We start from the raw sequence: 288358 nt of genomic DNA, 5'->3' as shown, positions 1-288358 counted from the left end.
AAGGAACAGGCTATATTTATATGGTGTTAATAACTAAATGTTTTATTTTTATTTTTCAAGTCTATAGCTTCTCTAAGGAGTAACTGGGAGTAACTGTAAGTTTTCTGAAAGTAATTAATTTCTACTAAGATCCTATCTGTCTAAAGCAAATTATTTAATGTTTATTTACATGCATGATAGTCTCCTTGTTTAAAGAATATTTTAATCTGATCTGATAATTAGATAGGATTATTTGCAAAAATTTGATTTTTCTTTTTCAGAATGAAGAGAGTATTAATGTTAAATCTGAAAGATCTGAAAGTTTCTTTTATGTGGAAATGGGATAGACAACATGCGATTTAGAATTTTTCTTTGTATTGAGTATTTTGAAGGCAAAATGATCTGTGTAATGTTAAACTTAGAACCATCTACTTAGATATGAAAGATAAGCTAAATAATCTGTGAACTTTCTAGGATGAATCTTTTACTGTGATTCTTGAGAACTAGATTCACCTGAAGTCTTGATAAATGATAATTGCTGTAGGAGATAAGATCTTTTGGGACTGTAGCTAATATTTACTTGGGAATTTTGAATTTAGGTATGAGTGTCTGCATAGGTCATCAAACTCCACCATCTGAAGGTGAAATGGTTAAAAATTAGGACAGTTACCTGAAGTAAAACTGCCTTAAATAAATCATGCCCCTGATTTTTCCTCTTATGTCTGTAATCAGAGCAAGTGGTCAGTGAGATACAGTACTGGGACCACTCCCACTTTGCCTTTTTTTTTCTTTGAGACAAAGCTGGGAATCTCATCATGCCCTGAGTAGGCTAAGGATTTTTTTTTTTTTTTTAGGACCCTAAAAGTTCAACTAATCTGCCTAGAGCCTTTTACACTGTATGTTGATGGAAGGCAGGGCTATCTCTGGAACCCCAATCCTAGACCCCTGACTATATATACATCTATATTGGCATTTTTCATGTTTTGCATGATCATGGGGAGGGGCTACATGGAAAGAACTTTTGACGCCCAAACAATTCCCCATTAAATATGCAGAGAAAATGAAATGAAGGGGAATTCACTCCAGGTGAAGGGAAGGAGGCTTATAGATCAGCTGCCCATGTTGCATTGCTGATCCTTTACTCCTGACCAGTGGCTTTCCTTCATAAAGTATTAGATCCAGTAGTCAAAGGATGGCTGACTGTGTACAAGCAGTAGCTGTTACCGCATTCTTGGTAGAAAAAAGTAGGAAGTTTACCTTTGGAGGCAGTATTATAGTAAGTGTCCCACACCAAGTAAGAACAATATTAAATCAGAGGGCTGGGAGATGGCTCACAGATTCCAGAATGTTGAAATATGAGGCAATACCATTAGAAAAGGATGATCTGGTAATCACCCAAAATTATAATCTTAATCCTGCTTCCTTTTTGTCCCCTGGAACAGAGCCATCCCCCAGAGAGGAACATTGTTGTTTAGAATTAATTGATTTTCAAACAAAAGTAAGAGAGGATTTATAAGAATCACCAATACCTGGGGGAGTGAATTGGTTTATAAATGACTCTTCTAGGATGGTAAATGGAAAAAGGAAAAATGGATTTGCTATTGTAGATGGAGATAAAACTTCCACTGTTATCAAGGGCAATCTACCCTCAGGTCGGCTCAAATTTGTGAATTGTTTGCCTTAAATCAAGAGTTGAAATTATTGAGGGACCAAGATGGGAATATATACACTGACTTCGAAATATGCCTGGGGGTGTGGTGCATGTATTTGGAAGGATTTGGGAGAAAAGAAGGTTTGTAAATAGTAAGGGTAAAGAACTGGTCCACCACACACTAGTCAGAGAGAGGTACTGGAAAACATTCTGGTTCCTAGGTATGTAGCAGTAATACATGAGATGAGAAATTTTTTTTGAGGCAAGGGGAAATAGATAAGCATATGGGGAGGCCAAGGGAGCTGGAGACCAGATTTCTCATATAATGGCCTTGATACCTGTACTTCCCCCTAGTCTGCCCTCTCCCAGTTTTACTTAGAAGGAAAAAGAGAATGCTTCAACTCTTGGAGCAGTTGAGAACTCGGAAGGACGATGGCTCTTACCTGATGGCAGAGAGGTACTGACCAATGCAAGTATGAGGCAGGTCCTTCAGTGATAGGGCAGTCACTGGGATGTCCAAAACCTATTTGATGCTGTGCTGACAAGGTGTTTCCCCAGGTCCATATACTATGGCCCAACACCTGGTGGAAGGCTGTCTATTTTGTCAAAGGACTAATAAGGCTGCTCAACACCAGATCCCAAAAGGGGGATGACCTCCAGGAATCAGACCATTCCAAAGCATCCAGGTGGACTTCATTGAGCTGCCACCAGAGGGTCACTTCAAATACTTGCTGGTCATAGTGGACCATCTGACCTCATGGGGGGAGGCATTCCCCTCAGGCCGAGCAACTGCCTCAACAGTAAGGTCTTATTAGAACAAATTATTCCCAGATATGGAATGGTAGAGAGGATAGACTCGGATCAGGGAACACATTTTTCTGCCCAGGTATTGCAGAATCTTATTGGGGCCTTAGAAATCACTTGGGATCTTCACACCCCTTGGCATTCTCCCTCTTCTGGGAAAGTAGAAAGAATAAATCAAGAAATACAATGGCAACTGACTAAATTATCTTTAGAGACCCAACTACCTTGGACTAAATGCCTTCCTCTCACTCTGATCAGAATCAGAACCAAGCCACGTAGAGATATTGGGCTTCCACCTTATGAATTATTGTACGATCATCCTTTTCAGGCTTACCATGAGGGAAACTGGGACCCTATTTTAGAGACAAAGGATTTATTTAAGAGAGATGTTAAATCATTGCTAAGAAATTTACAAGAACTTCAACAAAAAGCTCAGACTCCTCCTCTAGGCTTTCCTGTTAATAGAATTCAGGTTGGAGATTGGGTGTTGATCCGTTCCTAGAAGGACGAGAAGCTGACTCTGTGCTGGGACAAAACCCTACCAGGTGACACTGACCTCAGACATTGCAATTCACCCTCAGGAATGAGGCTGGACACACCACACCAGAACAAAAAGACCTGTGGCACCACCTTTATTGGAGTGGACAATTGAAGATAAGGGAGACCTCAAATTACATTTGAGGAGGGGACCTCTACTGAATGGGAACACAGATTTTGAATCCAGTGTGTTGTAACTGTATGACTTTTCTTTTCTTACTTTGGGTCTCTTTGCCTCTTTGGAAGCATTTTTGCTGTTGGAAGGATATTTTCTTTTGGGAATTTCACCTTAACTTCACAGTGTTATAATAGTTGAACCTCATGGGGCTTTCCCTGAGCTTTGGGTTTACCTATTTTTCTTATAATAGCCATAGAAACCAGACCTTTACTTTCCAGAGATGAGAACGAGTTCTTCTCCTCTCACCTTTCAATGAAGTGGAAGGAGAATATAGAGAAAACTTTTAACTTATCAAATTGTTGGATCTGTGGGGGATCCCAACAATTGAACCAATGGCCATAGGTACCTGTCCCTTTAAGCTCAGCCTGGATCCTTAGTAACCAATCCCAAATTCATAATGGGACTGGTTTCTGGAACTTAGAAGAGAAATATCAGTGGCCATTAACAGAAGGTAGGAAAGGGAAATATTGCTTAAATCAGACAGGACAAGGTTTGAAGCTGGGAAATAGTCTATGTGAATGGACCTATTTGAGAACAGATCTGAGGCCAAAGACAACTGATTGTATGAAAATGTCTAAATATTGGCGGGACACGAGGAGGAATCCTCAATTGAAATGTGGGAACGACTGGAAAAATTGTACCTTGGATGCTCTCCCCAAAATAGGAGCTATCGACTAAATATTGCTATTGACAAGTTACTACTGCTGAGTGTAATGAAATAGAGTGGGATGTATTAAGTTGTATAAAAGAGAATAAGAGGAAAGGGAACACATACATTGGGTACAGTTATCAATGAGGTTGGTATAATGCCCCCCAGGGACACCTGGGAAACTCTGTTTCCCACATTTTGGAATACCTCTAACCAGTTGCCAATTGTAGTTGGAAGAAGGAGCAAGGTTTATGGAAATGTCAGTATGTCACCTTTGTGGGGGGAAGCCCCAAAGGGAGGAGATACTAACAATATTACCCTTTTACAAGGAATAGTTCAGACATATCTAAACAAAAAGTTTGATCTCCAAATACAGAACTCAAGAGATGTCTAAAAAGGTAAAAAGAAATCTTGAGAACTTTATTTCTGCCATAAAGATATATAAAGAACACATTTGTTCTAGAAAGTAGAGGTGGAAAGGAAATTATATCATAAAAAAGGGTAGAAGAGGCAAAGGTAACCTATTATATCTGAGAGAAAGAATGGAGGGGGATGAACATAGTGTTATCATATTCTAAGTAGAATTGACTTAAAGAGAAAAATATAGGCATATTCCATTTATGGTGAAACTCACTTCATTGAAAAGTGGGAGGGGAAAAGTGAAAAGGGAAGGAGTAAGCTAAAGGGAAGGGAATACAGAAATTGTGAGGAAAAGAGGTAAAAGGTGGGGGAGGGATATTAAAAAGGGAGGGCTGTGAAAAGCAAGTGGTGCTCACAAGTTTAATACTGGGGAGGAGGGTAAGGGGGAAGGAAAAAATAAAAGCATAAGCAGGGGTTAGGATAGCAATACAGAATTAGTCATTTTAACCATAAATGTTAATGGGGTAAACTCCCCCATAAAGAGGAAGTGGTTAGCAGACTAGATTAAAAGCCAGAATCCTACAATATGTTGTTTACAGGAAACACACCTGAAACAGGGTGATACATATAGAATAAAGGTAAAAGGTTGGAGCAAAATCTACTACAAGTGAAGCCAAAAAAGCAGGGATAGCCATCCTCATCTCAGATCATGCAAAAGCAAAAATTGATCTAATTAAAAGAGATAAGGCTAGCTCATGGAGATTCACAACTAGGATTGATTTTCGGGAAAATCACAATCCCACACTCTTGGAGGCAGTCTACCTTCACTCTGGATGGAGACTCCAGAAACCTCCAAAGAAACCTCCTTCCAGAGAAGTATTATAATTGAGAGACAACAGAACAGAATATTTACATGTTAAAGGGTAGCATAGATAATGAAGCAGTATCCTAAATTCTTAAAAGAGAAATTAAGAGAGCTACAAGAAGAAATAGACAGCAAAACTATAATAGTGGGAGATCTCAACCTTGCACTCTCAGAATTAGATAAATCAAACCACAAAATAAATAAGAAAGAAGTCAAAGAGGTAAGTAGAATACTAGAAAAGTTAGATATGATAGATCTTTGGAGAAAACTAAATGGAGACAGAAAAGAGTACACTTTCTTCTCAGAAGTTCATGGAACCTATACAAAAATTGACCATATATTAGGACATAAAAACCTCAAACTCAAATGCAGTAAGATTTAATTCAATTCAATTCAAGTGGCTTTAAGAAATTATATAAGTGTTAGACTAAAGAAAAAGAAGAAAGAGCCAGAGGGGGAGGATCCAACTAAATTAGGTGAAAAGGATGAATCAGATAACAATGGAGTTAAGTACAATTCTGAGCAACAGAAGCATTTCACATCTACCTTAATTAATCTCCTTCCAGGGGTGGAGGAAGAAAGAGGAGGGGCAGAAAGATAAAAAAAAGAGGCAGAAACATAAACAGAATCACCTGTGAAGCAGCCTATGACAAGATTAGAAAAAGCATTGATTAAAGCTAAGAGAGAGGGACAGGATGTAAGTGATTTTATACATGCATATCCAGTAATTGAAGAGATTGACTTTTTAGGTCAAATAAAGAGAAGATATATTCCTTTTGATTTGAATAAAATTAAGGATTTGAAAAAAGGTTGTACCCTACATAAACTACATCAGCTTATGTTAAAATGTTACTAGATGGTTTGTTTTATGAAATCCTAACCCCGAATGATTGGATACTAAATGCATCCTTTTCAGATCACAATGCAATGAAAATTACATTCAATACAAAGCCAGGGGAAAATAGACCAAAAAATAATTGACTAACTAAATAATCTCATGCTAAAGAATGATTGGGTGAAACAACAAATCATAGACATAATAACTTCACCCAAGAAAATGACAATGAGACATCATACCAAAATGTGTGGGGTACAGCCAAAGCAGTAATAAGGGGAAATTTTATATCTCTAGAGGCCTACTTGCATAAAATAGAGAAAGAGAAGGTCAATGAATTGGGCTTAGAACTAAAAATGTAGAAAAGGAACAGACAAACACGAAACTTGAAATTCTAAAAAGTAAAGTAAAAAAGTAAAAAAACTGTAGAATTAATTAATAAAACTAAGAGTTGGTTCTATGAAAAACCAACAAAATATACAAATCCTTAGTAAATCTGATTTTTAAAAAGGAAAAGGAAAAGCAAATTGTTAGTCTTAAAAATGAAAAGGGAGAACTCGCCACTAATGAAGAGGAAATTAGAACAATAGTTAGGAGCTATTTTGCTCAACTATCAGCATAATCGACTATATCAATAACAAAAAATATAAAAAATAACAAAAACCATATGATCATCTCAATAGATGCAGAAAAAGCAATTGACAAAATCCAACATCCATTCTTACTAAAAACACTTGAGAGTATAGGAATAAATGGACTATTCCTTAAAATAATCAGGACCATATATTTAAAACTGTCAGTAAACATCATATGTAATGGCGATAAACTGGAACCTTTTGCAGTAAGATCAGGAGTGAAACAAGGTTGCCCACTATCACCATTACTATACAATATTGTATTAGAAACACTAGCCTCGACAATGAGAGTTGAGAAAGAGATGAAAGGAATTAGAGTAGGTAATGAGGAAACCAAACTATCACTCTTTGCAGATGATATGATGGTATACTTAGAGAACCCCAAAGATTCTGCTAAAAAGTTATTAGAAATAATTCATAACTTTAGCAAAGTTGCAGGATACAAAATAAATCCACATAAATCTTCAGCATTTTCTATACATTACCAACAAAATCCAACAGCAAGAGATAGAAAGAGAAATTCCATTCAAAATAACTGTCAATAGTATAAAATATTTGGGAATCTATCTACCAAAGGAAAGTCAGGAATTATATGAGCTAAAATTACAAAACACTTGCCACAAAAATAAAATCAGATTTATATAATTGGAAAAATATTAAGTGCTCTTGGATAAGCTGAGCGAATATAATCAAGATGACAATACTCCCTAAACTAATCTATTTAGTGCTATACCAATCAGACTCCCAAGAAACTATTTTAATGACCTAGAAAAAATAACAAAAAAAAATCATATGGAAGAACAAAAGGTCGAGAATTTCAAAGGAATTAATGAAAAAAAAATATCAAATGAAGGTGACCTAGCTATACCTGATCTAAAACTATATTATAAAGCAGCAATCACCAAAACCATTTGGTATTGGCTAAGTAATAGAGTAACTGATCAGTGGAATAAATCAGGTTCATAAGACAAAATAGTGAATAACTATAGTAAGCTAGTGTTTGACAAACCCAAAGATCCCAACTTTTGGGATAAGAATTCATTATTTGACAAAAACTGCTGGGAAAACTGGAAATTAGTATGGCAGAAATTAGGCATGGACCCACACTTAACACCACATACTAAGATAAGATCAAAATGGATCCAAGATTTAGGCATAAAGAATGAGATTATAAATAAATTAGAGGAACATAGGATAGTTTACCTCTCAGACTTGTGGAGGAGGAAGGAATTTGTGACCAAAGGAGAACTAGAGAGCATTATTGATCACAAAATGGAAAATTTTGATTACACGAAATTAAAAAGCTTTTGTACAAACAAAACTAATGCAAACAAGATTAGAAGGGAAGTAACAAACTAGGAAAACATTTTTACAGTTAAAGGTTCTGATAAAGGCCTCATCTCCAAATATACAGAGAATTGACTCTTATTTATAAGAAATCAAGCCATTCTCCAATTGATAAATGGTCAAAGGATATGGACAGACAATTTTCAGATGATGAAATTAAAACTATTTCCACTCATATGAAAGTGTTCCAAATCACTATGCATCACAGAAATGCAAATTAAGACAACTCTGAGATATACCACTACACACCTGTCAGATTGGCTAAGATGACAGGAAAAAATAATGATGAATGTTGGAGGGGATGTGGGAAAACTGGGACACTGATACATTGTTGGTGGAATTGTGAAAGAATCCAATGATTCTGGAGAGCAATCTGGAATTATGCCCAAAAAGTTATCAAACTGTGCATACCCTTTGATCCAGCAGTGCTACTACTGAGCTTATATCCCAAAGAAATACTAAAGAAGGTACAAGGACCTGAATGTGACAAAATGTTTGTGGCAGCCCTTTTTGCAGTGGTAGAAACTGGAAAATGAATGGATTCCCATCAATTGGAGAATGGTTGGGTAAATTATAGTATGTGAATGTTATGGAATATTATTGCTCTGTAAGAAATGACCAGCATTATGAATACAGAGAAGTTTGGAGAGACATGAACTGATGCTGAGTGAAATGAGCAGAATCAGGAGATCATTATACACTTCAACAGCAATACTGTATGAGGATATATTCTGATGGAAGTGGATATCTTCAACAAAGAGAAGATCTAATTCAGTTCCAATTGATCAATGATGGACAGAATCAGCTACACCCAGAGAAGGAACACTGGGAAATGAGTGTAAACTGTTTGCTTTTTTGTTTTGGATCTTCTGATCCATTTCTTCCTGTGTACCAAGAAATTCAGTTCTGCACACATATATTGTATACACTATACACTATATGTATATTATTGCAATATATTGTTGCAATATACATATATTGGATACACTATAACATATTTAGCATGTATGGGAATGCCTGCCATCTAGGGGAGGGGGTGGAGGGAAGGAGGGGAAAATTTGGAACAGAAGGGAGTGCAAGGGATAATGTTGTAAAAAAAATTACCTATGAATATGTACTGTCAAAAAAAATGTTATAATTATAAATTAATTTTAAAAAGGAATAGTTCAGACATATTTTCAAGGGAACAATCTGCTCTAAAGGGTCATTATTGGATCTGTGGCTTAACTGTCTATACTCATCTACCTCTTAATTGGACAGGGATTTGTTATATTGGACTAATAAGGCCAAAATTTATTTCTTCCTGAACAGGCAAACCAATATTTAGGGATTCAGTTGTATGATGATTTGGGAAGAGGAAAATGGGGTTTAGATACCTCCATTACTCAGACTGGAGATACGAATGGTTGGGGTGACACCTGGCCTCCAGAAAGAATAGTTAGAGTATTCTAGCCACCTGGGCTCAAGATGGAAGTTGGGCATATAGAATCCCAAGATATATGTTGAACAGGATAATTAGGCTTCAAGCAATTGTACAGATTATCACCAATCATATGGCTGAGGCACTAGATCTTTTAGCTGATGAAGCTACTCAAACCAGAGAGATTATTTTAGAACCAGACTTGTGCTGGATTATTTGTTGGCTGGGGAAGAGGGAGTTTGTGCGAAACTAAATTTATCAACATGTTGTATAAAAATTGATGACAATGGAAATCTAGTAAAAGAAATCACTAAGAACATTAGGAAACTTGCTCATGTTCCTGTACAGACTTGGACCTCATTGTTCTTGGTGGTCCTGGTTTGGGAAAGCTGGTGGAAGCAGCTCCTTTGGTTTGGCCTTCTAGCCCTTAGTGATGTTTTATATATATATATATATATATATATATATATATATATATATATATATATATATATATCTGCATACCTTGTTTGATCTGATTAATAGCCAGAATTGTCCAAAACTCATTATCTAGAATGATTAAGTTGGGTCTGTTAGATTGATGGTGTTAAAAGGACAAGGGTGGAGCCAGTGGCCTAAGGCCAACAGGAACCAGAAGGGGATGAGGAATTCGATAGGGAATGTGAAGTTATGTTGCAAAAATTTGAAGACATCTCAATGTACAAATAAGAGGGGGGACTGAATGAGATGACGTGAGATTTTTGAAAAGGCAGTTGTGAAAATCGAGTAAGGCTTCATCTACTTCAGAGTTTGAGTAGACCTGAAGGACTTTGAGGACTGAGTCAAGGGCATACTTGAGTCCCTTTCCTGCTATCCTCCCATGACATCATTTCCTCCCTATTTCAGTCAAATATGGGCAACTATGTACTTATTGGTCAAGTTGAATTTCGTGGGTAGATCTCATGTTTAGTATGTAAGATCCTCAGCCAATGAGGATGAGGGTCAGTGGTGGGAGGGGGTGTTTGCATTAAGGATTAAAGGTGCTAATCCTGCCCACAGTTGGCACTTCCTCCCTTTGATTGTCTGCTGGAGGGGAGGGACCCCCATTCTCTCGAAAAGGTACAATAAACTTTGCTTTATTCTAGAGATCTCTCCAGCTTTTTTTATTAAATGGTGATCCCTCACCATTTCTGTACCACACAGAATGGACTTTGATACAGATTCTATTCAGATAGATAATTAAAGTAGTTTGCTGGAACTCTGTCTTCCCAGAAATCAGCTAGAGTCAGGGTAATCAAAAGTCTTTATTCTTTGTCTTTTGCGGTTGCAGTCAGGGGATTAGATCTAGCAATTTCCACACCTCTTTCCTCTCTCTCTCTCCAAGGCCAGGAGAATGCCTCAATTTCCTCCTCCTACTCCAACCACTCATGTCACTTCCATACCCACCAATCGAGCCAGCACAGAATAGTTGGGGAGGGTTATCCTTCAAAAATGTTAATAGAGAATTGTCCAATTAGCAATTAGTCTCGCATGCTCCATTATCTAAGTGCATTTGCTCAGTTCTAGCCCTTTACATCTCCCGCTTTCTTTTGTTTTAGAAAACAGGTGGTCACTCCATCCCTGACTACTCAGGAAGGGAGATGAAAAGCACCAAAGGGAAGGGGGGATTGCTAATAGGTTTCTGGGTTGAAGGGTCTTATTAGAGACAAATATGCACAAACCCATCAGCATGGGAGGTATTGCACCAAGCACATAGCAATAGCACAAAGGCTATTAGTGATGACTCTCCCCACAGTTAGTGTAGGCTCAATGTGGTGTAACAAACATGAATTGTACATGCAAGTAGTGATATAACAAACAATATAAATCAACACGGTCTTGTAAAAGATTTCCAGAAGTCCTAGAAGGAGGGTATGTAAACATCAGTCACACATGCGCCTTCTTCAACAACCAAGAGATAGTCCAAAACCAATCTATTATCCATTACTTCACATATTAGGGAATCCAATGATCCCCACAAGTTTTTGAAGTCCCACAACAGTCTTTTTATATGTAGGGGAATCCAATGATTCCTACAGGTTTTGAAGTCCTGCAACAGTCTTAGGATGTCTCAGAGAATCCAATAATTCCTGAGGGTTTTCAAGTCCTACAATAGTCTTATCATGTCTCAGAGAATCCAATGAGGGTTTTCAAGTCCAACAATTTTTGATGTCCATGAGTCAAATGCAATAACTGCCAGGTTCTTTCAGTGGGGGGCACAGTCAGCAACAGAACCACTCTATATCTCTTGGGTCTTCTCCTTCATTTCAAGGGTCTACTCCATCTCTCTCCAATGGACAAGGTGAACATGGCTCGTTGGTACCCATCTGATTCCTTCTCCATCTGTGGAGATACAAGCAAACCCTCTCCCCCAAGCAGTTAACCTATCTGGCCCTTCCATTCACCACTTTCTGGGTTTCTCCACATGACCTGGCAATTATCTAAAGACAGTGGAGCTGCTCTCACTGGACACTATCCTTACAGTGAGTTATAAAATCTGTCTGCTGGAGCCAGTGCATCTTTGTCAAAAATTTAAAAATTAATGGTATAGAGAACTAAATTTAGAAGTTCTCTAGGATTACCCATGGATCCCTATTTCTTTTGTTTTTGGAGCAGTGTCTTAATATCTCTGTTTCTTCTCTCTACTATTGCTTGCCCTTGAGGATTAAATGGTATGCCAGTGGTATGTAAAATCTTATAGTGTGCACAAAAGTGTGCAAAATGTTTAGAAGTATATGCAGGTCCATTGTCTGTTTTTATTGCTTGTGGCACACCCATAACTGCAAATGCTTGTATAAGGAATTCACTGACCACTCAAGCTGTCCCTTTTGCTGCTGGCATTGCAAAAGTGAATCCTGAAAAGGTGTCTACCACAACATGGATAAAAGACAAATGACCAAAAGATTTATAATGGGTCACATCCATTTGTCAAATTTCATTAGGTCTCAAACCATGAGGGTTCTTCCCTGGAGGGGGTATAGGAGCATGGAAAGGAAGACAAACTGTATAGGCTTTTACTATGCTCCTAGCTTCTTCTCTTGTTATTCCAAATTGTAAATGTAAAGCTCGGGCAGCCTGATGATATTTAGAATGAGATTCTTGGGCTTCTTGAAATAAAGAAGTATTGGCCAACATGGTTAGAAGGCTATCTGTCTTTGAATTACCATCAAAAATAGGATCTGGAAGTCCACTATGAGAGTGGACATTCAAGATATAAATCTTACCTGGATGCTTTTTCACTTGCTCTTGAAGTTCCTTAAAGAGCTGATAGATATTATAGGCTACACATTTTATTTGGGCTGTGGCAATTTTTTGTACCACACCTACTGAATAGGCTGAATCAGATATTATATTTATATCTCCTGGATAATAAGAGCTAGAATGATTGCATACAATTGATTCTGCTGAGTGAACTGAAAAGGAGTTCTGACTACTCTCCTTATAGTTAAGTCACGAGAGTATACAGCACAAATATTGTGTTTGGATGCATCTGTAAAGATAGTTGGTCTTTTCAGAGGAATTTTAGAAACCTTTTCTTCAAGAATCCATCGCCAATTATGTAATAGTCTGGTTATCTTTAATGGAGACCCGTGGGTACAATTTGGAGCCATGGCTAATAAAATTTGCCACTCTGGGATGATTTCACAGCACACATTAACTTGTGCATGAGTATAAAAGGTATATATCTTGTCAGGTCTTATCCCAGATAATTGTACTGCTGGCTTAATGGCCTTTAATAAAATTCTAGCCACAAGCACTGGGTAAGGAATAAGGCTTTGTTCTGGTTGTGCTGGGAGGTTCACCCACTCTATCACACTGTCTCCTTGATGAAGGACTACTGTGGGTGCCTCTTGTGTAGCAAAAACTGATATTTCCAATGGTTTTTGAGTGACTCTTTCAACTACAAGCTGGTTCAACTTGTCTCAAAGCCTCTTGAGCTTCTTTTGTAAGCTGGCATGGTGAATTTAAAGCACTGTCTCCCCTTAAAATGTCATATAATGGTTGCAATTGACAGGTAGTCAAGCCTAGCACAGGATGCATTCATTGGATATCTCCTATCAATTTCTGGAAGTCATTTAAGGTGTTTAGCTTCTCTGTTCTTAAGGAGAGTTTTTGTACTGTAAGCACCTTAGGATATACTTCATATCCTAAATATTGAAAAGGAGAATGTCTTTGAGTCTTTTCTGAAGCTATGTGCAATTTATAATTCCTTAGTGTTTCTATGGTTTTTTTGTAGACATGCTTCTAACATTTGTTCCTCAGGTGCACATCCCAATATATTATCCATGTAATGTAACATTACTTTTGGAAATGCTTTTCATACTGGAGTAAGAGCAGCAGCAACATACATTTGACACATTCCCTGTGGCAAAACTGTCCATTAATATATTTTATAAGGCTCAGTTAAGTTAATGCTGGGCACTGAAAAGGCAAATCTTTTCACATCTTCCTTATCTAGAGGGATACAATAGAAACAGTCCTTAATGTTTATAACCCACAGAGGCCATTCTCTAGGCAATTGTGTAGGAGATGGAAGTCCAGGTTGAAAAGTTCCCATAGTTTCCATCTGTTCATTTACCTTTCTTAAATCAGTCAACATCCTCCATTTTCCAGATTTCTTTTTTACAACAAATACTGGGGAATTACAAGGACTTAGAGAAGGTTGTAAGTGTCCTTGGTCAAGTTGCTCCTGTACCATGTCTAATAAGGCCTGAATTTTATAGCTACTCAAGGGGCAGTGTTCTATCCACACTGGTGTATCCGTTTTCCATTGCCTAGGAACAGGTGAAAGTGGTGACAGGCCTTCAATGGCAGCCCTGCCTAAAAAACTAAAGTACTCATTTTTAACCCTAATTGTTGTAAAATGTCTCTTCCCCACAGATTGATGAGGATTTTTTCAACTATAAAAGGAGTAAAAACTCCTGTTTCACCTTCAAATATCCATCTTAAAGGGGTAGCACTAACTTCAGCTGCTATTGATGTTCCTACCCCAAACATGTAGGTATCTGCCTTAGTCTTTGGCCAGTGACTGGGCCATTTGGCACCTCTAATGACTGTGAGATCTGCACCTGTGTCCACCAGTCCTTCTAATGGTATGCCATTTATATAGATGGTGAGCATAGGTTGGTCAGCTGTCACAGCTGCTGTCTAATATATTCCTGGGTTTTGCTGCTTAGAGTCAGAATGTGGGTGACTATCATGAGGTTGCTTATTAGGGGTCTGTATCAATAAACCCGATGCTATTACTTCCCCAGCTTGATAAGTCACACATTGTCTACCTGTGTTAGTGACTGGGATATTATCTACACATTCCCCAGTTTCCCACATCAGTGTATGATGTTTTGTAAGTACTCTCAGGAGGTGAAATGGTCAAGCCTACTGTGCCTGGAGGCAAGAGATCCATAGGCTGGAGAGGAGCAGATTTCACATCTCTAGGGGGTATCTCAGTTGTCCCAGCTGCATACAACTCTATCCTCCCTAATTGTAGTCCCTTTCTCCCATCATGTTGCTTCCTGGCTGATTGATTGTGTAATCCCTTTCTCCCATCAGATGGCTTCCTGGCTGATTGGTCATGTCTGGGTATTGGACTTCTAGGCACTCTCTGGGTGTGGCATCGGCTGGCATCATGCCCCAAGTGTTTTTTGCCTGGGGCCTTGGAGCTGGGCCCCTCATCCTGTTTCCCTGAATCAGTCTACACTATGATGCCCAATGGAGTCCTCTGTTGGATTTTGGACATGGGATTTTGGGTCTTGTTCTCCTACCCTGTTTTCTCACTCTGTCTCTAGGCCCACACTGAGCTTTCAGATGGCCTACTTTACCACATTGAAAGCATTGATGAGTCTCTCTGGAAGTCCCTTGCCAAAAGGGACCCTGTCTTCCCATGCTGGGATCTTGGGAAGTCTGCACCATAGTCTGGCTATAAAAAGGTATTTGTGCCAGTGTGGCACAGCGTCTTATGATCTCCTCTAAAGGAACATCCTTATGTAGTTCTAGTATAATCCTTCTACAAACCTCATTGGCATTTTCTTTAGCAAGTTTCCTAACCAAAGTGCCTGTTACTATATTTTCACTGTTAGTTTGTATGACAGCTGTCTGCAAATGTGCCACAAAATCAGCAAAGGGTTCATTTGGTTCTTGTGCAATTTTTGTGAAGGTCTCACCCTTGTCGTTTTTACTGGGAAGAGAAGCCCATGCTTTGAAAGCAGCAGCAGCAATTTGCTCAAATGCTGCTATGGTGTAATTAATTTGTACTGAAGCTTCTGTATAAGAACCTACACCTGTTAGTTGTTCATAGTTGATTGGAGTATTAACTCCACTTTGAGTATTTTGTTGGGCTTATATCCTACAGAGCTCACTATATTCAGAAAGCCACAACAAGTTTTGTCCAGGTTCTAAGCACACCTTTGCAATGGATTTCCACTCACTAGGGGTTAAGACTTTATAAGCCAAATTCTGTAGTGACATCTTAACATAAGCTGATGTGGCCCCATAGAGAGTGCAAGCTTTTTTCAGGTCTTTGAGGATGTCCATATCAAAAGGAATGTATCTTCTACTTTCTTGGCCTGCAGAATTAAACTGTTGAATCATGGGAAGTTTGAAATCACTATCTTTTTTCCTTCTTCTGACACTTTAAAAAATTTTTGACGCTTTCTGTAATCTAGTTACAGATTGTGGGCCTGTCAATAATCTGCTCTCTAGGCAGGGTTGAAGCTTCTTCAAGAGAATCAGAATCATTACACCCTAGTTCCTCATTTAAGTCCCCTTACTCTTGGGCAAGATCTTGATCTTTTTTTTTTTTCCTCACACTTCCACCTCTGTCCATTTTTAAAACTTTTCCTTCTCCTACAACTTGCTCAATAGTTTAAGGCTAATTGAACTATATTGTATATATAAAATACCTTTGTGGAATTTTTTGTGTGGAATTCTTTCAGTTGAAGTCCCACTAGCTTCTAGTTAACTACATTTAGTTTTTCTTCCTCTAAGAACCAAGGGGACGTCCATTTTAATGTGCCCAAGAGTTTATCAATCTGTACCTAGGTTACAAGTAAATTCTGCTCCTCAGTTATCTTAATTATACTCTTTATAGCATCATTTGTGGGTGGGTCTGGAGCTGGGGCTGGGGCTGAGTTGGCTGAGGTCGAGGGAATGTCTTTAGCTAACATCCATCCCATTTCAAGTATAAGAGATTGCTGGGTTAGACCTTAACAAAGTAAGTTCCTTATTTGTCCATTGGAATACTTATCTAATCTCCTGGTTACCAGAGGACTTCAGTGGAGGTAGGGTGCCTGGTCCATGTTGGATGCCAAATGCTGGAACTCTGTCTTCCCAGAAATCAGAGTCAGGATAAGCAAAAGTGTTTATTCTTTATCTTTTGTGGTTGCAGTCAGGGGATTAGATCTAACAATCTCCACACCTCCTTTCTCTCTGTCCAAGGCCAGGAGAATGCCTCAATTTCCTTCTCCTACTCCACCCACTTATGTCACTTCTCCTTTGCCTACACCCACAGATTCAGGCAGCACAGAATAGTTGGGGAGGATCATTATTCAAACATGTTAATAGAGAATTGTCCAATTGACAATTACTCTCATGTGCTCTGTTATTTTTTTTTTATTTATTTTATATTTATTTATTTTATTTATAAATTTATTATTTATGTTATTTATTTATGTCATTTGCTCAGTTCTAGCCCTTTACAGTATTTAAAAAAAATAATTGATACAGAAAGAGATAGAATAACAACCAAGACTAAGATTTTTGAGTTAGAATCATCATTAACCAGAACTTCTTGGATAATTTTCTGGCTGATCTCCACATTTGTTCAATCTTTTGCCATAGCACACAAAAATCAAACGATATAGGTCAAATGAGATTTTGTTTAAAATGTTTTTAAAAAATGGAAAACTCTCTAAAAAACCTCAGCCTTCTTGTAATTATGTTCTTTGCACCATGAATTAGCATAAATAGGCCTCAAGTTTTTATTATGTTATGATGTTTTCTAACTAAAAAAATATTATAAATGTGATGTAAGCATTGCATATATAGTGGTATAATTGTTTAAGATGCATAAAGTGGATGTTAGTTATTACCTTTGACAAGGCATATCTGAGAAAAGAAAGGACCAAATGATCTTGTTAAGGATGCAATTATTAGTGACCTAAATACATTTCTAAATTAATTACTGTGAAATCCCTTGATTTTCCTATGCCCATTATATTGGGCAATTTTCAGCAAATCCCAGCACCCACAATTTTCCTAGGGTCTTTCATATCACAAGGAAACACCAACATAGAAAGCTCTTCAAGGATAACAAATGCTATAGCAAGGGGAAAGAACATCTAACTAACAGACCACATAAAATCTGTGAAATCTTTTGGTCTGGTTCTTCCAAGGCAATGGTAGATGGAACTCAAAATTTAATTAATCTAGGAGCTTTTTTCATAGCAACATAAATCCATATTAAGTGAATCATAATAACAATGTAAATTTTGATAACCAAGGAACATTCATTTCAAGATTGACAGGACACATAAAAATACATAATAGAATAGACACTGTACCCACTGGTAGGCTGCCCACAACCCATCTGCCTGTATTGCAGTAACTCAGAGGATAGTGCCAGGCAGGCTGAGAGTGTACATGTTGCAAAAGTATTAACACACTGTAAGGAAACTACTGTGATCTGTTGATGAGACAAGAAAGAACTGATTTCATTCCTGATCTAAGTGATTTAATTATATGCCACTGCCTCATATTTTAAGTTTCTATGCATTGAAGTTCAACAATGTGATATCAACTGTAGAGTCATATGTAAATTTTGTCAAAATCAGCGGGTTTAATAGCCACTAGTTTAAGGTGTTACTGAATGATCTTAAATCTGAGCATAGTGATCTTGTATATCACTGTGAAACACAATGACAGAGTTATGGGAACATGCTCACAGAGATGAAGAGAAAACCTGTCAGAGAACTCAGTTGTGATAACTGGCTATGTTTATGATGTTCATTACCAAATACCACTCAAAATTGCAGGGCCCCAACAAGCTTCTCAGGTCCCTGATTTCAAAAGTGAAATCACTAGAAATTAAATTAAGGCTATAGAAAATCCAAAGTGAAAGAAATAACACTGATGCATTTTCTCACTCTGGAAGGAGAAAGCTTTCAACACTCAAATATACTGATAATTTTTTAGAAATGAGACCTTTATTGGAAACCTAAAATGTAAAAATGATTTCCCAGTTTATTGCTTTCTGTTGAGACCCTGGGTCTTTTAGAACCAGCAGGAGTCAGGATGAGCAAAAATCTTTATTCTTGGTCTTTTGTGGTTGTGGTCAGGGGATTAGATCTAGCAATTTCCACACCTCCTTCCTCTCTCTCCACCACCAAGAGAATGAATCAATCTCCTCCTCCTACTCCACCCACTGATCTCACTTCCCCTTCTTTGTCCACACTCACCTATAGAGGCAGCACTGAATAGTTAAGTAGGGTCATCCTCCAAACACATGGTAATATAGAATAGTCCAATTGGTAATTAGCCTCAAGTGCCTTACATCTGCTCAGTTCTAGCCCTCTACAGCTTTCCTTCTGATCTTGTCTGCATTAGTTTTGTTAGTACAAAAACTTTTTTTAGCTTAATATAATCAAAATTATTTATGTAGTATTCAATTATGACTTCCAGTTCTTCTTTGGACACAAATTCCTTCCTTCTCCACAGATCTGAGAGGTAAACTCTCCTATGTTCTTCTAATTTGTTTTTAATATCACTCTTTTTTTGTCTAAATCATGAACCCATTTTTGATCTTAGCTTGGTATGTGGTTTAAGTGTAGGTCAAGGCCTAGTTTCTTGCACACTTGTTTCCAATTTTCCTAGCAGTTTTTGTCCAATAGTAAGATCTTATCGCAAAAGCTGGGGGCTTTGGGTTTGTCTAACACTAGATTGCTAGAGTTATTGATTATTTTGTCCTGTGAATCTAATCTATTCCACTGATCAGCAACTCTATTTCTTAGCCAGTACCAAATGGTTTTGAAGACTGATGCTTTATAAAATAATTCTAGGTCTGACATAGCTAGGCCACCTTCATTAGCATTTTTTTCATTAATTCCCTTGAAATTCTTGACCTTTTGTTCTTCCAGATGAACTTTGTTACTACTTTTTCTGGATCTGTAAAATAATTTCTTGGGACTTTGAATAGAATGGCATAGATTAATTTAGGTAGTATTGTCATTTTAATTATATTCGGCCTACCCATGAGCACTTGATATTTTTTCAATTGATTGGATCTGATCAGATCAGAATTCATATAGTTCATATATATAATTCAAATTCATATAGTTCTTTACTTTCCGTTGGCAGATAGATTCCCAAGTATTTTATACTATCGACAATTATTTTGAATGGAATTTACTTTTGGATTTCTTGATGCTGGATTTTGTTGGTAATATACAAAAATGCTGATGATGTATGTGGATTTATTTCATATCCTGCAACTTTGGTAAAGTTGTGAATTGTTTCTAGTGGTTTTTAAATTGCTTCTCTAGAATTCTCTAAATATACCAGCCTATCATCTGCAAAGAGTGATAATTTGGTTTCCTCATAACCTACGCTAATTCCTTTAATCTCTTTTTCTTCTTTTATTGCCAAAGCATTTCTAATACAATATTGAATAGTAATGGTGATAATGGGAAGCCTTATTTCACTCCTGATCTTATTGGGAATAGTTCTAGTTTTTCCCCATTACTTGCTGATGGTTTTAAATAGATGCTATTGATCATTTTAAGGAAAAGTCCATTTACTTCTATACTCTCCAGTGTTTTAATAGGAATAGATGTTGGATTTTATCAAATGCTTTTTCTGCATCTATTGAGATAATCATTTGGTTTTTGTTAGTTTGGTTATTATAGTTGATTATACTAATAGTTTTTCTAATATTGAACTAGCCCTACATTCCTAATATAAATCCTACTTGGTCATATTGTATTATCCTGGGGATGACTTTCTATAATCTCTTTGCTAATATTTTATTTAAGATTTTTGCATCAGTATTCATTAGGGAAATTGGTCCATAATTTTCTCTGGTTTGACTCTCCCTGGTTTTGGTATCAGTATCATATCTGTATCATAAAAGGAATTTGGTAAAACTCCTTCTTTCCCTATTTTTTCAAATAGTTTATATAGTATTATAACTAATTGTTCTTTAAATGTTTGGTAAAATTCACATGTAAATCCATATGGCCCTGGAGATTTTTTCTTGGGGAGTTGATTAATAGCTTGTTCTATTTGTTTTTCTAAAATGGGATTATTTAAACAATTTATTTCCTCTTCTGTTAACCTGGGTAATCTATATTTTTGCAGATATTCCTCCATTTCATTTAGATTATCAAATTGATTGGCATATAATTAGGCAAAGTAACTCCTAATTATTACTCAAATTTCCTCTTCATTGGTGTTTCCACCAATCTTCTCCTTATTCATTTTTGAGACTAACAATTTGATTTTCCTCTTTTTTCCTTTTTCTAATCAAATTAACTAAAAGTTTGGCTATTTTGTTGTTTTTTTTCATAATACCAACTCTTAGTTTTACTTATTAATTGAATAATTTTCTTATTTTCAATTTTACTAATCATCCCTTTTATTTTTAGAATTCTAAATTTGGTATTTAATTGAGGGCTTTTAATTTATTCTTTTTCTAGCTTTTTTAAAGTTATAAGCCCAATTCACTGGTCTTCTCTTTCTCTGTTTAATGCAAGTAAGCAGGTAGAGATATAAATTTTCCCCTTATAATTGGTTTGGCTGCAACCCACAAAATTTGGTATGCTGTCTCATTTTGTCATCCTCTTGGATGAAATTATTGGTTGTATCGATGATTTGCTGTTTCAGCCATTCATTCTTTAGGATTCGATTATTTAATTTCCAATTAACATTTGGCCTGACCAAGGCTTGTGGAAAATCATGGTAAAATTTGATTGCCTGGAAAACTTCAGCAGTATTGTACATCGGTTTCATGATGGCATGTTTACATGGGTTCTGGATAATGATGATGGTCTCATGCTTTCCCAGTGACCAAGAGAGTGAAGCAAAACTCCATGCTTGTTCCCATGCTTTTTGGCATGATGTTTTCAGCAATATTGACAGACACTTTCAACAAGGATGAAAATAGCATCAAAGTCAGCTGCTTCACTGAGGGTAAATTATTTAGCTTGTCAAGGTTTCACACGAAGTGAAGAGAAAATTGGTACATGATTGTTTGTTCATAGATGATTTTATACTCAATGTAGTCTCAAACATGCATTACCAGAATAAGTTCATTGTTTAGATGGCTCCAAAGGAAAGTACGGGAGATAAAATTTATTAGGCTATCAAACAAACTGAAGATCTGTAGAACAGTTTTGCTGCCCTTATTGTTGTTTGTTTCTGAAATCTAGACAAAATAACAGAATACTGAATCACTTCCGTTACCTCCCAGCTGCTTACCTCAGTGGGGGTCAACTGGCTCTTACCTTCACCAGGTCTTCGGATGCCTTGGCTCTGATTATCTCAATCAGAGAGCTACCTCTTTAGAGGTTCCACCACAGAACACCCGAGTCACTCAGGTATGCAGCAACAGGTCTTTATTCTAACTCTTTACATAGAATTCCCTAAAGTTCCTTCTAGCCTTTCCTCCGGTGTTCTTCCTTTCCTTCTGGAGTTCCCTCCCCCCCACCTTCTGCAATTCCCTTTTTATAGTCCCCAGGTCACATGACTGAGAGTGCACGAGTTTGAGCATGGTCAAGCAAGAAGGAGGAGGCTTTTCCTCATTCATGAGGCTTACTCAATACCTTAATGTCCTGTTATCAGGCTCAGGCAGAATAAGCCTCTGAGTGCCTTTTATACTCTGCCCTTGAGATCTGCCCCTGACTGTAACACACTCCCATTTGAATTGTGTTAGGAAGATTCTGAAAAATCAGCTGGTATGCCACATTGTGGTCCTAAGGTCCTTTCTTGATATGAACAGCACAGCATTCAAATTCTAATGCAGAAAACACAACTACAATAGACTGGCCACATTGTGCCTAAATAACATTTGTCTAAAAGACTATTTTATGGAGAAGTCATACAAGGCAAATGCTCACATGGAATTTAAAAGTGATACAAGTACCCTCTCAAAGTCTCTCTGAAGAATTTTGGAACTGATTGTGAGACATGGGAGATACTGACACAGGTTTACACAGCACAGTATGCCAAAAAAGTACTGTACCCTATCAACAAAACAGAATTTCAATAGTTCAAAAGAAGCATAGGATGTACAAATTTAGAGGCATCTCTACACCAAATATTCATTTGGATTATTTGTGCCCAACTTGTGGTAGAGCCCTCTGAGTTCATATTGCTCTCATCAGCCCCAGCTAGACACATTGTATCTAGACCCCAATATAGTAATAACATTTTGACCCTCTTCAAGAATAAAGGACAACAACCAGTGAAAACCAAGTGAGATGACATATATAAAGTTCTTTGAAATCACTAAAGCCTATACAAGTGCTAGCTATTATTATTATTTGCCTAAACTTACACAAATAATGCTTTAAGATTTAGAAAGTCCATTCCTAATATCTCATTTAACCTTACCTCATCTACCATCAACTGGTTTACTTGGCTTCCATAAAACAACACATTCCCTCCTCCCCATTCCCCACTTCCCTTGCTTTTAACTCCCTTTTGTGTACTGTCTTTTCCTATTAGAGGCTGTAATCTTGAAGGCAGGGATTGTCTCTCTCTTTTTTATTTGTATATGGTGTACTTAGTACAGTACATTTATAGGCATTTTAAATAAATGTTTATTGAATTGTAACTCTCGTCTCTGTCTCCTGGCTATCAACTTCCTTCAAATCTCAGGTAAAATCAGCTAAATCATCTAAAACTTACTTTAAGAAACCTCTCCTAGTTTTCCTTATTCTTATTGCCTTTCCTCTAACTTTATGATTTATCTTATCTGTATCTTTTTTTGTACATAGTTATGTCCATATTTTCTCTTCTTAAGAATAGGCATTCCTTGACCAGCAGGATGAATACAGAGAGGTTTGGAGAGACTTACATGAACTGATACTGAGTGAAATGAGCAGAACTAGGAGATCATTATACATGGCAACAACAATACTGTATGAGGATGTATTCTGATGGAAGTGGATATCTTCAACATAAAGAAGATCCAACTCACTTCCAGTTGATCAATGATGGACAGAAACAACTATACCCAGAGAAGGAACACTGGGAAGTGAATGTAAATTGTTAGCACTACTGTCTATCTACCCAGGTTACTTATACCTTCGGAATCCAATTCTTAATGTGCAACAAGAAAATTGGATTTACACACATATATTGTATCTAGGTTATACTGTAACACATGTAAAATGTATGGGATTGCCTGTCATCTAGGGGAGGGAGTAGTGGGAGGGAGGGGAAAATTTGGAAAAATGAATACAAGGGATAATGTTATAAAAAAAAATTACTCATGCATATATACTGTCAAAAAATTTTATAATTATAAAATTAAGATAATGATAAATAGTGGAGAGGATGTAGGAAAACTGAGACACTAATGCATTGTTGGCGAAGTTGTGAACTGACCCAACCATTTTGGATAGCAATTTGGAACTATGTTCAAAGGGCTATAAAACTGTGCATACCCTTTGATACAGCAGTGCCAATAGTAAGTCTGTATCAGAAAGAAATCATAAAGGAGGGAAAATGACCCACATGAGCAAATATGTTTGTAACAGCTGTTATTGTGGTAGAAAAGAACTTAAAAATGGGTAGATGCCCTTCAATTGGGGAATGACTGAATAAATTGTGGTATATGACGGTAAAGAATGAAATATTATTGTTCTACAAAAAATGACCAAGCTGATTTTAGAAAGGCCTAGAAAGATTTATATGAACTTGATGCTGAATAAAACAATCAAAACCAGAAATACATTCTATAAAGTAACAGCAAAATTGTGCGATGATCAACTATGAAAAACTTGGTTCTTCTCAGTGATTCAGTGATCCAAGGCAATCCCAATAAACTGCATAAGGATAAAGATATATGTAATGTAAATCAACACATTAAATTAGTTACATTGTATTGTACAATGTGTATATTGTAATTAACTGTGTTTCTTCACTTTTATTCTGATTTTTCTCTTTCAACATGATTCATAAAGAAATGTATATTTTAAAAATTAACATACTTGCATAATCAGAAAAAAAATAAATGTTAAAAAAAAGAAAGAATAGACATTCCTTACAAGCCATTCCTCAAATTATAAACAGTCAAAGGATATAAACAATTTTCAGAAGAAAAATTAGAGCCATCCTTAGTCATATAAAAAAATGCTTTAAATCAGTATTGTTTAGAAAAATGCAAATTAAGACAACTCTGAGGTACCACTTCACACCTCTCAGATTGCTTAAGATGACAGGAAAAGATAATAATAAATTTTGGAGGGGATGTGGGAAAACTGGGACACTAATACTTGTTGATAGAGTTATGAAATGATCCAACCAGTCTGGAGAGCAATTTGGAACCATGAACAAATGGTATAAAACTGTGCATACCCTCTGATACAGTATCTGTACTGGGTCTGTAAAATACTGGGTCATAAAATATGTGCAAAAATCTATTTTTGCTTTTCTATGTAATTCCCAGGGCTTATCACAATGACTGCACTTAATAAGTGAATTTTCCCTGACTAATAACTCTATGAAGTATGCACTACACAATAGGTAGTATTTTGCAGCTACAATGTGGCATAACCTACTTACATTGACCATTCCTTCTTTGATTGCTCTTGAGGTCACCTCCAAACCCTGGAGTTATTGAAGGACAAATGAAAATATAAAGATAGAGTATGTCTGCCTGCCTTACAGGGTTATTGTGAGGTAAAACATCTGAAATTAGAGTTCTTTGAGTAGTTAAGTAACCAATAAATAGTAAGGTATTATTGTTACTAGAGTCTAGTTTCAACTGAAAAAACAGAATCTTTGAGTTAGAGTAAGCAGTTGCCATGCAATTGCCAGCTACAACAATCACTGCACTTCCATAAAGAGTAATAGCACTCATTTATATGATTTAGTGCTTACAATACTAGCCTTTAGTGTTAATCTACATTACTTCTTTACTCATCTTCTTCTGTTGGAAAAGTGCTGAGTTTGGAGAATTGAATGTGATAGCATGCATTTATAAAGAGCCTTAAGGTTGGCAAAGTGCCTTAAACATTTCATTTGATCTTCACAATAACCTTATAAAGTCGGCACTATGGTGATTTCCATTTTATGAGGAAACTGAGACAAAGAGTGGTTAAATGACTGGCCCAAGGTCACATAGCTTAAATGTATCTGAGTCAGGATTTGTACTCAGGTCTTCCTGACTTCAAGTCCATCAAGGAAAAAGCAAAATTTTCCAGTTTTGAGTCTCATTGACTTCCATTAAGGAATAGTTTTGAAATGAAATTAGCTAGAGACAGCATAGTTTTTGATCCTATCTTGTTGGGTTTTAACTCTGAAAACTTTGATTTCCTGTTTCTGATGAGAAAGAGGAGATATTGTGCAACTGGGCATTTATGTGGATTATATTTCCTCAAAGGAAGTCAACAAGACTCAAACTGGAAGTTTTTGTTTCTTCCTTACTCTATGTCCTGTTTTGAAATGAGATGGGAAATGATCCACAAGAATTGAGAAAGACTGATTTGAACCCAAGACTTTTTTTTTTTTTTTTTTTTTTTTTTTTTTTTTTTTTTTTTTTTTTTAAAAGAAAGTGCTCTTTCCCACCACAGGGCATTCTTTTACCAAACTAGTCCTGTGCTTTTAGAGCACTCCCTCTACATTTCTTCCTGTTAAAATACTCCTCTTCTTTTGAAGGTCCAGCTCAGGCTCTTTTTATTCTTTCCTTCCTGTCTTCTCTGGCTTCTTTAAAGTCCCAGCTAAAATCTCACTTTCTATAAGAAGACTTTTTGACCCACGCATCTTCAATACTAGTGTCTTTCCTTTGTTGACTATTTCCAATGTATAATTTGAATGTATGCATGTATATATGTGTGTATGTATCTACATGGCATGTCTTTATCTCTATGTAAATATGTATGTATCTATGTATGTGTGCATGTTTCTACGTATGTATCTCTATATTTATATATCTGTGTATATATCTGTTTTGTACATAGCTGTTTGCATGTAGTCTCTTGCAAGCTTCTTAGGAATAAGGACTGTCTTTTGCCTTTCTTTGAATCCCTAGCACTTAGCCCAGTGTCTGGCACATAATAGATATTTGATAATAAATAAAGTTTATTGACTAAACTTCCCCTATAGCTTAAATAATATTAAAAAAATTTTAATTATACTTTGATATGACCCTTTCCTTGCCCTTATCATATTCTCATAAATATGGTCATATTATTCCTCTGCTCAAATATCTTCAGTGGTTCCCTAACAAATAAAGAGAAAAAGATTGGATTATTTTTTTTCTCTTTCAATACTCAGCATCTAGCATTAATGCTTTGTGAATTGAAATAATAATAATAACAAACAGGATCATAAATTTGGAAGTAGAAGGGAGTCAACTAGTATAATCTAAGAAACTAGTATGACTAGAAAAGAACACTGAGGAAACCTTTCATTGTGATGGAAGTAACTTTTATCTCACTCTATTCTGGGCCACAATCCCTGGGTAGGGACACAACTTGATAATGTCTAGGCAATGGAGGAAATAATTTCAACATGCCTAAAAGTTAATGGAATTGGTCACAGTATCCCAAATTGTTGCACCATATTTAATTGCATAGGAGGCATCAATGTTGAAATACTGAAGTAACATGCTGCATATTCCACTCCACTCCCTGACAAGCAGTCCCTGTTATTCAAAATAAAGAAATTGCTTTCAATTTTCAATTTACAAAGGTGTCACAGATCTAGAACTGGAAAAGAACTTGAAAACTACATACTCAGTGATGCTAAGGCAAAAGCAAACAAAATCCGTGATTTCAAGGATCTGACATTCCTTTTTCTTCTTTTTCAATAGTATTTTATTTTTCCAAATACATATAAAGAGAGTTTTCAACATTCACTTTTGTAAAGCTTTGTGTTCAAAACTTTTCTTCCTCCCTCCCTTACCTTTTCCCCTCCTCGAGATAGCAAGCAATCCAATATAGGTTAAATATGTGCAATCTTTTAAAGCATATTTCCATATTTGTCAGGTTGTACAAGAAAAATCAGATCAAAAGAAAAAAAACAAACAAAAAGGTAAAAATATTATACTTCAATCCATATTCAGTCTCCATAGTTCTCTCTCTGAGTGTGACTGGCATTTTCTATACCAAGTCTATTGTAATTGCCTTGAATCACCACATTGTTGAGAAGAGCTAAATCCATCAAAGCTAAAAGAGCTGACAGTCTAATAGGGGAAAACAATATACAGGGGGGAGTGGTGACCAGAGTAAGGCAAAAACCTTAAATGGTTTGGAAACTTTCAGAGGGCCATTCTCCCACTGATAAATGGTCAAGGAATATTAATAAACAATTATTTAAGGAAAAATCCAAGTTATCAATAACCATATAATGCTTCAAATCATTAATATTTATAGAAATGGAAATCAAAGTAATTCTGAAGTCCTACTTCATACATATTAGGTTGGCAAAGTTATCAAAAAGGGGGGTGGGGAAGAATACCAAATGTTGGTAGGAGTATAAGAAAACAGTCATATTTAGGGTTAGTTGTGGAATTGTGAATTGATCCCAGTCATTCTAAATAGCATTTTGGAATTATGCAAGCCACTAAACCATAATCTTTAACCCATTGATTCTAGAAGATTTAAACCCCAAAGAGATCAAAGAAAGTAGAAAGAGCTAAATGTACAAAATATTTATTGCAACTCTTTTTGTCATAGTAAAGAGTTGGAAACTAAAGAGGTGCTCATAGTTGGGGAATGACTGAACAAACTATGTTATATTAATTTAATGGAATACTATTATACCATGAAAAACTATAAAAGGGATAGTGAAAGCTGGGAAGATTTGTATAAGCAAATAACTAAGCAGAACAAGAAGAACAATTTATACCATAACAACACTATAAAAACAAACAACTTTGAAACCCTTAAGAACTGAGAAATACAATGACTAGTCATGACTGCAGAACATTGATGAAACATGCTGCTTAACTCCTGACAGAAATAATGGTTTCAGAGTGCAGAAAGAGAGACATGTGCTTTGGATATAATCAATGTGTGAATCTGTTTTACATGAATATGCATATTTATTTCAAAAGTTTTCTTTTTTTTTCTTTTCATTGATAGGTGAAGAGAGGAGAGAGAGAGAGATATCTATTTTGGTTAATTCAAAAGATAAAATTTAATTTAAAAAAGAAAATGTCAGGGATGAGATGAACCAAAAGGACTAGGTGGAATCTAATATACCTTTTCCATTAACAGTGTCAAAATTAATTTGATTGATTTTTCAGAACTGAAAAATAAAGTGCATTAACATGTAAAAAGTACTTCATATAAATTATCTTATTTGAACAGATGAGGAAACTGAGGCAAAAGGGGTTAAGCAACTGGTCCAATGTATGTGCCAAAATGTTTATGGCAGCCCTTTTTGTAGTGGCTAGAAACTGGAAGTTGAATGGATGCCCATCAATTGGAGAATGGTTGGGTAAATTATGGTATATGAATGTTATGGAATATTATTGTTCTGTAAGAAATGACCAGCGGGTTGAATACAGAGAGGCTTGGAGAGACTTACATGAACTGATGCTGAGTGAAATGATCAGAACCAGGAGAACATTATACACTTCAACAATGATACTGTATGAGGATGTATTCTGATGGAAGTGTCAGTTCCAGTTGATCAATGATGGACAGAATCAGCTATACCCAGAGAAGGAACACTGGGAAATGAGCGTAAACCGCACTATTTGTCTTTCTTCCCATGTTACTTTTACCTTCTGAATCCAACTCTTCCTGTGCAACAAGACATTCGGTTTTGCACATATTATATCTAGGATATACTATAACACATTTAACATGTATGGGATTGCCTCTCATCTAGGGGAGGGAGTAGAAAATTCGGAAAAGAAGTGAGTACAAGGGATAATGTTGCAAAAAAAATTACCCATGCATATGTACTGTCAAAAAAATTATAATTATAAAATTAATTAAAAAAAGAAAACTATCTGCATATATTTTGAAAATAAAAAGTTATTATTTAAAATAAAAAAAAAAGCAACTGGTCCAAGACTGCATAGCTAACAAGTATCTTGGGCCAGATTTGAACTCAAGAAGCTGAGTCTCCTGGCTTCGCACTCTATCCACTGTGCCACTTAGCTGTTCATCCATGAGTATAGACCAAATTATTCAGCCTTATAAATAACAAAAGGGAGACCAAGCTAGGAAATGTGAATGGCACACTAAAAACTAAATTACCACTCTTGGAAAAGGTGCTAAATATATACCTAAACACATGTCACTATGCTGACTGCTTGATAGCATCATCTTCATCTCTGAAGAACATTTTTTTAACCACACAAATTGAATAACTTTTTGGAGCTAAGCCACAGTGCATCACTTTGGGCTTTAGGCACAGTACCATAAAGTAATTAGCTGAGTTTATAAGGACTTAGGTTGTGGGGAGGTAAAGTTTGGATAAATAATGAAAATATGATGTTGCCAGTAGTGCATGCAAGGTCACTCACATTCACTGTCATTTGATGCATCATTGCTAAACCTGGTCAGGATAAGTTTTCTAAGTGAAAGGCTGATAATATCATTTTCTGGAAAAGTATTCTCTTTCCCTCAAAAGCAAACTGAGTATGGAGATGGAAGATTTTATACTTCCATGAAGACTTTGAGGAAGAGAGGCACTGCTATTGGCAAGCTTTTAAAAATATTTTGATAACTATATTTCAATACAATCAGTATTTTATTTTATACCTTAAAAAACATCATTTTGATACCAGTCCATAGGTTTCACCAGGTTTTCAAAGGGGTCTGTGACACACAAAGGTTAAGAATCTATCATCTGATGGGGTGAAGATAAAAATCTAATTTGACCAGAGCTACACAACTCATATGTGGAATTGAAACTCAGGTCTTTTGATTCCCAAGCCAACTCACTTTATCCATTATACTGCCTATGCATTATTGCTTGTCACTATTATACCATAATAGGAGAAAAATGATTCTTTATCTACAAGATCAGATCCAGTTTGATTCTGTTTCTCTGAATTGTGTCTGAAAAAAAGTCTAAGGAAAATAAAATGCCTGTATTTAATTGATTCTGTCTTTGACCAGATCGCTGAATAACTAAACCAAATTTTAAATCCTTGGAAGAGATGGTTGCAACAGATTTTGATTACAAAAGATATGTTTCCATTAGAAACATGCATTAGCAAATTAGATGCATTAACAAATGGCATGAATACAAAGGCCACCTTAGGAAACTCAGCATGAATTACCAAAAAAAAATGTTTTTTCTGAATTTTATTAGTGATTCCTCCTCCTGGCCAGAAATAGTCCCTTTTCTCCAGATTTTCATAAATTTTGCAAAGAATTGCTTCCAAGATTTATGCCTGAGTAGTAATAACCATCCCTGATTCCCTGTAGGCTTTTCTTCATATATATCTACAATACATTACCACACACTGAACAACCTTCTATAAGAACATTCCTTCCAAGGTACTGATTGTATTACCATCTTCATAGGATCTTGACCTTAAGTGAGAGTACTTTCCTATTTACTTTTCCCCTGTCCCATTAGTATGCCTTCCATATATTTCCTCTATTTGTTTAGCCACTAAGGCTAATGATCAAGGACTCAATGATTTTTTGTGATACAATCTGCATTGCAAACTGTCTCAATCTCAAGAGCCTTGGTCTGCTACTGTCCTTGTCATAGGGTAAATTATATGTCAGTGCTGACTTATAAGGCTGGGATTTTTTTTTTTTTTTTTTTTTTAGCCACTGTTGAGTCAGATAATACCTATGTGGCTTATTTTATTGATGTTTTGTTTTTATATTATTTATGTTTATAAATTTCTCCAACTACATGAGAGCTTGCTTGTAACAAGATAAAAAAAGTTCAGTAAAACTAATAATATAAACCTCAGCTGAAAGGGCATGGAACATTTTGCATCTGTAGCAATTCCCAGTTCTTTATTTAAAAAAAAAAAAAAACACATAAATCTATGTTCTCTCCATGCAACCCTCCATATTACTGAGAAAAAAAGAACAAATTTCTTGTAACAAATATGCATAGTTTAACAAAATAAATTCCATGAATGGCTGTTTATAAAATGTGCGTGTGTGGAGTGTTTTCTGTACTCTAAATTCATCACCTCTCTCTAAGGAGATTGCAGATTTCCTCATCAGCCCTCTAGAATCATGAATAATCATTGTAATGATCATAGTACTTACAGTTTTAAAAAAATTATTTGTTAAACAATGTGGTTATTGTATAAATTATTTTCCTGACTCTACCATCTTTTTCTAGCACTGTTTGTACTTTTATTCCTTGTTCTCCACCCCAACCCCCACCTCAATCATTAAGATGGGAAATTAGAATAATTCTTGCTCCCCATGGCCACTTCCAGATTCTCCTTTTACTATCATGTACTATCTCTTACTATCACATACTTCTATCACTCAATAATCTTTTCTCCTTTGAGAATTACACAATTTATATCTTTCATTCAACCAAAATCCTACTTATCCTACACACACACACACACACACACACACACACACACACATACAATCTTGTTATATTTTTATTAATTTTATTCTGAACTTAAGAAATAAAATAAGCATTTCCATAACATGGAATAGAAAAAAAGATGATTGCATAATTGCCTATAAAACTACACATCTGGTATATACAACTTGCTATTCCTTTATTTTTCCTTTATTTTCAACATATAAGTTGTGTAACTTTCTTTTTTTCCTCTTTTTTTCGTCCTCTCCCCAATGTCCCAGAGATGGCTACCATTAGACATAAATGTGTATATGTACATATATATAATATACTTCACATTTACTCATTAAATGTTGTTTCTCAGAAAAAAAAAACTCTTAGGATTCTTACAAGATGCTAAGTCACTGGAATGAATATAGACAATAATTATCTAATTCAGCATGGTTCAATATGATTGATCTGGCCCTACAAGGAGATGTTATGGGCCAGAACTTGAAACAAGGTACTGAGTGGAATTGAGGAGACAATGGTTAAATCTAATTTAGCATTTATTTAATCCTACAACAAATAATGGTTTCATCAATATGATGATTGGTGTATACTCAGTGTGGAACATTATAAGCAAGAAGCTCTCAGAGCATCGGGTAAACTTCAGAGAACTTCTGGAGGGGACTTTGAGAGCACTTCCGGGGAGGATTTCTGGAGATTCAGAGTCAAGATTCATTCCCACTTCCACCTTTGTACTGGATGGAGACATTGGGAAAACGAGAGGCTGAAGCTGGCAGAGACAAAGAACTAGCAGCAAGAGCACTAGGAACCAAGGAGAAAGGAAGGCCTCCAGAAAACTAGCCAAGCCCCAAGTGAAGAAAATAAGATTTTTAGAAGAGACAATAAAGGATTTGGACTTTAACTCCTGGCTGCATTTGGGATTATTGAACTGAACTGAAACTAAAGCTGCCTCCAGAAGCTCCCCAAGGAATCTGTTCACAGAGAACAATTATAATTTAGAGAAAAGAACATTACAAAAAACAAATAATGTAAATTTTTAAATTTATGTACTTATATATAATACAAAGTAACATCAAGAGGAAGAGACTTAATGAATGAGTGGGTGAGATCTTTAAAAGTTTGTGTTTAGGAGAATTGATACTTAAAACTGGAAGGAAGCTTGACATTCTAAGTGGGAGAGGTGAGGTCAAAATGCATTAAAGATGGAGGACTATTTGTGGGAATGCACAAAGAAAGTTGGAAGATAGATTTTAGAAGGCCACTCTTATGTGAATGAAGTCATTATACCCATGATGCCTAGAAACATCAATTATCTTGTTATTTAAAAAGCACAGCTATTAAGAGGAACTTTTGATGGCAGTTGGTTGGTTCAATAGATTGGTAATGGGCCTCAATTTTCTTTGTCAAGCATCTTAGAGTGGTGCTGTGGTGAATTAGAAAGAATAATGGACTTGGAATCTAAAGAAATTAAGTTGAAGTACTATTTTTGCTACTTTCTAAAATGAGTAAATCATTTTACTTTTCTGAGACTCACTTCCTCAACCATAACATAGGGAATAATCATTTGATAAACATTTACTTAGGACCAACTAGGACTACAAAGACAAAAATGAAATGATTCCTCCTCTCAAAAAACTATCATTCTATTGGGAGAAACAACATGTATGTAGACACAGAATAAACATTTATAGAAGGAACAACTAGCAGTTAGAAGGATAGGAAAAGGTGCATGTAGAAGGTGATGTTTAAATCATACCTTGAAGGATGTGGAGGAAGAGGTGCATTGGAGACACAAAAGACACAAAGAGATTAAAGATACACAATTTTGTATGAGAAATACAAAGAGGTCACTCTGGCAAGACCAGAAAGTGTAGGAAGAGAAATAATGTAAGAAAGATGGGTTGATACTATATGATGAAGCATTCAAAAAGCCAAACAGAAACTCATATTTTATAACAGAAGGCAATAGGGAGTCACTGGAATTTACTGAATAGGGGACTAATATAATCAGATCTATGTAGTTATATAACAAATGGAGCAGACTGAAGAGAGAACTGAGACATGGAAACTAGTTAAAAGGTTATTTGCAATAATCTAGGGATAGTTAATGATAAAGGACTTATTGCTATATCAGTGTAAGTAGAGAGAAGGGAAACTGCCTATTTTGGGGTTAGAAGGTATGAGGAATTGAGTTTGATTCTGGGAATCTGGGGAAATAGTGGTATCCCCAGTAAAATTGGTAAAACTCAGTGGAAGGACTGTGAATGGGATGTGAGGAATGGAAATAGCAAATTTTGTTTTGGTCAAGTTGAATTGAGTCCCATGTGTCTCTGGAAAATTTGGCTAAAATGTCTAATAAGTAATTGGTGATGCAGGACTGAAGCTTGGTCTGGATATATAAACCTATGAATTATTTGCACACACAAATGCTAAAGATATTAACAATTAAGAAAATAGTGAGAGAAAAGGGCTCAGGAGAGACCCTTAGGAAGCCTTTATATTTAAGATTTTCTTTTTTTAAGCTTTTTATTTTCAAAACATATGCATGGATAGTTTTTAACATTCACTTTTGAAAGTCTTGTGGTCCAATTTTTTTCTCCCTCCCCTCAACCCCTCTCTAGATGATAAGTAATTCAAGAGATGTTAAACATGTACAATTCTTTTATATTTATTCCCACCATTGTCTTGCTGCACTAGAAAAATCAGATCAAAAAGGGAAAAAATAAGAAAGAAAACAAAATGCAAGCAAATGACAAAAAATATAAAAATACTGTTGTTATCCACACTCAATCCCCACAGTTCTCTCTCTGAGTGCAGAGGTCTCTCTCCACCACAAGTCTATTGGAACTCACCTGAATCACCTCACTGTCCATCAGAGCTGATCATCATATAATGTTGTTGTCACTTAGCATAAGTTCATGTAAATCTCTCCAAGCCTTTCTAAAATAATCCTGCTGATTTTTTCTTTAAAAAAATATTTCATAACATTCATATGCCATAATTTATTCAACCATTCTACAACTGGTGGGCACCCATTCAATTTCTAATTCCTTGCCATTAAAAAAAGGGCACTACAAATTTTTGCACATATGGGTTCTTTTCATTTAGGAAGATTTTCATGAGCATCTGATATATGTAAAGTGCTTTGTAAACTTTAAAGTGCTACATTAATGTCATTCAGAGATGAACATCATATAATATTCCCATTCCTATGTACAATGTTCTCCTGATTACGTTCACTTTATTTTGCATGAAATCATCTAAATCTTCCCAGGTTTTTCTGAAATAATCATGCTTACCATTTTTATGGAACTATTAAAATTATACATCATAACTTTGATGGGTATCCCCTCAATTTCCAATTCTTTGCCATCACAAAAAGAGCTGCTACAAATATTTTTGAATATATAGGTCCTTTTCCTTTTTAAAAAATTTTTATAGAATATAATTTAGTAGTGGTATTGCTGAGTCAAAGGGTATGCACAGTTTGCCCTTTGGACATAATTCCAAAATGCTCTTCAGAATAGTTGGATCAGTTCACAATTCTCCCAACAGTGCATTAGTGTTCTAGTTTTCCTACATCCCCTCCAACATTTATCATTTTCCTTTTCTCTCATATTAGCTAATCAGATAATTGTTTTAATTTGTGTTTCTCTAATCAATAGTAATTTAGAAGATTTTTTAGGTGATAGCTTTTAGAACATTTTTTTCATATAACATAGCTTGATTTCTTTGTCTGAAAACTTCCTGTTTGTTTCCTATGACCATTTATCAAATGGGGAATGACTTGAATCATTTAAGTTTGACTCAGTTCTCTAATATTTAAGAGATGAGGTCTTTATCTAAGAAAATTTCTGTAAATATTTCTCTCTCCACCCTCAGGCTTTCTGCTTTCCTTGTGAATTGCATTGGTTTAGCTTGGACAAAATCTTTTTAATTTAATGTAATCAAAATAAACTATTTTATATCTTATAATGTTCTCTATTTCTTGTTTGGTCATAATTCATCCTTTATCCATAGGTTTGACAAATAAACTCTATTTTCCTCTAATTTATTTATGATATCACCAGTTGCATCTAAATCACATACTTATTTTGATTTTATCTTGTTTTGACCACCTGATAAAAATTGGGATGTGAATTAGCTCCTGATAGAAACAGGACAGCTCAATGTCCATTCTTAGTAAGACAGAGATGTGTCTTCAAAGGGCACATCCTCGTTATACAGGATTCAGAAGAATTAAACTTCTTTTTAAAGAACCAAAAATAGTATTCCCTCACAGTCCATAATAGAATCTAGTATACCAAAATGATTGATATTTTGCAAAAATACAAATCCTTGTGAAAAGTTGTTTCAGTTCTAAACTTTGAAAGTTAATTTTAGCAAATGAGTAGTTTTCTCTTTTGTACAAATGTTTGATATCACCTTCTAGATCTTGCCCATCAATTTATGGCTAGAAAATATAGTAACAAAGGTGTGATAATTTTTATTAGTCCTTATTTCAAAGTATGCTTAATCTCCAAATCCATTTAACATTGTTGGATAATTATGATTTCTTTTCCTGATTTTTGCCTCATATTACTAAAGTTATTTTTGAGTCTAATTCTATAAACACTAGGAATTCTCTCCCCAGTTAGAGCTGTGCCTTTTAATCCATGCACCTGTGATAAGGCAATATTACTTAATCCCTATACTCTTTTCTTCTTTCATCCCCATTTCTCTCTCTCCCTTTCCCTCTCTCGCCCCCCAACACATTCCCTTCCACATATTAGTGGCTCCCAACACTTCCTTTGCTTCCCATTCTATTTCTCCTCCTTCTCTCAATACATATTATAACTATATGAAACTACATGACTCTGTTTCTGCCATCCCTGAGCCTTGGAATCATCTGAATTCTCCTTGGCTAAAATATAAACACACCTTTTCCCTTCCCTCTTTCAAACAATATGTTGAGAACTTACATTAGATTTCTATCTACCAAAAGGATAGTCTATGAGATAGCCCAGGCAATAAAATTCAAGACAGCCAAGGTGTTGGTAATTTAGAGAACATTTTTACTACTGACCAGGACCAGGACAGACTCCGCAGAGTACCGTCCCAAACAGAAGTAGGGAGAGGTTTATAAGCATTTTTGTGCAGTCTTGCTGTTACATTTGACAATAAACAGGGACTCAACTTTCTGTTCACAGGGGAAAAATAGGGGCTTACAGGATGTAAGGAGAATACACAATGGCAGATGTTTGACATAGATTATTTGGAATAGATCAGAGTTATCGAGCTTCTGTCCTTATGGAATAAATATCCCTCAGAGCATTGTTTAGCAAGCACCTTGGTAGGGCAAAGCATTTCCCTTTATCCTATCTGAGTAAACATTTCCCTGGGGACCTGAGGCCCTAAGACTGTAGAGGAGGGGAGGGGAGGCCAATCCTTTGTCCATTTCACTCCCTCCTTTTTATGTTCATAGTTGTGACTCATCTGAGGCCAAAGGGGAATAAGTCATCTGGAGGGTGAAAAGTGTCAGGGTCTGTATGTGATCCTGAAGTAAGGGATGAGGCACTTAATTATGCAGGGAGCAGTGAGGAGGAAGAGGAGAAACAATGTGACTCTCCCAGTGCCATACACAGTTCCCCTTGCTTCATGAACAGTAAATCTAACCCACAGTGGTTCTGTAATACAACCTCCACTAGGGAGTCCACTGACTTTCCTAGATGAGTAATGAGACCCTCTAGGGTCCTAATGTCTGCATCAACCTGAGAGCTAATGCTGGGGAAACTGAGGCAAGATAGAGTCAGAGAGCTCCCAACATTCTATCAATGAGAGACTTTGATTGACTGGACAGGACTCTCGTCTCAAAGTATCCAGTGGTGAATGTGTGTTCTCAATTACATGTAACCCACATGGCTCAATTGCAGGGGCGGGGTCAGAACATTAAGAGTTGGAACAGACCATCAGTCTGGTTCTGTCAGTGTGGTGGGAGACACTGGACATTCTGATGGGAGCCAGAAGTCTGAACTCCCCTTATCTGGAGTCTCACATTAACAATTTATAACCTTAGAGCAAGTGGCCCTCAGTCTTCAGTGAACCAGAGTGGGGTTTCTGTGGCCCAACATTAAATAAAACTAGAAAAAAAAAAACGCAAGGACAAGTCTCTTCCTGATAATCCCAGAGTTAACAACAGTACAAAAGATTGTAAGCATGTCAGGTCCTCTGGGGTTGGGGCACCATCTCAGCCAGACACTCCAGTTTGAGATGGACAGTTCACTGTGAGTCAGGTGTTCCGCAGTCATTTGTTCAGTTAACTCAGTTTCTGCTTACAGAGCAGCAGGGCTCAAGACCCATTCAGAGGGGCAATGCTCTCCAGGGGGGGAGGGTGAGGCTTGGAGTAGCTTCACCTATCCCTGCCCAGAGGAACAGGCAGGGCTGCAGAAGGATCAGATTGCACAGTTAGACCATCAAGGCAGGCAAACCCCAAGTTTTTAGATGCCTGATATAAAACTACAAGGTCCTTTGAGATTGCTGAAATACTAATTAAGGAACTGGGGTTACAAGACTGGAAAAAGTGTCTGATTTCTGGTTGTTTCTAAAAAAATAATAATAATCTTAAGAACTGAATCTGCCAGGGCAATTCTAACAGAATAAGGGGTTCCAAAGCTAAAGCATAATAAAAATGAAAAAAAGGACTGTTTGAACTAGTGAGATAGGGAGTGGGGCAGAAGTGTCCAAGGTAAAGTGAATAGGAGCCAGAGGTTCCCACTCTGTCAGGCATTTTGAGAAAAATATACCAGTTTCCCCAATATTCTATCTCCCCCCCCTTTTTCTCACGGAAAGGAATATCAAATGACTATTCCACATACAAATCCCAAGAGTGAATCAAAATCCCTTTACATAACAGACTAGTACAGTAAGTTTCCTAAAAATCCCTCAAACATAACAGTAATAGTTACACAGTTTTAACAACTCCCCTCCCAAATCTTAAACACACAGTAATACATGACCCAGGCAAGGTTTAACAGTCAGTCATCAACCATTCCCCAAGTCCCTCATATCAGTCACTAGAACCATGGTCTCATCTAAAACTGCTGCAGGCTGAGAAATGGTCAGAGGCTCTCATTCCATGCAGAGGGTGGATGTGCCATGCTAACAATCAAAGCTGATCAAAGCTTATCTAGGTCCCAGAAGCAAGTCAATATCCGTAATTTGACCAAAATCTAAAACAAAAAGCCTCACAAATCTAACAAATAAAGATTAGATCAGTCTCAGATAGAAAGGCTTAGTTCAGCAGACTGCTGCAAAACATCAGGAGGCCAAAATAGATTGGCCAGCAGCTCCCTATGTAAAGAGGTGAGTTTGCTTCACAGGAGACTCTGTAGTCTCAAGTCTCAACAGCACTTAGGTCTTACATTAATTAAGTAATTGTCCTCTTATCATTTAGAAACCTTTAAAAAAACAAGACACAAATATCTAGTAACAGGCAGATGACCAAGCTAAATACTTGTTTGCCCAAGCATTTAGGATACAATGATTACATATAATCAGACTGAAAATAGCAAGGTATGACATAATGGAATTACATTAACAATTTCCATTGACTATTGCCCTGATCGTAGAGATCAGTTACAGGAGAAAAATTTTCAAAAACATAACTATAACATAACATAAGCAGTCAAAACTCAACCTTCAGCACATACAGAATAAAATAGCTTTAATCTAGTTTTATCCCAATCAATTGTTTCACTAACTGTCAGAGGATGGAGCCTTAAAACTCCCAAATAGCATTAACTAATTAACTGTAAGTCCAAGAAATTGTACCTCCAATAACAGATTCCATTAATCCAATTTCAGATAAATCCTAAACAAATATTTATCATAACCTTATAGTGTTAACAGTAAGAAATCTGTCCCAATAAGTTCACAACTTAAACAATTATATCCAAATATATGTTTCATAAGTGAATATTATACATACAAATCAGTTTGCTTTTAAAATACCCATTATATAGAAAAATATCCCAAATTGCATATTGTCTATAACAGAAACATTTTCAAAAGGACAGAGAAAAAAAGAAAACTATTATTTTCAGAGGCCCCTTTAAATAATTTCAGGATGACCCAATACAATCAAACCTCATACAGAATGTCCAAATACAACATAAGAGAATCTGAAAGATTCTTTAAAATAGCAATTCAACTTTTAGAAATAATCCTACCAAAGTATGGATCATATTTATGACCATATTCCTCAAACAAGAAAACCATTATGTATCAAGAAACAAATATTCAGTCAATTAACCTAAAAGTAAGCCTGTCCCTTTAAATCAGTTTGCTGCAGTGGCAGTAACTTGATTAAAAAAAAAAACAAAAAACCGGCAGGAACACACACTTAGGGGGTGAGGGGAGGAGAGGATTCCATGTGGCCACTCTTCCCCCACTCCTGCACCCCAGGACAAAAAGTCCCTCAGGTTCACCACTCAATTTCCTACACGGGAATCCTCAAGATTTAGCCCATCGGTTACTTACTTTCTCCCAATATCAAGTTTCTTCCCAAGTTTACCAGTTTCCCAACAATCCAACAACTTTTCTAACTAAATGCTCCACTGCAAATTTTTAATTGCTCCTACAGGTCATTCCTTCCTAAATCATCTTCATTCCTCTTTCCTTTTTCCTTCAAAACCTGTAAGATTCACACTATATAGAGAATAGCTCAAAACTCCACAAAACCCACAAATGTCCAGCAGAGCTAGATTAAAGTATAATTTATGTTAACAAATAAACCGAATCAAACCAAATTCTTTACAAAAGTTTTCTTTTTTCTTTTTTCTGCCTGAGTGTTGTCTAACAGCAATTAGCATCTTTTCACTCAGTATCAGTTCATATAAATGTATTTCCAGGCTTTTCTGAAATCAGCCTCTTCATCATTTCCTATAGGACAATAATAATCCATGATATTTATATGCCAAAACTTATCCAGCCATTCCCCAATTGCTGGGCCTTCATTCAGTTTTTAGTTCCTTGCCACTACAAAAAGAGTTACTACAAACATTTTTTCCCTTTATGATCTCTTTGGGAAACAGATTCAGTAGCTTCTCTTCTATTTTCAAATATTGTGAAAGAAGCTGCTTTTGCTAAAGGTCACCAAATATTAAATACTTATTGTGCTAAATGCTGGCCAATAATGATATCTACCTAAAGGGAAAACAGAGCTAAATATAGCATATTCCCAAAGTCTTAGTGCAGTTAAGACTTTTAGTGTACTATCTATATGTAAAATAATTGATAATTCTCAATCCACCAATCTCAATCAAAGGGTTTCAATTATGTCTGATGATGTAAAATGATGCTAGATAAGAAGCCTGTTGCAATTAACAGAATTTAGTCATATCCTCGGAGTTCTATCAAGTTAGCTTAAATCAGGGGTATACTATTCCAAGGAAGCCAGGAGAAAGAATATTCCAGGAAACCCAGGAGGATAAAACTGCCTCGGGGTAAATGAAAGGCTTTGGCTTCAGATTTTAAGTTAGGGCTCCTCTCTTCTCCCTATCTTATCTATCCAGGCAGCTTTTATGGCCTAGCCCAGGCTAAGTTTGAATTTTATTGTTCTTTCCCTTCCTAATTAGTAATAAAGGTATCAATATTCAAACAAATTCCAAGATCTTATACTCAGAATAAACAAATCTAGCATGCAAAGGCAATAGCAAAATTATATTTCCCATAATTTCAGAATCATCCCCAATATTTCTAATCAAATATTTTTTTCCTGCCTGAGTTTTGAACAGATAAGGTTTTATTGTCCTGTACTCCAGCAAGCTCTGAAAACTGCTTTAAAGGAAACACTTTCCTGTCACTTTAAAATAGCCAAATTCTATTGACTTACAAATTAGTACTATAGGTTAAAAAGTTTAAAATCACAAGCAAATTTTCAAATAACTAATTCCCAATTTTCTTAATCATTGTTCTTAAAACTTAACAAAGCTTTTAAATCAGCAAAACAGACTAGGGGATTTTTCCAGGACTCTCATCCCTGAAGAGAAGTTTGTTTCACCTTAAATATTTTTCCCTCCCAGAATCCAAACGGAGCTTCTCTAAATTTCCAAGCCCGTTTAGTGCATTTCTCTGCCTTCACAGAAAATGCCTAGATATTCCATTCAAACTTCTTTTCTTTAAATGTTAGCACACTGCTCATATATATATATATATTTAAACTTTCCAAACTTTCAAATCCCCTTCAATCTATGTTTTCCTTACCTGAGCCATTCTTGAAAGAATTACTACTCTGAATGAATTCCACTTCAAACAACTCAGCCTGATATTTTTTACCCTAAGGCTGCAACACAGAAGCTAAATTCTTATCTCTTACAAACTTGCTAACTTTTAACACAGACCAAAATGCAAAGCAAACAAAGATACACACACAGACACATGAAGAGCTTTATTTTCATCTTTTACATTTTTTAAAAGTCTTGTTGCTTTTGCTTACGAATTAGTGCAACAGATTAAAAGTTAGAAATCACAATGTTATAATAAATACAGTTGCAACGTTGTTCTTAAGAATTTTAACAATCAACCAACAAAACAGACAGACAAATCACACAGAACACATACCAGATGTGTCCAGATTTATTATCTAGGACACCCAGAGTTGTGCCAATTGGCACCCAGAACCAGATGTGCCTTAAGACACCCAAGATCATCACACAGCATCCTGTGGAGGTGAACAAGGGCTCTGATGTTCGTCCAATTTAAGCCACTTGTTTCAGATACAGGAGTACTCACCAGACCAGACAGGCGGCTCCAAAAATGATTAGGCAGCTGCAGGGGCCCCTCAAAATCTTATTGACCAGAACTGGCTTTTAGAATGCTCTATGCCAATTTTGGACCAAATTAAAAATTTGGGTCTCACTCTTCTGGTCCACAGAAAGAGATTTCTGGAAACTGGGGCCAAGGAATATCTCTCGGTGGTCACCCACTAGGATCCATAACCTTTTTCATCCTCCTAGGAGATGGACTGCCTGCTTATCTTGGTGGGACCCCCAAGTGAGATAGCCCAGGCAATAAAATTCAAGATAGCCAAAGTGTTGGTAATTTAGAGAACATTTTTATTACTGGCCAGGACAAGGACAGACTCCGCAGAGTACCGTCCCAAACAGAAGTAGGGAGAGGTTTATAAGCATTTTTGTGCAGTCTTGCTGTTACATTTGACAATAAACAGGGACTCAACTTTCTGTTCACAGGAGAAAAATAGGGGTTTACAGGATGTAAGGAGAATACACAATGGCAGATGTTTGACATAGATTATTTGGAATAGATCAGGGTTATCGAACTTCTTTCCTTATGGAATAAATATTCCCCAGAGCATTGTTTAGCAAGCACCTCGGTAGGGCAAAGCATTTCCCTTTAACCTATCTGAGTAAACATTTCCCTGGGGACCTGAGGCCCTAACACTGTAGAGGAGGGGAGGAGAAGTCAATCCTTTGTCCATTTCAGTCTAAAGTCAGTCTTTGTTTGGTATCCTGACTCTCATCCTCTATAACAGTGAGTTCTCCTTCATCTTTGTATTCTGCTACTTTCTTTTTTCTAAACAAATCATCTTTTTCCTTTATTGGTCTGACATGAATCTGCTCAAAGTTTGTCTAAATGACTTCTAGCATTGATTTTTACTACTGACTGCAAGAATCTGAGAGAGCCTTGTGCAACTGTTAAACTATTCTGGACCCCAAAATGCTAAAACTCAATGAAATTGTTTGATTCTAAGAAATGCTAAAATATCTAAGTCCTTAAAGGAAAAATTCACTAAATTATGGATAGAAATAAACAATAAAATTATGGAAACTATGGAAATTTCAATGTGCCCCCTTGCTGAACCAAATAAATCTGGCAAAAAGATAAATATAGAAGAAGTTAAGAATCTGAATAAAAAGTTAAGAAAAGTTAGATGCAACATATTTCTGCTGACTACTGAATGGTAAACAGAATATATAGCATAATATTAAGCATCCTTTATTGACTGCAAGAAATTTAAAATTATTGTAAAAAAAGTTTTTGATGAAATATTTCAAACTTATTTGAAGGTTAATTTAATACTTGAAGAACTAAATGTCAAGGAATATATCCTAGCAAAAATTTTATTCAAGGAAATGAAAACAATGAAACACCATACAAAATCTTTTGTTCGAATTCAGCCAAATCAGTTAGTGCAAATTTGCAACTTGAAAATTTTTCATCAACAAAAAAGGACAGATCATTGAATTAAGTATGCAACTAAAAGATCTAGAAAAGCAACAACAACAAAAAACTCCAACAAAATATCAAAATAGAAATCCTAGAAATCAAATAAGAAATTAACAAAGCTGAAAGCAAAAAAGCAACACATAAAAATGAGGTTTTAAAAAGACTAATAGGGGCAGCTAGATGGCACAGTGGATAGGGCACCAGCCCTGAAGTCAGGAGAATCTGAGTTCAAATCCGGCCTCAAATACTTACTAGCTGTGTGACCCTGGGCAAGTCATTTAGCCCCAAGTGCCTCTGCAAAAAAAAAAAACAAAACAAAACAAAACAAAAAAAAAAAAAAAAAAAAAACTAATAAAATAATTAGTGTGATTAAAAAGAAAAAAACTAACACTATCAAAAATAAAAAAGAATTCACCACAAATAAAAAAGGAATCAGTTAAAACTATTTATTTAACTATATGACTACAAGACTTATAAAAAACAAATAGAGCAATACAGAAAAATATCCTATTCAGATAAACAGAAACAGGAAAATGAAAAAAAAAATAATAAATTGAACAAGCTGTAAATTAGCTCCCTAAGATGGGTAGGGATTAAGAGTGAGAGTCAGGACACATTGGATTTATAAGTGAATTTTACCCAAAATTCAAAGAACAGTTGAGCAAGTGGATACATCAACATACTTTATATACTATGATCAGGTTGGATTTACATACCAGGAATAAATATTGATTGCTTATTATTAGTAAAGTGACTAAATATTGGTAAAAGTATAAACAAAATAGATCATATTAATAATAAAACAATCACATCAGATTAATAGAGGCAGAAATGGCTTCTGACAAAATACATTTCTGTTCAAAACACTAAAAAACAGAGTAATAAATGGACCTTTCCTTAATATAGTAAATAATATTTATCTTAAATCCAGTGCCTGAATTATATGTAAAGGAAAAATACTAAAGGTCTTTATAATATGAAATATAAAATTTAAAAGTTCATTATCATCACTAAAAGTGTTTGATATAATTTTAGAAATGTTCCTAATAGCAATGAGACAAGTAAAAATAAATTGAAGGATAAGCAAGGAGTAGAAAGATGCAAGAACATAGGGGATTCAGTGGATACAGCACTGAGTCTGGATTCAGGAAGACCTGAATTAAAATCTGATGCTTTTTAGCTGTGTGACCTTGAGCAAATCATTTGACTTCTGTTTTCCTTAATCCGCTGAAGAAGGAAAACTAAAACCACTCCAATATCTTTGCCAAGAAAATCCCATTGACAGTATTGACATACTAGGGTCCATAATGTCACAAAGAGTCAGAGATAACTGAACAAAGAAAAAAGCAAAATTTCTTTTTTTCAATAATGCTAATGATATGATGATCTAAATCCTAAAGACTCGACTAACAATTAATTGAAATGATTAACAAGGCTAAATGATAAAATGCGAAGGTCCTGGCTAGCTCCTCTGAAGGGCTCAAATAAGTCCTTAAATGCAAAGGTCTGGGCTAGCTCCTCTGAAGGGCTCAGAATAAGTCCTTGTCAGGATAAGCAAAAGTCCTTGCCCCACGTTTGGGCACCAATATGTAAAGTTCTGTTGTCTCCAGAAACTGCCGATCGCTCTCTGGGAGGAGATCTGCTGTCTCAACTCAATCTCTCGGCCAGATTCTTCTTCCTGTAGAGAGCCACCAACTCTGACCTAGAGTAGAGACTCCTCCTCCTCCAGAGTGCCGCCCTCTTTTATCCTCCCAGAGAATGGGCATGGGATAATGCAAGGGTTTGTGGGAAGATTACTTCTACCAATGAATTTGCTCCTTTTAAACATTAAGCTCCTCTCCAGAAGTTCAAAGGGGTAAAACTCCCCTTAAAGGTCGAACTAGAGAATTGTTAAGTACCGACTTAGCACTTAGTAAGAACCTAATATCTCATTATCTCATTAGCACTTAGTAAGAACCTAACAATAAAATGATATCTATCTTTAAATGATCTATTGTATTCACCTAAAAACAGTAGCAAGCATTATCTGTAAAAAAAGATAAACTAGAAGCCTTTCTAGTAAAGTGAAGTAAAGCAAGATTGCCCATTATTACTAATATTATTCAATATTGGAGAAGAAAAAATTAAAGGTATAAGCATAGGAAACAAACCTATCACTTTTTGCAGATGATATAATGGTATACTTAGAGAACCCTAGGGATTGTTGTCCTTCATTCTTGAAGAGGATCCAAATGATATCACTATATTAGAGTCAAATTACGTTGTGTCCAACTGTGGCTGATCAGACCAATACCGGCTTAGAATGCTCTGCCATGTCTCCATAAGGACACAAATAGTCCCATTTGGGTGGCTTCTCTAAGTTTGCACTTACTTAGTGTTGATGTCACACTGGTTATTGATATGAACATGATCCTAAAGAGAAGGATTAAACATTTCCATAGTTTTCTTAAAGACTATCTTCAATCAATGCTGAAGCTATTGACCATTTATTTACCTTAAGGTGAAATCAATCACTCCCTAGCTGAAGTTCCGACTGAAGAAGTTTTGAATGCCATTAGTCTACTTTCATGTGGTAAAGCAACAAGTATTGATTTTATTCCAACAGAGATTTACAATGTGGGAGGTCCATTGATCATATAAAAGCTGGCTGAAATTTTCCAGATTATGTGGCAAGAGGAGGTTATGCCCCAGGAATTCTAGGATGCTCCATTGTCCATTTTTATAGAAGTTAAGAGAATATATTGTCCTGTAATAATGACAAGGAGAATCTCTCTCTTAGTCATTGCTGATAAGATTCTTGCCAGAGTCTTCCTTAGGCTGACCATAGGGTCAGCATGACCTGGAAAAAGATCATCTACCTGAGAGTCAGTGTGGCTTCAGAAGAGCTTGAGTCAATATGATGTTTGCTGCCTGACAACTCCAAGAGAAATGCCAGGAGCAAAAGTCTGTATACATTTGTAGATCTGACCGAGCCCTTTGATACTGTCAGCCATGAGGGCTTATGGAAAATTATGTCAAAATTTGATTGTCCAGAGAAGTTCATGAAGTTAGTACTTCAATTTCATGATGGCATACATGTTTAGGTTCTCAAACTTTCCTAATCACCAGAGAATCCTAGAGAGTAAAGTAAAAATTTAGTAAAGTTGCAGTATATGAAATAATTTACATAAACCATCAGAATTTCCATATTAACAAAAACTTAACAAGAAGAGGTAGGAAAAAAATTCCTTTTAAAATAACTGCAGATAGTATAAAATTCTTAGGTGACATAACAGGTTGAATTCTGGACCTGGAGTCAGGAAGGCTCATTTTCCTGAGTTCAGATCTGGACTCAGACACTATTACTAGCTATGTAGGCAAGTCATTTCAATAAAGTGAGCTGGAGAAAGAAATAGTAAACAACTCTAATATTTTTGCCAAGAACTCCCCAAACGGTATCATCAAAATTGGTCATGACTGAAAAACAACTGAACACCAGCAAAAAGAATAGAATACTTGGTTTTCTCCTTGTTAAGACACATACAGGTATTATATAAACACAATTATAAAACATGTTTCAAAGAAATAAAGACAGATCTAAATAACTCAAGAAATAGTAATTACTCATGGGTTGACTTAGACAATATAGCAAAAATGACAATACTATTTAAATTTACCATGCCAAAGTAACAAAGGATTACTTTATAGAGCTGGAAATGGTTAATAACCAGGATATAAAATAAATCCACATTGTTATTAGATGATAACAATATAATAAAAAAAATCCCACTAAAAGTAATTTATTAACTTAATATCATCCCTATCAAATTACCACATGATTATTTTATAATCCTTGAAAAAGATAAGATCCATTTGGAGGAGAAAAAAAAATCTAGATTCTCAAAAGAAAATAATTAAAATAAAAGGAAAGGAAGAGAATTTGCAGAAGGGCCAGATCTGAAATTATAATACAAAGTAATAATGATTAAAACTATCTAGTACTAATTTAAAATAGAAAGGTAATCATTGTCCATACATTTGGTATATATCGATGTTTGTGCAAATGGATAATTTTCACAACATCTTCAGCACTGTAAGAAAAAATTATAATAAAATTGTGAATGATATCCAAAAATTACTCCCATCTCAAGTTAATTTAATAAAAGTAGACAGAAATATATGGCTTTGAGCAAAATCAGTTTATTAACACTAATATACATAACTGTTAACAAAAACAAGTGAAACTTGAAATTTTACTAAAGTCTCCAATGAGAAGGAGGGGGTTTGGCAATCTATGCAACAGTCTACTCTATGCTACCCTGACTTTCGAACAAAAAGAAAAACATTTTCTTCCAGTGAGGGCAAGCTTGAGTATTCAGCTTTGCTTTATTATTCTTTTCATTTACATTATTAAAATCATTGTGTATAATATTTTAGTTCAGTTTACAGCATTCTGCATTAGTTCATATAAATCTCACATTTCTCTGAAGAATAACAACAATAATAGCTAGCATTTATATAGAGCTTTAAGGTTTGCAAAGAGTTTTACAAATATCTCATCTGATCTTTACAATAATTCTGGGAAATAGATGTAATTTTTTTGCACTTAATAGTATTTTATATTTTTTTAGAATTACATGGAAAGATAGTTTTCAACATTCATTTCTATAAGATTTTGAGTTGTAAATTTATTCCTACCTTCTTTCCTCCCTTTTCCCTAAGAAAGAAAGCAATCTGATATAAGATATACATGTATAAACATGTCAAGCATATTTCAATATTAATCACTTATGAAAGAAGAATCAAAACAAAAGAAAGAACAAGAAAAAAACAAATTTTTTAAAGGTGAAAATAATATATTTTAATCTATATTCAGCCTCCATAGCTCATTCTCTAGATGTGAATGGCATTTTTCATCACAGGTGTGTATTGCTAAGAAGAGCTAAGTTTTTCATAGTTGATCATTACACAATGTTGCTGTTACTGTATACAATGCTCTCCTGGTTCTGCTTAGTTCACTTATCACCAGTTCATGTAGTTTTTCTGAAATCTATTGTTCCAGAACAATAATCTTCCATTACATTAATATACCGCAATTTATTCAGCCATTCCCCAATCGATGAACATCCTCAATTTCCAATTTTTTGCCATCACAAAAAAGAGTTGCTTCAATATCTTTATACATGTGATCCCTTTTCCCTTTTTATGATCTCTTTTCAATACAGCCAATACGTACTATTATTACATGCATTTTATAGACAAAGAAACTGGAACTGAGAAATGAAATGACTAGCCTGAAGTTATACAGATAAGAAGTGTCTGAGGCTATATTTTAACTCAAATCTTTCTGACTCCCAAGTACAGCATTCTATTCACTGTGATACTTACTTGACATTATTGCATTTATGTAGCATAATTTGTTTCCTCACTCGCCAATAGATAACCATTTTGATTTCAGTTCTTTGCTGTATTGCAAGTATACTTTCTTGTAGCATATGCCTAATTGAAGAATTTATTTTTAAAAATTAATTTATTTTTGTTACGTTTTAAGTTCTGAACATTCTCCTTCCTTCTCTACCCTACAATAAAGGACACCATTTCACACAGATTTATAAATATATGTAAAACTATACTATGCACACTTCTATTTATCAGTTCTTTCTCCAGAGGTAGATAGCATCTTCCTTAATTAGTCCTTTATAGTTGATTCAAATATTTATAATACTCAGAATAATTTGATTGTTCACAATTATTCTTCAAACAATATTGCTGTCACTAATATTTATTTTATATTTTGTACTTAGTTATTTTATTGTTGTATATATTTCACTTTGTATTATTTCATGCAAGCCATTCCATGTTTTTCTAAAATCAACCAACTCATCATTTTTGATAGCATATTAGTATTCCATCACAATGATATACCACAACTTACTTAATAATTCCTCAACTGATGGGCATCCCCTAAATTTTCAGTTCTTTGCCACAACAAAGAGACCTGTCATAAATATTTCAGCACATATAGGTTCTCTCTTTTTTTTTTTTTTCCACCTGATCACCTTGAGAAAAAGACCCAAGAGTGATATTGCTAGGTCAAAGGCTATATAGTTTTATAACTCTTTGAGCATAATTAGATTACTTCCCACTAATTGAGGAATCTCTGAGCCAAAGGCGATGAACATTTTAGTCCCACCTCTTTTTTTTTTTTGCTGATTTGAATTAAATTTGAGGAAGAATTCTTCTAGTCAGGGAAGCATGCCCTTCTTTTCTAACTACCCTCTGCTAGTATAATAGAAAGATGAATAGTTAGCTCCCTGGGTGCCTTAAAATCAGGTCAGTTAATTTAATTTTCAAAAATACAGCTTATCACAAGCTGCATCACAAACTCAATTCAGCTCTACCAGAGGAGCTTAGATTCTGTTTAGGTCTCATAGCTAATCAACAAATCAGTCAATTTTTTATAATGCTGATTTCATTACTAATATGAGTTGCTGAGTTGGGTTTTTTAAGTGTCATGAAAAGAACAGGGGCTTTGGTTTTTAAGTTTGTATTAACTTAATTTCCACCAATATAGTATGCTTTTTTGGGGGGAAAAAAAAGTATGCCCACAAATGGGACAGAATAAAAGTGGATGTTGGGAGAGATGAGACTCTAGTTTCTCAAAGGATATGATAGCAAAGTCTAAATTCTGGCAGATTTCAGGTATGGTTTATTAACAGACAAGGCATCCCAAGTCTAGTTCACTGAAGCTAATCACCACTGGCTAGTGCTTGGCCATAATCCTATGAGCCTGGAGGAGTTGTGTTCTGCATTACCTGAGGGAGTATTCACATGTATAAAATTACAAAGACTTAAATTATTGAGGAAAGTATTTTCTTTTTGAAGAAATGTAGCTCTGCCAAGCAAGTTGTCTGCCTGTGTATCTATCTATCTATCTATCTATCTATCTATCTATCTATCTATCTATCTATCTACCTATCTCCATGCAACTAAATAGCAATCCATTTAGTATTTTTTCCAAGAAAACCCCAAAATTTGTCACAGAGTCAGACACAAGTGAGAATTGAACTAAACTGAAAGTATAAATAACAGTGTTACATTTCTCTTTTTTGTGTAATATTTATGGCCAATATTTAATCCCAGACTAGTTTGAAACATACATACACACACACACACACACACACACACACACACACACACACACACACTCCACTTTGTACAACACAGAGCCATCTCTAACTATTGTCAGTTAATCTGTGTAGGGGCAAGAACTCAGTCTAAAGCAAAATATAATTATATATGGATGGTAAATCTACCAAAGTACTTATTTATAGACACATACCATGAAAAAACTATTCTGATCTAGCATCTATATAGTACTTAAAGGTTTGCAAAACCTTTATAAGTTTCTCATTTTATCCTTACAACTCTAGGAAGTAGGTGTTATTATTTCCCCTCTTTTGCAGATGAAGAAATAGATGTAAACAGACAGAGGTTAAATATCTAGTATCTACCCATAGTCACATAGATAAAAAGTGTCTGATTTCCTCTGACCTTCCTATCTCTAAAATCAGCACAATATTTATTCACTATAATATTTAACCACCTATCATTCATTACTTTGGATTATCCTCACCACATACAGGCCCTAAAACCTAGATTGATTAAAAAGGGTTTATTGTAGGAAGTAAAGTTTAGTTAGTAAAGTTGAGGGTAGAGATAAAAGGGCACTGGATTTGGTCTGGTGGGCAGAAACCCTTGACACAACTGACATAAGGATGCCATGCTTAGGACTTCTGCAAATGTGGATTCCAAAAGTAGCCCCTTTTATAAGCTCTTGGTGATCTTGAAAGTGGGTGGAGTCCCAGGCTCCTGTTCAGCCAGGGTCATAATTGAATAGAATTCAATGGGTTTAAACTGTGGGGCCTAGGAAAACCCAATTAGCTCAGATCCGGTGGGGGATGGGGAAAGTCCACTGACCAGGATTTGTAAATCAAAGGTCAGCCATGGGGAGGGTTTCTTAAAGGACCTCAACCCCCATCACATGGATTTGGACTTCGAGGAGCTTGGAGGATCAAACTCAAACTCTTTGGATCTTTTATACCCTCCTCCCCTAAGAATCTCAGAGAGAACCTTTAAAGCTTGATTTTGGCTCGTGTCCAAGATTTCCCCAAAGTACAAATTGGAAAGGTACTGAATATACAGTGTAAATCAGCTATAGGAGAACTATCTATTTCCTCCACTCAAAATAAATGCTTAAACCACAAAAAGACTCCTAAAAAGTTATGTCCAAAGAGTTAAGCATGAAACAATACTATAACCACCATTATATTCATTCTCCCAAGAGGCCGATATATTTTAAAAGATCAAACCATGAAGCAATTAATAGAACTACTGAATAAATATTTTACTTTCACCTAGCTTCTATATCCTCTGAACAATTCATTCATTCAAAGTCCATTTCTTTGTCAAGCAGGATGGTTTCAGAAAACCTTGGAAAGATTTACATGAACTGATATTAAGTGAAATGACTAGAACCAACAGAACATTGTACACAGCAACAAGATTATGTGATGATAAACTGTGATGTAATGCTTTTTTTTTTTTTTACAATGAGGTTATTCAAGACAATTCCAATAGGTTTGTGAGGAAAAGAACCATCCACATTGAAAGAGAGAGAACTCTGGAGTCTGAATATGGATCAAAGCATAGTATTTTAATCTTTTGTTGTTGTTTGCTTGCTTGTGGTTTTTCTCTCTTGTGGTTTTTTCCATCTTTTTATCTGATTTTTCTTGCACAGCATGACAAATATGGAAATATATTTAGAAGAATGATATATATTTAACCTCTATTGGATTGCTTACTATCTCGGGGAAGAGGGAAGGAGAGGAGGGAGGGAGAAAAATTTGGAACACAAGGTTTTGCAAAGGTGAATGTTGAAAACCATCTTTGGAAAATATTTGGAAAAAATTTTAAAAACCTATTTTTAAAAAGTCCATTTCTTCTGGCAAGTCAGATCAGAAAACAAACATATCCTTACATTCTTCTATCAGCTGTTATCTTCTTCTTCCCCCCCCCCCCCCAGGCTGGGGTTAAGTGACTTGCCCAGGGTCACACAGCTAGGAAGTGTTAAGTGCTCTATCCACTACGCCACCTAGCTGCCCCAGTGGTTATCTTCTTTAAGAATCTGTAGTAGCTATATGTAATACCTCCCATAAAATAGCAAGTACCTAGGAGTTTGACTTTTTTAATTCACAAGGCCACCTTTGCTCAAACAAGGAAATACAAAACAGAATTCTTGAAATGAGGGCTATGAGATCTCATTTCAGAATCAATTGAACAATGATCTGTTTTACAGGCTACAGGATTTCTTCTGGAATTGGATAAGGAACACTTCTCATAGGAAGTTTCAGAAAGAGGGAGTCCCAAGTAAGGTGAGGTGGGGGTAGGTGGAAGGAATTCAGGAAGAAAAATAACCAAAATTACTTTTACTTTGAAACTGGCTCATTCCTTCATAAAGAAGGGATCAAAGAACAAGAGTCTTCCTAGCATTTGCTGTGTCACAGTATCTGTCACATGATAGGTGATATAAATTCCTTACCTTCTTCCTTAGAAATACTGCTCCTATTACTCTCTGCCTTCCATTTGCTATCCAATCCATTTATCAAAATATCCTTATCTGCTCAACTTTGCTATGAGTTTGCTGTGTTGATGTCATATAACAATGATTTTGAGGTCCCCTGACTTTAGGTGAGAGGCAGCTTCTGTTTTAACAATAAATCAGTAATCCTAAATCTAGTTTTGGAGTCTGCTTTAGGGACTTCCCTCACTCCTAATCTAAGAACTACAATTTGTCTGATTCTGAATAGACCACTCCTTTTCTGGCCTCAGGATAGTCCCAGGGACCAAACTCCCCCAACAATAGTGATAATCTATTGGTCCTTGAGAATCAAATTCCAGAGAGCTTACCCTGACCCTGGACCTCCCTCTGGGCCATAGAATTAGCATATCAATGATAGAAAGCTGGATAAAGATGTCCTCTCTCTCTTAGCACTCCGCTAAATTTTCTTGGAATTTAATCAGCTTGTAATGGCATTATAATTACAATAAAATTTTGCTCCTTGACCAAAATGAGTTCAAGCCTGCAAATTCTTTTGAGACACCTCACAACACTTCTATGATAAACTTTTGGGATCCCCTTCCCAATCTCAATACTTAATTTTACATAATTTACATAATAAAGCAGTTCTTTTCTTTATATTTTATACATTTCTCTCAACTTTTCAGTAGCATTTTCTGTATTACTTCAGTATATAAAGAAATAAATCCTAGAGTTCACCAAACATATGCATAAGAATTAAAATTAAATTTTTTTCTTTTTAAAAAGTGCACCAAAACTTCTATCTTAATTCATTAGAAATCAATTTTGAATTCCTGGAATATTTCATTGGAAAGTATAAGAAATCCTGAAGAAATCAAAATCATTGCTATATTACATCAATACAGCAAAGTCAAAGCAAAGTTGAGCAGATATCTGATGTAAATGGTATATTTTTAGGGAAGGATATTTTGATAAATTGATTGGATAGCAGATGGATTTGAAGGCAGAGAGTAATAGGAGCACTATTTCTAAGGCAAATCCTGCTTTAAGGTTTACAAAGCTTCTTTCTGTCTCAAAATACTTTAAGATTGGTGGTATCCCCAAAAGTCAAATGTATGTTCATTTGCTTCTTAATTTTTTTTAAAAAATGTTCTCTTTATTTAAAGAAAAGAAAATAGGAAAAAGAAAGAAAAAGAAAAAAAATAAAACAAAGCAAAGTAAAACAGAACATTGTCAAATGTATCTATCCAAACATCAGGGAAGATTCAAAATGAGCAAAACGGGAAACTGAGGACTTCTCAAAATAATCACTTTGATAATTCAAGACTCAGCACCAAGGATCTGTTGATCATTAAAGCTCCAGGAAGAAGAGCTTGCTCTTCTAGCAGAGATATCTGACCTTTACTTAACTGCTTAGAGAAAAACATGACTAATTATTTAAAGGCCTGCACATACTCAAGAAGTCTCCAAACTAGCTATCTATTTATTGATTGAGGAAGAATGAAGTAAACTAAGTCTCCTTGGTTATTCTAGAAACTAACCCCTCTGGCTTAATGGATTACTTAATGCTAAATAAATATTATTGTGAGGGATCATGTGGTTTCTCATAAAAGTAGATTGAACCTATAATTTAAATTTTAGTTTATGAAGGTCTGATGGGTTTGGGAAAATGAAATTCTTTGTACAAACATTACAATGGGGTGCTCATATCAGCTCAAGCAAATATTGGTAAACATTGCCTAAGTTTACTGTGGTCAGCTACAAACACATCTGCAATAAATTAACTATTGGCTTGACTAGGATCTAACAAACCTGTGTTACTTCCATCTAAATAGGCAGTGAAAATTAACCAGATGAGGGGGGGGAGGGTGGTCATGGGTTCCTATGATTATTTAATCACTTCTAACTCTGCAATCAGAGACTCCAGTAAGTGGACTGCCCACTTCTCTTGAGATTCTAATAAAGCTTCTATTCTTCACTTTGAGATATCTCTGAGTAGTCATTTTGATTTGGTGGTTGCTATCTCACACAGTTTGGGGGCTCTTTTCTGTGATGAATGCTTGGTAAGGCAACTAGGGACCTTTTGTCCCCAAGCTTCTGGGGTTTGGCAGCATGCTGTTCCCAGAGGCCCAAGGCAAAGACACTCGGTGAAGATAGAGACAGAGTGAAACCTGGTATTTTGTATCTGTGTAAGCTCATGTACTTGTACGTACAATCCAAGGTAAGGACTTTGGGAAACTGGGGATCAATTGGTTGGGTCGAGGGAGAACCGAGAGATTAGCTCTCACTAAATTGAGGTGTGTGTGTATTGTCAAGCTGCAGAGATCCCAAGGGAAAGGACTCACTGAAGCAGCTCTTGGTTGACCATTGGTAAAAAGTGGGGAAAGTCAGTCGAAATCCCCTTGCCAGGAATAAGATCATGAAATACCAGCTGAGAGTCCATTAGGGAACCAGCTACAGAATTAGAATGAATTGCCAACATACAAAAAGAAAAAGAAAATGATAAAGCATTGCTGTTTTGTTTGGTGTGGACAACATTTTGGAGGAGGAATAATTTGGCCAAAATATGTTTCCTCTGATAATTGGACATGTCAACAATTAAATGTGTATGTTAATGAGAAAAGTCCCTTTATTCTAGAGAAATCGACATATGCAAGCCTCTGGCTTCCAAGGTCATAAGACTGGCTGTTTTTAAGCCAACAAGAAGAGGTGAAGAAAAAAAAAAGTGGAAAAAGATCCAGAGACTGAGAAAATCCCATCCTATTCCTGGAATCCTTTAATTGCAGTACCTCCACTGTATACGCCCTCTCCTCAGCCAGTGGTCCCACAAGCAACCACAGCTCTGGAGATGGAACCAATAGGGCAGTCTCCCTTGATTAAATTGGAGAACCAAGGGGCAGCAGGAGCCTGCAAGGAACTAGTATATAGACATACAGAAAGGTCTTAGCCACTCTCTACTCCAGAAGAAAAATCAGCTTTTAGAAGGGTTGCTATGGAAGAGTGGAAGAGGCATCATCCCCTTTGCAGAGTGATTGCTGTGGAACAAAAATATTCACTAGTAAATCCAGGATGGGATAATAATAATCAAGCATACAGACAGAATATGCAAGATTTAAGGGATCTAATTATGATTGGGATCAAGAATTCCTTTCCCAAAAGACAGAATATTAATAAAGCCTTAGAGGTTAGACAGAAAAAGGACAAATACCTTTCAGATTCCTAGAAGGTCTCAAAGGGGAGATTAAAAAATATTTGGGAATAAACTTAGAAGATTCAGCAACAGAAAGTGTGCTAAAGCTATATTTTGTCTCCAATTCCTGGCCAGACATAAATAAGAAATTGCAGAAATTGGAAGGATGAAGTAATAAGTCAATTGGGGAATCATTGAAAGAAACAACAAAGATATATGTGACAAAACATTGGGAAAAAGAAAAGAAAGACAATCAATGAATCAAAATGCTAGTTCAGACTTTACAAGCTACCCAAGGACAGGGAAAAGGGAGGAATAATATATCTCAGAAGCAAGGAGTGACAGGACCTGAAAGGGATAGAAGTGGGCAAGTGGGTGGCTGGATACGGGGCCCTCTAACCTGTTGGACCTGTTGGAAGACTGGGCATGTTTCTAAAAATTGTCCTAGGGGAAGAAGAAAAAAAAAAAATTAACCAGTTTTTTCTCATGTAATTAGAGGGCAGAAAAGTTTTTCCCTGAAAAACAGCCCGCTAATCTAGTGTTTGACAAACCCAAAGATCCCCACTTTTGGGATAAGAATTCATTATTTGACAAAAACTGCTGGGAAAACTGGAAATTAGAATGGCAGAAACTAGGCATGGACCCACACTTAATATCACATGCCAAGATAAGATCAAAATGGGTCCATGATTTAGACATAAAGAACTAGATCATAAAAAAATTAGAAGAACACAGGATAGTACACCTCTCAGACTTGTGGAAGAGGAAGGAATTTGTGATCAAAGAAGAACTAGAGATCATTATTGATCACAAAATAGAAATTTTAATTACATCAAACTAAAAAGCTTCTGTACAAACAAAACTAATACAAACAAGATTAGAAAGGAACAACAAACTAGAAAACCATTTTTACAGTTAAAGGGTCTGATAAAGGCCTCATCTCCAAAATATATAGAGAACTGACTCTAATTTATAACAAATCAAGCCATTCTCCAATTGATAAATGGTCAAAGGATATGAACAGACAATTTTCAGATGATGAAATTGAAACTATTTCCATTCATATGAAAGAGTGTTCCAAATCACTATTGATCAGAGAAATGCAAATTAAGACAACTCTGAGATACCACTACATACCTATCAGATTGGCTAAGGTGACAGGAAAAAATAACGATGAATGTTGGAGGGGATGTGGGAAAACTGGGACACTGATGCATTGTTGGTGGAGTTGTGAAAGAATCCAACCATTCTGGAGAGCAATCTGGAACTATGCCCCAAAAGTTATCAAACTGTGCATACCCTTTGATCCAGCAGTGCTACTACTGGGCTTATATCTCAAAGAAATATCCCTGTATGTGCCAAAATGTTTGTGGCAGCCCTTTTTGTAGTGGCTAGAAACTGGAAAATGAATGGGTGCCCATCAATTGGAGAATGGTTGGGTAAATTATGGTATATAAATGGTATGGAATATTATTGTTCTGTAAGAAATGACCAGCAAGATGAATACAGAGAGGCTTGGAGAGACTTACATGAACTGATGCTGAGTGAAATGAGCAGAACCAGGAGATCATTATACACTTCAACAACAATACTACATGAGGATGTATTCTGATGGAAGTGGATATCTTCCTTTTTTTTAAATTTTTAAATTATTTAATTTTAGAATTATAATTTTTTTTGACAGTACGTATGCATGGGTAATTTTTTACAACATTATCCCTTGCACTCACTTCTGTTCCAAATTTTCCCCTCCTTCCCTCTATCCCCTCCCCTAGATGACAGGCAGTCCCACACATGTTAAATGTGTTATAATATATTCTAGATACAATATATGTGTGCAGAACCGAATTTCTTGTTGCACAGGAAGAATTGGATTCAGAAGGTAAAAATAACCTGGGAAGAAAGACAAAAGTGCAAACATTTTACACTCATTTCCCAGTGTTTGGAAGTGGATATCTTCAACAAAAGGAAGATCTAATTCAGATCAAATTGATCAATAATGGACAGAATCAGCTAAACCCAGAGAAGGAACACTGGGAAATGAGGGGGTAAAGGGAAGTAGGGGAAAATTCGGAACAGAAGGGAGAACAAGGGATAATGTTGTAAAAAATTACCCATGTATATGTACTATAAAAAAAAAAAAAAGTTATAATTCTAAAATTAATTTTAAAAAAGAAAAGTTTTTTAATATATATGTATATATATACATATATAAATAATTAATTTTATAATTATAAATTTTTTGACAGTATATATGCATGAGTAATTTTTTTATAACATTATCCCTTGTATTCATTTTTCCAAATTTTCCCCTCCCTCCCTTTACTGCCTCCCGTAGATGACAGGCAATCTCATACTTTTTACATGTGTTACAGTTTAACCTAGATACAATATATGTGTGTAAATCCAATTTTCTTGTTGCACGTTAAGTATTGGATTCCAAAGGTATAAGTAACCTGGGTAGATAGACAGTAGTGCTAACAATTTACATTCACCTCCCAGTGCTCCTTCTCTGGGTGTAGTTGTTTCTCTCCATCATTGATCAGCTGGAAGTGAGTTGGATCTTCTTTATCTTGAAGATATCCATTTCCATTAGAATATATCTTCATACAGTATTCTTGTTGAAGTGTATAGTGATTTTTTGGTCCTGCTCTTTTCACTCAGCATCAGTTCATGTAAGTCTCTCCAAAAGGAGGAAAGTCTTTTAACAGAAGGAATATTTGTTTGGAGAAAGAAGGATTTGGCACCCTAAAGGATTGGTGGTGAGAAGTGGTGGGGTCGGGAAACATGGTGGAGTTGGAAGAAATGCCATGTGAAGTGGGGGAAGGGTGACTATGGAAAGAGGCTTGTCAGTGTTGCAGCTGCTTAGCCCTCTGCTTAGAGAACAAACTGATTTAAAGGGACAGCTTGTTCTTAAACGTGTTAATTGACTGAATATTTGTTTCTTTAGATACATAATTGTTTCCTTGTTTAAGGAATATAGTCATAAGTATGATCTGTAATTTGGTAGGATTATTTACAAAAGTTTAATTTATATTTAAGAACCTTTCAGATTCTTTTATGTGAAAATAGGATATTCTGTGTGAGTTTTAATTGATTGTATTGAGTCATCTTAAAGTTATACCATTATTTAAAGGGATTCTGAGAATAGTTTTTTGCCTTTGACCCTTTGAAAATGTTTCCATTATGGACAATATGCAATTTAGAATTTTTCTATGTATTGGATATTTTAAAAGCAAAATGATCTGTGTAATGTTGAACTTAGAACCATCTACTTAGATATGAAAAACAAGCTGTATAAGCTGTGAACTTTCTAGGAATCTCTTACTGTGATCCTTCAGAGTTAGCTTCATCTAAAGATTTGATTAATGATAAATTGCTGCAGGAGATAAAACCTTTTGGGACTGCAGCTGATATTTATTTAGAGTTTTAAGTTCAGGTATGACTGTCTGGATAGCTCATCCATCTTAAAGGAATATGCCATAAGCTACTCAGAAGAAGCTGTTACAGGTGGAAGTATCTGGGAACAAATTAGAAGGAAGATCTTGGCCTCTACTGAAAGTAGGATCCTTCTGTCCCACTGGTGTTCTTTGAATAAGAACCACCTAATTATTCTGAGTCTGGCTTAAGGTGAAATTGTTAAAAATTAGGACAGTTACCTGAAGTAAAACTGCTTTAAGTAAATCATGCCCCTGATTTTTCCTCTTACAGAAAATATCTGTAGTCAGAGCAAGTGATCAGAGGAAAATACACATATATAGATATTTTAATTTGCAGCCCAGCTGTAAAGAACTTTCTGGTTACTACTATAACATCTTTTGATCCTTTTTGCTTCCTGGGGCTAGAGTTTCTTTATCTAAGCCCTATTTCACCTAAATATTTGGAACCACTCCAATTTTCCCTTTGTTCATTGAAAGGAAACATGGAAAGCAGGACTAGATCTTTGGGGTCTCTGGAACACCAACCCTGGATCCCTTGCTTACTTATCAAAATGCTATACTGACTCCAAAATGTGTTTCTTATGTTTTCCATGATCTTGGGGGGGAGGGCTATATGGAAAAAAAGAGAATTTCTGACACCCAGACAATTCCCCATTAAGTATACAGAGAAAACAATCAAAGTCAGCTATTCATGGACCCTAAAGAAGTTTCTGTTATTTCTCAAATGAAGGGGAATTTACTCCAGGTGAAAAGAGCAGGCTTACAGATCAGCTGCCCATGTTGCTGATTATTTGCTTCTGACCATGGCAACTTTACTTTCCTCTACTCCTGCATTCTCTCATAGCTCCAAGGCAAGTAAATTCTGAAAAGGGCCTGCACATGTGCCCCTTGCAGGGACTTCAAACTGCTTTCGTTTTTGTTAATACCTGTACTAATTGGATAAAAACTTTCCTTTGTAAGGCTTTAGGCCGGGTTTTTGCTGGGAGAGATCATACTCACTGAAGGGGTACATGTTCTACCCATTGCACCTACTCCTTTGAGGAAACAAAAGCCAGAATTTGGGAAAACATTCTTTGGTATCTATCTTAGGAAAGCTGTTTGAATGAGAGGCATTTATGATAGCCTCATCCTCCCCCACCTCCCCACCCCCCCCACCCCCAGTCTTCTTCTGTGTGGGTTTCCTGGTTACTGTCCCTAGTAACCTCTATATTAATTTTACTTTTATTTATTCTTTCCCTTTGCTCATATTTAGTCCTTGTGTTTTATTAAAACACTTGTAACACTTTTAAGAGTTGCTTCTTCCAGACTCCGAGCCATGAGATTCCAACCACTTGATCAACCTGAAATCACCTGAGACCTGATTCTGACACTCAGCACCAAATACTGTTGTTGCCACTTACAACTCACTTGTCTCCCTTCTTCAGTCCAGACTCCACTAGGTAGGGCCAGCTATACGCCTCTTGCCAACCTAAAACAGCTCCAGAAAATGATGAAACCTTTGCCCTTTTTCTCAATCAGTCTGGGTCTGGACTGCTTGAGGTAGGAATGGTGTGAAAATGAACCTGAGGCCCCCAGGCCTTCACTGTGCTATAGTTCTATCTCTGCCAATTGCCAATCTGTTCTGTGATGACTGTTTCCAAGACAAATGATGGGAATTGGTAAAAGTGAGGTCTGATCCCTGCTTATTATTTTAAACTTGTTGCTGCAGGAATTCAAACAAAGTAGAGAAGTCCTCGTATGTTAATAATGGGGGGAATTGAGCAAAACAAGAAACTGAGGCCTTCTCACTTTGATAATTCAAGACTCAGCACCAAGGATCTGTTAATTTTAAGGCTCCAGGAAGAACAGCAAAAGACTTGCTCTTCTAGCTGAGAAAAACATGACTAATTATTTAATGGACTGGAGATATTTAAGTAGTCTGGAAACTAGCTATTGATTGAGGAAGCCTGAGGTAAACTAAATCTCCTTGGTTATTCTAAAAACCTAACCCTTCTGGCTTAAGGGATTACTTACCCACAAAATAAATTTGCAAACATTGCCTAAATTTACTGTGGTCAGCTATAAGCACATCTCACGTGCAATAAATTAACTATATCAGCTTGACTAGGATCTAGCAAACCTGAGTTACTTCCATCTAAAGAGGCAGTGAAAATTAACCAGATGAGGAAAGGTCTTGGGTTCCTATGACTATTTAATCACTTCTAACTCTGTAATCAGTGACCCTCAGTTGTGCCACAGTTCTCTTTTAATGTCCTGACCCAGTTTCCCTAATTGTCCTATTCAGTTACTCTGCCTCAGGTTATAACCATTGCCTCTTAATGTTAGGATAAAGGTTTTATATCTTAGACCTTAGGTTATACTTATTCCTTCTTAATGTTTGATGGGATAAAGGTCTTTATCCATTTTAGACATCATTAGAATATCAGGAGTCTCTCCAGTACCTCCCTTCTAGGTGCCTGCCTCCATTATGTCATCATCATCCTAGGTTCTTCCCCCCATTAGGTCATCCCCATCCAGATACTTCCCCCATTGTCATTATTCTTGTAACCCTATAAAAGAATCTTATATCCTGACGTTCACTGTTGGATTCTTTGAGACCCTGGATCCATTTGGTCTCAGTAAATCTTTCTCATTTAATAAGTTATTGAATTGTTCCCTAATCTCTATCTTGGTCAGTTTCTCCGGCATTACACTATGTGTTTTCCACAAAGGATTTTTTTGAGGTGGTGATTGAGAGATTTTTAAAAATTTCTACTTTCACTCCAGGACAATTTTCTTGGATTATTTCTTGCATTATTGTATCAAGATTCTTTTTGTGGTCACAACTTTCAAATAGTCCAATTATTCTTATATTCTTCTTGATTTTTTCTCCAGATATGCTATTTTTCTTTTAAGATGTTTCACATTCTTTTCTATTTTTTTTATTCTTTTTATTCTGTTTTATTATTTCTTGGTCTCTTATAACTTCACTGGCTTCCCCTTGCTCAAGTCCAATTTTCAAAGAGTTATTTTTGTGTTTGATATTGTATCTCCTTTTCTAGTTGATTAGCTTTTTCCCCCCATAATCTTGTTTTCTTGGATGGTTTTTAGTTTAGTTTAGTTTAGTGAAAATATTAGTCTTGAATGCAATGAATATAGAATGTAAAAAATGATCAACTGAATGATTTTCCATGTAAAATAGTTTGGAAATTGAATTGATGCTACCTCAGTGTTAATGTTTTGTTTCATATTTTCAGTACATGATATCATTTGTGTGATTTTTGTATTTCAAAATTTTCTTAAATTTGGGAATATATGTGAGAAACATAAAATAGGAAACCATTTTTAAAATCAGAAGTGCTATTTAAAAAGTAATTCCTACTAATTCAGATGCTGTTAGATTATGAATTGAACTATTAAAAGAATGTGGTAAAAAATATCTGAAAATTTAAACATTTGATGAGGGCATATTTTGCTTAAAGTGAATAATAAATAATAACTTACTCTTGGAAGAAAAGTAGCACACACCACCTAAATTATCCTTATTTGTGAGGTTCCTTGGGACTTTCTACTTGGGTGAGATCATAAAATTTATCAGCTCTGCTGATTGTATGTTATAAAATTCTAAAGTACATATTTGAACAAAAAGTAGAATAGATCTTAGATTCAAAGATTTCAATCTTGCCTTAGGGGTAAACAGGCAATAGAGATGGGAGTTTTATTACAGTCAGAATTTTTCTATGGTTTTGAGTCAATTCCCAGGTATTCACTGTGTATCTAAAAACTCCAGAATGTGGTTATTCTTAATTTGTAAATGAAGGATAAATGAAATGTCCTTATATTGCTCATTGTTAACTGCTGTTATGATATGAAAAGAAGAACCTACTTCTAAGCTGTGGTTAGTGAAATTTTGTTATATGAGGTAAAATTTCCATAAACCTTAATCTAACATTACTTTAAGTTTTGATTTCAGATATGGTTGTCTGAAGTGTCATTAAGCTAATAGTCTACCATTCTAGGGTGAATGCCATGTGCTGCCCAAATGGAGTACAAGTGGAAAGCTATGTCTGGGAAAGTTGAGGGGACAACCTTGATGTAGACTAAGATAAGATCTTGACTCATTTTCCTCTTTATTTCTGAATAGGAAAATTTCTCAGCTGCTTAATTCTGAACCTGACTTTAGATACCCGATTGTCTGGGAGGGGTACAAGACTCCCTTCCTCAATTAACTAATTAGTTAATCATTAGGTACAAAGAGAAAGTATTTATTTAATCCCTGCAGGGAAAGGCCCAGACACACCTGGGAGCCATGCCAACTCCACCATGTGCTCCTGGAACCTGGCCGGCTTCTGGCTTGTCCAGGGTTTAAAAACAAAAGACCAGAGCCTTCTCATTGGATAGACTAAAAGGACGTAACCATTCTTGACCAATGGTCACCAATATTGGCTGTCTCCTACAGGTAACGTCACTTCCTGTAACTTCCTGTATCCCAGGGTTCAAAGTTCATCCCTCTAGAGATAATATGACCAAGATCCCAGCTCTGGGAACAGGGATCATGTGACTCAATACTGAGAAATACTTCCTCCAAACAATTCCATTCACTATGAATAAAGTGAAACTTTACTCTGTGATTGGCTATCTACTATGACCCTTGCTGGGAAACTAACAGAGCTAAGGGAGTTACCCCCATGTTATGAATTACATACAGTCACCACTCTATGCCCTTGAGGAGACAGACTTAATACTATCATAACTATCTCTTCTGTTCTTTTCCTAGCAAATTTCTATAATGAGAGCAGATGAATAGAAAAAATTTTGCATTGCAATAACAAATCTATTCATTATTAAATATCTGAATTTACTAAACATCTGAGTTTACTAAAACAGAACTCAAGTATGAAAGATCTTAATTGTTTTAAATTTGAATTTGTGGTCAATTTGTTCCTTTAGTCCTAAGCAATTAATTAAATGAATTCTTGGACTTGTCAAAAACTTACTAATAGGTATATATTAATATGTAAAATTAAGTCCTTGAAATATCTCATTCTTTTAGGATAACATGGAAATAATATTCTCATAAAGTGGAAAGAAGAATCAAAGATATAAAAGTCTAAAACAAAGATGTAAAAATTTTCTAATCAAATGGAGTAGTAAATTTTTAGAAAGCAACAGAATCATGTTTTCTCTAAGAATTAAGATACACACACACACACACACACACACACACACACACACAATTGAGCTCCAATTGTTTCTAATGACATATATAGGCCTTAAGCATGTTTTAGAAATAAGTTCTCAAAAGTGAATTAATACTTTTATGTATAAAATTGATAAATGTAACAGAAGTGAAATTATTTTGTTTTTGAGTTTTTTTAGAAATAATTTTTCCTATTTAATATTTTATTTTCCCCAGTTATATGCACAATAATTTTAATGTTTTTTAAAACATTGAGTTTTGAGTGCTCTCCCTTTTTCTCCAGCCCACCCCCAGTAAAAGAGCACATGTGAAATTATGCAGAAGCTTTTCATAAAGTCATGTTGTGAAAAAAAACATAGATCTTTCCCCTCCCCCCAAAAAAAGAAAAGAAAAGGAAAGTTTGTTTTTGTTTTTTATTTTTAAAAGAGTATGCTTCAATCTGTATTCAGCCACAATCAGTTCTTTCTCTGGGTATATATATTTTCATCATAAGTCCTCCATAGTGAATTACTGCATGGCTGATGATAGCCAAGTTATTCACAGCTGGCTGATCATCCCTCCACATTGCTATTTCTTTGTACACAGTACATTTCAATTTGTTTGAGATCATGGAGGAATTTCTAGGTTTTTCTTTTGTTTTATATTAGTAGTTTCTATTTTTTTATTTAAAGGTTTTTATTTTCAGAATATATGCATAGTTTTTAACATTCAACACCTTTGCAGACCCTTATGTTCCAAATTTTTTCTCCCTTCCTTCTCACCTCCTCCCCTAGATGTCAAGTAATCCAAAAGATGTTAAACTTGTACAATTCTTCAATACATATTTCCAAAATTATGCTGCACAAGAAAAATCAGATCAAAAAAGGAAAAAAATGAGAAAGACAACAAAATGCAATTTTCACTCTTTCTATTATTGTCTACTTGCATTTTGTTTTCCATCTCAGGTTTTTTTCTTTCTAGATCTGATTTTTCTTGTGCAGCAAGATAACAGCATAAATATATATTTGGATTTAACATATATTGGACTACCTGCCATCTAGGGGAAGAGGTGGAGGGAAGGAGGGGAGAAGGTTTTGCAAGGGTCACTATTGAAAGATTACCCATGCATATGTTTTGTAAATAAAAAGCTATAATAAAATAAATTAAAAAAGAAAAAAAGAAAACAAAATGCAAACAACAACAAAAAGAGTGAAAATTTCATGTTGTGATCCACACTTTATCCCCACAGTTCTCTCTCTGGGTGCAAATGGCTCTCTTCATAAAAAAGACCATTTGAATTAGCCTGAATCATCTCGCTGTTAGAAAGAGCCATATCCATCAGAACTGATCATAATATAATCTTGCTGTTTCTATGTATAATGTTCTCTTAGTTCTACTCACTTCACTTAACATCTGTTCATGTAAGTCTCTCCAGGACTTTCTGAAATCATGCGGCTGATCATTTCTTATAGAATAATAACATTCCATAATTTATTCAGCCATTCTCCAACTGATGGACATCCATTACAAAAAGGGCTGCTACAAAGATTTTAGTACATGTGGATGTGGATCTTTTCCATTTTTTATGATCTCTTTAAGATATAGACCCAGTAGAGACACTGCTGGATCAAAGAGTATGCAGTTTGATAGCCTTTTGGGCATAGTTCCATATTGGTCTCCAGAATGGTTGGAGCAGTTCATAACTCCATCAATTAATGGATGTGTCCCAGTTTTCCCCCCTCCCCCCCTCCCCCTCCCCCAATATTCATCATTATCTTTTACTGTCACCTTAGCCAACCTCAGAGATGTGTAGTGGTAGCTCAGACTTGTTTTAATTTGCATTTCTTTGACCAATAGTGATTTAGAACATTTTTTCATATGACTAGAAATGGCTTTAATTTCATCAACTGAAAATTGTCTGTTCATATCCTTTGACCATTTATCAATTGGAGAATGGGTTGTGTTCATAGATATTTGAGTCAGTTCTTTATATATTTTAGAATTGAAACTTTTATCAGAATCATTGGATATAAAATTATTTTTCCTAGTTTACTACTTCCCTTCTAATCTTGTCTTCATTGGTTTTATTTGTATAAAAGCTTTTTAACTTAATATAATCAAAATTATGCATTTTGCATTCCATAATGTACTCTGGTTCTTTGGCCACAAATTGCTTTTTTCTCCACAAATCTGAGAGATTATTCTTTGTTCTTCTAATTTGCTTATAGTGTCACTTTTTATGTCTAAATCATAAATCCATGAACCCATTTTGGTATAGGGTGTTAGGTGTGGGCCAATACCTACTTGCTGCCATACTAATTTGCAATTTTTGTTAAGTTCTTATTCCAGAAGCTGGGGTATTTGAGTTTGTCAAACACTAGTTACTAATTACTATATAATAGTCATTGACTATTGTGTCTTGTGAAATTAACCTATTCACTGCTCAACTACACTATTTCTTAATCAATACCAAATGGTTTTGATGACCACTACTTTATAAAATAGTTTTAGATCTGGTACAGCTAGAATCCCTTCATTTACATTTTTTCCCATTAATTCCCTTGAAATTCCAGATGAACTGTTAATTTTTTCTAGCTCTGTAAAATAATTTCTTGGCAGTTTATTGGCATAGCACTGAATAAGTAGATTAATTTAGGTAGAATTATCATTTTTATTATATTAGTTCAGCCTTCCCATGACCACTTGATATTTTTCCAATTGACCAGATTTAACTTTGTATGAAAAACATTTTGTAATTGTGTTCATCTAGTTTCTGACTTTGTCTTGGCAGGTAAACTCTCAAATACTTCATACTATCTATAGTTATCTTAAATGGAATTTCTTTTTCTAGATTTTGATGTTGAACTTTGTTGGTAACATATAGAAATGCTGATGGTTTATGTGAATTTATTTTGTATCCTAAAACTTTGCTGAAGTTGTGAATTGTTTCTAGTAGTTTTTTAGCTAACATGCCATTATATCATTTGTAAAGAGTGATAATTTGGTTTCCTTATTACTACTTTAATTCCTTTAATTTCTTTTTATTCTCTTATTGCCAAAGCCAACATTTCTAATAACAATATTGAATAGTAATGGTGATAGTGGGCAACCTTGTTTCACCCCTGATCTTATTGGGAATGCTTCTAGTTTATCCTCATTATATATGATGTCCATCTTGCTGATGGTCTCATGGTCAGATGCTATTGATCCTTTTAAGGAAAACTCTATTTATTCCTAAAATCTCTAGTGTTTTTAATAGGAATGTATTAAGGAACAGGTCAATTCTCTGAGAGCCTCCACAGTGTGGTTCATAACATCTGAAAGAGCTGCAAAGCAGCCTTTGCAGACTGGAAATGAAATAAATTGGAGGCAGAGGGAAGAGGAGAGAGGTTAAATAATGCACTGGCCTCTCAAGTCAGAGAAGTCAGAGACCAGCAACTGCCTCTCAGTCTCCTTGTATCATCCTGTCACAAGAGGAGATTCATTCTGTAGGTCTGGATTGGACTTCCAGCAGCCACTGTCAGGTGGCTCCTGTGTATTCAAACAGCTCCCATGTATTCCAATAGGAATGGGTGTTGGATTTTGTCAAATGCTTTTTTCTGCATCTATTGAGATAATCATATCATTTGTTAGTTTGGTTATTGATACAGTAAATTATGCTAATAGTTTTCTGAATATTGAACTGGCTCTACATTACTGGTATAAACCTTCTTGGTTATGTTGTCTTATCCTGGTGATAACTTCTGTAATCTCTTTGATAATATTTTATATAAGATTTTTGCATTAATATTCATTAGGGAAATTGGTCTATAATTTTCTTTCTATGTTTTGACCCTACCTGGTTTAGGTGTCAGCACCATAAAAGAAATTTGGTAGGACTCCTTCTTTTCCTATCTTCCCAAATAGTTTGCATAGTATTTTTTTTTTAAATGTTTGGTAAAATTCATGTAAATATTTGGTCCTGAAGATTTTTTCTTAGGGTCTAGGTTCTGAGAGCAATCTCATCACTTCTCATAGAATAATAATATTCCATCATAATCACATACCAGAATTTATTCAGCTACTGTGCAACCCCTCAATTTCCAATTCTTTTCCCTAAAAAAAGAATTGTTATAAATGTTTTGGACACATAAGTCCTTTTCCTTTTTTAAAAAAGTTTTTTAATCTTTTTGGTAATTCATGTTTAATAATGACATTGTTAGGTCAAAGGATATGCATAATTTTATAATCCCTTGGGTATAATTCATATCTTTTGATTACTTATCAAATACAGAATGGTTTCATTTTAAATAATTTTGATAATTTTAAGAGACAAGCTCATCTTTTAAGTCAGACCTTCATGTAGTCAACTTAAGATTCTTCAGCCTGTTGATAACATTGTTATGTCTGATATAAGATTTAGATGAAGATAGAAATAGGAAATGGTATGTAAAATGGTATGTAAAAATTGAAATTTTGTGAAATTTCAATTGCATTATGGGTTCCTAATTTGATATTCTTCTTAGAGCTCTGTAGATCTGATTCAATAGGTAGAATTATCTGGTTTTCACCATAAGAACTAGTTATTAGAAAACTAAATTTAGAAAATTGTACTAAATAGTGTTGTCTTGTTACTAGCAGATCTTAATAGAATTATCTAGTAATGTGACTTGGAACCATAAATGCACATCTATTAGGAGTTCCCTTGAGAATTAGAACTATTCCAGAATGTCCAAGAAAAGATGTTTCCAGGGATCAAACAACTACCTGGTATAATGTTCTGTTGTCTCTAAATTGTGATCATTCTCTGGGGGCAGATCTCTTGGGGAGCTTCTAGGGAGGCAGCCTTAGTTTTAGTTTCAGTTCAATAATCCCAAAATGCAGCCAGGAGTTAAAGTCCAGATCCTATATTGTGTCCTTCAAAGTCTTGAATCTTTTCCTGTCAGAATGTCTCCAGCCAGCTTCAGTCTCTAGCTCCCTCTGAATCCAAAGCCTCCAGCCAGCATGAAGGTAGATGTGGGAATGAATCAGACTCTGCCTCCAAGAGTGTGGGATTGTGGGTTTCCCAGAATACAATCCTAGTTGAAAATCTCCCGGAAGTCTATGAGCAAGCTTTTCCTTTGGACTTGTGAATCTCCTGGACTTGAGAATCCACTGAAATCTGGCTCTCTGAATCTCTTCAAGCTTCCCTGAAGTTTTCCTGGCAAGTCCTCTCCTTGACTCAATCCAGACTCTTACTCTCCCATTCAATGTTGGCTCTTTAAATCTTCCCAGAGAATGGGCTTGTGGGTACTCCATGGGCTTACATAACCAATGAGCAAACTCCTTTGAAGGTGTAAACTCCTTTAAAGGTTTGAACTCCTTTAAAGGTGTGAACTCTGAACCAAGAGAATTGTTAAGTGCCAGACAACTGATTTAGCACCTAGTAATAATCCTAACAACCTGGGACATTTAGTACTCAAGATGAAATGTGATTAAATGGATGTTAGGAGCAGGTCACCAGATTTTAAGGAGAAAATGTTAATTCATATTGATGATAGTTATTGTCTTATTTCAATCTTTTTGTTTCATGGAATTTATACTTTGCTGAGGTTTTTTTGATTACTCTAGTAAAATGTAAAACTTTCCTCTCATGAGGTTTTCCTGAGAGGTTTCATGGTGAAACCTCTCAGATTAGATCTGTAGAGCTCGACTTCATTTACCCATAGCATTTATTTAACAAGGTTTGTCTCCTTAAGATATGAGATTATGACTTTGCTTGTAGTCTTTATGTTTCTCATCCCTTCCCTTTGATGTCTCTTAAGGTAGGAGATCATTCTGTGTGGAAACCATAATATTTAAAGCATTTAAATAAGTGATCCTGGGGGCCAAAGTGGGGGAATGTTACATTGAAAATAATAACAAAAGGGGAAAACCTCAAGAAAAACAAAACAATAACAACAAAAATTCACTTTAATCTGCATTTGGACTTCATAGTTCTTTTTCTGGATATGAATAGTAATTTCCATCATGAGTATTTTGGAATTTTCTTGGATCATTCTATTTCTGAAAAGAGCTAAGTCTGTCATAGTTGATCTTTTTTGCACAATGTTTTGATTACTTCAGTTAGCATGTGTTTATTTTAAGTCTTCCTAGTTTTTCTGAAATCTACCTGTTTAATCATTGCTTATAGCACAATATACCACAACTTATTAATCCATTACCCAACTGATGGGCATCCCCTCATTTTCCAAATTCTTTCCATCACAAAAATAACTGGTATAAATAAATTTGTACTTATGAGTCCTTTTCCTTATTTATGATTTCTTTGGAATACAGACCTAGTATTGTTAGATCAAAGGGTATGCACAGTTTAGTCCCTTGGACATAGCTCCAAATTGCTTTCCAGAATGGTTGGATCAGCCAACTAACAATGTATTAGTGTTTTGGTTTTCCCACATCCTCTCTGACATTTATCATTTTTTGTTTCTGATATATTAGGCAAGCTGATTGGGATAGCAAGATGTTAGATTACAAATTGTTTTCCTGATTCTGATCAACAACAATCTTGTAAAGATAAGCAACTTTGAAAGACTTATGAACTATGATGAATTTAATGGCTAATCACAATTCCAAGAGAACAATAATGAAACTACCTATTTCCTGAGGATGGATGCAGGGTACAAATTGAGATTCTCTTTAAGATGTGACCAATATGGAGATTTGTTTTGTCACACATGTTTGTTACAACAATTTTTAAAAATTTTTCAATGGGGAGGAAACAAGGAAGAGAGAGAAAACAGTTATCTATTCATTGAAAAAAATTAAAAAGTCTCAATTGACTGTTTTCTTTTCTTTTTAAATTTATGCTACATTGTCCTTACTCCCAACTTGCTCTCCCATCCACCCCAATGAACAACAACAGAAAAACACAGCCCTTGTAAACAAATATACATAGAACCAAGCAAAATGTATTCCCACATTGGCCATGTCTAAAAACACAGGTCTCATTCTGCATTTTGAGTATATTACCTGTAAGTCTAGATCTTCATTTTGGTTCTTCTAAAACCTTGGTTGATCATTATATTGATCAGAGCTCTCGAAACTTTCAATGTTGTTTTCCTTTATATCCCAACCCCCAGAATTTAATGTAAGGCAGGCAGAGCTGGAAAAATAAAAACATAATCCAAGCTGATTAAGTTTATGCTCTGAGTAGAGGACAGTTGTGCATCTAGTATCAAGGCAGTACTGGACATGACTAATAGATTTAGTTAGCATGCCTAAATTATACACACCCAGAAAACCACAAGGAAGTTCCAGAAATACTGGTCTTATTACTCTTAGGGCCATTTTAAGCTACATCTTAACTGTGGCTAACAGAATCTTTTGGCTACAAAAAATTCTGTCATAGTTGTAAGGATGTAGCCAAAGTGAAAACTGACCAGGTTTAACAACCAAAAGTTACAAGCAAGTTAGTTTATTTTATTTGCTAATGAGATGGCAAAGAGGAAAACTAGAGAACATTATGAATGATTGCAGCTCTGGGAATATTTCCTACAAATGAAGTTACAATTCAAACTTTTTTTTTTTAATCTCTAAAGGTGTTGCTCTAATAGTTTAACATTTCTACTGTAATGCTCATTTGAAATTTATTTTCCTAACATAATTGTCAATAATATAAATGGAAAAATATGAAGACATAGTTGTGAATTTATAGGAATATTCTTTCATAATCTGAAGTTTTAAAAAATATTTTATTTCCCCCAGTTACATGTAAAGACAATTTTAACGTTCATTTTTAAAAATTATGAGTTCCAAATTTTATCCTTTCCTTTTCTCCAGTCCCCTTCCTAAAGATAGTAAGCAATTTGATAATATATATGTGTAGTTATACAAACCTTCATTGTGAAAGAAGATACAGATCAAAAAAATGAAAACATAAAATAAAAAGCAATATGCTTCAATTTACATTCAGACTCCACTAGTTCTTTCTCTGGAATAGATAGCATTTAAAAAAAAAAATTTATAATTATAAATTTTTTTTGACAGTATATATGCATGAGTAATTTTTTAAAATAACATTATCCCTTGTATTTATTTTTCCAAATTTTCCTCTCCCTCCCTCAACTCCCTCCCCTAGATGACAGGCAATCCCATACATTTTACATGTGTTACAGTATAACCTAGATACAATATATGTGTGTAAATCCAATTTTCTTGTTGCACATTAAGTATTAGATTCCGAAGGTGTAAGTAACCTGGGTAGATAGACAGTAGTGCTAACAATTTACATTCACTTCCCAGTGTTCCTTCTCTGGGTGTAGTTGTTTCTGTCCATCATTGATCAACTGGAAGTGAGTTGGATCTTCTTTATGTTGAAGATCTCCACTTCCATCAGAATACATCTTCATACAGTATTGTTGTTGAAGTGTACAGCGATCTTCTGGTTCTGTTCATTTCACTCAGCATCAGTTGACGCAAGTCTCTCCAAACCTCTCTATATTCATCCTGCTGGTCATTTCATACAGAGCAATAATATTCCATAACCTTCATATACCATAATTTACCCAACCATTCTCCAAATGATGGACATCCATTCATCTTCCAGTCTCTAGCTACAACAAAAAGAGCTACCACAAACATTTTGGCACATACAGGTCCCTTTCCACTCTTTAGTATTTCTTTGGGATATAAGCCCAATAGCAGCAATGCTGGATCAAAGGGTATGTACAATTTGATAACTTTTTGGGCATAGTTCCAAATTGCTCTCCAGAATGGTTGGATTCTTTCACAACTCCACCAACAATGTCCCAGTTTTCCCACATCCCCTCCAACATTCATCATTATTTGTTCCTGTCATTTTAGCCAATTTGACAGGTGTGTAGTGATTTCTCAGAGTTGTCTTAATTTGCATTTCTCTGATCAGTAGTGATTTGGAACACTCTTTTATATGAGTAGATATAATTTCAATTTCATCATCTGAGAATTGTCTGTTCATATCCTTTGATCATTTATCAATTGGAGAATGGTTTGATTTCTTATAAATTAGGGTCAGTTCTCTACATATTTTGGAAACGAGACCTTTATCAGAACCTTTAATTGTAAAAATATTTTCCCAATTTGTTACTTCCCTTCTAATCTTGTCTGCATTAGTATTGTTTGTACAGAAACTTTTTAGTTTGATGTAATCAAAATCTTCTATTTTGTGATCCATAATGATCTCTAGTTCTCCTCTGGTCATAAATTCCTTCCTCCTCCACAGGTCTGAGAGGTAGACCATCCTCTGTTCCTCTAATCTATTTATGATCTCATTCTTTATGCCTAAATCATGGACCCATTTTGATCTTATCTTGGTATGTGGTGTTAAATGTGGGTCCATATCTAATTTCTGCCATTAGATAGCATTTTTCATGAGATCTTTGGAATTGGCTGGGATAATTATATTGCTAAGAATATATAGGTCATCACAGTTGATCTTCATATAATATTGCTGTAATTGTGTGATTCTGCCCTTTACTTTGCATAAGATCATATAAATCTTCCCAGGTTTTTCTGAAATCATCCTGCTCCTCTTTTCTTATAGCACAATAGTATTCTATTATTAATCATATACCATAACTTGTGCAGCCATTCCCCAACTGATGGGCATTCCTTCAATTTCCAATTTGTTACTACCATAAAAAGACTTGCTATAAATATTTTGGTATATTAAAATATCTATATCTATCTATCTATCTATCTATCTACAAATATATACACCTAGTAATAATATTATTGGATCAATTTTATGGTATTTTGGACACAGTTCCAAACTGCTTTCCATAATGGTTGGATCACTTCACAACTCTACCAACAGTGCATTTGTGTTTCAATATTTCCACATTCCCTCCAACTTGTATCATTTTCCTTTTCTGTCATATTAGTCTGATAGGTATGAGATGATACCTCAGAATTTTCAGCATTCCTTTAATCATAGCTTTGTCTGAAAATCAGCTACATCCAGAAAAGGAAAACTGGGAAATGAGTGTAAACTGTGAGCATTGTTTTTTTTTTTTGTTTTTTTGTTTTGCTTTGTTTTGTTTCTCTTCCTAGATTATTTTTACCTTGCGAATACAATCCTTCCTTTGCAACAACAACAACAATAAAATTCGGTTCTGCACATATATATTGTACCTAGGATATACTATAAGATATTTAATATGCATGGGAATGCCTGCCATCTAGGGAAGGGGGTGGAGGGAAGAAGGGGAAAAACTCGGAACAGAAGGGAGTACAAGGGATAATGTAAAAAAAAAAAAATTACCTATGCTTATGTACTGTCAAAGAAAATGTTATAATTACAAAAATTAATAAAAAACAAAATTTAAAAAAATAGCTTTGTCTGAAAATCACCTGCTCATGACCTTTGATCCTTTGTCAATTGAGAAATGATTTGTGTTTGTAAACATTTGACTCAGTTCTCTAGAAATGAGACCTTTAATCAGACATACTTGCTGCAAAAATTTTTTCTCCAGTTTTCGGCTTTCCTTTTAATTATGATTGCATTGGTTTTGATTTGTTTGGGATTTTCTTGGCAAAGATAGTGGAATGGTTTGCCATTTGCTTCTCTAGCTCATTTTACAGATGAGGAAACAGATACAAATGTAGTTAGTTTCACTTAGTAACCGTCTAAGGTCAAATTTGAACTCAGGGAGTCTTTTTGACTCTAGGCACAGTATGCTCTCCACTACACCATGTACATATCCCACCTTTTCCTATTATTACTCTCTATATTCTTTACCTTTCATTCCTCCATATGAATGCTGTTGAGAAGAAAGCTTGGAATTAAGACTCATGAGGAAATTCAACTTCTGATACATAAGGGTCATGTGCCTCAAGACATATTACTTAACCTGTAACTGTCTAAAAATTTAAGTGGAAGAGTAGGTGTTAACTTGTACAGTTAGGAGTTTTCCCACCAGAATTCTAGCCTACCACTCAAAACAGAAGTCTAGTCTCTTTCTTCCCTTCAATAATGCTATAATTTTGTTTATTTTTACAAAATATCCATTATTAATTTTATTAAATGTACATATTTGATTAGTCTTCTTTTCACCATACCAACAAAGATAATGAAGAACATTGAGTTCTTTCAAGTTTATTCTTAACCACTTTACTGAGAAATTATTCATTTTGTGCTACCTAACTGTGGATATACTCCAAAGTCTGTGCTTTGGTTTGGTTCTCACATTCTAACTTTATTTATTTAAAAATCAGCACTTACTAAAAAATACTTTGCTATAACTAAGTGCCTGGCACATAACAAATAAATATTTAATTTATAGGTGATCTCAGCAGCTCCTGTATGTTTAAATATCATCTTTACATATTTATAACTCAGGGATTCCAGAACCAAACTTTCCTGAGCTCCAGATTTTCCAGACTTGCAACACCAATTGCCTACTGGACTTTTCAAAGAGGTTGTTCTCAACCTCGAATTTAACATGTCTAAAATAGAATTCACTATTTTTGCTTCCAAAATCCTAGTAAACTTCCTTATTTCTTTTGAAGGTACTACCAATTTCTCAGTCTTCCAGTTTTGTAACCTCAGTATTATACTCAAATTTCCTTCACCCCATATATCTAATCATCTGTGAAATATTATTTCTATCTCCAAAGTGTTTCTTGCATGCATCTTCTTCTAACTATTCATACAACCACCACTTTAGATCAGGCCTCAATCACACTTTGCCTTATTGCAATAACCTCTTTTTTCTTTTCTCTCTCTCTCTCTCTCTCTCTCTCTCTCTCTCTCTCTCTCTCTCTCTCTCTCTCTCTCTCTCTCTCTCTCTCTCTCTCTCTCTGTCTGTCTCTGTCTCTCTCTCTCTCTCTCTCTCTCTCTCTCTCTCTCTCTCTCTCTCTCTCTCTCTCTCTCTGTCTCTCTGTCTCTCTCTGTCTCTCTCTCTGTCTCTCTCTCTCTCTTTTTTGGCATGAAGCAATTGGGAACAAGTGACTTGCTTATTGTCACACTAATAGTAAGTGTTAAGAATTTGAGGACAGATTTGAATTCAGGTCCTCTTGACTTCAAGCTGGTACTCTCTCCACTGCACCATCTAGCTGCCCCAAGAATGGCCTCTTAATTAGTCTCCTTGCCTCAAGCTTTTCTGTATTAGAAACAAACCTTCCTCCACACAGCTGCCAGTGATTCTCCTTAAGTACAAAGTACTCAATAGTTCCTTATTGATTCTAGGATCAAATATTTCATCTTCATCTTATGCTTTAAATTTTTGTTTCATAATATGCATAATTATTAGTAGAATAGCATAAGTGGTACATATAGTGCATAGATAGTACAGGAAGACAAGAGTTCAGATATTGCTTTGGACACATCTATGTAAATCTGGGAAAGTCATCACATCTCAGTCTCAGTTTCCTTAGGAAGTACCTACATCACAGGGTTGTTACTGAATGAAAAGATATATGTAACCTTATATAGACATATGAATTCTAGTTATATATGTATTTAATACAGTATATGATACTGTATTAGCGCATATATATGTATATATACATATATATACATATATATATATATGATGCACAAATATGTAAATATGCATCTATTGGAGGGGTTGATGGTAAAAAAAATTTTTTTTTTACTAGTAATCAAGCATATTAAAGAAGAAATAAAGTGTGCTATTTGACTGCATGGGTGACATGGTTATTTATAGACTGAATTTAGACCTGGTTATTCACCAGGTCTCAATTGATGAAAAAATAATTTATTAGGGACAGGAACCAAGGGATCATTATTAAAAGGCCCAGTTTTTGGCATTCCAACTGTATCAAGTGCCCAGGGGAATGTCAAATTTCAGATGTTGCTCAAAACCTTTGCTTGTATCTCTGTGTCCTTCCTGCAAGAATACCAAATAATATTTCATTTCTGCCATTACAATCTGCAGTAAGGTCACAAAAGTCCTTTACATGACTCTGTTGCATATGACAATGCCATGGCATCAGTTAGTATATTAGACCCCATGTCAGGGATGGATAGGCAATAAATACAGCACCAGTTGGAACCAGGATAACTGTTGGGATAGGCCCATTTCCTATAGTTATAAAATAGGGTTCTCAAAAGGTGTAAGCATAGTTGTATGCTTCTCAAATTTTGCTAGATGTACAGCATATTGTACTGAATTCACACTTAGAAATGAAATACTCCAAGATTCTTTACAGCAAAGAACATTTTGCTGTAAGCAAAACAAGTTTGAGAATCACACCATAAATGGCATTCTAACAACTTGGATCTACTCACCTATATCAAGTATGTTCTTAGATATATTGTTTGCCATACCCATAGTATTCATTTGGTTCTCACCCCCATGCCATCAATCATTACCTGAGAAAGCTTGGGACTGCCTAGTCCAACTTAAAACACAAACTTTAGGCAGCCCAAAGCAGAATACAAATAAGGAGCCACTATATTCCTAGAAGCCTTCAGGGGCATAGAAGAGAGCAGGTCTTGAAAGTCAACTTCTAAGTACGTGGGACACTTCTTAGAAGTTAGTGGAAAGAGTGGTAGATCCTGTCATTAATCAGTTCTTGAGTCTATGAACCAAGTGGCTAGAATTACCCTTCTCAAGGATATTACTTTTATTACCACAGTTATTACTACAGCAACCTCATTTAAAAATGTAAAACCTGTGGCAGGTGGCAAACAGATTTGGCCTGAAGGCTGAAGTTTGTTGACCCCTAATCTGTATCAATAACTGTCTAAACAGAAATTTCATTCCTGATATCACTGAGAAGTAATCATATTTTTTCTTCAGGGCAAAAGCAAGCCACTACTTCCAAAGGCAAATTATTCAACAATTTTGGACAATTTTAAATGCTTAGAAAATTTTCATTATATTGAGTCCAAAACTGCTTTTCTATGCATTGCCTATGGTTCTATAATTAAGGCTAAGCAGAATAAGGTTAATCTCTCTTCCATGTGATGGTCCTTCAAAGATTAACAACCATGTTTTTTCTAACCTAAACATAATTAGCTGACCCTTTCATTGATCCTTGGTTAGCGTAATTTTAACTGTCCTTCTCTCTACTAGTAACTTTCTTCTAGACTACTAGTGTCAAACCACATATTGACTTAGAAAACTATAAATTAACAGTCTATGTTGCATTTTTATTTATTTTATTAAATATCTCCCAACTACATTATAATCTGTTTCCTTTCTGGGAATGTGACATAGTTGCTCTAGGTGTGAGCATTTAAAAAAAAAAAATGTGGCATCTAGAACTGAAGACTTTTATTTCTGAGCCTGGGGGTCAGATTACTTTTATATCATGACCTCTCTCAGTCAATTAATGAGCCTAACATGGCTTTAGATCTCCATCGGATCACATATGTCACACTTGTTAACCATGGTGTTCTAAACATGTCTGTCTTTGGCCCTGTTCTCTTTCTCTATAGTACTTTACTTGGTGATGTCACCAGCTCCCAAAGATTCCATAATCATTTCTATGCATATGATTCAGATTATTTATCCAATTCTAATCTCCCATGTGATTTCCAGTATTACCAAATGCTTACTTGATGAACATTTCAAACTGGAAATACCATAGATATCTTAAATACCATATGTCTAAAGCAGAACTTCTTTTCTTTTTTTTTTTTATTATAATTTTTTATTGACAGAACACATTCCTGGGTAATTTTTTTTACAACTTTATCTCTTACACTCACTTCTGTTCCGACTTTTCCCTTCCCTCCCTCCACCCCCCCCCAGATGGCAAGAAGTCTTATACATGTTAAATATGTTATAGTATATCATAGATACAATATATGTGTGAAGAACTGAACAGTTCTCTTGTTGCACAGGAAGAATTGGATTCACAAGATAAAAATAACCTGGGAAGAAAAACAAAAATGCAGTTTACACTCATTTCCCAGTATTCCTTCTCTGGGTGTAGCTGATTCTATCCATCATTGATCAATTAGAACTGAATTAGATCTTCTCTTTGTTGAAGATATCCACTTCCATCAGAATACATTTTCACACAGTATTATTGTTGAAATGTATAATGATCTCCTGATTCTGCTCATTTCACTCAGCATCAATTCATGTAAGTCTCTCCAAGCTCCTCTGTATTCATCCTGCTGGTCATTTCTTACAGAACAATAATATTCCATAACATTCATATATCACAATTTACCCAACCATTCTCCAATTGATGGCCATCCATTCATTTTCCAGTTTCTAGCTACTACAAAAAGGGCTGCCACAAACATTTTGGCACATACAGGTCCCTTTCCCTTGTTTAGTATTTCTTTGGGATATAAGCCCAGTACTAGCAAGCAGAACTTATTTTCAACCTTCTCCTCCCAGCCCTCTCCTCTTTTTAACCTCCTTATTAGGGAAGGGATGAGAGGGAGGGGAATAAGCATTTACAAAATATTTACCATGTATCAGGTAATGTGCTAAACCCCTTTTATAAATATTTTGATCCTCAAAACAAGTCTACATTTTAAAGGCAAATAGAAGTTAAATTACTTGACAGAATCATACATTAGTGTCTAGAGTAACTCAGGCTTTCTTGATTGGACAGAGTGCTGGAGTCAGGAAGACCTGAGTTCAAATGTAGTCTCACTAATTATGTGCCTCAGGGCAACTCATGTTAGCCTCAATTTCCTCAAAAAATTAAATAAATAAATAAGTTGAAGTTGTGAATTGTTGGATTTGTAAAATGAGTTGGAGAAGGAAATGGAAAACTACCCCAATACTTTTGCCAAGAAGCCTCCAAAACAGTAAAATATAACTGAACAACAAACCTTCCTATCTCCAGACTGCGTTGCTCTCTCCAGTGTGCTACCAGCTATTACTCTCATCCAAGTTCTCAAACTATCCTCAATTCTTTTCTAATCCACTCCCTGTCCCCCTATATCCCATTAGGTGATTTACCTTTGAAACATCTCTCATATGTCATCCTTCTCTCCTCTGAAGTTGCTATCCCCCTCATAATTTCAAACGTGGATTACTGCAATAGTCTTGTAGTTAAGCTTCCTTGCCTCAAGACTCTCCCCAGTACAGATTATTATCCTTTCACTTGTCAAAGTGATCATCCTATAACATAGGGCTAACCATCTCACTCTCCCGTTCAATAAACTTTAGTGGTTCCTATTGCCTCCTGAATCAAGCATCAAAGGATATTTGCCTTTTAAAGCCCTTCACAGTATGGGTTTATCCTATCTTTTCTGTGTTCTTTCATTTTTTTACTTTTTACAGACTTAAAATCCTGCAATCCTGGTTTACTAATCTGCAGCTTATCAGTACAGTGGATAAAAAGTACCAGGCCCAGTCAAGGGCCTAGCCAAGAGATTTTCCTTACTGTTAGTTCACTAAATCCCTTTAAGGTAGAAGTCAAGGAAAAAATATGGCCTCAAAATTTTACTAATTGTGTGATCCTCTACTGTCTCAGTTTCCTCAATTGTAAAATGGGAATCACAATACTTTTCTCCCAGGGTTGTTGTGAAGATCGTGAGGTACTTTAAAATGTTTGATACAGTAGCTGGCACAGTAAGTGCTTAATAAATTCTCATTTCCTTTCCTTCTTTCCACATGACATTTCATCTCTTGACTCTGTACCTTTTTATTAGCTGTCCCTATGCTTGGATTTTTTGTCTGGACCTGCTCACTGAATGATTTCAGTACCAGCCCGAATCCTGATCATAGGTTTGATGTGAAGGGGCAGAACTCACGAAGATGTCAAGCAGAAGTATGTTTATTCAAAATTCTCTCACCTTATATACCTTAATCCCTTACATAGATGTAGCACACATAGCCTAACTATATACTGTGCATGTGGGACTACATAAACAACCTGCTATTGTATGCAGAGGTTTCCTTGCCACTTAGTATAACTCTGCTTTAATTACAACACAGGTTGTCACTCCCCCTGATTTCTCAGGAAGGCCAACATGTCCCTGGGATGATGGGGAGCCAAACCAGACACACCAGCAGGTTTCCTTGCTGGGCTGGAGGATCTTATATCTCACCTAGAATTCCCCCACTATCTGTGACTCTCTACATTCTCTTCCTTCTTTTCTTTTTTCTAGTTTCTCTTTTTTTCAAGACTTAATTCAAATTCCACATTTAGTAAAAGTCTTTTTCCAGTTCCCAATTTCCCAGTCCTTCTCTACCTTCTCCTACCTGAAGATACTGGTCTTCTCTGCGAGATTATTTCAAATTTGAGATCCCAATTTACTCTTACCTCTATTATGTTAGCTGTTTTCATTTTGTCTCCTCAATCATGTGAGATTTTTGAGGACAGAAACTGTTTTTGTCTTTCATCATAACCCTAGTGCTTAGAAGATAATGCCTGGCACAAAGTTTAATCAATGCTTGTTGACTTGACAGGGACTTTTTCGATTGCCTGATTAAACTATGAACTCATATTGAGCTGGTCATGACATTTCTCAGAGGTGATGTCTATTTCTAGTATGAGGATTGACAAGTCTATAGATATAAGAAATTGTTGTTTAGCTGCTCAGTTGTGTCCAACTCTTTGTGAACGCATGGAATGTGTGTGTGTGTGTGTGTGTGTGTGTGTGTGTGTGTGTGTGTGAGGCCCTTCTGTCTCCCCAAGTCTGTCCAAACTCATGTTCAGTATCTCCATGATACAATCCTCTATCATCCTCTTCTTCTACTTTCAATCTTTCCCAAATCTTTTCTAATGAGTACTGTCTTTAACTATATTACCAAAGTATTTAAGTTTTGAATTAACTCCTTTAAGTATTGACTGATTTGATAGTCCAAGGGACTATCAAAAATCTTCTTCAGCACCACAAGATATAAGGAGAGGACATGAAAACTAGATAGAATAAAATGACAATGTCTTAAAATTGGTAGAGATTTTCCTTACTGTTAGTTCACCAAATCCCTTTAATCTAGAAGTAACAATGATACATAGGTCTATGATGTGATAATGCGTTTGACTATGTAAGCAGGAAGCAATGATAGCCAGCATATGGTAAACAAGCTTCCAGAAAAAAATCTTTCAAGGGGCAGTTCAGGTCAGATTAAGTGCCCACTTCTTTCTATGCCATCCCTGTCCTTTGAAGCTTCTAAATTGCTATATCTCATTCACCTTTGAACTCTAATCATTATCCTCATTCCTTTAAGTCCAGGATATCTGTGTTCTATAATTAGTATAATAGCTGATATAGTTTCATTCATCTATTATGAATATTCTAAAACTTTGATCCTATTTGTCATGAGAATTACCCTATCTCCTGCTTGGGGATTTCCTTAATTATTAACACATGACAGTATTGGGGGGGGGGGGTGGAAACCAACAAGTCCTAGCAAGCTAACAGCCATATTTATTCCAACTAGATGAATCCAAAAACTGATCTATAAGAGCAGGAATATTCCATGCCAAGTCCTTACTGCAGAAGTAGTTAGTATAGATCTCTTCCTTCTGCTAAGGATAGAAAATGTTGGTTAAAAAACTTGATTTTGAAAAGTATATTAAAAAATCTCTTTGAGCATGACTTGCTCCTAACATAGAATGACCATGTTCCTCCCCTGGTCAATAAATTCCAATGGTTCTTCATTACTAGTAAACAATCAAAAGTAAAAATCTCTATTTAGTATTTTTAAAACCCAGACTATAAGGAATATAATATTAAAAAACTGACCTGGAAAATACAAAGAGAGATAATGTAAAGAATTACTGAACTACCTGAAAATCAAAACAAAACCAAAACAAAATAGGCTTGGATACCATACTTCAAAAAACCATAATTGAAAACTCGCCAGATCTTTTAAAATAAAAAGCCTCCACCAGTCACCTCCTGATGTCATAACCCAAATTAAAAGATTTTAGATCACAGAAAAAAAATACTGCAAGTAATCAAAAAGAAAGAGTTCAGGGAGCAACAGCCACAAAAGACTCATTGCCACAAACTTAGCAACTACCTTAATAACAGGTAAGAGCTTAAGACAATACTGTGAAGAGCAAAAGATAAAAGTTTTACAAACAAGAATAATCTGTCTGGCAAAACTGAGTATAATTTTATAAGAATAAAATGCATCTTTGATGGAATAGAGGATTTCCAAGCACTTCTGCAGAAAAGGCCAAAACTCAGCAGATAATTTGAAATGGAAATGCAGGAGTCTACAGAAATATAAAAGGAAATATACATTTCATCAACCTGGAAAGGTACTTTGTATGAAATATAAGGAGCCTTCCTTCTTTGATTCATGTTAAGTATATCTTTGCCTACAAAAATAAAATAAATTTAATAGATTACTTGGAGCAAATTTGAAAATTTCAAATTAATTTAAAGATATTGGACTGGAAATCAGAAAATCTCAGCTCAATTTTGGGCTCCTGATCAAGTCATATTACCTCTTTGGGCCTGTGCTTAACTATCAAATCAACCTATACTTTGAGGACCTCCAATTTCCCCTCAGGGCTAAAAGTCTAAATTCTATGCACATTAGTGGATTAAAAAAAGTTATGTGTTATGAGATTCTTTGTAGTTTTTGAGGAACAAAAACTTGAAAAACATGTACTTAAGAAAAACAATTTCAAAAAATGCTGTAACTATGTTATATGATGTAGTATAAAAAATTTATAAAAGGTCAGATGTGGAATGAGAAATCAATTCAGCTTGGATTTCAAATGAAGGAACCAGTTTGGGACCTGCAAACATGCATGATGCTGATAATGGAGTTGTGGGGTTAAAAAGTCTAGTTCAGCTTACAATTGTTTCCAGGTTTCTAGGGGATTACTCATACAATGAGACATATGATAATTCTCCCTCCAGTGCTTAAGAAAATGCCTAGTAGGTGCTTAATTGTTTACTGAATTCCAGAAGACAGAACAATAAATAATTATACTAATTTGTTGTTCCTCCTACAAATTATGATGAAGTAAACTCCCAAATGTTGCATGCATAAGCAGTTATTTTTATTGAGCCTGAATATTTTTTGAAAAGGAGCCCCTAATATAACCACTTACTGTTGTATCCTGCTTTCTAGAGCTCCCAAATTGGGGTGACAAAACATACTATTGCTTTCTAGAGCCCCCACGCCTGGATGATTAAAATATACCATCCTAGTAGAAGTGATGAGGCGGGACTCCTGAGGATGGTGGAAAAAATGGAGTCCGTTTATTTCAAGGACTTTTCCCTTTTTATACCCTCATACACTCTTATGTAACAAAAACACTGGGCACATGCCCAGTATATAGTACACACGTGGGACCATATAAACAACTTGCTATTGTATGTAGTTTGCCAACTAGTATCACTTTTCCATCTGGTATCACTCAGCTTCAATCACAACACAGGTTGTCACCACCCCTTGACTTCTCAGGAAGGCTGAGAGCCCTTAGGGGAGATGGGGAGCCTAACCAGACATTACTAAGTTCCCTCTGGGCTGAAGGGTCTTATACCTCACCAGAGTTTCCTCACATGGCTGTGCCCCTCTACAACTTACAAAATAGGTAAATCTTATTTGTAATATCTGTGACAGATGATCATCTGTCAAATCTGTTCGAACACAAAATTACTACCTAAAGGAATAATCAAATATGCTATTTGACAATTTTAAATAGCTGATAGACCTTCAAATATCTTAAGCTATTACCATATTCCTTGTTTTCTTTTACTGCAAATGATTCAGTTCTAAATATATCCCTTGTAAATTTTTTAAAAATTTGAGCCTGTTGAGATAATTTTGGATTTTTTTTTCATCTAAATATTTTAGCTATCATTCTCAATTTTGTGACTGTCAGAAATTTTAATTATTTTTATTTATTTCATTAAATATTTCCCAATGGCAAGTAAAAAAGAATTTTAACTTTTTTTTTTTCTTCTTCCTTCCTACTCTGATACAGCAAGCAATTTGATATAGGCTATATATACACTTAACAATCATTTTAAAAAGTTTAAAATTCTGAATTCTTTCTCTCCCTCCCTGAGAAAGCAATTTGATATTACGTATCATTCAAAACAATTTCCATATTAGCCTTATTGCAAAGGAAAACAAAATGAAATAAAAATATAAAATTTAACAAAGTATGTATCAATATGTATTCTTAGTTTATCAGTCCTCCCTTTGGAGATGGATAGCATTTTTCATCATGGGTCTTTTTCAAATACTCCTGAGTCACTGTTTTGATCTTAGAAATTGTCTTTTACAGTTGATCATCCTTACAACATTGCTGCTATTCTACAATGTTCTACTGATTCTGTTCCCTTCATTCTGTATGCTTGTCATTTCTTATAGCACAAGAGTCACATCACAATCATCCACAATTAATGGGCATTCTTTCATTTCTCAAATTCTTAGCCACTACAAAGAGAGCTCCTATAAATATTTTTGCACAAATAGGTCCTTTTCCCTTTTATCTCTTTGTAACAAAAACCTAGTAGTACTATTGATGGGTCAAGAGCACAGTTTTATACTTAGGGCATAATCCTAAATTATTCTCCAGAATGGCTGGATAAATTCATGACTTTACCAACAATGAATTTATAATCCCAATTGTTCCACATCATCTCCAGCATTTGGCATTTTCTTTTGTTAGTCAATCTGATATGTGTAAAATGATATTTCAAAATTGTTTTGATTTGCATCAGTGATTAGTGTTCATATTGCTTGCTTTTTTCTTTGGAAAATTCTGTTACCTTTTGATTCTATGTATTGTTTGGTCTTAAAACTCTTCCCTTACCTATGGATCTGACAGGCAAATTTTCCACATTTTCCACAAATTTTTCCACAAATGACTTAGCCATTTTGACTTTATCTTGAAGGTGTATAATATGAAATGTTGGTCTATGCTTAGTTTCTATCCAATTGGTTTCCAGATTTACTTTTCAAATGTTGAGTTCTTACAAAAAAAAATCTTGGATTTTTGGGTTTCTCAAATTATTGGCTACTATAGTAATTTATTATTGTGTAACTCCTTTTCTTACTTCTTTCCTTTTTCTTATTTATGGACACTCTGTCCAAAGGAATATAAATTTTGATTGCACAAGATACAAGGATTTACAGACTAGACTTTCTTCTTTTCCTTTTTGCAAAAAAACCCCATATATATCTATATCTATATATTTACATTTTTAAATAGTATTTTATTTTTTCAAATACATGCAAAAATAGTTTTCAACATTCACCTTTGCAAAACTTTATTCCAAATTTTTCTCCCTCCCATCCTTCCCCCCCAAAACCCAAACAATTCAATATAGGTTAAAAATATGTGCAATTCTTCTAAACATTTCCATATTCATCATGCTGAACAATAAAAAACAGATCAAAAGAAAAAAAAACACAAGGAAAAAACCAAGTAAATAAAACAACAAAAAGATGAAAATACTATGCTTTGAGCCATATTATCTCCATAGGCACCTCTCTGGATACAGATGACACTTTTTATCATGTCTATTGGAACAGCCTTGTAAATTTTCTTTCTTAAGAACCATGCCTTAAAACCCAAATCTCTGGTTCTCAGTGATTGGTCACATAGGTCACAGGTCAAGCCCTAGAAATGTTTTGGCCAGAAACCCTAAGGGTCTTCCCCTCCTAAATTTTTTTTTTTTAGTAGATTAAAAAAAAAGAGGACCTTCTCTGCCTCATTTCTTATCTTTCATCACTAATTGGGTGTGGCCTCAGTCAAACTGATATCTGTCAAAGACCTTAACTTTAAAAGGCCAAGATCTCCCACTGCATCAAAGGCCATCTCTCCAGGCCTCCTGATCTATATCTTGTCATTGGACTCAGGTGACTCTGGAAAAGAGTGAGGCTGATGACTCTGCACAGCCCTCCCTCACTTAAATCCAATTCATTTGCATTTCATGGCATCGTCTTCCTGGTGCTTTTCAAGAATGAAAGACAAACAATTGTCTGTTTATTCTATTCCACTAATCTTTACTTAGCCAATACCAGATTTTTTTTGAAGATTACTGCTTTGTAATATAGATTGAAGTCTGGAACTAAGGCTTCCTTGACATTTTTTTTTTTCACTAATTGCATTGATAGCCTTCATCTTTTGTTCTTCCAGATGAAATCATTACATTTTTTCCTAGCTCTTAAAAAAATAATTCTTTGGAGTAGCTAGGTGGCACATTAGAACACCAGCCCTAAAGTAAGGAGGACCCAAATTCAAATGTGGCTTCAGACACTTAACACTTCCTAGCTGTGTGACCCCGGTCAATTGACCAGGGCAATTGGGCAATTTATCCAATTGTTTCAAAAAAAAAAAAAAATTAAATTAAAATTCTTTGCTAGTTTAATTGGTGAAGCACTGAATAAACCAATTAGCTTAAGTAGAATTATTTTTATTATTTTGGCTAAGATTATCCATGAGCAATGAATATAATGGAATATATCTCCAATTGTTTAGAAATTTTTATTTCTGTGGAAACTGTTTTTTAATTATGTGCATATAATTCCTAGGTTTATCTTGGCAGGTAGAATCCCAAGTATTTTTGATTGCTTGTTATTTTTAATATAATTTCTTAATCTCTTCTGCTAGGTTTATTGGTAGTATATAGAAATGCTAATGATTAATATGGGTTTACTTTATCTTGCTGAAGTTATTTACTACAACTGTTGGGTTTTTTTCAGTTGATGATCTATGTCCCCCTCCCTACCAAATTTATTATTTTACTTTGCCACGTAATCCAACTTGAATTCCTGTTTGGACAAATTCAATGAAAATGAAGTTCTGTGTAAGTTATAATGGATTTCTAATCCCTGATCAACTAATTGTAAGGAGTATATGGTACAATGGAATTCTAATATAATAAAAATTTTTTGATGGTCTCATAACTATAAAATATTTGAAATCATCTAATTCAACTTCCTCATTTTAGAGATAAATCTCTTAAATTTAAGTGATTGCTCAAAGTCAAACTTAATTTCAGAGACAGAATTAAAATTAAAATTCAAAAATATTAAATTCCCAACTTTTGTTGTTTTATAGCACTGCTTCTTCAAAATTAATCATAATAAATTTTGATCCATATTTCATTGATAATAGTAAAAAGTTCTTACATAAAGCTTTAAAATTAACACTTTACATATAATTCCTCAGTTCAATCTCACAATCTGGAGGGCTAATTATCCCTATTTTTACAAATGAGATTAAACCAGGGAAAGGTTAAAATACTAAGTATATTGTGTATGAGGCAAGACTTGAATTCATGATCTAAGGTTCTTTAAGCATGCTATCAAATCATTTGCAAAGAGTGATAATTTTATGTCTTCACTTATTCTTTCAATTTCTTTTTGTCTTATTGTTATAGCTAGCATTTCTAATACAATATTTAATAATAGTAATAAGACATTTTTGCTTCATGCTTGATCTTATTGGGAAGCATACTATGTATATAACATTAAGCCTTTCATAAAAACACTGAACATAACTAGGCTAAACACTGAATCATACATGATATCCCTCGAGACCTCCCACCAAGTTGACATTCAGTATTCTTTAGGTAGCAACCAACCAACTATTCAACTTCTCCAGAAACTCCAACTTTATTCTAAAATAACTGAACATTACACCTTTTCAAGTAGAAAAATGATTTGAACAGGAATGAATTAAAAACATTTATTAAGTTATCAATGTGTATCAAGGACTTCACTAGTTTACTAATAATTAGAGCTTACAATTTTAAGAAAAAAATTAAAATAGAAGACAGTAAGAAGAAAAACAATAAAAATTCTCCAATGATCTTAGTTTTAGTCTTTCCTGGGATGGAAATGGTAGGAATTCCAATTTGGTTATCCAGCATATTAACTAATCTTCCCATATTCCTAGACTCAGCAAATTTGATGAATTCCTTTTTACTCTCTCTCTCTTTTTTTCCCCTAAGGCTGGGGTTAAGTGACTTGCCCAGGGTCACACAGCTAGGAAGTGCCTGAGACCAGATTTGAATTCAGGTCCTCCTGAATTCAAGGCTGGTGCTCTATTCACTGTGCCACCTAGCTGCCCCATTCCTTTTCTCTTAAAAAGAATTATTTTGGCATATTAAATACTTAAATGTGTGCTCAGATACAAAAATATTATATAGATTTAAGTTTATGTAGCACCGTATAAAGCACTTTGCCTCTTATCTGCCTGAGGTAGGTAGTACATTTATTTCCATTCAATATAGGAGGAAACTGAGCTCCAGGACTAAGACTTGAATTTCAATTTTTCTTGAACACAAGTCCAGCATATTCATACCAAAGTACCCTGGCATGAATAGTAGATATAATTATTTGAATGGGCTTTTTCCTCAATACTTTCAGCATTCAGACTAAGCAAATAATAGCTAGGGCTTCCTAGTAGCTTTTATATGTTCTGAAAATACATGAATTTGCCAAGAATGAGTTCCTGGAAAATCTTCACTATTCTCTATTTAAATTGTGGCCTCTTTGTGGGTTAAAAAATAATAATAAAACTAATCTTTGCTTTCAAATTGGAGATCCAATGAACTAGGTGGCTCAGTAGATTGAGCCCTGGGCTTGTAGTCAAAAAGTTTAAATTTAGCCATGGGTAGTTATTAACATATTACTGTGACCCTGGATAAGTCACCAAATCTCTGTTAGCATTAATCCATTTAAGAAGGAAAGGGTACACTACTCCAGTATCTTTGCTAAGAAAACCCACAGGTAGTATACTGGTGTTCTATAGTTCACAAGGTCAAAGAATTGAATATGACAGAATAACTGAACAGTTTTCAAATTGTAATCAATATAAATGTCAATAATTCCATGGTTCAGAAATACAAAAGCCAAACTTTAACTGTTATTTGATTCAAAAAAATCACTGCAATTTTTTTTCCACTTCATATTCAATTTTGCATTATACCACAGGCAAGTCCAATTCTATCAGTTTATAACATTAATTAATAGATTATAACTATTTTGTTTAATGAATAATTTACTCAATACCTAACTATAACTACTATCTTGGGAAGCTTTTAACATATTCATCCAGCACTTATTGACCTTAGGGAAATAAATTATATTTACTGTTTGAAACAAAATAACTTTTTGGAAGAAATGCCCACTTGCTATATCCTACAAAGACCTAATTTTTTTTCCATCACAAATTATGGGGGAAAAAAAAAATCAAAGATGAAGACCTTCAGCACTTAGCAGAATATAACATAGTAGATGCTCGATACATTGTTTGCTGTTAAAGCATATCTAAACAATTGTTTTACATTAACAGGCACTAATATTTCATAGATTTTAGCTAAGATTATCATGTGGCAAAAAGAATTTGGAAGCTATTACATGTAAAAGGAAATTGAGTATAACAGCATAACCAAGATAAGCTTCAATAATCCTACCAAAAGGATCAAAGATCTAAATCTATTGACATTATTATCATGGCTTGAGTATAGAAAAAAAATTATGAATCCAAAAAATAACAAATTTGACTAATTAATGGGAATTGGTATGAAGTGTCCCATTATTTGTAGTCTACCTTTATTTTTCCTCTTTAGTCTGCAAATTTTAGTTGTGCATAAACCTAGTATCAATACCTGCCAAGGCCAATCTACTTTACTGTTTTACTGATTAATTTTTTCAAACCAATTCCCAAAGTGAATATTTAGCCAAATTCTTGGTTAGTATGCTATGAAAGGAAAGAAATTCATAATGAATCAGAGCTTCAGGAAATTTTTTTCTTTATAGAAAGGTTATTTACAACAATCCCTCACCTTTACTCCTTCATTCCCCCCCCCAATTTTTTTTTTCAGAGAAAAGGGGCATTAGGATTGTGAGTTGAGAAAATATAAACACAGAATCACAGCTGAGTGGGATATGTGCTATTTTACTGTTAAAATCTGACACATCTAAACCAAAGCATTCACAATACTTGATATACTTTTAAGGGAATCATATACAATAGTCCTAGACATAACCATAGAACAAGCAGAACAATTAAAACTACATAAGGCCTTAAAATATATCCACAGTGTGTATTATTTCAATATTCAATCATTTACAAATTAGACTACATACCATTAATTTTATTTGCATTTTCTTTCATAATTTTATTCAGGCAAGATTCATCCAAGGAAAAGGCAACTTACAGTTTTATTTTTCTGCAATTTTTTTTTAAACTACATTAGTTAATACAAAAGTGTTAATGTTCTCTTTCTTTTTTTCTTTTCTACTAAAGAGTAAATTAGTAATATTCTCAGATGGCAGCCAAAACCAATAAGTTCTATACTTAAAACAGCCAAAGGAAACCTGAATGGAATACAGCAGTGAATGTGCATGTGATACTGAATAAAATAAACCTAAATGAAAGTTCAGGTTTCCATACTATTAAGAGTACTGCATTTCTACACGATCATTCAAAGTTTAAAAAAAAAATGCTGCACACACACAAAAAAAATCATTCTAGAAATTCTAACATCTTTGAAACTCCTAATATGAGAATTTAGGTAACTGCCTCACAGTACTGATCTCATGACTCAAAGTCAATTAAAATTTAGTGTTATCTAATAACTTTCCCTTTATAAAGTAACCAGTTGGTAAATTATTACATGGGGAACAAAAATGAAGTCTAACAATGTAATGAACAAAATGAGAAAATGTAAGACTAACCATTAGGATATGGATACAAAAATGGAAACAAAATACCTTTTAACCATTAACCCTGCATAACAGAGTCTAGGTCAACTCTATACTTGCACATTTCATGGTGTTTATTATCACTTGTTTTAACATTGCTATTTGCACAGTTTTAGATGTATGGTTTTTAAAAGAATATTATATTAGTGCAATAAGGATTAATACGCTGAGATGTTTTAAAAAATATTTATAAATTCATTTCTGGTATGTGAAAGCATTTGGCAATATTTTACAGCATTTGATTTTTTATAGAATTAAAATTTCTTACAGTACTCATCTTGGTGGTTTTTGTTTCTTAAAAAAAAAAAAATTCACATAAAATATATAAATTACACAGCTTAACTGCATGATACTGTTATTTCCAGTTTTTTATACTGATAATTAAAACCTTCATTAATTCTGTTAACAAATCATACCTGTACATTTATGAAGGCAACTAACATGATTTGAAAACAAAACCTCCAGGTTTTAAATTATTTACCAAGGTGCCCAGTTCAGCATCAAAACAAAACACAGTATGTAAATCTACAAAGAAATTTACAAATTCACTAGTTCATGTGACACAAACTGTTTCAATCGTTCAAGGTACTGTCCATAAAGTTCCACGTCATTGTGACCTGCTCCTTCAACCCAGAGAGGCTCCACAGGTCTTTGGCAGCGTTCAAATAATGCGAGGCCATGTGAAAAGTCAATGACTTCATCTTCAGTCCCATGAATTATTAACACTGGTGAGGTTATTTTAGAAACTTTGTCAATGCTGCGAGGAAAAGGGGAAAAATAAGCTAGCTATACAAAATGAGCAATGGACTTTTTGCTATAAAAGATGAGATTATTCAGTCGTTTATTAAAAATATCACTGAATCCACTCAGAAAAATCCCCCCCCCCCCCCGCTTTAGAATCATGGTATACTTTGACCCTAGTATCCAGTCTTCATAACTTCTTTGGGAAGTTAATAGATTATTTGGGATACCACATCCAGAGCTACAGGATAATAATTAATAAAGCAATTATTTATTGAGGTACTAAAACAGAAGTGATTAAATAGACCTCTTTGGATCACTCATTATTGCCAAGAATTTGAACAGATTCAGGATGCTGCTAGATCATTTCATATTTATGTTCTTGTAAAAATTTTAAAGTATTCAGAAGTAATATGCTTTTTGTTCTAACCACCATTATATTTGTCTTTTGAAGGAATTGTTATCAGAAATAGAAAAATGTTTTTTCTAAGCCATTAAAAAAAAGTCTTTTTGTCTCTAAAACTATTATTATTTCAAAAAAATGTTTTCATTGTTTCTTCTTCCCCCAAACTATCAAAAAAGTATTAAATAACCAATAATTTCTATTTTAAAAACAAGTTTCTACTTAGATCTACTTATTCCTTAGATAATATTTCTTTAAAAGGTTATTCTGATGTGAATAAGGTTCATGGTCTCAATAAGTTTTGTTTGTACTAAACTCAGGAGAATAAAAATGTTTAAAAATTTTTTAAAATCAAGTATTGTATCATAACAATAGTAATAGCTAATATTTACAATGCTTTAAAGTTTGCAAAGCATTCATGGTGAAGAAATCAAAGTTGAAGAGAGGTTAAAGATTAATTTAGGGTGAGAGGATTTAAATTCATGTCAACCTAATTCCAAGTGTGCTGTCTATACTATATATCACTATAATTGGTGTACCAATATAAAATGCTATCTTCTCTGCAACTCATAGAGACAACAATTTATATAGTTATATAAAATTATAAAGTGTCCAGGGCACTGACAGAATGCTTTGCCTAGAATTACAAAGAGTCAGAACCCACATTTCTTCACTCCCAAGATAGGCTTCTTCTCCACTATGACATTCCATTTCTTTTTCGAAAGAAGTTTTAAAGCTCTCAGTTTTAGAATAGAAATTAATATTCTTGCCCGGTAGTTTTTGGCAAATATTAGCCTGTCCATCGATGAATCAGAAGAAGAGAAAGAAAGATGCTAACCGTTACTTAGATGTGTAAGTTAGTCTAAGTAGCACAAAAGGATTTTCTTCACTCCCTACATAATGCCTTGGCTAAAGCACACATGTTTAATTTAAGGTCCACCATTCCTCATTCACAATGACAACTTAACTGGTGGCCTACTCATACCCCATCAGCTTCCTCCTTTAAATTCACCAGTCTAGATGGTTAATTTTTAAAAGAACCTTTTTTTGGAGTGATTCTGCTCCCATACGGAGTCACTGGCTTTTGGCTTGTCATTCACAAAACACTGTGTCACTGCCAATGGAAAAGAGGAGAAAGATTGAAGTATGACAATTCTTCCCTCTTAACAAATCTTTCTTTTTCATAGTATACTAATTTTTCCTAAATGCTCTAAAGACCAAGTAAAAAACAGCACTCTTCCTTTGGAAGTCTAAAAGAGAGTATAGTTGTTGAAAAATTTAAAACTGGCTTACTACAAAATTATTGCTATAACAGCAGTAGTTTTTGCAGGATAAAATTAATTTCCCCCCTAATTTACTCACCATTTATACCAAATGTAGTGAATATCCAATATGACCAGAACAGGTAATTTTATATTATTGTTTTACCCTGAAATTACCCCCCCCAATATTAAATATAAATAGTTTTGAATATTGCCACTTACTTTGGGAATGCATCAAAGCAGTAGGTCTTCTTAGTATCTGGAAAGGCTACCCTCATTCCTGAGGTCAGAGGGGAATGAAGAATGACAGCAGCACTCTCATAACGGGCAGCAAGATCCACGGATGGTACTGTTCCTATACTCTGGCCATATATAATCACATTTTCAGGGCGGATACCATACCTGTGAAGTTCAAAAGTTTTTAAAAAACATGATTTTTTTTTCAAATAATTTGTACTTGTCAATAAGATATGTATCAAAAATACTAGTTACAGAAATTCAGAGTTATTTTTGATTTTCCTTCTCCCTCTATCTAGTCAGTTGCTTAATCCTGTCAATTCTGACCTCACTCTAACTCAATTTCCTATGATCACCCAACTAAACTATTTGTAACAACAAGAAAGAAAGAAAGAAAGAAACAAAGAAACAAAGAAAGAAAGAAACAAAGAAAGAAAGAAAGAAAGAAAGAAAGAAAGAAAGAAAGAAAGAAAACTTACAGCCAGAAAGAAATTTAAGAGATCTATCTAGTCTAATCTTTTTTTGTTTTCTAAATGAGGGAACTCAGACCAAGAGAAGTTAATTGATTTGCTGAAGGCGATAATTTAGGTTCCAACTTCACTGTCAAATCAAGCACACTTTCCACTATTATCAAACTGCTTTTATGGCAGTAAAGTTGAAAGACAGTAGGAATGGAATGAAGTTATTCAATGAAATAATGTTTTAGGATGCTCTACTGATTTATCCAGGTAACCCTTGTCACTGATAATGGAACATATTAAAAAGATTAAAAAATGATTATAAATCACTTTTTTTTTTTTTTTAAATCTGAGGTATGGGTGAAATAAGTAAATACTATGAAAGCCGTTCACAAAAAGGAAAAAAGTGTTCTTTGCTAATTATGAAATACTAAATTCTATGTATGTCCCCAAAATTCTATGTATGTCCCCTAAATTCACTGTTTCATCAGAAAAAAAAAATTATTATGGGATATATGCAGGGCTACTTTAGTATTAAGAGATAAGCATGGTGTTATATTCAACAAATAGCTTATAAACTCAAGGAATGATTTTTTGAGTCCTTGAGTTGGTAAATAAAATTTAAAATTTAAAGAAGTTATGAGTAAACAGTAAGACACAGGTATGTTATGGTTCAACTACTAATTCTCCAGATACAATAGGGCCTTGAGTATGCAGAAGAAGAAAGGAGAAGCAAATAATATCTAACCACAGGATCCCCAGGCATGAAAATTTCTTTAAGTATGGTTTCAATAGAACAATCATACAATTAGATTTACTGGACTAAACAAACTCTCATGAGCGCTTTCTTCTCTATTCCTTTCAGATTCTGGTCAGCCAAAAAAAGGTGTTGCCTAGAAATAAATGATTTGCCTGAAAATTCAATGGCAGAATCGGAATTTATATTTTGGTTTCAATATGCTTAATTATTGAAACTATGCTGTTATTTTTACATAAAATTAACTCTTATGAAGTAAAAACTTAAGGCTATTGTAAAGAACAGTGGGAGAGAAAACAAAAATACCAAACTGGTTGTGGGAGTTAGGAAATCTGACTTCCATCTTTGCCAGTAACTAGCAATCATACAACAAGTTACTTAACCTATCCTGATTTTATTTCTTCCTAACAATGGACTAAAGAATATGACCTGTGACGTCACTTTTTAAAGTCATAAAATACCTGTGATTTTATAATTCTAAAAGGCAAAAAGCAAATATAAAACACTCATAATCTTCCAAATTACGATATAAATTAATTCAATATGATGTGCAGGGAACAGAAAAAAGTCAATGATATTTAAAATCCCTGATTAAAAAACTCAAAGCATCAATTTGAAATTTTATCATATAACTCCTCCCCTATATACAGAAAAGCAGTATGGCATAGTGACTGGAAAATTATCACCTAAAACACTAAGATGCATTTCAAGTCATATCTCTGTTACATTTCTTGAGCAAGAAAAGTTACATAATCTCTCAGTGCTCTAAGGCAATCTTTTAAAGACTGAAGTTGGAGAAGTGATGCCAATCAACTTGCCTTAAGGATTTTCTTCACCTGGGAGTTGTCTCTACCACTGAAATCATAGATTTGGTTTCCATTTCTAATATATAAATATATATCACATTATATTATTACTTAATAATTAGGGATACAAAATGTAGACTGATAAATATATTTCATAAATTGCCACAATTTAGAATGAGAGGTCTAGGTCTCCAATAGGTAATGTAATTTATATAACCTATAAGAATAGTAAGATTTGCCTTTTATTTTAGTTTCCTATCTAAACAATGAAATTGTCTATTGCTAGAGAAAATTTATATACCTCCTTATTAATTTATAATGTTAGGTACAACTTTAAAATTACATTTTCTTTGGAATATGAATAAAGTAACACATGTGTGTACTGGGGAGAGAAGAGGGAAGGAATCACTTAAGAACTTTACAAATTCCTTTTTTGTTGTTGTTGTTGTTATTTGAGACTGCTCATTTCATCTTAATCAAACTGGAACTGCAATGGCCACACGTGGAAGATTCTAATTTAAGTAATGATCAGATCAAGTTTTTTCCAATTGGGTCAGTTTGCTTCTCCTTAGATACCCTGAAGGTTCTACACACCCACACCCACCCATTCACTCACACATCCCCATTTTGGTCCCAATCTTATGCAGACTCCTGTCTGAGCAGTCCTACTAGAATTCTGAAATCCCAAATTCAAGTAATCTACCAAGCCTCCCTCAGTAGTAGGCACTAGGCACATTCCTGGTTTCTTATGTTTTGGGATGGCAATTTAAAAACTAAACAAATATTTAAACTGGTCTATCATGCTCACGGTATTTAAAAGCTGAGTAAATCAAATGATTCAAATTTACCTTGTTCTAAGAGCCAACCAAGCTGCATCAACATCTGCATAAAGGTTCTTCTCTGTTGGTTTCCCAGAACTTGCTCCATATCCAGAATAATCATATGAAAATATATTGCAATTAATCCTTGAACCCAGTCCTATGTAAAAACTGCTCATCTGACCAAGATCAACAGCATTTCCATGTGAGAAGAGTAATGTATATTTGGCATTGGGTGAGCAACGCACAAACATACAGGCAATCCTGTTACCTTTACTGGTTCTAGTCATAAAACACTCAATAGCATCTTTTTCTCTGGAAGAATACTGCCAGTCTGCTCTTTCTGAAAGATGTAGGGTCCAACGACTTCCACTTTCATCACACATCAGAGTATAAGTTGGGTCAGGTGGTAAAAATGCTAATTTAGAAGCAATTTTCCCTGGGCAGGGTGGACAGCAGAAGAGACAACATAGTTCACCAAATGAAAGATTATTCATCTTCCAATCTATAAAAGAAAAAAAAAAAAAAAAAGACTTTTCAAACATTAAATATGGGATTTGTACATCATTATATTGGAGGACTTTATAAAGACAAGAACAAAATAATTTACTGCAACATTTATGATTTATAAGGATTCAGGTAAGAGTGACTTTTAAGAAATGGAAATTCTAGTGGTTGGGAAAATTCTCTTGGCAAGGCCACATTTAAGTGAAAAGGTCCCTGCTTTTTGAAATTTATAACAGAAATGAATAATATCTAATGCACAAATGTGGGAAATAATGAACAATAACCACATGAATAACACCTGATATTTACACAGAGCTTTAAGGTTTACATTAAAATATTTGATAGTCTAACACGGAATATGAGCCTCATAATACTCGAGGCAAACACTAAAGATATTGCTCTCATTTTTTGATGAAGAGAAATTAAGGGACTAGCTTATATGTTTCCAACTCCAATACATAATGGACATCATAGAAAATCTTTAACATTTTATAATCAATCTTAATATTCATAAAATAAATATTTAGAATTCTTTGGGGGAAATATATGATCAAAACAATACAGAATGTGCAACCTTAATCAATCATTTAGAATTTTGTACATCTTAGATGGGATTGACCTTTTAGAGCAAGGGTAGGGAATGTCTGATCTGCAGACCATTTAAGGTCTGCTAAATCACAGGTGATGATGCACTGAAAGCTAGATACAATAAGCTGATAATTTTATATAGGCCTCAAATAATATCCAAATGGCCTTGACAGAAAAAAAGTTCCCACTTTTGTTTTACAATTTTAGTCATATTCATTTGTGTCAAACTTATTGGAAATAGGATATGTGTGTGTTACTATATTAAGAAGTTATCTAGAAATTTCAAATTAACTGGACTATGATACTGTTTTAATTTCCATGTAAAGTATCAATCTCCTAAGAAGCAGAATAAAAACTTTTTTTTTACCTTAAGTATCTCTTTTTAATCCTTTCTCTTGTACTAGTTACAGGATAGAGGCCTCAAAAAGCAAGCCGATTAGAAAAACTCCACCTAAATTGGAGCTTCTACTTCTAATTATAGCCCACCTTTAAGTATTAAGCCTTAAAAAGATGCCATTTGTACCCAAACCAATAAAACTACTTTTGTAGAATGATTGAAATGAGTGACCTATACTAGAGATTAGAAATCAGACAACTTGTTCAAAATGGAATTAGCTGGTCATACAATGTGCACTTAACTGTTAATAGAGTGAAAAGGTATCAGAAGTAACAATTATATAGGGATGCCATGAAAGTCTTAAAATTAGCAAATACATTTTCAGAGTGTGTGCAGAGTAAAGGGAAATAGAGGCCAAGGAATATCCTAAGCAAGGGAAATTTCGATCACAATCATGGTATAAATTTTTCCTGGCTCTCCTTGTTTTTTTCACTTCACATCATACCATACAAGCCATCCCAAGTTTCTCTTAACTCTGTCCCTTCTTTCCCAAGTCTATCTGATATAATAAGACCTCCCTAAACCCAAAGAGAAAATGATACACTCTTCTGAGCATCAATTTTTCTAGTCATTAGAGATAAGGAGTTGAAGAAAGAGATGGACAAAAGGCTAGAATCTTAAGTCTGCATATTATCTTCTGAGCTCATCAGAGCATAGAACTGGTAGCTGTGAAAGCTCCTAAAGATATTTCTAAATGCTGACTTGATTGGTGCCCTATTTCTCTCTTTTTCCCTAAGCTCCCCAAAACTTGTTTTGATTACTTCCCTTCTCTATTGTTATCGACCCTTCTTTCTAACTTTCTTATTTTGTCTATTCTTAAATAAGCATAAATTATTGAGTTTTCTAAGGATTTTGAGATCAGAGAGAGACAGGGATCTGTGAAGGAAAAAAAGAGAAAGGGACAGTTACAACCAACCTTAAATCCATAACACTGAATTCTTTTATACCTTATCTCAGAAATTATCAAGTAAAAAAATCTAATAAATATATTTTTTAAACTAAATCTATCTTCAAACTGATTAGATTTACATATTATAGCGTACCTCCATTTCTATTCTTTGTTTTGCTTCCACTCACCGTGTTTCTCAGACTTCTAAACAGTGTGTTATTGCTGTTAAGATTTGGTGGGAGCAACATAGCATTTCCATTTTTGTTATTGTCTGCTTGCACTTTTGTTTTCCTTCTCAGGTTATTTTTGCCTTCTTTCTAAATCTGATTTTTCTTGTGCAGCAAGATAACTGTATAAATATGTATACATATATTGTATATACTTTTAATATATTTAATATGTATTAGACTACCTGCCATCTAGGGGAGGTGGGGGGGGGGGGAAGGAAGGGAAAAGTTGGAACAGAAGGTTTTGCAAGGGAAAATGTTAAAAAAAATTACCCATGCATATGTTTTGTAAATAAAAAGCTAAAATTAAAAAAAAAAAAATTGGTGGGAGATACTTTTTTGAAGTCTTCTCTTTTATTCTGAACTCCCAGGTCCAATCCTGAACTATGTCATATTTCATCTTCATTACCAAACACCGAATTTATTGTGATTTGTGTCCAATTTTTGGTGACCCCATAGATCCTACCATACACTGGATTTTCTTGGCACAGATACTAAGTGGTTTGTCATTTCCTTCTCTATTAGAATAAAGCAAATGATGCTTAAGTGACATGGCCAGGGTTTCAGAACTATTATTATCTGAAGAGTCTTCCTGACTCCAGATCCAGCATTCCATCCACTGAGCTATATAGCTTCCCTACTACCCTACTGCTTTGTGGTAAATTTGTGTTCAAAGAAAGCCATTTCCTTCCTACTCCATAGATTTCTCTCCTGGGGTTCAGGCCAACTTAGGAGGAACTTTAGAAATCATTTTGTTCTCCTTTTTATAGATGAGTAAACTCTGGATCAGACTGGGTAAATGATTTAGTCAAGATGGCATAGTCACAGCTTTTTCTACAACCTCTTTATAGTAACCTCAATCTCTGGCAGAATGAGAAAAAAAGACTCAACAACACTGTTGAGGTCAAGAATGGGGCCTGAACGGAGCACCAACATTGGGAAGATATTCCCTTCAGGACAGGCTTAGAGAAAATATAGATAGCCAAAGACAAACTTTAAGACAATGTTTTTCTAGATATAGTCTTAGGCTCAAACTTATCTTCATCATGTAGCCCCAGCCTAAAACAAGGGAAAAAAAAAAATCAATCAATGTAAGCAAGTTGTACCTAGATGGTTTAAGAACCTGTAATTTCTATCTTTGTAAAATTTATACCTTGAGGTGTCCACATATAGTAAAATAATACTCTAATTGATAGAGCCAAGATAAGAGGAAAAAGAGTAAAAGGGAATACCACCATAGGAAAAGTGAAAGTAGAGAAAGATAATTAATAACTTTAATCAAATGATATCCCTGAATCCTCTGGGCAGAAATGAAATGAAATCACTGGAAGAAGCCCTCAGAAGTTTTCTATTTGAATTATTCTGGATCCCTTTTATAACAGGTTCCTTAAAAATTCTTCTAATCTGTGGGCAGCTAGGTGGCCCAGTGGATAGAGCGCCAGCCTTGAATTCAGGAGGACCAGCATTCAAATCTGATCTCAGACACTTAACACTTCCTACCTGTGTGACCCAGGGCAAGTCACTTAATCCCAGCCTCAGAGGAAAAAAAAACAAAAACAAAAAACAACTCTTCTAATCCTATCAAAAGTTTAGTGAGTAAGTTAGGCAGAATACAGAAAGATCAGGCTATGTGCAAACAAGGAGTTGAAGTAGGCCCTAGGGTACTACAGCTTTCTTTTTAAATCCCCAAATCTCCAAGGTTAGAGCCATGCATTTTGGCTCCAGGGACATTCAAATCATAAACTATCCAGAGACTATTTTGGTTGCTTATGGCAAGCATATATCTCCATTCTACATTAGATAACACCTACAACATATGACACTTATTAATGGATATGGCATAAAAATATTGTAAGACTAAGCATTCACAGTTATTAAATAAGTATGAATGACAAGGCATTTTGTTTTGATAAAATCTTGCTATTACTTCTAGTGGTTGTTAGTTTAAAAACAAAGCATCTTAAAAGTAAATAAATTCTGCTTAAGTATATATTAAATAAGCTTCTTGTCATAGAAGATAGAGATCAAGTATCAGAGGCAGGAAGATGTGCGTTTAAATACTGCTTTTGACATGTAGCCTGGATAATTCTGAGCAAATCTAAACAACTTTTTGAAACTAAAAGTGGCAGAGAAAATATATTCGTAGAGGGAATTCTTCATCAAAAGCTTCCTATGCCAATGATTTTAGAAGTTTAATGCCTAACTTAAAAAAAAAATTAAGTAATTTGCCAATGTGATAGAACTTGATCTATAATATTTATATTCAAATCTCCTGCCAACAATGTGACAATCAATGTCCTACAGTCCATTCAAATAGAACTGATTTTCCCTCTATCACATCCCCTAGTTGACCAAACTTTTTTTTTTTTTTTTTTTTTTTAAACAGCTTTCAAAGTTACTGGCAACCAGATTTCCAGGCTTATAATGATGCTAACTTTGTTTCCTCTTATCTAATTTTCTGCCAAAAGCTGTTATTTACTTTGCTGAAAGTTCAAAGAAATTTCCTAAAATAAGTGGTAATTGTTGAAATGTTTGGCCCTTGCTAACTTTTTCCTAATTCACTGACAAAGATTAAAACAGGTAGGCCAATGTCAAATAAAAACCCTCCTTAAATATTCTTTCTTCCTCCTGTCTTTGGAAATTTCTTTATCAATTCTAATGTTTAAAAACAATGTATTAAAGAATCCTCCATCATAACTAGTTATGAATATATTTCTTCTGTACCAAGTCTAAACATTCTACCATGCTTCTGATAAGAAAAGGCAAAATTAAAGTAATAATGCTTGTAGAGAGCAAACAATTACCCTCAGATTAAAGCCATATAACAACAGATTCATATAAAACTCAATTCTGGTAAAAAGGAAAATTTAATCTTACCACTTTCAAAAGTTTTATACATTTATTGTTTTCTAAGTTCAAAGTAAATAATTTGTACAATTTTTGTTTTTTAAATAATTGATCCCACATTTTGTGATGAAAGCCAATTTCATAAACTTTCATTTAGGTGAAGATAAAGTTACTTGTGATAAGGTAAAGTCAAATCAAAACTACTAAGCAAAACTATTTAACCGCTAGACAGTTTTTAAGAACTCACCTTCCATGAAAGTAGGTCTATTTTCTGGTCTTTGTATCCCTATTTCTTAACACAATGCTAAGCACATATTAATCACTTAATAAAAAAAAAATTAAAAAAAAAATTCTTATTGATAAATTCACAAACCATTTTCCGGTGCCACTCTTCATTTCAAAACTAGCTCATTGATTAAATTGTGCACCACCTCTTCACAAAAGCATTAGGTAATCCTTAGACACTTGAAACCCATATTCAATGTTTCTTAGAAATTTAAGTTCTGTTAGTGCAATTATCTTTTTAATTTACTATGTTCAAAATTTAAAAGTTTTTGCACATACAAAACCAATATGACACAAAATTAGAAGAAAGCAGAAAGCTGGGGAAATTTTTACTATCAGTCTTTCTAATAGAGGCCTCATTTCTAAAACACAAAGAGACAAGTCAAATTTATAAGACTATAACACATTCCTCAGCTATTCCCCAATGATTTTTAGATGAAGCTAGCTATGGTCATATGAAATAATGTTCTTGAAATTAGTACTCATTGGAGAAATGCAAATTAAAACAATTCTGAGGCACCAGATTGGCTTTAATGACAAGAAAGAGCTAATAAACTATCAAATCCTTTGATCTAGCACACGTGTCTCTATTAGGTCGTATCTTAATGAGATTATAAAAGACAGGAAAAGGACCCATGTTTGTAGCAAGTCTTTTTATGGTAGCAAAGAATTCAAAACTGAATGGATGCTCATCAATTGGGGAATGGCTAAATAAGTTATGGTATATGAATGTAATGAAATATTATTGTTCTATGAGGAATGATGAGAAAGCTGATTTCAGAAAAGCCTGTAAAGACTTACATGAACTGATGCTGAGAAAAGGGAACAGAACCAGAACACTGTACATAGTATAGTAACAATCTTCTTGGCAATATGTTGATTCAAGACAATTCCAATAGACTTGGGATGGAAGATACCCATTTGTGTATTCAGAGAGAACTATGGAGATTGAATGCAGATCAAAACATACTATTTTCACCTTTTTTTTGGTTTGTTTTTTTTCTCATGGTTTTCCCCTTCTATAATGATTTGTTTTTCACAAGACAAATAATAAGAAAATGTTTAAAATGATTGTACACGTACACCTCTTATCATATCGCTTGCTGTCCTGGGAAGGAGAGAGAAAAGAGAGGAAGAGGGGAAAATTTCAAATTCAAAATTTTACAAAAATGAATGTTGAAAACTATCTTTACACATAATTGGGAAAATAAAGTATTACTGAATAAAAAAAAGGGGGGAAAGAAATTTAAGTTCTGATAGGCATCCTTTTTCCAAATAAGTCTATTTTATGCACATTAAAGTTATTTTCCTCAAGACATTGGACTATTTAGCTGCCACATTGCCATTTGTGCCAGTCACCTGTCTAGTAAATATAAAAGTATGCAAATAAATTTGCTTTTAAGGTGACTTAACCAACTAACGCCTTTAGTAAGCTTCTTCACTATTCATTTTTTATTTTCTTTCAGTCTTGAAACCTTTGTGTAATTGGGTTGATTTATTAAGAATGAATTTTTGACTGCAATCTTCATTTCATGCTACCTATCTCTGTGACACTTGTTTTCTTTGAACAGTTTGCAAATTACAAAAAGCTGATGTAACTTTTCTTAAAAAAAAAAAAAAAATTTAGCTCTACAGAAGAGTGTGCAATACAATAGTATAAGGCTGGAAAGACAAAGTGATATGAGGAAAAGTTTGAAGTTTATTTAGATGGTAGTACGTAAATTTAGATCTCCAAGGAAACAAAGATAAAAGATGGAATGAAAGATTAGTGGTTTGAAAGAAGTGGGATGGGAAGACCTATGGGTAAGCTATTATAGTAGCCTAGGCAAGTAGTCAGAGAGAAAAGGAATATTGGACGCAGACACAAAGAAATGTTAGAAAAGTGTTATTATTGGACTCGGTAACTGATTCCCTATAACATGAAAAGAAAGGGAAGAGTCTAAGAAAACTACAATTTTCTTATTGTGAAATATTTCATGAATAGCGAAAGCACAAACACTTTAAAAAGTTTAAAAAGGAGGAATAAGCTGGAGGAAAAGAAAGCTTGATTTTAGACATGATGGGTTTCTACAACTCAGAAAATATTTCAGGACTGAAGTTTCTGATTGCTAATCATTTTCTAAGAGATGGTATTGTAGAATTTTGAAGGACAAAAACCAAAATTCTTGAGAGAATACTCAAATTAAATGCAAATTACTTTATATACTTAAGTAAGAGTCAGAATGACCTGAAACTTAACATTCCAAGGGCCTATGGAAACAATATCATGTCCAGAAGTACTCTTCCTTAAAGTATAGGAAATTTAACATTCTACTTTCTAATAGAATACAAGTTGTGGTACACGATATTAATGTATGCAAAATTCAAAGCCAAGTTCTCAAGGATACTGCTCTCTAGGAAGGGAGACTAGAATAAAAGGAAATAATTGTTATTCAGTCATTTAGTTGCATACCACTCTATGTGACACCATGGACCCTCCATTATCTTTCAAAGTCTGTCCAAGTTCATGTTTATTGTTTCCATGACATTATCTATTCATTTCATCCTCTGCTGAACCCTTTTCCTTTCAATCTTTTCCTACAGCAGAACTTTTTTTTTTCAATTGACTCCCATCTTCTTATCATGTGGCCAAAGTAAAAAAAAAAAAAAAAAAAAAAAGAAAGAAAGAAAGAAAAGAAAAAATCTATTGGAAAATGCTATTCAGGATCATGGAAACAAACTTCTCATGTATCACGAATTTTTTCTCCTAGAAAGAACAGGATGGTGCTTATTGAGAAGTTTTAAATAACATCTTCAGAAATAAAATTGTTTAATTCAATAAGACTTATTGCAGAATCAGACATTATTACGCAATTAAAAGAAAAATGAGAAGGCATTGAATGAAGAGCTCAAACCAGTTAGCAACATCAATTTTGAACATTTAACTCATTTGTGAAATCTTACATGCTAAGAAGATTACAAGATCACTTCATAAAATTGTGAGCCTGTAAAGGGGGAAAATTTTTTTTTTAAAGTTGGACCCAACAAAGCAAAGTCACCTTGATGGTATTTAAAGATAAAAATTAAAGGACAACAAATGAATGAAAATATTATAAGGATATTATAAGAATTTTTGTAACTTTTCATACTACAGAGTATCTGTAGAAATGTCACTATAAAGAACTATGATAGGAAAACACCTAAACTATTATCAAGTAGACCCAGAAGTACATGACAGAAGCTATATATAACCTAGTATCTAAAGAAAAACACCAAAGGCATAGAAAAATTAGATATATTACCCAAAATGGTGATATCAATATATAAAAACAAAACAATGCATGATGAAGATATTAGAAAGGTAGAATTCACATCTTTAAACAGCTGATGCTGTAAAGCTAAATGCTACCTTAAAGGCTCTTCTCCAATAAGAGATCTCATATTTCTGCATCAAAATTATAAAATGTAATGTTCTTCTGTTCTCTAGAATATAATCCTTCTCTGGGAGGAGGTTTTCTTTGGGGAGTTTCTGGAGGCAGCCTTTTTAGTTCCTGTTCAATAATCCCAAATCCATCCAGGAGTTAAAATCCAGATCCTTTATTGTGTCCTTCAAAGTCTTGAATCTTTTCCTGGCGTCTGGCTAGCTTTAATAGCTCTTGTCAGAATGTTTCCAGCCAGCTTCAGTCTCTAGCTCCCTCTGAATCCAAAGCCTCCAGCCATTATGAAGGTAGACTGCCTCCGAGAATGTGGGATTGTGGGTTTCCCAGAATTCAATCCTAGATGTGAATTTCCCGGAAGTACATGAGCAAGCTTTTCCTTTAGACTTGTGAATCTGCTGGACTTGCGAATCCACTGAATCTCCATGAGCTTCCCGGAAGTTCTCCCAGGAAGTCCTCTTCTTGACTCACTCCAGACTGACTTCCCCACTCAATGTTGGCTCCTTATATCCTCCCAAAGAATGGGCTTGTGGTAACTCCTTACAGAACCAATGAGCAAACTTCTTTAAAGGTGTAAACTCCTTTAAAAAGGTTTGAACCAAGAAGATTACTTTGTCTCAAGTTCTGGCCCATAACATCTTTAAGAATCCTAACAATAAAAGATTCCTTGAAAGAAAAATTTTAAAAGGTAAAGCTTATTTAGTGAATCTCTGATGATTAATGCCAAGCAAAGAACAAAAATAAATAAATAAATAATAAAGAAGACATACAACTGGTGAAAATATTTGCCACTGTCATGGAGGATGAGATCCAACAGGGAATACAGACTTTCTCACACTTCTATATAAAAACAAAGTCCTAAAATTTTAAAATTTTTAAAAGATCTGAACTTGATGACTTGTGAATTCTCTTTAACTCAAAATTTCTTGATACTAGTAAAATTTTATTTATCAAAGCACTATGCCAAGTACTGACCTTAACCATTTTCAAGTTGCTTAATGATCTGGGATCTCAGTGATTAAATTTTTTTCACTTGCAGCTCCTTTTCATTGAGAAATTTTTACATGACCCCAGGTATATGAAATAGATGTACAAATCAAACATTTACTAGTAAGTATAATTTTGTGACCTCCATACTTAGTTATACAATCCCATATGGGAGAGGAGTGATGACCCATAGTTTAAAAAGCTTTGATCTCATATAACACCAGAGACAAAGAAACTAAGACCAGGGATAGTAAATGATTCTGTGACAAGATTTGAAGCCAGATATTCTGATTCTCATTCTGCCAGTAATTCTGAGAAAACCATTTCTATTTCTTCTTTAGTTGATGGCCTTCTGAAAAGTAATATGGTTTAATGTATACAATATTAAGTGAACAGAGTACTGAATGAGGTGTCATGAAAATCTAAGTTCAAAACCTACTTCAGCCATTCCCTAGATGTGTGACCCTCCACAAGTCACTTAACTTTTCTATATCTCTAATTTGGACTTGGTGATGTTTAACATCTTCAATTTTATATCAGTAACTCAAACTAATTCTTTCAGGGAGAAAAAGACTGCCTCTAAGTATGACTTTTAAATTAAAAAACCATTATTGATCATTAAGTCTAGATATGTCCTTTCTGGAGGGAAGGGGAAGGGGGGAGAATAGCTATAAAAACTACTTAAGATTGTAACAATATTTGAATAACCTTTGTACTTAAATAGCTATAAAACAACTTTTAAAGGAAAAACTAGCTTAATGGAAAAGAGCCCCAAGGAAACACTGAACTTATCACCTCTCATTCCCCTCCAACACAAGGTCGAATAAGGTTGACATGCAACTCTTCTTGCTAAGATAACAATTTCCTAGTGTTCTACACAAGCTGCTCATTTTTAGAAATGATCTAAAGGTGGAAAAAACAGAAATATAACACAAAAGGCAATTCACTTCTTATAATTAAATGAACAAGTTTACTTAGAACATAATGGTTAATGAAATAATGTCTTGATGTCTCTGACTGGGGGGTCCTCTTGGAAATTAAATCAAGTCTTTAGCTTGTAGATCATATCTTCAAGATCCCTTCCCTTTTAAGGTCTAAAAAAGGGTCTTACATTTCATTAAGAAAATAGATCCCGACAAAATTGTTACCTCTGATCTCAATTTTAAAAATTTTACTGATGCTTTCTGTTTTTCTTAGGGAATGCCTATGTTTCAAAACAACCTTTTAGGCAGTCAAGTAGTCAATCAAGTTTCTGTTTATTTTATATCTTGATGAATTTAAACACAGACCTCTAACCTACCCGATCATCCATGAGTAATGCTTAGAGTCCCCCTCTAAGAGAATTTTAATCAACAAATCATGAAAAGCTGAGAAGGGGACATAACGAACAAAGCACAAATTTCGCATTACTTAGGCATATTAAAAATTAGCCTTCTGCAAAAAGGCTAATATTCTAAGCTGAAAGGACTAGAACTTCTTTCTAAATCTACATTGTCAACAAGCATAAACTCTATAGTGAGTGATGCAAGTCTTACCTGCTAAGTACAACTCTGCACTCAATTCTAGTTCTAGACTTTGAGAGATCTAGCTTTTGCCTGAAAACCTGCAATTTTGCCTTAGAATCCCTAAGCAATAAAAAGAGATACTTGCTTGAGGCCCTGCTACATGTAGAATGAAGGAGATTATAGTCCACACTGTGCTCTACTTTGATAACGTTACATCTCTACAGTTCTGGGTACCCCATTTGAGAAAGCACTGATTGGAAGAATGTGACCAGGATAGTTAGGGAACTAGAGACCATATTATATAAAGATGATTGAAGAAAAGGGATTATTTACCCTGATGAAGATGGGATTTAGAGAATTAGGGTAAGACTGGATAGAGTCTCAGATCTCAGATCTATATGAGAAAAAGGTTGCTAATAATTTTAATTCTAAAAATTGGTATGGGTTAACTTATCAGGTAGTGGATTGCTCCTTAGTGGAAGTTTCAAATGAAGTGTAGGTAACCATTTATTGAATCTGCTGCAGAGGCATTTATTAGGTACATGTTTGAGTAGGTGGCCTCTAAGCCCTCTATGACTTTTGTGATAATGTGAACTAACTGAATTTTATGCCCTATAACCATGTTTCCCTTTAACAGAGAAACTCCTAAAAAGTTATCTATTTCCCAATGCTTCCTTTCTTCAACTCCTAGGAAATCTAGCTTCTGATACTACCAGTATTACACTGACATGCCTCTTTCAAAGATAACTGCCTAAATCCTATCTAGCCTTTTTTTCAATCCTCATCCTTCTTGACTTTTTAGCAGCTTTTGATCCTCCTCCTCATCCCTTAAAACTTCTTTATTCTTTTGGCTTTCAAGGCACTGGTGTTCCTATCTAATCCTTCCTCAGTCTCCACGGTTTTAAAATCACCCATCTTTAAGCTAATGAGCATGTATATGTCCCCCAAGGCTCTATTCTGGATCCTCTTCTGGATCTCCCTAAATTCTTTGCCTTTATAATCTCATCTATTTTCATGGGTTCAATTATCACAGGACAACTTCTAAATTTTTATTACCAGCTCTAATCTCTGTTCTGAATTCCAATCTCATAGTTTCCTTATTGCTATCTCTAACTGAATATATCATTAACATCTCAAATTGAACATATCTAAAATGAATTAAATTCCCTATTTTTGAAGATACTACCATTCTTCAAGTCACATATTTATGAATTTGAGTTACCTGGAACTCCTTTCACTCTACATAACCAATTAGTTTCCAAGTCTAATAAAATCTATTGTTATACCATCTTTGTATTCCTCTCCTTTCTAACACAACTATCACAGTAGTTTAGACTATTATAACCTTACCCTGTCTTCAATAAATTATCCACAGAGCACTAACATAATTTTCCTAAAGCATAGATCTGACCAGGCTAGCTGGCTCAGTGGATAAAGCACTGGGTGTAAAACAAACAAACAAACAAACAAACAAAAAAAACCCTAAATTCTGAATTCAGGATCTGACACTTATAATCCTGGAGATAAATCACGTAATCACTGTTTACTTCAGTTTCCTCAATTGTAACATATATAATATATACATATACATATATGTGTGTATAAACATATGTTTACCTTATTTTCTTCAACTGAAAAATAGGGATAAAAAGGGCACCTATCTTCCAGAGTTGCTGTGAAGATCAAATGATTAAAAGTGTTGATTAGCACCATGTCTGGTGGTAAATACAATAGAAATGCTATTATTAATATGTTATCCCTCTGCTCTAAAACCTTCAATGGCTCCCTAATGGCTATAAGATAAAATTATCAAGAGTATTTGTATTCCCCCCATCTTCCCTTTTTTGACCATGTGAAGTAAATCAATTCTACATAATTTCCTACTGATAATTCCCTTGCCTTTCTGTCCTATCAGAGATCGTGCTTTGCCAACTTCCAAGGAGGGATTATTCCCACCGCCTGCCTTCTTTGTTTCAGTTTAAGTGCAGAATAGAGCATGAAGAAATCAGAAAACTAAGTTGCCCACAACAACTTTATACTTTCCAGAAAAAAACACCCTCCTCACCTCTTTATATCATATCATTCAAATAACGGGTTCCTCCATTCTCTCTAGTGCAAAAGTAGTGCTTTTTCTCTAATGCATAGGAATGTTCCCACCTCCAATTCTCCTGCAAAGCAGTCCATTATCATCCAAATAATCCTATTCTAATTTTCCAAATCTATGAACTCCAGCCAGGCTTCTTACAAGTATCACAAAGTCTCCCAAATCCTTTAAAAAAAAGGTATTTGCTTGATCTTTTTCTTTCTTTCCTTCCTCCACAAGATCCTAATATCTCTAATTAAACCTTCTTTGATTATATTTCCTGAGAAATAAATATATGCTCTGTATCTTAAAGAATTCACTGCCTGGCTCAATTTCTCAATACCTGCTCTTTTACTAAAGGGAATCTAACAGGTAAATATAGATACTCCCAACAAAACCCCAATCAGTTTTTCAACTGAATTATTTCACAAGACCTACTGCTCCATCTTAAATTAGCTACACAAAGATATTCACACATTTTATCTTCCTATCACTCATAAAATGCACTACACTTCCACAATCATGAATTCTGAAATTGTTTTATCTAATCACAATCTATTCTCTCATTCCACCTCTGCCTAGTAACTTCAAACCTAGTCCTTCACCAAAACCAGGATTTCTAATACCTCAGTTCTTTCCTCTCACTCAAATTATACTCTTTCCTTTCCTATCTTAAGCACTTGGTGAACTAGTTCAACTCTGATGACTTGAGTCCTTCTCCCCCAATCTGAACATTACAGGTCTCAGTCTTGAATCAATCAATCAATGCCTTTGCTTTTACAAATATGCTGCTGAATGAAACTGGAGAAAAATCATAAAATCTGGCTGAATGGGTCCACTAGAAATTTGTTACATAACCCCAAATAGTCTCTTATTGAAGCAAGATAAATCTTTCATGAAAATCTCCATTGTTTCTTTTAAAAAAAAAAATTATATTTTAATTAACTTTTTTTTTTTGACAGTACATATACATGGGTAATTTTTTACAACATTATCCCTTGCACTCACTTCTGTTCTGAATTTTCCCCTCCTTCCCTCCACCCCCTCCCCTAGATGGCAGGCAGTCCCATACATGTTAAATGTGTTATAGTATATCCTAGATACAATATATGTGTGCAAAACCGAACTTTTGTTGCACAGGAAGAATTCGATTCAAAAGGTAAAAATAACCCGGGAAGAAAGAAAAAAATGCAAACAGTTTACACTCATTTCCCAGTGTTCCTTCTCTGTGTGTAGCTGATTCTGTCCATCATTGATCAATTGCAATTGAATTAGATCTTCTCTTTGTTGAAAAGATCCACTTCCATCAGAATACATCCTCATACAGTATTGTTGTTGAAGTTTATAATGATTTCCTGGTTCTGCTCATTTCACTTAGCATCAGTCTCTCTAAGCCTCTCTATATTCATCCTGCTGGTCATTTCTTATAGAACAATACTATTCCATAACATTCATATAGAACAATTTACCCAACCATTCTCCAATTGATGGGCATCCATTCATTTTCCAGTTTCTAGCCACTACAAAAAGGGCTGCCACAAACATTTTGGCACATACAGGTCCCTTTCCCTTCTTTAGTATTTCTTTGGGATATAAGCCCAGTAGTAGCACTGCTGGATCAAAGGGTATGCACAGTTTGATAACTTTGGGGGCATAGTTCCAGATTGCTCTCCAGAATGGTTGGATTCTTTCACAATTCCACCAACAATTTATCAGTGTCCCAGTTTTCCCACAGCCCCTCCAACATTCATCATTATTTTTTCCTGTCATCTTAGCCAATCTGACAGGTGTGTAGTGGTATATCTCAGAGTTGTCTTAATTTCCATTTCTCTGATTTAATAGTGATTTGGAACACTCTTTCATATGAGTGGAAATAGTTTTAATTTCATCATCTGAAAATTGTCTGTTCATATCTTTTGACCATTTATCAATTAGAGAATGGCTTGAGAAAATCTCCATCTTCTCTCACCTGGACCATTGTAATAAGTCTTTTAACAGTTTTTCCTGACTCAACCCTCTCCCTTCACTCCAATCCATCCTCCACTTAGCTCTAAGATGATTTTTCTAAAGGATGTCACCTGGATCAATGAACTCTAGTAACTCTGTCACTTCTGGAATCAAATATAAAGTCATCTGGTATTTAAAGTTTATTACAACCTGGTTCTGATCTAATTTTTCAGTTTTCTTATTCTTTACTCTTCTGGCCTACTTATATTTCATACCAAGTTCATCTCTTGTTTCCTTTCTTTTGCTCTGATTGTCCTCCAACAACAAGCACTTACTCCATCCTTATAAAGCACTTTGTAACTTTTCAAAACACTTTCATATTATCACAACAAGCCTTAGAAGAAAGTATGATGCTAAGGGTTTTATAGTAATTATCTCTTTTGATCCTTATAACAACCCTGGGAAGTAGGTACTGTCATTTTAGTTGAAGAAACTGAGACAGACAAGTTAAATGACTTGCCTAGGTCACCAAATTTATAAATCTTTAAGGTCTCATTTGAAACAAGTCATCCTGTGCTCTATGGTACTACCTAACTGCCTGGATAAAATTGGATAAAGTATATATAAACCAACTCTCAGAAGCCAAGTGGTATGTATAACAACAGTATTATCCTAAGTAGATATCTGATGTAGGGTATTTAGGTGGTGCAGTGTGTTTGGAGGGTTTATCTTTGGAAATTTGGGAAACTCAAAAAAAAACAAAACAAACAAACAAAAAAAACCCCAAACAAACAAACAAACAAAAAAACAAATTCAGGGGCTTCTTTACAAATAGATAGAGTGCCAGGCCTGGAAATATTTAAGATCTAAGTTAAAATTTGTCCTCAGATACTTACTAGTTGAGTAACCCTGGGCCAAGTCACTTACCAATGTTTTTCTCACCTGTAAAATGAACTGAAGAAAGAAGTTGAACACCATTTTAATATCTTTGCTAAGAAAACTTCCAAAAGGAGTCATAAAGAACCAGACAGGACTGAAAATGATTAATCAACGACAAACATGTTGAAATATGATAAGTTCATAAACCATAGTGAAATAATAAAAACATGGTGATAAAAATGGAAAACTTAGAAATTAGGTTTCAAATTAATAGTTTATCCAAAGACAAGGAATTCCTCCAAGCCAAATGGATTTGTCTATACTATTGTATAAAAGAGTTCTATTTTTAATGTCATCTCACAAGGATGTTTATAATCAATTACTGTTATTTCCATCCTGTTATGAAGACCTTCCTAATTCCTATTAAATGAAAAAAAGCTCAATTTAACACTACTTACAGTCTTTGAACAAAATATAACACTAAACAAACTTTGTAAAATGATGGCAGTGGGGTTCTACGGCTGTACAGCACAGAAATGACTTAACAGTTTAATAAATGTTAAAAATCTTTTCTAGACAATAATGAACATACAGTAATTTTTACTTGAAGGTTAGTTGAAGAGAGTTATTAGAAAATTCTTTGGAATTTATTTAGTTTTCAAGGTGGATGTTACCTACCGCAATATGATGGAAAGCATAGAAGCCTTTAAGTCAGGAAATATAGTTTTCCTGTTCTAGCTGTTACTATGATGGCTGTCAAATCATAACCAAGACATTATTTTTCTGGACATCTCATCTTAAAATAAAGATGTTGGACTAGATGATGTATAACATTCCCTCCTAGTAAGGAAAATCTATGCCTAAGATACACTGTCAAATTATATTTATAATGTGTTAATATTCTTAACTGAATTAATAGTTCAATCTTAACTGAATTTCTTCAATTTTTAATTGATTAAAGAGGGAAAATGTTCAGACTATCATTCAGTTTACAGCTTAAACAATTGTTTATGAGCAAGGCAAACAGAGGAAGCAAAATGAAAAAAATATCTAATGTAAATAAAAAGTCTTTTTTTTGGGGGGGCACCACATATTTTCTTAGCCCTTACTACTATTTTTTTTTGGGGGGGGGGGGCGGGCTGAGGCAATTGAGGTTAAGTGATTGCCCAGTGTCACACAGCTAGGAAGTGTTAAATGTGTGAGGCCATATTTGAACTCAGGTCCTCTTGACTTCTGGGCTAATGCTCTATTCACTTCACCACCTAGTTGCTCCAGCCCTATCTTCTTAATAAAGTTACACTTTCAAAAGTCAAAATGGTTAGATGTTATTAAAAGACCACAACATAAGTTGTTCTCTGTGAACATTAGTAAAAGAGAACCATTGCAACTTTTATATCCCTAATTACTAGATTACATTCAACTTCTACATCCATTTTTCCTCATATTTATTCTGGGTATCCTATTTTTATAACAATTTCCCCAAGACTAAGATTTCAATTTAAGAAATACTTTTTTTGCATTTATATTTTCAGGGAAGTTAATTGAAAGAATACTGCAGGAATACGCAAAGAACAAAATTTTAGTCAAGATTTTAGTTGGATGGGAAAGTTGGTCACCTGCTTTGTCACCTTAGTTGATAGAACTGCTTTAGTATTCTCAAGTACAAAATGATCCATGCTTCAATCAATGTCTATTTTTTGAAATGTGGATGAAAAAGATGATGTTTATAAAGTAATTTGAGCTCCCTAGAATGTATCTCATAGCACCTAGGTGTCCAAGAAACAATTCCAGAGGTGGAGCAAACATTCCAGTATACTTCCCTTTTCTACTTTATTTCATATACTAGTCTTTACTTCCAATTTTCAAGGTGTTTTTCTTTCTTCTATCTACCACTAATTAAAAGCCTGCTATTTGTCATCTAAAAATCTTAGGATATTAAAACCTGAAGTTGAAGCAAAAAATTCATTTAGTCACAAGGATACTCAATTCAATGAGAAAAAGATATACATTCTAATTTTATAAAAACTAAGATTATAGTCAGTACTAAAAAACCCTGTAAACTAGAAAAAATCATGCAGAGTCAATAACAACTAGTAGTATTGGTAAATATTCACCATTCTTAGTGATGTTAAGCTTAATGGGTAAAAATTTGAAATCTGAAATGAAACCTACTAGTAAAAAGCACACCATCATTCTGTGATTAATTTCCCATCATCAGGGACTCTCATGAAGCAATATAAATCTTTACCTGGAAAAGTTCTATAGGATCATAAAAAACATTGTTTAAAAAAAAAACAAAAAAAAAAAAAAACCCAAAACTTTCAACTCAACAAATATCAACACTTTAGCTAATCTACAGGAAAGATAGAAAACGAGTTCTGAAACAAAACTAAGAACTAAAAATGAGAGCATATATTCAGATTCCATAAATGTCCCAACTATGCCATAGTTCTTAACATTAAATGTGTTAAGAGCCAATTCAAACTCCTCAAAAGTAATAAAAACCCAAAAAGCTGAAATATTAATTTTCACTAATGTTAAATCGAAAAATTTCTTTCACAACAATGAACATGATTTTTTTTATATTCTCATGATCTCCCCCCAAGAAGTCAGCAAGACTGAATCATGACCCATCTAAAAGGTGTGAAGAAACTGAACTGGATGAAGCACCCTAGATGACTAAAGTTTGTAAAGCAAGTCAATGAACTCAAATCAAGACCTCACTTCTACCTTATATTCGTTAAGCAAAGAAATAACACATTTAATAAGGTGCTTTATGTTATTCTGCTTATCCCAATGATATTTTATCAAGTTATTTCACAAAAAATTTCAAAATTAGTACAAATTCCAAAAAAGAAACAAAAGCCTTCAGAGCAACTAGCTTATTTCCCAGGAAGGGAGAGGATTAAATCTGCTTAAATTTCTAAAAGTCTAAATCTTGGTTTCTGCAATTAACTTCCCTAAATCCAAAGAGGTCAAAATAATAGGTGATAGAATATTAATGTCTTTGGAAAATCATGGGCTTTTAGAAATGTAAAGAGCTTTAGAGAGCAACTTTCTTAGTCCAAATATACTTCAGTTGTGATTACCTGTTACCTGAAATATTGGTCTTACTATGCTCAATTAATCCCATGAAGAGAGTACCCAAAAAAGAAAACTAAGAACACAGGCAAAAGCACATCAATCAGTCATTATTTCCCATTTCTGATAATTGTTGCTATAGTGTGGACATCATAAGAGACTAAAACTTATTTTTATGAACTGATTTTGTTTGTACACTCCCCTAATAAGACTTGAATTACAAGAGCCTACTCAAGACACACTTGCTCAGAAGCACTAATCCCAAACATTGACTCCAGCTATGTTGAGCACTGCCAAGTCACATCCGTGAACCTCAGTTTCCTTATCTGTTCAACTACATAAGTACAAAAGATGTATCTTATATAGTATATATTGTGTGTGTAAGGATTGTAAATACTGATGTTATACTATACCAGGATCATAAAATAACTAGGAATAAATTATCAAAATCATGAAATAAGGCTATAAATGTATTAGGAGGATGTCTTTCATTTTAAACAATAAACTTTTTTTGGAGTTTTTACTCCAAAAATCTTGCTAAATTTACTTTAGGAAGACTTAAAAACCTGGATTCAAATTCCTCCAGACATATCAGCTATGCATCCTCACTAGCGATTTAACAAATCTTAAGAGACTCAATTTACTCATCTGTAAATCGGGGGGTTAAATTATAAAGATACCTTCCAACTTGAAATCTATTTTTTGTTCTCTCACTCTAACAAAACTGGGGAGAGGGGTGGAGGAGAAAGAATCTTAAGTACGTTTTTAAGTGAGGAAGGAAGAAGTGGGCAAAAATCCCTCTTCAAACACATTTTTAATCCACATAAAATTTATAGCACGAATTGACTTCAGAGCATCATGAAGTTTTTCAATTTTTCTCGAAAACGCACAAAATTATAATTTAAAAAGGGAATTCCTATAATGTAAACACTTCGAGGGATTAGGGTGGAGGGAAAAGACCAATCCCAGAAACGGAAAGCTCCAAAAACAAAAGGGAAAGGGAAAAAAAAATACTTCCCCCAAACAAACTTCAAAACATCATGGCACCCTCCCCCCCCAACATCCAGACCCCGAATCTCTGCCACTAGTCAGAAATCAGTCTAGTAGCCGATTCGAAGGTTAAGAATCCTTTGGAGTCACCTAAAGCTGGGGCATCCCTACCAGGATCAGCTCCCTTCCCCTTCCCCTTCCCTTTCCTCTTCCTCTTCCAGGAATAAGCAAAGAAAGCTCTTATCGGACCTTCCCCACACCTTTTATCTTCCACTGATGGCTCGGAGCCGGGCACCTCTATCTAGGGGCCCATCAGTACCGATTCCACAATGACAAGACTAATGAAGAGCCAGAGTCCCCGCTCCCCAAAATAGTCACAACCTTCCCCCAAAATTAATCCCACCTCTATCTTCCCGGACACATGGCCGGGATTCTCCCCAACAAAGGCATCTCCCCAGCCTTTCTCCTTCCCGGCCTTCGTCGCCTTCTCTTCCTCCTCCCCCCCGCCAGCCCCGGCGGGATCTGCCTCCTCTGCAGTTTCGGGGCCTAGGTGGTGCTGCAGCTGCATTAGGGGACAGGGCCGACCCGTCCCCCTAGTCCTGACCCCGGGACTTTCCTCTCCTCCCCCCCGCCGAAAACTCACCTGCACTTCAGAGAAAGGCTGAGTTCAAGGAACCTAGTGCGGGAGAGCCTCTTATTCTCGAAAAACCGGGAACGTCCGTCCCGTTCTCTCTTCCCCCCTCCCCCCCACTCCGCGTTCACACTCCGGATTTCTCGCCTCCCTCCCAAAGGGAAGAAAATCCACTGCCGCCGTCGCCGAGGGACCCCTTCCAATGGCGGCGGGTCTTCTTCCCGCCGGGCTGGAGGCTCGGCGTATTCGTCCCGGGGAGGAAGGACAAGACCAGATCGCGGCAGCTGCGGAAGAGGGGAGAGGGAGAAGGGGGTCAGGGGCCCCGAGAGCTTCTTCTTCGCTGCCTCTCGTCCCGGAGTCCTCCTCGCGCTGTCCAGATTAAGTGACTCTTCTGCTGAGTAACGGCTTGGGCGCGAGAAGCTGCTCTGGGGCCTTACGTCCCTCGTGGTAGTGGTCCTAGTCGTTGCGGCCGATACCTCTTTTTCTTCCGTGAACGGAAGAGAGCCAGCTAGGTGTCTTCTGGTCAGGCCCCTGGGCTCCCTCACGTAGTGGGAGGGAAAAGTGTGGAGCGTAGAATGGGAAGGCGGGGAGGGGGAAGGGGGCGTTGGAAGGGGAGGAAAAGGGACAAACTTGACCCACTGTAAAGCGGGAATTAAGACCACAACGAGCAGATGGCCTGGGTCGCATACAACTCGGGCTTCTGTCTGCACGGGGGAGGAGCGACCCATCCTGGCTTGGGTTTTCGCCAATCAGGAGCCGCCCAGCTGCGCGAGACGCACTGGGGGCCTCCGGAACGGCCAAGTGGTGACGGCAAGAGGCGGGGATTGCGGAAAAGATAGACCAATCAGAGCGACCATTGCGGACCCCTTAGCTTTGATAAGCAGTCGGGTAAATCTTTCGAAGAAAGCAGGATTAGTCCTCGGAGTTTAGGAGAAAAATTCAGAAAGTGAGTGCTTCATCGTCTTGGAGAGGTGGATGTTCGTGTTGGGTGTTGTTAAAGGACTGTGGAGTTTCTCTGAACCGTCTCCCTCTCCCCCGCCCCAGGAGTCACGTGGGCGGTGGAGAACTAGCTGAAGCGCTTCCTTCCGGGTCAGCCTAGGAATCGCCAGGAACTACTCGTGTTCGCCCTGTATCGCTGCATCGCTTTCTGGCCAAATAATCTGGAGTCTTTTTTTGGGGGTGCCCCTAACTTCCCAATCTCGTTTCTCTTTTTCCATCCTCCCTGGAGGCGGCAACTTCCGAGATGAGCTCCCAGAAAGGGAATGTGACCCGGACCAGACCTCAGAGGCACCAGAATGCATTTAGCTTCAAAAATGACAAGTTCGATACTAGTATTCAGACGAAGGTAGGGGAACTCATCGCTATCACTAAACTTCTGGAGGAGTTGCTTCGGAGCAATGGGGGAGAGACAGAAACGGAATAGAAGTGGAGTAGAAGGGCATCCGAGGACAGCTTAGAGTTGAGGAGAGCACGAAAGAGGAAGAAGTACTGAAATCTGACAGCGAATAAGTGGACTCTGAAATCCTGGTCCCAGTGCTATGAACCTTAGACTAGTCATCCATCCCCCGGGCCCTGTTTGCACCTTTAAAAGGAGTAGTTGGGAAATGATCATCTTCAAGCACCACTTTGCCTCCGACTTTCTATGATACTGATCTAAAGGAATCTGGAGTTGGCTGTGGTGCAGAGCTCCCGTAGGATGATGTTCCAGGTTATGGTTTACTTATTGCTCTCTACACTCAGTAGAGCCATAGTTTTGTGATTCTGAGCAAGTCACTTAACCTTTTTGCTGCAGTTTCCTAATCAATAAAGTGGGAATAATAATAGCACTTAACTTCCCAGGGTGGTTGTGGGGATTTAATTAGACATTTGTAAAACTCTTTGCAAACCTTGTAAGTTCTTTTGAAGACTGGGGCTCTTTCCTTTTTTTGTTGGTATTCTTTATATTTTTGCCCTATAACTTACTCAAAAGTAGGTGCTTAGTAAATATTTAATAAAACTGAACTATACTTATTGTTGTTCTAATGATAGATTTTCTTCAGTTTTCAAAGAATGTTCAGATTTTTTCAGAAGTCATCTAAGTCCAAGAGGAAACATTCTCAGGGAGGTTAAATTGATGAGATTAGATTCAGGGAACCAAAATGATGAGATTAGGGTTCCTGGAGGTCAGGGAGTTAAGTGATGAGGTTAGTGGCAGATTCGGGATTCAGGGAACCAAATGAAGAGGTTTGGCTCCTCTAAATCCCCTTTAGGATTCAGCGCATGGGTAGGGACTTGTGGGAACCCCCTTCTGGTAGCGCAAAGAGGTCCTTCCTATGTTAAAAGAATTTACGAACCCGAAAAGCTAGACTGATTTATTATTGGCATTGGGAAGTCAGCCTTTGCTATGCATGAATATAGAAAGACTGAATTCCTTAGTGGCAAAGTCCTGACAGAGAGATAGAAAGTCTTGTTAGGAAAATAGATTAGGGAGATAAAGTAATGCTGAAAGAGAATGTTGTTTAAGCCCGCATGGCGTGGCAATGCCTTAGCTTGAACTGGAATTGAATAGAATTGAAGTAGTGTCTCTAGGCTTGATCTTTAATTCAATGGGAAGCTTAATCAATGGGGAAGTTATCAATGGGGGTGGTTGGTCTTTCAAGAAAATAGAATGAAGCTGTTAGGATGTTTTCCTCTTGCCGGGTCCTCTACAGAAGCAGGATTCAAGGAGACTTTCTCCTTCAAGGAGTTTTAGAGAGTTTGGGGCTCCCTTGTCAAAATTACATGTCCAAGACGGCCTCAGAAGTTTCCGAATCTCTCCTCATGGCTTTCTGTTTTTCAGGGTTTCCCCAAGAGACATCAGTATTTGTCTTGTCTGGAAAAAGGAAAGGGGCTTTGAATTTGTGGAATATAGTACAGTTCTTATTTAAATTGACTTTGTTGAAAAGTCCAATGGGAGGCAAAGGAAGAAGAGACAAAAATTTGGAACAAAACATTTTACAAAAATGAATGTTAAAAAATATTAAAAACTGGGAGGGAGAGGAGAAACCTTATGAACAAGAAACATTAGAGCCTCTTTTCCTTTGGTGTGAACCCTATTTTTCCCCAAACTCTTGGGATTGAGTTCTTCTCCCCCCAAACAAATTAAAACAAAATGCTGGTCAATTAACCTTTCCTTAGGGATGCCACCTCCTTCCAGGGATCTTTAGTTAGCAAAGTTCTTAAGGAATCTGGAGGAAATGTTTGGTTCAGGGGATTAGTCTTAGTAAGCGGTAGATAAGTATGTCTTGTCAGGATCAGAGGAAAAATGATTGATGCTGCTGAGAATTTTTAAGAAGTGGAGAAGGTACAGGGCTCAGGTTTGGCTAGCTTTAGTTTTCTCTGCTAAATGAATATTTAGGATGAAATAGGATGCTGTCATTTGTTATATGTGTGAGGAGTGAAGAAAAGAGATAGTTTACAGATTTTAGAAACTATTTTAACTACATTGCAATATGTTAAACTCTGGGGATAGCTTTTCTTCCGAAAAGATTCTAATAGAAGAGTACACATGGAGGTTGGGGGAGGGGGGAGAAATGGAGAGTTGGGAAGGAGGTACATTTGCCTCATAGTGGTTTGAAAATATTCTGGAAAAGTTGTGGAAGCCTGTATCTAAAGAAGATTAGACCCAAATTGGCAAATCACAGGGACTCCATGACAGAGAGACCAAGGTACTACTTGGGATGAAGTGGAGATGATGGCAAGAGAGGAGACAAGAAAACAATGCACAAAAAGAGTGACTTACCTCTCTTTTACTTCAGTCTCAATTTCCTTCCATTCTGGTAACTTTCTATTTGGCCTGTAACCTTCTTCAACTCTATTCCAATATAGCTATTGGTCAGTTAAACTATCATAAGTAACATGTTGGATTATAGCTATATAGCTATATAATCTCTATCTAAATCTCTAAACCAAAAATGATTTATGTTAGTATTTAAATAAACATAGGCAGTAGGTTCAGGTGGTTGGTAATTCAGATTTTTTAGATAAATTTACAATAAATCGCTGAGAATTTACGAGAAACTTACTGAAAAATAAAAAATCAAGAGTTGCAAAGTAGAATTGAATACAGCAACTTTTAAGTTTCTGGAATTCTTGAATATCAATAGATCATGTAGTAAATATTATATTAGTTCGGTCTACTGGAGGATATTCATGTTAAAATACATCTTTGTCAAGAAGTGTTATATTTTCAAACCGAAGTCAATAATAATAATAAAGTGAAATAATAACATGACTGATTAAAAGCTGACAGTAAAATGTTGTGTGTGTGTGTATCTTTGTATTTGTATCTGTGAATAGCTTAATTGTGTAAGCAAAAACTTTATTTTAGCTTTGGTTAATGAAAATGTACTTCCTGTACAGCCAATAAAGTTGGCAATATTGAATTTGAATGGACAAAGAATGCCACAAATGAATGACTGTTACATTGATTAAGACCTTGTGCAGGAGTCTGTAAATCAGTTGATGAGAAAAATTTATAGTGTATTTTCTGGTGTGCTTATCATGTTTTATTGTATAAAGGGTTTGGAGAAAGTATTTTAAATTGTACTTACTAATAGGTGTTTAGTAAATTCTTATTAATTATCACACATGCAAATACTTTACAAATGTAAAAATGGGAGATTTAACTGAATATGCAGAATCATAATTATGCCAAAGCTCAAATTATTTTATGAAAATTGTATATTTTTATATTCACTCAATTTTGAATTCTTCTAAAAAAACTGATGTGAAGCAGGGTGGCTAAACTATCTGTGAATAATCTGTTTATCCCTATTCTATGGGATTTCTGGGCCCTATTCCAGGAATTGAGTAAACTTGCTTTGGGAATGAGGCTCTTTGCCAGACTTCTGTTCTGTGTAGTAATTTGGGACTACTTTTCTATAGCTCCATTACTTATTTCCGTACCTCACCTAATCTTAGATTTTCTGGTAAAGAAAAATATTGTTGAATATTGTAGAAAAACTTATAATGAATTACTAAATACTAAAAAGTTTAGTATGGAAATAGAAATTATTCACTGGGGGAGCTAGAAATAAGGTGTAGTTGAGTTGATGACTACTTATATGGATAAACTAATTTCAGGAAAGCAATATGCTGATATAGTAAAGATACTCTGGAATTATTTGATTATTATTTATTTATTTATTTATTATATATCTATGTATTTGTTGTTTGTTTTGCTGAGGTAATGGGATTAAATGACTTGCTCTGGGTCACACTGCTAGGAAGTACTAAATGTCTGAGGACAGATTTGAACTCATGTCCTACTGACCTCAGGGCTGGTGCTCTATCCATTGTGCCCACCTAACTGTCCCATGTGGGTATTATTAGCAAATAGACACATAAATGGGAAAAATGCTAGGACAATTCAGAAAATCTCATCAGAGCTACTGAGTATTTGGACATGCACATCTTAGTTTTGTTTATTTTAAATGTCATAATTATAGACTTTTCTTTGTAGAAAACATACTTTTGGTTCACTATTTTATCAATTTTTATGTTAGAAATATCACATTTGATTTACTTATATTTTATTAGTATTATTCAGAAATAGCATTTGACTTTAGATTTTAGAGACCATTGTGTGCAGCTTCTTTATTTTATGGATGAGGAAATTAAGGCATAGTGGTTAAGTGAATTGTCCAGAGTTATATATAAATATCTGAGATAGGATTTGAACCTAAATCTTTCTGACTCCAGGTGCAGTACTCTAACTACTATACCATTCTGTCTCTCTTTACCACACTTATCATGGCCTAATTAATATCGTTTAGTTGACTGAATTATCGTGAAACTGAAACAATTATAACTTTACATTATATAGAAACATTCATTTAATTGAATGCTATTGTGAGATAAAATTCAAAGTATCCTGGTTTTTTTTTTTTGTTTTGTTTTTTTTTTCCATATCTAATAGTTTTTATTTACCAGATATTTGCATAGGTAATTTTACAATGACAATTGCCAAACCATTTGTTCCAATTTTTCCCCTCCCCCCCCAGAAGGCAAGTTGACCAATACATGTTAAATATGTTAGAGTATAAATTAAATACAATATATGTATACATGACCAAACAGTTGTTTTGCTGAACAAAAAGAATCAGACTGTGAAATTTGAAATTATTTTGGATTTCCTTCACAGGCTAAATCACATTTAGCCTGTGAAGGAAATCCAAAATGCAGGCGGACAAAATTAGAGGGAATGGGAATTCTATGAAGTGGTTCATAGTCATCTCCCAGAGTTCTTTTGCTGAGTGTAGCTGGTTCAGTTCATTACTGCTCTATCGGATTCTGATTTGGTTCATCTCATTGTTGGAGAGGGCCACGTTCATCATACAGTATTGTTGTTGAAGTATACAATGATCTCCTGGTCCTGCTCATTTCACTCAGCATCAGTTCATGTAAGTCTCTCCAGGCCTTTCTGAAATCATCCTGTTGGTCATTTCTTACAGAACAATAATATTCCATATTATTTATATACCACAATTTATTCAGCCAATCTCCGATTGATGGGCATCCACGTACTTTCCAGTTTCTGGCCACCACAAAGAAGGCTGCCACAAACATTCTTGCACATACAGGTTCCTTTCCCTTCTTTAAGATCTCTTTGGGATACAAACCCAGTAGCAAAGCTGCTGGATCAAAGGGTATGCACAGTTTGATAACTTTTTGAGCATAGTTCCAAATTGATCTTCAGATTGGCTTATCCTGGGATTTTTAGATCCACCAGATCAGCTTCTTGCTTCTATTTATATCTCTGTATGCTTTCCTCATTTGTAAGTTCTGCTTTTCGAGGCAAAGACCAGATCACCTGAGAAACGAAGGTTGTAGAAGTGGCACAACAATATTCCTTAAAGTAAGGGAACCTTAAGACTGGCATGTGTTGGGCACAATATATGTTGCTTAGGACTTTCTGACTTAAGTATCTGCATCTTGGGACCACAACCTCTAAGCAGGTATACAGACATCCTTGTTTTCCTCAGAGCAATCTGTTGCCATCTCATGTCATTCCTTGTCTCCCAATATTCTTTGAACTTTGATGATTTCTGTGGAAGAATTAAATTAAGATAAAAAGGATGAGTAAGAAGCCATGATACTTGCTGCATGAAGCTGCTTTTATTCACCTTCAACCACGTTTATCTTTTATCATATACTGTCTTATATTGTTAGTTACTTTGTATGGTTCTTATTTGCAGCTGTTGTTTCTAGAGAAGTATGTCAAAAAGCTTAGAGGTGTGTTGATTAATAAATGTTTGGTGCCTGAGTACAAATATGGCAACTCCACATAATTCTCAGTATTCTACATTAGAAACCATTGATGGGAAAATGTTTTGGAAAAGTAAGTAAAATTTTTTTTAAGATGTCATCAGGTTCTCTTTTGCCTTTATTATTCCTATTATTACTTTGAATAAAATTATATTACAGATGTTACTTTATTATTCCTATTATTACTTTGAATAAAATTATATTACAGATGTTACTTTGAATTAAATTAGTCCCAGCTAACTGGGACTTAAATGAGGCCATCTTTTTTAAGATATTAAGTGGTCACATGACTTATAAAACCATCTCTACTGATAATTTTGAAAGTTATTCAATAATTACCCAATTGAAAGAACTATTGTTATATAACCAGATAATACTGATTGCTGCAAACTCTGCATGTTGCTTATTTGTTGAAGTTATCATAAACTTTAAAAAGATGGTACTGGTTGTATAGTAATATGCTAAATTAAAAGTGTCATTATACCATAGGTATCCCGTAAGATTAATCATAGCAATTAAGACATTTTGCTAAAATGGATTACATTGGTTTTATAACTGTTCCAAATTAGGAATTAAAATTCCAGTAATGTTAGTTCAAACTAACTTACAAGAAAGTAGAATTTTGAAAAGTTACTTTGAGGAATCTTTTAAGTTAAAAATGCTTAGATGATTTTCATGTACTACCTATGCTTTCTCCCTCCCTTCTTCTAAATTATCTATGTGGTGTTTGTTTTCATACTCTTGACCCATAATATTAAGAGTCTGATTCTGTAGTAGCATGCTCTTTTTCTTGCTCAAAATTTGTCTAATTAAACATTTTTAGAGATGTTATAGAGAAGATATTGTTTGGATTAAATGACCTTTGAGGTCTCTTCCAGTTCTTAAGTTCTTGTGATTCTGTGTCTTTTACCCATTGGCTTAGATTTCTCTTTTTCACTCACTCAAACAGGAAATAGAAGCAGGCAAATATATGTCTTATTGACAAGAGAGCAAATACAAAAATAGTGTACCATATGGTTATCGCTCCTTTTTCCCTAAATTTCTGTGGTTTGACAGATAGCGGAACCAAGAATCTAATAGTATTTACCTAGAGGAAAAATGAATTGCATAGTTGTTGTTCTGTGATTTTGTGGGGAAATTAATATTATACTTGGACTTTGAATTTTACATATCAAAATACATTGTTTTAACCTCTTCACAGATACTTTTTATTTTTTAGAAAACTTTTTATTCAAGTCTTAGTAAAATTATTAGCTTATGCTTTCTTTATATAGAAACAGCTTGCAGTGAACATTGACCCAGAAGTTAATTTACTGTGTAATCTTGGAAAGAGTTGGCTTTCCATGTAATTCAAAATATATACCCTAGGCCAACTTATATAACCCCTCTGAGTAATTGGAATAATGCTACTACTTACCTACCACATAGAGATAATTCAGGGATTAAAATGAGATGAGTTATTAGAAAGAACTTTAGATATAAGAGCAGCTATAAATATAAGGTATCATTATTTCATTGTTATTCTGTTATGAGTAATTTCCTTCCAATAACTCAATAGCAATTTCAATGTCTAGTTCATCACTTGCTTTCAAATCCTTTTTTCCTGCACTCATTTTAGAAAATGAGGGAACTCAGACCATTGAAGTTAAATGAATTGCCTAAAGTCAGAGAGAGATTTAGATAATATTCACACCTTACAATCAAGAAAATGTTTAATTAAACAAACAAAAAATTGACTCAGATTCCCTCAAAACCCTGCTTTGGTATTTCACTGTAGTGTGGAAGTAACTCTTAAAAATTCTTGAGCTCTTGAAAGTGAAGTTGTATACAAGCTCTATCTACCAGATTGATGCAGAAAAGACTTTTGAGTGTGAAGCTTATCAAGCCAGCCTGCTTTTATTTCTAAAAGACTCTTTACAAGCTTGGCTACAGATTGATTAAATTTTGGATCCTAAATGAGACCATATATTAAATTGTAGTGGAGTTCATATATGTAGAATTGAAAAAGACATTACAGGCTACCTACTCCAATTTCCCATCTTATAGATGGAAACTGAGGCCCAGAGCAATGAATTTGCATTTCCAGGGTCATAGGAATTAATGAAAAAACTGGCATTTGCATCAGTGTCCTTTGACCTTAATCTTAGTGCTTTTTTTATTGTATCCTGCTGCATTTTGATCTTTGTAAATGACATTATAGATTTCTTAAAGTTTTGAAGGAAGTCATGATAACAGCTTTTGTTTATTTCAGGTATTTCAAACTTTAAAACTTGCAAAGAACTTTACAAACATTTCATTTTATTCTCAACTTTTGAAAAGTTCTACCGTCACTTTTTTACACATGAGGAAACTGAGGCAAGTAGAAGTTAAATGACTTGCCCACGGTCTCATACCTAGTGTTTAAGACAGAATTTCACATCCTCCCAACTCCAGGTCCAGTTTTCTTTCCACCTAGCTGCCCTAATTGATTGGTCTAATGTCAAATTCAGTTTGCTTTCTTATATGGGTAGAGGTCCAGTCCTATACCTTTCATGAAGTTATTAACTAGATTCAGTATGTTTCTTTGTATTTGTTTAAAATGAATTTTTTTTAACTTTTTACATTTTCAATTTCATTGGTACATCAATAGACATAATAATCATGATAGCATCATAAATTTTTAATAGGAATTTAAAGCTTTTCTAGTTAAACTTGCCTTCTAATACATGAAAATACTCTCTACCACATAAACTGGTGATCATCAGTTCTGCTTTGATCTTTTCCATTGAAGGGTTTAATTTTTCATATAGATGCCCATAGATATTTTTTTTTCTCCTCACTTCCCCAAGAATAATTTTTTCCAACTTACATGTGGAGATAATTTTCTTTTCTTTTCTTTTTTTAAAATTAATTTTATAATTATACCTTTTTTTTGACAGTACATATGCATGGGTAATTTTTTACAACATTATCCCTTGCACTCACTTCTGTTCCTAATTTTCCCCTCCTTCCCTCCATCCCCTCCTCTAGATGGCAGGCAGTCCCATACATGTTAAATGTTATAGTATATCCTAGATTAAACTCTGGCAACCAATATAAATTGTCACCTTCACAATTATAGATTTGCCTGGGGGCAGTTTTATACCGTTGTCTTTAACACAGAGAGATTGAGTGCCTTGTCCAGGGTGAATCAGCCTTAAATATTAAAACTCAAATTGAAGTAATTGTTAAAAGAGTCATGAAAGTTTATTTAGGCAACTTTGAAAGAACTAGGAATAATTTTCCATCTGTATGTTGGATTAAAAAGAGCACTGGACAACTGGACAACATTATGATTTTTGATCCTGGCTTTGGCATTCACTGATGAATTGTATGACGTCAAGCAAATTATTTAATCTCTGCTTCCATTCACTGTGGAATATTCTAAGAACACCAAAGGGAACTTTTACAAAATATTGAGAATGTGACTTATGCATTTGATGTGATATATTATGTGTGTTGTTTTTATTATAGTAACATCACTGTCCCAAGTAGTCTTATCTAAAGGACATAAGTTTTATAGTAGATTGTATAAACAAAAATATATTGAGAAAGCAGTTTATAGACACCTTGGACTGATTGGTCCAAGGAACATTTATATCATACATATGAAGATATTAGAAAGTGACATCAGTCAATCTAAAAACATTTACCCAGAAATCACTCTTCAGTAAGCCATGGCATCTAAATTAGGGACTTTGAGTTCATCTGAGGTATATACATTCCTAGTTTACCTGTGTCTTTTACTTGGTATCGACTACTCAAGCTAACCACAAGAATAATCCTTTTCACTGACTGTTGCATGAGACTATTGCACACTTTTTCCCTGGCATTCTTACCTGAGAACTGATTTGTGTTAGGAGGTCTACCAGTGCTGAAGGATGGAGAAGGGGAAAATAGGTCCTATCTTTATCTTTTTCACACCTCATGGTAATTTCCCCAGTCCCAGTTTCATCATTAATCCCCTGGCCCTGAACCATCTCATTCCTTTCCCCTCAATTATACGTATCATTCTCTATTCCTAGTTTTTGGAATGAAATACCTATAGCCTGATTTTTTTCTATGAATCGTAACAATCTTATTTCATCTCTCTGAAATAAGTAATGCTTTACTTCTGGATATGACTTCTTTCTTTACAGGTCTAGGAAAAAGAAGAATTAGGGAATAGTAAAATAGGAAGAAGCCATTTTAATCCCTGTCTTTTTTCTCTTTAATAGCCCCCCACCCCCGCCCCCACCCCCCAAAAAAAAGGTATGTACAAGACTACATCCCGTTTGACAGAGGGCCTTCTCCAGAAAAAGAGGTAAAATGTATCTGGAAAATCCTGATAGTAGAAAGGGAAGCAGGCTAGCCTTTAGGCTTACAGAAGGATGTATCTGGAGAATGGGTCAGGATTAAAAAATATTGATGGGGAATTATATTTTGCATAATTTTCTTGGGTTTCTCTCTATAGTAAACTCGTCTTTCAGCTCTCTTTCTTTTATTCAGAAAAGTTTTTAATGTTTTCCATTTTTAAAAAAATTGCTACTTTGTGATTTTATCAGTCTGTTGACAATCATTTAAGTGCCTTCTATAGCAGTTAGGTGGTTCAGTGGCTAGTGTGTTTGGGCCTAAAGGCAGGAAGACTTGAGTTGTTAGCTTTCATACTTCATCCATCTGGCTAGATTCTCCATTGATGCCACTCTATTCCACTCTGTTTCTGTCAGAAAACAAGTCTGAGTTCCAAAATTATACTTACATAGGAATTTCAGAAATATAGTCTAGTTATAAATATAATATAAATCTCATATCAAGTCAATGATTTTTGCCTTTCTAGAACTTATTTGGCTAAGAATATTTTATTTTTAATCTGAAGTTTGCCAGTCTAGTGTGACCTTAAACCCAAACAAGGGGCCTACAAGAGTGATTTGCCATTAAGCATTCTCCAATTTATGAACACTGTACTACTGAATGATTCATACATGATTAATCAGCCTTTTTAACTTTTAAAAAAAATGTTGAATGTCAAATTTTTAAAAATTTTGAATCCCAAACCTCCCCTCTCCTTGAGGCAGCCAGCAATTTGATATATTATATACATAGTTTTGCAAAACATTCCCATACTGTGTTGTAAAAGAAGACACAAACTAAAAGAAAAAAAAAAACAAGGGAAAAGAGTGAAAAATAGCATGCTTTAATTTTTATTCAGACTCTATTAGTTCTTTCTCTGGATGTGGATAGCATTTTTTCTCATGAGTCCTTCGGAATTGCCTTGTATCATTGTATTACAGAGCTGAAAATTCACAATTTTCTAAGTCATTAACTAAATTGATCTTCATACAGTGTTGCTATTACTGTGTACAGTATGCTTCAGGTTCTGCTCATTTCACTTTGCATCAGTTTATCTAAGTCCAGTTTTTTTCCTGAAATCATCCTTGATGTCATTTCTTTTGGCACAGTAGTATTCCATTATGATCATATATTAGCCATTTCCCAGTTGATGGGTATCCCCTGAATTTCCAGTTCTTTGCCACCATAAAAAGAGCTGCTTTAAGTATTTTTGTACAAATAGGTCCTTCCTCCTCCCTTTTTTTGGTGATCAACCAATAAACATTTATTAAACAAATGCTAAGTGCCAGTTACTGAGCTTAGAACTGGGATACAAAAAGAGGCAAAAGATAGTCCTCACATTCAAAGAGCTTACAGTCTAATGGAGAAGATAACATTCACACAAATATATATGAAGCAAACTATATGCAATTTAGATAAGAAATAATTAACATAGAGAAGGTATTAGAATTTATTGGAGAGAAAACTTCTTGTTAGAAAGATAAGATTTTAATTGAGTCTGAAAGAAAGCCGGGGAAAGCAATAGATGAAGCTGGAAGGGAAGGGAAAGGGAAAGAAAAATACAGAACAACCTGGAGGCTAGAATCACTGCATCAAAGCACAGTTGGTAGGAAGGTGGGAGGAGTAAATTTTAAGGCAATTGGAAAAGAATCTTTGAGAGGACCAGAGGCAGCTGGGTTGTGAAGGGCTTTGCATTTGCATTTTGGGAATGGGAAGTCACTAGAATGGGAATTTAATGAATGTGGAGGTAGAGAAGGAGATGAAATGATCACACTTGTATTTTTAAAAAATCACGTTAGTGGCTGAATGGAGGGTAGATTGGAGTAGGAAGAGACTTGAGGCTGGCATATCCACCAGCTGGCTGTTGTTCGTCACTCACCTCTGGGAATCACTACTCAACCCAAGTACCATGTCTAAGTAAGGTCTTTCCTCATCTTTCTTCTCATTATTGTTTCTCCTCCCTCTTCCAGCATTACAATTTAGTTATGTATTTTGTACTTAATTAAAATAGATAGATCATGGAGAAAGTGAGACTGAGATAAATAGATAGGCACACACACATCCTCCTGCTTCACTGATATTTAACAAAATATCAAACTATGTAGAGGAAGATTTCCACTATGTTGGTTAGATTCTTTGTGGAGGCTTCAAAGAGTTGATTTGAGTCAGTCAATAAACGTTTTGTAAGCATCATGTTGTTGCAAGTTTTGCTGTGGTAGAGTACCCATATTGATTAAATCAAAGATCTACATTTGAGGTATAAAATGTACGAAAATAATCTATATTTGTTACCTTGCCAGCATTTTCTTTGCCCTCTACTTAAGACAAGATTCCTCCCCTGAATGGCAGCTTGCTCATATAAATATTTTTAAATTAGTGTCAATGTGAGCATTTTGTTGTGTAACTTACAAATGACAATAGCCCTAATGATGCATTCTGAGATAATAGGCATCTGTTTCAGGACCTCTATTAGTTGGTATTCAGCCTTTGTTGTTGTTAAAAGATTCATGAAATAGTAGGGGAAAAGTTTAAAAAACAAACAAAATATTACTTCCACCCCTCCCCCCCCAAAGAAAAACCAATGTTGAAACCTAAGGAAGATAAGTTCTATATAGTTTTCCCAACATTTTTTGCCATTCCAAGGATTTTCAAAATATTTTCATGGTTTTCAAAAAGAGAGTAGAAAGTAGCAAATCTTTTTATTGATGGTAGAGATCATGATATCAGATTTTAAGTTGAAAGGAATCTTAAAGAGAATTTATTCCAAATCCCTCATTTTATAAATGAGGAAACTGAACCCCAGAAAGGTTAACTGACCTTGCCCAAAGTCATGCTGCAGATTGAACTCATGTTTTTTTGTTACAGATTCACCAATGTTTTCACTGGGCCAGATACTTTGAATTTCATAGTAGTTATTGGAGTACTAGTAACAACAGAGATTGATTCCTTATCACTCACTCAGTTTGCTAACTTTTAGCACAGAACGCGGAATGCAAAGCAGACACACTCAGATAAATCTATTTTACATATAGATTTAAGTCAATCAATTAGCCCTGGGAGCATCTTCCCCAAACAGCAACAAAATTTAATCATTTTAAGGCAAACCCTTTTATCTTCCCAAGGAACTGTATTTTCCATGGTGGGGAGGGGAGGGTAGTGAAAGGAGCCTTTGGCTGAGCCCTCCCATTTTGAATATTTGACGAGATTTTTCAGGATCAAGTGAGATTAGATCCCAGTCTCAAACCCAATTCATCAGTCATCCCAAAAAGTCTGTCCTGTCCAGAGTCTATAACCCTTGATTCAGGGGTCTCACAGGTCATTTTATCCTTTCGTGTCCTGTACATGAAAGTTGCCAGATTGCCATCCAATCACAGCCATTCAGGATTTGCCGTGGAGTTACTTATTTTCATTTTGCCTTGAGTCTCTCCTCTTTGGGTCACTTTACCTTGAAGAGCAGGAAAAGTTCTTGGAAGTTTGCAAGCTGCACAAAGCTAGGCAGGGAGTCATCCTGCTAATGCTCAAGACCACACTAGTGTGACCATATGGGTCACATGATCCCAGACAAGCCTCCATAAACTGTGTGGGACTGAGATTACCAACTCAAATAAATCAAGGAGATTTCTCAAGGTAAAAGAAGAAAGGAACTTTATTACTATCTCACAAAAAAGGGTGCCTCCCTCTTAACAAGCAGTTAGACAAGGAGATGCAAGACTCAGTTAACAGACAAGAATTATATATGGGTCTGGGGTAACACTTCCTATAGGCTGGATCTTTGCCCAGATTAGTCACGACAAATGATCTCACATTCCAAGTCATAAATGAGGAAAAACTTTAACCCAATTACATCTTTAGGATTACTAAATTAACCTCCATGGGAGTTTCAGTGCTAAGGTGGTGCCAACTTGATCTCACAAAGTAAAGGTCTATACGATCCCATTCATTGCAAACCACAAAATCTTTTTAGAAAGAAACTTAGGCCTGGAGCACAGCTGACCCTCAATTTTTAGAACACAGCGTCCATCTTGTGAGATGTTGTTCACTTCATTCACACCTATTTTTGCTAGATTGTAAAATAAATCTTTCCTGTATTGATCAGTGGAGTTTTTCATAAGATATTTTGTTTCTTATAGCTGGCATTGGAAACTATCTTTTTTAATTCTCTTCTCCATTTCCTGAAATGAAGGCTAACTTCTTTCTTCCTAAGTGCCAACCCTTATACAGATTTAGATTTGGTACATAAGAATTTTTCATGTTAGAGTAAAAAAAGAACTAGAGTTTTTTTTTTTTTTTTTTTTTCATCTTGGCCTTTGTGTCTTTAATAAGACACATAATGGGGAACATTGAACAAATCAATTTGCTTCCTTGAGACTCTGTTTTTCTCATCATCAAACTAAATGATCTCTAACATTCCTTCTTTTTCAAGTTTTTAAAATCACTCACTGCTAACAACTCTACCCCAACCAGTCTAAAGCCAGCCATTCACATATATGACTCGTTTTATATATAGCCCTTTACAATACAAATTTATCTTCCTTGCAACAATCCTGTGAAGTATTTGATGAAATACTATTTCCCTTACCTTACAGATAAGTAAACGGACTCAGAGAATTAAAGGGACTTGTAAAAGTAGCATATCTTAAAACTAGTGAAACTGGACCTTCTAACTCAAGCTTTTCTTTCAATTTTGAGTCAAGAGAATTCCTGAAAAAATATTTTAAGTAGATTTACATTCAAATAGAGTAATCACTTCCCACCATAATTTTTAGTTTTCTTTTTTTTTTAAATTTTTTAAATTAATTTTGATAATTATAACATTTTCTTTGATAGTACATATTCATAGGTAATTTTTTTTTTACAACTTTATCCGATGTACTCCCTTCTGTTCCAAATTTTTCTACTCCTTCCCTCCACCCCCTCCCCTAGATGGCAGGCATTCCCATACATCTTAAATATTTTATAGTATATCCTAGGTACAATATATATGTACAAAACCGAATTTTGTTGTTGTTGTTGCAAAGGAAGAATTGTATTCTGAAGCTAAAAATAATCTGGGAAGAAAAACAAAACAAAACAAAACAGTGCTCACAGTTTATACTCATTTCCCAGTGTTCCTTTTCTGGATGTAGCTGATTCTGTCCATCATTGATCAATTGGAATTGGATTAGCTCTTCTCTATGTTGAAGATATCCACTTCCATCAGAATACATCCTCATACAGTATCATTGTTGAAGTGCATAATGATCCCTTAGTTCTGCTCGTTTCACTCAGCCTCAGTTGATGTAAGTCTCTCCAAGTCTCTCTGTATACCTCCTGTTTGTCATTTCTTACAGAACAATAATATTCCATAACATTCATATACCATAATTTACCCAACCATTCTCCAATTGATGGACATTCATTCATTTTCTAGTTTCTAGCCACTATGAAAAGGGCTGCCACAAACATTTTGGTACATACAGGTCCCTTTCCCTTCTTTAGTATTTCCTTAGGATATGAGCCCAGGAGTAGCACTGCTGGGTCAAAGGGTATGCACATTTTGATAACTTTTTGGGCATAATTCCAGATTGCTCTCCAGAATGGTTGGATTCTTTCACAACTCCACCAACAATGTATTAGTGTCCCAGTTTTCCCACATCCCCTCCAACATTCATCATTATTTGTTCCTGTCATCTAAGCCAATCTGACAGGTGTGTAATGATATCTCAGAGTTGTCTTAATTTGCATTTCTCTGATCAATAGTGATTTGGAACACTTTCATAAGAGTGGAAATAGTTTTAATTTCATCATCTGAAAATTGTCTGTTCATATCCTTTGACCATTTATCAATTGGAGAATGGCTTGATTTCTTATAAATTAAAATCAATTCTTTGTATATTTTGGAGATGAGGCCTTTATCAGAACCTTTAACTGTAAAAATGTTTTTCCAATTTGTTACTTCCCTTCTAATCTTGTTTGCATTAGTTTTGTTTGTGCAGAAACTTTTTAATTTGGTGTAATCAAAATGTTCTATTTTGTGATTATTCAATAATGCTCTCTAGTTCTCCCTTGGACACAAACTCCTTCCTCCTCCACAAGTCTGAGAGGTAGACTATCCCATGTTCCTCCAATTTATTTATGATTTCGTTCTTTATGCCTAAATCTTGGACCCATTTTGATCTTATCTTAGTATGTGGTGTTAAATGTGGGTCCATGCCTAGTTTCTGCCATACTAATTTCCAGTTTTCCCAGTAGTTTTTGTCAAATAATGAATTCTATCCCAAAAGTTGGGATCTTTGGGTTTGTCAAACACTAGATTGCTATTTTTATTCACTGTCTTGCCCTGTGAACCTAACCTGTTCCACTGATCAACTAGTATATTTCTTAGCCAATACCAAATGGTTTTGGTGATTGTTGCTTTATAATATAGTTCTAGATCAGGTACAGCTAGACCACCTTCATTTAATTTTTTTTTCATTACTTCCCTTGAAATTCTCAACCTTTTGTTGTTCCATATGAATTCTGTTGTTATTTTTTTCTAGGCCATTAAAATAGTTTCTTGGGAGTCTGATTAGTATAGCACTAAATAAATAGATTAGTTTAGGGAGTATTGTCATCTTGATTATATTCGCTCAGCCTATCCAAGAGCACTGAATGTCTTTCCAATTATTTAAATCTGACTTTATTTTTGTGGCAAGTGTTTTGTAGTTTTGCTCATATAATTCCTGACTTTCCTTTGGTAGATATATTCCCAAATATTTTATACTATCGACCGTTATTTTGAATGGAATTTCTCTTTGTATCTCTTGCTGTTGGATTGTGTTGGTAATGTATAAAAATGCTGAGGATTTATGTGGATTTATTTTGTATCCTGCAACTTTGCTAAAATTCTGAATTATTTCTAATAGCTTTTTAGCAGAATCTTTGGGGTTCTCTAAGTATACCATCATGTCATCTGCAAAGAGTGATAATTTGGTTTCCTCATTACCTACTCTAATTCCTTGAATCTCTTTCTCAGCTCTTATTGCTGAGGCTAGCGTTTCTAGTACTATATTGAATAGTAATGGTGATAGTGGGCAACCTTGTTTCACTCCTGATCTTACAGGGAAAGGTTCTAGTTTATCGCCATTACATATGATGTTTACTGATGATTTTAAATATATGCTTGTTATTATTTTAAGGAATAGTCCATTTATTCCTATACTCTCAAGTATTTTTAGTAGGAATGGATGTTGGATTTTATCAAATGCTTTTTCTGCATCTATTGAGATGATCATATGGTTTTTATTAATTTGATTATTAATATGGTCAATTATACTAATAGTTTTCCTAATATTAAACCAGCCCTGCATTCCTGGTATAAATCCTACTTGATCATAGTGTATTATCCTGGGGATGATTTTCTGAAGTCTTTTTGCTAATATCTTATTTATAAGATTTTAGCATCAATATTCATTAAGGAAATTGGTCTATAGTTTTCTTTCTCAGTTTTCGATCTACCTGGTTTAGGTATCAGTACCCTGTCTGTGTCATAAAAGGAATTTGGTAGGACTCTTTCAATCCCTATTTTTTCAAATAGTTTATGTAGCATTGGAGTTAGTTGTTCTTTAAATGTTTGGTAGAATTCACATGTAAATCCATCTGGTCCTGGGGATTTTTTTCTTAGGGAGTTGGTTAATAGCTTGTTCTATTTCTTTTTCTAAGATGGGACTGTTTAACCAATTTACTTCTTCCTCTGTTAATCTGGGCAAGCTATATTTTTGAAGGTATTCTTCCATTTCATTTAAGTTATCGAATTTATTGGCATAAAGTTGAGCAAAGTAGCTCCTAACTATAGTTCTAATTTCCTCTTTATTAGTGGTGAGTTCTCCCTTTTCATTTTCAAGACTAACAATTTGCTTTTTATCTTTCCTTTTTTTTTAATCAGGTTTACTAAGGGTTTGTCTATTTTGTTGGTTTTTTCATAGAACCAACTCTTAGTTTTATTAATTAATTCAATAGTTTTTTTTTTAACTTTCAATTTTATTACTCTCACCTTTTATTTTTAGAATTTCAAGTTTTGTGTTTGTCTGGGGGTTTTTAATTTGTTCCTTTTCTAGCAATTTTAGTTGTAAGCCCAATTCTTTGGCCCTCTCTTTTTCTATTTTATGCAAGTAGGCTTGTAGAGATATAAAGCTTCCCCTTATTACTTCTTTGTTTGCATCCCGCACATTTTGGTATGACATCTCATTATTGTCATTTTCTTGAGTGAAGTTATTAATTATGTCGATGATTTGCTGTTTCACCCAATCATTCTTTAGTATAAGATTATTTAGTTTCCAATTATTTTTTGGTCTGTTTTCACCTGGCTTTTTATTAAATGTAATTTTGTGTTCTGAAAAGGATGCATTTACTATTTCTGCCTTACTGCATTTGATTTTGAGGTTTTTATGTCCAAGTATATGGTTAATTTTTGTATAGGTTCCATGAACTGCTGAGAAGAAAGTATACTCCTTTCTGTCTCCATTTAGCTTTCGCGAAAGAGCTATCATATCAAACTTTTCTAGTATTCTATTTACCTCTTTGACTTATTTCTTATTTATTTTGTGGTTTGATTTGTCTAATTCTGAGAGTGCATGGTTGAGATCTCCCACTATTATATTTTTGCTGATTATTTCTTCTTGCAGCTCTCTTAATTTCTCTTTTAAGAATTTAGATGCTGCACCACTTGGTGCGTATATGTTTAATATTGATACTGCTTAATTATTGATGCTACCCTTTAGCAGGATATAATGCCCTTCCTTATTTCTTTTAATTAGATCAATTTTTGTTTTTGCTTGATCTGAGATTAGGATGGCTACCCCTGCTTTTTTGGCTTTGCCTGAAGCATAGTAGATTCTGCTCCACCCTTTTACTTTTAGTTTGAATGTATCACCCTGTTTCAGGTGTGTTTCCTGTAAACAACATATAGTAGGATTCTGACTTATGATCCAATCTGCTAACTGCTTCCTCTTTATGAGGGAATTTACCCCATTCACATTTATGGTTAGAACGACTAATTCTATATTTCTTGCCATCCTGTTAACCCCTGCTTATGCTTTTCTCCTTTCCTTCCCTCTTTCCCCTCTACCCCGTATTAAACTTGTGAACACCGCTTGCTTTTCACAGCCCTCCCTTTTTAGTATCCCTCCCCCACCTTAAAGTTACTTCCCTTATTTTCCCCCTTTTCCTCACAATTTCTGTATTCCCTTCCCCTTACCTTACTCCTTCTCTCTCACTTTTCAATGAAGTAGAAGAAGTTTCACCATAAATCGAATATCTCTATTGATACACACTATGTTCATCTCCCTCCTTTCTTTCTCTCAGATACAATAGGTTACCTTTGCCTCTTCATGAGATGTAGTACCATCACTTTACACTTTTTTATGATATAATTTCCTTTCCACCTCTAGTTTCCAGGACAAATTATACATATGTTCTTTACATATTTTTATAACAGAAGTATAGTTCTCGAGATTTCTTTTTACCTTTTTAGAAATCTCTTGAGTTCTGTATTTGAAGATCAAACATTTTATGTAGGTCTGGTTTTTTCATCAAAAATAGATGGAATTCATTTATTTCATTAAATGTCCATCTTCTTCCCTGGAAAACGATGCTCATTTTTGCTGGGTAAGTTATTCTTGGCTGCATACCAAGTTCCTTAGCCTTTCAGAATATCATGTTCCAGGCCCTTTGTTCTTTTAATGTGGACGCTGCTAGATCCTGGGTTATCCTCCATATCTGAATTGCTCCTCCATATCTGAATTGCTTTTTTCTAGCAGCTTCCAGTATTTTTTCTTTTGTCTGATGGTCCTTGAACTTGGCCACTATATTTCTTGGCGTTTTGATTTTAGGGTCCCTTTCAGTAGATGATCGATGAATTTTTTCAATGTCTATTTTACCCAATGTTTCCAAAACGTCTGGGCAGTTCTCTTTGATAATTTCCTTGAAAATAGTGTCCAAGCTCTTTTTTTCTTCACATTTTTCAGGGAGTCGGATTATTCTCAAATTGTCTCTCCTGGATCTGTTTTGCAGGTCTGTTGTCTTTCTAGTAAGGTATTTGACATTCTTTTCAATTGTTTCATTTCTCTGGTTTTGCTTGACTACCTCTTGGTTTCTCCTTGAGTCATTCATTTCTACTTGCTCGAGTCTAATTTTCAATGATGTATTTTCTTCACTCACTTTTTTTATATCTTTTTGTAATTGTCCAATTGAGTTTTTATCTTCTATGGAATTTTTTTCCATTTTATCCATTTTATTTTTTAGAGAGCTGTTTTCTTTTTCCAGCTCACTAATCCTGTTTTCCTTGGGTTGTTTACCTTTTCCAGCTCACTAATCTTGTTTCTCAATGATTTGGTTTCTTTATCCACTCTGTCTTTAAATGTGTGGGATGACTTCTCCAGGCTGTCTTGCTAAGCTTCCCATTTTTCTTCTAGCTCTCTTGTGAGAGCCTTTTTGACTTCCTCTATGAGATTCTTTTGTATTGAGAAGCAGCTCATATCACCCTTAGGGGATTCCTCTGGGGACAGTCTGTTTTTAGTCTCCTCAGTGTTTGAAGTCTGCTCTCTCTTCATACAGAAGCTGTTAATGGTTAGAGCCCTTTTGAATTTTTTGTTCATTTTGTCAGAGTGGGAATCAAAGAAAACAAATTGACAAGAGAAACAATTGGTCTGTTTTGGGAGGGATGGGGCTGGATGGTATTAATGGGCTTCCTCTACAGACTGGGGGGAGAGGGCAGCAGCGAGGCACTAACAGGACAGAGATGGCTGCGCTGAGTCTGCCTGAGTCAGTCCAGGTGGGGGTTGGGGGTAGCCGGGTTCTGAGAGACACTAGCTTTCCGGGATTTTAATCTTCACCTCCGGTGTTTACACCCTCTCCGGCTGCTCCTGGCTTGCTGCCAAGACAGAGTATCCACAGTGGGGTAAAAGCCTTTTCTCAGAAACGGAAGAGATCGTGCCTCTACCCCTCTGGTCTGAGCTGTGTGTGAGCTGCCTGTCTCGTTCTGGCTGCCTGCCCTCAGTCTGCGCCCAGTCTGATTGACCCTCCCCCGAGCAAACACAGACCTTTTCTGGCGAATTTCAAGAATGTCTTCTCTTGGTGATTATTTGTAGGTTTCTTTCTCGGTCAAGCATTAATTAACTCTGAGGCTTGTCATGAAGTAAGTCCTGAGAGAAAACGCGGACTTCAAGCAGCTGTCTGCTTCCACACTGCCATCTTGGCAGGAAGTCAATTTTTAGTTTTCAAAAAGTACTCTTGGTATGTCTTTTCTCTGAATAAAATTATAAAATTCTATCCATTTTTAAAAATTACAGAACATCAGACATTACTCAAAAACTTTTTACTTTAGATTTTATTTCTAAACTTTCAGTTTTCAACACAACAACAAATAAATTTCTAAAGAATTTCCAGGTTTTTTGTGATACTTTTCTCATAGAAAATTAAACTTTTTTTGGTCAAGTCAGCTAGCATTTATTAAACACCTCCTATGTGCCAAGTACCTTGCTAAGCATTGGAAAAACTAAGCACTAAGAAAATCAAAAGACAGTCTCTGTTCTCACAAAATTCACCATCTAATGAGGGAAGCAAGATGCAGACATCTATGTGATGAAATATTGGGTCCAAGGAGCACAGTTCTGAATGTGGAAAATTCACAACACGGTTTTATTATAGCTACAAGGACCCTTTATTGTAAAAAAGCACATGGACCTATCAGAATGATTTAGCAGTGGTGTATGAGTGAAGGAGGCCATTTAAAGGTCTGAAGGGAAGGGTAAGAGTAGATTAGTCTATAGAGTTGGAAAGGAGTTAGGGATGGTCCTAATGGAGAACAAATTCCCATGAGCATTATGTCTACATCAGCAACTGCATAAGGGGATATGAGGAAATGGATTATGGTAATATAAGGTAATCAAGGTGCTTTGATTGCAAAAATTATTTGTAGGGCTTTTCTAGTGCACCTGCTTAGAGGAGGGAAGGGTCTCTTAACTGATTTGGTGAATTAAATAAGCCTTAGTCATGCTGACAAGACAGTCCCTGGAATCAGACTTCCTTTTGTGTCTGTGATAATGCTGTCAATAGGAACTGGATGGATTTGGTTAGAATTCACATCATTCCTAAAAAGGGCTTCACAAATCTCAAAGGGAAGATTAAAAAAAAAAAAAAAAATGAGGAGGACTGGGAAAGACTTTTTTCAGGAAGTAGGACTTTAGTTGACTTAACTATCATTACCACTAAATCTAATAGATTTTTTCCTCTCAAAGGGCCAAAAATGCTTTGGGACAGTTGAAAGATTTTTGCTCCTAAATAGAGCTTTATCCTTATTTGTCTCTGGGGCCAATGCACTAAAAATCTCAAATATGAAATTTAGAAACAAAAACGAAATGAAGTATGAAAATCATCTTTTGATAAACTTCAGATTTCTTTCTTTTTTCAACAGCAATCCTTTTAGCTTTGCTTTTAAGCATTCTTTTACTTTAAATGTTTTTTTGGGTTTTTTTCCCCCTCCAGAAGTGAGGAATTGTTGAAAAAAAAAAAAAAAAAAAGAAGTTTTAGGACATCAAGACTACCCCGGATTTAGCCATGAAATAGCACAGTTGCTGTAATTTCTTAGATTGTTAAAAATTAATGAGCATTGTCAAGGGTAGGCAACATATGAGGATGCAGATGACTGGAAACTGTTTTTCCTTCCTTATTTATATTAGAGTGAAAACATTAGGGAGGAGACAGGGCTTGGGGTTGTACTAGTAGGAAATATTTTCAGAATTATAAGAATCACTTAGCTTTTTCATAATCTACTCATTTTTAAATGCTCAGTGTTATTTTTCTTTAGTCCATTAAAACCTAATTGTGGCGATTTAAAAGATATATAGAGATCATATTACAATATTTTTCATTTTAGAACTCAAATGGGATTTAGAATTGGTCAGAATCCTTTTTATAGGGGAAGAATATTTATATAACACTTACCTATGCTAGGCACTGTGCTACTAAATGCTTTATAAATATTATCTCATTTTATCCTTACAATTTTAATTAGTAGCTGTTATTATCATACTCCTTTTACAGCTGAAGAGACTAAGGCAAACAGAAATTTAATGACTTGCCCATGATCACATTGCTAATGTCTGATAATGACCTTGAATTCAGGTCTTTTTGACTCCAAACAGAGCACTAGTTCTCAATCTGCTGTGCCACCTATCTGCCTCAAAAATATATTTCCTTATAGATAGGGGAACTGAAGTTTAGAAAAGTTAAATAACTTGACCAAAGTTAAAAAAACTAGATAATGAAAGGAGCTATGTGTCTAAACTAGAATTTCCAGATCTTCCACTTCTTGGTCCAGGAATAACTCTCCTACATCCCAATAGTGAAACTTTTATTGCTATAGTTCCATATCACATCAAATTATAGTCATACCCTATATGGTTAACAAATGTAACCTTCCCTAGTAAATCTTCTGTTTATTACTAGAGTCAGAGTGACAAACAAAATATGAAAATATTAACCAGCTATGTGATTGGGACTAGCAGCACAAGCTCTCTGGGTCTCAGTTCCCTTCTTCATAAATAAGGGAAGTGGGACAAAATCAGCTTAGATTCCTTCCCACGTTACAATTCTCTGATCTGATGTTTTTTTTTTTTTTTTTGTTGGTTTTTTTTTTCTAAATAGAGCATCTTCTTGTCTGTAACTTAAGTAGAGGGCAAAGAAAATTTGGCAAGGTAACAAATATAGATTGTTTCATACATTTTATACCTCAAATGTAGATCTTTGATTTAATCAGTATGGGTACTCTACCATAGCACAACTTGCAACATGATACTTAAAAAACATTTATTAACTGCCTCAAATCAACTCCTTGAAGCCTCCACAAAGAATCTAACCAACATAGTGGAAATCTTCCCCTACATAGTTTGATATTTTGTTAAATATCAGTGAAGCAGGAGGATGTGTGTGTGTGTGGCTATCTATTTATCTCAGTCTCACTTTCTCCATGATCTATCTATTTTAATTAAGTACAAAATACATAAACTAAATTGTAATGCTGGAAGAGGGAGGAGAAACAATAATGAGAAGAAAGATGAGGAAAGACCTTACTTAGACATGGTACTTGGGTTGAGTAGTGATTCCCAGAGGTGAGTGAAGAGCAAGATTATTTCAGGAAAGGGAAACAGACAGCTCATGCAAAGATATGAAGACAGGATAGAATAGCATATACAAGAAATAGCTATGTTCCGCCCCCCCCCCTCCCTTCCCCCCCAGGCTGGGGTTAAGTAACTTGCCCAGGATCACATAGCTAGGAAGTGTTAAGTGTCTGAGATCACATTTGAACTCGGGTCCTCCTGAATTATCCACTGTGCCACCTAGCTGCCCCCCCCCCCCCGAAATAGCTATGTTTTAACCTAATATGTAGATAAAAAGAGAGAAGTAATGTGAGTATGTGTTTGTAAAGTAAACAAGGATCTGTAAGGTATTAATATATAAACACAGATGTTCACATTTTATCCAATAAGAAACATGGATCTGCTGGAACTTGTTGAATTGGGTTATGACAAGGTCAGACTTATGCTTTAGGGAAATCAATTTGGTAGCTTTGTGGAGATAGATTAAATGGGAGACCATTTAGGATGTTATAATATTTGGGGCAAAGGATGATGTAACTGAACCGTGGAGTTTAGCCAAATAAATTGAAAAAATGAGAAAGAGGAAAAAGAGGTTTTCTTGTGTGATCAAATTCTTTTCTTGTTAACCACTGTTCATTTACTTTCTATCTTATTTAATAAGTTTTGCACTATTCCATGACTCAGTGAAATGAGCAAATTTTTCATAAACAAAAACATATTGAAGAGACCCTGACATTTATAGAGAACCCTTTAGATTTTCATTCTACAGTAGATGTCTTCCATGACAGTGGAAAGCACCCAATTTACTTGGTATTATTAATCAAACTAAATTGTGTCACCGTAAATAGAATGTTAGATCTGGTGTTAAGAGTACTTTGAGTTCAAAAAAAGTCTTATATACAGTTTCCTCATCTATAATATGAGAATAATAATAGCACCTCCCTCTAGGGCGCTTTTAAGGATTACATGAGGTAATGATTCTAAAGCATTTAGCATAGTGCCTAGCTACATGACAGGGCTTCTTGACCTTTCACTATCCTGGTCATACTTCTTAAAACACACTACAGTTTGTGTTGGACACTTATTCTGGATACTATAATTATAGTAAAGCCATTTTAGATTGTATTTGTTAATACTGCTATTGAAATATTTTGACAAAGGGAGTTAGAAATGAGGATCATTTTAAATCATCTGCTATCAATTACTCAAATTTAAAAAGTTGCTATAAGGGCCATAGTTTTTTACATCAACAGTTTACTTAATTTTCTAAAAGTAAATTTAAGTAACCATTCAAATCTTTATTTAAAAATTATTAAGCTATAACCTAGATAACAAACTATTAGGTCATCTCAGATACTACTTGAATCAATAGTTTTAATTCTTTATCTCAATGATTTATCTAATTTATCCAAGTTAAATGTTAATTTTACCACTTCTCTCTTTTTAAGCTCATTCTCTTGGACTACTAATTAGAAATAAATGGAATAAAAATGGAAAAGCATATATAATGTTTTAAGTTTAAATATTTTTATTTGCCCCAGTTACACATAAAACAATTTTTAATATGTTTTTAAAATTTTAAGTTCCATATTCTCTCTTCCTTCCCTCCCCCATCAAGAAGACATAGGAAGTTATGCAAAATATTTCCATAAAAGCCATGTGTAAAGAAAATATAGATCTCTCTCCCCTTTCAAAAAAATCCTCAAGAAAAATAAAGTTAAAAATGCTTCATTTTATATTCAGATACAATCAGTTCTTTCTCTGGCTATGAATAGCACTAATAGCATTTTTCATCATAAGTCCTTCAGAGTAGTCTTGGAGAATGGTAAAGTCATTCACAACTGATCATGACACAGTATTTGTTACTTTGTTTATTGTATATTTCACTTTGCTTGAACTCATGCAAGACTTTCCAAGTTTTTCTGAGAGTATCCTCCTCATCATTTCTTATAGAATTAGAAATAATATAAATAATAATATAAAATTAGAAATAGAATGGGGGGGGGAAGCATGTTTTTGTTTAAGTACCAAAAGTGCAGATGATTGAAGTGCTTTAAATTTACATAATAAATTTTTCTATGGAGTTTAAAGTTGTCTGATGCCATATTATATACACATTATGTAAGTGTAATCTTTCAATATACTATTTGTCTTTTTTTCCTTAAGAGAATAAATGCAAAGCTTCATGATGGAGTATGCCACCATTGTAAAGAAGTTCTGGAATGGCGAGTAAAATACAGCAAGTACAAACCACTATCAAAACCTAAAAAATGGTGAGTTAAGTACCTACTGTGTGCCAGACACTGAAAAAAAAAATACACAATCTCCTCAAGGAGCCTATATCTTCTGGGGGCTGGAGGACACAGGATAATAATATACACAGAAAAATATAAAGTAGATATACAGAATAAATAGAAAATAATGTTAGGGATGCAGAGTATTAACAATTGAAGGGAAGAACTGAGAGTTGGGGAGGGAGAATGCGTCAGGAAGCATTTTTTAATTGTCTATTTTAGATTATTGTTTGTCTATTGTAGATCACAGTGTTGCATTAGATCAGATTGGAAATTGGAAATGAGGACGTTGTAAGGGCCACATTGCTACAAGTGAATCAAAGCAACAAATATTTGGCTTAACCAACTTTTATTTAACAAATTATTTAGAGAGTAGTGAAATGAAATAAAGATAAATTTGACATCTGTCCTTATAAACTAATAAAAGAGATAAAGCATGAATCTAAATTACAATTGAAAATTATCTAAGTGCAAAAAAAAACCCAATTATTAAGATGTTTTTTGAATAAATTGTTGGTTAAAAATTGATCAAAATCTCAGAGATATTATGGTCTGACCTGTATTTGACTAAGAATCACTTTTGTCATGCATCTTTTACTTGAAAAAGTAATGAGGGAAGGGAAAGGGGGAACCCCATTTCTCGGTGCATAGATCCCATGAGGCGTAGTGTCCCCTGTAAAATGAATTTACAGGCCCTAAAACCTAGATTGGTAAATAAAAGGTTTATTGTAGAAATTTGGAAGTCAAGTTCAGTTAGAAAGATACCAGGGCTAGAGGTGGCCTCTGGGCGGGCAGGAACCTTTACATGGCTGGAAGGATACCATGTGTTAGCTAGGAGGGCTCGTACAAGGAGAGCACTCCAGCTCGTTTCTTTTATACCTAGAAGATGATGGGCAGTACCCCCAAGTTCTTGGGGGGTAGGGCTTTTCAGTTAGCTCAGATCAGGTGAGGGCTGGGGGAAGCTGAGCTGATGGTGGGGACTAGGCCTGGATATTCAAAGGGTGCCTTTGACCAGGATTTGTGAATCAAGGTCAGCCATAGGTTGGGCAATTAGAAAGGAATCTTAAAGGGACCTCAACTCCCATCAGAAGTACAATGATGACTAATCTTCTATTTTTCAACTCATTACATTTTTGAGTTGTTTTAATTATTATTAGGGGGCTTTTTCTTACATTAAGCCTCAACTTTTATGTTTTCAGTTTTGCATAATAGCCATTCAGAGCAAGTCTCTTCTTTCTTCCATCTGCCAAGCCTTTATAACAGTAGTAGTATCATACTTGTGAATCTTTTTCTCTCCTACCAGTTTGTCAATTTTATCTATCCTGATCATATTCACTTGATCTTATGAATGTTAATCCAAAAAGATTATGCCTTTAATTGAACATTGTATTCCACATTCCAGATTTGACCAGGGTGGAATACAATGATCATAGCTATCATTGCTCCCTAGATCTAGATGCTATCTCTTTTTGTGATGTAAGATTATTGTATTCACATTTTTTACTCCCTTTTCTCCACTGTTGACTTGAGACTAACCCACTAATATCCTATAATCTTTTTTCAGATACAATGCTGTCTGGCCTTAACTCTTATAGTTTGTATTCTGAAAATTGATTTATTTGAAGCCAAGTATAACAGCCTACATGATGTCTATTAAATTTCTTTTTTTTTTTTTTTTATTAATTTTATAATTATAACTTTTTTTGACAATACATATGCATGGGTAATGTTTTATAATATTATCCCTTGCACTCACTTCTGTTCTGAATTTTCCCCTCCTTCCCTCCACCCCCTCCTCTAGATGGAAGGCAGTCTCATACATGTTAAATATGTTATAGTATATCCTAAATATAGTATATGTGTGCAGAACTGAATTTCTTGGTACACAGGAAGAAATGGATTCAAAAGGTAAAAAATAACCTGGGAAGAAAGAAAAACAGTGCAGTTTCCCAGTGTTCCTTCTCTGGGTGTAGCTGATTCTGTCCATCACTGATCAATTGGAACTGAATTAGATCTTTCCATCAGAATACATCCTCCCTCATACAGTATTGTTGTTGAAGTGTATAATGATCTCCTGGTTCTGCTCATTTCATTCAGCATCAGTTCATGTAAGTCTCTCCAAGCCTCTCTGCATTCATCCTGCTGGTCATTTTTACAGAACAATAATATTCCATAACATTCATATACCACAGTTTACCCAACCATTTTCCAATCGATGGAGCATCTATTTATTTTCCAGTTTCTAGCCACTACAAAAAGGGCTGCCACAAACATTTTGGCACATACAGGTCCCTTTCCCTTCTTTAGTATTTCCTTGGGATATAAGCCCAGTAGTAGCACTGCAGGATCAAAGGGTTTGCACAATTTGATAACTTTTGGGGCATAGTTCCAGATTGTTCTCCAGAATGTTTGGATTCATTCACAACTCCACCAACAATGCATCAGTGTCCCAGTTTTCCCACATCCATTCCAACATTCATTATTATTATTTCCTGTCATCTTAGCCAATCTGACAGGTATCTCAGAGTGGTATCTCAGAGTTGTCTTAATTTGCATTTCTCTGAATAGTTTCAATTTCATCATCTGAAAATTGTCTGTTCATATCCTTTGACCATTTATCATTTGGAGAATGGCTTGATTTCTTATACAGTCAATTCTCTGTATATTTGGAGATGAGGCCTTTATCAGAACCTTTAACTGTAAAAATGTTTTCCCAGTTTTCCCAGTTTGTTACTTCCCTTCTAATCTTGTTTACATTAGTTTTGTTTCTACAAAAGCCTTTTAATTTGATGTAATCAAAATTTTCTATTTTGTGATCGATAATGATCTCTAGTTCTTCTTTGGTCACAGATTCCTTCCTCCTCCACAAGTCTGAGAGGTGTACTATCCTGTGTTCCTCTAATTTATTTATGATCTCATTCTTTATGCCTAAATTATGGATCCATTTTGATCTTATCTTAGTATGTGGTGTCCATGCCTAATTTCTGCCATACTAATTTCCAGTTTTCCCATCAGTTTTTGTCAAATAATGAATTCTTATCCCAAAAGTTGGGATCTTTGGGTTTGTCAAACACTAGCTTACTATAGTTATTCACTATTTTGTCTTATGAACCTGATTTATTCCACTGATCAGTTACTCTATTACTTAGTCAATACCAAATGGTTTTGGTGACTGCTGCTTTATAATATAGTTTTAGATCAGGTATAGCTAGGTCACCTTCATTTGATTTTTTTTTTTTTCTTTCATTAATTCCTTTGAAATTTTCGACCTTTTCTTCTTCCATATGATTTTTTTTTTTGTTATTTTTTTCTAGGTCGTTAAAATAGTTTCTTGGGAGTCTGATTGGTATAGCACTTAATAAACAGATTAGTTTAGGAAGTATTGTCATCTTTATTATATTCGTTAAGCCTAAGAGCATTTAATGTTTTTCCAATTATTTAAATCTGACTTAATTTTTGTGGCAAGTATTTTGTAATTTCACTCATATAATTCCTGACTTTCCTTTGGTAGATAGGTTCCCAAACATTTTATACTCTTGACAGTTATTTTGAATGGAATTTTTCTTTGTATCTCTTGCTGTTGGATTTTGTCGGTGATATATAAAAATGCTGTGGATTTATTTCATATCCTGCCACTTGGCCAAAGTTGTAAATTATTTGTAAAAGCTTTTTAGTAGAATCTCTGGGGTTCTCGAAGTATACCATCATATCATCTGCAAAGAGTGATAATTTGGTTTCCTCATTACCTACTCTAATTCCTTGAATCTCTTTCTCAGCTCTTATTGCTGAGGCTAGCGTTTCTAGTACTATATTGAATAGTAATGGTGATAGTGGGCAACCTTGTTTCACTCCTGATCTTACAGGGAAAGGTTCTAGTTTATCGCCATTACATATGATGTTTACTGATGATTTTAAATATATGCTCGTTATTATTTTAAGGAATAGTCCATTTATTCCTATACTCTCAAGCATTTTTAGTAGGAATGGATGTTGGATTTTACCAAATGCTTTTTCTGCATCTATTGAGATGATCATATGGTTTTTATTAATTTGATTATTAATATGGTCAATTATACTAATAGTTTTCCTGCATTCCTGGTATAAATCCTACTTGATCATAGTGTATTATCCTGGGGATGATTTTCTGAAGTCTTTTTGCTAATATCTTATTTAAGATTTTAGCATCAATATTCATTAAGGAAATTGGTCTATAGTTTTCTTTCTCAGTTTTCAATCTATCTGGTTTAGGTATCAGTACCCTGTCTGTGTCATAAAAGGAATTTGGCAGGACTCCTTCAATCCCTATTTTTTCAAATAGTTTATATAGCATTGGAGTTAGTTGTTCTTTAAATGTTTGGTAGAATTCACATGTAAATCCATCTGGTCCTGGGGATTTTTTCTTAGGGAGTTGGTTATTAGCTTGTTCTATTTCTTTTTCTAAGATGGGACTGTTTAACCAATTTACTTCTTCCTCTGTTAATCTGGGCAAGCTATATTTTTGAAGGTATTCTTCCATTTCATTTAAGTTATCGAATTTATTGGCATAAAGTTGAGCAAAGTAACTCCTTATTATTGCTCTAATTTCCTCTTCATTAGTGGCGAGTTCTTTCTTTTCATTTTTAAGACTAACTATTTGATTTTCCTCTTTCCTTTTTTAAATCAGATATACTAAGAGTATGTCTATTTTGGGGTTTTTTTTCATAGAACCAATGCTTAGTTTTATTAATTAGTTCAATAGTTCAATAGTTCTTTTAATTTCAATTTTATTAATCTCTCCTTTTATTTTTAGAATTTCAAGTTTCGTGGTTGTCTGGGGGGTTTTGTTCTTTTTCTAGCATTTAGTTGCAAGCCCAATTCATTGACATTCTCTTTCTCTATTTTATGCAAGTAGGCCTCTAGTGATATAAAATTTCCCCTTATTACTGCTTTGTTTGCATCCCACACATTTTGGCATGACATCTCATTATTGTCATTTTCTTGAGTGAAGTTATTAATTATGTCGATGATTTGCTGTTTCACCCAATCATTCTTTAGTATACGATTATTTAGTTTCCAATTATTTTTTGGTCTATTTTCCCCTGGCTTTTTATATAATGTAATTTTCATTTCATTGTGATCTGAAAAGAATGCTTTTAATATATCTGCCTTATTGCATTTAAGGTTGAGGTTTTTATGTCCTAATATATGGTCAGTTTTTATATAGGTTCCATGAACTGCTGAGAAGAAAGTGTACTCCTTTCTATCTCCATTTAGTTCTCTCCAAAGAGCTATCATATCTAACTTTTCTAGTATTCTATTTACCTCTTTGACTTATTTCTTATTTATTTTGTGGTTTGATTTGTCTAATTCTGAGAGTGCATGGTTGAGATCTCCCACTATAATAATTTTGCTGTCTATTTCTTCTTGCAGCTCTCTTAATTTGTCTTTTGAGAATTTAGATGTTATACCACTTGGTGCATACTTGTTTAATATTGATATTGCTTAATTATCTATGTTACCCTTTAGCAAGATATAGTGCACTTCCTTATCTGTTTTAACTAGATCAATATTTGCTTTTGCTTAATCTGAGATGAGGATGGCTACCCCTGCTTTTTTTACTTCACCTGAAGCATAGTAGATTCTGCTCCAACCTTTTACCTTTACTCTGTATGTATCACTCTGTTTCAAGTGTGTTTCTCATAAACAAAATATTGTAGGATTCTGGCTTTAATCCAGTCTGCTAACTGCTTCATCTTTATGGGGGAATTTACCCCATTCACGTTTATGATTAAAATGACTAATTCTGTATTATTTGCTATTTTGTTAACCCCTGCTTATGCTTTTCTCCTTTCTTTCCCCTTACCTCTCTCTCCAATATTAAACTTGTGAGCACCACTTGCTTCTCACAGCCCTCCCTTTTTATTATCCCTTCCCCACCTTAGAGTTCCTCCCCCTAATTTACCCCTTTTCCTCACAATTTCTGTATTCCCTTCTGCTTAGCTTATTCCTTCCCTTTTCATTTTTCCCCTCCCACTTTTCAGTGAAGTGGAATGCGTTTCACCACAAATCATATGTCTATATTTTTCTCTTTAAGTCAATTCTAATGAGAATATGATACACACTATGTTCATCCCCCTCCATTCTTTCTCTCAGATATAATAGGTTACCTTTGCCTCTTCATGAGATGTAGTACCACCATTTTACCTTTTTTTCTGGTATAATTTTCTTTCCACCTCTAGTCTGTAGAACAAATTATACATGTGTTCTTTATATATCTTTATAGCAGAAATATAGTTCTCAAGATTTCTTTTTAGCTTTTTAGGAATCTCTAGAGTTCTATAATTGGAGATCAAACTTTTTGTTCAGATCCTGTTTTTTCATCAAGAATAGATGAAATTCACTTATTTCATTGAATGTCTGTCTTCTTCCCTGGAAAAAGATGCTCATTTTTGCTGGGTAAAATTCTTGGCTGCTTACCAAGTTTTTTAGCCTTTGGGAATCAAATTCCAGGCCCTTCATTCCTTTAATGTGGATGCTGCTAGATCCTGGGTAATCCTTTGTAAAGGCTCGAACTGAGCAAATGCACTTGGATAATAGAGCACATGAGGCTAATTGCCAATTGGACAATTCTCTATTAACCTGTTTGAAGGGTGACTCTCCCCAACTATTCTGAGCTGGCTGTATGGGTGGGTGTGGACAAAGAAGGGGAAGTGACATGAATGGGTGGAATAGGAGGAGGAAATTGATTCATTCTTGTGGAGTTGGAGAGAGAGGAAGGAGGTGTGGAGATTGCTAGATCTAATCCTCTGACTGCAAGCACAAAAGACCAAGAATAAAGACATTTGATTATCCTGACTCAAGCTGATTCTAAGAGATCCAGGATCCCAACAATCCTTATTGTGCCTCCTCCATATTGAAATTGTTTTTTTATAGCAGCTTGCTGTATTTTTTCCTTCGTCTGATGGTTCTGGAATTTGGTCACTATATTTCTTGGAGTTTTTATTTTAAGGTCCCTTTCAGTAGGTGATCAATGAATTTTTTCAGTGTCTATTTTTCCCTCTGTTTCTATAACATCTGGGCAGTTCTCTTTGATAATTTCCTGGAAAATAGTGTCCAGGCTCTTTTTTTCATCATATTTTTCAGGAAGTCCAATTATTCTCAGATTGTCTCTCCTGGATCTATTTTCCGGGTCTGTTGTCTTCCCAAGACTTTTTGACATTTTTTTCCCATTGTTTCATTTTTCCATTTGACATTTTCCAACTTGACATTTTTCTCCTTGTTCCTTTTTTTTGGTTTTGCTTGACTGATTCTTGGTGTCTCCTCGAGTTGTTCAGTTCTACTTCTTCAATTCTGATTTTTCAATGAAGTATTTTCTTCACTCACTTTTTTTTATATCTTTTTGTAATTGTCCACTTGAGTTTTTAAGTGAATTGTTTTGTTCTATGGAATTTTTTTCCATTTTGCCAATTTTATTTTTTAGAGAGCTATTTTCTTTTTCCAACTCACTAATTTTGTTTTTCAAGCATTTGATTTCTTTATCCACTCTATCTTTAAATGAGTGGGATGACTTTTACAGACTCTCTTGCCAAGCTTCCCTTTCCTTTTCCCATTTTCCTTCTAGCTCTCTTGTGAGAGCCTTTTTGATTTCTTCTATGACTGTTTTGTATATTAATGAGCAGGTCATTTCTCCCTTTGGGGATTCATCTGGAGACAGTTTATTTTTAGTCTCCTCAGGGTTTAAAGTCTGCTCTCTATAGATATTATAGAAGCGATCAGTGGTTAGAATCCTTTTAATTTTTTGCTCATTTTGTCAGAGAAGAATCAAAGAAAACAAACTAAGAAGAAAAACAAATGGTCTGCTTTGGGGAGGGGGGGGCTGGATGGTGTTACCGGGGTTCCTCTACAGACTGGGTGGGGTGGGCAGGGCTGCATCGAGGCACTAGCAGGACAGCAATGGCTGGGCTGAGTCTGTCTCTGAGGCTCTGAGGTTCTAAGAACGGGCTGAGTCACTCCAGGGGGGGGAGTTGCCAGGCCCTGAGAGACACTAGCTTTTTGGGGTTTTATTCTTTACCTCCTGTGTTTACAGCTTCTCAGCTGATCCTGGCTTGCTTACAAGACAGAAAAGGTCATTCTGCAGAAACAACAGAGATAGCACCCTTCCCCACTCCGGTCTGGGCAGTGTGAGCTGCCTTCCAAGCTCTCTCTGCTTGCCCTCAGCCTGAGCCCGATCTGGCCGTCCCTGCCCCCTAGCAAAAACAGACCTTTTCTGGCAAAGTTCAAGGATATCTTCTGTTGGTAATTATTTGTGGGGGTTTTTTCTGGTCAAGCACTAATTCTGAGGCTTTTCATGAAATAAATTCTGAGAGAAAAGGCGGAGCTTAAGCAGCTATGTGCCTCCTCTCCGCCATGTTGGCCGGAAGTCCTCTATTAAATTTCACATTATTAGAGTAGTAGAGTATTAGAGCATGCAGTTTTAACTTGTCACAATCTTTTTGGGTCTTAATTCTTTCATCCATTGGGTTAACTATCTTTTGAGGCTTTGTACAATCTGTAAATGTGAATAAACATCTGTGATACAGAACTGCATAGGTATAGGCAATGATCCCTGGTAGATTGTCCTTTCAGTTAACTTGATTTTGAATCATTAATAATGACTTTGTAAGTCAAGTTAGTTCAGGCAATTCCTTTTCTAATTGTACTGTCAATTACCCCCATATCACTCTATCTAAGCTCTCCATTTGGTTCCCTGAACTCTGAACCTGCCACTAGACCTATCATTTAACTCCCTGACTGCCAGAAACCCTAATCTCATTTTGGTTCTCTAAATCTGGACCTTATTATTTGGTTCTATACTAAAGGGAATCCCAGAACCTAAATCTCATCATATTTTGGTTCCCATACCAGGAGCTGCTATGAACCAGAACTCTGAACTTGAAACAAAGGATTCTTACAAGGTACTAAGTCAGTGGAATTGATAAAGACAATAGTTATCTCATTTAGCATGGTTCAGTATGATTGATTTAATCCTATAAGGAGATGTTATGGGCCAGAACTTGAAACAAGGTACTAAATGGAATTGAGGAGACAATAGTTAAATCTATTTTAGCATTGATTTAATCCTACAACAAATAATGGTTTCCTAGTAATATAATGATTGATTTGTATTCAGTGTGGAGCATATAAGCTAGAAGGGAGATTTAAAGACATTCAGAGAGAAGGCAAAGGACTGGCAGCAGGAGCTTAAACTCTCAGAACCAAGAAGAGAAATTCAATTCCATCTTTGATCTTCTTTGTGGCTGGCCCGGACTTCTGCACTTACCCCACTAAGACCTAGGCCAGACTGAAAGGCTCTCCAGAAAGCTGCCCAGTCCCAAGAAGGAGATGATAAAGGATCTGGACTAAAAGAAAGCTAACTCAGCCGCAGGAAAGGAGACAAGACTTTGAAAGAGATGATAAAGGATTTGAACTTTAACACCTGGCTTTTCTCATGGTGATTACTGAACTAAAACGAAGGCTTCTCCCAGAGACCTCAAGAAACTCAACAAGAGAACATTACATTTTAGAGAGAACATTACAGGGAGCACCAAAAACGAAACTTCACCTCATCAATATGAGATTTAGGGAAATGTTTTGATAAAATTTATGCAAATTGTATCTCCAACATATATCTGATTTCTTTATCTTGTCAGAAAGGAAAATGAGTTTTGTGTTTTTAATGAGGCTGTACTGGCTCTTTGTGACTATTTCCTTTTTTTAAATGCATACTGTGTTTGAAATAATACATTTTAGAAATTTGATAAGAATGGAAACCAAGCCAGTCAGTTACATAATTTGCAAAATCTCTTTTCTTACTCCCCTATTTTAAAAAAATCAGTATTTTATATTTCTCTTGAATTTCAGTTTCCTATTAATTAGTTTTGTTCTGTCCTTTGTAGTTCCAGAGGCCATTCTCCATAGGAGTGAAAAAGGGACAAAATAAAAATTGTGCCTTCTCTTAGTCTTCATCATCATCCCAAAACTTCAAGCAACAGTCTCATCTCCTTGAGGTGCCTTCTCTTTTCTTTCTTCCCCATATGTCTTTAAAAATTATTTTTAAAGCATTTTACTTTCAAAACATAAGCATAGATAGTTTTTCAGCATTCACCCTTACAAAACCTTATAGTCTAAAGTTTTTTTTCTCTCCTTTCCACACCCTTTCCCCTACTTGCCATGGCAAGTAATCCAATATCTGTTAAACTTGCGCAATTCTTTTATGCATATTTCCACAATTATCATGCTGCACAAGAAAAATCAGATCAAAAAGGGAAAAGAAATGAGAAAGAAAACAAAATGCAAGTAAACAACAACAAAAAAAGTGAAAATACTATGTCATGATCTACATTCAGTCCCCACAGTCTTCTCTCTGAATGCAGATGCTTCTCTCCTTCACAAGCTCATTAGAACTGGCCTGAATCACCTCACTGCTGAAAAGAACAACTTCTATCAGAATTGATTATCTTATAATCTTTTATTGTTGTATACAATATTCTCTTGGTTCTACTTACTTCACTTAGCATCAGTTTATATAAGTCTCTGTAGACCTTTCTGAAGTTTTCCTGCTGGTCGTTTCTTATAGAACATTAATATTCTATAATATTCATATATCATAACTTATTCAGACATTCTCCAATTGATGAGCTTCCCCATATATCTTTTAAAAATCCAAAACCCCTTTTTATTTTCCAGGACTTAAGCATAGTCTTATAGTTTTCATAATACCTTATGAGTAGGAGGAGATTTGATTTTTTTTTCTGTGCAAAGAATTTTTATGTACCCTTCTCTTGTGATAATAACTTGTCTGTCTTCCTCTTGAAGGTTTACTGAATAATTAAAATGTAGATTGAAACTATTTTATATAGGCCTTTGCATTCATGAATTTGCTGAATTGGAATGACTTATATTGGCTTTCAGATGTCAGATCTTTGTGCTTATAATACTGACTACCATATTCCCTTTGGAATCTGAGCTTGTGGGCAGTAGATCCTAAGTTAATTCTGTCATTTAGAGAATTAGGTATACTCCTTAGGCTTTTTGCTCAAAACAAGTCTTTTTTATTTTTTTAAACACTTTATTTTTCCCTAGTTACCTATAAAAACAATATTTTTCGTTAATTAAAATTTTTTTTAGTTTTCAACATGTATTTTTAAAAGATTTTGACTTTCTTTCTTTTTTTTTTTTTGTCCTTCTCCTTCCCAAGATGGCAAGCACTCTGATATAGATTATACATATACAATCCTATTCAACACAGTTCCATATTATTCATGTTATAAAAGGATATTCAGAACGAAAAGGGAAAACCACAAGAAAAAAACAAAAATAAGTGAAAATAATATGCTTGAATCTGCATTCAGACACCGTAGTTCTTTCTCTGGATGTGGATAGTCTTTCCATCATGAGTCTTTTGGAATGTCTTAGATTATTATATTGCTGAGAAGAGTTAAGTCTAATAGTTGATCATTGCACAATGTTGCTGTTATATTGTACAGTGTTCTCCTAGTTCTGCTCTCTTCATTCAGCATCAGTTCATATAAGTCTGCCAATGTTTTTCTGAAATTCATCTGTTTATCATTTCTTATAGAATAATAGTATTCCATTACATTCATATACGACAAATTGTTCAGCATTCCCCAGTTGATGGGTATCTCTTCAATTTCCAGTTCTTTGCCACCAAAAGGAGAGCTGCTGTAAACATTTCTGTACATATTTATAAACATTTTGTATATTTTTTCCTTTTGCATTTTTTTTGTGATTTCTCTGGGATACAGATCTGGTATTGTTAGATCAAAAGATATGCACAGTTTATAGCCATTTGAACATAATTCCAAATTGCTCTTTAGAATGATTGGATTAGTTCACAGTTCAACCAGCAATGCATTAATGTTCTGTTTTTTTCCACACTTCTGCAACATTTATCATTTTCCTTTTCTTTTTCTTTATTTTTCTTTCTTTATTTATTTTGCTGAGGCAATTGGGATCAAGTGACTTGCCCAGAGTCACACAGCTAGGAAGTATTAAATGTCTGAGACCAAATTTGAACTCTAGTCCTCCTGACTTCAGGGCCAGTTCTCTAACCACTGTGCCATTTATCATTTTCCTTTTCTATCATTCTGTCATGTGAGATGGTGCCTCAGAATTATTTTAATTTTCAAATCTTTCATCAGTAGTGATAAGAACATTTTAAAATGAGTTATTTTAATTTTCAATTCTCTAGTCACTAGTGATAAGAGCATTTTTAAATATGACTAGTTTCTTCATTTGAAAATTGTCTGTTTATATCCTTTGACCATTTATCAATTGGGGAATAATTTGTATTCTTATACATTTGACTCAGTTCTCTATATATTTTGTAAGTGAGGCCTTTCTCAGAAATACTGGCAGTAAAAGTTGTTTCCTATCTTTCTGCTTTCCTTCTAATCTTGCTTGTATTGGTTTTGTTTGTGCACAAAGTTTTTAATATAGTCAAAATGATCCATTTTGCATTTTAAAATGTTTCCTATCAATTAAAACCATTTTTACTCATGAAAAAATGCTCTAAATCACTATGGATTATAGAAATGAAAATTAAGACAATTCTGAGGTACCACTTCACTTTTCAGATTGGCTAAGATGACAGGAAGAGATAATGTTAAATGTTGAATCATAATTATGATTATATATTTAAATTATATGATTTCATTTGGTTTTATTATTGAAGTGGTCAATTATTCTGAAAGTTTTTCTAATTTTGAACCAGCCTAGTATAAATCCCATCTGCTCATAGTATATTATCCTCATGATAAATTGCTGTATTTTGATATATTTTATTTAAAATTTTTACATTAATATTCATTGAGGAAATTGATGTATATTTTTCTTTCTTTGTTTTGGCTTTTCTTAGTTTAGATATTATGACCATATTTATGTCTTTAAATTTGATAGGACTCAAATCTATTTTCTCAAAGAGTTTGTAAAGTATTAGAATTAATTGTTCTCCAAATGTTTTGTAGAATATATTTATAAGTCCATCTGGCCCTGGAAAGTTTTTCTAAGGGAATTCACTGATGATTAGTTCAATTTCCTTTTTTTAAAATGCAGTTATTTAAGTGTTTTTTCTTTCTGTTTTAATCTGGGCAATTTATATTTGTATAAATATTCATCCATTTTATTTGGATTGTCAGACCTAATTTTTACTTTAATTTTCTCTTCTTTGATGGTAAATTTGTCCTTTTCATTTGTTTTTCTCCTTTCTTTTTAAAAATCATATTAACCAAAATTTTATATTTCAGCGATTATTTTATAAAATCAGCTCTTATTTTATTTATTCAGTAGTTTTTTTAATTTAATTTTTAGTTTTATTAATCTCTCCTTTGACTAAAGTACATATCCAATTTATCAGTGTGCTCTTTTTCTATTTTATTTATGCAATCATTTAGAGATATAAAATTTCCTAAGAATTGCTTTAGCTTCATCCATAAATTTTGGTATGTTTAATTATTAATAATTCCCTTTGATGAAATTATTGATTATTTCTGTGGACTGTTATTGGACCTACTAATTATTTAGGATTAGATTATTTAATTTCCAATTAATCCTTAATCTCTTTTTCTGTAATCTTTTATTACCCATAATTTTCTTGCATCATGATCTAAAAAGGAAGCATTTACTACTTCTTTATTTCTGCACTTCACTGTGTTTTTTAATGCCCTAATACATGGTCATTTTTTACCTAAGTGTATCACTGAAAAAAGTTATAATCCTTTCTAATTCTGTTTCTATCCCCATTTAATTTTCTCCATATGTCTATCATATCTAATGTTTTTAAAATTCTATTCCATCCGCTTGAATTCTTTCTTTTTTATTTTATGGTTAGATTAATCTAGTTTTGAGAAGAAGTTGGGTACTCTTACCCATACATTATAGTTCTGCTGTTTGTTTCTTCCCAAAACTCAGCCAAATTTGCTAAAAATTGGAATGTATTACTACTTGGTACATGTATGTTTACTATTGATATCAATTCATTATCTAAAGTACCTTTTAGCAAGATGTAGTTTCCTTCCTTATGCCTTTTATTTAGATCTGTTTTTGATTTTACCAGGATTGCTATCCCTGCTTTTTTTTTTTTGCTTCAGCTGAAGCATAATATATTCTGCTCTAATCGTTTACTTTTTCCTCTATATGTATCTCTATGCTTCAGATGCTGTAGGTTCTGGTTTTTAATCCACTCTGATATTTGCTTCTGTTTATTCATCCCATTCATGTTCTCAGTTATGATTACTAACTGTGTATATCCTCTGTCCTATTTTCCGTCCATTTACATTTTTCTCTTTCCTTTTACCCCTTGAAAGTAATGTTTTGGTCTGGCAATCACTTCTCTCAATCTGCCCTGCCTTCTTTTTTTTTTTTTTTTTTTTTTAATTATTTTATTTTAATAGTTTTTATTTACCAGATATATGCATGAGTAATTTTACAACATTGACAATTGCCAACCCTTTTGTTCTAATTTTTCCCTCCTTCCCCCACCCCAGACGGTAGGTTGACCAATATATGTCAAAAATGTTAAAATATAAATTAAATCCAATATATGTATACATGTCCAAACAGTTGTTTTGCTGTACAAAAAGAATCGGACTTTGAAATAGTGTACAATTAGCTTGTGAAGGAAATCCAAAATGCAAGCAGACAAAATTAGAGGGATTGAGAATTCTAAGTAGTGGTTCATAGTCATCTCCCAGAGTTCTTTTGCTGGATGTAGCTGGTTCAGTTCATTACTGCTCTATTGGAACTGATTTGGTTCATCTCATTGTTGAAAAATGACCATGTCCATCAGAATTAATCATCATAAGTATTGTTGTTGAAGTATATAATGATCTTCTGGTCCTGCTCATTTCACTCACCATCAGTTCACGTAAGTCTCTTCAGGCCTTTCTGAAATCATCCTGTTGGTCATTTCTTACAGAACAATAGTATTCCATAATATTCATATACCACAATTTATTCAGCCGATCTATAATTGATGGGCATCCACTTAGTTTCCAGTTTCTGGATACCACAAACTTCCCTGCCTTCTATCAGCCTCTCTCTTTTTTCTTTCCCTTCTACTTTCCTTTAGGATAAGATACATTTCTAAAACCTTCAAAACCAAATCTGATGAGACTAGGATTCATATGCATTATTCTCTACTGTAAGAAGTCTTCTGTGCCTCTTTATGTGATGGTAATTTATCCCATTCTGCCTCCTCCTGTCTTCTCCCAGTACAATACTTTGCCTGCTTTTATATATTTATATATCATCTATATATACCCTCCCTTCTAACTGTCCAAATAGAATACAGTTCTCAAGAGTTAGAAGTATCATTCTCCCATGTTGGGATGTAACAGTTTAATCTTAGGAATAACATGTATTTTCCCCCATTTATCTTTTTATGCTTCTTTTGAGTCTTTAGTCTTGTATTTGAAAATCAAATTTTCTGTTCAGTTCTGGTCTTTTCATCAGGAATATTTGAAAGTCCCTTATACCTTGAATGTCAATTTCCCCACTGAAAGATTATGCTCAGTTTTTCTAGGTGGTTTATTCTTGGTCGTATTTAAGTTCCTTTGCATTCTGGAATGTTATATTTCAAGCCCTGCACTCCTTTAATATAGAAGGTGCTACTTTCTGTGTAATCCTGACTATGGTTCCTTGATATTTGAATTGTTTCTTTCTGGCTTTCAGCAGTATTTACTCCTTGACGTGATAATTCTGGAATTTGGCAGGAATATCAATTCCTTGAAGTTTTCATTATGAGATTTGTTTTAGGAGGTTATTGGGGAATTCTTTCATTTACTATTTTCTCACTGGTTCTTTTCCTTATCAGGGCAGTTTTTCTTGATAATTTCTTAATAGAAATTAGTGTCTAGGCCCCTTTTTAAAATCTTGTTTTTCTAATAGTCCAATAATTCTTAAATTACTTCTTCTGGATGTTTTTCAGGACAGCTGTTTTTGCAATGAGATGTACATTTTCTTCTATATTTTTTTTTCATTCTTTTGATTTTGTTGGATTGATTATTGGTTTCTCATAGAATCATTCACTTCCACCTTTTTCAGTTCTAACTTTTAAGAAACTATTATCTCTAGTGAGTTTTTATACTTCCCTTTCTATTTGGCTAGCTCTACTTTCTAAGGAGTTGTTTTATTTAGTGGATTTTTTTTTTAACCATTTGATGAATTATATTTTTAAGGAATTGTTTTCCTCAGTAAATTTTTGTCCTTCCTTTTCTAAACTGTTGACTCTCTTAATCCTCATTTCCCTTCCTTTCTTCCTTTCTCTCTCCTACCCTCCCTCCTTTTTTTTCCTTTCTTCTGTCCTTCCTTCTTTCCCTGTCATCATAGTAGCTTTGTATGGTATGGGCTCCTTTCTTCTTTTTCTTTTTTACTATTTTGACACTGTTTCATGACTTTTAAAGTTGAGCTCTGCTTCTGGGGCACAGCCTGTTTCACTGTGGACCTGAAACCTGATTTTTGGCTTTCTGTATCTCAGATGCTGGCAGTTTGCCAAACCCAGAAAATTTATTCTTGAAAAAATCAGCATGAGTTAGAACTTCTTTTCAAGCCAGATACCAGAGAATCTGGAGGATATTTCTGTTCACTGCAACATTATCAATAGAACAAATTCTGTAAAATATGCCAATTTCCAATTTATGTAACCTAATTAGCTGTATTCTGTACTGAAGTTAGCACTAGTTTTGCACTTGAGTGACCCTGAGTAGTTGTGTTGGGAATTCCCAGACTGATAGTTTGCCATTTGTGCTGCTGGAGTTGGAGACCTTTACAACTGGCGTGTTGACATAAGCCTGCTGAGCGAGGACTGAGGGGCCTTAGTTGTGGATCTGTGCTGAAAGCTTTCCTTTGGTTTGCCTGGACACTCTCTGTGCTGGGTTATGCTCCCCTTTCCCCAAGGGAGACAAGACTTTTCTTCAAGTCTTTTTAAGTTATCTTAAGCTGGAAAATTATTTCACTGTATCTTTTTGTGTGTTTTGTCACTTCAAAATCTTTCAAGGATTGATTTAACATTGTTTCCAGGGGAAACTGGGGAAAGTTCAGACAACTTCCTGGCTTTTCTCTACCCTCTTGGTTCCTCTCTAGTTAATGTATCATTGAATAAAATTAAATTCATAGTAATATCTATCATTTGAACTTATGTATGGGATGCAATTTGTTCAAGCAAGGCTGCATTTTGATTTATGGTCTTAAATTTTAGAAAAAATCAAGAATGGCATCCTTTGTTCTTTATATCTTTCATTCATTTGTGTGACTGTAAAGATGTGGTCTTTTGTAGAAAACTGTTGAATCCTGTTTATGTAGTCTGTCAGGCCATCAGTAAACTTGCATTTATTAAGTACCTCTTATGTACTAGAAACTGTACTAAGCACTAATTTAAAATGCTAAGTACAGATAAATTATGTTTATGTGTGTATATGGGTAAAGTTGGAAATTTGGAGGAAATAGGGCAAGGTTTCTTGTAGAAGGTGAGACTTTACACTGAGACTTATGAAAAAATCAGCATGAATCAAAACTTTTTTCATGCTTTCCAATATTACTTCCTACAATAAAGCATATATATCAGGAAATCTGGGGGACGTTTCTATTCACTTCATCATGAATACATTGACAAAATATGTCAATTTCCAATTTATGTGACTGAATTAGCTATATTTTGTACTGCACTTAGGACTAGTTTTGCTATGTGGTATTTAGTTTAATTTATGGAACTTATAATTTATAAAGGCAGCTAAGTATCATAATGGATGTCACCATGCCTGGAATCAGGAAAATCTTAGTTCAGATATGGCCTTAGAGACTTACTATGTGTGTGACTCTGGGTAAGACACTTAATCTTGTTTGCTTTGGTTTCCTCATCTGTAAAATGAGCTGGAAAAGGAAATGGCAAAAACCCTCCAGTATATTTGCCAAGAAAACCCCAAATGGGGTGCTGAAGAATCTGACACAATTGAAAAATGACTGAACAACAACAAATGGAACTTTTATAAACTTAAGGTATTTTTAATATTTTGATTGGATTCAAACCTGCTAATAGTATTTTCATTTTTAATGATGTCTTAACATCACTCTCTTTCTAACTATTATAGCCTTTTAATAAATGACAGATTAAATCACAGGAAGTAGATGTATATTGTCCTATTTATATGGGCTGCGTTTGACCTTTTCATTATATGTTTTCCAACCTTCAAGGTTTTTTGTCTCTTCTGAATATACACAGTGAAAAAGGATGCTGCTTGTAGCACTGCAAATAAGTACCAGACATTGAGATTTTTGCAGTTCTTGGAAAATTCTTGGACTGATTTAATAATGCTTTAAAGTTTGCAAAGTGTATTACTAAGATTGTTTCATTTGCTCATTATAACAGTCCTACGAAATAGGTAATATTATTACGCCCATTTTACAGAAAGGAAACTGAGGCTAGCAAATTCAGTGACCTGCCCAGAGTCAGAGTGTCTCAACTCTTCCCAGTTTCCCCCTGGAAACAGTGATAAATCAATTCTTGAAATAGGTGCTGAGTGACAAAAAGATGGAGTGAAACAGTTTTCTAGCTTAAGATAATTCAGAAGGATTTGAAGAAAAGTTTCTCTCCCTTGTGTAAAGGAGAGCATAACCCATAGGTACCTGAGGAAGGATTCAAACTAAGCATTTCCAACTCCAAATCCAGCACTGTATCTACTCTGACACTCTTGACACACTCTAAAAACTACATTCAACAAAAAGTTAGGGGTAAATAGACTAAAAAGTAATTGGAAACTAAATAATCTCATCTTAAAGAATGATTAGGTGAAACAGCAAATTATAGACACAAATAATAATTTCACTCAAGATAATGACAATGATGAGACATCATACCATAAGTGGTAATAAGAGGAAATTTTATATTTTTAGAGGATTACTTGAATAAAATGGAGAAAGAGAAGATCAATGAATTGGGCTTGCAACTTAAAAAGCTAGAAAAAAACCGAATTAAAAATCCCCCAATCAAATACTAAACTTGAAATTCTAAAATTAAAAGGAGAAATTAACAATATTGAAAGTAAAAAAAAAAAAACTATTGAATTAGTAAATAAAACTAAGAGTTGGCTTAAAAAAAAAAACAATAAAATGGGTAAAAGTTTGGTAAATCTGATGAGAAAAAGGAAAGAGGAAAATCAAATTATTAGTCTTAAAAATGAAAGGGGAGAACTTTCCACCAATGAAGAGGAAATTAGAGCATTTATAAGGAGTTACTTTTCCCAACTTTATGTCAATAAATTTGATAACCTAAGTGAAATGTATGACTACCTCCAAAAATATAGGCTCCCAGATTAACAGAGGAGTTGCTTAAATAGTCCTATTTTAGAAAAAGAAATAGAACAAGCTATTAATCAGCTCCTTAAGAAAAAATCCCCAGGACCAGATGGATTTACATGTGAATTATACCAAACATTTAGAGGACAATTAGCCCCAATGCTATATAAACTATTTGAAAAAATAAGGAATGAAGGAGTCCTACCAAATCTCTTTTATGACACAGACATGGTACCGATACTTAAACCAGGTAGGTTGAAAACAGAGAAAGAAAATTATAGACCAATCTCCCTAATGAATACTGATGCTAAAATCTTAAATAAGGTATTAGCAAAAAGACTACAGAAAATCATCCCCAGAATAATATACCATGACCAAGATAAGGTCAAAATTGGTTCATGTCCTAGACATAAAGAATGAGGTTATAAATAAATTTGAGGAACATAGGATAGTTTACCTCTCAGACCTGTGAAAGAGGAAGGAATTTATGACCAAAGAACTAGAGATCATTATTGATCACAAAATAGAAAATTTTGATTATATCAAATTGAAAAGTTTTTGTACAAACAAAACTAATGCAGACAAGATTAGACGAGAAGCAATAAACTGGGAAAACATTTTTACAATCAAATATTCTGACAAATGCCTCATTTCCAAAATATATAGAGAATTGACTCAGATTTATAAGAAATCAAGCCATTCTCCAATTGATAAATCGTTATGATACAAGGTGAGAACTCAGGTTGTCTGGGCAGTTCTCTAGCTCAGAATGCACACCTTTAGTTCCTGCCGTTAGGAGAAGTTTACACCTTTGAACTTCTGAGGAGGAGTTTACATATTTAAAGGAAATTACACCTTTAAAAGGAGTTCTGAAAAGGAGTTTACACAACCTTTAAAAGGAGCAAGTTTATTGGTTGAAGTAATTTCCCACAAGCCCCTGAGTTCTCTCACATGCCCCTTTAAAAGGAACAAGTTCATTGGTTGAAGTATTTCCCCGAGCCCTGTTGAGTTCTCACTACAATCTCTGCGAGGATAAAAGAGGGTAGCATTGGGTCTGGAGAGTAGTTAAGTCTGGGACAGAGTTGGGACAGCAGGCTGGAAGGAGAGAGTCTGACTAGGAGATTGAGTTTAGACAGTGGTTTGGAAGGAAAGTCTGGCTGGAGGCTCCAGAAGCTTCCTAAGAAACCTGCTCCCAGAGGAAAAGATTTTACAGAAAAGAGATCTCCTCCCAGAGAAGGACTATAATTGAAGAGACAACAGGACCTTTACAATAAATGGTCAAAGGATATGAACAGAAAATTCTCAAAGAAATTGAAACTATTTCTAGCCATATGAAAAGATGCTCCAAGTCTATTAATTGGAGGAATGCAAATTAAGACAACTCTGAGATACTACTACACACCTGTCAGATCAGCTAGAATGACAGGGAAAGATAATACGGAATGTTGGAGAGGATGTGGGAAAACTGGGACACTGATACATTGTTGGTGGAATTGTGAATACATCCAGCCATTCTGGAGAGCATTTTGGAACTATGCTCAAAAAGTTATCAAAATGTGCATTCCCTTTGATCCAGCAGTATTACTATTGGACTTATATCCAAAAGAGATTTTGAAGAAGGGAAAGGGATCTTTATGTGCAAGAATGCTTGTGGCAGTCCTCTTTGTAGTGGCCAGAAACTGGAAATTGAGTGGATGCCTATCAATTGGAGAATAGCTGAATAAATTGTAGTATGTGAATATTATGGAATATTATTGTTCTGTAAGAAATGACCAGCAGGATGATTTCAGAAAGCACTGGAGAGATTTACATGAAGCAGGACCAGAAGATCCTTATATACTTCAACAACAATATTATATGATGATCAATTCTGATGGATGTGGCCTTCTTCAATTACGAGATGAAGCAAATTAGTTTCAGTAGAGCAGTAATGAACTGAACCAGTTACACCCAGCGAAAGAACTCTGGGAGAAGACTGTGAACCACTACATAGAATTCTAACATGTATTGGTCAACCTGCCATCTGGGTGAAGGGGTGGGGGGAAGGAGGGGAAAAGTTGGAACAAAAGGTTTTGCAATTGTCAGTGCTGAAAAATTCCCCATGCATATATATTGTAAATAAAAAGCTATAATCAAAATTAAAAAAAAAAAAAAGAATTTGGAATGGTGACAACATAAGTACTGGTCATCATAAAACTGAACATATTTAAACAAAGAGGAAATACTAATGTGTGAATGAACCATTTTAGAATCATTTATTTCTGGCCAAATCATTGACTACTTGAGAAAATGTTAAAATCAACAGCAAATTAGAGGAATTAACTGAAAACACTGCACTAAATTGCATCTTAAATATGCCCTGTTTAAAGAGAAAACGAAGAGGCAACCCAATAAGGAGGCTAAAGAGCATGGCAGCTTTCTCAGTCCATGAAATATTTAATTGTTCTTTGCCAAGGAACGTAGTAGCCAGATGCAAAGCTGATTTAGAGCAAAGCTGCTTAAACTGTGGGTCCCTAATAAATAAATAAATATTGGGGTCATGAAATTATGATTTCTTATCAGTAAATGTATGATTTGTATGCCTATTTTTATATACCTATATGCCCAAAGTAGTTTTAAAATTTCTCAGGAGAAAGGGGATCATGAGTGGAAAAAATTTAAGATCTAGTTCAAAGCACAGATTCTTTTTAAAAAAAATTGTAGAGAAGGTTGAAAAAATAATTATGTATAATATAGATAAGTGATCTTTCTTTTAAAAAATTATTTATTTAGAATTTTCATTATTTTATATTTCCAAATAAAGATTATATAAAGATAATTTTCAGCATTCATTTTTGTAAAACTTTGTGTTCCAAATTTTTTCCCTCCCATATCTCTCCCATCTCAAGACAGCAATAATCTGAACTAGGTTAAATATGCACAATTATTTTAAACATTTCATTATTAACAAATTAAATTAATTTAACATAATTAAACATGCTGGGCAAGAAAAATCAGACTAAAAGGTCAAAAACATTGAGAAAGAAAAAACAAAGTGAAAATAATTATGCTTTGATACATATTCAGCCTCTACTTTTAGTTCTCTCACAGGATGTGAATGGCATTTTCCATCCCAAGTTTTAAATGATCTTTCAGGGACTTTGGCACAAGATTGAAATTATAACATCATTTCAAAAGAATATAACAAATAGACACAAAATTGCTATTTTTTGGGTAATCTGTTATAGTTGATAAACAATTGGTTTTTATGAGGAAGTACAAACGTGACAACTACTGACTTGCCTAATTTCTCAACTTTGGCATTTTGATCAAGACTGTGGGCCTGTTTTTAAATGTATAAAGTAAAATAAATAGAATTATAAAAGAAATCAATTATGTTGATAATCTTCAAAATGTTTTTAAAATGAATCACAAACTTTTTGGGTTTTACATCTTTTGAAGATAGTTTTGATGAAAATGTGAGAAGGGATTAGACACGTTGCCTTCAATATGCAATAGCAGCTTACATTTTCAAAACAGTTGAATAAGAGGTATAAAGAATACATCTCAAGCAAATCATATTGTCTTTATCATTAGCTGATTTCAAAGTGTTTGGACAAATTGTTTTAAGTTAGCTTCATCAACTGCTTAAATTAGCTGTGTGTGTGTGTGTGTGTGTGTATATATATATATATATATATATATATATATATATATATATATATATATATATATATATATATATATATATACACTCCTTGATGGTATACTCACAGAGCTAATTTATTTAGCATTCCTCTTAGGGTTAGTAAAATAAAGGAGATGCATGCCAACCAGAGGTGTTTGCCACCTTGATGAAATATGTCTAGATGGAGTCCAAATAGAAGAAAGATTCTCTATAGGTCATGAGTTCCTTTAGGTGCTTCTGTTTATTGATAACATACTGTTGATGTGATGAATATTGTATCATCTGGAAATACAACATGAATATCCTTATCTATGAGGTTATAGCTCCGTTATTCGTTTAGTAAAAATCCTAGCATTAAATCAGTCAAAAAGCATTGTAACTCATACCCACCAGTGAAAGTCATAGTACAGGTATGCCCCTTCATTTTTTGCCATTTATGTCCATTGAATATCAACTATATTAGAAATAATTCAGAATTTTAGCAAAGTTGCAGGATACAAAATAAATCCACACAAATCATCAACATTTTTATACATTAACAACACAATCCAACAGCAAGAGATACAAAGAGAAATTCCATTCAAAATAACGGTCAATAGTATAAAATATTTGGGAATATATCTACCAAAGGAGAGTCAGGAATTATATGAGCAAAATTACAAAACACTTGCCACAAAAATAAAGTCAGATTTAAATAATTGGAAAGACATTCAGTGCTCTTGGATAGGCCGAGTGAATATAATTAAGATGACAATACTCCCTAAACTAATCTATTTATTCAGTGCTATACCAATCAGACTTCCAAGAAACTATTTAAATAACCTAGAAAAAATAACAACAGAATTCATATGGAACAACAAAAGGTCAAGAATTTCAAGGGAAGTAATGAAAAAAAAATTAAGTGAAGGTGGTCTAGCTGTACCTGATCTAGAACTATATTATAAAGCAACAGTCACCAAAACCATTTGGTATTGGCTAAGAAATAGACTTGTTGATCAGTGGCATAGGTTAGGTTCACAGGGCAAGATAGTGAATAAAAATAGCAATCTAGTGTTTGACAAACCCAAAGATCCCAACTTTTGGGATAGAATTCATTATTTGACAAAAACTGCTGGGAAAACTGGAAATTAGTATGGCAGAAACTAGGCATGGACCCACATTTAACACCACATACTAAGATTAGATCAAAATGGGTCCAAGATTTAGGCATAAAGAACGAAATCATAAATAAATTGGAGGAACATGGGATGGTTTACCTCTCTGACTTGTGGAGGAGGAAGGAGTTTGTGTCCAAGGGAGAACTAGAGATCATTATTGATCACAAAATAGAACATTTTGATTACACCAAATTAAAAAGTTTCTGCACAAACAAAACTAATGCAAACAAGATTAGAAGGGAAGTAACAAATTGGGAAAACATTTTTACAGTTAAAGTTCTGATAAAGGCCTCATCTCCAAAATATACAGAGAATTGACTTTAATTTATAAGAAATCAAGCCATTCTCCAATTGATAAATGGTCAAAGGATATGAACAGACAATTTTCAGATGATGAAATTAAAACTATTTCCACTCATATGAAAGTGTTCCAAATCACTATTGATCAGAGAAATGCAAATTAAGACAACTCTGAGATATCATTACACACCTGTCAGATTGGCTTAGATGACAGGAACAAATAATGATGAATGTTGGAGGGGATGTGGGAAAACTGGGACACTGATGCATTGTTGGTGGAGTTGTGAAAGAATCCAACCATTCTGGAGAGCAATCTGGAATTATGCCCAAAAAGTTATCAAAATATGCATACCCTTTGACCCAGCAGTGCTACTCCTGGGCTCATATCCTAAGGAAATACTAAAGAAGGGAAAGGGACCTGTATGTGCCAAAATGTTTGTGGCAGCCCTTTTCATAGTGGCTAGAAGCTGGAAGATGAGTGGATGTCCATCAATTGGAGAATGGTTGGGTAAATTATGGCATATGAATGTTATGGAATATTATTGTTCTGTAAGAAATGACCAACAGGAGAAATACAGAGAGGCTTGGAGAGACTTACATCAATTGATGCTAAGTGAAACGAGCAGAACCAGAAGATCCTTATACACTTCAACAATGATACTGTACGAGGATGTATTCTGATGGAAGTGGATATCTTCAACATAGAGAAGAGCTAATCCAATTCCAATTGATTAATGATGGACAGAATCAGCTACATCCAGAAAAGGAACAATGGGAAATGAGTGTAAACTGTTATTTTTACCTTCTGCATCCAATTCTTCCTGTGCAACAAGAAATTCGGTTCTACACACATATATTGTATCTAGAATATACTGTAATATATTTAACATGTATAAGACTGCCTGCCATCTGGGGGAGGGGGTTGGGGGAGGAAGGGAAAAAATCTGAATAGAAGTAAGTGCAAGGGATAATGTTGTAAAAAATTACCCATGCATATGTACTGTCAAAAAAAAAAAAGTTATAATTATAAAATAAAATAAAAATTTTAAAAAAAGTATGCTATGTAAAAAAAAAAAAGAATATCAACTATAGAATATCAACCAAAGTACTAAAGTGCATTCTCTGGATTTTTAATATTTTTTGTATAAAGTAAAGCAACATTTGAGCTTTCATTCTATGACTGGCCTATTTTTTTTTTTTTTTTTTTTAAATTTTCTTTTTTGGTGTTTCTTTGGTCACTTCTTTTATATGGACAAATCATACAGAAAAAATATACTTTACACAGCTATGATACATTTTATTTGAATAGTAAACAAATTTGAATTTTCATTAATTTCATCATGTTTATCAGTAAGCCATGCAGTATAATAGCCAAGTATTATTCAATGTGTTATACTTTCCAGTTACATTATTCCTATTTTTTATAATAGATGAAACTGTTAAAGGCTAATAGTGACAAGAAGGAATGTTGTGTCACTGTATTCCAGGAAAATGAGTTTACTTTATATTTGGGTTTTAGTCACAGTTACTTGTATTCACAGTTTATGCCAACTGTTTTATGTTATGTAACTATAAATCCCACACTGAAATCTTGCGAGGTAATTTGAATCTTAATTATCTTGAAAGTAACTATATTTTAATTTCTCTTGAGTTATACACCTATGTCTGAATTTCTCTTTTCTTCAGAATTGATTAGAGTTGTGAGCTCTTTCTTTACAGGATATGCCCTCAAATGCCAATTCTAATCTTTTTTCCAAAAAAGGCTTTGCAATGCTTGGTCATCATTCCATAGTTTACATATTTTAGGAATTATTTTAATTAAGCCTCCTAGTTTAAAAAAAAAAAGAAACTGCAGATTATAAAGCTGTTTTGAAAAACATAATCGATAGGCAAACTCACAGTATATTTAATCCCATTTAATGGTATTTTTTTTTCCAAATTACATCTCAAGACAATTTTTACCATTCATTTAAAATTTTATTTTTATTATTAAAACTTTTTATTTTCTAAACATATGCATGGATAATTCTCAATATTTAACCCTTGCAAAACTTTTTGTTCCAAATATTTTCCTTCCCTTTTCCCACCTCCTCACCTAGATAGCAAATAATCTAATATATGTAAACATGTGCAGTTCTTCTACACATGTTTCCACAATTATCATTAGCATTCATTTTTACAAGATTTTGAATTACAATTTTTTCTCCTTTCCTTCCTTCCCCTCTTCTGAAAAAGGTAGGCAATTTGATATGAGTAAAACAGATTTCCATATTTGTCACATTTGTGAAAGAAGAAACAGATCTAAAGGGGGAAAAAAACTATAAAAAAGCATAAAGTAAGTGAAAAAAATGTGCTTTGATCGTCATTCATAGTCCATCAGTCCTTTTTCTAAATGTGGATAGCATTTTCTCTTGTGAGTTCTTTGTACTGGTATCATATAGTTGAGAAGAGATGAATTATTCATACTTGATCACACAGTGTTGCTGGTAATGTGCACTTTGTTCTCCTGATTCTCGGCTTACTTCACTCTGCATCAGTTCATACAAGTCTTTCCAGGTTTTTCTGAAATCTGCCTATTCAACATTTCTTATTGCAGGATAACATTCCTTCATATTCATGCATCACAGCTTATTCAACCATTCCCCAACTGATAGGTATTTCCTCATTTCCAGTATTTTGCTTGAAAAAGACTGCAATAAATACTTTTGCACATGCAGGTCCTTTTCCCTTTTTCATGGTCTCTATAGGATACATAGCATTCCATAGGACTAAGTAATAGTATTGCTGAATAAAAGATGAGCTCAGTTTGCCCGTTAGGAATACTTCCAAATTGCTCTCCAGAATGGTTGAATCAGCTCACAACAGTGCATTAGTGTTCCAATTTTCCTACATTGTCTCCAACATAATTTTCTTTTTTTGTTATATTAGCCAATCTGATAGGTTTGAGATGATACTCAGAATTGTTCTTAATGTGCATTTTTCTAATCCAAAGTGAATTGGAGTACTACTTATGCTTATACATAGCTTTGATTTCTTCATTTGGAAACTCCCTATTCATAGATCCTTTGACCATTTATCATTTGGGGAATTGTAGTGTTCTTGTTGGTTTTTTGGAATTCTCTGGACCAGCCTTTGTTTCAGTTCAGTAATCACCACGAGAATAGCCAGGTGTTAAAGTCCAAAGTCTTTTTTCATGTAGGTGTCAATCTTGTAGAACTATATTAAGTACTAAATACATGTACTGAACTAGGGAACTATTATTAATCACCATGCTAAACTAGATAACCATTGTCTTATTAATTCCACTGAGTTGGCAACTTGTAAGAATCCTTGTTTTAATGAGTACAAGATTCTGACCCATAACAGGTAATGGCTTGTATTCTTAAAATTTTGACTCAGTTCTCTATATATTTGAGAAAGGAGGTCTTTATCAAAGACACTTTAAAGATTGTTTCCCAACTTTGTTTTTTGTCTAATTTTCATTTTATTGGTTTTGTTTGTATTTTAATTAATTTTTTAAAATTTTAATATAATCAAAATTATCTATTTTTACATTTCATACTGCTTGTAAGTTATACTTTTTAAAGAATTTGGGCACTATCATATGTAATGGGGATACACTGGAATCATTCCCAATAAGATCAGGAGTTAAACAAGGTTGCCCACTATCACCATTACTATTCAATATTGTATTAGAAATGCTAGCTTTGGCAGTAAGTGTTGAAAAAGAGATGAAAGGAATTAGAGCTGGTAATGAGGAAACCAAATTATCACTCTTAGCTGATGATATGACGTAATACTTAGAGAATCCCAGAGATTCTACTAAGAAGCTATTAGAAATAAGCTAAACCTTTAACAATGTTGCAGGATTCAAAATAAATCCACATAAGTCATCAACATTCTTATATATCACTAACAAAATCCAACAGTTAGAGTTACAAAGAGAAATTCCATTTAAAGTACCTACTGATAGTACAAAATATTTGGGAATCTATCTGCCAAGGGAAAATCAGGAACTACAGATCTAACCAATTGGAAAAAGATAGGGCGAGCAAATATAATAAAGATTTCCCAGTTTATTGCTTCCCTTCTAATCTTGTCGGTATTAGTTTTGTCTGTACAAAAACTTCAGTTTGATAGTCAACATTTTCTATTTTGTGATCAATAATGATCTCTAGTTATTCTTTAGTCATAAATTCCTTCTTCCACAGGTCTGAGAGGTATACTATCCTATGTTCTTCTAATTTATTTATATCTTATTCTTTATGCCTAGGTCATGAACCCATTTTGACCTTATCTTGGTGTATGGTCTATTTATTTAGGGCTATATCAATCAGACTCCCAAAAAACTGTTTTAATGACCTAGAAAAAATAACAACAAAGTTCATATGGAAAAACAAAAGGTCAAGACTTTCAAGGGAACTAATGGGAAAAAAAAATCAAATAAAGATCTGTACCAGATCTAAAATTATATTATAAAGCAACAGTTACCAAGACCATTTGGTATTGGCTAAGAAACAGACTAGTTGATCAGTGACAAAATAGTGAATAACTTTAATAATCTAGTGTTTGACAAACCCAAAGACTCCAGCTTTTGGGATAAGAATTCACTGTTTGATAAAAAGTGCTGGGAAAATTGGAAATTAGTATGGCAGAAACTAGGCATTGATCCACACTTAACATTGTACACCAAGATAAAATCAAAATGGGCTCATGACCTAGGCATAAAGAATAAGATATAAATAAATTAAAAGAACTTAGGATAATTTACTTCTCAGACCTGTGGAAGAGGAAGGAATTTGTGACCAAAGAAGAACTAGAGATCATTATTGATCACAAAATAGAAAATTTTGATTATATCAAATTGAAAAGTTTTTGTACAAACAAAACTAATGCAGACAAGATTAGAAGGGAAGCAATAAACTGGGAAAACATTTTTACAGTCAAAGGTTCTGACAAAGGCCTCATTTCCAAAATATATAGAGAATTGATCCTAATTTATAAGAAATCCAGCCATTCTTCAGTTGATAAATGGTCAAAGGATATGAACAGACAATTCTCAGACAACAAAATTGAAACTATTTCTTAGCCATATGAAAAGATGCAACTCTGAGATACCACTACACACTTATCAGATTGGCTAGAATAACAGGGAAAGACAATGCAGGATGTTGGAGGGGATGTGGGAAAACTGGGACACTGATGCGTTGTTGGTGGAGTTGTGAATACATCCAGGCATTCTGGAGAACAATTTGGAACTATGCTCAAAAAGTTATCAGACTGTGCATACCCTTTGATCCAGCAGTGTTACTACTGGGCTTATATCCCAAAGAGATCTTTTTTTTTTTTTTTTTTTTTTTTTTTTTTTTTTAATTTAATTTTATAATTATAACATTTTTTGACAGTACATATGCATGGGTAATTTTTTACAACATTATCCCTTGCACTTACTTCTATTCAGATTTTTTCCCTTCCTCCCCCAACCCCCTCCCCCAGATGGCAAGCAGTCTTATATATGTTAAATATATTACAGTATAATTTAGATACAATATATGTGTGTAGAACCGAATTTTTTGTTGCACAGGAAGAATTGGATTCAGAAGGTAAAAATAACAGTTTACATTCATTTCCCAGTGTTCCTTTTCTGGATGTAGCTGGTTCTGTCCATCATTAATCAATTGGAATTGGATTAGATCTTCTCTATGTTGAAGAAATCCACTTCCATCAGCATACATCCTCGTACAGTATCATTGTTGAAGTGTATAATGATCTTCTGGTTCTGCTCGTTTCACTCAGCATCAGTTGATGTAAGTCTCTCCAAGCCTCTCTGTATTTCTCCTGTTGGTCATTTCTTATAGAACAATAATATTCCATAACATTCATATACCATAGTTTACCCAACCATTCTCCAATTGATGGACAACCATTCATCTTCCAGCTTCTAGCCACTATGAAAAGGGCTGCCACAAACATTTTGGCACATACAGGACCCTTTCCCTTCTCTAGTAGTTCCTTGGGGTATAAGCCCAGTAGTAGTATGGCTGGGTCAAAGGGTATGCACATTTTGATAACTTTTTGGGCATAATTCCAGATTGCTCTCCAGAATGGTTGGATTCTTTCACAACTCCACCAACAATGCATCAGTGTCCCAGTTTTCCCACAGCCCCTCCAACATTCATCGTTATTTGTTCCTGTCATCTTAGCCAATCTGACAGGTGTGTAATGATACCTCAGAGTTGTCTTAATTTGCATTTCTCTGATCAATAGTGATTTGGAACACTCTTTCATATGAGTGGAAATAGTTTTAATTTCATCATCTGAAAATTGTCTGTTCATATCCTTTGACCATTTATCAATTGGAGAATGGCTTGATTTCTTATAAATTAAAGTCAATTCTCTGTATATTTTGGAGATGAGGCCTTTATCAGAACCTTTAACTGTAAAAATTTTTTCACAATTTGTTACTTCCCTTCTAATCTTGTTTGCATTAGTTTTGTTTGTGCAGAAACTTTTTAATTTGGTGTAATCAAAATGTTCTATTTTGTGATCAATAATGGTCTCTAGTTCTCCCTTGGACACAAACTCCTTCCTCCTCCACAAGTCTGAGAGGTAAACCATCCCATGTTCCTCCAATTTATTTATGATTTCGTTCTTTATGCCTAAATCTTGGACCCATTTTGATCTAATCTTAGTATGTGGTGTTAAATGTGGGTCCATGCCTAGTTTCTGCCATACTAATTTCCAGTTTTCCCAGCAGTTTTTGTCAAATAATGAATTCTTATCCCAAAATTTGGATCTTTGGGTTTGTCAAAAATTAGATTGCTATTTTTATTCACTATCTTGTCCTGTGATCCTAACCTATGCCACTGATCAACTAGTCTATTTCTTAGCCAATACCAAATGGTTTTGGTGACTGTTGCTTTATAATATAGCTTTAAATCAGGTACACTTAGACCACCTTCCTCTGACTTTTTTTTCATTAGTTCCCTTGCAATTCTCGACCTTTTATTCTTCCATATGAATTTTGTTGTTATTTTTTCTAGGTCATTAAAATAGTTTCTTGGGAGTCTGATTGGTATAGCACTAAATAAATAGATTAGTTTGGGGAGTATTGTCATCTTTATTATATTCGCTCGGCCTATCCAAGAACATTGAATGTCTTTCCAATTATTTAAATCTGACTTTATTTTTGTGGCAAGTGTTTTGTAATTTTGCTCATATAATTCCTGACTCTCCTTTGGTAGATATATTCCCAAATATTTGATACTATCGACTGTTATTTTGAATGGAATTTCTCTTTGTATCTCTTGCTGTTGGATTGTGTTGGTAATGTATAAAAATCCTGAGGATTTATGTGGATTTATTTTGTATCCTGCGACTTTGCTAAAATTCTGAATTATTTCTAATAGCTTTTTAGCAGAGTCTTTGGGGTTCTCTAAGTATACCATCATGTCATCTGCGAAAAGTGACAATTTGATTTCTTCATTTCCTACTCTAATTCCTTGGATCTCAAAGAGATCTTTAAGAAGGGAAAGGGACCTGTATGTGCAAGAATGTTCATGGCAGCCCTCTTTGTAGTGGCCAGAAACTGGAAACTGAGTGGATGCCCATCAATGGGAGAATGGCTGAATAAATTGTGGTATATGAATATTATGGAATATTATTATTCTGTAAGAAATGACCAGCAGAGGGTAGCTAGGTGGCACAATGGATAGAGCACCAGCCCTGAATTCAGGAGGACCCAAGTTCAAATATGGTCTCAGACACTTAACACTTCCTAGCTGTGTGACCCTGGGCATGTCATTTAACCCCAGCCTCAGAAAAAAGAAAGAAAGAAACTCAGCAAGAAATGACCAGCAGGATGATTTCAGAAAGGACTGGAGAGACTTACTGGAGAGACTGTTGGTGAGTGAAATGAGCAGGACCAGAAGATCATTATATATTTTAACAAGAATACTATATGATGATCAATTCTGATGGGCGTGGCCCTCTTCAACTATGAGATGAAGCAAATCAGTTCCAGTAGAGCAGTAATGAACTGAACCAGCTACACCCAGTGAAAGAACTCTGGGAGAAGACTGTGAACCACTACATAGAATTCCCAATCCTTTTATTTTTGTCTACCTGCATTTCCTATTTCCTTCACAGGTTAATTGTACACTAATTCTAAGTCTGATTCTTCTTGTACAGCAAATTAACTATATGGACACATATACATATATTGTATTTAATGTATACTTTAACATATTTAACATGTATTGGTCTACCTGCTATCTGGGGGAGGGGATAGGGGGAAGAAGGGGAAAAATTGGAACAAAAGGTTTTGCAACTGTCAATGCTGAAAAATTACCCATGCATATATATATATATATATATATATATAAATTTTTTTTTATTTAGAAAATTTTTTCACAGTATATATGCATGAGTAATTTTTTTTAATAATATTATCCCTTGTATTCATTTTTCCAAATTATCCCCCCCTCCCTCCCCCCATGACAGGCAATACCATACATTTTACATGTGTTACAATATAACCTAGATACAATATATGTGTGTGAATACCATTTTTTTTGTTGCACATTAAGCATTAGATTCCGAAGGTATAAGTAACCTGGGTAGATAGACAGTAGTGCTAACAATTTACATTCACTTCACAGTGTTCCATCTCTGGGTGTAGTTATTTCTGTCCATCATTGATCAACTGGAAGTGAGTTGGATCTTCTTTATGTTGAAGATATCCACTTCCATCAGAATATATCTTCATACAGCATTGAAGTGTACAGCGATCTTCTGGTTCTATTCATTTCATTCAGCATCAGTTGATGTAAGTTTCTCCAAGCCTCTCTGTATTCCTCCTGCTGGTCATTTCTTACAGAACAATAGTATTCCATAACCTTCATATACCATAATTTACCCAACCATTCTCCAATTGATGGGCATCCATTCAACTTCCAGTTTCTAGCTACAACAAAAAGAGCTGCCACAAACATTTTGGCAATACAGGTCCCTTTCCCTTCTTTAGTATTTCTTTGGGATATAAACCCAATAGTAGTACGGCTGGGTCAAAGGGTATGCACAGTTTGATAACTTTTTGGGCATAGTTCCAAATTGCTCTCCAGAATGGTTGGATTTTTTCACAACTCCACCAACAATGTATCAGTGTCCCAGTTTTCCCACATCCCCTCCAACATTCATCATTATTTGTTCCTGTTATCTTAGCCAATCTGACAGGTGTGTAATGATATCTCTCAGAGTTGTCTTAATTTCATGCATATATCTTGTAAATAAAAAGATACATACATACATATATATATATATATATAACTTCATTGTCTGATACCTTGCTTTATAGTTTCCCTCCTTATCTTTTTAAATTAGGTCTACTTTTGCTTTTCCTCTGAGATCAGGATTGCTACCCCTGCTTTTTTCACTTAACCTGAAGCATAAAATTCTAGCCCCATGTCTTTACTCTGCTTTAAGTTTGTTTCTGGTTTTTGGTTTCTGGTAGGATTTTTTTCTGGTTTTTGATCCACTCTGCTATATGCTTCTGTTTTATGGGGAAAGTGTTTATCTTATTCACCTTTATAGTTATGTTTACTAACTGCATTTCTTTCCATTCTGTTTGTTCTCAAACATCCATTCCCTCTTCCCAGTGTTTTGCTTCTATCTGCTGACTTCCTCTTTCTGTCCTCCCTTCTGTCAGTTCTCTTTACTTAATCTCTTCCTCTCCTATTCCATAATGGCTAGGATTGATTTCTATATTCAGCTGATTGTGTATATTATTCCCTCTCAAGCTAATACTGATGAGAGTAAGGTTAAAGCAATGCCCACTACCTGCCCTCCCTTGCACCATAATAGATCTTTCATACTTCTACCTCTCTTTCTTCTACATCCAGTGTATTCTTTAATTATTTGTATGCCATTTCTTCAAATTCACCTTATGCCTATATCTTCTAGTTATACTATTAGTGATATAATGTTTTTCTCAATAATATTTTGTATTTCATTTTTAACATTTTTGTAAGATTTTGTGTTCCAGATTTTTTTCTTTTCCTCCCTTATTTTTTCCCTCTTTAAGACAATAAAATAATGATTATAGACAGATGTAGAATACTTTAAAACATATTTCCATATGTGCTGTGCCAAAAAAACTAGACCAAAAGAAAAAAAAAAACAGGAAAAAGCACCCCCCCAAAAAAAGGTGAAAATGCTGTCCTTTGATTCAGATTCAGTATCCATAGTTCTTTCTCTGAATGTGTATGGCATTTTCCATGCCAAGTCTATTAGAATTGTGTTAGATCACTACATAGCTAAGACGACTAATTCTATAATAGTTGATCATCATATAATCTTGCTATTACTGTATAAAGTGTTGTCCTGGTTCCATTAACTTCACTCATCATCAGTTCATGTAAGACCTTCCAAGCTTTTCTGAAATCAACATCCTCAACTGATACAATTTTTAAAAAATTATAAGTAACATCTTCCCATTTAGGTATGTAAACAATTTAGCTCTGTTACATTCTCTTTCCCCCTTTATGCCTCAGTATCTCTTGGATCTTAAGGTAAGAGATCCAATTTTTGGTTTAAATCTGGTCTTATAAAGCTGAAAATCCTTCATTTCATTCAAGCATTAAACTCCAATCATTAAATGACCATTTTTTCCTTGATCCTTACTTTTTATTCGAGCTCCTTTTCCTTCCAGAATATCATGACTTCTAATCTTTTAATGTTTTAGCTACTAATTCCTGTGTAATCCTATTTGGGGCTCCCCAATATTTAAATTATTTCTTTCTGGCCATTTGCAGTATTTTTTCCTTGATAGTTCTGAAATTTGATTATAATATTCCTTGAAGATTTTATTTTAGGGTCTCTTACCTGAGATGATTGCTGGATTCTTTCAATACTTCTTTTACCCTTTGGTTCCAGGACATCAGAATGATTTTCCTTGATAATTTGGATGTTGTTCATGTACTCCAGTGATTCTAATATTGTCTCTCCTGGATCTATATTCCAGGTCAGTTTTTTTTTTTTTTTTTTTCATGAGGTATTTTATATTTTCTTTCATTTTTTCTTTTTATTAATTCTTGATCTCTTAGAGTCACTGCCTTCCATTTGCCCGATTCTAATTTTTAAGGTGTTTTTTCCTCGATTAGTTTTTGACTTTCTTTCTCATTTAACCATTTGTGTTTATATCTCATTTTCTAGCTTTTTTTTTTCATAATTTTTTTGCATCACTCATTTCTTTTCTCAAATTTTCTTCTAACCTCTCATATGATTTTTAAACTCTCCCATGAATTCTATTTGGGCTTGAGACCACTTCTCATTTTTTTTTCGGGGTTTTACCCCTAAATGTCTTGATCTTGTTGTTTTTTTTCAAAGTTTGTCAATTGGTCTTCCTTCTCACCAAGATAACTTTTCTATGGTCAGATTCTCTCTTTTTTTTTTTCCCTCTTTTGGGGGGGGGGCATTTTTTACCTTTTTTTTTTTTTTTTTTTAAACTTGATTTCTGTTCCCAGGGTGGAGGGAACACCATCTCAGGCTTCTTTTGCCCAAGGCTGCAGATTCTGGCTTTGAAGCCTCATGGTACTGTGCTGAGGGGAAACAGTGGAAGGTAGGGGACAGGCAATGGTGTGTATCTCTGACACTTGTAAAGGCTGTAGGGGGTCTAGCTGCTTATCTGGTGCAGATAAGGTCCTTGTGGTAGTGACTAGCATGTGCTGAGGCTGGGTAAGATAATTCTGTGTTTCTCCAGGGCTATATTGAAGTATAAAGCAGTCTTGCTTATTTTCCGTATTTGCTATGCTGAAGCAAGTGGCAGGGGGCCTGGAGCTGCTGGAAGCCAGTTTGCTTAGACATCCTAGGACTGGTCTCTATCTGTTTGCTAAGAGCTACACTGAAGCACTAGGAAGTCTGACTGTTGAAGTTTGCCTGATTGCCCTGGGCTATGCTAAATCATATAGAGACTCTCAAAGCTGGAGTCTATCCAGTTCCTTGATTATGCTGAGGCGGTTGGGGGTCTTGGTATTGTCATTTGCCTGCTCCACTACACTAGGACTTAGGATCTACCACTGGTTTTCTGAGGTAGAGCTTGCTTACTATCCTGAACTACACATTCTCCTTTTACCAGAGACAGATCTTTCCTTGATCTTCTAAATTTCTTGGGCTCAGAAACTGTTTTACCTTGCTTTTTTGCTTTTTACTTTTTTTTACTGCTATTCCAGGATTTTTGGGGGGCACTTCTTTATGAGTTTGGAAGTAAGTATGGATGAGACTGGGCTTACTGGTTACTCCAGCATCTTGGCTCCCTCTCCCCCCCAATATATTTTTTTTAAGTAGAAACTTCAGCTTATTTGTTCTTTTTTTAAAAAGAAAATTCATTTTGTAATAGAAAATATGCCTAAAAATCTAAAAAACTTTCCTAGAAATACTTTTCAGCTTTCATGGCATTGAACATGAAATATTTGATAGACATTTCAAATAGTGGGGCAGTTTCTCAGCCAAAACTCCCATTAGGAATAATGTGGTTGATTGAAAAAAATGCTACATTAAGAGTAGAAAATTTTTAAGATCAAATTCAGATTCTGGTTCTTGCTCCTTTTGTGAAATGAGCAAATTGATTCAGCTTATTTGCTCTTCAGTTCCTTACTGAAGATATTGACTTAGTGGAAAGAATACTAGACTTTGAAGTAAAAAAAGAGCTAAGTTTTAATTTTACATGTGATTCTTTCTAGCTGGATGGCCATGGACAATTCATTTGATTTTTCTGATTCTCAATTTCCTCATATGTGAAAATAGAGATAATAGTATCTACTTCACATGATTGTTGTGAGATTCAAAAAAGATAATATTTGTAAAGTATTATGTAAATCTTAAAAGCATTCTGTTAATTATTTGGATATTCTAGTGGAGTTGAGATAATTTCATTTTAGATATTTCTCTAATGACCACAAATCATATCTCATCCTTTCGTGTCTATTTCTTTCCATGTTGGCCTGTCATTTCACTACAGAGGACCCACTTAAGTTGATAGGTGCCTTTTTTTTAATTTTCTTGACATTTCATGGAAATCAGTAGAACACAGAAGCAGTTCCTTAACTTGTTTCCCATATTCAATACATAGCCAGCCCATCTTTTACAAACATATTTGTTTTATTCTGTGCTCATACTTGCTTTACCTCATGCTTCTTTATAGCTCTTTAAGTAATCCTTAACTTTGATTCTTAGTAGACTTTTCCAACTTTCAGATTCTTCCTACTTCAGTCTGTTTTACCCAGCATTGCTAGAGTAAAATTCTTAATGCATAGAATTGATCCTTTTTACTCCACATTTGGAAGCCTTCAATAATTCTACTCTCCACCACCAGTACCATCACCCCTATTTTTTGGGTTGTTTTTTGCTTGGACCTGTTACTTCATTGGTAGAAGGAAGGAATCCCTATACCCATATAGGTATATTCTATTGAACTGAACAAGACTACTTGTCATTACCCTCATCCACTCTCTCTTTCCACACATTCATATCTTTCTTCGCATTATCACCTAAGTCTGGAATTAGTTTTTCCTTCCCTTCACTTGTTATTTTCACTTGTAGAACCCCTTTCTGAAGGCCACATTCAAGTATAAACCTTGGGGTCACCTTCTGTCATTTCAGACAGAAGTCCTTTTAATTTCTTTGGTGTTACTATATTTTAATTTTATTATTAATTAGTAATACATTTTAGCACATATTATGTCTTCTACCCGTCTTCCTTCCATGTACTTCCATTCAACATTTGTTGAATGAGATTGATGAAAATAAATTTTCTTTTTAATTTTTGAATTTCTCAAGCTTTTGATAAGGATAAAAGATAAAATTCAAATAGCTAAAATGAAATGGTATCAATATTTTTTTTTCTTTAGTATTAAATGTTTACAAAAGACAGTGAAGGATTCTTATCACACAATCTGTAGACCATGCGCTTGTGAACTTGAAGTTTGTGCTAAATGTGGAAAGAAAGAAGAAATTGTTATTCCGTGAGTATTTCCATGAAATTTTATTTTACTCTTTCAGTGCTTTGATGCACTTGAATTTTCTTATGTTGAAGCATTCTGGTAACTAATTAGGGCTCATATTTCAGTATAATTATACAATGGGCCAATGGCAAATCTGTGGAAACAGATTATAAGAGAATTTCCATTTTAAAATTTTCTATAGTCTTTCCCCATATCAGTTTCAATAATCTTTTTTTACATTAATCAGCCCTAATAAGTTAACATTTTTATATTAAATTTTAAAAAAAAATTTTTCTTGTTTATAGCATAGTTTCATTCAAAAGTCAAGCCTCATTTGTCTCTGGCTAAGGTCATTAAATTTAGGATATAATCCATATATATCTGGTTCATGTTAAGATCTGCTTGTCTGACAAAGAAAAGAAAATAAAGAGTTGTGAATTAGATGTGATGCATTTATTGCTTTGTTATAGTAAATGGAAAACCACATATCAATTAGAATATATTTGCTGTTGCCCTTGTAGTCATCCTATAATGCTGCCCCTAGGGATGCAGATTATTTTAAAAGCCTTATGATATTAAGCATTTAGTATAACTTCATTTACTACTTGAAGTGCAACCATTGGGAGGGTGAATCAATAAGTACCCCAAACCTTATTCTATTTGATTGTTCTTTACAAACACTGTTATTGCAGTTAACACCACACCATGAAACCCAGGTCATTCTTCTGCCCCAACTACTTTTCCTTAGCTTCTAGTCAAATATATTCTTTAGAGAGATTTTAAGCCCAAACTACTTTGCAAAAGTGTAATAAATAGCCATTTAGTGAATGTATTATTCAACATTATTATTGACTGTACTCATAACTTAATATTCACAAATTCTTATGTATACTTGTTTCATTGAAATTCCTGCTAATCAGGAATCTGAAAAAGATAGAATTTTGTTTTAAAAAAACTCCGCCTTTACTGAACAAAAAATAATAATAAAAGCCTGGCAGGTAATTGCATTTTTTTTTTCTCTCTCCATCAGGATCAGTAACAAGCTAGAGAAGACAGACAATGTTAAAAGTGGTGAAATATCTAACTGCAAGAGAAGAAAGAGGTTTGAAGAACAGACCAGTGATGAATTAGATTTTGACATTGATTTAAATGAATCAGAAGATGAAGAACAAGATAATCATATGCAAATGTTAAAATCTAACTAACTTGAAGGTCTTGTACAAAGGTCTATGGAATTAAATACAACACAGTAGAAAGCTCACTGAGCTGGGGGATTAGAGGTTGCTCGGTTTTAATTTTGCTTTTGTTTTTAGCAAGTTAGTTAACCATGGTCAAATTTCTTGCTTTTTGTTTTTTGTTTTCATCTGTAAAGTGGCATAAAAAGATGGAAAAATAGTTTCCAACTGTAGTTCTCTGTCATTTGGATTCCATCAGAAACAGAACCATGTTTAAATTTTCTCTTAGAACAATAAAAACAAACTTCCTTTTTTTTTTTATTCACTATACTATTCCTTTAATTTTGATGTTTCCATTTTGAGTTTTCTCATGGAATGTTTTTTCAGATCAAGAGTTCTGTAATTTCATTGTTATTATTTAGAAAGGTACATGATCAAAAGAGATAAACTTGAACAATATTGAGAAATAATGGAATATTTTGGTCTCTTATATTAAAGGAAGTGATCTCATTAGGGTGAGGGACTTAAATAAATATTAATTAATCCCAAATAGGCAATTCACATTGAATAACCATAATCTCATATTTTTCCTTCATTATTGAATTTTGTAATAGGAAGAACACTGAATGTGAGGTAAAACTTACAAGTTAGATAGTCAGTTAAATTCTCTGGATTTCTGATTCCTTGTCTGTACAATGGGAGTTAAAAGATACTTTCTATGTAGAGTTGATATAAATAAAACATTAAAGAACTATGTGACTTATTCACAAAAATTATGTAAGACTATTCTTATTGGTAAGAATAATAATACCAATTTATACTCCATATAAAAGACAATTCATATTTTACATTAAAGAAATGATGTTATATTGTGAAAAGTCAGAAGATATAATCTCTATATATCACTCAATTTCATGACCCAGAAGTCTTAGACACAAACGTTTTTGGGATACATTATACTCAAGCCCTTTCATATACTTATTTTGTCATCCATATAATAGCACTTTAAGGAAAGGAGGGCAAGTAATAAAATTGATTTCTGATTCTTGGCTCTCCATTTACCAGTCAACTAGATGCTAGTTAACTGAGTCTCTCTGATTCTCAGCTTCTTATATAGTGAGTTAGTAAGAGCTATTCTGCTTTGAATCATAAACATTGTAGAGTTTATCTAATTTCATTCTTTCATTTGCAGATGAGAAAGCCGGCCCACAAAGAACATAGGAATTACCCCTTGTTGTATGGGTGTAATAGTGGCAGAAGAATTCTTCAAAATTATCTCAGGCCAATACCCTTCCCACTCCATCTATCTTACAGGATATTTTTGAATATAAAGTTATTTAGAAAATGTGAAAATGGTATATTAATTTCTGAAAACAAGTTTATGGCGCTTGTTAAATAGGACAGTAACCTTCATCTTTCTCAGCTCTCCTCTAGTCATTTATAAATGTGTTTTAATGTAATAACAATATCTCAGTAATTCAAAGCACATGCAGGATATAATGTAATTATGCAATGTCTTTGATTTCTTCATATTATTACTATTAAGCATGGTGCCTGTTATACAAATTACTCAACTGGAAGAAAGTTTGATAAAGAGCATCATCTAGTGGCCTATTCATGTAATTGTAATTCTTTAGTTCTGTGCTACAAAACATTATTATTCAAAATAGCTTAGAATCCATTTATGTTATTTAATTAGGTTGTGTTATATACGAATTGTTTCCTTGACTCAGAGTCATTTTCTAGAATGTAAACCATTATGTAGAAGTGGAGCAAAGCCATATACCAAAACAACATACTGAATATCCTGAAATATTATCATTTTTAATAGTGCTTAGTATATTATATAGCTAAAAATTATATTTTTATATAAAATTATTTTTTTTATCCTAAATAGCCAAGATTTAAAATTATGAACTTATATGCTCTATTATACAGGACAGTTTTAAGTTTTAAGACATTCCTTAGGGCAAAAAAAATGCATAAAAATAGAAGAAAGAAATGGCATCAATTCAATAAATTTTATTAAATGTGAGCTTAGTTCAGTGCATTAGGCCCAGATCTTTTTATCCGTGGTTTTGGAAACTGCTTCCATTTTCACATATAAGCAATTAATTTGAAATATATGTTTGATTATCCCAATTGCCTCAACCAAAAAAAAAAGAAAAAGAAAAGAAAGAAAAATGTATGTTTGAAAATTGTCATGTGGTCAATTGTTGGCAATACCCTCTTTTCTTTTTTGCTCTTCACCCACATTTGGTTGCCTTATCAGTTCTCACTTGTTCAGATATATCCTGAGTCTCTTGACACATGATAAGTACTTTAATATACACTTGTAATTAGCCATTCACGATCTTGCTTCAACTTCTTTCTATTGTTACATACTGCTGTCCTTCACACATTTTTATGGTTCAGCAAAACATACTTTCTTGTTGTTCCTCACACATGACACTTCATCTCCTATCTTTGTATAAATTCTCTCCCATGCCTTGCCTTATTTCTGCCTCGTAGATTCCTTCATTTCCCTAAATTCTTAGCACAAGTGAATCCTCTCCTTATTCACTTTTAATTACTAAGATTCTCTGTCATCATCACACCTATTTTATATTTTACTTACCTGTCATGTTGTTAGCTAAAATAAATGTTAGCTAGTTGGAATGTTAGGTACTTGAGGATGGGGACAAAACTTTAAAATTTGTCTTTGCATCTACAACAGCAGGCATAATACTTAATTATTTTTTGTTGATTTATTGATTATGTGGGGAAAATTATTTTATTTGATAGACCACCCAGTGTGGTTACTCCACTAAGTTTGAGGATCTTAATTGGAATGCACCTTCTTTGGAAACAGTGATCTTTGGAAAACAGCTTTTTGGATTTGTTACAATCTTTCATAGCTTTGTAGAAGAAGGAAAAAGACCATACAATTTACAAGTTCCCTATAAACTTTTATCTTCAAAGCTGTATTATCATATATACTTTTGTATATATTTTTTGCTCTCCCAATTCCTGAAAAGGTGTTCTGTACTAGAAATAATCAAACTTGGCACCCAAAGACAATATTCCTAGAACTCCCAGAACCTTGTTAAAATGTAATAGGGAAATGTTTACCAAGATTTAGAAAAATACAATAAAAACACAGATGATATTAATTTATTATTTTCTTTAGTTAATAAGGAGCTGGCGGGAATCCTTGTCTATTTTTCTCTTTGACACTTACTGCTCTAAATCAAAGAGGTGACATGGAAAAAATTACAACATTATCCCTTGCACTCCCTTCTGTTCTGAATTTTCCCCTCCTTCCCTCCACCCCCTTTCCTAGATGGCAGGTATTCCCATACATATTAAATATGTTATAGCATACACACTATATGTGCAGAACCGAATTTGTTGTTGTTGTTGTTGCAAAGGAAGAATTGGATTCAGAAGGTAAAAATAATCTGGGAAGAAAAACAAAAAATGCCAACAGTTTACACTCATTTCCCAGTGTTCCTTCTCTGGGTATAGCTGATTCTGTCCATCATTGATCAATTGGAAATGAATTAGATCTTTTCTATGTTGAAGATATCCACTTCCATCAGAATACATCCTCGTACAGTATCATTGTTGAAGTGTATAATGATCTTCTGGTTCTGCTCGTTTCACTTAGCATCAATTGATGTAAGTCTCTCCAAGCCTGTCTGTATTCATCCTGCTGGTCATTTCTTACAGAACAATAATATTCCATAACATTCATATACCATAATTTACCCAACCATTCTCCAATCGATGAAGCATCTATTCATTTTCCAGTTTCTAGCCACTACAAAAAGGGCTGCCACAAACATTTTGGCACATACAGGTCCCTTTCCCTTCTTTAGTATTTCCTTGGGATATAAGCCCAGTAGTAGCACTGCTGGATCAAAGGGTATGCACAATTTGATAACTTTTTGGGCATAATTCCACATTGCTCTCCAGAATGGTTGGATTCTTTCACAACTCCACCAACAGTGCATCAGTGTCCCAGTTTTCCCACAGCCCCTCCAACATTCATCATTATTATTTCCTGTCATCTTAGCCAATCTGACAGGTGTGTAGTGATGTCTCAGAGTTGTCTTAATTTGCATTTCTCTGATAGTGGAAATAATTTCTTATGAGTGGAAATAGTTTCAATTTCATCTTCTGAAAATTGTCTGTTCATATCCTTTGACCATTTATCAATTGGAGAATGGCTTGATTTCTTATAAATTAGAGTCAGTTCTCTGTATATTTTGGATATGGGCCTCTGGGTCCTTGAGAGTGGTTTGTATCTTAAGAACAGAATGATGAGACTTTATTTCCAGAATTTTGAAGATCCATATGTATGGTGGTCATTTGGCTGTGATCCTTCTCATAGACAATATACTGTGAATAATTATATTTATTCATTTGTTTTATTGTTCATTACACTATTAATAATGTAGCCAGTAACTTTGATGTTTCTTTAAGCATAAGAAATTAGTGAGTTCAGTATTTACACATTAGTAAAACTTAATAGGAAGAGAGATTTTTCCAATTTATTAAATAACATTTATTTCTTTATTAAGTAATGTTTGGTAAACTAATGAGGGCAGCTCAGAGGTGATTAATCATTTAATGACATGTTACAATTTTAGTAATTAATGAAATACCAGAACATACTCCTTGATTGCCTCAGGACCTTGGACAAAAACAAATAAGAAAGATGATGTTGGGGTGAAAAGGTAACTATCCCACCTAAGAAACACATGATTTATTGACTTTGTACTGCCATAGCTATTATAGTAAATTTTCTGCATGAAAAATCAGAAATAGAGAAGCAGTGAACTATATGCTTGTGACCAAAAATGTGGCAAGGTAGCATGACTTCAAAAAAACATAATGAGATCGTCAAGTTTTTTCTTTGTATTCCTGTTTTGTTTCCCATTTATTCCAAAGGGATCATTTCCATCATAATGTATCCCCATCCCTTCTACAACATTAAACTTGGATTTTTTTACTTGTAGAATTTCCTGTCTATCTTACCAAAAGGTATTAGAGATTTCCAGTATGATTAGTCATACTACATAAATCACTCATTTAGTAAGGCCTAAAATTTGGCTAGAACTGGATTCTGAAATTGTTTCTGAATAATTTATAAGAAACAGTTGTTTTTCTAAGCCTTTGTTTTTATAATCTATCAGTAACAGTGACTCAGACTGTCTTGGAGACAATTATTCTAACACTGGAGTAGTCTTTTCAGGCCTTAGCACCTAAGGCCTCTTACTTCCTTTTTGTTAGCTAGAAAGATTCTAAGCATTTTGTAGATTTTCAAGACAATGAAGAAGAATGAGCTTAGAATCAGAAAATCCAAGTTAATATCCTGGTTCACTCAAACTCTATGAGTTTCACTACTGAATTTCTCCTTCCTCATCTGTAAAATGGAGATAGTGCTGCATAACTTGCCTTGATCAATGATAGTAGAACCACCATATCACAATCCCTCATTAGAATTTGACACAAGAAAATAACTAAAGAAAACAAAGATGAGGAAATTGGCTGAAGTAGATCATTTATTCACAATGGTGAGTGACCATGCTACATATGACATTTTGGGAAGAGATAAGAAACCATCTTAAAGTATCTGAAAGAGAAGAAAATGCTAACCACTTGGAAAAATTCATAAGTCTTGTTCAGGGACAGAGAGACGCACAGAAATTGAGAATATTACTGACTGTCAAGTTATACACCTACTTTCACATCTCTATAGAATTATGAGTCTATCTTTGCATCAAAACCTACCTTAATGCAGATATGTAAGTAGTATTTATTAATTTCCTCAGTGTGCTTTTGTACCCCCTTTCCCAATTTTGCTTCTTAAAAATTTCTTCTCATTAGTTTTTTGTATTTCCTTTTATTCCATTCTCAATTTTGTACCTATTTTTTCCTCCATCTTATTTGATTTTCAAAATTCCTTTTGAGCTCTTCCATGGCCTGAGACCAATTTTTATTTTTCTTGGAGGCTTTGGATGTAAGAGTTTTGACTTTATTTTCTTCTACATCTTTATAATCACACAACTAACTAAATAAATAGTATGGAGAATACAAACTCAAACTGCTTATTGTGCATTGACTTTTTAAAGAAAATTCATAAGAACAAAATTCCAAGACATTAAGTGCTCTTGGATAGGCCGAGCGAATATAATAAAGATGACAATACTCCCTAAACTAATCTATTTATTTAGTGCTATACCAATCAGACTCCCAAGAAACTATTTTAGAAAAAATAATAATGAAATTCATATGGAAGAACAAAAGGTCAATTTGAGAATTTCAAGGGAATTTATGAAAAAAAAAATCAAATGAAGGTAGCCTAGCTGTATTGATCTAAAACTATATTATAAAGCAGCGGTCACCAAACCATTTGATATTGGATAAGAAATAGATTAGTTGATCAGTGGAATAGGTTAGATTCACAGGACAAAATAGTGTACAAAAATATCAATTTAGTGTTTGACAAACCCAAAGATCCCAACTTTTGGGATAAGAATTCATTATTTGGCAAAAACTGCTTGGGAAAACTGGAAATTAGTAGGGCAGAAATTAGGCATGGACCCACACTTAACACCACATACCAAGGTAAGATCAAAATGGGTCCATGATTTAGGCATAAAGAACGAGATCATAAATAAATTAGAGGAACACAGGAAAGTATACCTCTCAGACTTGTGGAGGAGGAAGGAATTTGTGACCAAAGGAGAACTAGAGATCATTATTGATCACGAAAGAGAAAATTTTGATTACATCAAATTAAAAGGCTTTTATACAAACAAAACTAATGCAAACAAGATTAGAAGGGAAGTAACAAATTGGGAAAACATTTTTAGAGTTAAAAGGTTCTGTTAAAAGACTCATTTCCCTATATCCACTCATATGAAAGAGTGTTCCAAATCACTACTGATCAGAGAAATGCAAATTAAGACAACTCTGAGATACCACTACACACCTGTCAGATTGGCTAAGGTGACAGGAACAAATAATGATGAATGTTGGAGGGGATGTGGGAAAACTGGGACACTAATACATTGCTGGTGGAGTTGTGAAAGAATCCAGCCATTCTGGAGAGCAATTTGGAACTATGCCCAAAAAGTTATCAAAATGTGCATACCCTTTGACCCAGCAGTGCTACTACTGGGCTTATATCCCAAAGAAATACTAAAGAGCGGAAAGAGACCTGTATGTGCCAAAATGTTTGTGGCAGCTCTTTTTGTTGTAGCTAGAAACTGGAAGATGAATGGATGTCCATCAACTGGAGAATGGTTGGGTAAATTATGGTATATGAAGGTTATGGAATATTATTGCTCTGTAAGAAATGACCAGCAGGAGGAATACAGAGAGGCTTGGAGAGACTTACATCAACTGATGCTGAGTGAAATGAGCAGAACCAGAAGATCACTGTACACTTCAACAACAACACTGTATGAGGATGTATTCTGATGGAAGTGGAAATCTTCAACATAAAGAAGAGCCAACTCACTTCCAGTTGATCAATGATGGACAGAGGTAGCTACACCCAGAGAAGAAACAATGGGAAGTGAATGTAAATTGTTAGCACTAATATCTGTCTGCCCAGGTTACATGTACCTTCGGAATCTAATGCTTATTGTGAAACAAGAAAATGGTATTTACGCACATGTATTGTATCTAGGTTATATTGTAACACATGTAAAATGTATGGGATTGCCTGTCATTGGGGGGAGGGAGGGGGGGGATAATTTGGAAAAATGAATACACAAGGGATAATATTATAAAAAATATATAATAAAAAAAGCCTCATTTCCAAAATATATAGAGAACTGACTCTATAAGAAATCAAACCATTCTCCAATTGATAAATGGTCAAAGGATATGAACAGACAATTTTCAGATGATGAAATTGAAACTATTTGCACTCATATGAAAGAATGTTTCAAATCACTATTGATAAGAGAAATGAAAATTAAGACAACTCTGAGATACCACTACACACCTGTCAGATTGGCTAAGATGACAGGAAAAAATAATGATGAATGTTGGAGGGGATGTGGGAAAACTGGGACACTGATGCATTGTTGGTGGAGTTGTGAAAGAATCCAACCATTCTGGAGAGCAATCTGGAATTATGCCCCAAAAGTTATCAAATTGTGCATACCCTTTGACCCAGCAGTGCTACTACTGGGCTTATATCCCAAAGAAATGTTAAAGAAGGAAAGGGACCTGTATGTGCCAAAATGTTTGTGGCAACCCTTTTTGTAATGGCTAGAAACTGGAAAATGAATGGATGCCCATCAATTGGAGAATGGTTGGGTAAATTATGGTATATGAATGTTATGGAATATTATTGTTCTGTAAGAAATGACCAGCAGGATGAATACAGAGAGGCTTGGAGAGACTTACATCAACTGATGCTGAGTGAAATGAGCAGAACTAGGAGATCATTATACACTTCAACAGTGATACTGTACGAAGATGTATTCTGATGGAAGTGGATATCATCAACATAGAAAAGATCTAATTCATTTCCAATTGATCAATGATGGACAGAATCAGCTACACCCAGAGAAGGAACACTGGGAAATGAGTGTAAACTGTTTGCACTATTGTCTTTCTACCCAGGTTACTTTTACCTTCTGAATCCAATTCTTCCTGTGCAACAAAAAATTCGGTTCTGCACACATATATTATATCTAGGATATACTATAACACATTTAACATGTATGGGATTGATCTAGGGGAAGGGATAGAGGGAAGAAGGGGAAAATTCGGAACAGAAGTGAGTACAGGGGATAATGTAAAAAAAATTACCCATGCATGTGTACTGTCAAAAAAATTATAATTATAAAATTAATTTTAAAAAATGAAGGAAATTGAAAAAATAAATCACCAAAATTCCAGTTTTTAAAGGCTTTCCAACAAGCTATTTGCTGTGTATATGTCAAAATTGAATAGAATTACTTGAAAGAAGTAATGGAGAGGGCAATTTCAATGATCAGCTGACTAATAATATGTGAAGCGTAAGTCAAGTGAACAAGCATATATTAAATACCAGGGGCTACGCTAAAGCTATAAGAATACAAATATAAGTAAAACCACAGTCCCTGCTCTCAGGGAGCTTTTTCTAGAAGGGTAAGATAATGTCATGACAATACAATGAATATGAATTAATAGGAGACAGAGCCAAGATAATGGAGTAAAGACTCTAGTGGTGAGGAGGAACTCACCTAACCTCTCCCCCAAACTGCTCCAAATTCCTTTAAATAATGACTAAACAAATTTTAGAGCATCAGAATATCCTAAAAGATGGAATAGAATATTTTTTCAGCCAAAGGCAACTTAGAAGGTCATCAGCAAAGGTTTGTGACACCAGTTTGGGAGTCCAGCGTGCAGTTTTGGTGCAGGCCAGGACAGTGCAGCCCAGTTCCACACCACTAAAGCAGTTTCTAAATCTCTCAGCTCAGAGACACCAAAGAGGACTTGGAAGTTCAGTAGAAAAGATTACTTTAACACACTAGATTTCATAGCTACAATGATGCAGGAACACTCCTAATAGTTCCAAGACAGAAAAGAGTGCTTGTGATCAGGTTCCTGGAAGGAGTTCTGAAAACAGCTGCATAAAATCTTTGAAACTTGGGACAGAGCACCCTCCACCCTGGAAACAGACCCCTGCTTTAACAACGAGTTAAAAAGCTGAGTAATAGGCTAGGAATGAACAGACAACAAAAGTTTCTGATCATAGAAATTCACTATGGTGACAAGGAAGATCAAAATATACATTCAGAAGAAGATAAAGTCAAAAATTATTGGTCTACAATTCTGGAGAGTGGTTTGGAACTATGCTCAAAAAGTTATCAAAATGTGCATACCTTTTGATCCAGAAGTGTTTCTACTGGGATTATATCCCAAAGAGATCTTAAAAGAGAGAAAGAGACCCACATGTGCAAAAATGTTTGTGGCAGCCCTCTTTATAGGGGCAGGAAACTGAAAACTGAGTGGATGCCCATCAATTGGAGAATGGCTAAATAAATTATGTTATATGAATGTTATAGAATACTATTGTTCTGTAAAAAAATGACCAGCAAGATGATTTCAGAAAGGCTTGGAAAGACCCCCACGAACTGATGCTAAGTAAAATGAGCAGAACCAGGAGGTCATTATACATAGCAACAACAAGACTATGATTCTGATGGATGTGGCCCTCTTCAACATTGAGATAATTCAAACTAGTTCCACTTGTGTGCAGTGATGAAGAGAACCATGGGAACAGAGGATGAAACACAGCATAGCATTCTTGCTCTCTCTATTGTTAATTGCTTGCATTTTGTTTGTTTGTTTTTTCTTGTTGGTTTGGTTTCCTTCCTTCTTGATCTGATTTTTCTTGTGCAACCAGATAACTATATAAATATGTATATACATATTGGATCTAACTTGTATTTCAACATATTTAACAGATGGGAGAGGGGGAGGGCGAAGAAGGGGAAAATTTGAAACAAAAGGTTATGCAAGGGTTAATGTTGGAAAAATTACCCTGCATATGCTTTGTAAATAAAAAGCTTTAATAAAAAAAAATTCTTGGTCTACATAAAGAGTGGTTATAAGCAAACTAGAAGAACAAAGGATAGTTTACTTTTCAAATCTGTGGAGAAGGAAGGAATATGTGGCCAAAGAAGAGCTCAAGTACACTTTTGGATGCAAAATGGATAATTTTGATTATACTGTTAAAAAGTTTTTGTACAAACAAAACCAATGCAGAGATTAGAAGGGAAGCAATAAACATTACATTCAGGGGTTCTAATAAAGGTCTCATTTCTGAAATTTATAAGAATTCACCATTCTCCAATTGACAAATGGTCAAAGGATATGAACAGGCAATTTTCAGATGAAATTAAAACCATTTCTAGTCATATGAAAAGGTGTTCTAAATCACATTCATCAGAGAAAAGCGAATTAAGACAACTCTGAGGTGCCACTACGTACTTCTCAGATTGGCTAAGTTGACAGGAAAAGATAATGATGAATGTTGAAGGGGATGGGGAAAAACTGGGACACTAATATATTGTTGGTGGAATTGTGATCTGATTTAACCATTGTAGAGAACAATTTGGAACTATGCTCAAAGGGCTATCAAACTGTGCATACCCTTTACTCCAGCATCCCAAAAAGATCATATTGGAGGGAAAGGGACCCACATGTGCAAAGATATTTGTGGCAACATTTTTTTTTGTTGTTGTGACAAGAAATTGGAAACTGATTAGATGCCCATCAGTTGGAGAATGGTTGAATATATGAATGTTATGGAATATTATTATTCCATAAGAAATGACCATCAGGATGATTTCAGCGAGGCCATGAACTGATGCTAAGTGAAATGAGCAGAACTAGGAGATCATTATACATAGCAACAGGAAGATTATATAATGATCAATTCTGATGGACATGGCTTTCATAAACAATGAGATGATTCAGGCCATTTCCAGTATAATGAAGAAAGGGGCACTGAATATGGATCATAACATAGTATTTTCATTCTTTTTTTGTTATTGTTTGCTTTTTTCTTTCTCACTTTTTTTTTCTTTTATGATCTGATTTTTTTTTTTTTATGCAGCACAATAATTGTGGAAATATCTATAGAAGAATTACACATGTTTATATTGGATTACTTGCCATCTAGGGGAGGGGGTAGAGGGAAAGAAGGGAAAAAGTAAGGGTGAATATTTAAAATTATCCCTGTAAATATTTTGAAAATAAAAAGCTTTAATAAAAAAAAATTTTATCTACCTGAAAATCATGTTTAAAAAAAAAAAGCCTGGAGATTATTTTTCAAGAAATTTATCGCGGAAAACTGTTATGATATTCTAGAACCAGAGGGTAAAATAGAAATTGAAAAAATTAATGAATAAACACAGGCATGAATAAATGAATGGATGAAAAAAATTAAGCTCTGTGCCATGTGCTAGAGATATCCAAAAAGAGAGACGATGCTTGCCTTCAAGTAGCCAGTCACATTTGGAGTGTGATGACCAGAGGAATTTGATTTGGCAAGTGAGAGGATTAATTAAAAAGCAGTTAGTTGACCTATCCTTTCCAAAAGCATTGTTACTATTAATTTGATTACTATTCCCTGAATAAGAGATGGAGGTTGTAGAACAGAATATAGAAAGTGAAAATATAGGAAGAATTGTAGGCAGATGATGAGAGGGGCTTGGATGAATGACTAGGTGGGGTGTGAAAGTGAAATATAGCCTATGATCTTAGATCAATTAGATAAAAGATCCAAGTGAACTAGTTTGCATATTATCTATGCTGTATTATATTGTTGCTTACTTTCAAACATTTCCCAATTATATTTTTATTTGGTGGAGCCTCACTGATGTAGATATTAGATTCTCTAAAATGCTCTAATTTATAGAGGATATTGTACTCATATCAGTTTGAGAGTATTCAGAGCCTCCCAAATGAGATCCATAATCTCATAATCAAAAAAGTTAGATCTTATTGTCTATGCTGAGAAAACTAAATGAATGTCTCTTGTCTTGACTATGATAGTCCACTTCCATCAGCTCAGCTATACCTCACTTAGATACTGTACATGGACAACAAGCTAGGGCAGATATTGGACAGGAGGAAAGCAGGTCTTTAGTAAATTATTAGAATTCTTTTTTTTTTAATTTTTTTATAGTTTTTATTTACCAGATATATGCATGGGTAATTTTACAGCATTGACAATTGCCAAACTTTTTGTTATAATTTTTCCCCTCCTTCCCCTCCCCCCAGATGGCAGGTTGACCAATACATGTTAAATATGTTAAAGTATAAAATTGTTAGAATTCTTTAAATGACCTCAAGCTTCTATTTTAAATAAAAAACAATCTTTTTAGCAACAATATTCTACTAATGTCATGTAAGACTGAAATCTTGGAAAAATTTGAAAGTCGAAGGTCACCCATTGGCAATAAAGATAGAATTGGCATGGATACATTATAATCCTTAACCATCCAATAAATGCTCAAGAGAAACCATATTTTTCCAGAATTTTTATATCAAAGTTATATAAAGGTAAAGTTTTTCCTAAGAAATTTCCCTAAGGAATCCAATGCACTTGCCAGGAAATCTTCAATCTTTCAGAATGAAGAGTCATACTATATCTAGGAAAATTAAGCTATTGACAACACCTCTTTGAAATAATTTTTTTCTAAGGGACTTTAGCTGCAAAATCCAAAGTTTAGAATCATTGCAGAATTTATGCATTCACAGCAAAAGCGTATTCCAAGTAGAATCAAAGGAAAGAAGACATAGCCAGTTGTATAGAAGTAAATGTGAAAAAGATGAATTCAGGGTAGAAAAATAATATGAGGAATAAATAGTTGTATTGAGGATAATCAGTGCAGTGTTCTCACTTTGTCTTTATATGCTAGTTATTTAATGCCAGTGTTTTCATGCAATGAGAAGTCCTTTCATATTTGCAAAATGAAATTGTGGAAAGGATGGGATTCAAGCTAAAAGTGGAAGAATTCATTGGATTGGATGCATTGCAATAGGCAGAGAAGGTGGATTTTCCTTTATTGACTGCTGTACTTAAGGCTTCCTTTCCTTCTGCCAGTATCAAAATAGTATCTTGGGGCAGCTAGGTGGCGCAGTGGATGGAGCACCAGCCTTGAATTCAGGAGGACCTGAGTTCAAATTTGATCTCAGACACTTAATACTTCCTAGCTGTGTGACCCTGGGCAAGTCACTTAACCCCAGCCTAAAAAAAAAAATGTATTATCTTGAGTTGAATTTTTCCTGCCAATGAAAACAAGTTGACAAGAAATAAGATCTATTTGAACTGACTAAACTAGCCAACCAAATCATTCAGGAGAAGAAAGTAAAAGCAAAAAGTAATGTTCAGAAAGGAAAAAGATTGAAGCCTTCCAGAAGATATACTGATTCCTTAGGAAACCTACTCTGCTTTATTATTTGCCAAAGCAGAGTATATTTTTAAGGGAATCAATGCCCTTGCATGGAAAGCTTCAATCTTTTTTCTTTCTAAGCATCACTTCTTGCTCTTCCTTTCTTCTCCAAATGGTCTTAATTGGCTTGAGTTTAACCATCTTCCAACATACCTTATTCATTGTTAACTAGTTTTCTTTGGCAAAAAAAAAAAAAAAAAAAAAAATGTAGTTAAGTATTTTTTTAGTCCTTACAAGCTAGATCAAAGAAAAATTCAACTCCAGGTAGCGCCTTCTGCTAATGCAAGGTGGGAAGGTGCAGCAGTCAATAAAACAAACAAACAAACAAACAAACAAATAAATAAATAAACTGCTCTCTTTTTCTCTCTTTTGCAATTCTTGTAATCCAATGAATCCTTCAAATTTATGCAGGAATTTGACTCTCTCCCAACTATCAGGAAAAAAAGCTCTTCTTTTTTTTTGCATGAAGACATTGGCATTGAAGGATCAGTATTTAAGGATTAGGCAAGGAAACTCCACAGATTATACATGAAACCACTCTTCCACAGAAATTTTTTCTAAACCTAAACATATCTTTCCTTTGATTCTACTTGTAATATGCTTTTGCTGTGAATGCATATATTTTGCAATGATTCTAAACCATGGCCTTTACGGCCAATGTCCATAATAAAAAAGATTATCCCAAATGGCTGTTAGCAAGGCTTCATTCCAACAGATACAATAAAATGGCTGTTCTTTCCAACTTTCCAAGTGCATTTTGAAACATTACAGAAAGTGTTGCTTTGTCCAATAGAGAATGCCCAAATTTCATTCTTCTCAAATGGAAATCATTGCATTGCAGTAACTTTTATTCCTTTCAAACTAGATCAAAGATCCCAAAGCAGAATGTTTCCTATGGAATCAATTCAAATGCATGGGAAGTTTCAATCTTTTTCTTTTCTAAGCATCAGTAATTCTCTTTTCGTATTTTCCTGATGGCCTTGATTGGCTCTAGTTTACCTATCTTCCAATAGAACTTCTTTATTATCAACTTGTTTTCTTTGGCAGGAAAATTCAACTTAAAGTAATGCATTCTTCTAATGCCACAGGAATAAGTGCAGCACTCGAAAAAGGAAAATCCACTTCCTCTATTGCAATATATCCAATAGAATTAATCCTTCACTTTTGCAGGAATTTTATTCTCTCCAACTCTCATTTTTCTGATAGGAAAATTCATTGCATAAAGATGTTGCCAATGAATGACTTACATAAAAAAATCAGAAGAAAAAACTGCACAGATTATACTTGTTACCACTTTTCCTGATACTATTCTTGAAACCTGAATTCCTTCACTTTTTTTTCAATACATTTAGATAGGCCATTTCTTCTTTACTTTTGCAGTAAATGCATATGTTCTGGAGTGATTCTGAAACTTTGCCTTTGCAGCCAAATTTTTTTTTGGGAGAAGACTATGTTAAATGACTGTTGCAGTGGCTTCATTTTCATAGATATAATATGGTTCTTTTTCAAGCTTTGCAAGTGCATTTTGAAACATTACAGAAGGTGTTGCTTTATTCCATAGAGAATACCCGAATTTCATTCTTCTCAATGGAAATCATTGCACTGCAGTATCTTTTATGCCTTTCAAGCTAGAGCAAAGATCCCAAGCTGAGTTATGTTTCCCAAGAAATCAATGCAGCCTCACAGGAAGCTTTAATCTTTTAACTTTCTGAGTATTGCTTTCTGCTCTTCCTTTCTTCTCCTGATGGTCTTTATGGACTTCATTTTAGCTTTCTTCTAATACACCTTGTTCATATTAACTTGCTTTCTTTGGCAGGAATAATTCAATTCAAGATAATGCTTTCTGCTAATGGAGAGAGGGGGAGAGCACTGGAGACAAAAAAAAGGAAAATCCACTCCTCTGTGTATTGTAATGCTTCCAATGAAATGGAGCCTTTTAACTTTTGCAGGAATTTGATCCTATCTTAAGTCTCATTTGTTAGATAGGAAAGCACTTTTTTTCATTGACCTGGATGGCATTCAATGACCTAGGTGAAAGAATCAAGCAAAGAAATGCCACAGATTATATTTGATGCCATTTTTCCTGATATTATTTTCAAAGCCTGAATTCATCTTTCTCACGTTCATTTCAATACATTTGGCTAGGATATTTCTTTTTCTTTGGTTTTACTTGGAATATGCTCTTGCTATAAATGCATATGTTTTGCAAAGATTCTGAAGCTGTCTTCCCCTTTGTAGCCAAAATCTTTTGAGACAAGACTGTTATTAAGAGCCTGTTGTGGCAGCTTCATTTCCATAGATACAAGTAACCTTTCTTTCAGGCTTTCCAAGTGCATTTTTGAAATGTTAGATAAAGCATTGTTATCTTCATTAGGGAAAGCCCCAATTTCATTATTTTCTGTTCCTTTCGAGCTAGACCAAGGATAATAAAGCAGAGTATGTTTCTTTATGGAATCAGTGCACCTGCTAAGGATCAATCTTTTGCTTTTCTGAACATAGCTTCTTGCTTTTTTCTTTCTTTACTTGATTGCCTCTATTTGCTCTATTTTAGCCATATTCCAATAGACCTTATTCCTTGTCAACTTGTTTTCTTTGGCAGGAAAAATTCAACTCAAGGTAATGCATTCTGCTAATGTCAGAGGGGAAAGAAGTTTTAAGTACAGCACTCAATAAAGGAAAATATACTTTCTTTCTTTACTGCAATGCATTTAATCCAATGAATTTTTCCCTCTTCTGCAAAAATCCCATGCTTTCCACAGGCTCATTTTGTAAATATAAAACAATTTCTTTTTGTTGCATGAAGACATTGGCATTGAATGAAACTGAACCGATTATCCTTTTCCTTCTTTCTTTTTTAAAATTTATTTTGTTTTAAAAAACAGAATAATATAAAAAATATAGGAAAGAAATACAAAAGAAAATAAAATAAAAGAGAACATTGTGCCCAACAAAACATCAGGGAGGATTCAAAATATATGAAATCGCATTGTTGGTGGAGTTGTGAAAGAATCCAACCATTCTGGAGAGCAATATGGAATTATGCCCCCAAAGTTATCAAACTGTGCATATCCTTTGATCCAGCACTGCTGCTACTGGGCTTATACCCCAAGGAAATACTAAAGAAGGGAAAGGGACCTGTATGTGCCAAAATGTTTGTGGCAGCCCTTTTTGTAGTAGCTAGAAACTGGAAAATGAATGGATGCCCATCAATTGGAGAATGGTTGGGTAAATTATGGTATATGAATGTTATGGAATATTATTGTTCTGTAAGAAATGACCAGCAGGATGAATACAGAGAAGCTTGGAGAGACTTACATCAACTGATGCTGAGTGAAATGAGCAGAACTAGGAGATCATTATACACTTCAACAACAATACTGTATGAGGATGTATTCTGATGGAAGTGGTATCTTCAACATAGAGAAGAGCTAATCCAGTTCCAACTGATCATTGATGGACAGAATCAGCTACACCCAGAGAAGGAACACTGGGAAATGAGTATAAACTGTTTGTATTTTTTGTTTTTCTTCCGAGGTTATTTTTACTTTCCAAATCCAATTCTTCCTTTGCAACAACAACAACATTTATATATCAAAAAATAAATAAATAAATAAATAATTTTAAAAAATCGGTTCTGCACACATATATTGTATCTAGGATATACTATAACATATTTAATATGTATGGGAATGACTGCCATCTAGGGGAGGGGGTGAAGGGAAGAAGGGGAAAATTCGGAACAGAAGGGAGTACAAAGGATAATGTTGTAAAAAATTACCTATGCATATGTACTGTCAAAAGATGTCATAATTATAAAATTAATTTAAAAAATGGCATCAAATTACCAGTTCAAAAAAGTATGTGTATATGTGTATGTGTATATACTTTCTTGAACCATATATATATGATAAGGTCTAGATTTAGGGAACCAAAATGCGATTAGAGTTTCTGATTGTCAGAGAGTTAAATGATAAGGTCTAGTGGCAGGTTTGGCTCCCCTGCATCCCTTTGGGATTTGGCACAAGGGTAGGGAGTTTTGGGGGCTCCCTTCTGGTGGTGCAGAGATTCTCTACAAAGGAATTTACAGACCCCAAAACCTAGAATGATAAAAGAGGTTTATTATAGGAACTTAGAACTAATGTTAAAATCCTGGCAGAGAGGCATGAAGTCTGGTTAGGGAAATAGGTGAGGGTAAAGTGAGGGTGGCACTGGAAAAGAGTATTCCAGTGGACAGAGGCTCCTTGGCATAGCAAGCATGGCATAGCTGGCATGTTTGTTACCTCTGCAAAGAGGATTTTAGATTGGCTCTTTTATAATAGGAGTTTTTAGCTACAAACTGAAGGGAACTCTGGATGGAATTCTACAATCTGGGATTTAGTTTGAGCTGAATTTGAATAGAATTCAATGAGTTTTAGGACTGAACAGACCCACCTAGATAACAAGGAAAAAACTGTCCCTCAGGGCAGGGTCCCTCACTGAGGCAGAGTTGAAGGAGATGTTTTCCTTCAAGGATTTGAGAGTTTCAGGGTCCCCTCTTCATATATATTATATTAATAGAAGAAAGTATATTCACAAATGCCCATCTTTACTTCTTTGTAAAGTTTTGTTTTGTTCTCTGCTGCGCACCTTTTTTACTTTATTCTTTTCAATCCTTTTTTTTACCCCCACCACACCCAACCAAATTATTGTTACATACATATAATGTAAATATATACATAAACATTTACAGATACACACACACCCTGCCCCCCACATATCTTTTCTATCCCTACTGATTTTTTGCTTTAATTCTGCTCCTTAATTTGCCTTACTATTACTTAATCTCCCCCTCTTCCATAGATTTCTCCCTCCACATTTTGTTTCTTGACAGATTTTGGAGGGTGCTATACTCTTCATGGTATGTGTTGCCTATTTAACCCATTCCTAATGTGAGTAGGTTTTCAGAACTATCCTCCTCCCCCTCTATTGCCTCTGTATCTATTCTTCCTCTGTCATTTTTTTATATTTATATAACTCATTTATATAACATGATTACTATTTTTATTTTAACTCTGCCCCAATCTTTCTTTTGAGCTACCCTATTGTTGATCTCAATCTTTTTTTTTTAATTTTAATTTTTAAAAAATTAACTTTATAATTATAATTTTTTCACAGAACATATGCATGGATAATTTTTTTTTCCAACATTATTCCTTGTACTCACTTCTTTTCCAAAATTTCCCCTCCCTCCCTCCCTCTCCCTCTCCCCTAGATGACAGGTAATCCCATACTTGTTAAATGTGTTACAGTATATCCTAGATACAATATATGTGTGTAAAAACGAATTTCTTGTTGCACAGGAAGAATTGGATTCAGAAGGTAAAAGTAACCTGGGTAGAAAGACAATAGTGCAAACAGTTTACACTCATTTCCCAGTGTTCCTTCTCTGGGTGTAGCTGATTCTGTCCATCACTGATCAACTGGAACTGAATTAAATCTTCTCTATGTTGAAGATATCCACTTCCATCAGAATATATCTTCACAGTATTGTTGTGGAAATGTATAATGATCTCCTAGTTCTGCTCATTTCACTCAGCATCAGTTGATGTCTCTCCAAGCCTCTCTGTATTCATCCTGCTGGTCATTTCTTACAGAACAATAATATTCCATAACATTCATATACCATAATTTACCCAACCATTCTCCAATTGATGGGCATCCATTCATTTTCCAGTTTCTAGCCACTACAAAAAAGGGCTGCCACAAACATTTGGCACATACAGGTCCCTTTCCCTTCTTTAGTATTTCTTTGGGATATAAGCCCAGTAGTAGCACTGCTGGATCAAAGGGTATGCACAATTTGATAACTTTTGGGGCATAGTTCCAAATTGCTCTCCAGAATGGTTGGATTCTTTCACAACTCCACCAACAGTGCATCAGTGTCCCAGTTTTCCCACAGCCTCTCCAACATTCATCATTATTTTTTCCTGTCATCTTAGCCAATCTGACAGGTGTGTAGTGGTATATCTCAGAATTGTCTTAATTTTCATTTCTCTGATCAATAGTGATTTGGAATACTCTTTCATATGAGTGCAAATAGTTTCAATTTCATCATCTGAAAATTGTCTGTTCATATCCTTTGACCATTTATCAATTGGAGAATGGTTTGATTTCTTATAAATTAGAGTCAATTCTCTATATATTTTGGAAATGAGGCCTTTATCAGAACCTTTAACTGTAAAAATATTTTTCCAATTTGTTACTTCCCTTCTAATCTTGTGTGCATTAGTTTTGTTTGTATAAAAGCTTTTTAATTTGATATAATCAAAATTTTCTATTTTGTGATCAATAATGATTTCTAGTTCTCCTTTGGTCAAAAATTCCTTCCTCCTTCACAAGTCTGAGAGGTAAATTATCCTATGTTCCTCTAATCTATTTATGATCTCATTCTTTATACCTAAATCATGGACCCATTTTGATTTTATCTTAGTATATGGTGTTAAGTGTGGGCCCATATCTAATTTCTGCCATACTAATTTCCAGTTTTCCAAACAGTTCTTGTCAAATAATCAATTCTTATCCCCAAAGTTGGGTTGTACATTATTTTGTCCTGTGAACCTAACTTATTCCACTGATCAACTAGTCTATTTCTTAGCCAATACCAAATGGTTTTGGTGACTGCTGTTTTATAATATAGTTTTAGATCAGATACAGCTAGGCCCCCTTCATTTGATTTTTTTTTTTTCATTAATTCCCTTGAAATTCTCGACCTTTTGCTCTTCCATATGAATTTTGCTGTTGTTTTTTCTAGGTCATTAAAATAGTTTCTTGGGAGTCTGATTGGTATAGCACTAAATAAATAGATTAGTTTAGGGAGTATTGTCATCTTTATTATTTATCTTTTATTATTATTTATCTTTATTATATTCGCTTGGCCTATCCAAGAGCACTTAACGCCTTTCCAATTATTTAAATCTGACTCTATTTTTGTGGCAAGTGTTTTGTAATTTTGCTCATATAATTCCTGACTTTTCTTTGGTAGATGGATTCCCAAATATTTTATACTCTCTACAGTTGTTTTGAATGGAATTTCTCTTTGTATCTCTTGCTGTTGCATTTTGTTGGTGATGTATAAAAATGCTAAGGATTTATGTGGATTTATTCTGTATCCTGCAACTTTGCTAAAGTTGTTTATTATTTCTAATAGCTTTTTATTAGAATTTCTGGGTTCTCTAAGTATACCATCATATCATCTGCAAAGAGTGATAGTTTGATTTCCTCATTACCTATTCTAATTCCTTTAATCTCTTTCTTGACTCTTATTGCTGAGGCTAGCATTTCTAATACAATATCAAATAGTAATGGTGATAGTGGGCAACCTTGTTTCACTCCTGATCTTATTGGGAATGGTTCCAGTTTATCCCCATTACATATGATGCTTACTGATGGTTTCAAATATATGCTCCTAACTATTTTAAGGAATAGTCCATTTATTCCTCTACTCTCAAGTATTTTTAGTAGGAATGGATGTTGGATTTTATCAAATGCTTTTTCTGCATCTATTGAGATGATCATATGGTTTTTGTTAATTTGATTATTAATATGGTCAATTATACTAATAATTCCAGACTGAGAGTCTGTGCCAGCAGAATATAAACTTTGGGAGGTCTTACAGAGATGGCAAAAACTATATGTCTTTTGCCTGAGAACTAGATTAGCTAAGTTCAAAGAAACTCTTCACTCTAAGATTAGTTTTTTGGTAATAATTGGCCTTGAAGAACAGCCATTAAGGTTTAGAAGAATTATAACTTTCTTAAGTAGAAGCAATGACAGCTACTTCATTGATCCCTGATGAACTAATATTTACTAATATTTCTGTAGGGTTGGTGTATACCTAGTTGCTAGGGGCTCTGCTGAAATATGGGCAGGTCTGGTCTCTGGAGGATGCCTGTTTGTCCAGGTCTACACTGAAGTACATGGTGGTTTCTGGAGCTGTAATCCTCCAGCTCCTAAACCAGGTTGGGGATCCTGGTGTTGGCATTCAGACACTCCACCACACTAGAGGCTCAGAATCTCCTGCTGGCTTGCTGAGGTAGAGCTTGCTGCCTGTTCGCTGGGAAGCTTACTGTCCTGGATTGAGTCCCATCTTCACTCCAGTGATCATTTGCTGATCATTTGCCCAGAAATGAGCATGAGAGAGTTATATCGATTCATTGTTTATGTCATCATCTTGCTCCTAGAAGTAATTGACTGACACATGTTTCTAACTGCCAGATGAGTATCTCCTATTCTACTCAGTTTTTTTTCAGCTCCCAGCTGTTATGTTCCTCATAATTCCTCATGGTATTATGTTACCAATTTTATCAAGGCTCAATTATGTGAACAAGGGGAAGGAAGACTTTGTGTGAGCTAAGTAACATCTACAAAAAAGACTGGAAAGAGTTTATAGAAAATGTCCCAGTAGGAGAGGACTGAATTTTTTCTCCTTCATTTAATGCTTTCCACCAGAGGGCATTATTCAATCATTAGAGGAAGAAAAATGACTGTCAAACACAGAGGTGGATGGAGCCTGCCAACAGCATCTGCAAGGAGTGAACATCCCTGACAAAAGGGAACCAAATTAAAAAAAAAAAAATTGAAAAACTTGTTTTCAACCACAGTGGTTAAGGAAAGCAGCTTTAAGACACACACTGAGGTTACAGCAGGAGATGCTAGTGCTAGAATGGAATCCATCCATAGATAATTGAGAGTTGACTGTACAAAGAAAATATTTTGTTTTTCAAAATTCAACTTCCCTAGAACAATTATTCCTTTAAAGCTATTTGTACATATGTTCAAACCTAATAATTATTTTCTATTATGTCTAATAAACTTTGTCTCTGGAATCAATTAATCAACCAGTGAACAAGCATTTATTGAGGGCTTTCTATGTGCTTGGTGCTAAGAAGACAAATACAAAAAAGAAGGAGGGAGAAACAAAGAAAGAAAGTAAAGGAAGGAGGGAGGGAAGTAGAGAGGAAGTGAGAGAGACTGGGGTAAGGAAGAAAGAAAAGAAGAAGGAAGGAAGAAAGGAAGGAAGGAAAGAAAGAAGGAAGGAAGAGAGGAGGAGTTAAAGAAAGAGAGAGGGGAATAAACAGAAAAAGAAAGAGAGAGGAGGAAAGAGAGAAAGAGAGGAGGAAAGAAGAAAGGAAGGAAGAAAAGAAAGAAGGAAGAGAGGGAGGAAGGAAGGAAGAAAAAAGGAAGAAAGGAAAGAAGGAAGGAAGGAAAAGAAAGAAAGAAATAAAAAAGATATAGTCATTATTTTAAGGATTTAATGAGGAAATAGAATGCACACATATATACACGAATATATATGCATATAAATAAAGAAACACAAATTAGACACAAGATAGTTAAAAAGTAATGAAAGAATTAGCTGGCACAGTAGAGTGCTAAGGCTGTAGCGTGCTCTCCTGGCAGTTACAATTACTAGTCTGTCCTAGACCCACCAGAGTACCTTTGACCACTGTCCTCTGCAGTGTGAACTCTACCTGGCTCGCCTCCTCTGAGGCCTTCAAAGGTCTCTGGCCACAATCTCTTGAATCTATAGTTTAATAACCGGTAGCGCACTCAAGAACAACCACGTGTAATCTTAAAAGCCTTTATTATGCCTACTCACATAACGCCCTGACTGATGCCCTGACTTGTTGGTTCCCGAGTGAACACCTGGTCAGAAGACCCATGTGTTCACTACCAAAACCCTTACCTCTTTTGGCTATCCATCTTGGCTTGTCCACCCAGGCTAGGAAGCCAAGGTGAAGAAGGCCAGGTTAAAGAGAGCGCCTGCTGCCTGCAGTGGGCTTACATAGGGCCTGTGAGGTCACACACACAGCCAATCAGCGAGAGAGTCACCCATTACGAAGCTATCTCAATATGGCCAGGATCCCGCCCAAGGGCAGTCCTAATATCCACAGAAATTACTTCCGGGCCTCAATCTCCTGATGCGCTGTGGCACCCATTTAAAGGCCCCTTACAATTCCCTTTCTCTTGTTTTGCGGGAACTGTACATCTCACCAAGCTAAACTTTTAGCACCAGCTATAGTTCACTTGATCCATGAGATGACAGAGTGTTTTGCCCAAGGAGGTACAAAGCAGCAAATCAGTAAACAGAAGTATGACAATGAGAACCAGGCTCAACAGTGGCCCAAGTGTTCAACCCATTCATCAAAGTCATACTCGAGATAATAAGCCAAAGAGGTTGGATGCCAATGAGGTAGGATGTCAACACTGAGGTGGGAAGTCAACAAGGTAAAACATCACAATTCTAGTTAACAAATATCAGTGAGGTAGGTTGTCACAATTCTAGTTACATTTATCACAATTCTAGACCAATTCTAGTTTCTTACAATTTTCTGTTGCACTTGTCACAATCCTAGAGCAATTTTAGCTTATCACAATTCTCAATTGCACTTTTCACAATCCTAGAACAATTCTAGCTTATCACAATTCTCAATTGCACTTTTCACAATCCTAGAACAATTCTAGCTTATCACAATTCTCAATTGCACTTTTCACAATCCTAGAACCATTCTAGCTTATCACAATTCTCAATTGCACTTTTCACAATCCTAGAACAATTCTAGCTTATCACAATTCTCAATTGCACTTTTCACAATCCTAGAGCAATTTTAGCTTATCACAATTCTCAATTGCACTTTTCACAATCCTAGAACAATTCTAGCTTATCACAATTCTCAATTGCACTTTTCACAATCCTAGAACAATTCTAGCTTATCACAATTCTCAATTGCACTTTTCACAATCCTAGAACCATTCTAGCTTATCACAATTCTCAATTGCACTTTTCACAATCCTAGAACAATTCTAGCTTATCACAATTCTCAATTGCACTTTTCACAATCCTAGAGCAATTTTAGCTTATCACAATTCTCAATTGCACTTTTCACAATCCTAGAACAATTCTAGCTTATCACAATTCTCAATTGCACTTTTCACAATCCTAGAACAATTCTAGCTTATCACAATTCTCAATTGCACTTTTCACAATCCTAGAACAATTCTAGCTTATCACAATTCTCAATTGCACTTTTCACAATCCTAGAACCATTCTAGCTTATCACAATTCTCAATTGCACTTTTCACAATCCTAGAACAATTCTAGCTTATCACAATTCTCAATTGCACTTTTCACAATCCTAGAACAATTCTAGCTTATCACAATTCTCTATTGCACTTTTCACAATCCTAGAGCAATTCTAGTTTCACAGATGCACATAAGCAAAGTCATGTCCAATAACATTGTCTCAATAACAACGGCAGGTGGGTGCGTTGGTTTTTCACCCACTAATTTAAAAGCATAGTCCTTCAATAGAAAGCATAGGGCAAAGCCTTTCCCCAGGCCACCATATGGCAAGTAGCCACGGGAGGAGCAAGCAGGCCCATTGTCCATTTACAGTCTTTATATTGCGTATCACCCAAAACAGTCCAGGATCCCGCCCAAGGGCAGTCCTAATATCCACAGAAATTACTTCCGGGCCTCAATCTCCTGATGTGCTGTGGCGCCCATTTAAAGGCCCCTTACATAAGGCTACAGTCAAGAAGATCTCAGTTCAAATTCAGCCTCAAACACAAATTAGTATGACCCTGGTCAATTCATATAACATCTGTTTACCTCCATTTCTTCATCTATAAAATGGGGATAGTAATAAACAACTACCTCCCAGGGTTGTGATGAAGATCAAATAAGATAATAATTTTAAAACATTTAACATTCTGCCTGGCACATAGTAAGTGCTTTAGAAATGTTGATTATTATTATTGATAATTAGGGAGGAAGGGAATAATATTAAAATTAATAGAAGCTCTCTACTCTTTTAAAAAAAGTTATTTTTTATTTAGCTAGTTTCATCTTTGGGGAAACAGGATCATAGAATTAGCAATAGAAAGTCATTGAGTCACCCCCTCCCCAATTTTACAGACGTGAAAATTGAAACCTAGAGAGTTTAAATGACTTGTCTAGGATCATACAGATAGTAAGTATCTTCTTCCTATCACAACTCCATTGCTATGCCATACTCCCTTGGGATAGCAGTATGTTATCTCTGAACCAGGTAGGCAAGTGAGACAGTGTATAACTTAATAGAAACTTCTTTTGGGGTGAGCTATTAACACAATATAGGGCATCTAGATGGATAATGCTGACCCTGGCATCAGGAAGGCTCATGTTCCTGAGTTCTAAACTGACTCAGACACTTAGTTGGTGTGTGACTTTGGGTAAATCACTTAATCCAGTTTGCATCAGTTTTCTCATCTGTAAAATGAGTTTGAGAAAAAAAATGGCAAACCTCTCCAGTATCTTTCCCAAGAAAATTCAAAATGGGATCATGAAGAGTTGGGCATGACTAATTAACAAAAATAAAAAAATAAAAATTTGAGTAATGTTATAAGGAGACTAGTTGTGAAGCATTTAAAAAACCAAACAGAATAGTTGGGTGGGAGACTACCCTCCAAGTAATAAGGAAGCTCTCTAGTTTATATTAAACAGAGAATGAAATGATCAGATGTATGTTTAAGGAAAAATCTATTTAGCAACTGTACAGAGAATGGAAAAGAGTAAAAAGAGGCTTGAAACAAGAAGACCAATGAGGAGTCCATTGTGATAGTCCAGGTAAAAGGCGATGGGAGGCTAAACCAAGAGGGTATCAAAGAAAAGATTTTGAATGAGAGAGGCTATGGAGGTATGAATAGCAACATCTTGGAAATATATGTGGAGTGAAGGAGAATGACAAGGATAATGCTGATATTAAGAACTTGGGAAACTGCAAGAATGCTGGTGTCTTTCACAAAAATAGGTTTTGAAGTTTTGAAGAAGACTTGCGGGGGAATGACAAGTATTTATATAAAAAAGGTCATTACAAGATAGTGAATAAAAATAGCAATCTAGTGTTTGACAAACCCAAAGATCCCAACTTTGGGGATAAGAATTCATTATTTGACAAAAACTGTTGGGAAAACTAGAAATACTAATTCAGAAATTAGTCATGGACCCACACTTAACACCATATACTAAGATAAGATCAAAATGGGTCCAAGATTTAGGCATAAAGAACAAGATCATAAATAAATTAGAGGAGCATAGGATAGTCTACCTCTCATACCTGTGGAGGAGGAAGGAATTTGTGACCAAAGGAGAACCAGAGATCATTATTGATCACAAAATAAAAAATTTTGATTACATCAAATTAAAAAGCTTTTGTACAAACAAAACTAATGCAAACAAGATTAGAAGGGAAGTAACAAATTGGGAAAACATTTTTATAGTTAAAGGTTCTGATAAAGACCTCATCTCGAAAATGTACATAGAATTGACTCTAATTTATAAGAAATCAAGCCATTCTCCAATTGATAAATGGTCAAAGGATATGAACAATTTTCAGATGATGAAATTGAAACTATTTCCACTCATGTGAAAGAGTGTTCCAAATCACTATTGATCAGAGAAATGCAATTTAAGACAACTCTGATATACCACTACACACCTGTCAGATTGGCTAAGATGACAGGAACAAATAACGATGAATGTTGGAGAGGCTGTGGGAAAACTGGGACACTGATGCACTGTTGGTGGAGTTGTGAAAGAATCTAACCATTCTGGAGAGCAATCTGGAATTATGCCCCAAAAGTTATCAAACTGTGCATACCCTTTGATCCAGCAGTGCTACTACTGGGCTTATTTCCCAAAGAAATACTAAAGAAGGGAAAGGGACCTGTATGTGCCAAAATGTTTGTGGCAGCCCTTTTTGTAGTGGCTAGAAACTGGAAAATGAATGGATGTCCATCAATTGGAGAATGGTTGGGTAAATTATGGTATATGAATGTTATGGAATATTATTGTTCTGTAAGAAATGACCAGCAGAATGAATACAGAGAGACTTGGAGAGACATCAACTGATGCTGAATGAAATGAGCAGAACTAGGAGATCATTATACACTTCGACAGTAATACTATATGAGCATGCATTCTGATGGAAGTGGATATCTTCAACATAGAGAAGATCTAATTCAGTTCCAATTGATCAATGATGGATAGAATCAGCTACACCCAGAAAAGGAACACTGGGAAATGAGTGTAAACTGTTGGCATTTTTTGTTTTTCTTCCAAGGTTATTTTTACCTTCCGAATCCAATTCTTCTTTTGCAATAACAACAACAACTTCGGTTCTGCACACATATATTGTATCTAGGATATACTATAACATATTTAATATGTATGGGAATGCCTGCTATCTAGGGGAAGGGGTGAGGGGATGGAGGGAAGGAGGGGAAAATTCGGAACAGAAGGGAGTACAAGGGATTATCTTGTAAAAAATTACCTATGTATATGTACTGTCAAAAAATGTTATAATTATAAAAATAAAAAAATTATTAGAGCAAAAAAAAAAAAAAGAAATGGTCATTAAACTCATGACAATTGATGGAGGGGGGAGAAGGAGGAGGAAAAGAGAGGGAAGGGGGAGAGAATAGAGAGAGACAAGGACAAAGAATAAGGGGTGAAGAAAAAAGGTTCCAAGACTCCAAAGCACTTAAGAGACATAATATAGGTGATGAGTCAGCAATAAAGACTGAGACAGAACAGTTTAATCCACAGGCCAGTCAGTGTAAAACTAGAAGAGAGTAATGTCAAAAATCTAGACATCTAGGAGAAGAGGCATAGTCACAGTTGTAACATTGAGCAGATAGATTTATTGAAATGTAGCCTGAGAAAAACTATCAGATTTGGCCATTTAAAGATCACATTCTTTGGAGAGAACAGTTTCAGTTGAGTGATGAAGTCACAAGTCAGACTCTGAAGCTCTGAAAATGAGAAGAGTGAAGACACTGACCACAGACAGCTTTTTCAAAGTCTGCCTGAGAAAAGGAACAGAAATAAAGGATAAAAAACTTAAAACACAGTAAGGACTAGTGAATTCTTTTTTAAAGATAGACATGCTTAAAAGGAATAGGGAAGGAACCTATAGGTAGTGAAGATCACAGAAAGGGCAGGTGACCAAGGCAGCAATCTGCTGAAGAAGGCCAAAGGGGCCTAGACCAGAAATAGATGAAGAATTCAGGAGTCAAGCCATTTGTTCTCTTTGCTGCCACTGTCAGCAAAGCCAATAAGAAGGTAGATGTCATTGATACTCAGACACATTAGACAGAACATCCTCTAAAGAAAGAGACATAATTTTGACAAAAGTCACCTTAAGAACTAATAATTATTATTCAGAGACAACTGTCAAGATCATACTGACAAAGGTAGGATCAAAGATTTACAGTTATAAGGGACCTTAATGGTCACCAAATCCAAACTCTTTGTATTATATATAAGGAAACTGAAGTTTATAGATTTTAAATGATTTGCTTAAGATTACATAGCTAGTAAATCTCTGAGATAAATGTCTGAGATATGATTCTTAATCAATGTTTTATCCACTACATGCTTTTCTCATCAGATAGAGGGAAAGAGAGACAGAGGCAGAGAAAGAGAAAGAGAGAGAGAGCACACAGAGAGAGAGAGAGGAAAGAGACAGAGAGACAGAGAGAGTAGATTTTTTTTTTCCCCCAAAGAATCCCCATAGTTTCTTCTGGAAAGAAATTCTTTAATTCTTTGAATCTGGCTAAATTTGTATTTTAGTGTTTCTTCATATAAAGAGCAAGGCTGTTTCCTACAGTGATATGCTTTAGAATACATTATGAAACTTAATGATTCTAAACTGAAGGGAGAATGTCAAATGACTAATACACGATCATATTAGGATTTTCACTGCACCAGTAGCAGCAGTTTTCTGAAATACCAATATAATTCATTCTTCAGTGATCCATAATAGATTATTGGAATATTTCGCAAATTCACATATTTTAAAATCCTGCTAAAAACATATTTAAGATTTTTCATGTCAGTTTTTTCATGGCTTTGCGGCCCTCAGTGATATTACTAAAACATAATTCTGACCTTGTCACACATGTGCCATCCCCATCCTCACTTCCACCCAATAAAATCTAGTAGCTCCTTATCCTTTCTAGGATCAAATATAAAATTCTTTGTTTGGTTTTCAGAGCTCTTTTTAATCCGACCTCCCTGCCTTTCTAGTATTTTTACACCTTAAATCTCTGCTTTTTCTCCCCGCTATACTCTGCAATCTATGGAAGCTGGCCCTCTTTCTGTTCTACCACAAGATTTCCTAGTTCCCAATTCCAACAACATTTTCATTGGCTATTTCCCATATCTCAAATGTTGGCCTACTTGGCTTCCTTTCAATCCCAACTAAAAGCCTATCTTCTACATAAAAAGTCTTTCTCAAACCTTTTGCCTCCCTTTTATGTTGTGAGTTCCTTAAGAGTAGGACTGTTTTTTGCCCCACTTTGTATCCTTTGTCCTTAGCATAATGCTTGGCACCCAGTAGATAATAGTTTACTAAAAAGTAGTTTTTATTAGTCATTCTTTGTAATCACTAGGTGGTGCTGTGATGAATAATTCTGACTTGGTAAAGGATATTTTTTCTTTTGAAAAAAACAACAACAACAAAAACAAAAACAGTAATAGTAAATATTAGCAACTAATTGTCCTATTTCAATTACTCTGCCTCAGACTATGAGCATTCCCTCTTAATCATTAGAATGTCTGTTGATTAAAGTCTTATATCTTAGATCTCAGGCTATAATCATTCCATCTTAATGTTTGATGGGATAAAGGCCTTTATCCATTTTAGACATTATTAGAATATCAGGAGCCTCCCAGTATCTCCCTCCATTATGTCATCCTAGGTGCCTCCCCCCATTAGGTCATCCCCATCCAGGTGCCTCCCCTCATTAGGTCATCCCTATCTCAGGAACCTCCCCCATTATGTCATCTTTCTTTTTACCCTATAAAAGGATCTTGTTTCCAACATTTGATGCTGGATTCTTGAAGATGATAGTCTCATTCCACCCTGGGACCAAACCATGGATCCATTTGTTCCCAGTAAATCTCTCCCTTTCAAATAAAATATTAAATTGTTCTCTAATCTCTATCCTGCCTCAGTTTCTTCGGTATTACAAAAATTAGTCTGATTAATTAGTATTTTAAAGTTAGGTCAAATTCTGCCTCATTGATTATCTGTATGATCCTTTACCATGTCATTCACCCTTTGTTAGCCTTATTTCTTCATTTATAAAATGGAGATAGTAATAACATTTGCTTTACATATCATAAGGATCAAATGAGATAATATTTGTAAAATGCTAAACCTTAGTGTTGTATAAATAAATATTACTATTATTTAATTTCCTACCTTTTTCTATAATGTTTTGTTGAATGAAGGCAACAATTTTGTTGAATAAATCGTTGAAAAATATGAACTATTCTGTTTTATTATCAAGTCAACAAGCATTTATTGAGTATCTGAAAAAAATAAAATAAAATTAGTCTAAAAGGGACTTAAAACACTTGGAAGTTTGTAATCATTAGTTGAAAATGACGTCAAATAATTAAGGGTCATTTCCTTTTTACAGAGGAGAAAAATGAGATTAGAATTAATTTTCTCAGAAGCATAGTCTGAAAGATATGAAATGAAATACATAACCTTTTTTGTTCTCTTTTTCAATCGATTGTGGACAGTAGCTACACTTGAAAACTCAGACCTGAAATCATGAAAAACCTGAGTGTAATGTATGATCCCAAGGATTTGCTTGGGATAACTGCACTCAGACTCAGTTTTCTCATCTGTAAAATGGAGATAATAATTCCTGGACTACCTATTGCACTATTGTTATGAGATAAAATGAAATAAGGTATGTAAAGCAAAACTATATTGTTGGATGCTGCCCCCCCTTCCATCCCTTCCCTTCCTCCCCGTTAAGACTAGAAATTGAGTCTTACATACCATTGTGACACAATGAAAGATAGAAAAGAAAAACAATGATCCAGGTCCTCACCACTCTGACTCCATTTTTGTCCAAAACTACCCTGGAATAGAATTATGTTATCTCACTTCCTATCTATGCCCTTGTAAGAAGTCCCTATCTATCCAATAATGGTCCTACTCCCTTCTCTGGAAGGAACTGCTCCATTATCCAAGCTGTAAATACTAAGTTGACTCCTCAGCTCTCTCTCTCTGAAGTAAAGACAACAGTTGTAAAATGTTAGGTTAATTGCCTTCTCAGTTTCTATAACCTGCTTGTAAATGCTAATTAGCTAAGAATCTTTTAAAAGGTCTTTGCCTCAATTGGTCAGGGTTGAATAATTTTTGTACATGAGTTCTATTCCACCAGCTAAACTCTTCACAATTAAAATATTAAAAAACAATTTCTGTCTTGACTCAGTTTCTCCAGCATTGCAATATAAATGTCAGATTTTTATTATTATCAGTCATATTTCTGGAGCAACATTTGTTAGGAATAAGTGTTTCCAATAGGAAGTGGGGTGACGAGAGAAAAAAAAGAAGTGGATATGATACCAAGAGTCTCAGAAATCTGTATTCTAATAGAAAGGTCAGTGGTTTTGTAATCAGAAGACCTAAGTTCAAATTTCAGCTCTGTACATATAATATATGTGACATTGGGCAAATTGCTTAACATCTCTGAGTCAGTTTTATCTTCTGTAAAATAAAACCATTTGATTAGGTCACTTATGGATCAAAAATCTATGATGATACTGTGATTTCTGCCAACTCCCATCCAGGAAGAACATAAGCTCTTCATCATCATCAGGGTGATCAGGGTGTAACTATATCATAATACCAATAATAGAAGGTGTCATCATTTCCTGCTTGCTGGATACATACTGATACTGGATTTCAGAAAGCTCCATCTGGACTTCTCACCCCACTTTTGTACCCTTTGCTTTAATTTTACCCATCCATATATATCTTGGATGATCCTGCCTTCTCTGTGAATATCCACTTTATAAAATCTGGAAAGATTTAAGAATTGATATTGAAGTGAACAGAACCAGGAGAACTTTGTACACAGTAATAGCAACATTATGTAATGATCAGCTTTGATAGACTTCACTTTTTTCAGCAATACAATGACCTAAGACACTTCCAAAAGACTCATGATAGAAAATGCTATCCATACTCAGAGAAAGAACTAAGGATTCTAAATGTAAATTGACACATTTTTTCCACTTTAAAAAAAAAAAATTGGTGGTTTTTCCCTTATGTTCTGATTCTTCTTTCACAAGATGACTTATGTAGAAACATGTTTAATATGATTGTACATATATAAACTATATCAGATTGCTTCATGTCTTGGGGAGAGGAGAGAGGGAAGGAGAAAAAAAAAGGGAATTAAAATTTTATAAATATAAATGTTGAAAAGTAAAACAAAAGTAGAGAAATGAAAAAATAATCCACTTTTTATGCAGCCTGGAGCATCTACATATATATTTATATATAAAAGAACAAAACAAAAACTAGCTTGATTTACCACTTATGATAGCAGAATAAAATAACTTCTTAACTACAGCTGTGTTCCAAGAGAATGTTGAATATGCAAATGTGACTCATCTATTCAAAAGGCTCAGAAAACTCTTACTCAACCCCCTCCTCCCATCATCAAAACAGGCAAGCTTATACCATTTTCCAGGCATAAAATTTTATTTTGTTTGAAAAATGTTTTTCAGAATAATCTGTGACCCCTTTTAGTATTCTATTCCAGTGTTTAACCAGACTTTACTAACAGGAAATTTGTCATCATCTCCTCTTTTCTGGTCTCAGTAGAGATGCAGAACATCACCATTTTTTGTAGAAGCATTTTAAATACGCAGCAATATGATTTAAGATTCTCTTCCCTGAAAAAAGATCTGTTATTTCTCCATTTTCTTTACCCTTTTCAACTTAGCAAAACTCTCTCTTTGTTCATGGCTTCCTGAATCATAGTGAATGTTTTGCTAAAAATTTGTCAAGCCTTGATTGGTCAATCACCTGTAAGGGTCCTTTAAATGGGTGGCCACAACACAACAGGAGATTTGAGTGGAACAGAAATCTCTGTGGATATAGGACTGCCCTGTGGGTGGAACCTTGGCCATATTGAGATATCTTCGTAATGGGTGACAGCTCTCTCGCTGGTTGGCTGTGTGTGTGACCTCACAGACCCTTTATAAGCCCACTGCTTGCAGCCAGTCGCTCTCTTTAACCTGGTTCCCTAGCCTGGGGTAGCTGAGCCAAGCTGATGGATAGCCCAGAGAGATAAGGAGTTTGGTAGTGAACACGTGGGTCTTCAGACCAGGTGTTCACTAGGGAGCTAACAAGTCAGGGTATTATGTGAATAGGTATAATAAAGGCTTTTAAGTTTACACGTGGCTGTTCTTGAGTGTGCTATTGGTGATTAAACTCTAGATTCAAGAAATCATGGCCAGAGACCTTTGAAGGCATCAGAGTAGGTGAGCTTGGTAGAGTTGACACTGCAAAGGTCAGTGGTCAAAGGTACTCTGTTGGGCCTAGGACAGACTGGTAATAGTAATTGCAAGGAGGCCATGTTACAATCACCAAATCATTCTCAGGTTATTATGATTATTTATGTATATAATATCTTCCTTCTCTTCAAACTACACTGCTTGTAATTATTCCTCTTGGATTTCTAATTCATTTAGAAAATAATCACAAGTGATCTTCTGTGATTTCTATCTATTCATATTCATTCCTTTCTTATCTTTCAATAGTAGAGTTTATTCCTCTCCCTAAGTAATTATTATGAGTTTTTTGGGAATTAATTTATTTGAAGAAGTTGATCAGAGAAGCATGATCATGAATATATGATATTTAATATGAAAAATTAATATATAATGTGTCCACAGAGTTCCCAAAGTCAGACTGCTGTGTTGCCTTCCAACAGGAATAACCTAAGGAATTAAACTATCTCTTCTTTTATGCCATAGATTTGAATCCCCACCAATCTTGTTACAGCCTTTGTTGAGAGCCTGTGACTAGCACCCCAGTGTCATTTACTTACTTAATAATGATTAGCTTCTAAACATATATATATATATACATATATATATGTTGTGGTTTTTTTTTTTGTTTTGTTTTGTTTTGTTTTTTAACAGAACAAAGTATATACATTTTCCCTAACATCTCTGAGAGAAACTCTTCCTTATACTAACTATCTCAGGCTCTGGGGAAAGTAGGTTTTAAATTTATGTTTTTTTTCAATATGGCAATTAATGTTGCTTGAGGTTCAGTATCAAATATTGGGGTCCAAGCATGTGAAGAATTCACAATGACTATTCTCTTTGAAAAAATTATGTTTACTTAGGAGAAGAGGTAAAAGACAAAATGAAGTTATAATAAATAAATACCAGGAATGATAAATATAAAATAGATTGGGAGAACAAGTAGTTAGACAGGAAAGTGGTTTTAATAATTAATAATGTAAAAGTTCCCTAGTAGAACTCATAGTAATTAACCAAAAGAAAGGGAATATACTATGAGGTGGGAGACTAACCTACCGGCAGACTAAGTAAAAAAAGTGATTTAGCACCTTAAAAAAGTTAGATAGATATAAGGCGAAAGACATTAATAAGACATAGGGGAGGAAGGAGAAAAAAGATACCATGAGACAGAACATTAGTAGGCTAACCCCAAAAGGGATACTTCAAAGATAGTGTAGGCCATGGACAGATTTATAGGGGAAATTTAAACTGAGGGTTTTTATGTTACTTGGATTTCTGACTGAATACAGCAAGGTAGGGCCACATGACCTCTACAAAGGATGGGACTATAACATTGAGCTAGTCCCCATCAATGCCCTTCCCTGCTTGCCTCAGGGATCTCATCAGTACTTCTTTTTCTTTGCAGGCCCACTTAGTTACTCATATCTCATCAGCAATGAACAAGGATCATCAAATAAAGGCCAAGAACACAGAGACAAAGAAGAGGTGACTGAACTTGGTAACCATAGAAGCAGAGAGATATTATGAAGCATGCAGAAAATTTTGTGGGGGTAGAATGGCAACTGGTTGGATATGGTAACTGAGAGTTTTGGGGATTTTTTAATGACTCCATAGCCAATCTGAGAATGTCCTCTTCAACATATAGTTGAACAACTAAAAATAGTTTCAGAATTTCCACTTAGGCTCCATTGTCTTTCCAAAGCACTTCCATTTTATGTGATCATGACTCTCTAGGAAGTAAGCTTTCAATTTTCTGTTGATAGCCCTTTTCATAGTGGCTGGAAACTCAGTAGATGCCCATCAGTTGGAAAATGGCTGAATAAGTTATAATATGAATGAATGTTATGGAATATTATTGTTCTATAAGAAATGATCAGGAGGATGATTTTAGAGAGGTCTGGAAAGACTTACATAGTTGACGCTAAGTGAAATGAGCAGATCTAGGAGATCATTATACACAACAATATCAATATTATGATGATCAATTTTGATGAATGTGACTCTTTCCAACAATGAGATGACTGATGCCAGTTCCAATCATCTTGTGACATAGAGACCCATCTACACCTAGAGACAAGACTATGGGAACTGAATGTGGATCACAACATAAATCTCATTCTTTTTGATGTTGTTGACTTGCATTTTGTTTTCTTATTCATTTTCTTTCCTTTTTGATCTATTTTTTTCTTGTGCAACAAGAGAATTGTATAAATATGTTTACATATAATATATGTTAACATATATTTTAGAATGTATAACATATTGGGAAAAGGAGGGGAAAATTTGAAACACAAGGCTATGCAAGGGTCAATGTTGAAAAATTATCCATGCATGTGGTTTGAAAATAAAAAGCTTTAAAAAGAAAAAAAAAAAAAAGCTTTCCATTTTCCTCAAATGCAGAGATGCTCCCTGAGGCTCTCGACATATGTGTCAAAGCCCTATTTACAAGTGAATGACTTATAATTTATTAGCTGCTTATTTTATGCAAAACATTGTGCTAAAATTTGAGAATATGAATAGAAAAGTAAGGCCTTCCCAGATATTTTCAAGGGAGACAAAATTTCTATATAAAATTTCTGCTGAAAGATATATTGAAAGGTCCAATGTAGGGTACAGGTAGTAGTAGTAGTAGTAGTTGCTGTTGTTGTTTTCCCTTCATTCTCAAAAGAGGCCCTTGATATTGGTAAAGTGATGTCATGATTTGCAATTGAATTGGATTTAAGTGAGATAGGACTGTGCAAAGAAACTAGCCTCTCTTTTCCAGAACCATCTAGATCCAGTGGCAAGAGATAGATCAGGTGGGCCAAAGATGGGTAAAGCAGATGATAATACATTATCTTTCATGTAATTTCCACTGATAAAATAATAAATTTTTCTGATATTGAACCATTTGATAGTGCCATGGACTTTGGTAGCAAGATCTTTACAAAAGTTTAAAGGTTAAAATTGAATAATTACTCATGGATCATAATACCCAATTAAAAACCACTTTACTAACTAAAGATTAAAAGAACACTATTTTAGAGTCTAAAGACTAAAATACTAACCTCATCCCCTAATCATCATGGAAGGTATTCCCAAGAAAGAAATAAAAACTAAGGTGAAACTTCTAAAATAATCTTCTCCCTACTCCCTCTAAATCCAAAGGGCCAAATCTTTTTTTTTTTTTTTTTTGGTCTTTCTTTTTTCAATAGTATTTTATTTTTCCAAATACATGAAAAATATTTCAGCATTCATCTTTGCAAAACCTTGTGTATCAAATTTTTCTCCCACTCTCTCTCCCCTGCCCCAAGACAGCAAACAATTTGATATAGTTTCCAATCCCTTGCCACTACAAAAAGGATTGCTACCTTTTTGTACATGTGGGTCCTTTTCCCTTATTTTATGATCTCTTTGGTATACAGACTTAGTAGAGACACTACGGGATCAAAGAATATGCACAGTTTGATAGCCCAAAGGGTCAAATCTTAAAGGGCAGGTCTGATTTAACCTACAGAGGTTCTTAATTTCTGTCATGTATTTCCGCTGGCAGAACCATGAAGCCTTCTTCTCAGAATTATGTTTTAAAATGTACACATAAATTACAGAAGGAACCAAGTATATTGAAATATAGTTATCAAAATATTAAATGTCTAAAACAAAACCAAATTTGTTGTATTTTCCAGACTCAATGAAATGTATTTGTGGATCTCAGGTTAAGAATGCCTTGTCTTATTTACATGAATTGATGCTGAGTGAAATGAGCAGAACCAGGAGATCATTATACACTTCAACAATGATACTGTATGAGGATGTGATGGAAGTGGATATCTTTGACAAAGAGAAGATCTAATTCAGTTCCAATTGATCAATGATGGACAGAATCAGCTACACCCAGAAAAGGAACACTGGGAAATGAGTGTAAATTGTTTGCATTTTTGTTTTTCTTCCCAGGTTATTTTTACCTTCTGAATCCAATTCTTCCTGTGCAACAAGAAATTCGGTTCTGCACACATATATTGTATCTAGGATATATTATAACATATTTAACATATATGGGACTGCCTACCATCTAGGGAAGGAAGTGAAGAGAAGGAGGGGAAAATTCAGAATAGAAGTGAGTGCAAGAGATAATGTTGTAAAAAATTACCCATGCATATGCACTCTCAAAAAAAAAGTTATAAAATTAATTTTAAAAAATTAAAAAGAATGTCTATCATAGAGCAAACAATTAATACATAGAATGCTAGAATGGGCTATTTACATAAAAACAAGAAGGAGAAACAAAGGAGTAGGGAGCAGAAGGGAAATCAGGAAATTTTTGATTTTGGCCACCTGGCACAACTTTTAAGTATGAGGGACTCTGGCATGTTAAAACACAGAAGGGAGAGATTAGGAGATACTGAGGATAAGGGAAAGAGGGAAATTTGCTGTAAAATATGTGAAGGAATCATGTCAATTTATACAGACAGATTGGCCTTGATGAGAAGAACTGCCTTTCCTATAGGTAAGTCAGGCAGTGAGCATTTATTAGCATATACTATGTGTCAGGCTATATGAAAAGCAGCTTCTGAACTCATTTACATTCTAATTGATTAAAGATACAAAAGCACCTAAAAAGCAGCTTTATGTAGCCAGAGGGAGTTTGTTTTCATGCGATTATAGCAGCTGTCACATTCTATGGCCTGGCCCTCACACAGGGCCTCTGGGAGGCCCACTCAATGGCTCAACAGTGAAACACATGATGTATTTCTTCCCTAACAAATTCACTTGTCCTGAAGAACTCCAAAACTGACCAGAATTTGATTAGAACAGTACAGGTGTTAGATATCTAAGAGCTCCAACCAGCTATACATTGCTCCCCTAAATAAAGTCAAAACTCTAATAGCTTTGATAGGCAGCATCCATAAGTGGACTTCACCTGCCCTGGCTATTGTTCCTGGTGCTTGGAGCTTTCAGTAGTTATGGGGCAAAAAAGGGGTGTCTGTGTAGAATCTTAAGTACAAATTGAGGAAGTTATGGCTAACCAATTGTTTCATGTAAAAAATATCTGGTTTCAAGTTCAATGTGGGGTAGCACATTGTCTAGGTAGCACAATAGCTAGGCCATAATCAAGCAGACTTATCTTTCTGAGTTCAAATCTGGTTTCAGATACTTACTAGCTGTGTGACCCTGGACAAATCACTTACCCCTGTTTGTCTCAGTTTCCTTATCTATAAAGTAAACTGGAGAAGGAAATGGTAAATCACTTCAGCATTTTCTAAAAAAGCAAGTGTCATGAAGAGTCAGATAAACCTGAAATGACAGAATAAAAAACACCTTTATAAGATGGCTTACTCTTTAGTATAAGGCAGTAGTATTGACAAGGGAGCTCCGAAACTCTCTAAAACTCCTTTAAGGAGAAAGTCTCCTTGAGTCCTACCTCTGTAAAGACCTCACCCAAGGGAAACAATTCAAACAGCTTTATTCTGTTATCTAGGTAAGGCTAAGAGTTGAGTTGAGTCCTAGGAGATTCTAACCCCATTGAATTGGAGATTAATCAAGAAATACTCCTTCAATTCTATTCAAATTCCAGCTCAAGATGACCAGTCCCCAGCAAGAACAAAAACCCTAGCTTATAGCCAAGATTTCTATTCTAAAAAGAGCCAATTTTAAGCTCAGTCCTTGAAGAGGACCTAGTATGCCATCCCTGGCATAGCAGCAATCTCTGCCTGCTGAAATGATAATTCTCTTTCACCATTACCCTCTCTTTATCCTCACCTATTTCCCTAATGAGATTTTATACCTCTTTGTCAGGATCTTTATACTAGAAACTTTACTTCTCTGCAGGAGAACTTGCCACTAAGGAATTCAGTCTTTCTATTCATGCATAGCAAAGGCTGATTTCCCAATGCCAATAATAAATTTCTTTTTATAAGTCTAGCTTTTAGTTCATAAATTCCTTTACAAAGGACCTTTGCACCATAAAGAAAGGGGTTCCCACAATTCCCTACTTGTGTGAATCCTAAAAAGGATTCAGGGGAGCCAAACCTCTTCATTTGGTTCCCTGAACCCTGAACCCACTACTAACCTCATCATTTAACTCCCTGACTACCAGGAACCCTAATCTCATCATTTTGGTGAGGAGACAGGTAGGATTCCAGCTTTCTCCTGGTAGACAATTATGAAGTTTTTCTCCAACATAGTCATATTCACATTTATCCCTCAACAAGCCTTACTTTGTTTCTCCCTACTACTTACCTCTCTCTTTTGGAGCCTGGCATATTGGCACTTAAAGGCAAATATAACTGCATGGTACCTGAATATGGACAGCAGCAGCTTTCAAAGTGTCACTGGGAAACTTTCATGTACCTCTCCTGATGTAATATAGCTTCTATGGGAGACAGCAGTGATTTTGAAGTCCTCTGATCTTAGGGGGAGGCTTCTCTTCTAACAATGTCAATAATCCTAAATATTCTGGCTTTGGAGTCTGCCTCAGGAAATTCTGTCACTCCCAATTTAAGAACAACAATCTGTCTGATTCTGAATAAACCACTTCTCAATTCATTGACTGTCAGATAGCTTCTGGTCTCAGGATAGTCCCATGGACCAAACTCATGAGACAATAGCCATAATCTGACGAGTGAGAATCAAATGAAGAAGACCATTCTCTGGCTCTGGCCCTACCTCTGGATCATAGAATTATCATGTCAATGATAGAAAGCTGGATAAAGTTGTCCTTTCTCTTATCTCTCTGCTAAATTTTCTTGGAAGTTAGTCTGCTTGTAATGGCATTATAATTACAATAATGCTCCTTGACCAGTAAATGGGTTCAAGCCTGCAAATTCTTTTGAGATACTTTGTGACACCAGTTTACGATCCCAAGACTTTGGGGTCCCCCCTTTTCCAACTTCAACATTTGATGGCCTAGCATGAGGAAAGTCTGGCCTCTCCTGGTTTGTTTCCCTCCTTTTCAAGGTAAGCCCCCCAATTTTTCTCCCACACTCCTATAGCTAGGGTACCCCAAGCCATTAGAAGAAGGCTTGTCTGGGTATTCATGAGCTCCATGCTCAGCAAGTTTTTCTTGCCTGGGGACGCCCAGACTGGGAAATATTTGAAATTTGCGGCAAAGTTAATCTTCTCTGGGACACCAGAGAAGACAAAGTACTATAGTACAGCTGTTGGCAAAATTTTATGGCTTTTGGCAAAGATCACACAGTCCTCTTTCATGTCATTTTGTTTGTGTCTACTTCTCTGTGCAGAATGTCTATGTCATGTTTGTTCTGTGAACTAGATTTTATTACCTGGAAAGATTTAAAATGCAACTAGCAGGAAGAAAAAAACAAAAACAAAACAAACAAACCAAAAAAAAAAAAAACAAAAACTATGCTATAGTTAGAATGCTGGGAAATTTTCTTTAAAAGCCTAACTTTTTTTCTGTGGACTTCAGCTCTGGCCAAGCTGGAGGCTACACAAAAAAGTTAGCTAATTAAAATTACAATAACAACTCAGCAAATTCTCAAAGTTTTGAAAGTAATGATTAGGAAGTTTGGCAATTAGTCATTTTAGGATTGCAAGAAAAATTCCTGAAACATTGGGGACAATTCCAGGAGTTTATCCTATTTTGGAAGAAAAGAAAAAGGACAAACAAATCAGATAAATAGCAATTTTTTGCTAATCCTTCCTTGATTCCTATCCTGTCTGGAGTTCCCCTTCTTGCTCCTTTGGGAAAGCATCCCAGAAATTATTAAGGGACCCTTTCCACTCTACTTCCTGGAGTGTATTAAAGTTGTGGCGATTGCTAACAATATAGCCCAAGTCTCTCTATTTGATAACCCCTCTCATCACAGATCAGATTAAAACTCTGCCTCATCTATAAAAATAGAGGAAGCAAAACCATGGGGATTGCACATAATCTTGCTCCAATTAGTAGAATTTGCTACTAGAAATAAAATCTTTTGGGGCTGTAACTGGTATTCTTTTGAGTTCTTAATTTGTTTGCCTGATCATTGTCAGTAGTCCACCCCTTTGAGAGAAATGCCAAAGTTTTTAAGTGTACATCTTATCTGGGCAAGAGTTAGAAGAGAACCTTAGTCTCTGCTTAAAGTGGGAGTCTTCTGACTTAGTTTCCCAATTTTTTTGTTTTGTTTTGTTTTCTACCTGATTATTATTTCTAACTCTGACTATTACTGTATGATTGGCTGTCAAACAGGTCTAAGTTTGCTTTATCCTGTCAAGTGTGTGTTCTCAGGCTGAAGCCTGAAAGACCTGTTTTGGTGCTATTATGTCCCTGTTTTTTCCTCTTATAGCAAATTTCTATAATCGGAGCAAATGGTCAGTAGAAGGAAGCCTTGAGCCCAGTACAAGTATCCCAGAGAACAAAATGTTTTTCTATCTTAGATCTTAAAAATGCTTTCCTTTGGGGCAGCTAGGTAGTATAATGGATAGAGCACCAGCTCTGAAGTCATCTGGTCTCAGATACTTAACACAGCCTAGCTGTGTGACTCTGGGCAAGTCACTTAAACCTAATTACCTGAGGGGGGAAAAAAATGCTTTCCTTTGCATACCATTGCATAAAGACTCACAATTTCTTTTTGTCCTTGAAGGGGCAGATCCAGGGAAACATAAACCTCTAATATACATAGACAGTCATGTCCCTAACATGGAAGTAGCTCATAGCTTCCATGACAGCCCCTCCACACACACATTTGCATAACCCCCTAACTTCCAGCCTCCCTTCCCTATGCATAAAATTTCTTAATCTAAAGGCCCACATAGTCTTATCAGTTTGTTAAGATCCTGAAAGCTAAACTAATCTTTTGCTCCAGCCAGAGCCCTACCTAAAGCCTTTTACACTGTATGGAGCCAGATCCTAGGGTTCTTATCTGCTACAGCCCTTCTAATTGAGAAAGCATCTAAGCTCACATTACCCTCCCACCAGGTTCAGAGCATTTTTGCCCTCACAAGAATTTTAGAATTGAAGAAAGGAATGAAAATGAACATCTATATTGACTCCAAATATTGACTCCTCAGACCAGCTTCTAATCCCAGAGGCAAGCCAGTGAGAACTTCTTTTTGGCTTGTCCAGCTGTTTGCATAGAGACAATGGCCCAGCCTTCCTTCTCAAATAACTCAAAAGGTGGCTGAGGCACTTAAGATTAGCTTTCTTGTTATTTTCCACTTTTTCCAAGTATACCTTTAACAATACTCTGAGCTTTGTTCTTAGCATTTTCTATCCATCTCTCTTGGTGTCACTCTGTGGGCCCCTTGCCAGCAGAGCCCTAGCCTTTCGTCAGGCTAGGGAACTCTGTGGGTAGTGGGGCATTCAGGATTGTTGGTTGTGCCCTCAGAATCCTCAAGGCAGCCCACAGATGCTACCTGATGCATTATTTGCAAAGGCCCCATTCCCAAATATCACCATCCCAACCATGGATACCATCCCATTTGTATTAGCTACCCCTCCCCCCCCAGGAGAATAATTTTAACCTGATTATCCCCTGTTTTCTTGCCAGAAAGGATCTCTTACCTACATAATAATTGTAGTATATCCATTCCAAAATTATTCTGGCAAATTTGCTCACAATGTTTCTACATCAGCTTCTTTGACACTTCTGCATAATCTCCAAGAACTAATATTCCAATTGATATGTCATGTGAGTATAATCATCTTGGGTACAACTATTTAGGAAACTACTAGAAAACTTGATCGCAGGTACCATCTATGCACCCAAGGTATATATTTTTCTTTGTAAAATGGGTTTTCCATTCTATTTTGATATTTCTGAGGGACCTGTTATAGTGCTTGTACCTTAGGTCATCTGAGTGCTCCTTTCACTGTATATAATGCCATTGCTTTAGACACTATCCCCCACCCCTTCAAGGAAAGAAAAGTGGGGATTTTGAGGGAAAAACATTGATATTTATCCTAGGAAAAGCTGTTTAGATGAGAGGCATTAATGATAGCCTCATCACACCCCCAGCCTTCCTCTGGATGGGATTCCTGGATTGTCTCTACTAACCCCTATACAAATTCTATTTTTTTTTTTTTTTGTTCATATTTGAACCTTGCATTTTTTACCTACTTGTGAGATTTGTTTCCTCTAGGGTCCAAGCTATGAACTTCCAACTATTTGTTCACTCTGAATGGCATTGGTTAACTGATTCTGATATTAAGCACCCCCTGGATGCTGCTGCAACCATCTTCAAGACATGTGCCTTCCCTCCCCAGTATGGAATCCACTAGACAGGAACAGCTCTACTCCCCTTATCAGCACGAAGCAGCTCCAGAAGATGAGATCTCCATCCCTTTGACCAAATGAATTTGGGGTATGACTGCTTGAGAGGGGGAAATGATGTATTATAGACAGATGTATATAGACTTCTGTATAACAGAAGTACCCCTGTTCTAACAAGTAAGCCAGTAATCCTAAATCTTCTGGCTTTGGATTCTGCTTCAGGGACTTCCCACACTCCCAATCTAAAAACAACTATCTGATTCTGAATAGACCACTCCTCAATTTATTGATGACTGTCAGATTGCTTCTGGCCTCAGAATAGTCCCAGAGACCAAATTCTTGAGACAATAGTGATAATCTGACCAATGAGAACCGAATCCAGACACAACCACTCTGGGTATAGATTAGCATGTCAATGATAGAAAGCTGGATAAATGTGTCTCCTTGCTTCTGTTTCTTTGATAATTCCTTTTGGAACTTAGTCCACTGCAATTGGCATTACAATAAAACTTTGCCCCTTGATAAGGAAATGGATTCAAACCTGCAATTCTTTTGAGACACCTCACACCACCAGTCTGTGATCCCAAACTTTTGGAGTCCCTTTCCCAACCTCAATACTCCTTCAGTATCTCTGGTACCTCCAATCCAAGGATGCCAGATCACTTTTTGGCTGCAATATTCCCTCAATATCCTCAAATAGATTCCCTCAAATTCTGTGGCCAGTAAGAGCAAGAGCCCAGATTTTTCCTTTTCCTTTTGGAACACGAGTTGCAAAAGGTGAACAGGCATGGATATGATGCAAATTGTGTCTCCCTTGGCTTTTGGAGGTGAACTCTGAAACTCTCCTCTAACAGAAACCCACCCTTCAGGGCAGTTAAGTGGTTTCATTCTGTTGGAAATCTTGGTGAGGGCTAGCTGCACCCTCTATTAAGTTGAAGATTAACCCAGGACCATTCCCAGTAGCTTGAACTTGTCCTCTCATTGAGTTGGAGATCTCAGCCAATATTCCTATTGAGTGGATTGAAACTCCAAGATAAGTATTCTCTTTCCAACTGGAAATCTAGGCCTGGGGGCATTAAATCTCATTCAATAGAATCCCCAGCCTCAGACTTCTTATAAAAAGACAATTTTGAATTCCAAATCTCTGCAGAAGTCCAAAGTAAGATTATACTTTGCCAAGGGACATCGCTTCTTGGCATAGCTGCCTGCCAGGACTGTTGCCCACTGTGAAGATATCCGCTTCTCAGTGATAACCTTTATTTTTCTGACAGGATCTTGTCACTAAGAACTCTGTCTTCCTAGGAAAGCTGGCTTCTCAGTGTCAATAAAAATTCCTTTTCTTGCCACATTCAGATTTTGATTTTGTGAATTCTTTCACATTGGACCTGTGCCGACCAGAGGAGATTCTTACACCCCAATTCTCACATCACATCTCTAGAGACCACTAGAACCACATCAGATGGACTGTAATATTGTAAATTCCATTACTTTACATTCTAAAAATCACCCCTCTTCCCAATTTCACTGTTCTCTACTAGTATCAAATTCATAAGTCCACATCTTTGACTTCTCACTCTCATGTGATTGTTGCCAAATCTTATTACCTCCACATATTATCCCTTTCTCTCTCCCCACCCTATCACAAAAGCAACAACCTGCTTTTGCCACAAACCTCTCCTATTGCCATACTATTCTCCATAGGACTAAAAGTCGTTCATACTCCCTAAAAGTACAGGTATCTTTTTAAAAATTTTGGGTTTTTTGTGTAACTTTTGTAATGTATATAACTATAATGTACAAAAGTGTAACAAATAAGTAAATATTAAAAAGTATGCTAAAATTGTTTTAATTTTATTTTGAATCTATGGAATAAAACAGGTATTTACATAACATATACAATATAAAAAGATTACATTGAAGTTTATACCACTTCCTATTCCTTTCAAATATGCACCAAAATTATCATGTAAATTTTTTATTCCTTCCCCTTCCCCTATCCTTCCACCCCATACACCCTAGAAATGGCTATCAGACACAAAGATATAAACAGTTATTTCTCTGGATGCAGATACTTTCTTCATATGTTCTTTATAGTTAATTTGGGTATTTATAATAGTCAAAATAACTTATTTGCTCAAAGTCACTTAAAACAATATTGCTGTTACTATATAACATATTCACTTGGTTCTCATTTTGCTCTGTTACTTCATGCAAATCTTTCCATGTTTTTTCTAAAATCATTGAGGTCATCATTTCTTACCGTCATAATCATATATCACAACTTGTTCAGAGGAGTGTGAAATGACAAATTTTGGATTTTGCCACATTTCTATTTTAGTCATTAACTTTAGTATCATTAATCTACTTCCTGTTAGTCCATTAATCTATTAATCTACTCTAAGAATTTAAATTAGTCTGGCAGCCCTTTTTCTTTGTAAAGTGAGAGTTTAATATCTCATTCTGTTTTCAAAAACTTGTGTTTTTTGTCTAAAATTTTCCTACACATAGAAACTGACAATATAAATCTATATTTTCCAGAAAGAAAGAAATATGCCTTTCATATCCAAGCCATCACAACAAAGGGAACTGGGGCATAGCAATCAAGCAGCTGGAACCAAGCTTTCAGAATTGAAAAATGCAATTAGTGTAAGGCAATGTTTGCCATAAGAACTTCTACTCGAATGATAATTTGCAGAATGGTCATTCTGAATCATTCTACAGCTAAATGTTTATGCTAGAAATTCCTTCTTCAAGAATCCTTAGTGTGAATTTGTATATCTCGTAGAACAAGGCAAACATGGTATAAAATTATGTTCTGAGAAATCAGGGACCCGTTGTAGCTATCTCTGGGTAGCTGGAATGAGTTGGTGTATTAGATTAATCAGGTTCCACCTAAGTGATAGCCACTGATCAGAAATGACCCCAAATCTAAAAAATTAGGTTTGTCTTCAAGGGTGTGCCAGTAAACATTTGTGGGCCCAACACACTTTTACATTTGGTATTAAAAACATTCTGCATCACTTTAAATTTGAACCTGAAAAGAAAAAAAAATTGATATATATATAATAAGTACTGTTTATAAAGTTAGCAAATTTCCCAGGTATAAATGTTCAGATTGAAAATTTAGCAGTTAGCTCTATTGAGACAATTCACACTAACTTTAGCACAACCCTGATTGTGTCTGAAACATATACTTTTTTTTCGACTCTATTATGTACAACTTGAAGTTCTTTAAACAGACTTTAAACCATTAAGTACTTTCTCTGGGTATGAATTAACATTTTTCATTATAACTCTATTAAAATCATTTTTAGTGATATGAAAAAATGCTCTAAATCACTATAGATCAGAGAAATGCAAATTAAGACAACTCTGAGATTACCACTTCATATCTTTCCGATTGGCTCTAAGATCACAGGAAAAGATGTTGAGATGTGGGAAAACTGGAACATTAATACATTGTTTGGAGTTATGAACTGATGCAACCATTCTGGAGAGCAATTTAGAACTATTCCCAAAGGGCTATCAGAATGCACATACTCTTTGATCCAGCAGTGTTTTTACTGGGTCTGCATTCCAAAGACATAAAAAAGGAAAAACCTACATGTGCAAAAATGTTAGCAGCCCTTTTTGTAGTAGCAAGAAACTCAAGTTGCTAATTCCTTGCTACTATATTTTTGCACATGTGGATCTTTTCCCCTTTGTTCTTTTGGGATACAGATCCCACTGGATCAAAAGGTATGCAGAATTTGATATCCTTTTACGACAGTTCCAAACTGCTCTCCAGAAAGGCTGGAGCAGTTCACAATTGCCAACAATGCAATAATGTCCCAGTTTCCCCACATCCAAGCAATTATCTTTTCCTATCTTTTTAGCCAGTCTGAGAGGTGTGAGGGGGTACCTCAAGAGTTTCTTTTAACTGTTAAATTACAACTGTGTTGCCAGAATGGAGGATACACTGTCCCCAGCTTTGTAGTTTTTATGTAATTACTTCATGATCTATTTCAGTTCTTCCAAGGTGCTATAATCTAAATAGGTGTGTTTACTCATCTCCTGACCTATACTGTGATCTGAAAGTGTGAGAAGGGTCCCTGTTCCTCTGTAGTTACAAACTCTTATATGCTTGGTAGGAGGTATAGAGGACAGATGGGTCTTACTCAATTTATTAGGACCATTGATAAAAGATATCCTATCACATATCTTCTCATTAGGGGCCAAGATGTTTGCCCGTCTCTATCTAAAGGGCAGGAAAAAGGATTGCTATTCAGAGGCCAAGAAAATATTATGATTGAGCCAGTGGTAGATGCCAGTTACTTTTTCAGGATATATTTTCTTCCCTTGTGAATGGTCATCCTGGATATCCTAGGCATTTCCTTGTCACTTCTATATGACAGGAGACATGTTCCCTAGGAATGTGATTAAATAAAAAATTAACATCTTACTCTGAGTCAAATAATTTTAGATGTTGGGATAGAATTAAGAAATGTCCAAATTCCAAAAAAAAAAAAAAAAAAAAAAAAAAAAAAAAACAGGCCCAAAGATAAGTGAATACTTCTCTCTGCTCCTTTGCAAAGATTGAGAATATTGCATATATTGCCAAGACTTGCCTATGTATTCGTTGATTTTGCTGATTTGTCTTCCTCCTTAATAAAAAAAAGTTTTGAAAAGGAGTGTTAGATGGCTCTGAGATCACTTCAACAATTATGGTTATGGTTCTTTACAAAAAGATAGGTAATGGAGGGAAACCACTGTAAAAACAAAAACAGAAATGAGTAAAATTTTTAAGATTTCACTTGGGGTTAGGCTTAACTGCCCTTTGAAGAAAGCCTTAACTTGTAATGATGGAATGGCTGTTACATGTGCGAGAGTATCTTATTAAGACCTCAGATCCATTGATCCATGATCTGCTTTACCTACATCCAAATTTAACACAAATCTGTGTACAAAAAGCCTTCAAGGTTTCATAAAGTGTAAGCAGAGGACTCTTGAATGGATACAGGCCTAACTGGAAGGTACAAACTGAAAAATATTACTATGCCATCTGTTGTTCTAATTGAAAGGGGAGGAGGGTAACTTATCAAGAGTAAAGGAGAAACGAAGCACGCTCTTTGAAATGGGGTAGGCCAGACCATGGATATATATACTAATCTTTGTGGGATCTAAGGAACAACAAAATAGCATTTTCCTGTCTAAAGGTGGGGAGGCCAAGTGTGCTATTGAGATTCTGAATTCCACCGCTGATCAGGTGACTGGTTTAGAAACAAATCCTCCCAAAATCTCCAGGTGCTGTGTGGGTAGCACTTTTGCTTTCATTATGTATTGTACCCTTGTACACAATACAGGCTTTATTCAACTTGAGCCTTTTTTTCTGCTAGGAAGAGAAAGTGTGCTATTGAGGAAACAGATGAACAGTCATTGAGAAGCAAATGAAAATACAAAATCTTAATACTGGAAAGGACTTATGTGGCTTGAATCATTTCATATATATGGAAGCCAAGATCAGAGAAGGAATGTGAGCATATGCATATAGCTAGCAAAAGTACTTGAAAGTGACTGCTTATGTTGCTATCTCCCTTTGAAACTTCCATACCATCTTTTGTGTGATTGGGAAATCAGTAGGATCATAGATCTCTAGCTTTTAGGGACTTTAGAATCTGTCCAATCCAGATCCCTCATTTTGATCCCAAAGAAATTGAAGCCCCACAAGGTTAAAATTATCAATTTTTCAGTTGTGTCTTGACTCATGTTCTCATTTGGGATTTCATATGTACTAGAGGTTTTTCCATTTAAGTTCTTTTTACAGATGAAAAATGGGAAGCAAACAAATTTAATTGACTTGCCCAGGATCACCCAACTAGTGTCTGAGGCTGGATTTGAACTAGAGTATTTTCTCCTCAAAGGGAACTCATGAAGGCCTGACACACTTATTGTGCTCCCTAGTTGAATCAAGGTCTAAAACCAAACCTTTTGATTCCAAAGCCATACAAAGTGGCTTTGGAACAAAGTTTTGAGTTCTTTGGATTCATCCACTATTTGGGATCTTATACAAATCTCATTTTCCTTCTGCCTCAGTTGCTTCACCTCTAAAACAAATAGGTACTTTAACTTGTTAATATATAAAAAATATGGTCAACCTAGACCAATGATGGGAGGGAAGACATTTTTCAGGCATAAGGAAGTATTTGAATAGATAAGCAAAACTCTGGGTTAAGACTCTGATCTGATATACGTCTTCTAAGAGTAGGACGATTGTCCTGGGAAGCAATTGATGGAGATCAAGGAAGAAAGGAGTCTGAAAACAAAAATAACTGAAAATTTTTTTTTAATTAAAAAAAATCTCAAACACCTGCCAGATCTACATCACAACAATACAATGTGATACTAATGTGATACTAAATACTAAAATATACTACCTTATCCACCCCACAACAGTATTAAGCAAAAGCAATGCTCTGACCTGTATTATCTAAATACTGTAAAATTATTTTAGACCAGATTATCATCTGCTTATAGGTAGAAGTTCCCTTTGAATTGCCTCATCTGTACATAAATGCTATGTGTTTTTAAGGGCTCCCACTGTAGAAGTCAAAGTCATGCAGTGTTTTAACTGTTTGTTTACAAGGAAGACAATCTTTTATCCTAAAGCTTAGTCTCAATGTCCACAAGTTTGCCTTTTCTTAAAATTGTTCTAAATTCCCCAAGTGTATGTAGTATTAAGAAATTAGGTCACTTTGAAAACCAAATGAATTCTTTCAGGATATTAATATTAATGCAGTATGCTACTATTAGAAGTGTCCTCAATGTGAAACTAGAGTGTGATTTGGGATTTTAAATAATATATACCAATCTGTACCAAAGTTAGTCATTTGGATTGGAATACTCTCACCTTTTTAGGGGCAAGGGAGTGATGGTCAGGAGCTAATTGTTTTATTTTTTCCCCCCAAGAAATTGGGGGAATTTATTCTAAGATATCAAGATGACAATGTCTTTAAGTGGGAATAAGGAGACATTGCAGAAAGCTTTAAAAACAGGAATGTGCTGCTGGCCTTTGGCCATAGTGGCCATATTTGGCCTTCCTCCAGCCCACTATTCCTTAGGATGAGAAGAGGGGAAATAGTCACAGCAGGTGCTCTGTAATTTATCAGGTCCTGTGATCAACCACTGGACTGTGATTGATTCATCCAAGGAAAAAACATACATTGCTATCCTAATGCTAAGACTGCTTATAAACTGGCATCACATTCTTTCTGAGCCCAATCACCCAGTTGGGGATTCTGATTCATATGTTGCACATGTCTTTGTTGCAGCAATGGATGAAATGGACGGTATTGCTGATAGTTCTCCTTGAATGGCATATCTCTCTGGTGGCAGTACAGCCTTTAACCATGAACCACTCCACACCACCTGAAGAAATCAAAAGGATGTGTGTTTGGGAAGGGAAATGTTCTATTAAACAAATGTTCTATTAGAGATTAAGAGACATTACTTACTCCAACGCAAGTGCTTCAGGGTCTTGTCACAAGTGAAAGCACATGACATATTTACTTTAGATTTTTAGCATTAGTTTGGAAAATTAGGATTTTTGCACTTTCTCTCTTTAAAGTCTCTCACTGATGATTTTGATGATCACAACTACTACCATGATGATTTGTTATTATGGTTCAGCTAATAAACATTCATTAAGTGCCTATCAGATAATGTGTTAAAAGCTAGGAATACTGTATTCAATATACTGGAACAGATTTTTCACAAAAGAACTCAAAATACCTTTTTATTAATGTTGAGACATTTCAGTTATGTCCAACTCTGTGAGACCATTTGGATTTTCTTGGCGGATTTTCTTGGCAAAGGTACTGGAGTGGTTTCATACCTCTACTTAGGTTATCAAAGGTATGCATACCATTTGTCTCAATAATGGGTTTACAAAGCACTTCATAACCACCTTATAAATGTAGGCAGCATATTATTGTGCCTATTTGACAGTTAAGGAGAGAGAATGCTCAGAGAAATAAAGTGCCTTGGACAAAGTCACAAATGTAATCAGTATCAGAATCAGGACATGAATTTGTGTCTTCTTACTCTTTCAGTGTCCTTACCACTGCACTCTGCTAACTATCATGTGTCTATCAGGGTCTATTGCAGGTTTCTTCCTAATCATGTTCTGTTGGATGATATAGCACAGAGCAATGGGAGAAACATCAGACTTCACTTAATCTTAATTCATTACCTGCACAACTTGGGCAGAAAGTTTTCTAGACTTTAGTTCCTTTTTTAAATAAAATGAGGATACTGGGACAACTCTAGCATATATAAATATGTATTTTCACAGATGCAGGATTATACCCTTGCATGTAACACATATTCATCTTGTAACACATCCACATAGACATCCCTACATTTATCTGTTCTACATTTCTAGAATATACTTACTAGAGAAACACAGTTTAGATTTCTGTAAATAAAATCTTTAAGACATTAACTACCATGACATGGAAGATACTGGCAGAGGACTGCACAGGATGGCATGCCCACATTTGAGAAGGTGCTGTGCTCTATGAGCAAAAACGGAATTGTAATTAGCTCAGAAGAAATAGGAAATGCACAAATAGAGAGTCCACCCCAAATATTCATAGGAACTATTTGTGTCCAATCTGTGGCAGAGCATTCTGAGCTCATATTGGTCTTATTAGCTACAGACACACTGTAACAACTCTTAACATGCCATTTTAGTCGTCTTCAAGAACAAGGAACAATCATCAATCAACTATATGTGTGTATATATACATATATATATATATATATATATATATATATATGTACACACACACGTACACACACACACACACATATATATATATAAACACACACATAATACATACTGCCACAAAGTAGCAAGTGCTAAGAGCATTAGAGAAGTATGGGAAATAGGACAGAATTATTTCTAACATTTACAATTAGAAGCTTATTCTTATTTAATTAGTTCCTTCTTCAAATTTTATTATTTCAAAATGCTTGTGAAATGTAATCAAGCATTATTTCTTGGAAATGGAGGTTAAGTATGAAATTCTTGTTCCTTGTGGTAAAAACAAAACTCTTGTGTATTTTTATTATACAGTGAAATCCTGTTATGAGATGAAATATCAAATCACATTGCCATATGCTTGTCCATATTTGTCATTGTCTCTAGCTACATTCCTTCAGAAGTAAAAGTGAACTGTTTTAAGCTGAGCCATGGATGATCTTTGAAAAATACTTGTATTGCTTTTCAAGAAAATTTAAAAGACTTGGACTTTTGTTAACATCTTGAAAATCAGAAAGTGTGTTTCTCTGTAAAGTACACTACTATTTAACAATATGAAGCTGTTTAACAAATTTGTTCCTTTGACAAAAAAAAAAAAAAAAAAAAAAAAAAAGACATTACCAGAATATTGAAAAAACAAATGAGAAGCATGATTTTATCACCAAAATCAGAAAAACTCTGTGGGAGAGATTTACTTTGTATATGTAGGGAGGTACACTATGAAGAGAAATTTACTTGCCTTAACTCAGCTGAGAATAAGGGTTGTGAGAAGGGGGCAGATCAAGGCCTCACAACTTTCTGCATTATACTTTTGACCAGTAAAAAAACAATGCTGAACTGAATGAACATGTGTTAATCAATCCTGAGACATATGGCCTGTTGTCTTCTCAACCTCAAACATATCATCAAAGCAAATGGTTGCTGGGGGGCAGGAGAGAAGAAAAAAGAGAGAGAAAGAAGGTAGATAGAGAGGCTATTTTGATAGAAATTTTAAAATTAAAAATAAATAATGCCAAACTTAAAAAAAAATTACATAGGATAATGGTTTTGATATGTTATATCCTTTGAGGGATTATTGCCTTTTTGACAGAAAACTCTTGAAGTCAGACACCACTTTCATCCAAAAGGATTTTAAATGGTGGAATTTCAGATAACCTGAGAGGTTAAAGAGGTTTATTTCTGGGTTGAGATTAGGATACCTTTCTATTTTTCAGGACATAATGCTCTTTCTAAGTCGGAACCGGAGTCAGTACTTAAAACAGGCACCTGAGCTAGTATCAGGAAAAGGATTCTCTGCTTTGGAGATCATGTTGATTGTCAGACTTACCTTGTTCATGGTACTCAAGTTTACAAAATTGACCAGGGCTGATACTGCAGGTGCCAGCATCCAAAAGGCAGCCATGGAAAGGGACTGAGAGATTGCAGTATCTGCATATTACACTCAAGCCACCTAAGAGTACAAGAGGGAGAAAAAAAGAGAGAAAAGACAAAGGAAGAAACAAGATATTTAGATGATTCTCAGTATTTTTGGAATTATACAACATGCTTTCCTCTTTTTGCTTCAGAGTATTGTATGGCACATTATATTTTTCCATTTATTTTTTTCTTGAGAAGTAGAAAATCAACAAATCTGAAAATTTCCATTTACAAAGAAGACCAGGAAAAAATGAATATATATGAAATCAAGATATAATTTTTAAAATATCTATTACATTGAATATGGTAGTATCAACAATAACTATTTGCACATTCTCAACTTCTTCTGGGGTCTTGTGTATATTTTTAAAATGTTTCTATTACAGTCTTTTGTTTTACTATTCACAACACTCATGTCTTTTTTCCCCAACCAAAGTAAGAGTCATCCTTATAACAAATCAAGTGAAACAAATTAGCATTGTACTGACCATATCTAAATTGTTTCTGTCTCTACAATCCATTATCACTTCACAACAAGTAGAAGGCATGCTACATTTTCTGGAGCCCTAAATGATCAATGAATTGATCAGACTTCTTAAGTCTTTCAAAGTTGTTTTTATTTACAGTGTTTTATGGTGGTCCTAGTTCTGCTTACTTCATTGCACCAGTTCATGTCTTCCATGTCTTCAAATCTCCCAAGATTTCTTTGAATCCATCATTCCCTCCATTTTTTTTGTTGTTGTACAATAATATTCCATTACAATTCACATATAACTTATTCTGCCATTCCCTAGTTGATGCATGCCCACTCTATTTCTAGTTCTTTGCTACAGTAAAGTGTTTGCTATAACTACTTTTGTACATACCTTTGTTTTTGATCTATTCAAAATATATGCCTAGTAATGGTATCGTGGTATCATTAGGTCAAAGGAAAGCATTGATAGGGACCTTTTGTGTATAGTTCCAAATTTCTTTTCAGAGTAGTTGGAACATTCATTACTCTACCAAAAAATGCATCTAGTATTATCTTTGTTCCCATAGTTACTCCAATAACTATTTTCATTTTTGTTTTCTTTTCTAAAGAATATGCCGGTGAATATAAGGTTGAATATCAAAATTGCTTTAGCTTATTATATTTCTCATTATTAGATAGCTAGGTGGTACAGCAAATAGAGCTCTTGACCTAGAATAGGGAAAAGACCTGAGTTCAAATCTAGTCTAGTTTCAGACTTTGCCTCAATTTCCTCATTTGTAAAGTGAGCTGGAGAAAGAAATGGCAAACTCCTCCAGGATCTTTGCTTTCTTAAGAAAACCACAAATGGGATCATAAAGAGTTGGAGATGATTGAAATATCAATGCAACAGCAACAAAATTGTATTACACCATATCCTTTCATCTCATTGGTTGTAGCAATGGAGTTGAAATACTTCTTAATGCCTTTCTGAAGGCAATCTCCTTTGAGATTCACTCAACCCATATTTACCACCTAATCAAATTATCAACCACAAGAAAATTCCTTCATGCCTCAAATGTGTACAATGCCTGGATTATCCTTTCCTTCCCATATCTTGCTGGAATACTAGGAGACTTCAGTATACATATTAATACTCCCTCATTATTAATATTAGTAAGTTTCCTTAACTTATTTCTCATGACCCCCATACCTCAGCTACACAGGAAGATGGTCAAACTTTTCATCCTAACCCTAACCCACAAATGTTTTACTTACAATATTCGTGAATTCTAAAATTGCCTTAATCTGATCTTTTTTATTCCATCTCTGCTCTGTTCTTCATTTTCTCTCTGACTTCTAATCTCTCACACCTCAATTCTTTCCCTGGCTATCACCCCTGCACTGGCTATACTCTTCTCCATCTTGACTTTGAAGTGAAATGTCTAAAATGTGCCATGCAAATCTAAACGTTACAAATGTTAATTATTATGATCTCTTGTTTAAACTATTACAAGAATCTCCTTGTAAAGTTTCTGCCTTTTTCTCTTCATTGCTCTCATTTATGCATATATCTGATCATATTCTTCTGTTTAGAAAAAGGGTAAAGTTCAAACTCCATTATTATGTGTCATTCACTCAATGAATCCATTCAATGCTATTCAATTAATATGATGATGCCACCCTACTCTTAACCCATTATATATTATTCCTATCTATTATAGGTCTAATCTGTATACTCTGTCGAATTCTGATTCATCTCTGAAAGATTATGTTAATTAAATGTTCTCTCTCCCAGGAAATCTCGATCTTTTTGGTAAATAATGAATATCTCCTAGGTAGGGTCTAGGGTCTGCCCTTTAGGACCCAGTAGTTCTGCTCTTTTATGTCCTGTTATCTTTCAAACTTGAAAAGAAATAAAAATCACTGATTTACATGAAAGGCTTTTTCTTGGAATTTCAGGTTATTGGTACCCTGCAGGTAGTTTTTGTGGTGATAATAAGGGAGTTAAAATCCCAAGTCCCATGGTCTCCCCACCATGTTATTCTTGGAAATATTAGCCAGATAAGATGACAGGAACAAATAATGATGAATGTTGGAGGGGATGTGGGAAAACTGGGACACTAATACATTGCTGGTGGAGTTGTCAAAGAATCCAACCATTCTGGAGAGCAATTTGGAACTATGCCCAAAAAATTATCAAACTGTGCATACCCTTTGACCCAGCAGTACTACTACTGGGCTTATATCCCAAAGAAATACTAAAGAGCGGAAAGAGACCTATATGTGCCAAAATGTTTGTGGCAGCTCTTTTTGTTGTATCTAGAAACTGGAAGATGAATGGATGTCCATCAGTTGGAGAATGGTTGGGTAAATTGTGGTATATGAAGGTTATGGAATATTATTGCTCTGTAAGAAATGACCAGCAGGAGGAATATAGAGAGGCCTGGAGAGACTTACATCAACTGATGCTGAGTGAAATGAGCAGAACCAGAAGATCACTGTACACTTCAACAACAACACTGTATGAGGTTATATTCTGATGATAGTGGAAATCTTCAACATAAAGAAGAGCCAACTCACTTCCAGTTGATCAATGATGGACAGAGGTAGCTACACCCAGAGAAGAAACACTGGGAAGTGAATGTAAATTGTTAACACTAATATCTGTCTGCCCAGGTTACCTTCGGAATCTAATGCTTATTGTGCAACAAGAAAATGGTATTTACACACATATATTGTATCTAGGTTATATTGTAACACATGTAAAATGTATGGGATTGCCTGTCATCCGGGGGAGGGAATAGAGGGAGGGGGGGATAATTTGGAAAAATGAATACAAGGGATAATATTATAAAAAATATATATAATAAAAAGAAAAAAAAAAAAGAAATATTAGCCAGAGACTAATTGTGAGTGTCAGTTTATTTATAAAGCTACTTTCACTAAAGGCATATATTTTCCATGTAAATCATTTCTTGTAGGATCAGGAGCCCATGTAAGCGTAGGCAGAGACCCCAAGATTCCCTCCAGAATTCCTGTTCCCTTAATTTCCTTTTATCTGAAGGTAACTTAGGCCTCATTCCCATTTTCCCTAGCCTTAACCCAAATCTAGTATTTATTCTGATGAGGAAAGATGAAAGTTAGTCATGGTAGTTGAGAATAGATAAGATCTCACAGGATCATAAAAATAGGTACAGGATCACTAGATCAAAACTTTTAAACTGTTTTAAAACATATGGGATGGAGTAACTAAATGCAAAGGTCTTGAAAAAATGATAAAAATAAAAGGCATCAAATATCCTTTATGTAAAAATAAACAAGCATGTCCTTCTCATTATTAGACACATTTGCTTTCATCTTTAAAAGTGGTAAAATTGTATGTATAGCAAAGAACTCTTTTAAAATAAATTTCTTTGTTATTTATTATCAGTAAATGTTTGATTTGTGTATCTTATATGCCTACATACCCAGGATCATATAAAAATTTCTCAGATAAAAAGGGGTTATGCATATAAAAAGTTTAACAAGTCCTGCACTCTATGAAGGATTTATGGTAAGGATGATGATGATATGTCTCAGGCAAAAATTATACAGAATAAGAGGGTGTAGAATGGTTTATCTGCACCTGCATAAGACAATCCTATACTTATAAAACTATTAATCATGAGTATGAAAATGTATTTAGTTACATTTTTCTTGTCCCTCTCTGCCATCTAAAACCATAGAATGCATCCTATAATCTTTTGTGATGTTTTTTCATCAAGAAATATGTCACCAAAATGCTTCTTGTTCTTGAACAGAGATATTGTTGCATCATCAAAATGGCTCCCTGTTAACCTTTTCTCACTAGGAAGTAGATGAAGAAATTTCAAGTCTCTTCTTGAAATAACATCTGAAACATTATCTCATTAAGAAAACAAGATTGGGGAAAAGTAGATACAGGTTTTACCTGCCTCACAGTCACTTGGTAGAATTTCTCCAGTGCTCCCCCACTTGCTTTATTTTTTGTACTTACCTATTGGAAGGCAAAACAGAATAATGACCGCAACAGAAATTGTCCTGACCATGATTTGTCTCTGAAACCTGTCAAGAAAAAAAAAAATCCAAACATGACAAAGATTCCATCCTGTAGAAAAGTCAAAACAAAATCATTTTGGCAAATTTCTCTTAAGTTTGTTCTCCACCAGAAACAATAGGCCACATTGTATATTTCAGCTTCAGCTTTATCTTCCATTAAGGCAGTTTTGGTTTTTTTTTTTTCCCAGAGAAAAAGTTAATTGGAAAAAAAAAATTTAGGCCTTCTTATTAAAAAGCTACCTTAAAGCAGAAGTTTGTTCAACAGTTGAGAAGTTATTTAAATGTAGGGAAAGGAATTAACAAGGAGCTATATAAAGAATCCATTTCTATTATTCCTATGTAGTTTGTCTCTGCAACAAGCCTCAAAAAGGCTGCAGACCTAAGTTTCTTAAAAAGGAAAATGAATGAAACCTCTCTTATAACCAAGTCTGTTAAAAAAAAAAGGGGGGGGGAGGGAAGACTTGGCAAGGTCAATCTCTAGACTGTTGAATTCCAAACCGTTTAGTTTTTTTTTTAAACTTTGAAATTCTACCTCAACCAACTGAAAGGGAACCTAATAATAATAGTAACTGATATTTGTATAGCATTTTTAAAGTCTGTAACAGATAAACAGTTTTGAAAGTGTTTTTTTTAATAGTAAAAATTACTGTACATACCCTTCTACCAGAGGCATATTGGACTTTTAAAATAATTACCTTTAATTAATAATTAAATATAATTCATCAAGAAGCTGTGGTTCTGATAGTGTCAAAACTCCCTCTAACTATACAGCTCACACTTTACCTATCACTTACAATTTTAGACAGTTACCTGAAACTCAGTCAAAATAATGATTTAAACATAAGAAAATTATAGGATAGGATTTAGAGGTGGATGACTTTTGAGAACATTGAAATCAACTCACCCACTCATTTTACAGATGAGTAAACAGAGATAAAGAAAAATTAAGTAAATTACCCAGAGCCACACAGCTCATAAGTCTGAGAGGTGAAATTTGAATCTAGGTCTTCCAGACATCACTCCAGTCTCCCTTTATTATGACCCTCCCCACACAAACATTATATAATCAGTCTTTAACTTAACAGTTTTGAAGTGTTGCCTGAGATTTATAGAGAATCATTTGATTTTATATAGCCATACAGCCAGTAAATAATGAGAGGCAGGATTTGAACCCAGGAAACTTTTTGATCCTAAATCTAGCCTTTAAGTTAGTGAATATAATCTTTTTTTAAGTGAATATAATCTATCAAATAGAATATAATATCATTGAACAAAACTATCGGACAGGGTGTTGATGTGGTTTAAAAAATTATTTGCAGTTATTTTAATCACACATTCATAAGTTTCTTATAAAAATAATAATTGACATTTGTATATCAATTTAAGCTTGCAAAGTACTTTATGGATAGTCTTAATGAATCATCATAACAAAGCACTTCACACAGACAAGAAATTTGAGGTACAGAGAGTTTAATTGGCCAACCCTATGGTCACACAGTTAATAGCAGAGGCAAGATTTGAACCAAAGTCTTTTTGATTCCAAGACCAGTACTAAGAATCTATATCTTTATATCTCTTTATAAACATATAAAATAATTAGTATTTATGTTTTACAGTAGAAGTTCAGTATATATATCATTTGAAAGAATTCAGATTTTACCATAAAGCAATATGGTTCATGCTATAGGGTATTCCAAATGACCCATGTATGCGAAGTCTATGTGTATCCCTGTTATGACGATAGAAATGCCTCAGGTAATAGAATTATTAACTCTTCCTTTTCCCATTTGTGGGATCAATTATAGCATGATATGGTGCATATAATGACAATATTTTAATATGATATGATATATAATAGCCATTATATACTATACAATAAAATAAAAAATAATGTTAATAATAGTTTTCCATTACATAACTCTTACAGGTATCATTTCTTTAAAAGTTAAGATGCCCTCTATGTTCAACTTGGATTCTGAACCTGGGGTCCATAAAGAGAGTTCATGAACTTAAATAGGAAAAATCATATCTTTAGTTTCATTAACCTGTGATGACCACATTAGCACCTTGGATACCTTAGAATCAGCCAAAGTCAGGATAAGCAAAAGTCCTTGGTCTTTATTCTTGGTCTTTAGTGGTAGAAGTCAAGGGGATGGACACAGGATCTCTGCAACCTCTCCTCTTCATTTCCTGCCCAGAAGTGACTCTGGTTAGTCTCACTCCACCTTCTAGTTCCTCCCACAATTATCTGTATTCACCAAATGATTGGGGCAGCACAGGATAGTGGGAAGGGCCATTTTCCAAGCAAATTCTTATAGAGTATTGTCCAATCGGAAATTAGCCTCAAGTGCTCGATTGTCCAACCTCAGTGCATTAACTCAAGAGTATCTCCCGCTTTCTTTTCTTTTAGAACACAGGTGGTCATGCCCTCCCTGACTTCTCAGGAAAGGAGGTGAAAACACTAAAAAGGATGTAATCATGACCCCCCTGACTTCTCAGGGAGATGAAAAGCACCAAAGGGAAATGGGGATTGCTAGCAGGTTTGTGGGCTGAAGGGTCTTATTAGAAACAGGTATGCACAAACCCATCAACATGGGAGTTATTACACAAGCACATAGCAATAACTCACAAGCTATTAGTGATGACTCTCCCCACAGCTAGTGCAGGCTCAATGTGGTGTAACAAACATAAATTGTACATGCAAGTAGTGATATAACAAACAATATAAATCAACATGGTGTTGTAAAAGATTTCCAGAAGTCCTAGAAGGAGGGTATATAAATAACAATCACCCACATGCCTTCTTTAGCAGCCAAGAGATAGTCCAAAACCAATCTATTATTCATTGCTTCACCTGTCAGGGAATCCAATGATTCCACACAAGTTTTTGAAGTCCTGCAACAGTCTTTTTTATGTGTTAGGGAATCCAATGATTGCTGCAGATTTTGAAGTCCTGCAGTAGTTTTATAGCAGAAAACCCAATGATTCCTGAGGATTTTCAAGTCCTATAACAATCTTAACATGTCTCAGAGAATCCAATGATTCCTGAAGATTTTGAAGTCAAACAATTTTTGATTGAAGATAGCTGTGGGGTAACCTATTCATATCCTTTGATAATATTTCATTTGGGAAATGACTTATGTTCTTATAAATTCTATCTCAGTTCTCTATATATTTGAGAAATGAAACCTTTATCAGAGATACTTGCTGCAAATTCCACTCCCTCCTTCCCCCTTTTTTGGCTTTCTTTCCAATTTTGATTATATTGGTTTGGTTTATGTAAAACTTTAATTTTATACAATCAAAATGATCTGCTTTACCCTTTGTAATGCTTTCTATATTTTGTTTGGTCCTAGACACTTTCCTGATCCTTGGATCTAACAGGTAAACTATTCCATGTTTTCCTAATATGCTTATGGTATCACCCTTTGTGTGTGAACCATATGCCCATTTTGATCTTATCTTGGTATATAATGTGAAATATTGGCCTATACCAAGTTTTTGCCATACTGTTTTACAGTTTTTCCGAACTGCTTTTTTTTTTTTTCCTAACGTAATGCAGGAGAAACTGAGCACGATAAAGATTAGAGAGTATTCAATGTAGAATTTATTAAATGGAGAGATTTACTGGGACCAATGGATCCATGGTTAGTCCCAGGGCTGAATGAGACTATCTTCTCAAAGAATCCAGCCCTCAATATTGGATACAGCATTCTTTTATGGGGTAACAATGACATAATGGGGGAGGTACCTGGATGGGGATGACCTAATGGGGGGAGTCACCTAGGATGATATAATGGGAGGTACTGGAGAGGTTCCTGATATTCTAATGATGTCTAAAATGGATAAAGACCTTTATCTCATCAAACATTAAGAGGGAATAAGTATAGCCTAAAGACCAAGATATAAAACCTTTATCCTAACATTAAAAGGGAATGGTTATATAAACCTGAGGCAGAGTAACTGAATAAGACAATTAGGGAAACTGGGTCAGAACATTAAAAGAGAACTGTGGCCTAACATTCCATACTCTCTCTCTTCTAATTATTCAAATCTTTGAAATATCTTCTTCTAGAAGGTCTTAATTTTGACCAACCCTATGTGAAGTAAATAAACCAAATATAAACCAAAATAAAAGCTAGAACAATGCAAGGACTTATGGCAAGGACAAATCTCTCTCTGATAACCCCAGAGTTAATCAGCAATACACAAAGCCCCTTATTGCAATCCTATCAGATCCTCTACAGTCAGGGAGCATATGGACAATTCACTGTGAGTTAGGTCTGTGGTCATTTGTGCATTTGACTCAGCCAAGGGAGAAGGGTGAGGTTTGGAGTAGTTCCACCTGTCCCTGCCCAGAGGAACAGACAGGACTGCAGAAAGGATCAGATTTCTGAACAGTTAGACCAAGGCAGGCAAAACCCAAACTTTTAGAGGCCTGACATAAAAACTGTAAGGTCCTTTTAAGTATGCTAAAATACTAATTAAGGACCTGGTGTAATAGGAGTGAAAAAACAGATCAGAGAGACTGCCAGTCCCTGGACAGGTATCTGATTCTGGTTATTTCTAAAAAATAATCCCAAAAACTGAGTCTGCCAGGCCAATTCCAACAAAATAAGGGATTTCAAAGTTAAAGCATAAGCAGCAAATCAGTCCAGTAAATTTAAGCAAGAAGTAAAGGACTATGTAAAGGACTTCTAATTAAATCTGAAATTAAATCTAAATTAGGGGGTGGGGCAGAAGTGCCTAAGAAAATACACCAGTTTCCCCAATTTCTTATACCTTCCTCCTTTTTTTTTCTTATGGAAATGAATTATCAAATAACCATTCCATATATAAATCCCAAGAGTGAATCAAAATTCCCATACATATACATAACAGACTAAAAATCCCTCAAACATAACAGCAATAGTTACACAAGTTTAACAATTTCCACCCCAAGTCTTAAACATAGTAATAGTTTTTAACAATTCAGCTACTTTCCCACTCCCTCATATCAGTCTAAATTACATCAGGAGCAGGCGTTATGGTTTTCTCAAAAATTGCTTTCTGCTGAAGATGGGTGGAGATGCTCAGTCCAGGTAGGGGGATGGGTGAAATGTGGTGTGCCAACAATCAAAGCTCAATCTAAGTCCCAGAAGCAAGTTAGTATCTGTAATTTGACCAAATCTAGAAACAAAAACAAATCTAACAAAGAAAGCTTATAACAGTCTGAGATAGAAAGACTGGTCAAAAGTGGCTACAACTGTCTGGAACACAGTTTAGAGGGAGGGGAGGGAAGGAAAAGATTCCACGTGGCTGTCCTTGCCCTCACTCCACCTCCAAAGAGGTAGGGGGGAGGGAAGGTGAACTAAACTACAGCCCAGGCTAACTAGATGCTCCAGACCTGAAGTATCAGAGGACAGTGGGGTTTGAATTTAAATCTTCACCTTTGAAGACAAAAATCCCTACCCCACCCAACCTTTAAAGTAGCAGAAATCAGTGGGGGGAGGAGGGGAAGGATTCCATAAAACCCACATGTCCAACAGAGCTGAATTTAAAGCATAACTTACAATGTTATAATATAGGTAACAAATTCTGAACCAAAATATAGCTTTAAATTCCCAATAATATAAAACCCATGTGGCCATTATTCCCAATGGACTTCTCCTAAGCTCCAACTTGGCCAGAGTTGGAGCCTTCAGAAGTCAGATCCTTCTTGCTACATACTTTACCTAATTAGAGGCAAATGACCTCTTTCAGGCAAGTTAACAGGACTTCTTTAATAAGCTATGGTTCTTTTAAGATCTTGTACACAAACAAATCACACAACACAGAATGCACAGTCTATGCATAAAAGAGTATGCACAATTTGATAACTTTTTGGGCATAATTCCAGATTGCTCTCCAGAATGGTTGGATTCTTTCACAACTCCAACAATACATCAATGTCCCAGTTTCCCCACATCCCCTCCAACATTCATCATTATTTTTTCCTGTCATCTTAGCCAATCTGACAAGTGTGTAGTGATTTCTCAGAGTTGTCTTAATTTGCATTTCTCTGATCAGTAGTGATTTGGAAAACTCATTTATATGAGTGAAAATAGTTTCAATTTCATCATCTGAAAATTGTCTGTTCATATCTTTTGACCATTTATCAATTGGAGAATGGCTTGATTTCTCTATATATTTTGGAAATGAGGCCTCTGTCAGAACTTTTAACTGTAAAAATGTTTTCCCAGTATGTTGCTTCCCTTCTAGTTTTGTTTGTACAAAGGCTTTTTAATTTGATGTAATCAAAATATTCTATTTTGTGACCAATCTCTATTACTTCTTTAGTCACAAATTCCTTCCTCCTCCACAAGTCTGAGAGGTAAATTATCCTATGTTCTTCTAATTTATTTATGATCTCGTTCTTTATGCCAAAATCATGGACCCATTTTAATCTTATCTTGGTACGTGGTATAAAGTGTGGGTCCATGCCTAATTTCTGCCATACTAATTTCTAGTTTTCCCAGCAGTTTTTGTCAAATAGTGAATTCTTATTCCAAAAGTTAGGATCTCTGGGTTTGTCAAACACTAGATTGCTATAGTTATTGACTATTTTGTCTTGTGAATCAAACCTATTCCATTGATTAACTAATCTATTTCTTAGCCAATACTGAATGGTTTTGGTAATTCCTGCTTTATAATATAGTTTTAGATCAGGTACAGCTAGGCCATCTTCATTTGATTTTTTTTTTTCATTAATTCCCTTGAAATTCTCAACCTTTTGTTCTTCCATATGAATTTTGTTGTTGTTATTTTTTTAGGTCATTAAAATAGTTTATTGGGAATCTGGTTGGTATGGCACTAAATAAATAGATTAGTTTAGGGTGTATTGTCATCTTTGTTATATTTGCTCGGCCTATCCAAGAGCACGTAATATTTCTCCAATTATTTAAATCTGTCTTTCTTTGTATGGAAAGTGTTTTGGAGTTTTGTTCATATAATTCCTGACTCTCCTTTGGTAGATAAATTCCCAAATATTTTATACTATCGACTGTTATTTTGAATGGAATTTATCTTTGTATTTCTTGCTGTTGGATTTTGTTGGTGATGTATAAAAATGCTGAGGATTTATGTGGATTTATTTTGTATCCTGCAACTTTACTAAAGTTATGAATTATTTCTACTAGCTTTTTAGTAGACTCTCTGGTGTTCTCTAAGTATACCATCTTATCATCTGCAAAGAGTGATACTTTGGTTTCCTCATTACCTAGTCTAATTCTTTTATCTCTTATTGCCGAGGCTAGCATTTCTAATACAATATTGAATAGTAATGGTGATAGTGGGCAACCTTGTTTCACTCCTGATCTTACTGGGAAAGGTTCCAGTTTTTCCCCTTTACATATGATGCTTGCTGACAATTTTAAATATATACTCCTACTTACATGAACTGATGCTGAGTGAAATGAGCAGATCCAGGAGATCATTATATACGTCAACAACAATACTGTATGAGGATGTATTCTGATTGAAGTGGATATTTTCAACAAAGAGAAGATCTAATTCAGTTCCAATTGATCAATGATGGATAGAATCAGCTACATCCAGAGAAAGAACACTGGAAAATGAGTGTAAACTCTTTGCATTTTTTGTTTTTCGTCCCAGGTTATCTTTACCTTCTGAATCCAATTCTTTCTGTGCAACAAGAAATTCAGTTCTGCATACATATATTGTATCTAGGATATACTATAATATATTTAACATGTGTGGGACTGCCTGCCATCTAGGGGAGGGGATGGAGGGAAGGAGGGGATATATATATCCATTTATTCCTATTCTCTCTAGAGTTTTTGATAGGCATGGATGTTGGATTTTGCCAAATGCTTTTTCTGCATCTATTGAGATGATAATGTGATTTTTATTAATTTGGTTATTGATATAGTCAATTATGCTAATAGTTTCCCTAATATTAAACCCTGCATTCCTGGTATAAATCCTACTTGGTCATAGTGTATTATCCTGGGGATGATTTTCTGTAATCTTTTTGCTAATATTTTATTTAAGATTTTAGCATCAATATTCATTAGGGAGATTGGTCTATAATTTTCTTTCTCAGTTTTCAACCTACCTGGTTTAGGTATCAGTACCATGTCTGTGTCATAAAAGGAATTTGGTAGGACTCCTTCAATCCCTATTTTTAAAAAATAGTTTATATAGCATTGGAGTTAATTATTCTTTAAATGTTTGGTAGAATTCACTTGTAAATCCATCTGGTTCTGGGGATTTTTTCTTAGGGAGCTGGTTAATAGCTTGTTGCATTTCTTTTTTTTCTAAAATGAGACTGTTTAGACTACTTACTTCTCTATTAATCTGGGCAAGCTAGATTTTTGAAGGTATTCTTCCATTTCATGTAAATTATCGAATTTATTGGCATAAAGTTGGGCAAAGTAACTCCCAATTATTGCTCTAATTTCCTCTTCATTAGTGGTGAGTTCTCCCTTTTAATTTTTAACACTAACAATTTGATTTTCTTCTTTCCTTTTTTAAAATCAGATTTACTAAGGGTTTGTCTGTTTTGGTTTTTTTTTTTTTTTTTTTTCCTAGAACCAACTGTTAGTTTTATTAATTAATTCAATATTTTTTTTTACTTTCAATTTTATTGATCTCTCCTTTTATTTTTAGAATTTCAAGTTTAGTGTTTGACTGGGAGTTTTTAATTTGTTCTTTTTCTAGCATTTTTAGTTGCAATCCCAATTCATTAATCTTCTCTTTCTCTATTTTATGCAAGTAGGCCTCTAGAGATATGAAATTTACCCTTATTTCCCCTTTGGCTATATCCCACACATTTTGGTATGACATCTCATTATTGTCATTTTCTTGGGTGAAGTTATCGTCACTGATTTGCCGTTTCACCCAATCATTCTTTAGTATGAGATTATTTGATTTCCAATTATTTTTTGGTCTATTTTCCCCTGGCTTTTTATTGAATGCAATTTTCATTGCATTGTGGTCTGAAAAAGATGCTTTTACTATTTCTGCCTTATTGCATTTGAGTTTGAGGTTTTTATATCCTTATATATAGTCAGTTTTTGTATAGGTTCCATGAACTGCTGAGAAGAAAGTGTACTCCTTTCTGTCTCCATTTAGTTTTCTCCAAAGATCTATCATATCTAATTTTTCTAGTATTCTATTTACTTCTTTGACTTTTTTCTTATTTATTTTGTAGTTTGATTTATCTAATTCTGAGAGTGCAAGATTGAGATCTCCCATTATTATAGTTTTGCTGTCTACTTCTTGCAGCTCTTTTAATTTCTCTTTTAAGAATTTAAATGTTATACCACTTGGTGCTTTTTTATGTTTAGTATTGATATTGCTTCATTATCTATGCTACCCTTTAGCAAGATATAGTGTCCTTCCTTATCTCTTTTAAATTAGATCAAGTTGCTTGATTTTTTTCTTGATTTGAGATCAGGATGGATACCCCTGCTTCTTTTACTTCACCTAAACCATAGTAGATTCTGCTCCAACCTTTTACTTTTACTCTATATGTATCACCCTGTTTCAGGTGTATTTACTGCAAACAACATATTGTAGGATTCTGGCTTTTAATCCAGTCTGCTAACTGCTTCCTCTTTATGGGGGAGTTTACCCCATTCACATTTATGGTTAAAATGACTAATTCTGTATTACTTGCCATCTTGTTAACCCCTGCTTATGCTTTTCTCCTTTCCTTCCCCCTTATCCCCCTCCCCAGTATTAAACTTATGAGTACCACATGCTTTTCACAGCTCTCCCTTTTTTAGTATCCCTTTCCCCACCTTAGAGTTCTCCCCCTATTTTACCAGTTTTCCTCACAATTTCTGTATTCCCTTCAGCTTAGCTTACTCCTTCCATTTTCACTTTTCCCCTCCCACTTTTCAATGAAATAGAAGGAGTTTCACCCTAAATCGAATATGTATATATTTTTTTCTTTAAGCTAATTCTAATGAGAATATGATACACACTATGTTCATCCCCCTCCATTCTTTCTCGCAGATATAATAGGTTACCTTTGCCTCTTTGTGAGATATAGTACCTCCACTTTACCCTTTTCTGAGTACAATTTCCTTTCCACCTCTAGTTTCTAGAGCAATGTATACATGTGTTCTTTATATATCTTTATAACAGAAATATAATTCTCAAGATTTCTTTTTACCTTTTTAGATTTCTCTTGAGTTCTATATTTGGAGATCAGACTTTTAGTTTAGATCCAATTTTTTCATCAAGAATAGATGAAATTCACTTATTTCGTTGAATGTCCATCTTCTTCTCTGGAAAAAAATGCTCATTTTTGCTGGGTAAGTTATTTTTGGCCGCATACCAAGTTCCTTAGCCTTTCAGAATATCATATTCCAGGCCTTCAATCCTTTAATGTGGACAGTGCTAGATCCTGGGTAATCCTTTTTGTGGCTTCTCTATTTGAATTGATTTTTTCTAGCAGCTTGCAGGATTTTTTCCTTCGTGTGATGGTTCTGGAATTTGGCTACTATATTTCTTGGTGTTTTGATTTTAGGGTCCCTTTCAGAAGGTGATAGATGAATTCTTTCAATTTCTGTTTTACCCTCTGTTTCTAAAACATCTGGGCAGTTCTCTTTATAATTTCCTGGAAAAATAGTGTCCAGGCTCTTTTTTCTTTTTTTTTTTTTTTTTTAAATCCATTTATTTTAATTTATTTTATTATAGCTTTTTATTTACAAGATATATGCATGGGTAATTTTATAGCACTGGAAATTGCCAAGCCTTTTGTTCCAATTTTTCCCCATCTTCTTCCCACCCCTCCCCCAGATGGCAGGTGGACCAATACATATTTTTTTTCACCCCTGAGGTTTTTTTTAATTTTATTTATAAATATTTTTTTTATTGTTTTTTTTTTAATTTTTATTTTATTTTATAATTATAACATTTTTTTGACAGTACATATGCATGGGTAATTTTTTACAACATTATCCCTTGCACTTACTTCTATTCAGATTTTTTCCCTTCCTCCCCCAACCCCCTCCCCCAGATGGCAAGCAGTCTTATATATGTTAAATATATTACAGTATATTCTAGATACAATATATGTGTGTAGAACCGAATTTTTTGTTGCACAGGAAGAATTGGATTCAGAAGGTAAAAATAACAGTTTACATTCATTTCCCAGTGTTCCTTTTCTGGATGTAGCTGGTTCTGTCCATCAATAATCAATTGGATTGGATTAGATCTTCTCTATGTTGAAGAAATCCACTTCCATCAGCATACATCCTCGTACAGTATCATTGTTGAAGTGTATAATGATCTTCTGGTTCTGCTCGTTTCACTCAGCATCAGTTGATGTAAGTCTCTCCAAGCCTCTCTGTATTTCTCCTGTTGGTCATTTCTTATAGAACAATAATATTCCATAACATTCATATACCATAGTTTACCCAACCATTCTCCAATTGATGGACATCCATTCATCTTCCAGCTTCTAGCCACTATGAAAAGAGCTGCCACAAACATTTTGGCACATACAGGTCCCTTTCCCTTCTTTAGTAGTTCCTTGGGGTATAAGCCCAGTAGTAGTATGGCTGGGTCAAAGGGTATGCACATTTTGATAACTTTTTGGGCATAATTCCAGATTGCTCTCCAGAATGGTTGGATTCTTTCACAACTCCACCAACAATGCATCAGTGTCCCAGTTTTCCCACAGCCCCTCCAACATTCATCGTTATTTGTTCCTGTCATCTTAGCCAATCTGACAGGTGTGTAATGATACCTCAGAGTTGTCTTAATTTGCATTTCTCTGATCAATAGTGATTTGGAACACTCTTTCATATGAGTGGAAATAGTTTTAATTTCATCATCTGAAAATTGTCTGTTCATATTCTTTGACCATTTATCAATTGGAGAATGGCTTGATTTCTTATAAATTAAAGTCAATTCTCTGTATATTTTGGAGATGAGGCCTTTATCAGAACCTTTAACTGTAAAAATTTTTTCCCAATTTGTTACTTCCCTTCTAATCTTGTTTGCATTAGTTTTGTTTGTGCAGAAACTTTTTAATTTGGTGTAATCAAAATGTTCTATTTTGTGATCAATAATGGTCTCTAGTTCTCCCTTGGACACAAACTCCTTCCTCCTCCACAAGTCTGAGAGGTAAACCATCCCATGTTCCTCCAATTTATTTATGATTTCGTTCTTTATGCCTAAATCTTGGACCCATTTTGATCTAATCTTAGTATGTGGTGTTAAATGTGGGTCCATGCCTAGTTTCTGCCATACTAATTTCCAGTTTTCCCAGCAGTTTTTGTCAAATAATGAATTCTTATCCCAAAATTTGGGATCTTTGGGTTCAGGCTCTTTTTTCATCATATTTTTCAGGGAGTCCAATAATTCCCAGATTATCTCTCCTAGATTGATTTTCCAGGTCTGTTGTTGAAATTTTTTTCCCCATTGTTTAATTTTTTTAGTTTTGCTTAACTGATTCTTGGTGTCTCCTAGAGTCATTCAATTCCATTTGCTCAATTCTAATTTTCTTTTCTTTTCTTTTCTTTTTTTTTTTTTTTCTGAGGCTGGGGTTAAGTGACTTGTCACATAGAGCTAGGAAGCATTAAGTGTCTGAGACCAGATTTGAACTCCGGTCTTCCTGAATTCAGGGCTGGTGCTCTATCCACTGCACCACCTAACTGCCCTCAATTCTAATTTTCAATGAAGTATTTTCTTCATTCACTTTTTTTATATTTTTTTCTAATTGTCCAATTGAGTTTTTAAGTAAGTTGTTTTGTTCTATGGAATTTTTTTCTATTTTGCCAATTTTATTTTTTAGAGAGCTATTTTTTTTTTCACTCACTAATTCTGTTTTATAGGGATTTGATTTCTTCATCCACTCTATCTTTATTTTATTTTATTTTTTTATTTTATAATTATAAATTTTTTGACAGTTTATATGCATGAGTAATTTTTTTTATAACATTATCCCTTGTATTAGTTTTTCCAAATTATCCCCTCCCTCCCTCTACTCCCTCCCCTAGATGACAGGCAATCCCATACATTTTACATGTGTTACAGTATAACCTAGATACAATATATGTGTGTAAATCCAATTTTCTTGTTGCACGTTAAGTATTAGATTCCGAAGGTATAAGTAACCTGGGTAGATAGACAGAAGTGCTAACAATTTACATTTGCTTCCCAGTGTTCCTTCTCTGGGTGTAGTTGTTTCTGTCCATCATTGATCAACTGGAAGTGAGTTGGATCTTCTTTATGTTGAAGATATCCACTTCCATCAGAATATATCTTCATACAGCATTGAAGTGTACAGCGATCTTCTGCGATATTCATTTCACTCAGCATCAGTTGATGTAAGTCTCTCCAAACCTCTCTGTATTTGTCCTGCTGGTCATTTCTTACAGAGCAATAATATTCCATAACCTTCATATACCATAATTTACCCAACCATTCTCCAACTGATGGACATCCATTCATCTTCTAGTCTCTATCCACTACAAAAAGGGCTGCCACAAACATTTTGGCACATACAGATCCCTTTCCGCTCTTTAGTATTTCTTTGGGATATAAGCCCAATAGCAGCAATGCTGGATCAAAGGGTATGCACAGTTTGATAACTTTTTGGGCATAGTTCCAAATTGCTCTCCAGAATGGTTGGATTCTTTCACAACTCCACCAACAATGTATTAGTGTCCCAGTTTTCCCACATCCCCTCCAACATTCATCATTATTTGTTCCTGTCATCTTAGCTAATCTGACAGGTGTGTAGTGGTATCTCAGAGTTGTCTTAATTTGCATTTCTCTGATCAGTAGTGATTTGGAACACTCTTTCATATGCATCCACTCTATCTTTAAGTGAGTGGGATGACTTATCCAGACTCTCTTGCCAAGTTTTCCTTTCTGTTTCCCACTTTTCTTCTAGCTCTCGTGTGAGAGTCTTTTTAACTTCTTCAATGAGAGTTGTGTGTGCTGAGGACAAGATAATTTCCTACTTTGGGGATTCATCTGGAAACAGTCTGTTTTTAGTCTCCTCAGAGTTTAAAATCTGCTCTCTAACCATATAGAAGATGTCAATACTTAGACTACACCTTAATTTTTTGCTCATTTTGTCAAAGAAGAGTCAAAGAAAACAAACTAACAAAAAAAAGAGAAGTGGTCTGTATTTTTGGGGGGGAGGGGGCTGGATGGTATTAAGGAGGTTCCTCTACAGATTGTAGGGGGAAGCAGCGAGGCACTATCAGGACAGCAGTGGCTGTGCTGCATCTATGCTCTGAGATTCTGAGAGCGTGCTGAGACACTGTGTGGGTGGGTGTGGCCAGGTCCTGAGAGATACTAGCTTTTGGGGATTATAGTCTTCACTCCCTGTGTTTTTAGCTTCTCTGCTTGTCTACTGGCTTGCTGCCAGGGCAGAGTAGCCAACGCTGTGTTAAAGCTCTCTCCACATAAAAAGCTAAGATCACTTCTCTCTCCCCTTAGGTCTACGTGGCTGTGAGCTGTCTGCCTTACTCTGCTGTGCTGCTGCTGCTTGCCCTCAGTTTATGCCCAATCTAAAACTGTCCCCACCCACGTGCAAAAGCAGATCTTTTCTGGCCACTTTCTAGGATATCTTCTCTTGGTAATTATTTGTGATTTTTTTTTCAGTCAAGCACTAATTCCGAGGCTTGTCATGAGATAAATTATTCTGAGAGCAAACATAGAGCTTTAAGCAGATGTGTGCTTCCTCTCTGCCATCTTGGCCAGAAGTCCCTGCCCGGTTTTTTTTTGTTGTTGTTGTTGTTGTTTTGGGGGTTTTTTAAGCCAGATGGTGACTTAAAAAAGATACTCAGATTTATATTCTCAAATGCCCAGAGTTTTGCCAACTGGCACAAAGAGACAGATGTGTCTTAGACACCCAGGTAGAGTGTCTTGTGGCCAGAAGACCCTACTCCTAGCATTTTTGCCCGTCAGCATTTTGTAATTCTAGGAATCCAGATGCTAGCATACAGAACAGAACAGAACAGAACAGGTATAAGACCTTATACAGGCCTTATACAAACAGAACAGGTGGTACCCCAAAAGGTACCCAGGCAGACTTACTCTCCTGTGCCCGAAATGGGGGTGTCTACCATCAGGCTGTTGTAGCTGGAAACTGTTCTCTTTCCCAGAGGCTCTAGAAAAAAAAAAATCTAGGGGGGCCTGGCCTCTTGAGGCCAAGAATTCAGATACGCAGCCACTCAGGCCCAAGGCAGAGACCAGAAAGTCTCTTATCTCTAATCCTGCTCATTTTCTAACATCTCAATGGGGCCTCCAAAATGTGATGCTGGAGAAACTGAGCAAGATGGAGATTAGAGAGTATTCAATGTAGAATTTATTAAAAGGAAAGATTTACTGGGACCAATGGATCCATGGTTGGTGCCAGGGCTGAACAAGACTATCGTCTCAAAGAATCCAGCACTGAATATTGGATACAGGATTTTTCATAGGTTAACAAGGACAAGGACATTATGGGGGAGGTACCTGGATGGGGATGACCTAATGGGGGAGGTACCTAGGATAACATAATGGAGGGAGGTACTAAAGAGGCTCCTGATATTCTAATGATGTCTAAAATGGATAAAGACCCATCAAGCATTAAGAGGGAATGACTATAGCCTAAGGTCTTTATCCTAACATTAAAATGGAATGGTTATAACCTGAGGCAGAGTAACTGAAAAGGACAATTAAGGAAACTGGGTCAGGACATTAAAAGAGAACTGTGGCACAATAGACCAGTATTGTGAGGCATCTTAAAAGAATTTGTAGGCTGAGACTATAATTCCAGAGAAACTGAGCAAGATTGAGATTAAAGAGTATTTAATATAGAATTTATTAAATGGAGAGATTTACTGGGACCAAATGGATCCATGTTTTGGTCCCAGGGCTAAATGAGACTATTGTCTCAAATAATCCAGCACTGAATATCCGATACAGAATTCTTTTATAGGGTGACAAGAACAATGACATAATGGGGGAGGTAGTGGAGAGACTCCTGATATTCTAATGATGTCTAAAATGGATAAAGACCTTTTTCCCATCAAACATTAATAGGGAATAAATATAGCCCAAAGTCTAAGATATAAAACCTTTATCCTAACATTAAAAGGGAATGGTTATAACCTGAGGCAGAGTAACTGAATAGGACAATTAGGGAAACTGGGTCAGGACATTAAAAGACAACTGAGGCACAACAAGACCATCTCCAAATCGAGAGGTAAAGACTTTTTACTCTGCTAATGACAGGCTTTTAGTAATTAACAACAAGGGAAAAGATGAGAGCTAAGTTCATTAGTGTATCTCATAAATTAACCAGGATCAGGATGCTAGTAAGGAACACTCAATGAATAACATAAAGCTGGCGAAATTCCTTAAAAAAAAAAAAAAAAAAAAGAGTCTAGCAGGGGATTACAGTACAAAAGTACAAGTAGGTTTTTTTATAGGGAAAAAAATTTCCTAGGTGGGGGGATAGGCATTATAGATTGTATATAGTAATTGAGGAGTTATGATGATTTGGTCAATATCAAGAATTTGTCTGGGAATTCAACCTGGGGACTCAACACATGTGGGACTGAATAAAAGTCCACTTAAAAACAACAAAAGGCCTAATTAAGATAAAGTCAAGATAATTAGTTTCCCCTCACCCCCACCCTTTGCCATAGGAGGCTAAAATTCACAGTTAAAATTCAGGCTCTCTCCAAATGATCTCCCTTTGATCTGTTCTGCTCAAGAATTTCCACCCTCATTTCTTAGGAAGTTTCATCATTCTAAATCCTACAGCTGATCCTCTCTGAATGTAGCTGGTCACTAGAGACTGGTCTTGATAAGGTTTAGATTTATGGAACCAAAATGAGATTAGGGTTTCTAGTGGCTCCCTGCATCCCCTTGGGATTCAGTGCAAGGATAAGGAGTTTTGGGAACTCCCTTCTGGCAATGCAGAGGTTCTCTGTAAAGGAATTTACAAACCCAAAAACCTAGATTGATAAAAGAGGTTTATTATGGGGATTGGGAAGTAGCTTAGAAATCCTGACAGAACCTGACAGAGAGGCATAAAGTCTGGTTAGGGAAATAAGTGAGGATAAAGAGAGAACTGGAAAACTGGAAAAGAATATTCCAGTATGGAGTTTTGCACTGAAAATACAGTTCTCAGTGGACAGAAGTTCCTGGCAGCAAAGGGAGCTGCCAAGGTCCATTTGCAAAGACTTTAGTTGATGGAAGCTTTTTATATTGGGTATGTTAGTGAGGACTGAGAGAGCCCAAGTTGGCTGAGACCCAGTGGGGGCTGGGAGAAGCAAAGGGATGCTTTCTGACCAGGATTTGTAATTGAATCAAAGGCTCTGGCATCCTGGAAAGATAATTTGTCTGGGGAGGATATGCCTCAGCCAGGAGGGGCTGGAAATCTGAAAGGAATCACAGATCAATAGGAAATACAGTTTCTTAAAGAGACCAGAACTCACTTCAGTCTGTGGGTAAACTGTGGATTTTGATGTCTCCCTTAGCTGACCCCTGTATTATGTTTATATCTGAAGAAACATATGTTCCTTTTCTTTATTCTAGAAGGAAAGAGGAACTAAATTATTTCAAAAGAGAAGTAACATATTCTAGGTACACCTTGAGATTCTACAAAGAGATCAGGAAGGTGCAGATGGAAGAATGTCAGCTGCTTAGCTATGTCATCACTATGAATTTGTAAGGAAAAAATACAGAAAAAAATTCAAAGGAGGGAAAAAAAAAATGAGTAGCTATTAGTACCTACTACTTGCAGCCTCTGTGCTAACTGCTTCACAGATAGCTCATTTAATGTTTATGACTACTCTGAGAGATAGGTGCTATTTTGATCCTCATTTTACAAAAGAAATAACTAAGGCACAAAAATTAAGTGATCTGCCCAGGGTTAGACAGACAACTGTCTAAAGACAATGGAGACATTCTCCATTTTGTCTCAGAAGAAAGACTATTTTTGGTTGTTGAGAATAGCAAGAGCAAAGCTTCTGTCTTCACATTTCCTACTTTGTCCTCACTCTCTCACTGTTTCTTTCTTTCTTTCTTTCTTTCTTTCTTTCTTTCTTTCTTTCTTTCTTTCTTTCTTTCTTTCTTTCTTTCTTTCTTTCTTTCTTTCTTTCTTTCTTTCTTTCTTTCTTTCTTTCTTTCTTTCTTTCTTTCTTTCTTTCTTTCTTTCTTTCTTTCTTTCTTTCTTTCTTTCTTTCTTTCTTTCTTTCTTTCTTTCTTTCTTTCTTTCTTTCTTTCCTTTCTTTTTTCAAATGTTCACTTTCTGTATTGACCAAGTGTTCTTGGGGAAAAATCAATTTCTCTAAAAGAGAAATTGCATGCATGTGTGTCCTTGAAGAGAAAGTAGGCGCTGTGAAGAGTGGGTGGTTTGGCTGTTCATATATAGAAAAGGAATTCTCTTTCTGAATTGCTGGATTACCAGCTGGGGGCTCAAAATAAACCAAAGAAAATTTTATTGAAAGATTAAGTTCCCCAGAAGGGAAGATAAAATGAATTTGGATTGTTCCAGAATTATCTTTGGCAAAAAATGACAAAGTCATGGTGTAATGGGAAAGGAGGTTTGATAATAATAATAGCTATAATAGTACTGTGTGCCAAGCACTGTGCTAATTGATTACTTTACCATTATTATCTCATTAAATCTTCATCCCAATCCTGGGTGGTAAGTACTATGGTTACCTGTGATGTTCTTCTCTAAAATGTATTGTTCTCTAGGAGCAGATTTTTGGGGAGCTTCTGGAGGCAGCCTTAGTTTCAATTCAGCTCCATAATCATCTCAAATTCAGCCAGGAGTTAAAATCCAAATCCTTTATTGTTTCTTTTTAATACTTGTCTCTTTTCCTGGGGCCCAGTTAGCTTTAATAATAGCATATCTCTCTCTTTGGTTCCAAGAGCTCCTGTTGCTAGTCCTTTGCCTCTAGCTTCAGCCTCCAGCCAGCACAAAGGTGGAAGTTGGAATGAATCTGCCTCTGCCTCTGCCTCTGAGAGAGTGGGCTTGTGGGCTTGTGGGCTTCTTTGGGCTTGTGGAAGCTCCTCCTTATATATACTTTCTTAAAGGTGTGAACTCTAATAAGCACTAAGTACATAATCATTGTCTCTATCAATTCCAGCAACTTAGCATCTTGTTTCAAGTTCTGGACCATAATAGTTACCCATTTTACAGATGAGATAAACAAGTTAAGTGATTAAATGACTTACCTAGGATCACACAGCTGATAAGTATTTGAGATCAGAATCAGATTCATTCCATGTGATGGCCCAACATTCTATCTATTGCATACCTTGATGCCCTAAGGCTCCTCTGGTTGAGTTTGCTGAATTAATAATGCCTCTGCGTTGTTTTAACTAGAATAATAGCCACTTCCTCAGTCTCTCTGGCTTCTTTAGTCTCAACAAGGCCACCCCCAAGTCCAGTTTGGAATTCATACATAGATATTCATGTAGGGTATGCTGTGTTCTAGCCTTGCCCTAATACCTCACACAAAATTTGGAATTTTGTGCATCATTTTAAATTTTATTTGTTTTCTAAGTTTTAATTAATCTATTTAAAAAATTAGTTTTGTTTAATGGAAGAATTAAAATAACATTCTTTATAATTGAGTATTCAGTAAATATTTAGGGCAACTAGGTGGTGCAGGAAAATCTGAGTTCAAATAAGACCTCAGGCATTTACTAGTTGTGTAACTCTGGGCAAGTCACTTAACTCTTGCCTCAGTTTCTTCATCTATAAAAAAAGCTGGAAAAGGAAATAAATAGTAAACCTCTCCAGTATTTTTGCTAATATGATCACAAAAAGTCAAATATGGTTGAAATGAATGAATAACAAAATTTAAAAAATACTTGCCTTAAAAAATAAAATTGCTGGGTACACACTCTTTTGAAATATTCCCTACATGTCTGTGGATCTAGGATAAATCAATGTTTTCCTTACTTCCAACATTTTAGTAGATGAAATAAAGCTTAAAATGAAGAGCAAAAATAGGCTTACAAAGGAAAAGATTTCCCAAAAGGGCAGCTTGAGAGGTAGGTGTAGTGGAGTTGGTTAGTAGGTGGTTGGGTGTATAAAAAGCTCAGGTCTTTTTTAGCACTAGTTGATGGACGATCTCTCTCCCTCCTCTACTGTCTGCTTCTTCAAGTCACTGTCTCTGTGGAAAGTTCTGATCCTCCTAGTGATGGCCCCATTTTACCATGTTTTAGAGACAGTTACATCTGAACATTTTTATGGTTTCTTTGATGAGGTCATCAGATCAGGGAACCAAATAATACGGTTAGTGGCAGTGCAGAGAGTTGTGGGAACCCCTCTTTGGTTGGTGCAGGTCCAACGTGAAAGAATTTACATACTCAAAATATTAGACTGGCAAAAGGAAGTTTATTGAGGAGACTGCAGAAGTCAGCTTTTGCTAGGAGACTGACTTCTTCAGTGGCAAGGTCCTGACAGAGAGATAAAGGTCCTAGCAGAGAAATAAAGAGAGGTTAACACTGAGAAGAAGATGTTTTCACAGCAGAGGTGGGGGTCCTGGCAGGCAGCTATGCCAAAGAGAGATCCCTTGGCATGGCATTATTCCTGCTTTTTAGGCCTCTGCAAAGAAGTGAGCCCCAAAATTGCCCTATTTGAAAATAGGAAATCTAAGACTGAAATTTGAATTGAATGAAATTACTTCAGTTAATTCACTGCCCCCAGGCCTAGATTCTCAATTGAATGAGATCGCTTAAGTTCCAGTTAAGTAGAAGTGGTCCTGAACTAATTTTCAGTTCAATAGATATGGCAGCAAGCTACTCAATAGAAATATCAGGTCCTGATCTCCAGCTAAATGAGACCACTTAAGTTGGAGGTAAGTAGGGAGTGGTCCTGGGCCAATCTTAATGAAACCACTTAACTGAGTGGGTGGGTTTCTGTCAGGAGAGTTTCAGGACTCACCCCAAAAGTCAAAAACAGTTTCAGGGTTCCCCCATCACCTCTAGTATAAAGGTGTTTAGATCTCAGGAATAAGCACTTTTCCACACACATCTCCCCACCCTCCCACAACCAGACTCCAATCATTCTGATAAATATGTACAAATTTTAAGTGTCATCATCAGATTTATTTTTTTTTCCATTTCAGAATTACTGGACTGATTCATTCTTTTATATTGATGTTCTGCCTCCTATATCCTCCTCTCTTACCTATATTTAGTCCTCAGATACTCTAGTCATTCTGTGATTTCATCAATTCACAAGTCCTTCTAATGATGTAGATAAAAACTCAATCATAACTATCGAATCTATGTGTCCCTTGTTCACATCTTCCTATGAATCTCCACATAGGTATTACCCAATGTCCTGGGGATTTTTCTTTCAAAACATCATTGGAGAGAATACCATTGGAGCACACTTCCATTATTTCTTTCCAAGAGGTCTGCCCAATTTTTTGAATGGAACTGATGGGATTAAGTATTTCTCAGTATTGAGACTGTCATATGATCCTTATTCCCAGCCTTGAACCCTGGGGATACAAAAGTTAGGGAAGTTACAGGAAGTGAAGTAACCCACAGGAAGCAGACAACATTGGTGACTATTGGTCAAGGATGGTTACGGCTTTTTAGTCTATCCAATGAAAAGGCTCGGGTCTTTTGCTTTTTAAATCTTGGATAAGCCAGAAGCTGGCCAGCTTCCAGGAGTATATGGTGGAGTTTGGATGGCTCCCTGGTGTATGTCTGGGCCTCTCCCTGCAAGGATTACCTGAAGATGTCTCTAATTAGTTAATTTGGGAAAGTGGGTCTAGCACTGGTCCCACACAGTTTATATACTTATATTTTTTGGCAACAGCCTTCACATAATTTCTCCTTTGTAGTTTTTCTGCAATGTTTCTGCCATGTTGGCATAGGCCCAACACTCTTATCTACTGCATACCTCATTGCCCTAAGGCTTGTATGGGTGAGTTTGCAGAGTTAATAATGCCTCTGTATTGTTTTAAATAGAGTAATAGCCATTCTCCTGGCCTCTTTAGTCTCAACAAGGCTCCCCTCCCCCCCTGCACCAAGTCCAGTTCGGGATTCAGACATGAATATAGGTTTGCCTCACTCACTGTTCACTCCATTGTCCTTTGGGTAATCCTTACCTCATATCATCTATGCATTTAAAAATACATGCTGGATTGAATTAACTGTGTTGCTCCATCACCTTCTTTATTGTCCACTTTATCAAATAGGACTGAGAAATCCTCAGGGAATCAGTGTTGCTATGGGGATTTATTACATTCACAAGTGTAATTGTTTGATCAATCAATAGCCTATCAACCAGAATTTATTAAGCACCTAAGTGTTGAGCTTTGTGCTAAGCCATGAGGACAGAAATACAAGGGAAAAGTATTCTGAGATATTTAAAGTTAACTTAGCTTTTAAAAATGCAAAACAAAACAACAAATAACAGATAACCTTTCTTTTGTGATGTTAAGGCTTCTTCTGTGAAATCTTCCAGTTCTTCTAAGTTGTTAATATCTCTTCTTTTTCAGATTATTTCATATTTACTTATTTGTGTATCTATCACATTGCCCAAGTAAAATGTAAACTCCCTGAGGGAAGATTTTGGTTCTTGTTATTTTTGTATATTAGTATGAGGAAACATGACTTAATAGTAATTCATTACAAAATTGCCTAGGAGTTCTAGTTGCCTGCTTAATATAAACTTTACAAATATTATTGCATTTTATCTTCACAAAAACTTGTGTAGTAGATGCTATTATTATTCCCGTTTTACAAATGAGAAAATGGGAGGCAGAAAGAGGTTAAGTGATTTGTTGAGGATTTCAACAAGGATATGATTCCAGTATATCCATTCTATCACCTACCTGCCTAATAGTGAGGAAATGTGAAAAATATTATATGGGAAATGTTTGAAAGAATTAGGGTTGTTTAACCTGGAGAAGAAAGAAGGAAAGAAAAATACTAGCCATCTTTAAATATTTGGAAAGTTGGTGTGGAGAAGGATTTGAAAGGTCCTCCCTAACCCTAGAACACAAAACTGGCATCAACAAGCAGAAATTACAGGGTGGCAGATTTGGCTTATTATGTGGAAAAATTTTATGATGATTAGAAGTAATATATGACCTTTTAATCTAAGTAAAGCAAAACCACAAAGCTAGAGGGACTCTAGAGAAAATATTTATTTTTAAATAAGTGAATATTCAAATTCTCTTCAAACGATAGTTATTCTTTCTCTTTTTAATGACCTTCAAGGAGGAGCTACCACAACATTCCCACTAAAGATTGCAAGTAACTTCAGAAACAAGGTTGAGAAAAAGCATTCTCAATGACACCTTGAACAAAGGTCCCAGAGAATAAAATCAAGACTAATGTGTAGAAATTGCAAACAAGCATTTTTTTTTTTTTCTTACTAATTGCAGCTATCTAAAGGTTGTATGGGCTCTTTGAAAAAGTGGTGTGTTCCTCTTCATTTGAGGACTTAAAAGCAAAAATTAGGTGATTTCTTTTTAAAATACATAATAGGATATAGGATGAAGTTTAAGGATATAATTGGAATTAATTTTGAATATGATTTAGACCAGAAGGCTTCTAAGATCACTTCCAATTCAAAATTCGTGAGTCTGTGATTATTCTAATAGCACAAATTTCCAGTAGGTTAAAATACAAGAAGAGACATTTCAGCTCAATGCAAGGAAAATCAATGATTAAATGGGTTGTATATAATTGGTTGTGTTGTTTCAGTTTAATTCCCCATATCTGGAGGTGTTAAAATGGTTGATGAATGGCCATTTGCCAAGAATGTTGGAAGTAGTATTTACACATTGGAAAGGAATTGGACTAAATGACCCTCCTAAAGAGCTCCAGTTTATTATGCCATTCAGCTTTGTTGATATAGATTTTTGCAAGTGTGATCAGCCAGTGAACCATAGGCAATCTCCAATCACCATTCAGAGAAGCAGTTCGTGGGCTTTGTGTATTCATGGTATCCACCAATGGGAGGAGAGCCAATCCAACAATTTAGCAATCCACTCATAGGCAAGAGGCCCTGTCAAGGCATCCCTGCTTACCAGCAATTGCACTGTGATCCTCAGACTGAAACCTGTTCCCATGGTCACAAATCATTGCTCCTTGCTCAAGCAAGGGTATTTCTGCAATGTGGCAGAAAATTTATTGTGCACCAAAAGTCGAGGTAGGCCTCTGTACTCCATCTCAGCTGAACCCCATATCTTACTTAGCAACTTACAAAATTAGGGTATCAAACAAAACATTAGTCATGCATTATTTTTAAAGAATGATTCATTAAAGAAATGAATTTCATTTGATAATAAGGTCCATTAAATTTTGATGTTTCAAATCTGCCACCAACTCTCTTCTATCCTTGGGTAAATCATGTTACTCCTTTGAGAGTCAGTTTCCTAATCTATAAAATAAATGGAATAAGATTAATTGAACTCTCCTCTCACTCAAAAAATGTTTAATTCTAGGGAAGGAATATTTTTTTCCACACACTAATACATTCAATTTGCTCCTCACACCTGATAAAATCAATTGCTGTAAGTACAAAAAAAAAATAAATTCAAAGATGTTTAATTGATGTTCATGGCAAATTATAAGTTAATTATAGTTTAAAGCCATATGCAACAAAATAGAATGCATGTGGATTACAGCCCTGATTAGTTTTCCCTGACAGTGAGTGAAATAGGCTATTATTAGTCAAGAATTGTGTAGGCAGAACATAGATTTGGGGGTTTTCAACAAGTAAGTATAAAGATCTTTTTTTTTTTTCCCCCTTTCAATGTCAGTGCATTTTTAAAATGCCTTTTGGAACTTGGCAACCTAAATTTATTGAAAGACTTTTGGTAGATTTGAGAATATTTTATGGACAACTTTTAATAATCTGTGGTGCTTCCATTTAATACTTGAAATTAGGGGCAGCTAGGTGGTGCAGTGGATAGAGCACTAGCCTTGAATTCAAGAGGACCCGAGTTCAAATCTGGTCTCAGACACTTAACACTTCCTAGCTGTGTGACCCTGGGCAAGTCACTTAACCCCAACTGCCTCAGGGGGGAAAAATACTTAAAATTATCATCTGAAAATATGTTAAAATCAACTATTTCTTCAAAGATTACAGAACAGTGATAATTTTTGTATCTTTCTCCTTTCCTGTGGTTGTGATAGGGGATATAATTGGTGTTTTGTGTTATAAAATAATAATGATAATAATAACTCATCTACACTGTGCTTTAACATTTATAACTCAATAACAAGCATTTTGTTAGGCACTTACTATATGCTACACACTGAACTAGGCCCTGGTATTCTGAAGATAAAAATAAAATAGGTCCTGCCTTTATCGAGCTTATATTCTCTAGGGGAAAACAACACGAACACATTTAAGTAAATATATACAAAATACACATGCAATCAAAATAAGGTAACTTTAGAAAGGAAGGAGATGTTATCTGAAGTGAACTTTGAAGGAAAATAGAGGTTTAAAGAAAGGAGTTGAAAAGATATAATTTTCTGGCTATGTGGCCCAAAGGCAAGAAATGAAATGCTGGAAAAGGGCCAGTTTGATTGGACTGAATAGTACATTTACTAAGCACATGTCTCATAACAACCTTAGGAGATGGGTAATGTAATTATTAATATCTCTCATTTTGTTGATGAGAAAACTAAGGATCAGAGAATTGAAGTGACTCACACAATAAGTATATCAAAACTAGGATTCAAATCTATGTCTTCTAATTCCAAATCAATTGCTCTTTCTACATTGGATTGCCTCTAAAATACTTTACCATCCCATCTTTAGGTTATACTACACTATGAGATTTAAACATGTATAGGACAAGACCATTGGCTTAAATAAATCAAATAAATTAAGGAGATTTCTCAAGGCAAAAGCAGAAAGGAATTTTATTATGATCTTGTGAGAAAGAGCATCTCCCTTCCCCACAAGCAGTTAGGCAAGGAGAGGTGCAGTCCAGTTAACAAATAAGAATTGTAAAGGGGCTTGGGGTAACACTCACTATAGGCTGGATCTTTTCCCTGATTAGCCAGGACAAATGACTTCATATTCTAAGTCATAAATGAGGAAAAACTTTCAACCCAATCACATCTTTAGGATTACTAAATTACCTTATATGGGAGTTTCAATGCCAGAGTGGCCCCAACTTAGTCTCACTAAGAAAAGATCCCGCTCCTTGTAAACTACTGTGATCTCTGGAGAAAAGAGATCTGGGCTTAGGGCACAGCTGACCACTCAATTTTTAGAACACTGTCTCAATCTTTGAGACAGCTTTCACAGTTCACTTCATTCAAATATATACTACATTTCTGAATATATATACACTTCTATTATATTAAGCAGCAATAAATAAGTTTCCTTATTAAAGTTATCTACATTAACTCAGACCTAAATAAGTCAGTCAGCAATTATTAAACAATTATTAAATACATATTATGTGTCAGGAACTATATTAAAGACTGGGAATACAAAGAAAAGTAAAAGACAGTCCTTCCTTTTAAGATGTTCATTCTAATGGGGAGACATACTCAAATAATCATGTTTTTTTTTTTAATGTGATGCAAGAATTCATAAGGAGCCACTGGAGCTGATTGTCAGATCTGTGTTTAAGATCAGTTTGAAATTCAAAATGTGGAAGTGCCCCTGGAATTAATATATCCGTTTTGTATGAGTTTTCTTACCAGTCAGAAGCACTGTCATAAAGGAAGCCTATTTGCTGAAAAGAGTCAATCAGTAGTCTGTGGTGAGCCAATCATGCTCACACCTAGACATCTTTGCTGGTAGTCACTGACTGACCTTGCCAAGCCAAGGACTCCAAACTGGCTGTAAAACATCCTGTTTCTGTGTACACCTTTTCCTGAGAAAGATTGCCCATCCTTTTCCCCAACCCTTCCTTGCACTTCCCCTTTGTGGTTTTCAAACAAAAATCATCTCTGCTTCTCCTGAGTTCTGTATCTTTGTATCTTGTATTGGATAGTAGGGGAGGGTCAGCACTGGTATGTGAATTTTCTTCTAATAAAACTTTTCTGCTTTCAACACATCTTGGACTCCTCTACATTTTGAGAGGTGGGCTTCACCCAGATGACAAGGACCCTTGTTGTTTTCCCTTTCTGGGGAATGTTTTTGAAATATAACATAAATATCCTCACCCAAATTTATATAAATGAATACTATCCTCTTCCAAAGATTCATATATGCTTCCAAAAGAAACCTTAGAAGTATTACCAAGGATTAAGAAGGCTTGAGTGAAAAACTAATGACCAGGGGAATAGGCTGTTTACCTCATTTCTTGCTATCGAAGACAAGGGGGACAGAAGAGAAAAATTTGTGTGAGAACCAAATGGCTGGCTAAAAAGTAATGTCTGAGAAAGGGCTTTTGAATCTAAGACTAAAACATAAAGATAGAAAAAATTCCTTGCCAGAGGGAAAGTGTACCTAATAAAGACTAATAAGACTGTCTTTGTTACTAGGCTAATTCAATCAAATGAACTTAAAAATAAAAAGCATGAAGGAGAAAGAAAAGTAAACTATATACCATAAAGAATATCTGTTATTAAGGAACAGTATTTGTCGAAAAAACCTGAATTCGATAGAAGATAAAAAATGACAGACTTGTCATAAAACCTATGGTCTTCAAAGTCTGTGCATAAATGTGTAAAATTTAGGCAATAAATAAGAGGTTCTGAAGAAAGGAGGCAAATTTGACTCCAAAGCTGGCTGTGAGATTTAATATGCCTGGAATATGATTCTGGAAAGAACATTGTTGCATAAAAGAAAAGAAGGTTGAAATGACATTACAATTATTCTTTCCACATTGTGACTTTCCCCAACAAAGTTTCAATATATTACTAGTCAGCATAAGAAATTAAATGGGAATTTAGGGGAAAGTTTTGCAGATGCTGCAGATGACATTCAAAGGCTAGTAGATGAGACAGAACTTATGGCCAAATACTTAATCTATATTTTACAATACGATTCTGTACATACTTCATAAAAGAAAAAGAAAAATTTCAAATTTTTTCTCTGGTAAAAAAGAAGGGCCAAATTTTTTCTTGCAGATTTTCCGGATTGAGGTTATGCTGTATCCTTATCCCTCACAATATGGAAGGGATAACTGTATATATTTAAAAGGTTTATTCATATGAAGAACTTTGCAGCCAAGAATAACTTACCCAGCAACAATGAACATCTTTTTCCAGGGAAGAAGATGGACATTCAATGAAATAACTGAATTCCGTCTATTTTTGACGAAAACAATAGATCTAAATAAAACGTTTGATCTCCAAATATAGAACTCAAGAGATTCCTAAAAAGGTAAAAAGAAATCTTGAGAACTATATTTCTGCTATAAAGATATATAAAGAACACATGTATAATTTGTTCTAGAAACTAGAGGTGGAAAGGAAATTATACCAGAAAAAAGTGGTGGTACTACATCTCACGAAGAGGCAAAGGTAATCTATTATATCTGAGAGAAAGAATGAAGGGGGATAAACAATTCTCATTAGAATTGGCTTAAAGAGAAAAATATAGACATATTCGATTTATGGTGAAATACTTCCATTTCATTGAAAATTGGGAGGGGGAAAAGTGAAAAAGGGAAGGAATAAACTAAGCAGAAGGGAATACAGAAATTGTGAGGAAAAGGGGTAAAATAGGGGGAGGAACTCTAAGGTGGGGAAGGGATAATAAAAAGGGAGGGCTGTGAGAAGCAAGTGGTGCTCACAAGTTTAATATTGGAGAGAGGGGTAAGGGGAAAGAAAGGAGAAAAGCATAAGCAGGGGTTAACAAAATAGCAAATAATACAGAATTAGTCATTTTAATTATAAATGTGAATGGGGTAAATTCCCCCATAAAGATGAAGCAGTTAGCAGACTGGATTAAAGCCAGAATCCTACAATATTTAGTTTATGAGAAACACACTTGAAACAGAGTGATACATACAGAATAAAGGTAAAAGGTTGGAGCAGAATCTACTATGCTTCAGGTGAAGCCAAAAAAGCAGGGGTAGCCATCCTCATTTCAGATTAAGCAAAAGCAAATATTGATCTAGTTAAAATAGATAAGGAAGTGCACTATATCTTGCTAAAGGGTAACATAGATAATGAAGCAATATCAATATTAAACATGTATGCACCAAGTGGTATAGCATCTAAATTCTCAAAAGACAAATTAAGAGAGCTGCAAGAAGAAATAGCAAAATTATTATAGTGGGAGATCTCAACCATGCACTCTCAGAATTAGACAAATCGAACCACAAAATAAATAAGAAATAAGTCAAAGAGGTAAATAGAATACTAGAAAAGTTAGATATGATAGCTCTTTGGAGAGAACTAAATGGAGATAGAAAGGAGTACACTTTCTTCTCAGCAGTTCATGGAACCTATATGAAAATTGACCATATATTAGGACATAAAAACCTCAACCTTAAATGCAATAAGGCAGAAATATTAAAAGCATTCTTTTCAGATCACAATGCAATGAAAATTACATTCAATAAAAAGCCAGAGGAAAATAGACCAAAAAATAATTGGAAACTAAATAATCTTATACTAAAGAATGATTGGGTGAAACAGCAAATCATTGACATAATTAATAACTTCACTCAAGAAATGACAATAATGAGATGTCATACCAAAATGTGTGGGATGCAAATAAAGCAGTAATAAGGGGAAATTTTATATCACTAGAAGCCTACTTGCATAAAATAGAGAAAGAGAATGTCAATGAATTGGGCTTGCAACTAAAAATGCTAGAAAAAGAACAAAACCCCCCAGACAACCACGAAACTTGAAATTCTAAAAATAAAAGGAGAGATTAATAAAATTGAAAGTAAAAGAACTATTGAACTAATTAATAAAACTAAGCATTGGTTCTATGAAAAAACCAACAAAATAGACAAACTCTTAGTATATCTGATTATAAAAAGGAAAGAGGAAAATCAAATGGTTAGTCTTAAAAATGAAAAGGAAGAACTCGCCACTAATGAAGAGGAAATTAGAGCAATAATAAGAAGTTACTTTGCTCAACTTTATGCCAATAAATTCCATAACTTAAATGAAATGGAAGAATACCTTAAAAAATATATCTTGCCCAGATTAACAGAGGAAGAAGTAAATTGGTTAAACAGTCCCATCTTAGAAAAAGAAATAGAAAAAGCTATTAACCAACTCCCTAAGAAAAAATCCCCAGGACCAGATGGATTTACATGTGAATTCTACCAAACATTTAAAGAACAACTAACTCCAATGCTATATAAACTATTTGAAAAAATAGGGATTGAAGGAGTCCTGCCAAATTCCTTTTATGACACAGACATGGTACTGATACCTAAACCAGATAGATTGAAAACTGAGAAAGAAAACTATAGACCAATTTCCTTATTGAATATTGATGCTAAAATCTTAAATAAGATATTAGCAAAAAGACTTCAGAAAATCATCCCCAGGATAATACACTATGATCAAGTAGGATTTATACCAGGAATGCAGGGCTGGTTTAATATTAGGAAAACTATTAGTATAATTGACCATATTAATAATCAAATTAATAAAAACCATATGATCATCTCAATAGATGCAGAAAAAGCATTTGGTAAAATCCAACATCCATTCCTACTAAAAATGCTTGAGAGTATAGGAATAAATGGACTATTCCTTAAAATAATAACGAGCATATATTTAAAATCATCAGTAAACATCATATGTAATGGCGATAAACTAGAATCTTTCCCTGTAAGATCAGGAGTGAAACAAGGTTGCCCACTATCACCATTACTATTCAATATAGTACTAGAAACGCTAGCCTCAGCAATAAGAGCTGAGAAAGAGATTCAAGGAATTCGAGTAGGTAATGAGGAAACCAAATTATCACTCTTTGCAGATGATAAGATGGTATACTTAGAGAACCCCAGAGATTCTACTAAAAAGTTTTTAGAAATAATTTACAACTTTAGCCAAGTGGCAGGATATGAAATAAATCCACAGCATTTTTATATATCACCAACAAAATCCAACAGCAAGAGATACAAAGAGAAATTCCATTCAAAATAACTGTCAAGAGTATAAAATATTTGGGAACCTATCTACCAAAGGAAAGTCAAGAATTATATGAGTGAAATTACAAAACACTTGCCACAAAAATAAAGTCAGATTTAAATAATTGGAAACACATTAAATGCTCTTAGGCTGAGCGAATATAATAAAGATGACAATACTTCCTAAACTAATCTATTTATTTAGTGCTATACCAATCAGGCTCCCAAGAAACTATTTTAATGACCTAGAAAAAATAACAAAAAAAAATCATATGGAAGAACAAAAGGTCGAAAATTTCAAAGGAATTAATGAAAAAAAAATCAAATGAAGGTGATCTGATCTAAAACTATATTATAAAGCAGCAGTCACCAAAACCATTTGGTATTGACTAAGTAATAGAGTAACTGATCAGTGGAATAAGTCAGGTTCATAAGACAAAATAGTGAATAACTATAGTAAGCTAGTGTTTGACAAACCCAAAGATCCCAACTTTTGGGATAAGAATTCATTATTTGACAAAAACTGATGGAAAAACTGGAAATTAGTATGGCAGAAATTAGGCATGGACTCACTTTTAACACCACATACTAAGATAAGATCAAAATGGGTCCATAATTTAGGCATAAACAATGAGATCATAAATAAATTAGAGGAACACAGGATAGTACACCTCTCAGACTTGTGGAGGAGGAAGGAATCTGTGACCAAAGAAGAACTAGAGATCATTATCGATCACAAAATAGAAAATTTTGATTACATAAAATTAAAAGGTTTTTGTAGAAACAAAACTAATGCAAACAAGATTAGAAGGGAAGTAACAAACTGGGAAAACTGGGAAAACATTTTTACAGTTAAAGGTTCTGATTAAGGCCTCATCTCCAAATATACAGAGAATTGACTCTAATTTATAAGAAATCAAGCCATTCTCCAATTGATAAATGGTCAAAGGATATGAACAATTTTCAGATGATGAAATTGAAACTATTTCCACTCATATGAAAGAGTGTTCCAAATCACTATTAAATCAGAGAAATGCAAATTAAGACAACTCTGATATACCACTACACACCTGTCAGATTGGCTAAGATGACAGGAAATAATAATGATGAATGTTGGAGGGGATGTGGGAAAACTGGGACACTGATGCATTGTTGGTGGAGTTGTAAACGAATCCAACCATTCTGGAGAGCAATCTGGAACTATGCCCCAAAAGTTATCAAATTGTGCATACCCTTTGATCCAGCAGTGCTACTACTGGGCTTATATCCCAAGGAAATACTAAAGAAGGAAAGGGACCTGTATGTGCCAAAATGTTTGTGGCAGCCCTTTTTGTAGTGGCTAGAAAATGGAATTTGAATAGATTCCCATCAATTGGAAAATGGTTGGGTAAATTGTGGTATATGAATGTTATGGAATATTATTGTTCTGTAAGAAATGACCAGCAGGAGGAATACAGAGAGGCTTGGAGAGACTTACATGAACTGATGCTGAATGAAATGATCAGAACCAGGAGATCATTACACACTTCAACAACAATACTGTATGAGGATGTATTCTGATGGAAAGATCTAATTCTGTTCTAATTGATCAGTGATGGACAGAATCAGCTATACCCAGAGAAGGAACACTGGGAAATGAGCGTAAACTGCACTGTTTTTCTTTCTTCCCAGGTTATTTTTTACCTTTTGAATCCATTTCTTCCTGTGTACCAAGAAATTCAGTTCTGCACACATATACTATATTTAGGATATACTATAATATATTTAACATGTATGAAACTGCCTTCCATCTAGAGGAGGGGGTGGAGGGAAGGAGGGGAAAATTCAGAACAGAAGTGAGTGCAAGGGATAATATTGTAAAAAATTACCCATGCATATGCATTGTCAAAAAAAAGTTATAATTATAAAATTAATTTTTTAAAAAAGAAATTTAATAGACATCATGTAGGCTGTTATACTTGACTTCAAATAAATCAATTTTCTGAATACAAACTACAAGAGTTAAGGCCAGACATCATTGTATCTGAAAAAAGATTATAGGATTTTAGTGTGTTAGTCTCAAGTCAACAGTGTGAGAAAAGGGAGTAAAAAATGTGCATATAATAATCTTACATCACAAAAAGAGATAGTATCTAGATCTAGGGAGCAATGATAGCTATGATCATTGTATTCCACCCTGGTCAAATCTGGAATGTGGAATACAATGTTCAATTAAAGGCATAATCTTTTTGGATTAACATTCATAAAATCGAGTGAATATGATCAGGATAGATAAAATTGACAAACTGGTAGGAGAGAAAAAGATTCACAAGTATGATACTACTACTGTTATAAAGGCTTGGCAGATGGAAGAAAGAAGAGACTTGCTCTGAATGGCTATTATGCAAAACTGCAAACATAAAAGTTGAGGCTTAATGTAAGAAAAAGCCCCCTAATAATAATTAAAACAACTCAAAAATGTAATGAGTTGAAAAATAGAAGATTAGTCATCATTGTACTTCTGATGGGGGTTGAGGTCCCTTTAAGATTCCTTTCTAATTGCCCAACCTATGGCTGACCTTGATTCACAAATCCTGGTCAAAGGCACCCTTTGAATATCCAGGCCTAGCCCCCACCATCAGCTCAGCTTCCCCCAGCCCTCACCTGATCTGAGCTAACTGAAAAGCCCTACCCCCCAAGAACTTGGGGGTACTGCCCATCATCTTCTAGGTATAAAAGAAACGAGCTGGAGTGCTCTCCTTGCACGAGCCCTCCTAGCTAACACATGGTATCCTTCCAGCCATGTAAAGGTTCCTGCCCGCCCAGAGGCCACCTCTAGCCCTGGTATCTTTCTAACTGAACTTGACTTCCAAAATTCTACAATAAACCTTTTATTTATCAATCTAGGTTTTCGGGCTTGAAAATTCATTTTACAGGGGACACTGCGCCTCATGGGATCTATGCACCGAGAAATGGGGTTCCCCCTTTCCCTTCCCTCATTACTTTTTCAAGTAAAAGATGCATGACAAAAGTGATTCTTAGTCAAATACAGGTCAGACCATAATATCTCTGAGATTTTGATCAATTTTTAACCAACAATTTATTCAAAAAACATCTTCATAATTGGGTTTTTTTTTTTGCACTTAGATAATTTTCAATTGTAATTTAGATTCATGCTTTATCTCTTTTATTAGTTTATAAGGACAGATGTCAAATTTATCTTTATTTCATTTCACTGCTCTCTAAATAATTTGTTAAATAAAAGTTGGTTAAACCAAATATTTGTTGCTTTGATTCACTTGTAGCAATGTGGCCCTTACAACGTCCTCATTTCCAATTTCCAATCTGATCTAATGCAACACAGTGATCTACAATAGACAAACAATAATCTAAAATAGACAATTAAAAAATGCTTCCTGACGCATTCTCCCTCCCCAACTCTCAGTTCTTCCCTTCAGTTGTTAGTACTCTGCATCCCTAACATTATTTTCTATTTATTCTGTATATCTACATTATATTTTTCTGTGTATATTATTATCCTGTGTCCTCCAGCCCCCAGAAGATATAGTCTCCTTGAGGAGATTGTGTATTTTTTTTTTTTGTATTTACAGTGTCTGGCACACAGTAGGTACTTAACTCACCATTTTTTTAGGTTTTGATAGTGGTTTGTACTTGCTGTATTTTACTCGCCATTCCAGAACTTCTTTACAATGGTGACATACTCTGTCATGAAGCTTTGCATTTATTCTATTAAGGAAAAAAAGACAAATAGTATATTGAAAGATTACACTTACATAATGTGTATATAATATGGTATCAGACAACTTTAAACTCCAAAGAAAAACTTATTATGTAAATTTAAAGCACTTCAATCATCTGCACTTTTGGTACTTAAACAAAAACATGCTTTTTCCCCCCCTATTCTATTTCTAATTTTATATTATTATTTATATTATTTCTAATTCTATAAGAAATGATGAGGAGGATGCTCTCAGAAAAACTTGGAAAGTCTTGCATGAGTTCAAGCAAAGTGAAATGTACAATAAACAAAGTAACAAATACTGGGGCATGATCAGTTGTGAATGACTTTCTCATTCTCCAAGACTATTCTGAAAGACTTATGAAGAAAAATGCTATAGTGCTATTCATAGCCAGAGAAAGAACTGATTGTATCTGAATACAAACTGAAGCATTTTTAAACTTTATTTTTCTTGAGGATTTTTTTGAAAGGGGAGAGATCTATATTTTTTTTTACACATGGCTTTTATGGAAATATTTTGCATAACTTCCTATGTCTTCTTGATGGGGGAGGGAAGGAAGAGAGAATTTGGAACTTAAAATTTTAAAAACAAATATTAAAAAATTGTTTTATGTGTAACTGGGGCAAATAAATATATTAAACTTATTTAAGTTTATTTATTTATTTATTATTTAAGTTAAATAAACATATTATATATGCTTTTCCACTTTTATCCCATTTATTTCTAATTAGTAGTCCAAGAGGATGAGCTTAAAAAGAGAGAAGCGGTAAAACTAACATTTAACTTGGATAAATTAGTTAAATCATTGAGATAAAGAATTAAAACTATTGATTCAAGTAGTATCTAAGATGACCTAATATTTTGTTATCTAGGTTATAGCTTAATAATTTTTAAATAAAGATTTGAATGGTTACTTAAATTTACTTTTAGAAAATTAAGTAAACTGTTGATGTAAAAAACTATGGCACTTATAGCAACTTTATAAATTTGAGTAATTGATAGCAGATGCTTTAAAATGATCCTCATTTCTAACTCCCTTTGTCAAAATATTTCAATAGCAGTATTAACAAATACAATCTAAAATGGCTTTAATATAATTATAGTATCCAGAATAAGTGTCCAACACAAACTGTAGTGGGGTTAACAAGATGGCAAGTAATACAGAATTAGTCATTTTAACCATAAATGTAAATGGGGTAAACTCCCCCATAAAGAGGAAGCAGTTAGCAGACTGGATTAAAAGCCAGAATCCTACAATATGTTGTTTACAGGAAACACACCTGAAACAGGGTCATATATAGAGAGTAAAGGTAAAAGATTGGAGCAGAATCTGCTATGGTTTAGGTGAAGTAAAAAAAGCAGCGGTAGCCATCCTCATCTCAGATCAAGCAAAAGCAAATATTGATCTAATTAAAAGAGATAAGGAAGGGCACTATATCTTGCTAAAGGGTAGCATAGATAATGAAGCAATATCAATACTAAACTTAAAAGAGAAATTAAAAGAGCTGCAAGAAGAAATAGACAGCAAAACTATAATAGTGGGAGATCTCAACCTTGCACTCTCAGAATTAGATAAATCAAACCACAAAATAAGAAAGAAGTCATAGTGGTAAATAGAATACTAGAGAAGTTAGATATGATAGATCTTTGGAGAAAACTAAATGGAGACAGAAAGGAGTACACTTTCTTCTAAGCAGTTTATGGAACCTATACAAAAATTGACCGTATATTAGGACATAAAAATCTCAAACTCAAATGCAGTGAGGCAGAAATAGTAAATGCATCCTTTTCAGACCATGATGCAATGAAAATTACATTCAATAAAAAGCCAGGAGAAAATAGACCAAAAAATAATTGGAAACTAAATAATCTCATACTAAAGAATGATTGGGTAAAACAGCAAATCATAGACATAATTAACAACTTCATCCAAGAAAATGACAATAATGAGATATCATACCAAAGTATGTGGAATGCAGCCAAAGCAGTAATATGGGGAAATTTTATATCTCTAGAGGCTTACTTGTTGTATAAAATAGAGAAAGAGAAAATCAGTGATATAGGCTTACAATTAAAAGAGCTGGAAAAAGAGCAAATTAAAAACTCCCAAACACTAAACTTGAAATTCTAAAAATAAAAGGAGAGACTAATAAAATTGAAAGTAAAAAAAAATTATTAAATTAATAAAACTAAGAGTTGGTTCTATGAAAAAACCAACAAAATAGACAAACCCTTAATAAATCTGATTGAAAAAAAGAAAGAGGAAAAGCAAATTGTTAGTCTTAAAAATGAAAAGGGAGAACTTGCCACTATTGAACAGGAAATTAGAGCAATAATTAGGTGTTACTTTGCCCAACTTTATGCCAATAAATTCAATAACTTAAAAGGAAATGGAAGTATACCTCAAAAAAATATAGCCTGAGATATATATATATATATATATATATATATAGCTTGCCCAGATTAACAGAGGAAGAAGTAAATTGGCTAAAAAGTCCCATCTTAGGAAAAGAAATAGAACACTTTAGGATCCAGAAGTGGAAACAAAGTGGAGGGCATTTGAGGGAAGATACTTAGATGAAGAAAAATAATGTATTTTTAAAAATCAAATCATACTGCAGACTACTTGGATGGAAAAGAGAATTAGATGTGGATCTTGGGAAAATAGATCATATGCCTGACACAGAGATATGGTATAATACTGATAGGAGGCTTTAATTTTTTTGACATCTGCTAGAGATCTTAGCAAAAGCAAAAGCAACTTCTCAACTCTCCTTAATGATCATTTCATCTTTCAAAAAAGGGGGGAACCAACACAGAGAAATTCGAAACCTAATATGGTTCTTACTATCAAGCAGAAGTGATGTTCAGGGAAGAATAAAGGGAAAAATAAAACTCACATGGGTTGTATGACCCTGGACAAGTCACTTCATCTCCCAAGCAACTCTTTAAGACTATAAATTTCAGAGCAGGTCTTTATGATGAGTTTCCATGCCAATGAAGTCATGAATTTAGTCCCTCCCAAAATGTTGACAAGTTGTGAATAACTCCGTTCCAGCTACCTGCTTATCCAACTTCTCAAAGGCAATGAATTCCCAAGGATTAGTCTGAGATCTCATACCATTAGTCATGCCATTTGAAGAAAGCTTTAAGTAATGGCACAAGTTCATCCAAGGTTCTTAGTGAATCAGGGCTAGGAGAAAATTCTTTTTCTGTCAAAAGTTTGGGCAGATGAGCTGTCAAGAATATGGTGTGCTTTTATGCCATATCTTTATTTTGTTTGCTGAGAGAGATTAAACACCTTTCCTCATATGAACCTTAGGAAGCAGACTGGCCAGCAGCTCACTATGTCCCAAAGTAAGAGCAGGGGCTGAAGAGGTTCATGACTGACTGAAGGGTGCCTTTGAATAATAGACAAGGAGAGAGGAGTCCTTTCTTAATTTTAATTGCTCAGTAATTAAAGGATCATAACAATTACTGAGCAGGAAGAATTAAGAGAGAACTCACCTCTCCTTGCCTGTTATTCATAGGGTCATAGATCAAGAACTTGAAGGACTTAAAAAAACAATATTTTCCACCCTCTCATTTTACAGATAAGAAAAACAAATGAAGCCCCAGGAAGGTAAGTTACTTCAGGATGGCGATTGTTGCCAATCTCAAACACCTTCTTCAACAGAAGGATATATTATTGAGTACAGTTGGAAAACAGCATATTTGCAACACGACAGTCCTTTAGTAGAATAAAAATGCTCCCAGAGCCTTACTCCATCTTTAGCACCTGAAGAATATAGGAACTATGGAAACTCAAAGGGTGCCTTCTGGGTATAACAATATTTCTCTAAGCCAGTTTTCTTTGTGCCCATTGGTGTATCTTTGCTGGAAGTAAGGGTGAAATCTGGAGCTATGTAATAGGATTGTTTTCTCTGCCCAATGCTGCCTTTAGGAACAGCCAAGGGACACAATCAATAGAGCACCAGGCCTTAGAGTTGGGAATACCTAAATTCAAATCCAGCCTGAGACACTTATTAACTTGTATGACTTAGTAACCTCATATGAAAAATGAGGATAATAATAGCACCCACCTCCCAGGGTTGTTGAAAGGATAGAATGAAAGAATATTTGTAAAGCACTTAGAACATTGCTTGATACATAGTAAACACTACATCAATATTTTCTTCTCCTTTTCCTCCTCCTTGTCTCTCTCTTTCTTCTCCTCTGTCCTCCTTTTCTTCTTTCCTTTCCTCCTTCCCTCCCCTCCTCTTCCTTTTATTCTTCCTTCTCCTTGTAATTTTTGTTATCTTAGAGCAGGGGTTTTCATACTGAGGGCCAGATGTGGCCTACTGGGCTATGGCAAATGGACTGAGGGGCGGAGACAGAGTGTGAGTTTTTGTTTTTTACTATAGTCCGGCCCTCCACAGTCTGAGGGACAGTGAACTGGCTCCCTTGACCTCATTGGTGCTAAGTTGTAAACAACTGAGTTAACTAATTAGACTGGATGATAATGAAAAAGATAAAGATTGTAAGAATGGCTTGTAATAGATCCTAATATTCAGAAGTAGAAGGAACCTTAGAAGATATCTAGTCTAATCCCTTCCTTTTGTAGATAAGAAAAATAGTCTACAGAAAGTAACTTGCCCAATATCATGTAATAAGTAGCATAGCTAGGATTTCAAGTCATTTATTCAACAAACATTTTAAAAATGAGTATTAGGAACTGACAGTATAAATTCCAAACAGGAACATTTCCTTCCCTCAAAGAGTATATATTTTATTGAGGTGAAACAACATACAGAAAAGTGAATACAAAACAAATATAAATATTATTATGATAATTATTTTTGCCATTATTTGGTAGGGAAGGCGAACAGGATAGGATTTCTGTAGGATATTGCTCTGGAACTGAGCCTTGAATTGTGGTGGCAGGATCAAAAGATTACTATGTAGGACTGAAATAATTTTCATATAGAAATCAACAACTTTCCAATTAACAGATGAGACTAGGCTAACTATATAGATAAGTACTAATGAAATACATTATCTGTTCATCAGTTATAAGATACTCTCCCATGATTGATATCTCTTGTTACAACTTTTCTTTTCTTAGTGTGAGGCAATTAGGGCTAAGTGAACTGCCCGGGGTTATACAGTAGGTGTTAAGTATCTGAAGCAGAATTTGAACTCAGGTCCTCCTGACTCAGAGCTGATTTTCTATCCACTGTGCCTCTTTTTACAACCTCTAACCAGAAGACTGATCTCTTGGGTGAAATCATTATCATGGACTCATACCTCACATTACAAAGTTACCTATCCTTAAAACCAGATATCCTGTTCTTATCCTGTACTGTTGTGTCCTAAATGTGACCAAAGAAAAAGAATCTAGAATAGATGACACATCACCTCGTCACCCCATTTCTATTCCATTCCACGTAGTATCCAAAAGCTCTACTCTGTTTCTTGGTGATTTGATCCAAGCACCTCACCTTAAACTAATCCCTTCCTTGTCACTCCACTCTCCAAAATATGAAAATACTTTTAATTGCTCATCCTAATTAAAAAAGACCTTATAAGCTATAGTATATATACAATCATTAGTCATAGTTAGAAGTGAGTGAAGCCCAATAAAAGCTTCAAAGGGAAGCTATGGTGGTAGAAAGAAGGAAGTAGTCTGAGTGGGGAGTCATATCCAATTCATATGTTTTTGTTCTCTGCTTCAATTTTTGGACAAAGCAAAGCAAAGCAAAATTCAGAGTCAGCTCCGTCTTGAACTCTGAGGCCAATGACACACAGGCATTATCAGGGAGTTTTTCTCCCTTCTCCCAGAACACAATAAACTTTCCCAGGGGCCAGTGGCAGATGATTTGTGAATTTAGTATAATTATATATTTTTGAGCCATTAGGAGTTTCTGTAGGAAATGACTTTCATTGAGAGACTTTTGTCGCATAAAGACTTCTATTTTCTATGGGCTGATTGATGCTTCTCCTTGCCTGAATTGCAATAATGAACAAGATAAAACTTTCTGCTATCTTATTCCTTAAATTGCAGGCATTTCTTTTTACATTAGAAGATAATTAAATCTATGGTGCCTAAGGAGATTACCAAATTAATAAGTGTAAAGAGAAAAGAGAAGAAAGTCTAGGACAGAGACTGGTGATTTACCCAAAATTAGTGGACATGATATGAATGAAGATCCAGTACAGAAGAATAAGAACGAATGGTCAGTTAGGTAAAAGGAGAATCAAGAGAGATCAATATTATAAAAGTCTAGAGAAGAGAGAATGCCTGGGAAGAGTGTCCAATGTTGTAGAAACGTCAAAAAGGAGAAGGATTGAGAAAAAGTCATTAGATTTGGTAATTTAAAGATCTCTGGTAATTTTGGAGAAGTTTCAATTGAGTGATGAGATCCAAGGTCTGAGAAGTGAGAGAGAGAAAAAGTGAAGGCAAAAAAAAAAAAAAAAAAAAAAAAAAACAGCTGTTGGTTTGGTTGTTTTTTTTTTTTTTTGGGGGGGGGTAGAGAAACGGAGATATGACCAAATGTCAAGGAAGACAGGGCTATAATTTGAGGAGATGGTAGGGTCAGTTAAGAGTTAAGGAGATCTGGGCATTCAGAGAAGATGATAGGGAGAGATTAAAGATTAGAGAATGTGATGCTTGTGGAATCTGTCAGAGGAGATGGGAACAGATGAGATCAAAAGTATAATGTAGAACAGGAATAAAAAGATTATGTGATGATCAATT

At 34.9% G+C, this 288358-nt stretch overlaps 2 protein-coding genes across 8 annotated transcripts; one reads left to right on the top strand and one right to left on the bottom strand.

The window, feature by feature from the left end:
* Positions 1-92336: 92336 nt before the first annotated feature.
* On the bottom strand, positions 92337-120634 carry ABHD17B (abhydrolase domain containing 17B, depalmitoylase). 3 transcript variants are annotated; one of them, XR_012484556.1, is made up of 5 exons: positions 119919-120634; positions 98678-99152; positions 95794-95973; positions 95351-95423; positions 92337-93922 (listed from the first exon to the last, which is right to left on the bottom strand). XR_012484556.1 is itself a non-coding variant. In XM_074280701.1 (4 exons), the coding sequence occupies exons 2-4, from the start codon at positions 99142-99144 to the stop codon at positions 93703-93705; spliced, it is 867 nt and encodes a 288-aa protein (XP_074136802.1). In that variant the 5' UTR covers positions 99145-99152; positions 119919-120626; the 3' UTR covers positions 92337-93702. The 3 variants fall into 3 exon arrangements, 2 of the variants coding, with proteins under 2 accessions (XP_074136802.1, XP_074136801.1); XM_074280701.1 differs by lacking the exon at positions 95351-95423 and having other exon boundaries at positions 119919-120626; XM_074280700.1 differs by lacking the exons at positions 95351-95423; positions 119919-120634 and adding an exon at positions 105367-106994.
* Positions 120635-120788: 154 nt separating this feature from the next.
* Positions 120789-223407, top strand: C1H9orf85 (chromosome 1 C9orf85 homolog). Of its 5 annotated transcripts, none has more exons than XM_074280704.1 (4): positions 120789-121251; positions 147821-147927; positions 186303-186416; positions 187426-188343. In XM_074280704.1, exons 1-4 carry the CDS (start codon positions 121150-121152, stop codon positions 187598-187600), a joined length of 498 nt encoding a protein of 165 aa, XP_074136805.1. In that variant the 5' UTR covers positions 120789-121149; the 3' UTR covers positions 187601-188343. The 5 variants fall into 5 exon arrangements, 4 of the variants coding, with proteins under 4 accessions (XP_074136805.1, XP_074136808.1, XP_074136807.1 ...); XR_012484557.1 differs by lacking the exons at positions 186303-186416; positions 187426-188343 and adding exons at positions 156014-156881; positions 157863-159042 and having other exon boundaries at positions 121073-121251; XM_074280705.1 differs by lacking the exon at positions 120789-121251 and adding an exon at positions 121258-121614.
* The last annotated feature ends 64951 nt before the right edge of the window (positions 223408-288358 follow it).

The sequence above is a fragment of the Sminthopsis crassicaudata genome, chromosome 1 (genome assembly GCF_048593235.1).
Source record: "Sminthopsis crassicaudata isolate SCR6 chromosome 1, ASM4859323v1, whole genome shotgun sequence".
NCBI lineage: Eukaryota > Metazoa > Chordata > Mammalia > Dasyuromorphia > Dasyuridae > Sminthopsis > Sminthopsis crassicaudata.
This window is presented reverse-complemented; position numbering and strand designations above follow the sequence as displayed.

Excerpts from the sequence above, each read along its gene's own strand:
- C1H9orf85 (XM_074280704.1), top strand. The coding sequence starts at position 121,150 with ATGAGCTCCCAGAAAGGGAATGTGACCCGGACCAGACCTCAGAGGCAC. Across the intron at positions 121,252-147,820 it reads ATACTAGTATTCAGACGAAG|AGAATAAATGCAAAGCTTCA; the intron begins GTAGGGGAACTC and ends TTTTTCCTTAAG. Across the intron at positions 147,928-186,302 it reads CTATCAAAACCTAAAAAATG|TATTAAATGTTTACAAAAGA; the intron begins GTGAGTTAAGTA and ends TTTTTTCTTTAG.
- ABHD17B (XM_074280700.1), bottom strand. The coding sequence starts at position 105,394 with ATGAGAAAAAAAACAAACCAAAAAAAAG. Across the intron at positions 95,974-98,677 it reads TGGTTGGCTCTTAGAACAAG|GTATGGTATCCGCCCTGAAA; the intron begins GTAAATTTGAAT and ends TGAACTTCACAG. Across the intron at positions 93,923-95,793 it reads TGCTTTGATGCATTCCCAAA|CATTGACAAAGTTTCTAAAA; the intron begins GTAAGTGGCAAT and ends TTTTCCTCGCAG.